At 39.9% G+C, this 276382-nt stretch overlaps 14 protein-coding genes and 1 pseudogene across 20 annotated transcripts; 6 read left to right on the forward strand and 9 right to left on the reverse strand.

Annotated features, from left to right (window-relative positions):
* The first annotated feature begins 4787 nt into the window (after positions 1 to 4787).
* On the forward strand, positions 4788 to 28655 carry LOC133991623 (semaphorin-4G-like). Its single transcript, XM_062430098.1, has 16 exons — positions 4788 to 4930; positions 9688 to 9979; positions 14498 to 14646; positions 16787 to 16849; positions 16967 to 17065; positions 17283 to 17376; positions 17458 to 17571; positions 18253 to 18407; positions 19363 to 19538; positions 20274 to 20418; positions 21256 to 21478; positions 22207 to 22322; positions 22409 to 22563; positions 22980 to 23038; positions 23537 to 26027; positions 27720 to 28655. The coding sequence occupies exons 2-15, from the start codon at positions 9844 to 9846 to the stop codon at positions 24544 to 24546; spliced, it is 2694 nt and encodes an 897-aa protein (XP_062286082.1). The 5' UTR covers positions 4788 to 4930; positions 9688 to 9843; the 3' UTR covers positions 24547 to 26027; positions 27720 to 28655.
* Positions 28656 to 74010: 45355 nt separating this feature from the next.
* Positions 74011 to 91173, forward strand: lzts2a (leucine zipper, putative tumor suppressor 2a). Its single transcript, XM_062430299.1, has 8 exons — positions 74011 to 74208; positions 84505 to 85161; positions 86114 to 86767; positions 86869 to 86991; positions 88151 to 88297; positions 88391 to 88906; positions 88989 to 89093; positions 89190 to 91173. Exons 2-8 carry the CDS (start codon positions 84538 to 84540, stop codon positions 89370 to 89372), a joined length of 2352 nt encoding a protein of 783 aa, XP_062286283.1. The 5' UTR covers positions 74011 to 74208; positions 84505 to 84537; the 3' UTR covers positions 89373 to 91173.
* A 2279-nt stretch (positions 91174 to 93452) lies between these two features.
* pdzd7a (PDZ domain containing 7a) lies at positions 93453 to 112318 on the reverse strand. The gene is made up of 15 exons (XM_062430842.1): positions 112150 to 112318; positions 111010 to 111147; positions 110698 to 110872; positions 110138 to 110314; positions 109309 to 109456; positions 107373 to 107433; positions 106136 to 106678; positions 104063 to 104215; positions 103415 to 103587; positions 102730 to 102821; positions 102543 to 102634; positions 102332 to 102400; positions 97105 to 97776; positions 96670 to 96770; positions 93453 to 93629 (listed from the first exon to the last, which is right to left on the reverse strand). The coding sequence occupies exons 1-15, from the start codon at positions 112316 to 112318 to the stop codon at positions 93453 to 93455; spliced, it is 2940 nt and encodes a 979-aa protein (XP_062286826.1).
* Positions 112319 to 115126: 2808 nt separating this feature from the next.
* Positions 115127 to 126316, forward strand: sfxn3 (sideroflexin 3). Of its 2 annotated transcripts, XM_062430844.1 has the most exons (11): positions 115127 to 115170; positions 117245 to 117421; positions 117674 to 117844; positions 120686 to 120784; positions 121294 to 121369; positions 121493 to 121578; positions 121672 to 121799; positions 122176 to 122225; positions 122463 to 122512; positions 122609 to 122656; positions 122766 to 126316. In XM_062430844.1, exons 2-11 carry the CDS (start codon positions 117258 to 117260, stop codon positions 122860 to 122862), a joined length of 969 nt encoding a protein of 322 aa, XP_062286828.1. In that variant the 5' UTR covers positions 115127 to 115170; positions 117245 to 117257; the 3' UTR covers positions 122863 to 126316. The 2 variants fall into 2 exon arrangements, with proteins under 2 accessions (XP_062286828.1, XP_062286827.1); XM_062430843.1 differs by lacking the exon at positions 115127 to 115170 and having other exon boundaries at positions 117189 to 117421.
* Positions 126317 to 127159: 843 nt separating this feature from the next.
* LOC133992146 (peroxiredoxin-like 2A) lies at positions 127160 to 133231 on the reverse strand. Of its 2 annotated transcripts, XM_062430846.1 has the most exons (7): positions 133167 to 133219; positions 130704 to 130955; positions 129603 to 129788; positions 129040 to 129131; positions 128789 to 128929; positions 128077 to 128241; positions 127160 to 127982 (listed from the first exon to the last, which is right to left on the reverse strand). In XM_062430846.1, exons 2-7 carry the CDS (start codon positions 130903 to 130905, stop codon positions 127887 to 127889), a joined length of 882 nt encoding a protein of 293 aa, XP_062286830.1. In that variant the 5' UTR covers positions 130906 to 130955; positions 133167 to 133219; the 3' UTR covers positions 127160 to 127886. The 2 variants fall into 2 exon arrangements, with proteins under 2 accessions (XP_062286830.1, XP_062286831.1); XM_062430847.1 differs by lacking the exon at positions 130704 to 130955 and having other exon boundaries at positions 133167 to 133231.
* A 544-nt stretch (positions 133232 to 133775) lies between these two features.
* LOC133992308 (peroxiredoxin-like 2A) lies at positions 133776 to 139795 on the reverse strand (annotated as a pseudogene).
* Positions 139796 to 143557: 3762 nt separating this feature from the next.
* Positions 143558 to 151481, forward strand: mat1a (methionine adenosyltransferase 1A). 2 transcript variants are annotated; one of them, XM_062430848.1, is made up of 10 exons: positions 143559 to 143818; positions 146212 to 146289; positions 146691 to 146813; positions 146904 to 147016; positions 147395 to 147538; positions 148428 to 148553; positions 148649 to 148741; positions 148862 to 149044; positions 149149 to 149282; positions 149880 to 151481. In XM_062430848.1, the coding sequence occupies exons 1-10, from the start codon at positions 143752 to 143754 to the stop codon at positions 149980 to 149982; spliced, it is 1164 nt and encodes a 387-aa protein (XP_062286832.1). In that variant the 5' UTR covers positions 143559 to 143751; the 3' UTR covers positions 149983 to 151481. The 2 variants fall into 2 exon arrangements, with proteins under 2 accessions (XP_062286833.1, XP_062286832.1); XM_062430849.1 differs by lacking the exon at positions 149880 to 151481 and having other exon boundaries at positions 143558 to 143818; positions 149149 to 149286.
* A 160-nt stretch (positions 151482 to 151641) lies between these two features.
* Positions 151642 to 180845, reverse strand: zgc:154058 (Transmembrane protein 150A-like). The gene is made up of 8 exons (XM_062430178.1): positions 180671 to 180845; positions 179983 to 180220; positions 173351 to 173398; positions 172513 to 172599; positions 171089 to 171156; positions 163289 to 163416; positions 156256 to 156433; positions 151642 to 155515 (listed from the first exon to the last, which is right to left on the reverse strand). Exons 2-8 carry the CDS (start codon positions 180045 to 180047, stop codon positions 155265 to 155267), a joined length of 825 nt encoding a protein of 274 aa, XP_062286162.1. The 5' UTR covers positions 180048 to 180220; positions 180671 to 180845; the 3' UTR covers positions 151642 to 155264.
* Positions 180846 to 183221: 2376 nt separating this feature from the next.
* Positions 183222 to 186284, reverse strand: ftr14l (finTRIM family, member 14-like). The gene is made up of 7 exons (XM_062430905.1): positions 185886 to 186284; positions 185627 to 185722; positions 185266 to 185499; positions 184933 to 185092; positions 184686 to 184799; positions 183924 to 184060; positions 183222 to 183605 (listed from the first exon to the last, which is right to left on the reverse strand). The coding sequence occupies exons 1-7, from the start codon at positions 186282 to 186284 to the stop codon at positions 183222 to 183224; spliced, it is 1524 nt and encodes a 507-aa protein (XP_062286889.1).
* Positions 186285 to 189360: 3076 nt separating this feature from the next.
* On the forward strand, positions 189361 to 194909 carry si:ch211-198a12.6 (uncharacterized protein LOC563253 homolog). Of its 2 annotated transcripts, none has more exons than XM_062430736.1 (2): positions 189361 to 189521; positions 192144 to 194909. In XM_062430736.1, the coding sequence occupies exon 2, from the start codon at positions 192265 to 192267 to the stop codon at positions 193921 to 193923; it is 1659 nt and encodes a 552-aa protein (XP_062286720.1). In that variant the 5' UTR covers positions 189361 to 189521; positions 192144 to 192264; the 3' UTR covers positions 193924 to 194909. The 2 variants fall into 2 exon arrangements, with proteins under 2 accessions (XP_062286720.1, XP_062286721.1); XM_062430737.1 differs by lacking the exon at positions 189361 to 189521 and adding an exon at positions 189636 to 190764.
* Positions 194910 to 196712: 1803 nt separating this feature from the next.
* stox1 (storkhead box 1) lies at positions 196713 to 217489 on the reverse strand. The gene is made up of 4 exons (XM_062431025.1): positions 217159 to 217489; positions 200729 to 200881; positions 197911 to 200596; positions 196713 to 197282 (listed from the first exon to the last, which is right to left on the reverse strand). Exons 1-4 carry the CDS (start codon positions 217487 to 217489, stop codon positions 197129 to 197131), a joined length of 3324 nt encoding a protein of 1107 aa, XP_062287009.1. The 3' UTR covers positions 196713 to 197128.
* Positions 217490 to 229862: 12373 nt separating this feature from the next.
* Positions 229863 to 245784, reverse strand: ccar1 (cell division cycle and apoptosis regulator 1). Of its 3 annotated transcripts, none has more exons than XM_062431071.1 (26): positions 245746 to 245784; positions 244433 to 244594; positions 244045 to 244220; positions 243781 to 243927; positions 242244 to 242276; positions 241692 to 241888; positions 241370 to 241496; positions 240759 to 240875; positions 238663 to 238852; positions 238306 to 238450; positions 238024 to 238176; positions 237696 to 237921; positions 237064 to 237177; positions 236557 to 236723; positions 235510 to 235720; positions 234237 to 234320; positions 233785 to 233973; positions 233383 to 233574; positions 232986 to 233222; positions 232766 to 232895; positions 232366 to 232454; positions 232126 to 232266; positions 231910 to 232030; positions 231602 to 231784; positions 231000 to 231205; positions 229863 to 230896 (listed from the first exon to the last, which is right to left on the reverse strand). In XM_062431071.1, exons 2-26 carry the CDS (start codon positions 244542 to 244544, stop codon positions 230822 to 230824), a joined length of 3762 nt encoding a protein of 1253 aa, XP_062287055.1. In that variant the 5' UTR covers positions 244545 to 244594; positions 245746 to 245784; the 3' UTR covers positions 229863 to 230821. The 3 variants fall into 3 exon arrangements, with proteins under 3 accessions (XP_062287055.1, XP_062287053.1, XP_062287052.1); XM_062431069.1 differs by having other exon boundaries at positions 240759 to 240869; positions 241692 to 241909; XM_062431068.1 differs by having other exon boundaries at positions 241692 to 241909.
* Positions 245785 to 247056: 1272 nt separating this feature from the next.
* zgc:110319 (uncharacterized protein LOC796111 homolog) lies at positions 247057 to 251549 on the reverse strand. Its single transcript, XM_062430272.1, has 8 exons — positions 251485 to 251549; positions 250897 to 250997; positions 250628 to 250763; positions 250161 to 250227; positions 249949 to 250060; positions 249798 to 249861; positions 249400 to 249574; positions 247057 to 247989 (listed from the first exon to the last, which is right to left on the reverse strand). Exons 1-8 carry the CDS (start codon positions 251547 to 251549, stop codon positions 247921 to 247923), a joined length of 789 nt encoding a protein of 262 aa, XP_062286256.1. The 3' UTR covers positions 247057 to 247920.
* A 2010-nt stretch (positions 251550 to 253559) lies between these two features.
* Positions 253560 to 256937, forward strand: si:dkey-228d14.5 (uncharacterized protein LOC796266 homolog). Its single transcript, XM_062430917.1, has 7 exons — positions 253560 to 253624; positions 254384 to 254431; positions 254530 to 254592; positions 254683 to 254750; positions 254831 to 254961; positions 255477 to 255654; positions 256744 to 256937. Exons 1-7 carry the CDS (start codon positions 253560 to 253562, stop codon positions 256935 to 256937), a joined length of 747 nt encoding a protein of 248 aa, XP_062286901.1.
* Positions 256938 to 258649: 1712 nt separating this feature from the next.
* eif4e1c (eukaryotic translation initiation factor 4E family member 1c) lies at positions 258650 to 271119 on the reverse strand. The gene is made up of 7 exons (XM_062430259.1): positions 271094 to 271119; positions 267539 to 267627; positions 261780 to 261875; positions 260935 to 260998; positions 260610 to 260723; positions 260361 to 260500; positions 258650 to 259848 (listed from the first exon to the last, which is right to left on the reverse strand). Exons 1-7 carry the CDS (start codon positions 271109 to 271111, stop codon positions 259734 to 259736), a joined length of 636 nt encoding a protein of 211 aa, XP_062286243.1. The 5' UTR covers positions 271112 to 271119; the 3' UTR covers positions 258650 to 259733.
* Positions 271120 to 276382: the final 5263 nt, after the last annotated feature.

A 276382-nucleotide genomic window follows, 5' to 3' on the forward strand; every position in this document is an offset into this window, starting at 1 on the left:
CATGTCGCCCCCTAGTGGAAACAGGAAGTGCCATTTTTTGCATCAACATTGTCCGATTTCCACGAAACTTCACATGTGTGATGAGGGACTGACCCTGAACACACCTGCATGCATCCCATTACTGCCCCCTGGTGGATGAACCATCAACTGCTCATAACTCCCTCATGCTTTGTCCCATTTCCACGAAACTTCACATGTGTGATGAGGGACTGACCCTGAACACACCTGCACGCATCCCATTACTGCCCCCTGGTGGATGAACCATCAAATGCTCATAACTCCCTCTTGCTTTGTCCGATTCACTCCAAACTTCACATGACTGATGAGTGGCCGCCCTGAACACACCAGACCACACCAGACCATAGGTGTAACTACCTGTGACTGCTCCCTACTGGATGAACGAAACATTGCATTTTTGGCCTCCTTCCAGGTTTTTTCTCACTTTCTGCTTCACGCCACAGCCCTGCCATGCCTCAGGCCCCGCGTTGGCATGGGTGAGCGAGGGCCCGCCATCGCCGCTTGCGGCTTTAATTATTATTATTATTCTTCCGACATTTCGTGCCCCAATTTCGCCCCTTTCCCAAATGCGAAAATGCTTATACTTTTGCACGGACGTCCGGCCTCATCCGAAATTCGATATTTTTGGGTGGTCGCACATGGTCGACGCAGAATGGCGGAATAGCGCCCCCTACAAAGTCCAAAAATGCCCATAGGGAATTTTGCTAACTTTGTCCTATGCTCACAAAATTCGGTACACATATGTATTATACCCACATATGCAAAAAAGCCTCTTGACCTCATGACCTCAACCCAACAGGAAGTCGGCCATTTTGGTTTTGATTTTTCCCGCCTAAAATTAATTCCTCCCACAGCGTTCGCCGATCAAGTTCAAATTAGGTACGCAACATCTCCAGACCTAGCTGAGCTTAAGTTGTGCTCTGCGCATCCGTAGGTCAAAGGGCGTGTCTGCCAGGGCTCAACTAACTTTGGCGTGCCCGCCATGTACATACGAGTGGCTCTCACGCCCACATACTTCATCCAATCAGCTTCAAACTTGCTGGACATGATGATGGCTCCGCCCTGAACGTCCCGATATATTAACTTCCCACGTAACTCATAGCGCCCCCCGGTGGTAACAGGAAGTTAACTAAGATTCATTAAAATTACATACTTTGCCCCATCAACTTCATTCAGAACCAGTTGGTGAAGCTACATTATGAAGACTGTGAAGCTACGAGTAATGGAGTCCGTGTGGCGACGCGGCGACCATCAATTCCTCGCCATGAAAATACGTTTGGCTTTTTGATGGCTTTATTGAACTCGTATCATCATGAAAATTGGTACACAGGTCCAGGGTGCCGACCTCAACGTCTCCATTCACTCATAGGCGATCTCACTCGTGTCGCCCCCTAGTGGAAACAGGAAGTGCCATATTTTACATCATCATTGTGCGATTTCCACAAAACTTCACATGTGTAATCACTGTCCCACCCTGAACACAACCGCTTGTGTTTTGTTACACTCTACTGCCCCCTGGTGGATGAACCATCAACCTCTCATAACTCCTTCATGCTTTGTCCAATTCACTCCAAACTTCACATGACTGATGAGTGGCTGCCCTGAACACACCAGACCACACCAGACCATATGTGTAACTACCTGTGACTGCCCCCTACTGGATGAACGAAACATTGCATTTTTGGCCTCCTTCCAGGTTTTTTCTCACTTTCTGCTTCACGCCACAGCCCCGCCATGCCTCAGGCCCCGCGGTGGCATGGGTGAGCGAGGGCCCGCCATCGCCGCTTGCGGCTTTAATTCTTGTTGTTTTGCTAAACAATTGCAGAGTGTTACCAGAATGACTTAATTTCCTCCTCATCACCTATCTCAAAATAAACAGCATGGTCACAACAGAGTCAACAGAGTGGGGAAAGAATCAACCTGAATTAGGCGTGAAAGACAACAATCTCAGAGGGAAATTGCCTTGTAATTGCTGTTCTGAGTACTGTTTAAGTCTTTATACGTCATGATGATAATTTTGGGTGCTCCGTCTTCTGTGGCATAAACAAATTACAAATAATTGCTGGTAGAGCAGCTTCATCTGTCACACCAGAGACTCCCTGAAGGTTAAGAGTTGAGCTTACGTTGTCCATATTGTGTATGAGTGGAAATAATGGTATTCATGAGGTGTTCCTTCACACATACACCTATAGAGCATTAACACAAGCAATACCAGAAGAAGCAAATATCCTAGTTTAGCCTGTAAGCTGTGCAGCGGTGTGCAGGTCTCTGCACGTCTTTGCAGCAGGACAGCAGGCAGAGTGAAACACTTTGAATCTGGATTTCTTATTGTTATTAGCAAGGACACACTTGGAGAAAAACAGAAAAACGTAATGCACCTTATGCAGCAATATGTCCACAACACATGAAGTAACCATATGAACTAACCACCCCACCCCTCCTCCAGGTAGCACTGTTACCATGGTAACGGTGGACAGTGACACTCCGTTGAAGTTTTCTTGCATCCCTTTATGAGTTCAATGGGGTTAACGCAGCTGCATGTTGAAGGCACAGACCCCTTTGCTGCACAAATGCCCTGCTGAATTGCAATATGAGGAGCTGCGATAAAAGGCTGAATTCAACATCGATGCTGCCCACTGAACAAGAGTAACTGCGTTCATAATTGATACATACATTTATAATGAATTAAAAGTTCTGTATAAATGAGAGAGGCAGTCGTGTGGAATGACAGATGCTGCTGTTTTGCTTCATAATCAGATCTCTAGCATGAACGCTTTGTGTTTCTATGAGCAATCTGAAGACCTACAGGCAGTATGTACACACATAAAGATGTGATTTATGCTGTTACTGTAATATATAATATAATGACCCCATTCCTATTCATATCCCCTGTGAGCACGTTATTTCATTGTGTTTGTGTATCTCTGGGGATAGGAACTTTGGAGAGTGATGGAGCCAAGTTTTCATCACAGGCACCTTCATTAAAAGTTGATCATATCATTCACAGATACTGGGATAGATCTGCCTCACCACTAATCTCACCCAATCTAGAAATGCAAAGCTTAATATTTTTTACCTGGGGGTCTGGAGATGAGGAAGAGGGATGAAGGGGAAACAGATGAGGAGCCACAGGTGGAATTATGTCTGCATGCCTGAATGTGAGTAATGTGAGTCTTTCACAGGAAATGAAAACATGTTTTATAGAAGAAAACACCTGAAGCAAGATCTACAGTTTAGTCGTGTTTCAAATGCTTTAAACGCATCTGTGAAAACTGTAATTGACCTTTAAGAAGGGAATCAGTTATGTAAATGCATATCATAGACGATCCAGTTTTTCTTATTTTGCATTAGAAGTTTCTGTTTGTGCTGTTTTTTCTGTGCTCTTCTTCGATTTGAAGAAGCAGCTCATTAAAACTGAGCAATGATTGAATCACAATCTGATGACAGTTGTGAGGTTGTGTGCTTATGTTGTTGACCATTGTTAATCAAATCTGATTAAACCACACCCACACAGTCCTAGATGCAGTTTCACTCATTTTTTTGAGTGTTTAGGCAGCTTTAATAAATATTTTTGTGTGAACAAAGCATCAAATGAAAATGTGTATGTGAAAGGAATCACTTTTAGTGATAAACCCACAGGCAATTAATACATGACTCTACAGTTTCCTACAGCTTTACAGAAATGTAGTGTCTTTCAGCTCTTTGTTTTGGCTTTAAGCCACAACTGCACTGTTTTTGTTCACTCTCACTGCTCTAATAGTGTCATTTTTAGTGGGAGAAGGCAGCTGTTTTCATCAGAAATGCATCTGACTGTGCAGTACCTGCCTACTATCAAACAGAAGACTATAGATTGTGAACATAGTGGAGTATTCAGTAATTAATAAGTGAGATATTTCCCTCAGGAGTTGGTTGAGACTAAAACCAGAACTAAAAAGAAAGTGAATATTTGCCAGGAAGAAACATGCTAATGATGTTGTTCCACCTCTGCTGGATGTGTAAGTAGGCAACTGTTTTTTCTGACAAATATCAGCTTTAAAACGTGACAATGCAGGTGTGTTTACAGTTCACTTTTTCTGTTGCCTTCACGTGTCTAAAAATGTTATTGCAGGTTTAAACCCAATAATTAATACCTAAACATGTTTCCCCCAAAACAAAAAAATGTGAATTGAAACCAAGGTCTGGGGGACTTTAAAGCAGCACTTATTGACTGAAACTCCCATGAAATGCTCAGATTTAACTACTTGATTTGATTATTTTTTGTCAGGAGAGTTGAAAGCAACACTCGTCAATAAGAAATTCTCAATAAATCCAGAATTAACTGAAATAAAATTTGTTTGAATTGATAAATATATTTGACTATATTCTTGTTTGATGAGTGCTTACATTTGATCAATAAATCCAATTAAAAAGCTCTAACATGTATTTTTTGGATGTATGTAATTCCCTCTATGAAGACTAGGTGTCAGTGTGGCGTCACTCTGCAGCTTTAAATGGGACAGGTTGTGTTCAAGCACCTTTTTTCACTTCTGCCTCATAACTATAACTGCCCTTCCTGAGACTGGGGTTCCTAATACACTTAAAGAAAGTGGGACAATAAACCACGAAGCAGGTTTGAAACTGAGCTGTTGGATAAAGAACGGACTACCTGATTCAGTGTTTCCAGGCTGGTGCTGTGCGGAGGAAAAGAAGTGAGAGTTGAGGGAGGGCGGGCCACCTGTGATGGCAAATGAGTGGAGAGGAGCTACGAGTCAGTCAGTCATTCCTTGTCAGAGCTACGTGTGTGTCATTCAGTGAGTGTTTCTGTGTGTAGGTGTGTGTGGAAACTGTATAGGCGTTTAAAGTCCAGTTGGATTATCTTGAGCTCAAGGAAACACACATCTCCTGCTCTTCGGGGAATTACTACATGAGTCAGGTAAGACACACTGAACATTATAGTGTACGAGCACTGCTTCGATTCAATCTATCGATTCAATACCCCCACTTGTTTATAGAACCTACTTTTGTTCTTCTGTGGTATCTTTATAGTATTTATAGTGATAGTTAAGTAATTCTGTGTCGTCGGTGTGTATTTAATGCACTAAAATATCTTTGTAATAGTTTTTAATGGTTTTACAGTGACTTAGAGTTTGATATTGGTGTAATATCGCTCACAATATCCTGTCTCAATATGACATATATGTCTATGAGGTGGGCTTTTTATCTATTTTTTAAAAAACCCTTTTCTCAACCTTAGAAGCTCAATATACCCCACAGGTGTAGAGCACAGATATCATAAATGTGTGTATAATTGGCTTTTCTTCCCATCTCGTGCTTCATTTTACTGCATTACTACTTGAAAAAAAACACTCCTGAGGCTGCATCAGTACAGTGATTTCCAACCTGTCAGATTTCAACAGGGATGTGAACGAACTGGGCAGCATGCAAATCCTGTGATTCATATGGAAAACACATGACAAGAAGCCAGTTGGCAAATCAGCTGTAGACACACACTGATGATGTTGTAGATACTTGGACAGCATGATTGATGTGTTTTAAGATGGATAATCAGCCTTCTCCTGCCCAAGCTGTGATCTAATCATTAGCTGTGTGGAGAAACCCAATGAAGCCTCTTGTATGCCTGTTTAAAAAGTCACGATTTAGTACTAAATGGTAAGTGGGAGGAAGTAAGATATGCAAAGATGTGGTCATTCAAAATAAAATGTGTTATTGTTATGTAGATAGTGTCATTGATGTTCTCTTCCTATTGTGTTTTACACCACCCATTAAACAAAGGTTAAGTGGTTGTTCCTCATTTAAATGTTTGGTTTTGGTCACTTATAATTCCCCAGTGTTCTGCTGCAGCCTCTCATTTGGCTTCAGCTCAGTCCAAGGGAGCAAGTTTGATAAATCTTTATGAAACAGGCAGCTCAGAATACAGTCAGCATGTCCTGTCGATGGAAATACCACAATGAATGAATTTGGGGGGGCCTTTATCTTCTGTCTTTATCCAGACAATTGGTGTTGTGTGATGTAAGGGCAAATTTAGGATTATGGATAAAATAAAATAAATAAAATAACTTTCTATTAGACTAGAGTTATTTTTATAAAACAGATATGTCTTAATTAGCTGAAATCATCCAATTTTCTTATGAGATTCTCAATGGTTTTGAGTGGTTTCAAACTTTGCCAAAAAATTGTGATTGATTCGTGAGAAAAGCTGCAACAGGGTGAAAAGATCCTCAGAAATAACACAAATTATTGGTGAAATTCGGTTTTACACAGTTGTAAATGATAGCAAACAGCATGTCAGCAAGGTCTCGATTGAAAACGATTCATTAAATGCATTTTCAAAACTACTGTACAGTACCGACCGCGCACAACTTTCTGCGACTCTCTTTTGTCGTATCTAGCGTGAAAGGTTAAAGAGCCCAGTGTTACATTCACAAAGTCAACTGTACAAAGTCTGCAGCTACAGTAGACTTATTGGGAACAAATACAGCTCAGTTCTGTTTGTGAAACAAGAGTGTTTCTTAAAAGCAGTCTGAGTCTCATTTGTAGCTCAGCTCAATGGCTTTGACTGTAATCTTTTCTACCATTTGTTAAACACACACACAAATAATGTTTCCAACTCAAAAACATTCAATAGTATCAAGTCCTTTGGGACAAGTGCTAGCTGTTGATGGAGCTGTCACTGCAGTGCCCCAATCTCCTCTATTCAGGCAGGTTTGTAGACACTATACATATATATAATTGCCTGATGAAATCCATTTCAGTGAATGTATGTCATGGGACCGAGAGCTGGCAGCGAGATCAGGAGGAAGACAGATTAGAAAGGTTCGGTCGTGAGCGGCAGAGTCTTTGTGATGTCCTCTGGGCTCACCTAATTTTATTTTCAACATCTCTTTTTCTACATTTTCTCAAAGTTTTGTCTCAGTGGTCAATTAAGAATTGAAAGCATCTGCATTTGTGGGGACAGGAGCAAGTCAAGAGTAATGGATTTTAGATGAAAGATAATCAGCAATGTCACAATTACTGGCTCTTCCCTCTGCCCTGCTGGACTTTCAGATGGTATTTCCCCTCTTGCTTGCTGCTTGCTCTCCCCTCTTTCATATTTAATTTCATATTCTGTGGAACATTTCCATCTGAATAAACTCCTTCTTTTCAGGGTTATAAGACCATGTCAAGACCACTGTGGCTGGCTGACTGACTGACTGACTGAATGACTGACTGACTGACTGACTGACAGACAGACTGAAAGGATTTAAACCCTGACAGCCCATTTTAGTGATTTTTGTGCACAGGAATCAGATAAATGACTTACAAAGAGCTCTTCAGTGTACCTCCTCCATAGGGCTTGGCGATATGGACAAAATCAAATATCACAATATTTTAGACCAAATACATCGATATCGATATTGCAACAGTAATATAGAGATGACTGTTGGTGCTTTAACAAAATATTTACACTATGACATTTTTGATAAATAATAATCAGTAATGTTGATATAATGAAAAAGTGGGTAAAAGGTAAATAACAGAACAGTCTGATAAGTTCAGAGAATTATATATTTTACTGTAATGCAGCCTTAAAAACCAGGAAAAGACAACACTGATGACATATTGCGATATCCAAAATCTAAGACGATATCTAGTCTCATATCACAATATCGATATAATATCAATATATTGCCGAGCCCTACTCCTCCACCATCTTTTCAAGAGAAGCTTAGACAAGTCTGGGAGGATAATAGTGTTAAACAGGCCTCAGGAGAGACAGTACATCCTGAGAAGCAATGTAAAACTGAAATAATGATTGTTACCAAAGTATATTTGCCATAGTAGGAGCAAGGCAGAGCTGTAAAGACCAATAAAAAGTTAACATAGGTGAAAAAGTAGTATTTCCCAAATGGCTACATTTACAGTTACATCAGGCACTCATAAAGTCAGCCTTGATTCCAGGCTGTGGTTTAGAGTTCATTCTGTCAGTTTTGAAGAAGTTTTAGAAAACGAAAAAGTCATACATTTTCATCCACCCCTGGAAGAGCCTAATTAATTTAATTGCATTGGTGGTTTTGCATGATTTATCCCATTACCAAGCATTTAGATTGGTTTCCAGCCAGTTGCATTCCAGTGGAGATGAAATGTCCCTTAACAGAAATCTATCACCATGAAGATTTTGTTGACTATATTTTTCAAACTTTCTTCAGTCAATGTAATGAATTTGAAAACTTTTCCTCGAAGATGAATTCTGGGAAAGTCCGACATCCAAGACTGTGTTTTTAATGCAAGCTGCTAACAGATTCCAAATATTTTCAACATCATATCTGTGGTTAATGAATTAATTTAGTTTATTCGAAATATCACAAAATAGTGAAAGATGTCCCTCAAAAGTTAACAACTTGTGTACGTTTTGAGAAATGTGTAACAATAATACAAAATACAGATACAAATACAAAACCAACACCATGGTCCCCCTGCAGAACCATTATTCTAAGGTTTCAGTTATTTACTTTGCTGCACATTGTACATGGATTTTTTTCAGTGGCCACAGTGACAAAAATGATGGTATAATATGTTCATACTCTTGTTGCTTTTCATAACATTAGTAGTTCATAACAAGTCTACATAGTACCGGTTACAGTGGGTGGTAAAAAGTTATCTATCCAATGATAATCAGTGATTACGTGCAGTGTGTGTAAAACATGAGCCATTCCTTATTTGACCGTTACTACCATCATGGTTCACAGAGTGCAGCTCTTATCCTCACCTGCATGCTGCTGTGGTTGTCCAACACATTATGCAACGCTCAAGCCCGCCGTTGTCATGGTGTCAGACCTGAGGGACTGCTGAGACTTTCTGTAGGAGTCACAAACACTAATTGTGCTAAGTGTGTGTGTGTGTCTGTGAAGAGAGAGTCAGAGAAAGAGAGATGTCACCATTCCACCAAAATATAATGGTTTGGGATGCTCCACAGAGTGTATCTGTCAGTGTATTCTCTGTGCTGGTGTGTGTGCACTGGTGCATGTGATGGTGACACAAACACACACATCCTCCCTCCCCTCCTCTCACTATCTCTCCTTTCTCTCCTCCTAAAGAGAGTCTTGTTCTGCCGGAACAACATTGGCATTCACATCACACATCTTAGAGATTATCATATTTCTCTATCTTCCCTCTTCGTGGATTTTGCTCCTCTCGGGTGCGTCTGCTGTTTGAACTTGCTTCACACCATATCGATCTGGATTGCTCCACGTTGCCGTTAAATCCTCAAGTGTTTGCTCGTGATACTGGCACGTTGCTCTGTTTGACAGTCACTGTTTGGTTAATGATATTTTCAGTCATGTGTTTGGACTAGGCAGCTGCTGATTGCGAGACAATGTTACTTTGCAACATTTAGAGCTGGCATGAATCTGCCGGTGCCTCAATGGTCTGCAAAAGCCCCTAATATTTTATTGAGGGAGTGCACTTTGTGTGTCTTTCATATCTCTGTCGTCATCCTTGTGAAATCCTTCACATCAGCTTATTTCTTGTGTTTGAACTTAACTTCACCAGCTTGCCTTCTTGTTCAACTTCTCTTAACTTTTAAAACTGTCACAATTTCAATCACAAGGCTCACATGCACAGTGTTTTGTTTTTCTCCTGGTGTTGACTTGACTGCTGACACTGTTGGTTCTGTGTGTGTGCTTTTTTCAGGTTTCTTCGGTCCTCACTACAGCACAGTGAAAGAGGCTGCCTGCTTGTCTGCCAGCGTTGTCGGAGTGCATGGGCGTGTGTGTGCAGGGTTATGCAAGTCTTTGGGTGAATATGTTTGTGTGAATGCCATTGCATGAGTGTATACCCTGACACTCGATGGGGATGCATGGAGCTCGACCGTCTGCGCTGCAGGTCCTGCTGCTCAGCTGCTGTGTGTTTGCGACAGCCGGTTACCCATTCAGAACGCCCCTGGACCTGGATGTGACTCCACGCGTCACCGTGTTGACCAGCGGTAAGCACAAGCACATGTTTTGTTCTAAAATCAGTCGGTTTTTGAAGAGTTTGTGGTGCATCACGTTCCTCCCAAATGATAAAAAAATCTTTATTATTGTGTCCTAAATTATATTATAAATATCACAAGGAAATATTTTGTTACGGAAGCTGTCAGTTTGTTCTTTAAAAGCTGAAAATCTGCACATGGGAAGAAACTCTTTATATGTTCTGTAGTATTGCAGATGCAGCCTTCTTTCTCGTCATATTGTTGTCACTTTCCCTTATTTCCTACTTCTTTTCTGCCTCTCACTCTGTCTTACTCTCTCCTCCTGACACAGCTTTTTTTTTATCTTTTCCGTCACTCTCTTTTCACTCTCTTCTCTTTCACTCATTTTGTGCACATTGACTGGTACACAAACACACACACACACACACACACACACACACACACACACACACACACACACACACACACACACACACACACACACACACACACACACACACACACAGGTTAGTATCACACCTGCCCCTTCTGTTAACCATGGTTTTTAAAAAATGGTATTACTGTGATTATTATTAATTTATCTTGTGCGAGTGATGGCGTGTAGCCTGAGGATCAGCAGATCAGAAGTGCTTACACTGGGATCCCTACAGAGCATCCAGGGAGACTGACATCACTGTAGGTAGTAGAGAGAGAAGCACTGTAACCATGACAACTGTTGTAATATGGTGCAATACGAACGTATACAGTATTTTTCAGGCGTGCATGTGTGGGCACTGTTATCTGATCCTGGACTTTATATGTTGATACACAGACGTGTGAAAGGAATTTTCTCACGTCTCCACTTCGAGACTTGTAGAACAATATTCCTCCTCTCCTCTTCTCTTTTCTAAACAGATGTCTTTCTCACCATGCATCACCTGCGTACACTCACCATCCATCTTTTCTCCTGTTCTTGCTATGAACCTCTCTTGGTATCTCAGTTTCTGTAAATCATTGGTTAGTGCTCAAGCCCACTTACATGTCCTCTTACACAACTGATCTCCTCCTCTGCCATCCACCTCTCTACCTTGGCACGTAAGCTCTGTCTCTTTTCCTCCGTCTTCTCTTTATTAGTTTGTACTTTTCTTATCGTTCGCCTGTAATTCTTTTCCCCTGCCTTTACCCTCTTATCCTTGTTTCTTTTGCTCCTGATGGGAAGACTTCGATATGCAAACTTACCACTAATCTCTTTAATCTGTGTGTCTCTTAGCAACCTAAAGGCAAAGACTCAAAACCTTGTGCATGGTGGTTAAAATCACACACGCATGAATACCCGCACAGCCTGACACAGTTTCACACACACAGTTTCACACACACACACACACACACACACACACACACACACACACACACACACACACACACACACACACACACACACACACACACACACACACACACACACACACACACACAGCTATGTTCTCTCCCCATTGCAACTTTCGTTTCTTTCCCATAAACAAAGTGAAAAACTTTGAGGGATTGAGGTTGTTAAGGGTGATTAATTTGACGAATTCCAGTGCACAGTTTAGAGGAGCTGAAGAGTTTAAAACCTGGCAAAACAGAAAGCAGGTTGATTGTTAAAAAGACTGAAAACTTGTGTTACATCAAAATACCCTTTCATGATACACATTGATTTCAACCTGTCAAGTATTTTGAGAGTTTATCATATTTTGACACTTTAAATAAAGTAGACAGATGCATGTAATTTCCACAGATTCCTTATTTAGTACCACCTGCATGTTGGTCAGTTTGCGCGTCAGAATACTCCAAACCGCTAACAGGCCTGACGCTCGTTGGTGCATCTGTATGTAAGGCTGTCAAAACACAGTCCAACACTTAGAGGTTCAGCAAGTGTGTGTGCGTACATGTGTCCCTGAACACTGTGTACTGTGCTGATCAGCTGAGGTCCCTCTAAGTGTTTGCTCAGTAAATATGATACAGCCTTCTCACGCTGCTTCTCTCAATCTTTTTCTTTCCCTATAGAATAAATCCTGCTTTTTTTCTCTCCCATGATCGTGTAAACTGAGGGTAAAATGTGCTTGGGGATATTATTCTGTCATCATATATTTTAAATACAGCCCTGATGAATCTAACTCTGTGGTATCACTCTCTCTGCGAGGTTGTTTTCAGGTGTCTAACTCCAGCTATCAGGCCTTCACACAGAAAGTATTGTGTGTCCTCATACTCTGATTACACAGAGGAAACTTAGGCATTGTCTCTGCTGTTATGTCTTGTCTTTACCCACAATGAGGCACTCATATTGTGTGCACTCACGTAGGAAAACTTATTGTTCTGAAAATCCTGTACAGTGTTCATGTAATACTCTTCTTCCTGATGCTGGGATTGAGGGAGGAAAAATAGATACCTGATCACCCAGGAGCAGTCTGGGATAAGAGCTGACTGCTGCAGGTGAAGTGAGAAGAGAGGATTGTGTTTTGCAGCAGCTGATAGGAATCTTAATGACAGCTTACTTGGTAACCATGCAGTCTACAAAGGGATTGATACTGGAGATGGAAATGGACTGGCTGAGGTGCAGGAAGTCGGACACTTTATGTTTTTTGGTGATATTGAGCTACTGTACTCATTACTTTACATTAAAATTAGCTTGATTTCTTAATTGGCATCAAATTTCCCAGCTGATAGTAAACCCTGCTCAGCATTAGTTGGATAGATATTTTCATTTGACAACTCATCACATTGGTGGAGATAATGTTATGGTTATAACATGCCTAGAGGTTCCATGTGTCTTTGATGTGTGTGTGTTTGTGTGTGTGTGTGTTAACAGTGGTGTCATGTTTACCCAAGCTAAGCGGAGCCCTGATAGATCGTAGGTTTGGAGCTTACGTAACTCTCAGACATCCCATGACTGTGGCGAGCAACTTTATGACTTGAAGAGTGAGTGTGCTGAACAATTTGTCTCTCTGCTGAGTGTTTGTGTTTGAGTGAATGTCATTAGTATCTTGTCCCGTCAAACAGATCCATCCCAATATAGTCTGGAAAACTGGACGGGGGGGGGGGGACATAAACACACAGTAAAGAAACAGCTTCCAGTCACAGAAATCCACATGAAGCAGAAGTGGATCTCTGAAATCTGATGCTGTGTTGGGCCTCTTTTCATTATCTTCTCTGTCCTTAGCGGAGCTGTGTAGGATAAGCATAATCCCTTGGCTTTTATTGTCAACAGTGGAGTGGCTTGGCCTTTATTATCAACAGTGGAGTTGTACTTTCATTTCTGGCACTGACCAGAAATGAAAGTACTATATATAACTATAGATATTACAGATGATAGCAGAAACTCCTAACATTTTTATGCTGCTGAAACCACCAAATTTGTGGACATTTTTATGTCCTGCATAGTAATGTCAGGCGGGTTGGTCCACCACTTTCTAGACTGAAATACCTCAACAACTTTTAAATGTTATGCCATTTAATTTAGTGCAGCCATTCAAGGCTCTCAGAGGATGATTCCCACTGACTTCGAAGATGACCTGACTTGTCCTATTGCACCTATTGGCAGACATCCCAACCTGCAAAAAGTCATTTCAGGGAGGTTCGTTCCGGGATCGGTGGTTGTTACACTCGGTGTCGGTCCGGGGGGGGGGGGGTTTCGGTCTAATAAGCAGCAACATAGAGCTATAGGGACGCTTTGCTCTCACATGCGCTGCATTTATAGTCACACAAACACACACGCGCGCAGACATGTCACTGCCCGATTTCCGGAGCTGCCCGATATAAAAAGAATCTTAAGTTTTAAAGCAAGTGCCTCAGAATAAAAAAGCAAGTCTTTCTCACTGCTCTGCACTGATGTTCAACAAACATTAAAAAAAAATCCATCGCAGAAGATACATTCCCATCGCTCCCATTGTTCTTCTGTCAGGTTTAACTTAAAAAGCTCTCCCTCTTGTGCTTTTAATATATACTACAACCTGATAGCAATAACTTTAAACACATTCAAGAGGCACTGAAGGAGCTTCATGAGTGCTTTTTCATTTATTTTCTTGTTCAAATTATCAGATAAAGGTCCAGATGCAATAGGATCTGTGGATGTACACATTTCAGTAACTGCTCCAGTTGAACTGCAAAAATAATGATAAACCAATAAACCAATGCCTTGAGTTTTTGAGAAAATAGCAGTGTGAGCAAGTTATTATTATTATTATTGTTATTTTCTCTCCCAGAAAGGTTTAATTTGTTAGCCCAGAGTTGTTCCCATAGAGACAAACTGTAATCAATTGCAGTAGACAGTTGTGTGTGCACCAGGCTAATGTATGTAACCATATGAGCGAGAAGAATAATCCATTTACTCATTGTTCATGATTTCATGTCGTACTGCTGATTCAGTCACTTAAAAGCACGTGTGATGTATTCTTTTAAGGTCATTAGGACTTGTTTTGCATAAATAGATGTAGCGGCAGCTGTGTCAGGGGTTACAAAAGGTTACCTTCATTAATAACCTCTTCTATCCTATCCTCTCTTCTCCTCTCTCAGGTCTCCAGGGCTGCAGGCGTTTCCAGTCCTCTGCAGTCAACTACAGCACCATGTTGCTGGAGGCTGACAGTGAGCATCTCTACGTTGGGGCCCGGGGGGCTGTATTCGCTCTCAATGCCTCTGACATCTCAGCCAGCTCTGCTCTCACTGTGAGTTTGTTTTGGTGTTGCTGCTTGTTGTGTGTCTCAACTGCCACGTCTTTAAGTCAGCCACTGCTTCATTTGCATTCCACAGTGTAGGATCTTTTTGAGGCAACACTTAATTTTGAGGCATCAGGATATCTTCCCCTGACACCCCTTGTGTGTTTCTGTGTGTGTGCAGTCACATTGTTTTTAACACAATAACTCACAGAAGCATCTTGCTGCATAAACTTACATATTAATGAGAAAAACTGAAAACTGTATATCCTTTACTGTAACTCTTAAAAATAGATGCTGAATTAACATCACTTCATGTATTGAAATCATTATAACACAGAAATTGTTTCTAATTAATATAGTGATTAGCATACTATCTACCTCAACCCAGTTGCCAGGATTTACCCTATTTTTAAGTAAAAACTGTTAAATTAAACTATATCCACATGTTCCCACAGTTTACAAGCTATATCACTCTCTTAATAAATTAAAGTTTTAAATATCTTGTTCATTTTATAAACACTTCGTTGGCTTCTTTGGTATCTCTAGACACTGGGAATCTTTTGTATTTGAAATGAGTTTTGTGAGTTGAAAGGTCTTGTTCTGCCCAACATGAGTTAGTTAAATGATGGACCCAGCAAATGGTCTGTGGGGTTAAAGAGGCTTATTAAAGGACAGGTTCGCAATTTTTCAAAATCTGTCTTAAAACAACAGTGTCCAACAGGTGCCCAAATGAACACTGAAATAGATTTCTTCTTGCCATAAACATTTCTCCTCTTCATACTGAGCTTTCAATTACAGTGATGGGGGTGGGGGGACAAAACCCACAAGCCTCCTTTTGTGCAAAAATGTATCTAAAAGTTTATCTGAAGCTAATATGAAGGTTTTAAATCAATGTTACAGTCTTTGTAGTGTCAAAGTCCATCTTTTTGATACTGCTCTTCCACCACAGCTCAACACGGAAACACTGTCCGAGAGAACACAAAGAGGGAATTTGATGCTAAAAAGACTGTAAATGTGGCTAGTATCCACCTGATATGACTAACTCAGCCTCATATAAGCTTCAGATAAACTTGTAAATGCATTTTCGTGACTTAGTAGACACTGTGGATTTTGGCCCCCATCACTTTCACTGAAAGCACATTTGAAGTGGATCTTTTAACAGCCAGAATGAAGAGGAGGAATGATTACAGAGAGGACAACCTCTTTCAGTGTTCACTTGAGCACCTGAGTGTTATTTTATAAAAGACTTGAAAACTATAAAATATTCTAATTAAAATAATATCACAGATTATTGTGCCTTGGTTGATTATTACAATGATACGTTTGACTTTATCCCTTGTCTTATTATCCACATTGATAATGTCCTCAGCTGTAGGCATCATTGTTAATCTCAATTTCTTTAAAGCCCCTCAAAACTCTGTTTTAAATAGTCAATGTTCAGAAAAAAACATCCTTGCATGTTATTTCCTCAATATCTGCTGAAATCCCACACTGTCAGATCTTGAAATGTCAAATGTTGCTTAATCCCGATGGCGCATGGATGTAGTTGATATCACATTTTTCCAACTGAGCATTACACTCATAATGGCGTTTTCATGTAAGACCGCATCGCTCATAGTAAGAGGCTAATTGTGAAGTACGTGTTCAGGGCCTATAATGTATGATCGTTAGCAGTGTTGCTGTGATTGAGTTGAGTCCTCAAAATACTGCATGTTGTATATAGACACAAATGATCAAGACATTAAAGTCGACCACCCGTTTTAAGTGCCCATAAGAGCTGACACACTGCTGTTTGTTACCTGATGACAACCTGACATTAAGCTGTTATGCTAATTATGTTAATGCAGTCGTCTTTCATGAGCTATGATTTCTTGTGCGTGCTTAACACACCTCGCAACCACTCGTTCATCCCCAGCTGTAAATACAAATGTGTTAAGTACATTTTCTGTGTTACATAAGAGTTTAATAAAACATGTTATTCATCCACAGAGAACATTCTGCTGCCAAACTTTAGGGTAGAATGATTTAAGTTAGGCAAGATCTTTCTCTTCTATAATCTACTGTCAGATCTGTGGTATTTTGCTAAAAAAAACTGTGCAAGTCAGTGATATGAAATCATTCAACTCTGTACGCTTATGCTGTCTATCAGATTGAGTGGGAGGCCTCCTCTGAGCAAAAACGTCAGTGTCTGCTCAAGGGAAAAGACAATAAGGTAGGAATTTAGTTATTTTTTCTCCCCTTTTTACATTGTTTTGTGTTTAGTTCTCTCCCATGTATTGATATTCGTTCCCCTACTGAAATGTTTTCTTTCATTCTCCTCCTCTTCCAGACTGAGTGTTTCAATCACATCCGCTTCCTTCAGAGGTTCAACTCCACTCATCTCTACATGTGTGGGACTTATGCCTTCAGACCTCTGTGTGCATACATAGTAAGGAATGCAACAACTGTACTGTTAAACAGATTTGATATTTATTTCTCCTCAGTGCAGTTGCATATGTTACATTTTTTTAAACTATAGAGCTCAGTATAGCTGTTAAAGCTTGATCTGCTATTCTTTCACATGAATCTTTTTCTTATTTTTTGTGAGTCCTCATGTTGCCTCATCGATGAAACTAAATGTCTTCTGCTTTATTCATCCTATGTAGGATGAGAAGAGTTTTGTGATATCGTCTCAGCCTGAAGAGGGGAGAGACAAATGTCCTTATGGCCCAACGACAGGCTACACTGGCCTCATTATTGGTAATGCCTTTTAACAGTAAGCAAACTTTTTCAGAGTGATACAAAACAACTGAATGACCTGATAATTTGGTTTTCCTGCAGACCAGCAGATATATACAGCTTCCCAGTATGAATTCAGGAGCTTCCCAGATATCCGCCGCAACTCTTTGTCTCCCATGCTAAAGACAGAAGATGCTCCAACACGCTGGCTGAATGGTGAGTTAATCTCCTGGAATGATAAAACCCCTTTAGCATGTTTTGGTGTCAGGGTGGTCTAAGTGGTCAAAGTTTCTGTCTGTCGACCAGCTAACACCAGGCTTTAAGCCTCCATATCAGCAAGCATCTCTGGTAAGGTGGCCTCAACAGCATGGGGACAGTTTTAGCCTCAGTGGATCAATAACGCATTATTTTGCATTCCTTAAATCAGCTACTGATTGCTTTACTAACTCTTGCAACTTAGTTTTAGATGCACAGGCATTTCAGGTTTTAATGGATTATCCCGGGAGACTACTCCTGGGTTGAAATGACTGAAAAACTTGGCTCAAACTGATGTTTTGCAGATAACTGAGGCATATAAACATATTCTCCTTTTACTTTTTGCTTTCACCATCTGTGCAGACTGTCAGTTTTAGTTTTGGAATTGCCTCATGTCTCCACATTACATGAAGCCAACTGCTCAGTAAAATCTGGCACCTTTTTGCAGTTCTGTGTTTTTGGATAGAAGCCACAGGTAGAGCCTTTTTCAGATTTGTTCTGAGCAGTTGCTGTACTCAATTTCAGGGATTCAAATGTTCATTAGCAGCTTACCTGAATATCATTTGCATGTAAACGCTGACAGTTTTTAATTTAGTCAATTGTTGATTCATGAGTCAGTTCGTCTCTTTCTCCCCCACACAGAGGCAGATTTTGTGGGCTCGGCACTGGTGCAGGAGAGTTTGGGCAGCAGCACAGGCGATGATGATAAGATCTACTTCTTTTACACTGAGAGGAGCCAGGAGCAGACAACAACCTACAGCCACAGCAGGGTGGCACGAGTGGCTCGGATTTGTAAGGTGAGAGTAGAGTAGAAAGAAATGTCTGTAACTGGTAGTGAGGCCTTGCATCAGGCTAGTCAGGCATGAGACATCAGGCATGAGTGAAGCCTTAGTTGATGATAAGTGAGGATAACATAATAGATGAGGGGCTGGATGGTGAATGCATTTGTAACAAGGGCCCTAGGGTGATTAGAGGAGCAGACTGTATAGCTGATGAATGGCTTGCAAAGTCAGTTTGGCTCGGAGTGAGAGGGATGGAGAACTGGAGGAGAGAGACAGACTGTTTAGCATCTACTGCTGCCTTAATGGTGAATTATTTACTTTCCTGCTTCCCAGGAAGGAGTTAACAGTGGCAAGAGCCATTTGAATGAACTGTACAGTGTAATAACCTTGCTTGTCGTCTTCTACTGTGGCACCTTAAAATGAAGTCAGCTCAGCTCTAGTTTTCTCATTGAAAGTTAGATTTTTTTTTCATCTTAATAGAAATGCCTTGTGGTGGCATGCGTGACATTTGCCATGTGCCACTGGCTGAATACATTTAAAAGCTACAATTAAAGGGCAAGATGATGTCTGGATTTTCAAAAAACTCCCAGCCTTGAGTCAAGCTTTTTCATCGTGAACCTTTCACAAATGGGCTTCTTTTTTGCATCAAGAATGGATGTTGAGACTGTCACATTCAGTTAAAAATTCACTCCACAGTAAGTGCTTTCAACCTTTAGGTGTGGTGAAGCCTGCTGAGGACAAACAGACATTCATACAGAAACCTGTAGATTACAGTGAGGGAATCTTACCTATGGGAAGCTGTAACTCTCTTGAGTGTATCATTATTGCTTTCCTCTGCCATCTGTTGTGCTCTTTAGGAGGTTCACTTCCCCTTGTGTGCCAACTTGAGCCAAGAGATTTTATTTTGCCCAGGCCCTTACCTCATCTGACCCTCTGTCTCTCCTTTCCCCCCCGACTTTTCATCCTTCAGGGGGACAGGGGAGGCCGTTTAACTCTCCAGAAGCGCTGGACATCCTTCCTCAAGGCCAGGCTGACATGTTCTCTGCCCGAGTATGACTTCCACTTCAACATGCTGCGCAGTGTGTTCGTCATGCCTGGCCACACGCCGCAGGACACACTCTTCTACGGCATCTTTGGTCTGGAGTGGTGAGTAGGGAGAATGTGTGTGTGTGTGTGTGTGTGTGTGGGTGTGCATGGGTGCGTCTGTCCGTCCGTCCGTCCGGTGTTGGGAACTGTGGTTAAGGGAGGCTTTGAGGATGCAAATGTAAAAACTGAGTGAGACAAAGATGAAAGGCAGCAATTGATGCATTCAGACAGTTGAACAAGGCAGGCAGGGAATAACGTGGAAGAGACAAAGCAAGTTGAGTTGAGGTGGCAGATTGAGCTGAGAATATTAATTACAAAGATGGGCAGATTTAAATGGGCTTCAAAGAAGTTAAAGGCCCTTTGTAGAAACTTCAGTTTTTCAATATGGTTAATTCTCTTTAAGGTTGAGGACAAACACACACTGATGACTGAAAACGGACAAATACTGATATTCATTTTTGCTCTCTTGGGATGCTTTTCCACCCCTCCTACCTCTTGACTGCAACTCCTACAACACACCTCTGACTCCATTTTGTATTTCTCTCCCCTCCCACTCTTCACAGAGATATATGACTTCTAATCAGCTTCTTAGTATCTCTGTAAGCACTCATCCCCTCCCCTCTCCCCTGTGCTTTCTTCTTTCCATCTTTTCAACTAGGTGAGCCACAGATCTGTATTTCAACTGCTGTCACCATAGCAACACTGGGTTTACTGCTGTTATTGTTAGCAGCCTGAGCTCTGGTCTTTCTCACTCTTTGTATGTGTGTGTGTGTGTGTGTGTGTTACTGTCTGTAGGAGGAACGTGAAGGCGTCTGCAGTGTGTCGGTTTGCTCTGTCTGAAGTCCAAGAGGCCTTCCAAGGACCCTACATGGAGAACCAGGACTCTGGCTCTAAGTGGACGGAATACACTGGAAAGATCCCCGACCCACGACCTGGAACGGTAAATACACACCCACATCTCTAATACACAACATGGAGCATTTCTCCTGACTCCAAGGATTCACACTAGAAAATCCCAACAGAGAGCAGAGGAAACTGATACAAAGTAGAGCTACATGAATGATGGAGTCAGAGGAAAAGATTGAGGGTAAGTGATAAGGAGGATGAGTGGCAGCCTCAAGTATGAGGCTCAAAAAACAACCAGCTTATGTTACTGAAACCAATTTCCATGGTGATTAACTCCAGTCCATCACTTTGGCGACAATGGCTTAGTGTGCCAGCCAAGGCTGTGGCATCGTTAGCAGAAGCAGACATTATCCACTCTAGTGTCACTTAAACACTTTGAAGGACTCAATTTGAACTTTGCTATTAAATGGAAAGGAGAAAAAACGGTCAAAGGTTTTAACTTGGGACCGTGAAAGCCTCTTAGAGCCCTTGGCTGAAGTCATTTGAAAAGGACAAAGAAAGACAGGAAGTTGTCCCTTTAGTCAGGTGCAGAGAGAGCTGAGTCTGCCTGCATGTCAGCACAAACTGGCTGCTGAAATCACACAGGCTCATTGTACATTAAGTAAGAAGGCGTCTTTTCCCCGGACCCAATCTCCCACAGGTTTGCTATTCCTTCTGAAACCCATTAATTTTCCTGCAGACCATTGCGCTAAGCCTCCTGACATCCTCTCTCCCCTCGACTATCCATCTCTATTTACAGAAAACTTACAGAAACTTTTCTTACAAATGAGCCAATACCCAAAATTGTATCTCTTTCTCCTCCAGCCCACAGTGTGTCTTGTTCCATATTCATTACTGCTTTGCTCTCTGCTTTTGCCCTCTATTCCTGCAGTGTATAACCAATGCTCTGAGGGCCAAGGGCATAAACGTGTCCACCTCCCTACCAGATGATGTGCTGGACTTCGTCAGAAGACATCCTCTGATGTCCCAGCAGGTTCAGCCATCAGACAGACGCCCCCTGTTGTTCAGGAGGACCACAGACTACACGCACATGGCAGTCCACCTGATTCAAGGCTTAGATGGACAAACATATCATGTATTATACATGGGAACAGGTGTGTATGAATTTCTATCAGGTAGTAACTGTGCAATACTTCTACCAGAGGCGACATAAAAACTTAATTTGAATGAGCCTTTAACGACCTTCCAAACTGCAGTTGCTTTGCATTCTAATTTTTTAAATTTCTTGCATTACAAAGAATGCTATTTAGCACATGTCCACATGTTGGATGTTCTCACATTCTTGAATATACCAATTGCGCCAACTTCTATGCAGCAATAACATAACTGGGTCTGCAACTTATTACTATGGAGACACTTTAAGTCCCCCTATTAAGAATTTATTAAGTAGTATATAAAATTCAAATGGTTTATAACAGACTATAATGCAGGTATAAGGACATGTATTATTAATGAAAATAATTTTCAAGTATAACTTTTATTTTAACATGGGTAAAATGTTAATTATGTTCATTATTAATTTCTTTTGATTAATCAATTAATGTCAGAAAATAGTGCAAAGTGACTTTATTCTTGAATAAATTGCCAATGTTAAGCTAGTCTGAAGTGTTTGCAAGTTAATTCTCATTGCTTACTGGAATGAATGAGAGTGGCTACGTGGAAGGTAAAGTCAGTCTAAAATACTGATGTATTTTGTAGAGTGGTCAACAGAAATGTATAATATATTTAGTTTCTAGTGAACAGGCTCCTCCATGCTGTGACAATCTATAATGTGGGTGGTGAAATGTCTCTGATGTTCACTCTTGTTGTCTGTGTCACTCAGATGAAGGCTGGTTACATAAGGCTGTAGAAGTCGAGGGTCAGCTGCACATTGTTGAGGAGCTTCAAGTATTTGAAGAACCACAGCCTGTTAACAATCTGCTGATCTCCGTTAAACAGGTAGTGTGTCTGACCAGCATACCCTCACACACGCACAAGAAATTAGTCCCTCCCACAGTATTTAAATGTACTCTCTTCTCCTCCAGATGAGTGTGTACATCAGCTCTCCATTAGGTGTGGTGCAGCTGCCCCTCTCAAACTGCCACAGGTACTCTTCCTGCTATGACTGCATCTTTGCAAGGGACCCTCACTGCGCTTGGAGCGGAGCCCAGTGTGTGGACATCATGGCACATGCAGACAGGTGGGTGCCGACGTGTGTGAGTGTGATTGGATCAGGTGATTAAAATTATGCAGGTGCCATTTTTTATGCTCGATTTGATTTAATTCAAGAATCACTGTGTCCTGTCAAAATGTCAGTTCCTAGAACTGTTGCGTAATCACAATGCTGGCAGAAACATGTTGTAAACTGTGACATGTTGTTTTGGCTGTGTACTTTAAGTGTACTGATTAATCTGAACGGATAGGCTTACTCCGTAGAAAGTTGTTATGGAGGCAATAACTGATATGAGGGATAAGTGGATCAGTATACAGAAGGCGGTAGAAATAGGAATCTTAGCACCCACAATATAGGATATTTTTTATGTTATGTTAAGCAAAAAAGACATGTTTATGCTTTGCCATTATATACTTAGTGTTATGTTTTCTCTCTCTCCACAGATCCACTTTAATTCAGGACATTCAGCATGGCAGCAGGGGCTGTGAGAACACACATGATGGTATGCAGAAATATCATTTGCTGCAAGGTGCTGCTTAAAAAGTTTGCTTTTAATGCAATGAATGATGAAAGGGCGCTTGAAAATAGAAGATGTTAGGAAGGACTAGAGAGATGCGTAGTTGTCATCAGATGGCATGAATGCCTCTTTGAAAGTTGATTATGCACACTGTGTTGGCAAAACCCACTCCTCCCTTCTTTAATCACGTTTTTGCCATCTCTGGAGAGATATCTGTTTGATATTCAAGGCAGGCGCCTTCTCTCACTTCACAATTTCAATCTGATAAAATGCAGCATCTGCCCCCACGTTGTTCTCTCTGTACAAGGTAATATGACGGTGGGAATTAAAAGATTTGTAATTGCTGTTTATGCCTCAAGGAGTCTGGACAGCATTTGATAAGTTCAGTAATTGTTAAGCAATTAGCATATAAAATGAGTCCGAGGTGAAGTTGTGTGTTGAAATTTAATTTTAAGACTGATTGTGTTAATGTGTGTATTCCAGACATTGTCCAGCGGAGCCGCTCCGTGCGAGTGGCCGATGACGTGCTGCTGCAGTGTGAGCTCAGTTCCAACCTGGCGACACCGCTCTGGACTCTGGATGGCAGCGAGCTGGAGGGTTACGGCCTGAGCTCTGGCTTGAGAACCGGCACGGATGGCTTACTGATCATTGAGGCCCGGCAGGAGCAGAGCGGGCAGTACACCTGCTATGCTCTTGAGAACAATATCAAGGTTGCCATAGTTACCTACAATGTCACCATCCGCCTAGACCTGCCCCCTCCCCCACCTATTGATCCAACTGAAAACCCTCACAGTCTCTTCACCATCCTGCCAGCGTCCACTGACCCTCCCTCCTCTGAAAGGCCTCTGCCCCCTCAGCCAGCCTCTATGCTCCCCCACTTAGAGCTGCTCTCCCCGAGAAACATGGAAGCCATGTACCTGTCCCTCATAACCATCCTCGGAGGCCTGTGTTTGGTCCTCACTGTGGTCCTCGTCTATGTGGGCTTCTGCCTGCGAGTGGGCAACAGAGGGAAGTACTCATTACGTGCAGCTGCTGCAGCCTACCCGACCAGTAAAAAACACAACAAAAACAGAAAGCAGCACAGAAACTCTTCTCACATGGAACTGAAGACTATCTCCAGTCACTGTAATGGCAACGGCATTTGCAATGGAGTTTCAAAGCAGCATAACGGCAACGTCCAGGATGGAGGCTTTCTTCAAATCGTCCCTGGTGAGGGTCACACATCATACAATAAAGAGTCCCCTCCCCCAGCCCCTCCTCTACCTCCCACTCCACAACTTCCCTCCCCAGAGAGCAACTTCCCCAATGGGCTGTCGGCCACACTGCCCAGCGTCCTGAGGAGGATGAACGGCAACAGCTATGTGCTGCTAACACAAAGCGACTCTGAGAACACGTCACCGCTCTGCTCCTCCTTTGCTGAGGAGCTCAACAGGATTTTAGAGAAGAGGAAACACACTCAGCTGCTGCCCAGGCCGGACGAGAGCTCTGTGTAGAGAGACGTAGCTCCCCCTGTGGTGGGAGGACTGTTGTTACCTGGTGCTGAAGTGCCTGTCATACACCTCATCATTGCTGAGGACTTAAGCAGTGAGAGAGTTTTGTCTACATTATTTACATTGAGACAGTCCTGCTTTTTGAACCTTTGAGCACTTTTTGAACCACAATTCCCCAAATTCACAACACATAATATGTGAGAATGAGTGAAGGACCAAGTATGAAATGGAAAAAAAAAAGTAATCTACCTCACCACAATATTGCCCAGAAGGACATGTGCAGTCAGTCTGTTGTTTTATCTGAGTATCAGGGTTGAGACCAGAGAAACCTTTGATCCGCAAGCACAAAATGGGAAACAGAGACGCCAACAAGGAGAGGAGCCCCATTGGAATATAATAAACATGTGAAGACTTCCGCTGTGTGGCAGTCATATTTGGCTTGAGTCGAACTGCAGGACAGCTAGCCAAAGTTTGTTTGGGCTGACAAGTGCACAGATGGCCTATGCATTTTAAAAACATGTCATTCACACTTTATAAATATTGAAGGCAATGGATGTGGTGAAGGAGCGAATTGGTTTGCAGTGTTCTCACATTTAACAAGACCTTTATAATTATATTAACCAACCATCATACACAGTAACAGCACGTAACACTTTACACCAGCCTTCACTAAGAAATGGTGATTGAATCACTATTTAATATTACTAATAACCATAACTTTAGGCATAAGTTTAGTAATCAACCAAATTTCTTGTTATTTTATGACTTCTATATGACATTCTTTAATGAATGACAATATTAATTTTTTTTATTAAACTGATAAAGAATGAAATTAGATATCTTTGATTGCTTTAGTTAACAATTTGATTAAAGGATTTGAAAACACAATTTAGTCTCAGCTGAGGCTCACAATCAGAAATAATTAAAAATCGCCCTAAAACCATAAATTATCATTAATTTGACCCTTAATTCTTACTTTGCAATTCATGACTGCAATTCCTACAAATGGGTAATAAATGACAATATTAAAACATCCAAAACTACATTGAAGGGATGAAAAAATAAATGTAATTTAATGTTTACATACTTACAGAGATATTAAGTAGTGATTATGGCACCAATTTTTAAACTTTTTAATAGAAAACCTGGAGGAAATATGACAGTATTACTGATTTAATGCACTTTGAATATACCAGTTTTGAGAAAGAGACAAATTATTGGACACTATTATGGAGTTTGACACTGCTGCCTGTCAAGATGCAGCAGGCCAGAGGAACTTTTTGATTGGCTGTTCACAATGAAGAGCTGCAGCGGCGAAGGCCACAGCTGTGTCTGCTGGACCTTGTTTGACACAAGTGGATTAGAAGGAAAACATTGACTGTGTCTCAGCTGAGCCTTACTCCACCACTGAGAGACACCCTGCATGAGACCATAACATGGAATGACCAGTGTGTGGGACACAGCATTACACAAGAGCATCCAAGGTAAATAGCTTTGATATCTCACCAACACACCTCCCACACAGGCACTTGGCCAAACAAGCACTTAAAGAAATGGATCATGAAGTTAGTGTTTTAAAGTCTGGAAACATGCAGAACACAGAGAGCACAAGGTTACCGTTACAGTTTACAGATTTGAATCAATTTGTATGCTAACAGCTTGTTGATCTGCCTGCTGGGATTATCTATAATTTGTGGGAAAGTTTAGGTACAAAGATGCTTTTGAAGTCAAACTGTTACCATCTCAGACAAATTTACAATCTGACAGCAGAGTTCATTTAAATCAGTGGAAGAAAACATTAAATCAGGGTGATGTAAGCTCTTTTCTATCAAGCGCTCTATTTCATTCTTTCATTTCTTTTGCAGTTTTATCTTTACAAAAAGAACACTAAAATGATAATTTATGTTTTCACTTGCAACAAAACTTTATCTTTACACCACGTAGGTCATTATCTCATTCAATCTCACACACTGCTTATTTTTCTTATCAACATGCTGTTGCTGCATCTCACTTTTGCTCCTCTGTCAGAGGGCAGCATTAATTACACCCTCGCCTTATGACAAGCCTGACCTTATTGCCTTATTGCCCACTGCAGAGAATGAGAGAGAGAGAAAGAAACAGAGCGAGTTTGACATCCCCCCAGAGATTCACGATAACACTCTCAAGCTCCCAATTATTTTCTTTTACCCTTGGACTCGCTGTGGGTGTAGAAACTTGACTTTGTGGTAGCTGGGTTATTTAAAGAGCCTCTGCATGGGCACACGCATGAAGACCAGAGATGAGAGTTGTTTATTGTCCTTTCAAAAGATTTCCACTTAAGTAGTTGACTGTCACAGATGATCATAAAGATAAAAGGCAAATAAAAACAATCAAACAAAGAAACTGAAATAACTATAACAAATATCTATAACTTACTCAAATAATCCATCTGGGGTACAGGCAACTGGAGGAAATAGCAGTTTCTACACACAGACCAGCATGCTTCAGCCAGCAAAAGGAAGAGACTGAGCAGGTTCAGGTGTGGCTTGTTAAGTTGAGGCTGTCCCGCCTACCTAACATAGATAGATAGATAAGTCTTTATTGTCATTGCACAATCATACCAAGTACAATAGTACAACTGGGCAGGAAAGGTGGTTTTCCCCAGTGTGGTTTTGTATTTTATTACATCATCGAAATGGAAAGGCAGAAACAACACAGGTATACAACATATGCTTATATACATATATGCATACACCTCCAAAGGTGCAGTAGCATAATCACACATTTGATTTTATCTAAAAAGCCTGTGATGTCAGGGCGAGCGATAGGTGCTGCTGTGGTTTGCAAAACGAGACGCTTCAAGAGCAAAGCTTTCCAGTCAGTGGCATTGATCAAAGACATGAAAGGAGAAAGACATAGCTGCATAATTCACACATTAAAAGCTTTCATCAAAGCCCTTTGACCTCATTTCAAAGCAGGAGACAAGGTGAGCACAGCAGCTAGGGTTTCATTTGTCAAGATTTCAAGCCATAGTCCTGCTAAGATATTTAAAATCATTGTTGCTGATATGTAAATTATTGTAGCTGTGTCAAAAGGCCACATATAGTCAGGTCTGCTTTCAAAACAACCTTCAAACACAATGCACACTGCTGACACTTATGCTTGGATTTTTCTTCTGCCTTTTTTCTCGTTTGCAGGTCTAATGAACCCACGTCAGTTTAAATCTGTCTTGATTTCACTCCCTGGGCTATCATCTCTCAGCCAGCGTCAAAAGGCAGGACTGGCTACAAAGATGTTCTTTTAATGAGCAGTGAAATGAAATTCAGCATTGTTAGACAGCAGAGCCAGGAAACAAGCTGGAGAAGGGCTACAGCCCGAGAGTCTCTGCACCTACACTACAGCTCTGCTTCCCCACACCTGGAATGAAAATTGTTGGCTGCAGTGTCTTACTGAACAGCATTTTTCCATCAGACGGCTCTTTGTGTGCACAGAGCATCCTTGCCTCAGCTTGATGCAAACTCGTTAGACCAAACTCAACATATAACGACCTTTTCGTCACACTTGCTGCATGAATTGTGTTTCACTTTACTCTTCAACGAAAACGATATTAACGAAAAGTGCCATGGTTGATGTTTTAAAAAAAATGCTTTGTGAGCCCATTTTATCACAAAACCGTAAAAAAAAGAAGATTTTAAAAAAGTGACTTATTTATTTTGTAATTTTGTACATGTGTTTTGGAAGTTGCTGTTTAAGTGCCACTTGTGAGACAAACTCCTGACGAACAGGGGCATCACAATTTGCCTGTGTTACACAAAATGTGATAAATAGAAGCATGGTAGCCAAAAGCATGCAGAGGCTGTACCATCACCACAGATTTTAATATTGATAACCTACTAATGGGAGGCAAAATACACTAATTCATGTATTCACTATAACCTATGAATTAGGGATCATTCAGCTCTTCTGTCACTGCAATGTCCACATATTTGTTTTGATCTCTATTTTGCATGTTACACCATGCTTGTGCACACAGCAAGTCAAATTATTTCACTAATTTAACACAAGAAATAACAGGGCTTTGGGTTCCTTCACATTTCAGTCGTAATGAGTTCGAATAAAACTTTGTACTTCAACCTCTTCCTCTCCTCATCTTTGCTTGTGCGGATTTACAGTTTGCCTCTCATTTCACAAAGGTAGGGAGATGAATCTTTCCTGTGTCATATTATTGGAGCAGAGCCTCGGTATGTTGTATCTAAGAGAAGGCTGAGAGAGGTTGTGTCAGCTGGTAAATATTGTCAGACACTCAGGAAAAGAAGCTGTCTGCATTGTTACTGGAAGAGGGCCCGAGTTTCTACAGCACACCCTGGGGCTGTAAAATAGCGTGTCACAGAGTGGTATGGAAAATGTTGCTGGGAGGTTGATGGCTGGTTCAGATCCAACTGGAGTGTCTCAGGACAATGACACCTATTCATACAAAACACTTCCTGTGTCCTGTGAAGGCATTAAAAGGATATGTCACCTCAGTCATTGCTACTGTTTGTAAAGGAAGAATTGTTCTTAATCTTAATCTGAGCCTATTCAATTGATATTTCAGAAATGCCACAGCTGAAATAACACCCACAGATCTTTCTGTCATTTACACGGCCCGTTCTTCCGTTCCTGGGTGAGAGAGCAACACCCAGCTTTCAAACAATAACTCAATTGTTGTAATATATTTCCGGCAGCAGGACAAAACACTCATAAATAGGACAGCCGTGTCATGCACACACGGACGGGAGCAAGTCTGCTGGTGGTTTGTAAACGTGCCAGGTGCCTGCGGTGCGTACAGCTTAACATGTGATTAACAGACTGTCATGGCTGGTATGTTATTCACATAATGGTGTTTGAGTTTAATCTGGGTCAGCAGGAAGAGCCTGTTCTACCTCTGTAGTAGCAGGTTGGAATATTTGATTCACTTAAATGTGTAAATATAATAAAACACTGCTGCTCTGACTGGATCGCACCATCAAATCAACCATGGTGCATTACTATTTTATTTTACATGAGTTAAATTATTGAAAATTGTATTATTGCAGGTTAAGAGTTGGGGTCAGAACCCCTGAAGGTATTGCAGGGGCCATAAGATGCTTACCAGACAAGAAAGCAGTAAAAAACAAAATTCTGCAACACAAAAAGCTTTTATCACTTTCCTCTAATCCTAAAGCAAATAAAACAAAAAGTGGCTCTTTCGTAGTAGTGACAAGGGGGCACAAGTAGACATTGCTTCATTTTAAAGGTTCAGAATCACTGATTTGGAAATGCTTTAGTGAAAAGAGGATTTTGTTTATTTTTTACCCTAAATCTGAGAGATCTCATCTTAACCTGCCCCTTACAACCGTTACCAGTCTGTAGACACACAGAGTCATTTATCTGCCTGCCTTCTCATAGGAACAACCTGTCAAATTGCTTAATCTGAGATTAAAACATCTCTTCTATTTCTGGACTTGATTTACATCTCAGAAAATAAAATATTCCAATAGATCTTTTTTTCTTTCTTTGAACCAAGATGTAGATATTTGGTAAAATGTCACCCCAGGAGAGACAGATGAAAGTGCTCTCATTGACAGATGAGAACAAAAAAAAAAGATCTTTAGCTCACAGACATCAGTCATAAATCAAGATAACCTTCAGTGAGACAGAGTAAAAAGTGTAGGGGAGGTGTAGAAATCATCTCATCTCGCTTTTTGTTCCTGCTGACTGTCATCGGTGCTCTTCTTTGTCTTGTTTGTTCATTGCTCCAAATTCTTATTTAGATGTAAGGTGCCTTGGTTTTTGTCATAGAGGGTTTGATGCACAACAAGAATGCACAGACACTCGCCTATAAATGCATTTGTCCTGGTTTATATTAATGCACAGTCACACAGACAGCAGATTTCATATGGAAGAGACCAGAAGGTGAAGCCAGTGTGACTCGTTAAAACCGGTGAAATGACAATCCCTCTCTGCTTTGTCATGAGGATACAATCTAACAAGGAAATTAGAAATACTGAGCTTGCTCCTGGTTTGATGGTTAATGTTTTACATCCAAAGCTTCCTTTCTACCCACATTCCTTTAGTCTCTGCTGCCTGAATCTTTTCCTGCCAATGTGAAGTTGCAAATGTCACTCAGACAGAAACGTGGCATTAAGAGTTTTGACAGTCAGGATGTACTAAGACGGATCTGGATCTTCAGAACGGCTATGTAGTGTACAGCTACTGCTGCTGGGGCAAATGTTACAGAGTCATCTCTAAGTCCTTCACTGGGATCTCACACACCCAAAAAATGGATAAACAACTTAAACAAAAGACCAGCCTTCCTCAGAGTTCACTGTTATTTCTGTGTGCAATCATTGTACAGCTATAATCATCCACACAAATAGTTGCTGGTACTCAGAGATGTTTTTGTGGAAGTCAACATTATAGAAAGCCTTGCTGCTGAACTGGCCAACGGGAGTGTGTCACAATGCGCTTTTCTTGCCCAAAACAAACAGATACTGTTGCTGGTTCACAGAAACAAGCAGCTCTTCTGCCTCCTCCAGGACCAGTTTGACGCCAGAAGAGACACACACACACACACACACACACACACACACACACACACACACACACACACACACACACACACACACACACACACACACACACACACACACACACACACACACACACACACACACACACACACACACACCCATATCAATCAGCTCTTTATGTTTCCTCCACTCTTCCTGGCTGGTTCACTGTCTGTCTGTCATCGTTCCTTCAGACAAGACACATGCCTGTCAAAGTCAGTCAGTCTGGCATTCACAGAAAAAATTTTAAGTTATGTTCTGGAGATCCCGCATAACAAACTAAGTTAATTACGGGAGATTAAAAACGATTCCTGATTGACTGAATAAGGAGTAAAGCCTCATTAATACATTATAATGCAAGCTGGGACTTTTTGTTGTTGTCTAAACAAAAGACTATTTTTTGTGATTTCTCCTGACGTCAGCCGACAAAATCAATACAAAAGCAGCTTTCCCCCGAACAACTGCATTAAAAGATGTCCTTTAGTTGTCTATTCATGTACATAGGAGTGGAGGAAGTAATAGAAGATGGAAATTAGAGCTGTCACCACCACGGAAGGTAAGGACACACCCAGGTGACTGCGTCCTAGTGATCAGTTTGACAGCCACAGCACAGTCACACCACATTCACTCTCTCTCTCTCTGTCACACACACACACACACACACACACACACACACACACACACACACACACACACACACACACACACACACACACACACACACACACACACACACACACACAGAAGCTCACTGTAGTTTCATCTGAAACCTGGTGACTAGTAATAGTGAAACTACATGTAATATTTTTGCTCTCCTTCTCCTTATGTCGCACAGTTCTGTATGTAGATGTAAAAGAAAACACCACAGACCAGCAGCTCTTAAGACAAATATCCTGGAAGCAGAGACAAAACATCTGATCTTTGACCTTTGGACTTTTTGAAATATTGACAGTGTGTAAACATCCTCTGGCCTGGTGCACATATCACGTTTGCCTTTGAAGTTTGGAACTGGACTGACATGAAAGCGCGCTCACTTTAAACCGGCCCCAAAAGAGCTGTTGTGTGCTAAGTGATGTGATTGTGTGTTTATCATGTAATTAGTATGTTCCTGTGTCTGTGTGCATGCTTAGGTGTGTGTATATTGCTCTGGGCTATAAACTAGTTTACTAGACTATGAGACTATAATCTCACACCCTGACACTATCTCACTATCTATGGCGCCACCTAGTGATTCTCTCTTTTTAATAATATTATATGTACTTCTGCTATTTACCACTGGAGGTCATAGAAAGTCTGCTTATAGAATATCCTCACACATCACTGTATGTTTGTTAAGTCACCATCAAATGCTGAGAGTTGCATACTACCACATGAATACTTTATTCGGGGAATCCTGTGTTTATACACTTAATCTTATTTTCCTAGAACGCGCACAGCAGTCTAAAGTCAAACAGCTGGGGAGATTATCTGAAGAAAACTAAACAATCTGAGATGTAAGTTATCTTATTGTGTTTTATATATAGTGCATTTTTTCTTTCTTCCTGAGTCTCAGTGGTCTGGTAAGCCTTCACTGCCTGCCTGGCTGGACGACATCTGGGCAGCAGCAGCAGTAGGATTACTGTATCTCTCTTTATTTCATGCAGGGTCGATTTTAGCACAGACCTGGGCCAAACAGCCGCTCTGCAAGTAATGAGAGTCCTTGTTCTACCTTCAATGCAGAGCTTAAGGTTTGTTTTTTCTACTTGAGGACAATTCAGAGTGTGGCCTGAGTTGATTTCCTTTGATTGTCTGAACTTTCTGTGACTCTCTCATTGTCCTGTCTTATATGGCAAACTGCACCACCCATCTGGCAGGGTAAAAACAAGCCTGCAGGCTAGCATGGCAAGAAGCAGACTGACCTTGACCCAGCAAACCTGGCATCAATTCTTCATGTCAGCAGAAGCAAGCATCCAACCTGATGAATGTCTCACAGAAGAAAAGTGAGGCTTAACTCCTGCCAGCTCCAGAGGCACTGTTCCATATCTGACTGGGACCTCTGACCTTCCTGTGCAAAAAGAAAATTCCCCTCAGGGAATACACAAATGAAACATTACACCAACATAAAATATCACTGTCAATGAGCAGGCACTTTTCATTTCCAAAACATTCTTTTGACCTTTAAAAAAAATTCTTTTAAAGTTGGGCTTTAAAAACGTTTCATTAACATTCTAATGACAGATTTCAGTGTATGAAGTAGTATTTAATCCAGCATCTAATGTTAAAATGAAAAATCTCCAAAAATGAAATGAGAGCCAGTACGTGTAACTTTTACTAAACAGCAGCCACTGTGGGACAAATACAGCATAGTGGTGAATACTAAAACAGTATGTAGACAAGAGTCGTTAAAGGTCAGGTTCACAATTTTCTAAAACAATCAGGGGCCCAAATGCACAGTGACAATCTTCTTTCACAGTCTTCTGTGCAAAAAATGTTGTTATATCGCTAATATAGTTATATTAATGCAATATATTTAAAAGTGACTGTCTTTTTTCGTGCCAAATTGCCTTTTTTGGTTGCTGTCCACCGCTGCTGAACAGGAAAACATGTCCTTCAAGACCCAAAGAGGGAATTTTGAATTAAAAATATTGTAACTGTGGACTTTAATTAAGTAACTCAAACAGATGAAGCCTCATATTATCTTCAAATAAACCATTATATATATTTTCTCCTCAAAAGAAGTACTTGCTTACATTCAGCACATTTGGATGGGATCTTTCTAGGCAAAACCTGCTTCAGTCTTCATTTGAGCACCTGACTGTTGTTTTAAGACAGACAGCAAAAACTGTGAACCAACAATCACACACACTTCATGCAGTGATTGTCCAGGTGCACAGAGGAAAGAAAACAAGCCAGGTTTGAACCACGATTTTATGCACAATAAGTGCAACATAATTAATGCCTTTAAGGAAAGCATGTTTGAAAGAGTGTGCTGTTATCTCATTTGATCAATAAATGCATCATGCCACTCTCTATGATAGCAGCAAAACTCCTATAGACTTACTTTGATCAGAGCCAGTGTACGTTTATTGCTTAGAATTTAAACTGTTCATATGCAAGAGGAAGAGTGTGTTATCTTGTCTTTCTAGTGGTCTTACTCTAACCATGTGTGGTGGCTACGAAGGTCCAGTCTGTAGAAGAGGGAAAGAACAGAACCGATTATGGTTGCTGTTAAGTAGAAAATACTAGGGCAGAGAAATTAATTTGCTATAAAGGTTAACGTTATTGGCAACGTTTTATACCCAAAGGAGCCAGTGCAGGCCCTCCTTGCTAACAGGAGGAGAGGTTAGATTGGTGGCTGGTTAACTGACCGGAAAGTTCTCTTGTTGAACAGTGTGTACCCTCCATGCATAAATTCAATCTTGCAAGCAGAATATCAAATCTCTTTCAAATTGGTGTGAGCGTAGCACAAATGAGTACAACTATATACACACACACACACACACTGAATCTGTCATGGGGTCTCAGCTCTTGTTTCACTGAGTGTGAAACACAATCAACAGCAGGAAGGAAAGGCAATTTAAGGCTTCACCGACAAGAACGCTTGTCTGTATTTCAGTGTCATTCTTGTTTAGGGTGGATGGAAAAGTCAGATATGGTGTGTGTGTGTGTGTGTGTGTGTGTGTGTGTGTGTGTGTGTGTGTGTGTGTGTGTGTGTGTGTATGTGTGTGTGTGTGTTCACGCATGTGTGTCTCATTTCTGCTGACTTACACCATTTCCTACCCTTTTCCGTCATTTAGTCCTGCCATTTATTGGAAGCACATGTTGCCAGTGCTGTCCATGCACCAATACACTGTCAAATTATATACCTGGAACAATCTGATGCTTATTGCTACTTTTGCATAACACTGATGGTGGGTGGAGGGAGGGCTGGCTGAACAGTCAGACATATTAAACTGGATGACCTGGGTTCATTCTTAGCATGCATCCAACCTGCTATAAACTTAATTACTATTCTCAAAGCTAAATGTACTGCATTAATGGCGCACTCCTCCAAATCACCTGTGCGAGACAGACCTTTTAACTTCATCATACATCTGATTATCTTCGCTTCAGCCGGTGCTCATTTTGACACAGCAATCAGGTTCACCTAAAACAAATCAGATGTTAAGTGACTTTTTTTTGCTTTGTCGACCTTGGAGCTAAATACATTAGAGAGTAGTTACTCTGGGTTAGGGATTTCCTCTCTGCAGGCTTTCGTTAAAAGGCTGTGGGAATCACAACTAGTGTGCCTGTGTACTGTATGTGTTTTTTTGCTCTGAAGCACCTGGTAAGTAAAGTCAGTCAGTAGCCTCAGTCCTCTATCATCTTGGTTTTTGGGTTGTTTAATCCAAAAACATTAGAATAACTTTCTTTTACAGTAAAAGGACTGAATGGCAGGGGCGTCACTAGGTCTTAAGGACAGGGGGGGCTTAGCCCCCAGGAGATGCACAGGATGTGAGCGAACGTTTAATTTCACAAACAGTTAACAAAAACTGAGAAACTGCTTTTCCACTTTTTGGACAGATTTAACAGAGATACTTTACTGTGTAAATGTTTTAGGCCACCATTACATTTTTAACACAGTACAACAACAAACACAGGAAGTACTGTATGTTTACAGCATTAACAACAACAAAAAAAGAAAAAATCCACATAGCTACAGTGCCGTATTCAACCAATGCTTCTTATTCATTAAGAGCCCACATGTATTATCGAAAACTGTATGCAAAAAAAAGAGCACTGTGTTCTCACAAAGTACACCATTTTAAAATAACATGGCTACAATTGGCAGTTACTTGGTGGGTGGAAGCATCAAAGAATGTCGTCTGTTTTTAAGGGTGGCAAAGTGTAATAAGATGTGTCATTGTGTGCTCATGTGCGTCATTGAGGAGGGTGAGTTTACTATTTGTGTGTGGTTGGCGTTGTATGTGATTATTGTATGTAAAGTGCACTAAATGACGATCGCTACGGTGCTAGCTTAGTTGCTATGATGATCGCTACGGCGCTATGTAAATTGCCATGACAACCGCTACGGTGTCAGTTTAGTTGCTAATATTGAAACCAGTTATACTTGAGACAATATATTTTCAATATATTGAAGAATATATTGTTAACACTCAAGTCATATACTTGAGTGTTGTTTGATCTTAATTCTCCTGTAATCATATATGTGTCTCCTATTTCACATGTGTAAGATAAGCTAAATGGCAGAGTTATGATCACTTCTATCTGTATTATTCTGATTCAGTTCCTGCAGCCGTTGGCCTGGCCCAAATAGTACAAAAAAGTCACAACAAAATACACCTCTAGTAAGAAGAAGAAGAGCCATTGGCTTATTATTAATGAATGTATTATTTTAACGAGTCTCAGGTCTTCAGTTCAGATAAACAATCATACTTACTTTAACGTTACATCACTTCAGACACACACACATACACACACACAGCCAAATCTACTGCCAGTTCACACAAAGTAAATAAGTTCATACACAACATACCATGGCATTTATCGCGGCCGCTGGTCTACTTTTCTCTCCTTTTTGCCGCCTCTAGATTGTTGTTGACGTCTGTACGTCATACGACGTCTTCTCTGGAGATGCGTTAAATGGCTACCGTAATAACTGTGTCAAAATCGGGGACATTTTCGGGGACAGCTTTGACCGGGGACAGGTCACCCAAAACTGGGACTGTCCCCGGAAATCGGGGACGTCTGGTCACCTTATCCTAATGCTACTCTAGTTGCTACTGTATGCTCCGCTCACACATGCTGCAGGTACCCAGGTAGAGAGTGCAACCTGGAAAACGTGGACTGGATTTCTGTGATGTGGGTGTGCTCTATAGGAACAAGTGGAATGGATTGGATAAAGACGCACTGACTCGGACTCTCTACCCTCCGCTATGAAGTGAAGGGAAACTAAGATTTATGATCTTATTTAAGTTGATAATGACTGGTTATATGATTATTTATTTGAACTCATATTCTGGCCACATTATATTGAATTTGTCTGCGCTTTTTTGTAAAAAAAAAAAAAAAAAAAAAAGAATTAATAAATGAACATAAAATTATTTAGGGGGGCTTAAGAATATTTTAGGGGGGCTGAAGCCCCCCTAAAATAGGCCTAGTGACGCCACTGCTGAATGGTATATAATGTTCTCCTTGCATCTCAACAATATTTACCATTAATCTGTATATTTTTGTTCCTCAGCATCCTCTTTCAGTCCCTGTTTTGGTTTCATTACATAAATTTGACTTCATTTTCCTCAGTGAATGACTCTGTGTGCCTTGCCTGAGTTTAAATCGAAGGATATTCATATTTCCTAGTTGGACATATTTCCTGTGGTGTATTCACATTCCCTTCAGTCACAGTCTCTGCAGTATCATATTAAATAGCATGTTTACTTGTTCATTTTTATTTCTTTATTCAACCTGCAATATGTTGTTTTTTTTCAACCAGGGTCATATAAACCTAACTATGGGGCTGAATAGTTTCTGGGAACTTCTGATTAATTTAATTATTTAGGTTATGTAGATTATCACGCCAAAACAAATATGAGATTTGAGCAGAAGAAATTATAAATTGTACAGCAAGTTCAACAGTAAGCAGCTGACCAACATGACCACAGCTGGCAAGCATCTTGCTACAGTGTTTGCTCGTGCTTGCACCACTGCATAGACACATCACAACTACTGCTTGCCCTATAGCAAGAAGAGTGAGAATTTCTACTTGCACCATTGCAAAAACAATTCACATTATTGATTCTGACATGGAGAAAACAATTTAAATTCCAAGGAAAAAGCTGCTTCTGCCATGGCAAAAAACTGCCATGTCCCTGCTTGTACCAATGTAAAATATAGTCTCTGTTGATTGCACTGTCAGAGCTCATCAGCCAGTAATTGGCCCAAAATGAAAGCCAGTAAAAGAGCAACCATTACTGGTGAGTAACTGAGGGCCCTTATTGCTACCATAATAGCAACAGCTGCTTTGGTCACAGAAGCAGCCACAGCAATGCCTGCTAACATCAATGTGTAAATTGTGTACACTGCTGGTGGCTAAATGTCCTTAGCAGCAGCAGTTCTTGATTCGTGGGGATACCCTGGAGACATCTCTGTTTCTTGTTTAGCTTGCTGACCTCTAGCTGTCAGGTTGCTCCACGGCAGCTAACAGTTAACCCTTAAAAACCCAACAGCAATGAATCTGAAAACTATTCTTCTCACAATAAGCTCTCAATAAAGGTGTGTGTTAACTTCAAATTTTCAATTAGGATCTCAACTCTCAACAATGAACGCAATCCAAATTTACTTAGTGATATGTGGCGAAATGAGTGGCTGGTTAGTTTTTCTTTTTGAATTGATCTGTTTTGTCTTGAATCACATACGCCACACAAAGATAAGAGGGCCAATTTATCCTGATGTATCTCTGAACAAATGGTGTTCAGAAAAACACACCAGAAAAAAGCCAGTTGGACACAGATGACATGGAGATGTCAGTTTTAATACCCTCCCTGGCTCTGTGTGTGTGTGTGTGTGTGTGTGTGTGTGTGTGTGTGCGTGTGCGTGCGTGAGTTTGTAAATGGTGCCTGATTATGTTTGAGTATTTGAAGAGTTAAAATAGGGTGATGATGGGTTACAGTTAACTATTAAGCTTTTTGTGTGTGTGTGTGTGTGTGTGCATGCATGTATGTGTGTGTGTGTGTATCCTGTAAGACAGAGATGTTTAATTGAGTTACAGGATCCAGCTCCAATCCTGGATTAAAGCTCATCTCTCTGTGTTTATCTCCCAATGGACCATCTGAGAGGCAACAGAGGAGTTTGACCCAGTTAGACATGCACGCACACACGCACATACGCACACATGCACACGCGCACACATGCGCACGCACACACACACACACACACACACACACACACACACACACACACACACACACACACACACACACACACACACACACACACAGAGGAGCACAGCACTGGCACTGAATGATACACAGACAAAGGTACACAAAACTGCAGCATAAAACGTAGTAGTATTACTGCTCTGGTGATTGAGTAATAGAAGCAACATTAGCAGGTGTCCAGTCAGCAGGGAACAATTAAGAGAGAGAGAGAGAGAGAGAGAGAGAGAGAGAGAGAGAGAGAGAGAGAGAGAGAGAGAGAGAGAGAGAGAGAGAAGAGAGAGAGAGCGAGAGAGAGAGAGCGAGAGAGAGTTTGTGAGTCCACTTGTTACCTTCACTTCAGGCTCAGTGATACATGTTCTTGTGAGATCTGCATTGCAGCAGTTGTGTCTGTCTCTCTCCCCTTCCCCTCTGTCATCAATACCTGGTTGGATAGCTGATAATGCAGTTAGTGAACAAGCAAATGGGAACAAGCATGATTCTTCACTCGAGATCCATCTATTTTTATGAAGAAGCAAAAAAGGAGTCTAACATTAGCACTCATATACAGTATAGCACTCCTCATATAAAACATAACAGGGAGAACTGAACCTGTAAAAAGGTTAAGATACTACATCAAAAGTCACATAATTGACTCTGCTTGTTATCACTGGTTGTATTTCATTGTGTTTTTCTTTTAAAAGTGAAGGTCAAACAGTCTCTTGGGTTAATATTAACACACTCTGGACTTTTCTTCTCTTTCCTTCCTGCATTCTCCTCTCTCCTTCCTTCCTGATCATGGCTGATGTAAGTTTTAATGGTGTTGCAGTTTGGTGTTTGTTATGAGCTCAGGGTCGACCCGAGGGCCTCTGTAACAGCATGAGTGTGTTATTTTTATGCACCCGATCCTTCACTCTCTCTCTCTCTCTCTCTCTCTCTCTCTCTCTCTCTCTCTCTCTCTCTCTCTCTCTCTCTCTCTCTCTCTCTCTCTCTCTCTCTCTCTCTCTCTCTTCTCTGTGAAATATGAAGTACCATGAAGATGAAATGATGCAGTCGTCCAGAGAGGGCCACTTGGAGCCTTGCAGTCCTGTGTAAGAGGAGAAAAAATGTTGTAGGGTTCAGTGGAGGACATGGGAAGATCATAACAGGCGTGTACAGGCAGCAAACACACTGGAGAAATAAAAGGAAACATGCATATCTTTTCAGCTCAATTGGCCGAATTCCACCAGCCATAAATGCTCAAATTAAAGCAATTTGAAATAATCCCCACATTATTGTATGACCGAGGTTGACTGACCTCAAATCATCTCCAGATTTCTTCCCTTTTGAATGGCAATGAGGAATAAACAAAGACAGAGGGCTTTAGTCAGAAAACCTCCCCTCATTCCTTTCCAATCCTTGTTTCTGCAACCAGACCTGCCCTTCTCCTTCCTTTGCAAATGCTAATCTCTTATGTAATAATGGTCCACACACACACACACACACACACACACATGCTATGAAGTATTTCTCAGGCCCCTACTGTAATAACACTTACATATTTTTATAGCCTTCTACTATTAAATAGAGCAGCCCTGACTGACCCTGGGCTGTCAAAAAATAACTGCAGCTTTGTTGTCTTTGCTCACTGTTATCCAACTCCACCGAGAGAACTCCTGGTTTTTGCTTTCTGATGGTAAAACATAGGCTGTTTAGAGCACACTGTGGACATATACACAAAACGAGAGAGAGAGAGAGACAGAGAGAGAAAGAGAGAGAGATGCGGTACTAAAAGAAAGAAGAGGGGGTCAGGACAGAGAGGGTGGATGGGTTTAGAGACTCTAGAAACAGATGCTCCCTTGACTGGACCTGTCTCCCCACATTAGTGCAGTGAACCCTTCCTTTCTTCCCCTCCTCTGGCCTTTCCTCTACCTCTCACATGTACCTTAATACCTACGTGAAAAGTTTCTCACAGTCCCTCCTCACCTCTCTGATGCCCCAAAACCATCTTAAAAATGCTTATCCATCCCTCCTGCTTTTAAATGGGGTGATATTAGTTGTTTTTTTTTTAACTTAACATTTTTTCAGTTCTGTCTTTAAACAATATAGGCACATGCCCAAACACATTGAAACTTTAGAGTTCCTCTTGTTGTTTCTAACTTCCACCACAACGCAGCAGAAAAACACAAAGAAGGACAGCTGAAGCCTTATGTCATCTTCAGATACATTTTTAAATACATTCTCCAAAACAAGGATTGCAGATTTTGTTTCACATCACTACATTGTAAGCTCATTTTGAGGGGATTTGATAATGGTCAGTATGAACAAGAGGTTCAATATTCATATGGGCACCTGACTGTTGTTTTAAGAGAGCCGTTAACTGATATGTGGCTTTTATTTAATTGTTTCATGAATACATCATGTAACTAATACATTTTTATTATGACTTCTACATTTGGTTTATACATTATACAGTATACATGTGGTAGCTTTTCTTTCTTTTCTTCAATCACAATCCAGAGATCCCTTGTGTGTGTGAGTACATCATCTGGTAACATTTTTCTGACACTTTATTGATCCTGGTAGTCAAATGATCTTTTGAATTGGGAGAGGTCAAAGGTCAGGGTCAGTTACAGAAGACAGATGTGATTTCTCAAGTCTCTCTCAGGAGAGAGGCTTGAACCTGAGCTCTCCATTAGAAAAACAGTCCCTATTCCTTTAAGCACATCAGACCATGGTCACTTTTGAGGACATTACATAGACTTACATTAATTTTCTGGAGACTTATTCTAACCCTAACCATCAGTAATGCTTGCCTAACCCTAACCCTAACCTTAACCACTGACCCAAAAACCAGCATTTGGGATATAAAACTAATGAAATTCAGTCAGGAAGACCATCTTTTTGCATGCTCACATCTATAGTTTTATTTCTCAACCCTCTGTAATTCTGATCTCTCTAACAGCTCATAATTTCCTTGCTGTCATTTCTGGGGCATCAATTAAGACATCAGCTGTTCACATCACCTGGAAAACATCTAACCAATAGCATAGTGACACACCTTCATTGTCAGCCTATCATATAGCAGCTGTCTTGAAATATGTTTTCTCCTGTCTATTTTAGTTCTCTCTTGATGCTGTTTTGCAAGACCCACCACCTTCCCATCACCGCCCAGTCTTCAGATTCATCAGTGCATTACTTCATCACCCTCATCAGCTCAATCAGTCTCAGCAGAAGTCATCAACCACTGTCTGGACTCTGAAGCTCTGGACTGAAGTCCTTCAATTCAAAATCTCCATGCAGAGTCGAAGCACCAAAGACTTTTGACAGTACCTAATCATCAATATCATCTGTATAATAAACAACTCTTTTTGCTCCATTCTCTGGTCTCTCCTGATCGAAATGGCTTTTGTCCCCAATTGGACAAAAATTCCCCAATGAGTTGCTCCATCTGAAATTTGTCCCCAGAAGTAGCCTATGATCGACCACAGGTACACACACACACACACACACCTACATACATAAACATCCTTTTACTGTGACAAACAAAGAAGCCATGCATGACTCATGCTGTGTTGCTCGGAGTTCAAGGACCCAACAACAACAACAACAACATTTATGGCTCCAGTTCAGACCTATAGTAGCATTAACTGGATAGGCACTATAGCTGAACGTCTCTGTGTGTTTTCACGCACATCTGCTGAGTGTCTGGAGACAGTCACACTGTTTGCATCACGTCAGCCAACCCAAACATTTCCACAGCTGCTGTTTTAAACTAAGACCCTACGTTCTGTTTTCCACACAGCCACGCATCTGTCGGCATGTGCGCTTGACTTTAGAAAATATTTGTAAGACACGTCGTTGGAGATTATGTTTTTTCTGTACTGTGTGTAGTGTGAATGAGACTGGAGAAACACTGAACACAAACACTAGCATCTTTGAGTCTTGATCCTCACATGTGTGTGCAAAGAGATTATTTAGGAGTTGTGCTGTCCTGCTGACATGTCCTTGACCTGATTTGATATTAGAAACATGCTGGTAGATTGGTCTCAGCATGGTGGCAGGAAGCAATAAGTCAACCACCATAAACATGTCACTGTCCAACCTTCAACATATTCAATATCATGAACATACATTGGTGGACATACTGTATCTGCATTTACTTTTTCTGCAACTGTTACAACAAAAAACATACGGGTTTGTAATTCATGATTCATGTGAAAAGAAAGAGGAGTTAAAGTTCTGAAAACAAACACTTTGGTCTTGATTCAGATATTTTAAAGGTCAGTAAACTTTGAATCCCCCAATGTCACGGAAGCACAAAATGTTATTTTTCAGGTAGCACTGATGGTTATGAGCACCAAATTTTTTTACAGAGTTTGCAGAATGTAAAACAACCGCTTGGCTGATTGTTACATAATTTACATGTTTTTCCTCCAGTGCCCTCATTCATCATTTCTCAATCATGCAGTAATCTCATCATTAACCTGCAGGGATGGACCCACAGACAGATTTACACCAACTGACAGCGTGCTGCCTGCAGCCGTTGCCTTAACTAAAGCAGCCATCTACACTGAGCTCTCTGGGACACGTGCAGAATAAGTCACTGCCATTTACTACTAACTACAAACACAGAAACACATTAACACACACATACACTAACCTGGGTCAGCACACAAGTGTGCAAAGGAGTTTCATGATACACAAAAATACAGTAAAACACAGCAACTGCATTTAAATGAATGAGTTGGTTTCATCATCTGTGTACATGTGTGTGTGTGTGCACTTGTATGTGAGTAATTGTGACACCAGTGACATTTATGAGCACTACGGAAAGGTCAAGCCATTTATTTTCTATTTGCCTTCCATGTATTGTATGTAACAAACACCACCAGAAGGCTGCACCTCCCTCAACAGCACATGATACTACACACTGTATACTGTATATGTGTATGAGGACACAATGCATGCAGAAATGAAATGTGGGAGGAGAATAAATCTTACATAAGTGTTTAAGATTAGGATGATGTTTGAGACACTGCAGCAGCTTTGTGCCTACGCAAAACACCAAAAAGTTTATTAATATAAAACAGTTTAATTTATTATTGGCATTTTTTTAGTTGCTGCAGTGTACAATAAAAATAAAATACAAAAAATGAGAAGTAATGCACGGAAAAGGTGGATAAATCTTCTTATTTTTTATCCCCCAATATATTGTAGTGCCATTTAAGTGTGTAAGTGTGTGCAAATATCTTGTCTATGTGAGTGTGCAATTGTATATGTACCGCTGCACGCAAGATTGAGTCTACTCAACCTACCTTCTTATACCACATAAAGAAATTAAACCTCAAACCTAAAAGCACTTATCCTGTGCTCACATGCTGCATGTCCAAATATGTCTGTGGCAGTTCCTCTCTAGTCACTATGACACTTACTCACTGGCTTTTCCCATATCAATAATGTAGGATTATAATTGCTCCCCTTTGAAGTACCTGTTTAAATAATCCAGGGAGGATAGCTTTTGGCATCCCATTTTCGGCTCACTGAGGAAAAAGAAAAAGATCCTGAATCTAGAGGTTGAGGCTGAGAAGCAGTGTTAGCTACTGGAGGTATTTCGCTTTAATCTGACGGCCTGGAAATCTGCTCGGCTGTGATTAGTGCCAACGGTGTCCCACATCACGAAGAGGTGCAGAGAAAGGGATGATTTCTGCTGGAGTGTTACTGAAAAGAAAAAGTTGTACTTCACTGATCTGTGATGCTCTGTGCACTCCAGTAGGAGAACAGCAGGTACTCGTTTTAGTGTACCCACTATATTTCAGTGGGAGCTGTGTCAGTGTCAACATTAGTGATGTCCTAAATTTCATAGAATTCCCTTCAGTAAAGATTGCTCTGGCCTTGTGGCGTTTATCTATCAAACAGGGGGGAAATCATATGTGAGAAAAATGTTAAAGATGCTACATTGCACCCTTGTCTATTAAAGCAACTGTGATGAAGTCAATTTGTGTATTTCTTTGTGATTTTTGAATATAATTGTAAAATTTAAATCTAGTCCTTGATCTTTGATTCTGAGAGACTGACAATAAAACCAATCTATAATGTTTTTAGATGTATTGCTATCAAGCTACCTTGTACTTTAGCTGCCCTTAAAATGTCAAACAAAAGTTCATACAATTGTCTATCCAACCAGAAAAATGCAGAACTAAACTATAAAACAGGTCTCAAAATTAAAATAAGTAAATAAATAAATAAAAAAGCCAAAGGCTGCTTTTTAAAATTGTATTTTGAGGAAAATGCAATTCTTCCCTATTTGTCCAGTGGTTTTAAATTGGATTTCATGCTACTTTCCAGGGATATATTGTACTGTAATATATGAGCTCAAGGTAAATCTGAGCAAATTCTCAATTCAGAAATAAAAAAGGAAAAATAGGTTTTTATAAGAAAACTTAACTCAGATTCCTTTTGAGCTTTTTTCTCAGTACACAAGGGTGTTTTTTTTTTTCATTTTAGAGGACACAGACTAAAGATTAAACAAAATGTATGTAACTGTAACAGATCAACTTTTTGAGCACTGCTTTTACTCATCAGACCCTGATGAGGAAAGAAAGTCAGATTCTCGTGTACAATTTAATGAGTTCATATTGTCTCTCCTGAAGCTTATTTTAGTTGCATTTATATCTTTTATGAGTATTAATGATATCTTTACTCTATGCTGAGGTTTCGTCCGAGTTCAGCCACAGTGCCAGTGCAGCAGCGTATGGATGAACATATGGGGTTGTAATTAAAATGGATGAAAGTTCATGAGGACGTTGAATAAAAGGAAGATCAAAGTGGTGGCAGGCGACTGGATAAATAATCTATGTGGTTATTTTTGTTGCACAGACATGCTCCTAATGAGCATGTGTAGATAAGCGGTATTAAATAATCATCTTCACAGCGTGGTTTGAGTCAGTTTGCCTCGGCCTTGACTGCAGCAGCAAAGAATTTCACCGATTTAGACAGAAACTGAGCTGTCATATTGGTTTACAAGAGCGACTTTGACAACGCAGAGATGAGAGGCTCAGAACAGACAGCAGTATCAAAACAGAGATGAAGCTGTTTTCTGCCCCAGTTCTCTGCTTCCCAGCCACACTGATTCTCCTTGTAGACAAAGAATTCAATATTGGATGAGCTCACAGGCTCAGACCAGAGAAGGAATCTGAGGGAATAAAGTGTTTCATGCTACACTGCACTTCCCTGATTTGACCATTATGGAAATATGTAAATAAACCCCCACAGCATGCTGGCCCGGGCAGCTCTGGGATTGGAGAGCTCTAATTGGGAGCACGGCAGAGATGTCAGAGTGCCTGATGAATTTTTAAAGGGCCAAAACAGGAATAATGGCATTCTTCAAAATCCCACATTGTTTTTTTTGTTTGGCAGATTCGCAATGGATGCACTTTGAGTTTCATTGTTTATTGAACAGCTAAAATTCATCCACTTGGCAAAGAGTATTAAACAATTCACAAGTCATTAAACACAAAGGTTGAACAAGATCAGTTTGAAGATTTTTTAAATAAAAAAAAGATACTAATGCACCTGAGGAATGTTCTGTCAGGTGAATAATTTCAGAAACTCTGCTGGGTGCTCTTTGATATTTCTGACTCATGTTGCAGCTAAGGGTCTGGCTTTGGTCAGGTGTCTGGCAGTGGATGAAGACCCTGAGGGGACAGAGCATGTGTGAGTCATATGATCCAGTCTCTGGGCCTTCACAGACTAGACCAAAGCGGATTGGAAACAAAGGCTTATAGTGTATTCTTTCTGCTGAGGCATGAGTGTGAGGAATTCTTTATTAATCTGTTTCATCTTGTTTTTATGAAGCTGTTACACCTAACAGTGTGTGAGATGTGTCAGTGGAGTTGTTTGTCAGAGTCCCCCCTGTGGCAGCCCTGTGCCCATTCCGATGTCAGAGCTGCTGGAGGCATATGTGTGCTTGACTAACACAGCATGCATGCATACTGTGGTACTCATGAACCATACTATAGCAGCTGACGTCAGGACAGGAGACGTGATGTTTGGCTCCACCACATGATATAAATGTTATCATGTAGTGGAGGTTATATCACATAACCTTGTGAATCATGTTGATACAAAACATAAAATCTGCTTTTGATCAATCTTTGAAACATTTTATACTTCTGCTTGAGAACACAAAATAGAACTGGTCTTGCATTTAATAACAAGACTAAGAGTAGAGCCACACTAGCGACTTTGAGGCTGTTACTTCGCCACAGCCATGCTTTAAATGACCCCTTAATGCTAATGCCAGCAAGCTAACATGCTGATGTTCAGCATGAATATTTATCATGTTCTCCATCTTAGTTTAGCATGTTTGCATGCTAACATATGCTAAGTAGCACAAAACACAAAGTTCATCTGAGGCTGATGGAAATGTCATTAGTTTTGCATGAATTTGATCATCATAAATCTACTGGACAAAATTAATTTTTAATGATGATGGCAAGGAGGACAAAGTCATTACTTTCCTTCCTGTGGTAAACATGTTTTTATGAAATGTAATGGCAATACATCCATTGTCGAGACATTTAATTTATAACCACACGTCAACCTCTTGGTGTCTAGAGGAAAAGTGGGAATCACCAGAGTCATTTGGGATTCATCCTCAAGAGAAACCAGACTGACATAGAGTCATGCTGCCAGCGGTGTGAAAAACATAATTCTACCAATAAATTGGGAAAAAATGGGATAAGCAGGACTTTTCTCCGCTTTGCACAAGCGGCATCCTCCTCTCAGTGATTATGAAATAAACAAAGTCTTGTACAAATCTCACAGGATGCCGAGGGCAAGGACTTTTTTTAGAATACACACTTGAGCACACAGGGAACTGCACATGCACATATACAGCTGCAGCAGCACAAACACACACTTTGCATATTGTGGAAGAAGACTACAAACTCGCAGGGCTTTTGAGATTCTGGAGAAAAAAAGTGAAGCCTCTTCCACAAACCTGGGGCCCAGAAAATGTTCAACTTTAATCTTCTGCAGCTCAGGAAGAAAAAAAAAAAAACTCCACCCACCCCGGCCTAATGAAGTAGACTCCAATGGGAACCCACTGGGGATAAGAAGAGACTGCAGCACATTTGCACGTTTCATTTCAGCTTGAAATCATATTAGCGTTGCAGTCTGCTGAAGCCTGAAGTTGAAATGAACCATGGAGACGATTTAAAGGAGAAAGGAATTGAGGAAAGGAGGGCTGGACGTTGAATATGGCAGAGAGGAAAGAGATGGAGCTCATGTGGGTGAAATAACAGGAGATGAAGGAGAGGAGTGGGATAAGGGAGAAGAAAAGGACCAGAGGTGGTTGACAATCTGAGGGGAGAGATGAGCAGGAGGAGGGGGCAGAGGAGGAGATGTGGGGGGTACTTACTTGGCATTGGTGCAGGAAATAAATTGGTATGTTGTACAGAGAGGAGGAGAGGTCAGCTAGAGTTCAGCAGTGACAGGGCTCCTGAAAATCTTTGTACTGAGGCAGGAGGGCCGGCTGAACATCAAAGACAGAAGGTGATGCTGTGGAGGCTGCAGGGTAATCAAATGGTTTAAAGTCACTGAAAATTAAACACATTTCTTGTGCACCTGTTGTCCATGTTTCGCTTATTTTCATTATAATAGGGTTGATAACGGATCAAATTACATATAAATCGTATCCTCAATGAGCTCTTTAATATCTAGTCATAAAATATTTTTTGGAAGGGACAAAATCACTGTTGTTAAACCTGAGAAAACAACATTTGATCCAGTTGTCATTTTCTATATTAGTGATTGATTTGACTTTTTACATTTTAGAATTTGAAAAAAAATTGAGCTGTCTCAACTTATCTTTCATGTCTTTTACATCATATCTATGGACCACACGTCCAAACTAAAGTGACTTGATTGAGTGACTGAGCAAATACCCAGACTTATGATAAGTTATAAATGCAATAGGCCAATATTTTAGGTCTAACTTGGGCAAGACGTGATTTGTTAAGAGGCACTGTCTGCAGTGTTAGTATAGCTTATGTATAAATGTATAATGACTGACTTCTCCAAAACATCTGCATTAAATAAGGATGTTCAGATTATTATACTGCTGGCAGCTGGCTCATTTTGACTGGCAGGGATTTTTGCACCTTTAGACCTCTTGGAAATCAATCCATACTTTCCTCTAACAAATTAGGTCATTCAGGCATTCATGCAGCTCCTCTTTCATGGATGAATTAGGCAGGTGGCAGTCTATTGTGGTGAAAAGAGAAGACCCCATATTGTGTTTCCTGGGTGTGTGAGTGAACAGGAGGTGGTGGGCGGGAATCTCCCCACCTGAAAGTTCAAAGCAGGATAGAGCCAATGAACCCACCTTTAAGCAGCTGGCTCACCTGCTGAAGCTGTTACGCGGTCAACATGAAATATTCAGCATTTATTTTTATGAGTAATACATCCTTATACTAATTTGTATGTGTGGTGACTGTACAAGGACAACAAAGGGACCCCGGGGAAACACTGGGACATCATGCAAACAGAAGAAAAGACAAGAATGCAGGTACTACTTGTGAGGACAAATTATTGCTTAAGCAGAATTTGACTCTCAGTTCCACCTCATGTGTGCAGTATGTTTCACAACAGGCTTTATACATTTACACAATATTTCATAACTTTGGCTCAACCCAGTGACTCCCAAGAGAAATCTGAGTGAGTCACTAAAAGTATGACAGCAAAATATCATATAAATGGATGATTTTTGTCTGACGTTTCTTTAAGTCAGCTTTTTATCTTGTGAAATACTGATTATTCTCCTCTACTTTCCATCTTCTTCTGTCATCCTTTAAATGAAACAGTTTGAAAATGAAAAATCACGCAAGCTGCTCACAGCTTGTGTGCACAGTAAGATGGCCAAAACTTTGTTTTAATGAGTCAAATGCAAAAAAGGCTGCACTTCTTTAGGTCTATGGGACATGAAGGTAAAAAGCCTATGAACGAATCCTAACTTTACGTTGTAGATTTATTTTAAATGATTTTGTAAAAATAACACAAATATCATTAATGTGATGTACTGAAATTACACGAGAAGGTAAAAAATCTGTGAAAAAACTGGGAGCAAATTTGAAAGCACTTTAATTAAAAACATTTAAAACTCCATTCAAAAATGTGTTTTGCTTTTTGTTACTTCACTTGTATATTTAAGCTTCACTGTGCACATTGATGTGTGTGCAGTTTGACTCTTGAAGGCAGATTTAACATGTATTTACTGTAGGAGGGAAAGTTTGTCTGTGCTCACCTTTAATCTAAGTTTAAGCTGTGTACCGAACAGCATGATTTATGACATCATGATTAGTTTGAAGCCAATCATGGTCCAGGATGCAGCTTGGCATAAAAAAACATATCAGCCATAAACTGTTATCCTAAACAAAGCATTTAAATATATAGTTATGAAAATATGTCTGAAGGGGGTCATATTTAGGACAAGAGAGCAATGGTGCAACCCCCAGAATACTACATCTACTTGGTTGGGGGCCCCTGATGAATAGGGCTCAAAGGAGCTACTTGGCATTGACATCAGCTGCTAGTTATGTTCACTATTTAACAGATGTTACAATGAAAACCATTTCTGCATCCAGTCTGCTGTTGTTCATCTTTTGTTTGCATTCTCTTGTTGAGAGCAAAAAATAAATAAACAAATAAATAAATAAAATCAATGAGGTACTTTTTAAAAACAGGCTGACTCAGCTATAAATGCCCCTTTGTTGAAAATAGCAAATCAAATGGTAGACTACTGCTGCCACTGATTTACACACAGCTTTGTCCAAGAATACTGTGATGTCATCTAATAATAATAATAATAATAATGGTAACTTTATTTGTATAGCACCTCTCATACAATCAATGCAGCAACAAAAATAATTTACATACACCAAGGGCTTCACATAAAAGTAACACAAAAGGAGCATAGAGCAATGTTTAAAAAAAGAGCACAAAAGAAAGAGGAAAGAAATAAAAACATTAATGTAATATAACAATAAAAATAACAATAAAAATAGTACATAGTAAAAGCAGCTAAAATAAAGTAAAAGCAATATATAAAATCAAGTAAAAATACAACTATTAAAAGAAGTGCCGTAGTGACTTATAGAAAAGCTCGTTAAAAGCTACATGAGGTTTAAAAAAATAATGTATTCATGCAAAGAGTTGTTGTAGCTGGAGAGGTGGTTCGTCGCTGACCCCCCTTGCGGAGCCCCTTCCCCTGGTCCTAAACCTCGGTATTGGGGATCGGCAGTAGTCGAGCCCCTGCCCGAGCAGAGAGTGAGCCCGCCCCGCCGAGCAGCAGACCGGGCACTGCCGGTGAGAGGACCGAGCAGCACTCAGCCTGAGCAGCAGCAGCAGCAGCAGATCCTCTGCCGAGCTTCTGTGGACCGGGACGGGTCTGAGGAAAAAGGAAGCAGACCGTAACTGCAGAATGACAAGAAGAGTTTTTGTTGGGTGCTATTTTCAGAAAAGTTCAACTCTCACAGAAACGGATACACGCACAAAACCTTCAGTGTTGTTGGAAATACTGCCGCACGGAGCCAAAGAACATCTTGTTTAAGGTGAGAGGATAAACGCTGTGTGCAACAGTGATTTGGTTGGATAGTTTAATGTTTTTGTGTAGGATTTTTTTTAACAGGAGGATTAATTAAAGTTATTAGCCCAGTTTATAAAGCTTTATAATCACAGTATATTCCTTTGGCAGTAACCTATTTCATAACACTAATTTGATCGAACTGAACTAAAACGTGGTGTGGTTTATGGCCATCTATTGGACATTCATGTCATAATTGAGGTTGATAGCACTTGATTTCAGGCTAATACTGCTGTGTTAGGGTGTGCATGGCTCAGTTTACATGATTAATTGATTTTTAGTTAGATAGATTAGATAGTTTGACTGGTCTGAGTTATTTGCTTGAGCATAATCTGTGGTTGAGCCAGTTGAGTGCAGTGACTTTGAGTTTTCCCACCAGTTTCTTGCACTGGACTAAGTTGTTTTTTCCACAAGTGCTGGTGTGTGTGTGTGTGTGTGTGTGTGTGTGTGTGTGTGTGTGTGTGTGTGTGTGTGTGTGTGTGTGTGTGTGTGTGTGTGTGTGTGTGTGTGGGTGTGTGTGGAAGGAAAGAGAGAGAGAGGGTATGAGGGAGAGAAACTAGAGAATAAGCATTGGTGTGTGTCTCTATCCAGCTGTTTCTGTGAAAGGGGTTTCGGCTCCCTCTTTGCAACTGGCACACACACACAAACCCATGCACAAACACACTTGTATACTTCTGTTTCTTGTCATGTCAGTTCTCTCTGACTGACTCTTGATATCTCCAGCTGTTTTTTTTTGCATGAAAGAGAGAGATAGTAGCAGAGAGGAAATGTCACAGCCAGAGAGAGAGAGAGAGAGAGGGAGACCTCAGCACCATTTGTTTTATGCTCTCAAGGCTTACTTTAATATATGGATTAGTTTTGAGTTGAAATGGAAACGCCCAAGATCTGATTGGGCCATAAATAATCCCGGCAGGAGCAGATATAAACGCTGAAGGAACAGCACGCCCGGGATCCTCTCCATCTCTTCCTCATCTGTGGTGAACACCCTCCCTGCAGTTGATTGATGGCTTGGACTTTATGTTTTCACAGCCAGAATGCAAAGATAGAGATGTGCATGCATTCATGCATGCTGCAAACGTGAATTCTTAAATGTCCTGCACCCACATGCTCCCTCCTCTACTGCACAGGCAGCATTATGTCATGAGGTTAACTTAGTGCTCAGGCATCACGCCACCTCACTGGGAGACCCTATATCAACCTGCCCTGTCACTACAGCACAGCAAGAGCAGGGGGTGGAGGAGGGAGGGAGGTGGCAGGATACAGAGAGAGACAGAAGAGTGGGGTGTGGTGGTGGTTGGGGGGGGCTGATAACCAAGCTGTTGGACTATCAGGATTGAAGCAGCTAAAGAGGCAGAGGGGGCAGGGTGTGATGCCTGAGGGTTAATTTTTATCACATGGCTCTTTCACAGGCGGAGAAGCCCTGAAGGGGCAACGCGTGATGCAGCCAAGCGAGATCATGACCAAAGTCATGGTCAATGTGCTTCTGATAGCTTGTCACATTTTAGAACAATCTTAAAACAGTTTTTTGTTTGTTTTTTACAATATAATGAAAATCAAACTTGTTTGTAGCTTTCTTCCTTTACTGCCAAATAAACAACCCAGCCACCAACAAGTTAACAAATATATTTAAGGTAAAACTAGAAAACAGCACAGGCCGCCCCCCAACCCCCACCCTTTCCCTTCCGCACAAACGCATCACCCCACGACCACCCTCAAAGAATTATCATTCACTGAAATTAACATAAAGCTTACTGTTTGCAGTGAGTCTCTGCTATGGCATCATCGAGATATCAAAATGCTTTACATTAGAGCCAGCGGTAAATTACCAAAGACCTGCACAGATCAGTTCGTCAGATCACGAAGCTGAGGTGGCCAGCTGTCTCACTTGGCCGATGGCTGCAGTAGCGACATCTATGATAACTTGGAGCAACTAGATGTTTTTGGATAAACTGACCCCATTTTGGCAATCTATATGATCACTTTCTCACCAAAAATGTTTTTTAACTTTATTAAGCAAAACTTACAGCAGCTTTTGGCCTGGCTCAAAATCTTGCCTTTGCTGGCTGGTTGCTCTGGAAAGCACTATGTTGACTTCCTCCCATGTTGGACTGAAGGCAGACTGGACGCTACAGTGACTGTGGCTAGTTGGTTAGTAGGGTAACTTCATTAGATGATTATTTATTTATTTTTTTAGTCCATTTTTTAATGTTTTCAACAAAATACTCAAAACAAACCTTTAAAAAAACCCCTACTGTTTAAAACGCAACAGCAGCTTTTTGCAGCTTAATTTGTTTATTATATAATCTCAGCTGAAAATAACACATAAATGTGCATATGGTGGGTGGGGGTTGGTCACATCTGTGCATACAGGAGCAGTCTTACATAAGAAGTGAAGGAAAATCCCACATGAAGCATGCAGTGTATCCCATAATAAACTGCTGATCCACACCTGTAATGGACAATTAGCAAAATGCCTCCTCAGCCATGAGGGATTGTAATGCTGACAGACTGCCATTTCATTTCGCTGCAGCTATGATGATTATGACTTTGAGTGGTAGATGTGATTAAAAGCATGCAAGCAGCATGTCGGCATATTTAATTCATTGTCGTCATGATGTAACATAGACTCTGAATGCTTTGTACATTAGCAACTCCACCTCATACTGCTCTTACTCAGTGCCACCGTTTGTATGTTTGAAATAAACCAGGAGCTCTCTTGTGATTTCTAACATATTACTGAGCTTTCATGTGAAGTGGTGTGCGTGTGTTTTAGTTTTTATATGTGTGTGTGTGAAAGCACTATAGGACCCTTAAATTCCTTTGAGGGAATCATGCACATTCAAAGGAGCTACAACTATGTTTTCTTGGTTTTGTCTTTCGTTCCCCTCCATAATCCGTTTCATGTCTAAAGTTTCATTTCAGACAAGCAGATCCGTTTGATGTTATGCTGCAGTTCAGTGTCTCTTGTGCACTTCTCTCATTTTTTTGTGGATGCAGTTTATGGGAGTAATGTTGGTTCTGAGATCCAGTTTTGTTTCTGATTCCCCTCAGCTGTGGTGTGTCTAACAGCGTGTGCGTCATTGAGATTTCCGTCAGAGTTTCTCGCTGTCAGCCCATTAAAACAGGACAAGAGCAAGAGCACAGCAGGGGAGAGACAAGCTGTCAGTCAGACTCCACACACACACACACACACACACACACACACACACACACACACACACACACACACACACACACACACACACACACACACACACACACACACACACACACACACACACACACACACACACACACAAAGACTACTTGTATGTGAAACTGTAATTAGTAGCTGCCTGGGTTTGTGGTGACCTTTCTTTTCCTGCTTTTAAAGGCTGGACTGAAAGTGTAGCAGCATCACCAACAGCTTTGCTTATGTTCATGTAGTTTTCCTTTTCAAAGTAACCTCCTGATTATTTATATTTAAATGTATTTTAGAGATGCATCTAATTATGATTTGCATCCTCAATCAGATTAACTTTTCGATTAGTCAACTAATTGCTTTATGGTTCATTTGCAGATGCATTTCATTGACTTGCATTGGCATGATTGGACTGATACTTCTGTAGACTTATTGAAGGAGGTGATCTTTATTCTTTTAATGTCTGTGTATATTTCCAATTATATAACATTATTTTCACATGTTAAATGCTTCATTCCTTATGTGAAAACAATGTCCACACTCTTAAAGGTGCAGTTTGTAGAATTTAGTGGCATCTAGTCTAATAGACTTGGCAAGAAGTGCATTTTAGTTAGTCTTTAAACATCTGAAAATAAGAAACATTGTATTTTTGTTAGCTTAGAATGAGCCCTTTATATCTACATAGGGAGCAGATTATTTCCACTGAGGCCACCATGTTAGACTGACATGTTTTTACAGTATCCCAGAACGAACAAACCAAACGCTGGCTGTATGGAGTTTTTCACGAGTTTCATGGCTACTGAAGGTGCTCTTGCATGCTAAAAAGGGGAAGGGGGAGGGGAGGGGTATTCAGTTGGTTGCAGTCTGCAACCTCACCGCTAGATGCCACTAAATTCTACACACTGGTCCTTTAAAGGAAAGACAAACTGTTCCGCTCAGAAACAGAAGAAACTAAGTGTCAACTCTTCCTCTAAAACAGATTTGTAGAACTTAAGCAGTGTATGTGTTTTGTGAGAGCCTGTTGGACTTTGGACTAACTTACACACTTGGATCAAGTGGAAGACCTAAAACACCAATCTTCTCTTGTACACAGTGGTATGCAGGCATCCATATGCTCATCTTACTGTTTAGTTGTAACTCAATTGGACAATTTTATTTTTATTATTTTATAGGAACTTAATTATAGATGATTTAAGATATTGAAGTTCATCTTTCTAAATACCTACCAAGGCTAGATACAGTAATATTTATCGCATTGTTTTTCTAGTGTGTAGAATTTACTGGCATCTAGGAGAACAGACTTGGCACAGACTAACTGTAATATTCATAAGTATGTTTTAATTAGTGTTTAATCACTTGAAGATAAGAATGAGCCCTATAAATCTACACAGGGACCGGGGCCTCTTCTTGAACCATGTGGCACTGCCACATTTCTACAGTAGCCAAACACTGGCTCTAGAGAGGGCCTTTCGCACGTTATTCATTTATTTGAACTCTGCAAATTCACTACTAAGTGCCACAAAATCCTACAGACTGGTCCTTTAAAAAACAGATGGAATTCCTTATTATTCCACATGATCATTTTTAGATCCAATTTTCAACATTTAATGTGGAATTACACCCTGTGATAAAATAATATGAATCAAATCAGTCAGAAATGTGATATTGGTTGTTTTTTTTTGCAATGTAAGAAATCTGTCTAATTTTATATTAGTTTCAGTGTCTGACTTTCTTTGATAGTACTAAACACAGGGTGTCTTTTTCTGTAACTGACTATAAGACTTTTAACTCTTCTGACTATAAAATTATAGATTTTTAAATGTCGGTGACTTTTAAATAGGCCCAGCTCCTCCAAATGTGTAATATCTTTTAATTTCCTGATTAAATATTAAAAGACATCTGAGGGTTTCCCAGAGTTTAATAACATTGTCTGAGCTCTGATTTATTGATAGGTCCTTTCCCAGTAAAGTCATTGAATACAAACAGTAGCAGTGCACTAAGAAATATTGAAGTCGGGGAAAAATGATGAATAACAAGTGATACTGGATCAAAAATCATGAATTAAATTCTTTCATTTGAACAAATAATGGAACATCCCAGCCTCTTTTTGTAAATCCTCTCTATTGAAATCTATTTTTGAATTGTTATTTGCCATTGTTAAAATTAACTTAGCCCTAAAACCAAATGAAATGAGACCCTTTTTTGCCGTCCTGGCTCTGTATAGCTGAAATGAAGCCAGGTGAAGTATTTTGGGTTTTCATTGGCTCTAGGTTATTCTGACCATGACAAAATAAATGAAGTGTTTCCTTTCTGCCATTTGTACTCCTAATGATTCAGACCCTAACATTGTGCAGACTGTTGAATTACTGATAGCAAAATAATTTCATTAGGTGAGTGATTGAAGCCGAGGCCATCACTTGTGTACTGATGATAATTACCAGTTCTGTGCCATGAAATCAAATTGAAAAGAAAGACTGAAATGTGTATAGAAGAAGCCCTTTTTGTGAACTGAATGAGGCCAAAATGAATTGTGATGATTGTGAAGCTCTCCTGACTGCAACACTCCAATTAACTGATATTTTTCAAGTTGTGAATATGTGTAGGTGCCTTATAAATCAAGCTACTGGAAGCCAGCTCGGAAGTTAGATCGTGGGAAAAGTGTGCAGATTGTGTATTTTCGCAATGATTTTAAGGGGCAGTTCCTGTGCTTTATAATTGCACTTCTATAAAGTGAAAGAGATGAAAGAAAGCATAGTCAAGGCAGTGACTGTGAGATATCCTGACATTTAGTCCCTAGTGAGGGTCAAGTGCTAAAAAAGCTTCCTCCAGAGCCGTAGAAGACATTGTCGCTCCTTTCATACTAGCACTGCAACCCTGTGTGTGTGAATGCAAATGTTCGAATCAGTCGGACTGCACATTAAATGGACTTTAACCTGCCAGTTCCCATTTAATGTCCGATGTAGCCCATGTGTGAATACAGCATATGCAATTGTTTTCACTGGCATAGTTGTATCGCTCTTCACGAGTAAACTGACCTTTAAATCGCTGGAGTGCGTTCGAGAACGTGGCTGTGTCAAGATTTGTCATGTTTTACCTAACTAAGCATGAATAAAATGGAGCTATAGAAGCTCACCAAGACATCTGTCCTGTCCATTCATCAGCCCTAAGGTGTTGCTGTGCAGACTGGGATAGATGATTTCTGCTGTTGGCCTGTCATCGTCAAGCTGTCCTCAGCCTCAGCCTTTCATTACTCCCTTTGACTTCTACAGACTTAAATACCCCCAAAAGCAGCCATAAAATGCCCCATGAACCCGCACGCTGCCTATTATTCTGTTTTGTACAGAACCCTTTTCAGCAATAAAAAAGACTCAAAATGTGTTGTTGTTTTGTTTTTTGCATGGTGTAAGTGGATTGCAGGTCAATTAAATAGCTGTTGGAATTTGATAGCTGAGATGGCAGGCGGAGATGGGCTTTGAAAGCGCTTACAGTCTGTAAGAAGAAACAGAATCAATAAAGAGTGGACTAACCCTGTGTATAATGGACATTAGTGGGCAGAGCTCTGGCACAGATCACATTAGAACCAGGAGTGCCGAAGTCTGCCAGCTACTCCAAACATCCATTAGTAGGCTAATCAAACTGTGTTTGCTCAACACTCTTCTATTTGTTCGCCGTGCTCCAAAGATACTGTAGAAAAACATCTATTACTTGCTAAAATTGCATGTTTGAATTCCTCTGTCTGTTATGATGTAACACAAACCACAGTTATAATGTGAAGAGATGCCAACCTTGTGTGTACAAATGCAGCAGCTGTCCTGTTTGCAAAGTACAAGTACCATCATTGCACATGGAAAAAGTTTTCATCTCTCCATCCATCTATCTGAGCACAGCACTGCTTTTCTCTCAGTTTCTCTCTGCGAGAAGGTAAAGTGGCCTCATATGTCACAAAGCATCACTTCACTGCTGTCAGGAGGTTGATGTATGAGGGCCCGAAATGGCCAGTGCTGAAACAGCAGACCACACACACACACACACACACACACACACACACACACACACACACACGGATAACCACACACACACACACGGATACACACACACACACACACACACACACACACACACAGATACACACAAACACAAGATTGATGGATGACACAAGTATTGTGTCCAGAATGGAGGCCAGTAGCAGATGAACGGTTTGAGGAGGTTGGGAGACGATTGGCTGGAGATGACCTGCAGCTGCAACAACCGATGTTTTTATTGCTCTTCTGGAAATTATTGGTAGTAATCTCATCCCTCAGTAAAAACTAATTCTGCTCTCTCTGACTTGTTCAGTCAAGAGACATTGTTCTTTTTCTAGCTTGAAATCAGAGAAGAAATCTTTCCTCCAAGTGACTCACTACGCCTGCTTCCTTACAAGTGTGAAAGCCATTGATTAAGCTGTCTGTTGATTGGCCCGTATTGGAAACCTGATTTGTGCCAGCAAGGGAAGCAAAACATGAATTATTGATCTGGGTATAAAAGTTCATCAGCTCCTGCTGGTACGGTTTGGTCCTGATTTCCTCCGGATTTTTAGAGGAGTCTAAGAACACATATGATTTTGTCTTAACAATCACAAAACCTCCCTCACCGTAGAATTGAATCAGAATTTTCAGTGCGTTACAGCAAGACACCTCTGAGCTAATAACATAAGCAAAGATCTGTTGACACCCAGATGTTTAGTCATGTGTCTGATTTATAGATTAGTTTTGGCCAGCTTATTCCTCTTTGCGTGTTAGTTAGTTTTGCTCGGCGGAGTGCAGCCAGCTTGGAGGATGCGTCTGCCAGATGACCCCTTGGCAGAATGCGTACCACACATTGCCCCTCCCCCTTCCTGCATCAGCTGACTAGCTTGGGTTAACTGTGATCAGCTTGTTTTGTGGAAGCAGGGGGGAAAGGAAGAAGGGAGGGGGCTGGGAAGTTTTAACCAGGAGAAATTGTTTACATCAGGGCCCCTTGATACTGTACCTCTCAATGGAGAAACTGTGGCATTCTACTTTTTAATTGGTGACAGATGCCCCCCACCCCCCACCATCCTTCCCTCTGTCTCCTTCTCTTGTTCTCACATGTTGGGCCCCGATGTTCCCAGAATTCTTCCGGGAACTTCTGGGATGCCGTCCCAGTCGTGGTCTCTGTAACATAACTCCCACCACCCTCTCGTCCGAGCCAGCCCTCATCCCTCTGCAGTCCCCATCACATGTGGATTGCCAGGAGTCAGCTGGACTGGACGCTGGCCTGGGCTTATGAAACATTTGGCAGATTTTAAACATAGTTGCAGTTTATGAAGTGATGCTGTCACCAGTTTCAGTTCAGTTTTGGTGGGAGCCGAGTTTTGACTCTGACTGTCGGAGCTGAATCATGGAGGTGTTGTGTGCCTTTGTGTTGTGGTGTCTTTGTCTGCTCAGCATTATCCCGCAAAGAATTGGTTATGGAGGATTGTGTCCATCTGCTGAGTGAGATTTCTTGGAAAAGAGAGACACAGTATGGATAAAAGAGGAAGGACGGGGTTTGTCTTGTGACTGATCAGCAGAAAAGTGAAATCAAGTCCTCAGCATGATATATACAGCGTGTGTGTGTGTGTTTTTCTCTGAATTTTTAATGTAGTATATAAAACAATGAGTCCAGTGTGATTCTTTCCAAAGCACGCATCCTCAAGCCTCCCTCAGCTTCCCCCTGCGATTTGTCATTAAAAAGATGTATTGTCCAAATAAGCCTTTGATATTCATATTATTAACAGGCAGGGTCAGCGTGAAGCTCACTGTGTTTGGGGTCTTTGCATTTTCCTGCCCCCCCTCCACCCCATCCTCGGTCCAGACTGAGAACAGGCAAGAAGTAGGTCAAAGTTTAGTGGAGCATCCTGTCTGAGCAGGAGGATTGGATTGGAGAGGTGGAGGGGGGTTAAAGGGCATCGTTGATACCAGGGACCTCCTCCCTATGACTAGGGCGGTGGGGGCTGTGCTGTTTTATATCAAAACACAGTTGAGTTTAGTGTAGAATATAATTTGAAACAGTATTTTTCCGTTTCAAATAAACTGTCTTAATACTTAGAAACAGTTTTTAAGTTGTTACCGATCCTTAATTAATGCTCAACTGTGAGCCCTCAAGTGAAGGATTCCTCTGCCTGTGTAACTTGCTCATATAGGCTGTTTGACCCTAGTAGAAAAATGCTCAATATATATCCTATTAAGAGACTCTGCATATATATGCCAGAAAATCTTGTTTTTGTTGACATCTAGTGGTTAAACTTCTCACCTTGCTGCAGTGATGTCAAAGTGTCCGACCCCAGTCATCCCCTGGCATCGGAATTCAAACTGCTCCCATCCGGACGCAGATTTTGTATGCCCAGATGTAGGACAGGCAGATTCAAAAAGTCCTGTGTTCCAGCGGCCATTGGCCTTTTAAATATGATTCTTAGCCATTTTAAGGTGGATTGCACACACTGTGGTCACTTTACCTTTTTCTGTTTTTACTATTTATTGTTATTCTCTATTGTACTTTTGTGGATTGCTTATTTTTAATTGTAACTGTAATTGTCATTGTCATTTCTATTGTTTTGCTGCTGGCTACACCACAAATTGCCCCTCGGTGACAATAAAGATATCTTTACCTTGAAATGTACTCCACTCTGTGTGCTTAAGTGTGGTGAGGCATCTTTGTGACTCTATGTGTGGTTACAGGTGCAACACAAAACAGTTGTAACCTCAGCATAAGTTGCTCATTAAACATCAATATTGGTCTAAAACATTCAGTATAATCAGATGATCCAAGTGATATTTTTTTGCTCAAGTGTGAGCTTAACAACTCAACATATCCTTTTATTCCTGCAACTTATTATTTAACATTAATGTGTTAATAAGTCCTTCAATGACGACTGTATAAACCCCTAATTTAATGATCTTGATTGTTGCATGATGGTTTACCCTTAAAAAAACTTCAAAAACAACAACAGATGAGTTCATCCTGAAGAAGTCGTTTTAAATTGAACACCTGTTCTTATGTCTCCCTGTGAGATGATTCAGTCAGTGGTTTTGTGCTTTAATACTTGATTGTCTGGTGCAATAAGCTTATTCTGCTGGCCCTGTTGACCCTTTTGAGCAAAACATACCACTGCAGATCAGGGTGTTTGGGAGTCTTGTGAGAGGGGGCTGCGGCGAGGAGATGTCAGACTGTCGGGTTAGAGTTAAGAGAGCAGCTGGAGGGTTGAGGGTCATCTGGCCTTTGCTGTATGAATCTGGATCAATTAATTTGTTTTGAGTCATAAAGCTTTGAAGACCTGTTGTTGAGCACTAAGAGAGATTTTTATGTCTGTTATTTTAGCCCCACATTTAGAAAATGAGCGTCTGGCATCCAGAGACGATACTAGAGAGGATCTGGAATATTTATAGTCGTTGTCAGCGGAATTTGTTGAATGGGAATATGTGCCGCTTCTTTCTCACAGGCCTTGGCTGCATTGTGTTACATAAGAGAGCTTTCAAAAAAATCAGACACTATCGTTGATATGAGGGTAAAATAAAGTGGGGAAGGAAGGGGGCACAGATTTTCTGGGAATGTCTTCAACGATTAAACCATAAATTATATAATAGCTCATCTGCTGCATCTCAAACTTCTGCTCATTGTCAGCAGCAGACCAGTATTTGCGGGTGAGCCAAGTTTAAAAATGTAGCTCCTGTCAAAGATCAAACAGATAGATTAAGGTGGGAGACAGAGCAGTTTTGGAGGGGCAGCGGCGGGTATGCAGAGACGAGCGGATGAAACGAGTGCAGTGTCATCCTGTCTCATTTACTATGCATGGTTGGGAGGGGATTAGCCTCACTTACATAACTCCATCTCCCCCATCTCCCCTCTTAACTAGCCCACCTCTACCCCCTTTTTGTAAGATCACAAGATTGGTGTTGGCCTATTTGTTATTCCAGTATTTTTTATTATCTTCTCAAGACAAAAACCTTAGAGATGGAAGGTGGAAGGAGACTGAAAATGGTAATTCAAAGCAGGGAGATGATTAGGGGACAGGGGGGATGCAGGGAAGTACGATGAAGTTGGTGAAGTAAAGAGCAAGAGAGCAAACAGTAAGGTCTACAGATGAGGCAAAAGGAGAAGAGAAAATGGGAATAAAAAGGGGGATGGGGGAGTGTTGGGGTGGATGAGATTGTCTATTTATAGTTTATCCCTGCTGTTGGGTTAGACCGCCTGGCCAACGCAGCATCCGTGTCAGTCCTCGTGTCAGTCTCCATTAGCTCTACATACACACATATGTACCCTGAGGGCTGTAAATACAGGCTGTCACAAAAACGTAGGTACGCTGACCTTTGCCACTAAGGTAGGAGTAAAAGAAAATTACAGACTGAAGGATCTGTGTCTGTGTGTGTGGTGCTGCTAGGGTTCTAGAGTTAATAGTTAAATAATGGCTGACATAAACATGCTGTGAAACATGGGGGAGATTGCGTGTCACTACTTAGTGATTGAATGTTTTTTTGTGACAAATGGGGCCCTTCGTTGAGTGCAGAGTGTACAAACTTGTTTGTATATCACCTTCTCCCTGATTTTATTTCTAAATCTTGGGAATTAATTAACCAAACAGCCTCTCCCCTGTCCTTCAAGTTATTTTTTGTTCCTCAGTCGCATTTCCATATCTGTGCTTCAAGCACACGTGCAGGTGAGCACATGTGGTTTGCAGAGAGAAACATGTTCCCCTAACTACATTTGACTGTGGGCTTCCCTTCTGGCTGACTTTGATGACATCAGTGCACTAGTTTACTGTGCCTGCTGCGGGCAAGTGTGCATACACGCAAGCACGCATCCACATGATCTAACTGAGTCACCAGCAGGAGAAATAGTCCCTGCATTAAACCAAACAGAGTTTAGTTCAGTGTTTCTGCAGAAATAACTATTTGTTTATTTATGTTTTGTTTTATTAGTTCTTTACTGTAGCAGTGCTGGCTAAGGGTAATTTTGGTTTCATTTCCACGCTTGTTTGGTCCGAGAATTGGTTCTACAACACAAAAGCAGCAATAACTCTCGTACATTACGCTAATAACACAAATTCTAAACACTGGCGCTTTATATTTGTTTCTGTTTTCTGGGGAATATAATTAAAACCAAATGGATTTTAACTTCTAAATCATTCCACTATGGGAAAATGTTGCATTGGAAGTTTATAGCTAAGAGATGAAGGCTGTGAGGACTGGCAAGCTACTGTATGAGTTCCTGGATGATTCATGGGACAGTCTCGGGGTTGCACAGGACCTCGTTTGTTTCTGCTGTTTCTGCCCCTGGCTCACCCTGCTCTAATAACACACTTACTGTGGCTGCCGCAGAGGACACACATACAGACACACATTCATGAACACACATAAATGCAAGCATTCACAACATGCACGTGTCCGTGCATGCAGAAAGCCCGACAGTATATTTTCAGTCTCACATTTTCATTCCCACCACATAGCACATAGAGAAATAACTTAAAAACTATCTCAAAGCTTTAGACAAATTGTATCATTTGTTTTTTCTTGTTCTTTTGTCTCAGACTTGCTCTTGTGCTCCTTGTCTTCAACCTGTGGTTTGGAACCTGTTTAGGATTTAGTAAATAAGAGTATTCTTTGTGCACCTGCAGAGTTTTTTGAATGTGTTTTTGCAACAACACCAACCTCCCTGTATTTGTCATGGATGGTGAAACACAATAGAGACAAATATGATTCAGTTTTCTGCAGCCTGTGTGAAGCGTGACAGCAGTGCGTCTCACATGGTTTGTCTCGTTTCTAACTCTCTCTGCGTATAAGTTCAAAGCACAGTTCAGAGAGTCCAGCCAGATGCTGACAGGTGCTCCAGTGTGTTGCTGGCAGCCCCCCTGGCAACTTCATCATGCAAACCGTGTTCCTCTGCGCTTAGAGCGAGGGAAATCTGGGCATAGAAATGCATCTGAAATAATGGGAGGAAACCTAAGGACAGGGAGGCAGAGAATAATAAAAGAGGAGACAAAGTGTGTGAATGAAAGGTGATGATTCACATTCTCCACACAGGCAAATTGTTACGACAGCAGCATCAGCAGATGTAGTTGGCTCCAGCTGTGCGCGTTAAAGTGCTGAAAACTTTGCTAAAATCTTTGTGTCTCATTTGTTAATTTTTCTCTGCTCTTTATATTTCCTCTGTGCAGTCACCTTAGAAGACCCCAATTAGTCATCACCTGTCTGTGATGAACATGCAAGATCATCCATTTTTTACTTGGTGATGGTTGATTGTGTGCGGCTGTGGCTGAGCATCAGCTGCAGCTCTTAAGATCAGATACGGAGATAGATTTGACCCCAACACCATTGCTGCTGCCTTCCCCCCCGATCTCATGTCATAATCTAATCTGGCCACCAAGGAGGATGACTTAAGTTCTGAAACCTTAGAGGAAGGAACGTTAGAGGAGGAGTATATTGATAACCAGAGTATTGTACATGATGAAGCCATTTTCTTCCTCTTTTCTTCAAGGTGTTTATTGCTGTGTAAAGGTTAAAAAGATGAATTAAGGAATAAATTAAAACCGCTCTGATGAATGAAAACCTAGAGGGCCCAATTTAGACACTTTCTTACACTCTATTGTTTGTTGCGACACCAGTGTTTCCCTAAGGTCTGAGAGCCAATTGCCAGAATTAGACAGACTGCCATCTAGTGTCCAGAGTTGGAACTACAGCAAGCTTGATCGTAGCTCCTTGATGAGAAGTGAGTTTCAAACTAACAGGACTGGAGCTTAATATATACAGCAGATATATCTTTCAGAGCAGCATGGGCAGACATAGGTCCTATTGTTTTTTATTAACCTATAAGATGAATGGCCCTCATTAATCATGGCCATTTGTCTTCAGCTGTAAGTCTAGAGGTCAGTGATTAAACCGTGTTCTCTGTAACGTTCCCAACTCAAAGCTCTCCCCACCTCCTTCTCTCTTCTCTCAGAGGATCAGACGGAGAGTTGCATTTCGCCGCTGCTCTGCTTTTCATGGCTCTGATGTTGTCTGCCACCAAATCCCTGCTGAATAAAAGTCAGAAATTGAAGCAGCAAATCATGTTTTATGTATATGTGCTTACACAATGAAAGCAGTCTGGAAGTGGGCCAAGCATCACACGGGGCATATTATGGCAACAAAGCAGCTTTCCCTTTCTTGGAAAAATGAAAGTGGCAGCCGCCGAAGTGCCAGGCACCGAGTACAATATGAGTGTTTAGTTAATGACAGCGAAAAATGGAAAGAGAGATACATAGAAATTGCATTACCTAACTGCTCCTATTCCTTGGAAGGGTTTTATTATTCCCATTTATTCTATTCTGGTGTAGATACTGTTTTGTTGACTTGTCGGCTCCATTATTTAATAGATACATCTCAGGGTGGGCAATATGACAGTATAAACTGTAACTGTAATATGATAGAAATTTGTCAGCTGTCAAAGATTTTGCCATGTGGTTTATACACTGTCAGCTATCACTTTAATATATAATATGTTTGTGGCCAATGTTGAAACTCACTGAGCAGATTTTCTTTATGGCAGAATTGTTTTCATTAGTGCGATAAAATCTTCATTCCTCTGGCTTTGTGTTTGCCAAGTACAAACATTCCTGTCTTTTTTTTTTTTTTTTTTTTTTTTTAAGAGTTGAAACAATCGGTCATTTAATCAGTTAGTTGGTCTACATCAAATATAACAGCTACTATTTTGATAGTCAATGTGAGGACTTTCTGCCTTTGTAATGACTTTGGGTTTTGGACTAATGGACACACAGATAAGACATTTTGAATAAGAGCTGCAGCGATTAGCCAATAAATTAGAGAACTGACAGACAACTATTTTGATGCTATTTTTGAAGAAAAAAATCTGAAGCACAATTCCCTGGTTCCTGTGTCTTAAATTTAAATGTATATATATATATATATATATATATATATATATTTTTTTTTTTTTTTTTGTCCTCTATGTGGTAATCTTAATATGTTTGGGTTGTGGACTGTTGGTAGGGACAAAACAAGACATTATAGATTGCATTTTGGGCTTTGTGAAACTGGGTGACATTTTTCAACTTTTTCTCACATTTTACAGACCAAACAACTAATTTATTAATTAAGAACATTATAATGATAGTTTTCTGACCGTTTATAAACAAAATTATTATTTGTCTAATCTAGAAAACAATTGATAGATTAATCGAAAATTAAAATGGCAGCAGTTGCATTAGTAGTTTTGTCTATAAATGATTTCTCATAAAATATACTATATCACATTAAATTGCAGTATATTGCAATATAAAATGACATACCATCATATTCAAAAATTTAGATCCTTACCATCCATCTATATTTCTTTCAGGACTGTTTGCACATTTCTCTTTTTGTTTCATTCTGAACTCTCAAGTCACCTTGGCACAGATTTAGCCACTCCTCTTGCATGATGGCAGCTACTTTCTCCTTCACCCTCATCAGTACAGGACAGCATCGCTCTCCGAAATGAAGGGACACAATCGAGACATGAAGTAACCCGATAACTCTGACGTTAGAAACACTGTGATTAACAAAGTGGAGCCAAGGTAAACGGCCCGCATAACCTTGATACACCAACCTCAGTTGAAGTTAATGCTGCAAGCACCCAGTGGGAGTGCGACCCTGAATCATGGTGTCGTTGTGCTCACATTAAGTGTGGTCCCTGCGGTGAGGACATATGCTGCCATTTCAATGTAATCTATCTACTAGTGATCTAAAGGATTAATAATCTCCATCTAATCTGCACCCATGGGTTCACATCAGCCCATCACAGGGTGAGATGTCATCTCCTGATTAGAGATAGTGTGTGTGTGTGTGTGTGTGTGTGTGTGTGTGTGTGTGTGTGTGTGTGTGTGTGTGTGTGTGTGTGGCGGGTGGGCGGATGGGTGGGTGGGTGGCATTAGCTCCAAGCCCTGCAGAGATCATTATAGCATCACAGGTCATGTATTTTGGTCTTGCAGTGTGTTTTATGAAAATTAAAAGATGTAAAGCTGATGACGAGGCAGATCTGTGTATTTATGAGCGCATACAGTACGTGCCACTGTTTCTATGCAGTTTTCTCTTCTATCTCATATATATATATATATGTCAAGCTTTTGCACACATTACCAATATAAATAATCAATTTTATGGGATGGGACATCTTAATTAAATTTAACCCTAACATCTCTATCTTGCTAATTTTACCCCCAACCCGACTCCTGTGTCCCTCGGGGAAGACCCTGACCATCTGTCCTCCTGGGGACTCCTTGTTAGGACAGACCCCCTTTGCACATACTGAGGCCCTCCCACACACATGAACAGCTTCAGATGACTGTGCCTCACCAGTGTTGACAGTGACAACTACAAGGCATGTGGACAGGACAAACCTCTGCCATCCAATCAGCTCTCAGATGGCTAAAACACAATAATCATCTAATGGCAGAAATCCTAGATCCTGATTGCCACTTTAATCAGTTGTACCTTGGCCTAAAGCCTAACTGACCTACAGATTTCATGGAAATCCGTTCATGAGTTTGTGATATTTTCTGTCGACAGACATGAACCAACATATGTTTCCATTTCTTGTTTGCTCTACACTAAACTACACTAAAAGCCATAAGGAAGCCCAAATGTTAATCAATATTTGTGCTTGATTGTGGTCGTTTGTCAGGATAAAATGGATTATATTGATTTAGTCTAAAAGGTTGTGCATTATGTTCTGTTTTCTAAATGAAATTAGCATTTTTGAGGCATCACTTTATCCAGTGATGAAGTTGGTTTTGGGTGATGGAGGAAAGGTTGAGCTTTTACTGCTTTTGTACAATACAATGCACTCTGATGTTTCTCTACCTTAAGAATCTGCCGTCATGTCATTAAAACTTAGACAGATATGGCCTACATTCATGTGGAAGCCATATGATGTTTTCATCCATTGCTGATCAAAGTTTGACCCAAATAGCCAACTTGCTGTGGAGCCAAAACACGACATCAAACTCCGGCTGACATGATTTTTCTTGACAATACTCTTTGTAAGAGGCACGATCTGTCAGTGTGACTGTCCATATTCCTACAGTCTGTCTGTCTATGACAATAGCCGTGAAAGAGCGCAGTCAGCATCTGTTCCTGAAAGCAGTTCTGAGGCTCAGCCCAGCAGCCGGGCGATGTGGCAGGACTGACCCCTGCACCGGGACACGAGGGCCAAAATCAATAGTCGTATGGTATCGCTTCACAGACCGTAATAAGCCGACCTATTACCTCATCGGCTGCTTGTGAAGAGAGGTTGTGAGGAGGTAGCAAAGAAAATAAGAAAGAAGGGGTGAGATCAGGAGATTTATAAAAAATAAAAAAAGGGAAAAAAAAGTATAAATTAGCATTTTTGGGAAAAGACGATAAAACCTTCTAGTGTATGAATGGAAGAAAGGAGCTTATCATTTATATTGGACACCAGGGGGTGGCAATACTGGTGAAATCAAATATCACAAGGTTTTTTTTTTTACCAGGTATTGTCACACACTACCATAGGATATCAACACACAAGAATATATTGAGAAAGAAAAATGATGACCAAATAACTCTGCATTCAGATAAACGCTGAAATTGTATATTGATTCATGCTAATGTAGTCCATATTCCATATAAAAACAAATTAAAACTAATACAGGATATTACTTTATTGCTTTCATACTAAAATCAATATATCATGCAGCTCTACTGCCTCTGTTATATCCTTTCTTTTTAGTAATTATTTCCCTCTTTTCTTTCTCTTCTACCTTTTATTTCTAACTGGACTCAAATTGTTCAAACGTTGTAACCTCAAGAGGAAGCAGGAAGCGCTTACAAACACATAATCTCACATTCATATGTTACGATGAGAAATACATTTTATGTCTAGTTAGTTTTTTTCTGGTGTTTTACTCCTGCAGGTGTGTCTTGTGTGTTGGGCGGCTGTGGCTCACGAGGTAGAGCGGTCGTTCACCAATTAAAATTGGCGGTTCGATTCCCGGCTCCTCCAGTCCACATGTCGATGTGCAAGACACTTAACCCCAAATAGCTCCCGTTGCTGTGCCAACGGTGTATGAATGTGTATGAATTATTAGTTTCCCTCTGATGAGCAGGTTGGCACCCTGCGTGGTAGCCCCTGCCATCAGTATATGTCTGAATGTGTGTGAATGGGTGAATGAGACATAGTGTAAAAAGCGCTTTGAGTGGTCATAATGACTAGAAAAGTGCTATATAAGTACAGTCCATTGAGGACTTTCAGCATGACCCTCCAGAGGATTGATCACAATGTGTCTGATAATACTTTATTATGTACATGCTGCAACCAGGGGTGTAATTTTGTTTACCCTGTGTGATTTCATCCAGGTCAGAGGAATAGCAGAGGCAAGGAGGCCCAGGAGAGGAGCAAGGTCCTGGGATGAGAGCTCTCTGTGATTCCCCTGTCTCCCCCAGACCTCCAGGAGAAAAAGGCTGGGTAATAGTCTGAGGTAAAATAAACACACACACACAAAACAAGAAAAATAAAATACCCTCTGCAGACAAAACCCTTCTCTGGCGACGTTGACCTTCAATATTTGCTGACTCAAGCTTTCCCACCCAATCATCCTACCTCTCTTGTTCCTTCTGTCTCCCTCTTTCATGCCCTCCCTTTTCGGTGTCGTCCTTTCTCTCTCCTGTCTTTCAGGGAGCAGGGGACATTGATCAATGGTCTTACTTGGATTAGACTCAGTTTAGAGTGACCCGCTGTGGTCACTTTGTCATAGAGACACAGACATGCACACACATTTATGGAAATGGGGGTCTTGGCCTCCGTCTTTGAAGTGTCAGGTTAGGGATTGGGTTTGGAGATGGATGGCAGTTGGAGTGTGTGACACATTGGGGAGCAGGGAGGAGGGGAGCAGAGGAGGAGATGAGGGGTCATGGGGTCGAGAATTCACAGCTGAGCCTGAGTAGTTCCATACGGCAGCGGGGTGACAGCAATACCTCAGAGGAGTTAGGGAAGGTGTGTTTGTCTGTTTACTTCTGCCTCAAGTTTCTCTCGCAGTAAAAACACTTTTCTCATACAAGCCTTAATATGAAGCAGCGTTCAATCTATCAAAATTGATTATATCATTTTACATCAGATAGCTACAATCACAACCACGAGCAGTCCTACAACACAGAATCCTGACAGTAGCACCTCATCTTCTCTATCAGCTCAAAGCTCTACATTGTTTGTAAGATATGTGGGGTGATAATAGTGTGTGGTCAACACAGCAGCAGCTGTCTTCCTCTCCTCTTTCTATCGTCTCCATTACAGATCTGCTGTCTCCTTTCCTCTCTTTCTTTCCTCTAGTCCAGCTCGGCCTGTCCCAGGCCAGCTGTCTCCTTCCCTCAATAGCTGTCCCACAACGATACTCACTGCCTGCTTTACAAGGTCACTTTCAAAATACAAATGACTCAGTATGCGCCTGAAGTCCCTTCTAAGTACCTTCATTTTGGTTGAAGGTGGCAGGTTTCATACTACTTAAAGCTGCACTGATCAAAATTTTTATATTAACCCTACAGATGACTGTGTAATGTGAAAGAGGTCACTCATAGTGACAGACCCTGTGAAAACAATGACCATTCTTTGCAGTTCCTCCCAGCTCTATGACACATTTTTCATCTCATTTTTTTGGTTTTGTGGTCCACAGCTTTACTGTTTTGGTTCACTCTCACCTTTCTCGTAGTGTTGTTTGTGTCAGGCAGCTGTTTTACGAAGCTTTAATAAACTGTTGTACACTAACCTTCAAGCACCAAATGGCAGAGCTACAAGATGTCATCTGTAAATGTCTTATTGTTTTGTCTGATTAACAATCCAGTCCCCAAAAATATTCACATTACAATAATATTAATTAGAATTAATTCATTAATTAGATTAATCAACGTTGCAGCTCTATAATATTTGACTATGCTGTACTTGATTCAAAACCAATGCTAATGTTGTTCCATGTCCGCTGGATGTGTAAATAAGCAAGTTTGTTGTGCTGCCCCCAAGTGGAGAAAAAAATCAATTAATGCCGGTTTGTAGTCATTTCATATAATGTCTAACAAATATGTTATTTATCTAAAAATCTAAAAACACAAATATTTGGTTTTGCTCATCATTTAACACTCAGTTAGCTGTTTTGGTATACACAAAAACGCACACACACACACACACACACACACACACACACGCACACACATATAAAAGGCTGAAAAGCTTTCTGGTGTTGTATTTTCAGCATGGAGAGGTGGGCTGTGTTAATGGCAGTAAAGTGCCAAGTCAGAAAGCTGAAAAGAACTCTCTTCTCACTTGTTGAACCACTGTGGGACTCAGAGGGAGGTACAAGGAAGTTCCAGTAAAGAGAGAAAGAGAGAAAATAGACATACACAGACAGACACACACACACACACACACACACACACACACACACACACACACACACACACACACACACACACACACACACACACACACACACACACACAACACACACACTACAATACACCCTCTTCTCCTACAGAATTACTCAGTCCTCCTACTGGTTTTCCATGGCAGCACACAACAATAGACCTAGAGTGTGTGTGTGTCACACTTAGTGCTGAAGCAATCGAGGAATTAATCAATAAATTGAACCATTTAACTAATCTGGTAATGGATTAAATTACTTAGGAGGCAAAATGCCCCAAATTTGCTGGTTTCCAGGCTTCTCAAATGCATGTTTTATTGTGAACGGAATATCTTTTGGTTTAACAAAATAAAACATTTAAAGTTGTCGCTTTGACTTGAAGATGACAAAATAACACATTTCTGTCAGTTTTGTACTATAGTGATGTTGAATGTATATGTTAAACAAAAGTCCAAAACTTGAATGTATGTAAAATTGTGTCTTCAAGTCGCAAGCTAGGGCTTGTTTGAAAAGTTTCCTCTAACTTCTTCCTCGTGATGATGTCAGATTGTCCATGCATGCTCAAAAAACATAGCCTTTGTTGCTAAGGTTGTTCTTTGGGCTGTTTGCGACATCCATGCATATGTTTCAGATTAGGGATTAATGCTCAATCATGTATGGATACATTTGAGTAGTTTATAAGAAGTGAAATGTGACTGCTGCTGTTTGTTTATGTAGCCTTCAGAACTGACTAGTCAGAAGAGAGTGGTTTTATCAGGAGACAGGAGCTAAAACGGCTTGTTTTGAACTGCAAATCATGTAAAAGTATTCCAGTAGAGCCCCAGAATAAAAACATAGACCTGGAAATGTGCAAAACCTGCAACAAGGGCTCACATGGCTTCATCTGAAGTAGTCACAAGCCAAAAGTGTATATTGAACCACTGTACTACTATAGATTGAACAAATAGTTGATAATATAATTAATCAGATTAGTTACCATGCCCACCACACAGCAAACACATTTACCTTTTCAACATTAACCTTTTTAACTTCACCCCCAAACAAACAGTTTCAACACATCATTCAACGACAAGTAAAACCTTTTCATTTGACTCTCCACTCGTTCATTCCCCGCTTTCTGTTGCCTGCCAATGAATGCTCCTGCTCACCTGCATGTGCACAATAGAGCATGAAGAGTGTGCAAGCAGAAAGATAAGCAGAAACATGTTATGTAATTGAACCATCTAGGTTAATTGACCCTCCCTTGCAATCTCTCTTTTCACTCCTTCCCTCTCTCTGTAACAGCTGCAGCTCTTGATGTAGTTTATTTCTCTTTGATAATTGCACAATTGAATGTTACTGTGCTGTTATTTAGCAGATAATGACGACTGGGGAAAAAGGAGGTGTTTCCTTGATGCATGTGGGGACACTCTGCTCTCTCTCACACACACACGCACACACACCCCAAACAGAAACAGGAGAGATAAAAAAATGTCCAATCTGATGCAGGATTGTGTAGATGCAAAATGTGTGAAAGAGAAGGCGATGGGTGAAGCTAAAAAGAGAAGGGGGAGGAGAGAGAGGCCGAGGAGAGCAGGGTGTGTGTGTATGTTAAAAGAGGGAAACTAGAGGCAGGGGAGCTGGCAGACAAAAGTGAGAGAGGGGAGGGAGGAGGGGGAGGCGGTGCTAAGGCAGACAGCAGGGAAGGAAAGCTGAGAAGAGGAACAGTAGAGTGAAGTGAGAAGAGAGACAGGAGGAGGACAGGACAGGAAAATAAGGGGGCTTCCATTTGAAAGTCGTCGTGTCGGGATATGAAGTCCTGGAGCAGTGAAGAGGCAAAGGCAGGGTGTGTTGTAGAGAAGAGATAGACGAAAGAAGGAGAGAATCTGAGCTGACGGACTACTGTCAGAGACTGGAGGGATTTTTTTTTTTCCAAGAGAGACGGAGACAAGTGGAGGCAGCGATGCAGGGCTCTCATTGGGGTGAGAAACAGAGTGTGTGCATGAATGTGTGTCTTTAATTCTCTAGCCTAGCGCTCTCTTTACCCTGATGTTTATTCCAGTATAGGCCTCATTTGCATGAATACTTAAGGAAACTTTGTGTTTACCTTGTGTCAGTGTGAAGCCACTTAGAAGGTGTCAATTGTGGAAAAGCCATCAGTGGAAGGTGTGTAACGGAAAGACTTTCAGACAAAAATGGCTCGGCAGGCCCATTTACACAGAAACGCTGATTTCAATAGGACTGTAAACGAGATTAAGAATGTCAGTGAAACCCAATAAATTGGTGCTGACCTTTTAAATCCAGTTTAAGCAGCTTTGATTAGTTAAATAATGATAGAAGAATCCATGGAAAACTTCTAGCCATTTTGCCAGCTGTTGAAGGCAGCTGGATGAATCAGAGTCAGCTGACTGGTGTTGTTGACGTTGGGGCATTGGCTTAAAGTTTCTAAAGTTGTTACAAGTGTATCTGCTCTCAGTGACCCTGGAGGCTTTTGGCTTGCACAAACAGACCTACTGGCTTTGGATTTGTTGAGGTGGAATGATGAGTTTTTGGTGGCGTGTGAGTCCAGGTTTACTAAATCAGACCCAGACTAATCTGCTCATTACAGGCTGTTGGTGTATTGATTTGAAATTTCAGCCTTTAGAAAAGCTGTTCCACCCTCTGGACAGTTGGCCTGGAGGAGGAAGAAGGAGGAGGGCGTTATTTAATCTGTCTGCGCACACACAGACACACAAACACTCACACTGAAGATAAGAAAGCTCATGAGGCAGCAGACATATATTTCTACCAGGGCAGACAATTAGGCTGCGTCTCAGAAGTGTGACCCGTACAAAACATGTTTTTATCTAAAAGACTCAAAGGGAATCTGTGTGTGTCTTTTGATGACGAAGCACTCTGGGAGACACACAGGCCGCTGTTGTTTCTCTTCTGTCTTCCCCTACGCGTGTAATTACAAGACTCCTCATGCGCCTTGGGCCACATATTGTAGTTTCTCATCAAGTTTGTTATGGCCCGGGAGTGATGTGTCAGCAGATATGTTTATAGTCAGAGCGGTTAGAGGCCATCCATTCACTCAACTCTTTGTAGTAGCTTTACTCTTTGACTGTGTCATGTTGAGGTTTCATTTGAGAGCACGCTGAGAAGAGAAGACTGTAATTATCCAGACTAGAGTTTGGAGGACCTTAGAGGGACTGACGTTTCACTCCATAATCACAGCAGCCGTAAATGGGCAGGTGTTGAGACGCAAACGATGACGTGATCCAGGGGAGTGAGAGTGGGGCAGAGATGGGGAACTGGAGGGTGAAGAGGTGAGATGGGTTACCTCATCCACTCTGAACAAAACAAATGAGGTAAACGTGTGTCACGTGTTGCAGGTCCCATGCGTAACCCTTTCCAGTCGTGTTGACTCATGCTTCCTTCATGTATGGCGTAAAGGGTAGCAAGACTTTTTTTTGGCTCTCATTCTCCTTTGGTTTTCCCTCCTTTTTGTCCTCTTCTTCTATCCTCAGCTCCATTATTTTCCAGTGATCCTGTACTAGCTAAATCTCATGCCAGGTATTTATGTAAAGCCTCTAGTTGAGAAGCATGGTGGAACACTGAAGGAGGGAGGCTGAGAGCGAGAGACAGAAACACAGGAAGAGGGAAAAGACAGTGAGAGATTAGACGTCGGCCTGGCTTCTATTCACTTTGCTGAATTAGTGTTTTCCACGTAAGTCGCCCCCCCCCCCCCCCCCCCCCCCATTCCATCTTCCTTGAGCTTACAGCCGTGTGCAGGCGGCACGGACAGTGTGTCTGAATGCACATGTGTTTATGTGCTGCTGCTTCCTTGCCATGTCAGATACTTTCCTAGATGAGTGGAAGTGAATTATACATTGAGATTGGTATAGTTAAAAATGAGGCGTTACTGCTTATGTAATAGCTGCTGTGGAACTCATTTGCCTGCCTGCATTTAGTTACGCTGGGTGTGTGTGTGGCATTGTGTGTGCTATATTTCTGCTTCAGCTATGATCAGTAATCTCACTCTAAAGCTGTGACACCTTTGCTGAAATGTTTAAAAAAAAACCTGAGGTGGCCTACTTTTCCTCACTGAAAGCTGTGTTTGATAGTAAGTAAACTGCTTGCTTACAATCAAGAGTCCTGTCTTGCCCCACTCCCCGTTCTCTCTCACATTATGGGTCATGTTGTCAGTCAAAGTGTGTTGCTTTCAGTGTGAGATAACAGGCCCTTTCTCTCTGCTCTCTGCCCTCTGTTAAGCTGAAACAATGGCCCTCCACTGTTCATACAGCCAAAGCAGCAGGGGGGAAGGAAGGGAAGTTTAGGAGGGAAAACTTTACTCTTCTCTCTACATTTAGAACAATGAAAAGTCAAAACAGCCGGAGCACCTGGATTTTCCAAAATATACTCCAGCAAACAGCATGCTAAAGATAAAACGACTTGCTCTTGCACTAATAAAGGAATCATGGCTGCCCCTCTGTGATTTTATTCAAAGATATACACACTGAGCAAAGTGCTTTAAGGCTGAACTGGTCATTGATTCTGACAAACAGTAGTCCAATGGCCACACTAATCCCTGTGTCTCTAACACCGGCATTCTCAGCATTTCCAGTGTCTGCCTGTCTGACCACTGACCACCGCTGGATAACTGTCAGTGGCTGGAAAACCTCCTGGAAAATCCAACATTTGGAGCAGACCAGGAATGTCAGCCATCTTCCCTTTTTTCACATACTGTTACCTCAATTTCCTCCTGTGCCAGCTGACTATAAACGGACCATCTCCAGCTCTGGTTCCATTTAGGGTTTAATCATTTTTAGTACCAACTATAATGTGATCATAGCAAGTACTGATACTGTCACTGAATGTCTGGTCAGATTTGTTATCTTATTAACATTTTCTAAATCAAACAGTTCCTGATTTAAATCACAATTTTAAAAGTTTTAGACTTTTAAAATGTACTGCTGCTTCTGTTAAGGCAACATTTAAAGGAATAGACAAGAAATCATCCAACACACAGCCCTCTTTAAACCCACAACTTTTACAGTTTGGTTTTTGTACAAGATATGACATGTTAGTGAGTGAGCTTTGGAGGTGTTTGTAGTTGGATTTTGTTACTTTTGGACAGAGCCAGGCTAGCTGTTTTCAGTCATTATTCTAAGCTAAGATAAGCTGTAGTTTCATATTTAGGGTACAGACATGTGGAAAGTGGTATTTTCTCATCTAACTCTTGGCAAGAAAGCAAATAAGTGTATTTCTTAAAATATTTAACTATTTCTTTAACATTTTAGAAGTGGATTTTGTAGAGAAGCTTATTTCACAATGTACATTATTGCAGCATGGTGAAGGTTGACCTGTGTATGACCATATGTTTTGTTGGGTATAAACATTTTACACAAACTGTGCATGTAACCAGAGAAACCAACTGGATAACTCATTTCAAACCGAACCCATAAGTAAGCATGTGATTGACAGTTTGTGTCCCCAAATGACCATCGTGTTTTCACAAGGCTGTGTCACTACTTTCATGTCATTGACATCTACTGCATCCCATTTCAATAGATTTCTGGCTGCTCTCTCTGTCAACCCCCGCAGGGACTTTGTGAGTTTCTGTGCAGTTATGTGTTTGAGAATCTAGGCTTCAGTCACCCCACACTCGAGCAGGCTCTCACGTCCGAATTGAGGCCAGATGCTTTGAGATGCTAAAGAGCCAACCTGCCCGCTGTCAGACTGTCAGGCTATCAGGCTATCACAAACACACACACACACACACACACAAAATGAATTCACTTATTCAACTATTCACTTGCTCCTTTTTCCTTCCTTCCTTTTCCCACTCTTCCTGTATTTCTATCTTGTTTTCGCCTTGTGCATGAAAAATGTGGGCCTCTGCTGCCATGGCGACACTTCCAAACAGAGGGAGAAGCTTAAGTCTGAAACAGCAACAAGTTGGTTGTAAAAGAAGAGGAAGAGGGGGAAAAAACTGGACTGTTGGAGGACCTGTTGCCAATTACTCCTGCACAGACTCGCTTTAGAAGACTTATTTCTCTGTTTCATCCCAGAAAACCTGGTTTAATGAAGTCAGAGCCCCTACAGCAGCCTGGACACTGAAACTCACAACTTTTGTTCAAAGTTACAATATCAAGCATGTTACTTTGCCAAACAGAACAAAATCTCTGTGGTTTGAGAGAAAAGAGACTTGGCACTGAAGCGACGGGTTAATGAGGACTGAGTGGGTTTGCATGCATTCAGCAATCTCTAACACACACACACACATGCACACACACACACACACACACATACACACACACACACACACACACACACACACACACACACACACACACACACACACACACACACACACACACACACTCTCCAAGACCTTAAAGCCAAGCCACGTGGGGGTAGGTGACAGTGAGCAACCACTCAGACAGACAGTCATTGTGTTGGAATGGAGGCATAATATAACCTCAGGTCTTCTGGCAAAACCTTAAAAGACTTCTCTCATTTTACAGCAGAGTCGGCTGACTTCATTACAATACCATTTTCTTGCCTGTTTGAAGTTTTATTGTGGCGTTTCAGTGAGTAGATGCATGACAAATAAATGGGAGGGTAGATTAGGTGTAGACTGATTGTCTCACTGAGGTATTGTGTGTGTCAGTGAGTTTCAGCCTTGCCTGTACTTGTGGATTTTCTTTTGCTAGCAAGCCCGTCGAGGATTATCGTGACTCACCTCGCCTGTTGATTTTCTCTCCGCCTCGCTCTGTCTATCATTCTCACTCTCTCCATCCGCCGGGATCACTGGTCTCAGGATTAATCTAGGCCACCCAGACTCTGTATACGAAAGTGGAATATTTCTAGTGCTCTGAACAGGCTCTCCGCTTCACCCTGCACTCTTTCAATATCTTACTTTATGTTGGAAAAAGTGTTTGGGTGCCACTGACTACTGTTTTTGTGATCAGTGACCACCCATCAAAGAAAAGGAAACATTATACAAAGGCATTTTTTATGAATGGTCATTATTATTGCACACACACTGATACTTTTGCCCTTGTCCATATAGTGCCTGCTCTGATCTGACAATTTTATACTTTCCACCTGTTGCTCCCGTCTTCACACTGGCTTTGCCTTTGGTTAGTCACGCTGTGGTGTTGCCACTAAAGGGGCAGATGAAAATCTAGCTGCATAGATCAGTGAGTAGGGAGTTGTAGGAAAGGTGGGAGGTGGGGTCGGGGTGGAAAAGGAAAGAGAGCAGTGGGGCAATAATCCAACACAGGATGCAAGGAAACAAGGAAAAAGATATGGGTGAAAATGAAGGCTAACAGGAAAGAAGGATGAAAGTGAAGGAAGGAGGTGAAAGACCCCAAACATATGGCAGTTCATCATGTCAACTTTACCACTGGTTGAAGCTGCTCTAATTAGTGTTTTTATATTAACAATCAATCAAATGACTGAAATGTGAAAGTGATGGCTCATAGTGATGAACCCACAGAGAATTGCCACCCGACTCTGCAGTTCTTCTCAGCTCTATGAAGCGTTTTAGCTTCTTTCAGTTCATTGTTTTGGTTTTACACCCCACTGATCTCTCATCAGTACTGTTTCCTGCTGCAGCTGATAGCGCAGAATTTGCTCAAGATTCAGATAATTCTTCCAGGAGTTGGTGGAAACCAAAACAGAGCTGAAACAAGAGTGAATAATGGATTTCAAGTGGGTTCTAATGTTGCTCTGTAAACATGTTTGCCTTATCAATAGTGATAGTCAATGTTTACAGCTTGTTGTGATCCCCCAAGTGGCCGAAAAATACATTAACGCAGGTTAAAATCGAGAGACCAACAGAAAAAATGACCACCAGTTTTAATCGATTAATAGTTACATTTTTAGTTATTTATTTACTAAAAATGTCAAACTTTTGCAGGTTCCTGCTTCTCCAATTTCAGGATTTTCTGTTTTCTGTGGGTTTTTTAAATTTTTTTTACATTATTACAAATTTGTCATTCTATTTGATTAAATTATTGATTGACCAGTGGAAGAAAATAAATCAGTGATGAAATTGATAAGAAATGCTGATCGCTTGTCATGACTTTTCGGGTTGACCCTATCCCGGTTAACAGAGAGTCAGTTCAAACTCAGAACTATCACACTGGAAGCTTTGCATTTCTTATTTTGTCTATGTATTGATATTAAAACCCAGCATTAGCACAGTAGCATCACACTGCTGTGGTACCTTCTCTGCTCATTGTCTTTTCTTGTATTGTTAAAATATCTGAAAGAAACCGACTAGTGGAAGAAAGATGAGAAAAGATAAAGAGGAAATCTCCTTCAAGCTGACACAGTGTTCAGTACTCAGCAGTAGTAGATTCTCCTGTTAGGATATCGTAAGGTGCTCAGACCCCAGTGTCTGTGTGTTTGCCAAATAATGACCAAACAGGATTATAAATGCTTGGCTTTCCCAAGGACTCAGACCTCTTTGGAGCCTCTCTTTGGACTACCTGGCATTGGAATTCCCCTAACCCCCAACCATCACCCCAACCCAGTCCGCCTTTGTCTCCTCACCCCTAAAACCCCCTTCTTTTTTCCTCTCCTGGGTAATGCTGGCGTTATTAACAGACTTATGATAACGGGATTATTTCCCCGTCACAGACCCTACTTCTGGATCTTGTTAGAGAGCTACCTGGGAACCTCTTTCTTCTGTCAGTCCTGCTCTTACTCATACTGGGCCAGTTTGGACCATGCAGATGGTAAACTCTCACAACCACTAGATGTATTTCCAGTCCCTGTCAGAAGCAGTGACCCTGCCTTTAAGCCATCCAGCATCATTTAATAGTTTTAGAGTCTCAGGATGTGGTGTAAAGTGCCCCTGGGTTGACACCGTAATCGCTGGCTGTAACACTATTGGAGTTTATTTTTGAACATGGATTCAAATGCCTCGCAGAGAGAGAGAAACGCCTCATGAAAGACTATCAGAGTGATTTCAGGCACTTGAGATGTTTTCTATTTTTAGGGACGTTGACTGTTTTTTCTCTGCTTGTCTTGTGCTGCTGACAGCAGAGGAGGATGCGTGTAATGAGGAAGGTGGAGGAAGCGGATGGAGGGATGGTAAAAGTATTTTCACTTTGTCAGAGAATCGCAACCCAGAAGGGGAGGAGAGGAGGACTTCAATAACTTTAAGAAATAACCAGTGAACAACATCAAAGGGGGAAATTAGCTTTTGGGATTTGTTGCCTGAGTAGCCAGAACAAAACCAGACCCTTGGAGGTCATAGGGGGGTGGGAGGAAAGAATCAGACCAGCTCCCCTCCACTCATCAGGGGGTCACAGGGTTACAGCTTGGGGGGTCATGGTTGACGGTCTCAGAGGGTTGTTAATTCTATTATTACTGGCTGAGAGGTCCTTGTCAGGGCTGGGAGTGAAGACCAAGTGGATAAAAGGTGAAAGGAGGTTGTGAGGGGTGATTATTTTGGCATGGGAAGTGATCACATACCACGCATATCTTTATCTCGTTGACTCATGTGTACTCATGAAGTCTGTCTCCTCTCTTTTACTCCCCCTCACTCACTTGAAGACATACAGTCTCACAGTTTAGTTAAACTGGAGTCAACTGGCAGGAACTGAACCACGCTGATGACTGATCATTTACAAATAATTAGACAACCTGTTTTCTCATGTTGGGCTGAATGGTATGACCTCCAAACTGCATCAAGATGAACTGTCACAACTATTTAAAGATAAATGGAACAATATATTTAGAAAGTTTGTTTTACAAATTAATCCATGCTGGGTCACTTCTGATTTATTTGTCCTGCTAATTATAGTATGAACGGTCATAGTCTTCTGTGAGGTTAACATTTTGTATACATCTTAAAATCGATTGGATGTATTGCTTTGAAATTTTCTACACACATTCACGTCCCTTCAGGATTCAGTGTAATCACTTACAGATAATGTAACTTTTCATCTAGGGCCATCTTTGTGTATTAACCAATACTTTGGTCAACATGTAAAACTTTTCACATCCCCATCAGCATAAACTGTACTTTGTGTTTAGTAAAAGGGTCAATAAATTGCAATCTGATCTGTTATAATCATGCTTCAGTAAAGATAACAAAAACTCATCTTCACTTCTCTCTCTATCACCTCTCTGTATTTATTGACACTTAGTTGTAAGACTTTCTATCACCTGACTTAATTTTATACTCCGTGTTCTAACCTGTGGAGCTGTTGATGAATGCATTTTGTGTGTGTATGTGGATGTTCATGCTCACACACAACACTGAGTGTCAGTCTGTATGATTGTGTTAGTTCTGGCAGACTGTGTGCAGTCATAGCTGGCGTGGATTATTCCACTTGGCCAGACGGATTTGGGTTTGGCACGACAGGCTGAGGATATGTGTCCCCTCTCTGTTCCCCCAGGCAACTGACACTGATAATACTGTCTGCAAATGGCTGCCACTCATTGTGTCGCTAATATGTATCCATGTTGCACTCCCTAAAAATAGACAAGTGAGCCTATTGTTCATTTCTTCAAAGGCTTTTTTGATTGGCGTAGGAGCATTTTGATAATGAAACAGCAAAGTTTTCACCCTCCCTTCAGAACTAATACACAAATGACTGCAGGTTCAGAGTATATACAGTGCTAAATATACTGTATACTGAATATACAGTATATTTATTGGAGGATGAGCCTAAACTGGGGGGGGGGGCACGCACGCTCCCCCAGGAGAAATCTTTCAAATAAACTTGGTTGGTGCTAATGAGTTTTGCGAGTGGCAACAGACCTTACATCAATAAATAGTTTGGCTCCTGTGTTGCAACGAAGATTTAATTGTGATTACTTTTAATGTGAAATAAATACACCACATTTAAATATTGCAAATGTTAAAGCATCATCAGAAACAGTTTAAGGATAATTATTATTGGTGATTACGCCTGTAATTCAGAGCTGACAGTAAAGCTGTTTACCACATAGTGAGTCCTAATTCACACATTTTTTACACATGGATGAGATGCTACAGTAAGCACGGATCACATTAGCAGCTGTCAGCACTCTGCAAGAAGCTGTAGAATTATGTGTCATGTTCAAGTTGAAGCATCATAAAGTGTTGCAATTATTTATGTTTACCAAACATTGTATATACAGTTTGTACAACTGTACTAGTGTAAAAATTTGAGCACTGATGGCTTATTTTGGGCATTTAAGGCCTATATGAAGGAATGGGGCAACAACCCATTGTTTTCTGCAGAATTCATCGGGGATAATCAAATCCGGGTATTCAATCTGCACAGGATCGCTTTCTATATCATAACATTACACGTTATCAATCAGGAAAAATCATAAAGATTTCTATAAACTAAATCATTAATCATTCACTGCATTACAAAAGTGCATTAACAGTCATGCTTAGTTTAAACTAACAACTGCAGTCTGCAGGTTTTTCACAGCAGACATAAAGTAAGTAGTGTTTATATAGGAAAAGCACAGGTGTTACTGATGTCATTAACGTTGGCTTCATTTAATTGAAGTGTAACACTAAATGGCAACCTAATGGCATACTAACATGATTAGTTTCACCTGTGTTTGACTGTCTAATGTGAGAACCATGTATTGAAGTGACAATTGTTTCTCACTGTGTAAGATAGCTGCATCCTTCCTTGGTATTATTTAGGGAAATGGAAAATACAACCAGAGATAGTAAACTTATGCGTTAAAATGTTACTGAGTTAAACCAGCTAGTGCTTAGTCATCGCTCAGCATTGAAATATATATTTTTCTTGCATCTTAATTTAGACATCTACAGGTTTTTCATCACCTGCTGTACTGAGAACCAATGACAATGCTGTGAGTTGATCGCCTACAAGAAAATGTTTTGAATGTATTTTGCTTGTAGGTGTCAGTTTTTATCATTTCATCTCTTTATGTGTCCTGTGGAGCAACAATCCACTCTTGTGTAATGGAGTTTCACTGTTTTTTGCACTACACCATGCAGTTCTGTGCAGAAAGCTCCACTGGATCCTACTGCCAGCTCTGGGTGTTTTGATTCTTGAGCCTATGTCAAATTTTTGCATTATAAATATTAGAAGTCAAATTTCAGAGGGCTAAAGGGCTGTGAAATTGATGGTGACGTCAATGGCAGTTAGAAGTTAGTATTACGTCTCATGAATGTTGAATGGAAAACCTTGCATGCATGGATACAGCTCAACAGAGCCTGTATAATAGTCACATCTGTTACATTGAGAGTATAAATTAAAAAAATCATCCTTATTCTCTCTCTCTCTCTCTTATACCAGGGTGTGTGGTGTGTCTGACGCCGTCGGAGTGCTATGGCTCTGGTTCAGGCACTACCTGTAACCGTGACTGACCACCCCAATCCAGGTGTCGACGTCCAGCAGTGCCGGCCGCTATCGTCCCACTCCCCCGCAGGCCCCCGCTCTGGCCCCTGTGGGCCCTGTAGCTCAGGGACAGCCATGGGTTCTGTCAGCAGTCTCATATCAGGCCGGACGTACCAGGAGAGACACTGCCGGGCCGCCAGCGAGTTCACCGCCAAGCCACGGCGCTCCACACCGGCTACAAGCTGCTTCCGGCTCCAGGATAATACCCTCCGCAGCGGGAGCTCCCTGGAGCAGCTGCTGGTTATCAGCAACCAAATGCAGCCCCAGGCCCAGATTCTACCTCCACCGCTGCCCACCAAGAAGCAGCCCCGGCCTGGTAACTCTGCTGCGTCAGGTGGGGGTGGAACAGTTGCTGGAGCTTCAGGTGGTGGAAATAATGGGAACTTTGGATATGTGAGTGATGAGGTGGTGGTTGGAGACTGGAATGACAACCTGGTACTGGCTGCTGCAAGCCCCTGCAGTGACTCAGAGGAGCAAAGGGACAACAGGACTCTGAATGGCAACATTGGAGGGCCTCCACCCAAACTCATCCCAGTGTCCGGACAGTTAGAGAAGGCAAGTGCAGTAGATTGCACTAGATGTATAAAGCTTTTCATGAGCTTTGAAAAAACGCTAGTAAACTACTGTTTGTTTATGTGATGTTTTCATACTGAGCATTTTGTAAATTTAGTTACTGTAGGATCATACCAGGTGGTGAAAAAGTCCTTACTTAGAGAGTAGTACTTTAAAGACACTACCTTAGTGGAGGTGTATCAATGTGAAACTAAATCCACACCAGCTCTCTAGGTCTGGCCTCTGACCTCCATTTTAAGAAAATGTCTTCTTTAATTTCAGCTCAAGCTTACACACAGTCACACTGCATAGTGTGGTGTGAGGACTTTTCATCCACTCTGCCAGTAATACATACCGTACTCATGAAACACTTACCCAGATGTGAGCATTTATGCATCATATGCTGACATGTTCTATGGCAGTTTTACCTCTCTAATTGGCTATTTATTTCCATCGATCCATCTGAAGCTTAATCACTGGCCTGACAGCTTCAGATGGATCATTTGACAGCTACTCACCTTGCAGACACATCATGATCAGTGTCAAAGCTCACTTACATTCAGTGAGCCCTGAGGAGGATCGTTACGAAAAATGCTTACAGTACATGTGAGGAGCTTCCGCCTGCTCTGCCTTTGTCTCATCTCTTCCTCCTCCCTCCTCTCTGTTTCTCTGTCCTTTAAACAGATTTTCTTTGTCCTCTCCTCTTTCACTTTCTCTCTTTCTCTGCCCGCCTGACTCTGTCTCTATCTTAGATGATAGGAAAATCATTAAGAAAATTGCTTAATGAAGCCCATGAATATCAATTAAACCAAATTAAAATAATCAGAGCCTGGAGGGGTGACCTGTCAGCATATCACTCACCCTTTTCTAATGAGTTTAATTCACCCATTGCTAATTAGCTCAGCTTAACTTTTATCAATCACTTATGCAATTTTAAATAATTTTGTACTTTCAGAACATGGAGAAAGTGCTGATCCGTCCTACAGCATTCAAACCTGTTGTTCCCAAGAATCGTCACTCCGTGCATTACCTGTCTCCACGGCCTGGAGGCAGCAGTCTGTCAGAGAGCCAGGGCAGCCTCAACCTCCTGCTGCCCCTCGGAGGATCCAACAGCGCAAACAGCAACGGAGGGAACAGCAGCTCCGGTTCTGAAGGGAAGCGTAACTCTTACAGCGGGGGACGCAATGCTCGGAGCAGCCAGTCATGCTCCATGTCGGATTCAGGGAGAAACTCTCTCTCCAGCCTTCCTACTCACAGCAGCACAGGCTACAGTTTGGCCCCCAGTGAGGGCTCCAGCTCCGGGTCTGGCTCCGGGGGCCAGTTAGAGCCTGTGTCAGGCCTGGGACGAAACACTTCTGGCGGAACTGCAAGCCATGGACACACTAACTCAGACAGTGGACGTTCCTCATCCAGTAAGAGCACAGGCTCAGGTTCGATAAGTGGGCGCGGGCAACCTCTGTCAGACAGCGGGTCCTGTGGTCACTCACCACCACCTGTGGAGGGCTATGAGGGAGTGGTGAGGGAGCTGGAGGAGAAGCTGAGGGAACGAGACCTGGAGCTTCAGCAGCTCCGAGAAAATCTGGATGAGAATGAGGCTGCCATCTGCCAGGTGAAACTTACCTCACCATACTGACTGAAAGACCAAATAAATAATTTGATAGTAGCCATGAAGCGCTAACCTGTGACCTCACATGTCTTTTACTCCGAAAGGTGTATGAGGAGAAGCAGCGTCGCTGTGAAAGGGAGATGGAGGAGCTTAGACAGAGCTGTGCTGCCAAGATGAAGCAGACCTCTCAGAAGGCCCAGAGGGCACAGCAAGTGCTACAGCTACAGGTATGCTGAGCATTTCAAAACAGATTTTTGTGGGGAAATTCAAATAAAATATTTTTCAACGGATTCATTCAAGAGTTCTGCCCCAAAATGCAACTTACAACAAAAAAACATTTTGACTTGTGTCCTGTTTATTACATGTATAATTTTGGAAAGAACCACTGCTCAGCTACAAATGTGTTATGTAAAGATCAAATTATTACTTTGCCAGTCTCATGCATTAGTGGTGAGTCTGGATATTCTCTCTGTGAGGGTGCATGTTGCAGAGATGGCAAAAGTAGAAGTACAGATACAGATGATGATTCAACTCTTTTACTCAAGTAAAAGTAGGAGAGTACTGGCTCTGAAATGTACTTAAGTTCAAAAGTAGAAAGTAAAAATAACAATTCTCTTCACACAAAATAGGATTGTTTTCCTCTTTTGTTAACAACTGCACAGACAAAATAATCACTGGACACAGTCTGGTTTTGCTGCAAGCCAAATTTCAGACAGAATTTATCAGGGGCGCTCCGACTGGACAGGCAAACCAAACAAGTGGGTGTGTGGGGTTTTTAGGGGGAGGCCTTAGTGGGTTTCTTTGCCTGGGGCCCCATAGATCGTAGGATTGCCACTGCGGAGCATAACGCGTTTAAAAAAAAATTGCCACATTAATCGCTGCTCACTGAGGAGCTCCTCACAGCTCTGCACTGTGCACAGCATGTGTTCATATGGCAGGAGTCTTACTGCTGTCATGTTCCTGCACTGTCTGCACACATTGTTTGACTTTCCTTCCATTAGCAGATTTTGATATGAACAGCCTTCAGGGCGGCATCTCACCCAGGTGCGACACGGAGCACACACACTAAAAGAGAAAAAAGATCAGTTTTCTATCGCTTATTTGCACGTCATGTCTTCTTTTTATAATGCCACCGAAGTTGAAACAAGTAACAAGCCTGTTTTGACATGTAAGGAATAGAAAGTACAGATATTTGTGTTTAAATGTAGGGAGTAAAAGTAAAAAGTTGTCCGAAAAATAAATACTCAAGTAAAGTACAGATACCTGAAAGTACAGTAACGAAGTACAAATACTTTACTTCCCACCTCTGGCATGTTGTATTGAGATCAACATAGCTGCTTTTGCATGTGAAACAGTTTGAAAATATGGATCTCTGTGTATCATCAGGTATTTCAACTACAGCAAGAGAAAAAGAAGCTGCAGGAGGACTTCTCCTCTCTGCTGCAGGACAGGGAGACGCTGGAGAGGAGGTGTGCCACCATCCAGAGGGAGCAGACCCAGCTGGGGCCACGGCTGGAAGAGACGAAATGGGAGGTGGGTGAGAGTCAGACACTGGAAAGGTGATAAGAGTACTTAGTAGGTAGTTCTTGTGTTTTCATTGTCTCTATCTCTTTCTCCTCAATTCAGGTGTGTCAGAAGTCAGGAGAGATCTCACTCCTGAAACAACAGCTGAAGGAGAACCAGTCGGAGCTCAGCCAGAAGGCTGGAGACATTGTGGTGCTGAAGGCCCAGTTGAGAGAAGCCCGGTCGGAGCTGCAATCCAGCCAGGCTCGATCCCAGGAGGCCCAGACTGCCGTGCGGACGCGATCTCTGGAGCTGGAAGTCTGCGAGAACGAACTCCAGAGGCGCAAGAGCGAAGCTGAACTGCTCAGAGAGAAACTACTACGTTTGGAAGAGGAGTCAACCCGCCTCCGTGAAGCTCTAGTCAATCATAGCGGACACTCTCTACCTGGAAATGCAACCATGAAGGGGCAGTGCATGAGCTTGTCCCTCCCACAGGGTAGAGCTGTGTCAGGGAGGGGTGGTCCCAGTCCCTCTGTGTCCCGCGATGTAGAGGAGAGTCATCTGGTGTGGGGAGGAGAGAGCGATGAAGCCAAGGCACAGCGGCAGAATGCAGAAACAGTGCTGGGGCTCAGACAGCAGGTACACAGTCATCAGCACCTCTTCCACGTGTGAGTGATAAAACAGTGCAGTGTCTAACGTTTCCTCAATTACCTTTTCTCAGATGGACAGGCTGAAGGCTGAGCTCATGTATGAACGGAGGACGAGTGAGGAGCATCTGTCACGGTTTGAGGATGAGAGGAGGGTGTGGCAGGAGGAGAAGGAGAAGGTAAAATAGAGAAGAATTTTCTCATTGATTTATTCACCAGCAGTGAATAAATAGTGCCTTCGTTTTTACTTACTAACTGTACTTCCCTAAACACAGGTAATTCGCTACCAGAAACAGCTGCAGCAGAACTACATCCAGATGTACCGTCGAAACCGGGACCTAGAGCGAGTGATGAGGGAGCTGAGTCTGGAGCTGGAGAACAGGGACATGGATGACTTTGAGGTCCACAGTGGCAGCAATGACATCCACTTTGAGGAAATCACCGCCACTGAGATCTAAATGCACACATGAACTTACAATAATATGTGCACAGATACACGGGAACACAACCGGCACTCACAAAAGATGTAAACCAAACCTTGAACTCCAGGCCAAATACTGCACTATCTTCACCATGGCTTTACCTGGACCACAGAGCGAGCACTCACCACTTGTCGGTGTCAAACAGGGGATCTCCCAAAGGTGCATTCTTACTTCCTGCTAACAGACAAATCCACATAAAGTGTCTCCTGGCGCTTTTAATGGGTGTTACTCCACTACAAAGCCAGCACAAAGACTTCTTTACTTCCGCAGGAGCAAAAGCAGTGAAAAAAAGTATTTCTTTCTCATATTCAAATCAGGGTATTGAAACGACAGTAACTTCAAGCAAAAAACAAGTTTCTACATGCACAGTAAGCTGGACGAAGACACCTTTCTAGATAGCACATGAGGTTAGACACCCGGCCACCAGCATGCAGTCCCATCAACACCACCACCACTAGGTTGGTTGTTAATGATGGCCTCATCCTTATCTACACCGGTCCTCTGACTGACTGCTAAAGGGAAAAAGTCTTAGAACAGTTTTGTTCTTGTGCTTGTTTCAGAGGTCTTTCCTCAGCAGTGTGTGTTTGAATGGGAATGTATTGTGACTGTTGTCACTCCACAGAAATGCAGTATAAATGGTTATCACCGGCATTGAAAAAAATCTGCTCACCAAGGGAAACATGGTATTGTTTTGTACAACTTTCCAGCTTTTTTTTGTCCTGGATACAATTGTTTTATTCTTGTGAAGCAACTCATCAACCTTAAACAAACCAGTTTTGACATTTGGCTTTTGGTTTGCTTACATGTGGACATCCTATTCTGTCATTTCCCAAACCGCTGAGGAGACAGAAACCAAACATTCAAAGGAAATGCTTTATTTGAGCGCTGCTCCACTTCTCTAGACCACCAACAGTCACACTGTTGCACTCTGAGCAATGTGTCAACTCATTCAGACAACACAGAAAGCTCCGAAATAAACATTTACACTTTACAATTATGTAGCACTAAGAGGCATACCGTAGCATGGGAGATATCACTGGGATGCTGCTGATTCTCCTCTTCCTCTGTCTTTTTTCTGCTTTCTCTTTCCATCTCTATTTCTGCTTCCTACTCGACTCTATTTTTGCAACAGTGAAAAGCACCTCATCGGGCGGCGTCAGGAAACCTATTCTTTCAGCTTGGTTGTGATGTCATTCACTTGTGAGATTTAGGATGGTGTGTGAACTGTAGGCATGCTTATTCAGAGTTTCCATTTGTTCCCCTCCTTCACATTAGTGCTCTTTATTTAGCTTCTGGCGGCCCAAAGCCAAATAACACTTTAAGTCTTCCTAGTCTCCCCAAGACTATAATAATCTTCACCGACTGCTATACAGGTAGTGAGACTGGCATGCCTGCATGTCTTTTGTTATTTCAGATTTCAGGAGAGGCTGGGTGTGAGATAGTGTAGAGATGAGAAATTGCAGATGCAGTAGCTCCAGTGTTGAATGTCCTCAATGCAGGTCGGCTGTTGAAGCCCCAAATATAAACTGGTGAGGAGCATGTTAACATTGGATTCAGTAGGGTCGCTCTTTTTTCTCGCAGTATATGCAGGGCTGTGTGTGACACTGAGCATGGCAGGTCTCTGTGAAAGAAAAAAGAAGTGCGCTGAGAAGTTTTATTTTACAAAGAGTCTATATCGAGGAATAATAGTTAAATGGAAATCTATATAATGGAGGAGATGTTGTATATTTTTTTATATATAGCACCTGAAGATATTTTGTTGTAGTACTGGTATCAGTGTGGGTTTAATATACAGTATAAAGACATATATAGATATATATAGATATATATATATATATATATATATATATATATCACATACCAATATTTCAAATGATGGATCAATTATGAATGGAGATGGCAGCACAGATAGAGTGCACTTAATACTGTAATGCATGAAAATCTGTTTACATTATATAATCTGTGTGACACATCTGTACACTCTCTGATGACCAAACTTTGCAGCTGATAAATAGTTGGGAGCATTTACTTCAGGCTCATTTTTTGACCTGCTGTCTCTCCACTTTGATTGATCATTCATTTGATCGTCAGTATCATAATATCACACCAATCCATGTTGTCATCGCTGAGTTTTGTGCACGTCATTAGTTTATAATTGCATGAAAGGGGTCACTTTTGAGTGACTTCTTGGTTAAGTTGAGGTGATGCTTTTCGTTTCCTATGCTTGGAAATTCAGCTGAACGCCTCGCAGAAATCGATTGAATTTGATCAGTCTATATTTTGCATGATGTGACCACATTCACTTTAAAGATTTTGCAGAGTATTAAAAATTTGAACTGTGCATAAATTAACGTAAAGCCATGGAAAGTGACCCTAAATTGAATGAGTTTGGCTTGTCTGACCATAATCACTTGTTAACCAGACCTAGACTGTTACTTACCCACCACAGATGCAGCACAGGTACCGATTAAACACAAGCACAGGTGTTGCAAACCAAACTAACTCCCTCACTGAGAAGTACTGTGTGCATCCTGGACCTCCTTTTTTCTCTCCATATCTCAGTTCGATCATTGTTGCATAACCGTTTTCTCTGTAAATATGTAAAACACTAAATAGTATAACAGAGTGACATTGTCTTTTATTTAGACAAAATATCTATTTCAAATGTAGCCACTGTGACTAGACCAAAGCAACGTAACACATCTCTTTTTTTGGGGAATTTCTCTCATCCTTTTTGTGTGCTTTCTTTTTTTTAACGTTTGCTTACGTTGTGTCTTCATTCATTCATAAAGTATGTAGTTGTCATGTATATTTTTATGTGTACATTTCTTGTACAAATTACTGTGTTTTTAATTAAAGAACAAGTTGTCACACCTTAAATGACTGTTGACTTAATTGCTTTTTTACTTGAAACACATGAAGTATACTGAATGAACATTTACTGCAGTGAAGTCAAACATGTGAAGCATTTTGTAATAACTCAAGGGACACTTTCAGTTTCATCTTTATATTTAATTGCATGTCAACATTTCACCTTCAGCTTTTCTAGCACTTACAAAAACCAAGTTTGTGTAACATTTTATTAATATTTTGCCCAGTGGCCATTTGCTGAAGTAAGGCACAATGCGCACTATATTCCAGTTACCTTGATGCCCATATCTCCTCTACCCTACTTTGATTTAAACTGTGCCATTGGCCTCCATGTCCTGCATTTCTCATTGACATGTTTTTCCAACCCCTCCACATGTCTGCATAAGCTCAGTCCACAGTGTGGTGTAATTACGCCTCTAAAGTGGCAGATTGCTCCAGAGCACAAGCACTTCTGCCAGAAAAATACAGCACAAAAATACTGAGCAGCAATTCGTAATAATCCCCCCAGACATCCACTAAACCCAAACTATCAGTTTTGACATAATACAGGGGTTTAATCTGGGTATAAATCTATAAATCTCATAACGCAGGCTGGGGTAATCTCCCTCTGGCAGGCCTGTAGGACTGGTGGACTGAGATGCTCCATCTGAAAAGTACAGACCATTGGCTCTACAATCAGACATTGTTCAGAGGTCATGGCAAGGTTGCCACGTGTTAAACTGTGGCACAATTTAAACTGAGAGGAGGTCATGAACCACATGATCTTATCGTAAAATACATACAGTATAGCTTACATTTTATCCAGTTAATTTGCCATGCATACATTTAATAAAATGTTTGCTAGAAAACGCTAAGAATGTTGTAAAAGTTGTACATTTGCAGCATTTTATACAAAGTATCTTACATTTTTATTGTAGCAAAAGTGATTTATAACAACCCTCATTCAGCTACAGAGTCAACTGTAAGTCTTAAAAACATGCTTCGTATTTCCTGGTACTTGGTACCTCATCAAAACCTCCGCCTTTCATTCAGGATTGATGCTATTGTGCATCCATTCCTCTTCACTATACCTGCCTCATAGTTTCTCTTTTGGAGTGAATTCTGCCCGTATTCACTCCCGCGGGAGTTGCAGGTTTTGGTGTCCTTCACGCCTGAGCTGCAGTCTCGCTGTGAGGCACATGGAGGTTACTCAGCAGGTCTTCTGAGGTTGGTGGGGGTGGTTAGGACCTTAGGGACCTTGACCACAAAAACCATTGGGTCTTTTGCCTTGTTGCTGAATGCACAACGAATTACATCCACAGCGTGCTGATGAGTCGCTCCCTGCAGACTCTCACCATCCACTGATAGCAGCTCATAGCCTGCCTGTAAATGCAAACACAGGTGAAAGGGGAAAATTCAACATGTAAAACTTTACAAACACAGAGTAAGACTTGGTTTTATCCATTAATTTCATGATTACATATATCTTTGTTCTCCCCCACTCTGTATCTCTTTTTCTGTTGGAGCAACATCATAGACAGTTTCTATAAATCTGCAGTCATTGTGTCCCATAGCGGAAACCTGATTTATGCCAGGGTGAATTGGGGTTCTCCCATTGCTTTAATATATTCACACTGAAGGCCGTCATTAGTGCACATATAAAGCTTCCCTTTCAGCACAAGGTTGTTGTGCTGAAAGAAAAACAGAACATACACTGAGACAACCACAACCACACACACACACACACACACACACACACACACACACACACACACACACACACACACACACATGCACACAAAGAGTTTCGGAATCATTTGCTTTCTGTTTCCTGCAGGATATGAGCAGAGTGTGGCGAATCTTTGGAGCCCTGAGGAGAGGAACTTCCTCTGATGTCATTTTACCAAGGATGCACCTGCCTTATGTGCTCAACCTCAGTGAAGGTTAGAAACACATAACACACACACGCAAGGCCAGTGGCCATTGTTGTACCTCCACCAATCATGTCTTTTTCCCTTTCCCTTTTCCTTTTCAGTCATTAGACACAAATAGATACATTTCCCCTCATTTTGAAGCAGCTGGTTCTATATCTTCTATCAAGGAATGGAGAAAACATGTTTGAGTACAGGAGGTTTACCCTGGCAGCTTCTGTCGTAGCTCATCAGACCAGTGTGGTGTTCTCCAATAGCCCTATAGCCTTTCGTGAGAACAGCATCAAAAGATTTAGATCAATTTAACCAAAGAGGAGATTAAAAAGTGCCTTTTCATTTTTGAAAAGTAATTTATTTGAATCAAATAGATCACAACCTAAGCTGCCCCATCCTCTTTACAGCCATTTATGGAGCACATTTATGAGGTTTCCTCTTTTTTCAGTCAATGGGCATCATGATCCAAAAATACTGTGGCCTCTAAAATAACTACAGCCTGCATGAAAGGATGACTGCATATTTCATAATGTGGTTTATCAGCCCATCACAAATAAATTCAACTAGATTATTTAGCTAAGGAGATGAGAAGTATTGGCTCTGGGTGTTACTATAAATTATAACCCATATCACCATGTACAATTAGATACATTCATACACACGTCTCATCTCATTTTATATGCCAAAACTAGCCAAGATGATAGCTGTTTTTTTGTTTTTTTGTTTTTTTTTTAATTTCTTGAGGTTTTGAGATATCTGTCTCTAAAATATTTTAAATACATTGGAGGTGAATGAAATACTTTCGTCTGCGATGTTCACAGAATTGAGTATGCAGCAACGCTACCGGCTCTGTGAAGTATAGTACTCAAATTGGAGTGCTGATGTTTGGCAGGTAAAATGTTTACTATTTTTACCATATTAGTTTACTGTATTACCATACTAACATTTGCTTTTTAGTGCTAAATACAAAATAAAGCTGAGGCTGATGGGAATAGTTTTGCATTTGGTCATAAAACAAAGTAACAGATCAACTATAATTTTGACCTGATGATGAAGGTAGATGAAAAGTTAAAAAGGTTCATCCTGGGTTAACTACTTTGTCAAGTAGTTAAGTAGTTGTTGAGATATTTCAGTCTAGACCAAAGTGGTAGACAGACTGACTGACACACATTATATAATGTCACTCTGTTAATGTGGCTTCAAATTCAAAATAAAAATAAAATGTTTTTGTCATTTGGGTGAACTAACCCTTTAACCACACACAAGCCTACAAAGTGAAATGGGTAACCCAGTTAAATGGAGGCACAGCAAAGCACACTCTTGTCCAAGTTTCCGCTGATAATAGCAGGTGGCAGGAAAGTATGTGTTCACAAGCCCACACACATACACACACAAATCAACATTCTTCACTGATTGTCTGTTATCATGTGTGTCTAAGGAGACAGGATGCATGTTAACACTGTGCTACTCTGGCCTCACTTCCCTCTGCAGAGTTGCAGGGGTGGAGGGGGCTGATAGGGGCGAGCTGACATGCTTGTAAGGTGTGGGGCAGAAACAACAGATAGCAGTGTGGTGCTACAGAGGCTTACCAACAACTTCTTTGTTGTTTCCTTGCCATTTCTGTTTTTTACACACCCTATATCCTGCTTTATTTTCCATCTTCACTATTCGCCTGACATTTCTGTTGCTCTCATATTGCCTGTAAATGTTGTGCCGTCTCTCATTCATCCCATCTTTCATTCGAGGTCGGGTGCATAGTGTGGGGAGGTTCTTCAAATTTGTAAGGTTGAGCAGATACTGGATTCCCCTGATTGTCAGACACTCTAATCAGGCATCGAACCTGAGTGATTGCTATCAATTGATACCCACTTTTTTGGTCACCAAGCAAATCGACCTACACAAACACACATTTAGATAAGTAACCAACTATACAATCTGTTTCACTTACAACTTTCTTTACACTGGCTTTTCTTTTAAGCATCCTAATACAGGTGTTTTTTTAAAATTCTGTACCTTTGACTATAGGAGCTTAAAAGAATTAGCTTGTGGTTACCTATGAATGAGTGTGTGGATCATCTATGCTTAAGTGAGATCACAGGCGACTGTTAAGTTACTGTGCAGACAATATATTACCAATACATTAGCAGACCAGCACCTGTGTACCTCATCAATAATTGAGGAGTTGGGCTACTTGAGATGGCTCCCCAGTCATCTCCTCTCCACTCCTCATTGTACACCTTCACCCTCTCCTTCATTGACATGCTACTTATAACAAAAACAACTCATAACCACAGCACAGAGGTCTGACAGGCACTCAACAAGGATGGATGGCTAATGTGCTCTCAAATCAGGGTTTTGTTTCTGGTGAAGGGACACAATTATGTTTAACGGTTTTATCACTTTTACTAATGTTTCCTCAAGACAGTTTTTAACATTTTTTTAGCTATTGAAACCAATTTTTAAATTAAGGTGTTTCTCCCTGTTTCTGTTTTACTCACCTTCAGAGCCTCATTTGTTGATGCAGCGCCTCCAGGGAAAATCTTCTCAATCTTTATCATGGGCTGGACTCGAGACTCCATACCTCCAGAGATACTAATACCTGTAAACACATAAGGATATCATATAAAATGAGGGATTTACTAACAGCAGTAGATTCCTGTAATCTAACTAGTCTTAAACTATAGTATATATATATATATGATTTTCAGCTATCTTTAAAGCATTAAACTGCTCTAGAGCCATTCACTGTAGTAGTAAGTAATGCCCTGACCTCTACTGGTGATGTAATGAATATGGGAGGCTGAAAACATTTGAATGGACAGTTTTACAAGGTGCAGAAATACTCACTGATACAACTATAATATTCCTGAATATATATTCAGTTTAAACTTAGATCGAAATGCAAAATACACACATTTCTGTTTTGTACTCACCAAGAGACTGCTTGGCTTTGGAGATGCTCAAAGTGGTGATTTCATACCCCTCTGCTGGTAGAGTTGCTGTTCTTTGCACATCGTGACCATTTTGTGAATGTCCATTTACCAGCTGACTGCTCCCTCTACTTGTAGAGGGGCTCTTCTCACCCACAGACTCAAATACATCAGCCAGAGGGGTTCTCGCTCGCCGTTGTGAAGGAACCCGTACACTGACCTCAGTGTAGCCCTCTCGACTGATCCATCTGCCATCAGTGCTCTCAGGACTCGTGTCCCTCCTTGATCTCCCACGTCCATTCCTCACAGGTGATCTTCCTCGTTCAGGAGCCACATCTCCTCGGTCAGAAACAGACAACAAGGAGATCTCATCATACCGCGACACCTCGTTCTCTCTCCTGTTTGGGGAGCGACTGGGTTGGCTCCCATGTTGGGTGCTTTGTGGGGATTCTGTGAGGAGGAAGCTGTGGGTGGGTGAGGGGCTCAAGGAGCGGGAGTGCACAGTGGAGGAGGCGTAGCCGTCCACAGGTACATCCAGCAGGGGGGTGAAGGCACGGGATGGAGGCAGATGGCCTGACTGTTGGCCAGACAAACGCAGTCTCTCCAACTCTTCAATCATCTGACGCTCCCTCATTGTGTCCTGGACTGGCTGGAGGAAGAATCCACCCCTGTAGTCTGGAAACACAAACAAAATGTTCTAGTGTAACTTCACAGCACAGCTGGAGTTTTACTTTCCTAAACTGTGTTTTACTTCAAGGTAAGGTAAACAATATGCACACATTGTTTAGCAATCTATCCGATAGTTGTTGAGATGTTTCAATCTAAGCCATAAATTTCAAGCTCATGATGGCTTTAAATCAGGGTCAACAAAATCAGTAAGCTTCATCTTTTGGAAACCAACATTTCATGGCAATTTGTCAAGTAGTTAAGTAGTTGTTGAGATATTTCAGTCTAGACCAAAGTGGTAGACAGACTGACTGACACACATTATATAATGTCACTCTGCTAATGTGGCTTCAAATTCAAAATAAAAATAAAATGTTTTTGTCATTTGGGTGAACTAACCCTTTAACCACACACAAGCCTACAAAGTGAAATGGGTAACCCAGTTAAATGGAGGCACAGCAAAGCACACTCTTGTCCAAGTTTCCGCTGATAATAGCAGGTGGCAGGAAAGTATGTGTTCACAGGCCCACACAAATACACACACAAATCAACATTCTTCACTGATTGTCTGTTATCATGTGTGTCTAAGGAGACAGGATGCATGTTAACACTGTGCTACTCTGGCCTCACTTCCCTCTGCAGAGTTGCAGGGGTGGAGGGGGCTGATAGGGGCGAGCTGACATGCTTGTAAGGTGTGGGGCAGAAACAACAGATAGCAGTGTGGTGCTACAGAGGCTTACCAACAACTTCTTTGTTGTTTCCTTGCCATTTCTGTTTTTTACACACCCTATATCCTGCTTTATTTTCCATCTTCACTATTCGCCTGACATTTCTGTTGCTCTCATATTGCCTGTAAATGTTGTGCCGTCTCTCATTCATCCCATCTTTCATTCGAGGTCGGGTGCATAGTGTGGGGAAGTTCTTCAAATTTGTAAGGTTGAGCAGATACTGGATTCCCCTGATTGTCAGACACTCTAATCAGGCATCGAACCTGAGTGATTGCTATCAATTGATACCCACTTTTTTGGTCACCAAGCAAATCGACCTACACAAACACACACTCAGAAAAATGAATTATCCCATAGTTTATTTTTAAGTATTTGCATCTATTTGATTTTATTTAAATAATAAAATTTTAAGAATTTATTTATTCAGATTCCTTAAAATCAACATAAATCTGTTAATTGCGAAACCAATGAAATGTAATCAGTTAAAACGTATGAATATAGTTTAAATATGATGAGCTGTGGCTCAACCAAGGTTCATTTAGTTAAAATTTATGAGACTGGTTTCCATTAGGTTTATGTAATTTTAGTACGTCCATGCTCCACCCTCCAGTCCAGTAGGTGGCGGTAATGCAACTGGTGTGTCAACGGCCTTTGAAATTCAAATTCAGAGTCACTCACTAGAGAAGAAGAAGGACTTATTTTCAGCCCTCATGCTTGTAAAATAGTGGATTTTGTTCCTGTATCAGTTGTACTCAACACTGTCTGTTGTAGTAATTTGTGGTTGGAGCGCTTGTGTAGGGATAGAGTAGTACTACTGGTTAGCAAATGTGAGGGCTGGAAAGAAGCAATATTAGTGAGTCTTGTGCATCCTTCAAAACTTTAGCTTTGGATTGCCTCTTAAAGTCGTTTTGGTGGGCCATATCTATTTTACTCATTTTGGAGAACACTCCCTGTGAAGTTTTAAAACCACATGCCTTTAAAAAATGAATGAACACAACTCATTTTCTTTGTCTATTCTCCAGGACAGCGAGTGTGCAGAGGCTGAGTTGGGGATTGCACAGACAACAATGGGCATCTACGTCATTCGGGTGGATGGTGCTGAACCTGGAGACGAGATATATGCAGATGTTGGTGTTGTACTTGAAGGTGTGGAAGTTCTGCAAAACCTACAAAGTGTCACCCTTGGATGCATGATGCTCTTCGGACTGATTTATGCACTTAACTTAAGCTACCCTAAGGACCTCAAGAGCACATTTGAAGTATTCCAAAAAATCCTGATGGAACTGGACACGACCAAGCTTTCACCAAAAGTCCAAGCACTGAAAATTAAGATGTTCCAGTGATGGGCCTGATACCTGATATGCAGATGTTTCCCCCTGGAAAATGTATAGCAAAGCGACTGCAATTTTCAGTGGTTGTTTGAGTATTTGTGCAAATTTTGCCATGTGTTTACAGTTCTTGGTTGTTATTGCTGCAGAATATCTCCATGCACCTGTAATTTAACATGTCAGTGGGGTGGTGCAAAGCCATTCAACCACTTAGCTTTATGGCAGTGTCTTGGATTGATCAGGTAATGACGAAAATTTGAAAAAATGAATGTCTGGTAATCCTTGAAATGTTGGTGTACTGTAAGCATACAGTTATTCTGCTTGATTTACCTGTCCTGAAGTTTCATACATTTTAGCAGAATGACACAGTTTGTTATTGCTGCAGAAAGGTCTGTTTCCAAATGTTAATTTAAAATGATAAAAGTAAATGTGCTTATGCTGATTCAGAGACCAGACGTCCTAAACCTAAAAGTTAATATGTGACTGTGTAATTCACCTGATGCACTGATGTTGCCTTCTGGAGAATGCAGTGCAGCAAAGTGGTGGACCTGCTGCAAATTTCAGTACTTATGAGTTAGCTTTTCCCCACGTGTTTAAATGTTTGCATTTGTTAGGCTATTGTGTGGCAAAATAAGTAAAATGTCTCTGCCTAAATGTGCACAAATAAGGTTTGGTGTTTGGTTTATTTTTGTTTGTATTTTTTGCATGCTGAAATGAGGGCATTTTCTTCTCTTTTTTTCTTTTCAACACATGTGAATGAGCACTGGTTCTGTGTCCAGCTCCTCTTTTATGGCTTTGTATCATGCTGAATGGAGGTGACGTAGTGTGATGTATTGCTGCCTTTGAGTTTTCTCACTGCCATAACTTGCCACATGCCTGAGAAGTCTAATAAATAAAATGTTAAACAAGCTGATCTGACTGTTTATAATATTGTTACTGCAAGTATTACTGTAGGTACAGGCTGAATGGAAAACAAAATTAATAATTTTAATTAATTAATAATTAAAATTTAATAATTTAAAATACATCGGGTTTATTATTTTAAGTACATAAACTTTATGAATTTCATTTAAATTGCATATAGTGCATAAACCTTTTTCTATGTATTTCAAATACATTGGAGTAATTCATATTGAATACATACACTCGTTCTTAAGTATTTGAAACAAATTGGATTTATTTATGGTGAATACATAAATCTGTCATTGTTTATTCAAAACACATTGGGTTTATTAGTATTATTACATAAATGTCATTCTTAATTGTTTAATTTACATTTGACTGACAAATATGCAGCACATGAAGTTTATTGGCCTGTTTATGTTAAATCTAAGTAATTCAAATGGATGGAAATTTTATATGCAATTGAAATACATAAATCTAATGAATTAGGCCTAAATATTTCTGTGAGTGCACGTTTAGATAAGTAACCAGCTATACAATCTGTTTCACTTACAACTTTCTTTACACTGGCTTTTCTTTTAAGCATCCTAATACAGGTGTTTTTTTAAATTCTGTACCTTTGACTGAGGAAGAATCCACCCCTGTAGTCTGGAAACACAAACAAAATGTTCTAGTGTAACTTCACAGCACAGCTGGAGTTTTACTTTCCTAAACTGTGTTTTACTTCAAGGTAAGGTAAACAATATAGAAAAGGATGACATACTAACATCAGGACAAGGTTTTTCATGCAAGGATCTCAAAGATTACCTTTGAGCAACAAACAGTGGGTGAGAATTTTACACCAAACTACCTGAATCACAAATATGGATTGTATTTACTTAAATATTTGGAATCGTAAAATGTTCAAAGGATACACAATAATAAGCCTAGACAACATTTTGAGATTTCACCATCAGTTTATATTTACAATCTCTTTGCAAGAACAAAAATATCCATCGGAGCTGTTTCAGGTCAGGTCAGGGATGTAAAATCACTATTCACAACTTGCACCTCTTGAAATCTCTTGAAAGGTCAACCACCTAAAACTTTTAAAACATTGATATCTCAATGATGCCTTGTCAGCTTCCTTCAGCTTTCATATTGTTAACCCTGTGACCTCAGAAAGTGAGAAGGCTGTAGTCAGTCTAAAGTGAGACTGTATTGTTTCAGCGGCTCTTGAATGTGCAAAACGCTCAGAGCAGCTTTGTATTGTTGAAGTGTCACCCTGGCCAACCGAGTATGTCTCAGTCCTTTCTGTAGGCTACAGAGATGTAATACAAGCCTAAGCTTCAGCACAGGCACAGGAAACCCGAGATATTTTGTACTTGTAAGGCATGTGTGTGTGCAAGTGTGTTTTTATGGAGGTTTGGACGTGGATATGTGTCTAAGGAATACCAGGATCAGGACATGATGCGCAGGTGTTTCAGTTTGACAAGACAGGAGAAAGAGACAGAAAGCACTTTGATATTGCTCTGGGGTGAGAGAGAGACCATCAACCAGACAGAAAGAGAGAGAAAAGACGACAAGAAAGGGTGAGAGGAAAAGGAAAAGAGACAGCACCTGTACCTGGGATTGGAGTTATGAGGTGGCGTCGAGGAGTTCCACTGCGAGGGGAGCGCAGAGCTGGAGAACGCACTAAAATAAATAAATTCACAAAACAACAAAAGATACACCTGTAATCTGTTATATAACCTTCTTGTTCTAATTCCCACACCACTGAATGTTAACATTTATTTAAGTAACTACATTTTTTGTGACCCTGTATTCTTCTTCTCACCTGTGCGACTTTTGAGAATATCATATGCCTCCAGCTCAAAAGGCATGACCATGCTGTCAAAACGACCCAACTCCGTCGTAGGTATCAGCATTCTACAGCAGATAGGATCATTCAGATTTGCTCAAATATATATGAACATCAACATGTAAGGTGTACATTTACATATTCTGTGTATACTCTTTCTCACCTTATTTCTCTGAGAAGTAGCAGTTTTTCTGGACGGTCCAAGATTGCCAAAAGTGGGCGCACTAAATCCTCGATCACATTGTCGGACAAAAACTGAGGTACAGATTATATTGATGAACAAAATAGAGGAGGAGAAGAAGAAGAAGAACCATGTCGTTTAGTTATCTCCATAAACAAGTTTCCATCAGACTGTTTTCAGGTCATCAGTCTTGGATTAGTTGTGCTTTCAAATACCTGACTGCTGTACATCATTGGTAGCTGTTATAAATTGTTATGTACATAACAATACATATTCACTTTCCCAGGAACACTACAATCCTCCACAGTTTTCAGTGTTTGGTGTTGAATTACTGTATTAACAGGAAAGTCACACTGCGCCTTAAGTAAGTTTGATATCTTAAGCAGTGGTGGCAAAGGGCCGACTGAGGAGGTGATCCACTGAAATTGGCGAGGGAGACAAGGGAATCAGATGGTGACTGATATTTGATCCTAATCATAAATGACAGACCAAATCTGTCTTTTGTTACAGCTGCAGCCAGACACATCTATCACTAAGGGACACTCAGTGACACAGGGAACAATACTGCACTCTTAAGCCTTCAAGTAGCTGATTTTCATTCATTGGGTGGAAAAAAGTCGAACACCAGTGAGGTGTCAGAGATGGTAATTTCAGATCAAGAGCTCACCCGCCGACAGTGTCTCATCACAGCAGCCACCTCATCCTTGCTGAGCAGCTTATTTGCAATGTCCTCCACGTACTGCAGGGTGTCGGGTCGGTGCTGTGGGCTGCTGTCTTTAACTCCTGCACGGGATTCTCTGGGGGAGGTCAAGAGCTGGAAGGGACGACCCCTCTCTTTATCTTAGGAAATAAAGCGAAAACTGGAGTAAACAGGACGTAAACCAGAAAAACCTACAGAGATACTTTAATTTATTTCCACTATAGATCAACCAGTTGAAGACGTTTCTTGAATCAATTGTCATAACACTCATTTTTAAATAAAAATCGTCAAATAATCTAATCTTACTGGCATATGTTTTACCACTTTATCTTAAATTTAATTACGTTTCAAAATTCAATAGACTTAATTAATAATAGGCAATTGTTTTGTTTTTTTTTACAGCATGAGCTTAACACAGTGCCATGTGGTTTTATAAGGTGTGCAGTTTTCTTCCACCTACTTCTGGACCACTGCATCACTGCCCACACATTCAAATTTGTTCAGCGACTCAAATACAAAGAATGAAGAAAAATTATCTAAGCTACATTTTGCTTTGTGGGATGCAGAATATGTGCGGAGAAAGAACAAAAACGGTCATTTGACCCAGCCCCTCACCTCTGTCAGCATGATGAGACGGTGACTTGGAGCGGTTCTTGTCTTTACGGTCTTTTTTAAACAGCAGGTTAACAAAGGTTTTGGAGCGCTGCAGGCCAGTTTTACCCTCTTTTGGGTTCTTCTCTTTCTGTTTCTTCTTCTTCTGTCTGTCTTCTAAAGGGGGAAACAGAGTGGTGGTATGCAATGCTCAGTACCTCTAAATGAACAGTGTAGTAGACAGTGCAGATTTTCCCAACCACATACTGTAAAATATGACTGATTGAGACATTGTATGTACAATCTGCACAAACTATCATCTGCTAAATCATGTAACGAAATACAAACAAGAAATTAAACTAAACTAATTATATGCCAGCTTTGCCTCAGGTATAGCTTGTTCTGTGAAAATCTACCATAAGAGGAGTTGAACCATAGCAAATATGGGACATTGTTCATATCTGTGTATGGTGTTGAAAAGCTAATTCATTAGGCTTGGTACTGCTCCTTGCTTAACTGTTACCCAATAACAGCAGGTGATGCACAGTCTCTGCTATGAGCACAGACTGTTCATTTCTCTTCCATTCAGCTTCTCAGTTCACTGCAGTAAATCTGCCACTGTGAAAAGTAACACGGTAATACTGATGAATTGCAGCTACACGAACCCGAACACACCCTCATCTATTGAGAGCACTACAGTGAAGTGCTCCAGTTTACATAACAAATGTCCAATCGGCCCTGGGCTTTGCCCCAAACCCCTGCCAGGTCCTGGAGGTATGAATGAGTTGGATAAATTGAAAAGGAAAGGCTAATAACTCAACAGCCCCGCCAAGGCTTATGGATGGAGATGGATACTTCTCCGTATGCTTGTTCTTGCTCATTTCTCACAGAGGTACAGCGAGTGAGACCAAAGAGCAGTGATTAATCATGAGTCTCACTCAGTGCTCTTGGATGAATTCTGTCTGAAGCTTAAATCAGCCATGTAGAGTTTGGATGTTTTTGTTTATTTCCTGGAGTGATAGGAGAATGAGGGGTCATCAAAGTGACAGATGCCCTGTGGAAAGACCTCTGGAAGGCCTGAGAGTGGATCTTAAGATGTGGTGAATGCAGGTACTGTCAACAAAATCAGCTGAAGAGTTTAACCTGATTGTGCTTCATTGTGGACACAACTCTCAGTGTGCCATGATGCTGGAAAGGTTGATCTCTCAAATGAGATGGATGATACTGCCAATACCAGCAACAACAAAACAGAGGCTATCCCAACCAGTACACAATATTTGAGGCCGATATATGAGATACAAAAAAATCTGATAATGATATACCGGCCAATTTTCATTAATTTAATTCATTTTTATGGAATATCTCAACAACTATTGGAGATTTTGTACAAGTTGTCATGATCCCTAGAGGATAAATCTGATTTTGGTGATCCTCTGACTTCCTCTAGTGCCACCAATAGGTTGAAATGTGTTGATCAAAGAGAACTGTGCAATTTGGTGAAGATCCCCTGATTCATGTGATGTCATCATCAGGTCAAAATTAATGACATTACCATCAGGCTCTAGTTAATTTTTCACACCTTTGCTCCCAAAACTAAGCATGATATATAATCTAATAAGTGACCTCAAATTGACCTCTCTGCTTACACTATCCTCACAGAAATTAACTGATCCAACACATACTGTATCTATCTTTTCAACAATCATGCTTACAAAATGGTAAACTGCTTCTCATTTTATCCTATAGCAGTTTTCTTTCTGGTTTTCTTTACAATGAGCATTACCGCCTCACAGAGCTGCTATAGGGTCAGTTGACTCTTGATTACACACACATTTTTGATAGTAATCATTATTGTTTAAAGAATTGTGACTGAGTTACTACAACTATTTCAGCTACCACAATACAGTTTCTAAATGATCTCAAACATATTTTGGCATTTCTGTACTGCAAATTACTGTTCCTTACTGGCTGATATAAACAACAATACTGATATATCTGCAATCAGCCCTGCCAATTTACCAGTGTACCTCTAAAACAGAGAACTTTTCAAGAACTTTTTTACTCTGGTTACCATCCCAGTGAGCCTGCAGGTCTCACCTGACACAGTGATGTGACTCTGGGATCGTCTGATTGGCTTCCGTGGTCTGCTCAGGGCCATCAATGCTGCCGTCTTAGGTGAGTGTTCCACTTCTTTCTGGTCCCCTGATGACAGCGTTCTCATCCGTCCCCGCCCACTGTCCCCTGCTCCACTTTCCCCAGTTCCAACCATGTCCCTCGGCCCCTCCCCTTTCCCACGTATGACTGTGTCCTTCAGCAGCACTGTGGCACCTACAGTCCGACTGGTTTCTGAGTTGACCACCCGGTCAGAGTATGAGACATTAGGTGAGGGGTGTTCCAGGTAGCTTGGAGGGTAGGGGTCAGTCTGTATGGCAGTTTCAGCAGTTCTTTCTGTGCTGCTTGGACATAGGGGACGCTCCTCTGTGGAAATGGCGACATCTACCATCTCAGAGCCAAAGACAGGAGGGAAAAGGACCTGGGAGAGACCACTGAGGGAGCTGAGAGGGGTGCTGGAGGACAACGAGGAGGCAGAGGAGTTAGACTCTGAACCCTGAGAGGATGGTGCTGGGCCCCCATTGGTCACTGTAAAAAAAAAAATAATAATTACAATGAAGGAAGGGAGCTTAGTGAGTGTAAATAATATTATTGTTTTCAGCTTAAAGCACCAAAAGTAATACCTTATGAAACAAACCAGTTTCATTTAAGCACAACACATGCAACACAAACGCTACAAAGTTACATAGTGAATAAGACTTGCACAGGACATTTCATTTCCTTATTTCACACAAATCTGTTCTCATGTCCTGTTAATCCTTTAAGATGTTGGTAGACAGAACATGAACCAGGAGTTTCTTTTTTTCTAATTTGACTCCAAAAGGACTCTTTGTAAAATAAACATCCACACTCCCAGATTTCAGGTTGTGTTGTGTTCCAGATGACTGAGCTGCCTTTGAGTCCACTGAATTAATCCCTGGATTTTATCAGAGCTACTCATATCAAACTGAAAAACAGGGAATTTGTGAAGAAAATGAATGGCAGGGTTTTAGTATAAGCAGGCTACATGTAGCCAGTGTTCTACTTTGTTTGATAAGATTTCCAAGAAGAATCTAACATGTGGCTTTGCAAACAAAATGAGAATGAAAAAACTCCAGGTTACGTCTTCATTATCCTGTTCTGCAATATTTATTGCAGTGCAAGTACTGTCTGTCCTCCTTAGTGTCTCTATCTTGTAAGATAATATTTTGTGACAAACACTCTTTCGGGATTCTCAACATACATTTGTCGAGCCAACCATATTCTGCCACCATCTCCTTGTAAGCAGGGTATCTTCCAGCTTCCTGTTGAAGTGCAAAAAAATTAAAATATTTAGCAAGAACATGAACCGTCAACATGATCACAACCAATATATCGATCAGCTGATAGTATTGGCCATCACTGGCCTTTAACAGATATATCAGTATTGGTTTATATATTGTCTGATGAGCGCCTATATATATATATATTTTTTTTTTTTAAATTTTAAATTTTATTTTATTTTATTTTTAATTTTTTAATTTTTTAATTTTTTAATTTTTTAATTTTTTAATTTTTTAATTTTTTAATTTTTTAATTTTTTAATTTTATTTTTTTATTATTATTATTATTACTTTTATTTTTTAACACACATCTTTCAAACTGATTACATCACTTTGTAATACTCTAAACTAATTTTCTCAGACTTAACATTTTAATCTTTAGACTTCACAACTGTATTTTGAGTTCTACTATGACAAGAAAACTGACCTTTATGTATAAAATTGATGTTATTTTAAATATTTCACGTTACAATAATGTTTTTTGTTTTATTAGTGGGGATGATATATCACTATGAGGTGAGTGGAGATACAGTGGTGTAAAATAGTTTGGTAAACTTTGCCAGTGTTTCTTATAAGGAATAAGTAATTTTGTTTCAAGAATAAGTGACCAATATCCTCTTAAATCTATTTTAAGGACTTGCCTCATTGCTACACAGCTTCATGTTCAAAGAGAAGACACTTGAGGATTCATCTAAGATTTGCCAGAAAAGCCTTAGATGCTCAGGTGCGAGCGAGTTTAGTAACTGAACCCTGGCTCCACTATGTGTGATTTTGATCTATAAATGGGTCTAATACAGGAGAGAAGGAACACATAAAATTAGGCTTTCTGTTGATTATAACCTGATCCCTGACTGCCTTTGAATAATGAACGTTGTCCCTGGCTGTTTTTCACACATGGAACCTGAGATCAGTGGAGTAAAATGAGCACACAGCAATGTTAACGAGCTGAGAGAGCGCACCTACACATACTCAACACACACACACATCCACATTTATACACACAAACATGCACACAATTCCTTTATCTAAAAATGACACAGGTTAAAGCAGCATGGCCTTGCACACATGCATACACACATGTAAGGAATTCAAGGGCTGTGAGCCAGCTGTCTTTTGTGCTGTGCAGGCTCATGCTGTCCCCACCTAAGAAGAGCTAGTGTTGTTTAACAAGCTGTAACATTTATTATTGTGTCACAGCGCTTAGAGCACCCAATCAGTTATGTTCAAACTTGAGCAAATGATTCACACTGCCAAACAACACTTACCCACAGCTATGTAAAAGAGGACTCATTTCTACAGTCAGACTTAAACCTGTATTAACTAAATGTTTTGGGTTCAGTGAGCTATAAACACTGATGTATTATTAAGTCAATGTGGCTACAGTGTTAAGCAGGTGCTTACACATTTACCTGTCATGGAGCAACATTAGCATTCATTTGGAGTTGTATTTTTGCACACCAGATGAATGTAAATCCAATATTCCCTCCTACCTCTCCTTTCAGCTCTGGCTCTCCTTAGAGGAAATATTTAGCTTATTTGGCTGTTAAATGCTCCACTACATTCACCAGTTACTCACTAACATTGTCTGTTTGTAGTGTGGAGCAGGAAAGGTAGCATACAGTTGGTTTCACTGAAAACAGGTTTGATGTAACTGAACCAAAACAGTAAAGTTGGCCGTAAAACCAAACAATGAGCTGAAGGATGCTAAAACGCTCTGTAGAGCTAAGGAGAACTGCCAAGTCAGGTAATAATTCTCTGTGCGCTTGTCATTATGAGCGACCTCTTTCACATTACACACAATCATTTGATGCAGTGTAAATATAAAAATATGAATTAGTGTAGCTTTAAGTCTCTCACCCTTATGGTCAACATAACATGTGTGTGGCTCTTTAGGACCTCAACTGCATTGCTGTGTGTGATATCATCAAAGCTGACCCCGTTGGCTGCAAGGATTTGATCCCCCATTTTGATACCGTGCTGCTCTGCAAGCCCACCTGGGTCCAACCTAAAGAGCAAATATGTAAAAGCACACACACAAACACACACAGGAGAGAAATAAAGATATGTATAAAATTGGAGCACATCTAAAGAAGTACATTTCCTTAAGATATTTGACTTGGAAGCTAAACTACACTAGTGTCAGTGTACGCCTGACTTTCTACAGTATATCACTAAATAATTTGTTTAACTTTCTTAGTATGAATCCTTTTTTTTATACATGTATTAGATGTATTTACATTAGTCTCAATGTGTAAATGTGTATTATGTTATCCTGTTTGTCGTACACACACATACACACACACACACACACACACACACACACACACACACACACACACACACACACACACACACACACACACACACAACACAACCTTCTACTAGGATACTGGTGGCTTTGAACTAAGGCAGAAACAGAAGAAATAAACTACAAACAATTTGTGATTTAATATCGAATTCCTGTGGGAAAATTCCGTTTTCATATTCCCTCTTTTCCTCTTGCTCAAGGAAACTTCAGCAGGGTGGGGCTGAACCTGAGCTCCACCACTTGAAGGTCTGTCTTCATACACCCTGCACCACCCTGCTGAATTTAAATGAAATTAATTCTATTTATGGGATGGTGATGGACACTTCTGGGGTAAAAAAGCATTAGTTGAATGTGCTTTGAACCTGATTTTTTTCATACTTGGAGACGTAAATTCCCAGTCCGAACTCTTTGCCTCCCCTGATGTTAAAGCCCAGACAGTAGTCATCTGATGTGGTGAAGAGATGTACGATCCTGTGGAGAGCGCCCTCTGAACTGGCATCTGACGGCGTGCAACCACTTTCCTCCACCACCATCCGCCGGTGAATCAGATCCACCCTACACACACATATATGCGCAAGGGAACGCATACTTACATGCATGAAAACATACACAAACATTCCTTTGCGCTTCTCTGCTGAGCTCAAGTCTGTCAGTATCGGTTAATATAGCAATAAAGGTCACAGCGGTAATCCATCCACTTCTGCCACATGAAACCAAGATACAGTATATCCAAAAAGAAAGATCGCCAGTGTGAGATACAGCCAAGTGACATGACAACATAAAACAAGAGCCATGCAAAGGTCAGTGCTGGCAATAACACGGTTGTAGTCTGTACTTTAAATAATAATATATGCAGCATAGTACAACAGCCACAATATACAATTACTGATTGACAAAGTTAATGAATAAACTCCATTTAAAGTGCTGTTTGGCCTTACCATGTGGTCTTCTCCTTGGAGTAGCGGATGCCAGGGATTTTGCCCACACGTCTCACCACCATCCTCAGCCTGTTGTTGCCTGTCAGGACCTTCACAGCACTGCTCATGGTGATGCTCTCCAGGCTGACCCCGTTCACCTCCACCAGCTTATCGCCCACAGTCAGCCCAGCCTGTGCTGCAGACACAGTTGATACAAAAAAGTACAATAAATGTCACAAAGAAACATAAGACCACATGCCCAGATTTAAGTACACAAAAAAATAGTTTGCCATCACTGTGAGAAGCACACACACACAAACATTTCCTCCTAACCTGCAGAGCTGTCATCCTCCACCTTGCTGACAAATACACCGAGTCCATGTTCAGAGCCCCCACGGATGCTGAAGCCCAGACGACCAGCTGGACTCTTGTCTACTGTCACTGTATGAATGTCTTCACAGTCATCCCCACCTGCAGCCACACAAAAGCAGGACACACACTGACATGTGCTGGTTATAAATGTCTTTATGGCCCCACAGCCTGCTGACAGTGAGCAGTGAGCTTGTTTCATTAAACTTTTTTAAATATATATATTTTGGGGCATTTTTGACTTTATTTGAAAATAGCTGGCATAGAAGCCAACCAGAAACAGGGAAAGAGAGAGGGGAATGACATGCAACAAAGGTCCCTTGCTGGACTCAAACCAGGAACGTTGTGATCACGTGGTGTGCACGGTAACCACTTGGCAACTAAAGTGCTCCCATTTCATTAAACTTAATTGTCCCCAATGTAGAAATGTGTATTTGGCTTCACCATAATAAATATGATTTACAAAAGAAACAACTGTAAAAAAAAAAAAAAAAAAAAAAACAGCAAACTGACAGAGCTTAGAGTATAGATATTTATAAGATGTATGATGTGTTTTACAGTTTCATGATTTGGTACTGTACAGCAGCAACATTGTGTGTCTAAGTCAAATTTCCCTCTGAGACAATAAAGTTTTATCTTATTTTAATTATTTACAGAAACTCAGTATAAACAACAAAAATTGATTTGGTAAAATAATGATCTCAAATTTGTAATAGGATAATGAAAACTGAGACGATACCAATATTCTGCGCTCATATTTAATACCTCGAATTGTGGAAGAACTCAAACTTACATGTATTTATGAATTGGTCCCCTGATAATTGTAATGTTGCCTTTTTCAGACCATGTGTCTTTTAAATATTCATGCAGACCAGTATGGTAGCTTTAGTATATTGTATAATGTATGTAATGCAGTCTATTGGAGGTCTGCTTTGATGGCTAATACAATAGTGATCCAGTCAGCAAAACTACATCATATCCACATATGCTGATACATCAGCAAGCAAAAATATTATTCTAAATTTGGACCAATGACATTCAGATTGTGAGACTCTTAATGTATCACCATGGTAACAGAAGACAGTTATAATGTGCATAACTTACCATCAACAGGTGCGTTGATGAGAATCACCCTGCCCATTGGTGATGAGGACTTGCGTCTGTGGTGTTGCTGCTTCTTCAGCATGTAGCGTTGGCCTCCATTGTTGAGGTGGGGGTGCCCCCCTCCATTTGTCATCTCCCTCCGGCCAGGGGAGTGAGAGGAGTGAGCCATGCTAAGTGTCTGGTAACTCTTCCTTTAGTCATCCAGGCAGGATGAGATCTGAGGTCTGCTGTCAGGATTGAAGAGGTGTAGCCTGGGTATTGGGGGAAACTGTGGTGGTGAGCTGGACTTTTTAGCACCTGCTGGTCCACTCTGGATGATAAATAGAGAAGCTGATCCCCACTGGAGCAGCCAACTTAAAAAGATCCACAGGAGAAATGTTGTCAAAAAGTAGTGCTCCATGATTGATGCTTCCTTGTAGGTTTAAGAAGTTGGTATAATCCTTTAGTTTCCTTAATTGTTGCTTCTGGATCCATCTCCACAGTCACGGTGCTGCATGTTCCCTCCTGTTTCAGCTGAGAGGCTGTAGGGCAGGCTGCAGAGTAATCAGCGTTGCATGGTGATTCCCCCTCGGGTCATGTTTAATTAAATGGATATCTGCTGTGACAAGTATATGCTGTGATGAATAATGTGGTCTGAGGAGTCCAGCTGGCCGTATGAAACTCTCTAATTTTTTGGGACAGTTGTGGCCTACAACCTTGGATTAAAGTTTAAATATAAAATTTATAAAATAGTAGGTAATGTTGTTGCCTTGAATTTCTCGTGTTTTTCTATCAGTCAGCACCACGGAGAGCGACTAAGAGATAGCGCACATTAACAAGTGGACAGTTAATTATCACGCGTCCATTCACCTTAAACAAGTTAAGCTTATTAGAAGACAATGACGGCAAAATGTCTCAGTAAACTTCAAAAACAGAGCCTTAAAAATGACTCCTAACTAAAGGAAATAAAATATGACAGCCTTACCTGTAGTGTCCATATTGCGCCGGATGAGCTCGGAGACGCTTTGGACACCTCCGGAGTATTATTGCCGCCTCATTTGTTCTCCAGGTGCCCATTATTGTCTTAAGAGGGGGTAAGCCTTTTACATAAGTCCCCTCTGCAGCTGTGCAGCCATTAGCACTGGACTATTGGTGATTATATACTAATGGTACTACAATTACAGTGACTAAGGTCTAGCCTATTTCACCCTGTCCTAAGTTACTCTCTAAGTTACTTTTATTAATGTGTTGATTCAATCCATATTTTTCAGTAAACTGAAGAGAGGAGAGAAGTGCAGGTCTGTCTGTCTTCTTGGCTGTTTTCACCATATCAGTGAGATAGGTAAACAACCCCACCCGGTGGCCAGCGGTGTCATGTCCCCTCTGTGCAGATCTGACTTAATCTGGGGATTTAATCATTCATATTAATAACAATCAATAAACTGCGGCTAAACAGGAACATGAAACCTTGACCTTGAACATGTGGTTTATACAGGAGCTTTCCTACATTTTCCCCCATCTGTTTGTGTGGTTGAGTTGTGTAAGCCTATATATTGTTAAAATATATATAAATATGACCTTATTTCTCAAAAATGATCATTTACTTCATGTTGAAGTAAAGTATCCTAATCATCCAGACATCATACAGTTTGCAATTTTAAATTGTTTTAGGTAACATAAACATACCCATTAGTGACATATTACTATCAAAAATCAATGAACAGTGATCAGCTTGAACAAAAGGTAGAGGAATTCATAAATTCAAAATAGATACAAACCAAACTACACATAACATAAATAATAAATAACAGCGTAGGCTATTTTAATGAATCGTGTCTATTGGAATAGGAGGACTGCAGTCAAAACAAATATTGGAATAAGAAGACCTATTTGTTACTTAGCTTTATGCTGTCAGTAATATATCTTGAAATATTCCATTAAATATTTGAGTTTCACTTATTGAGGATATGTATGTTACTTTTTCTTCACTGGCTAACTCCTGTTATGATGTCTTAAGAGGTATGAAACACCTTGGAGCTGGAGTCAGCTGTTTTTATCCAATCACGTGTTGTCTGCCGCCCACGCGCAGGGGCTTCCAGCGACTCACATCCTCCATGACAACCCTGCTGTTAGCCCCGCCCCCCGTGTCTCTGCTGCATTCAAAGGCTTATGGAAACATCAGAATTCCGGGAACCAATTTATATGCGATCAATATGACCGCATGCTGCAGCAGAGTTACCCTGAATGTTAATCATTTGTACACATAATTAAGTTTGGCATACGTTGTAAGAGCTGACACTTTCTTAAATTTTATCTGTTTTGTCTATTTTTCATAAACGACCCACCCTGTGTGTTCAGTACGTATGACAGAAAATAATGTATACACCAGTGGTGTCAAACATACGGCTCGCCAAGGAATATAATCCGGCCCACTGGATAACTTCGCAAAGTATGATGCCAGGTTTCAGGAGCAAGTTAAACTGTGAGGAGCCTACTTCATTACTTCATTTGAAATGCTGCTTCAGAGGTTTTTCCATCGTGACCAGGATACAGTGCTCTGAGAAAACAATGAATATATTGTGGTCATATTAAACCAATCATATATTGGACATTAAGCGAAATGTTGTCAATCTGCAGCTTCTGTGAAAAAATATCTGTAAAAGACTGAGTCCTAATATTGTTGAAATTGCACTACTAACTTAATTTAAGACATCCCAGAGTGTTCATCTGTTTTTTTAATAGATTAAAGTAAAGTTATATTCCATATTGTATATCATGTGTAGGTTATTATGCAATGGTTTTACTTGTCCGGCCCACTTAAGATCAAATTGGACTGAATGTGATTCTGGCTTGAACTAAAATAAGTTTGACACCCCTGGTACAGGCTACACATAATTCCTGACATATTTATCTTGCCTGTCATGTGCATGAGACTGTGTTTTACGACACTGGAAAGAGTACCAGAAGGCAGCAGAGTTCCACCCAGCGGTGCTGTGATATTGAGAGGTCATACATTTACAAAAAACACAGACAGCAGACCAGGTACGTTTCAGGGGTGACTCAGTTCACATCCTTAATTAAGTTAAATGACAATCTGACTTAGTTAATGTTCACTCCGTAATGGTTTGTGCCCTTGTGACGCTAACTGAGCAGCTAGCATATGTGTTAGCTTATAAACTCCTTGGCTAGCTAACTGGTTAACTTTTGTTTATCAAGAGAGGAGTTCAAATCTTTGTTTTGATGGCGCGAAAAATCTGTTTATTGTCCTGACTATCTTAATGTTTCATTTAGTGGATGTTTTCTGTTATTATTATTGTCGCGTTTCTGTGATATTTAGTTATGGTTAGCTGGCGCTTTGCTGACAGGAGCCATGCACAGCAGCGTGTCGTGACTTTCCCCCAATCCCATCTGTCACTCCGTGTGTGTGTGTGTCACGCTGTTTCTTTGACCTGCTACTCAAAATAACACAATGTGACACACTGAATCCGTTTAGCTGTCTCAATAGCTCTTCAGCCGTGTTTTGACACTCAACTTTAAGTGCATTTATCACAAGGAAAAACAGTAATCTGCGTGTTGTGTGCAAACTGTTTGTGTCCTTCAATGCTCCATATCAGTTGTTATCTCGCCCTTGTTCGTGCTGGAGGTGTTTTCTTCATCCATCTAAAGAGTACAGATGTTACCAGATGGAGCTATGGCCTTGCAAATTGTCAGTCTTATTACACTTTGAATGAATGCTGCATATCTAAACACGTACTTTACATTATTGTAATAGTTTGCTGTAATTTCGTCACCCATAGAGGTGTCTTATGTGCATATATTATATGTTTATAAAGGAGGCAGAGCTGAAACAATTAATTGGTTGACAGAAAATGAATCTGGAAATATCTTCATCATCGATTTAATTTTTTTTAAAGCAAAAATGACACATTTTCTCTTGATTCAGCTTCTCAAATCTGAGGATTTGAAGCTTAATATGTCTCTGTCTTGAACTGAGGCTGCAGCTTACAATTATTTAACTATTGATTACTCTGTTGATTATTGTTTTTTGATTAGTCATTTGTATGGCTAGGTATTATTTTAAAAATTATGATACCAGTACCGATACCAGTAGAGTACTTCATTAGATACCTTTATTTCTGTTTCATGTGGGATTATCAATACAGACCATATGAGGTGTATCTGCTGCAATAGAGGGCATTGTCTCTAGATCCAGGCACAAAAGGGAACAAATGCGGGTTAAGTTTGACTGAAAAATATTCAATACTACTTGGTACTAGGTTATTTTGGTCGATACTTCAAAGACCTAAAATACTGATACCCACCCCTGTCATTTGGGCTATAAAAGGCCCAAAAATATTGAAAGATGTTGATCACTGTTTCCAAAAGTTGAAAGTGACGTCCTCAAATGTCTTGTTTTGTCCCAACCAACAGTCCACAACCCAAAGATAAGATGGTTAAAAAAACAATAATTATTCACATTAATCAATAATGAAAATAATTGTCAGTTTCTGCCCTAAAATACCACATGCGCTGGCTGACTTACACTTTGTTGAAGCTGTTTTCCGTATACTTTCCTTTTATCTTGTACTCACAGCCTCAGCTGATAAAAGTGTGAGCGCAGCCTCAACCTGGTACATACTTCCAAAAGAACATACAATCCGAAAAGAAAACAGTACGTGACACGGCAAAGTAAACCTGGTCAACAAGTTTCTTTGGAGATGGTTTCAGAGATTAACGTACAGTATGTGGCTGCATTGGATTCTGTGTTGTTAAATGATTCTGCATTGCTTCAATGCAGCTCTTTGCGGCAGCAGCACTATTAACGGAGCAGAGGAAGGGGATGAACTTTGCAGCCAAGGATTTTTGAAAATGTTATCTCCACCTGTAGGGCTTTTCTATCAAACCACATAACTTTTTGGTGTTGACCGAAATGTTCCTTCTGTGTACAGAGTGTCAAAAAATGTTGGATAGTTGCATATTCGTTGTCTTGTTTCTTTATTCTTTGAAGTTCTCACATCAGTGTTTGTTCATCCATATGATAAGAGATTTATTCCAAAATGTATCACTCTGAAAATAGTAAAATGGTGTGCATACTAATTAAACATTTCTCCTATAGAAAGAAAGCAAGGATGTCAGGAGATTTGTCCCGCAGCATAAATATCAAAGAGCCACGATGGGACCAGGGCACATTCATGGGGCGTGCCAAGCACTTCTTCATGGTCACAGATCCCAGGAACGTCCTGCTGTCCTCTGAGACTCTGGAGGATGCCAGAGTGATCGTGGAGAACTACAGGTAGATGGAGGACTGAAAAGGAGTATAAGGGATCGTGTGGTGGTATTGTGTGAGGCATTGATGTGACAATTTGTCCCATTTGCAAAGAAATAACATAAAAACATTTTCCATGTTTATTCTGCTACAATAATGTAGTCAGTGGGGATTTTAATAGGTATCATATCTGTTCAAATACTTGCAAAATGCTTCAGTGTGTATGTGTGACTGCTGTATATTATGTTCAAAATATTCCATCCCTGTGACATTTTTCAGAGCTGGTGTCGTGAAGCCCGGCCTGTCTGAGGATGAGCTCTGGAGAGCCAAGTACGTCTACGACTCCGCCTTCCACCCCGACACGGGGGAGAAGATGGTTGTGATTGGCCGGATGTCTGCCCAGGTGCCAATGAACATGTCCATCACAGGCTGCATGCTCACTTTCTACAGGTACTGCGGAAGTTTAATAGAGGATTCAATGTTTAATAAAAACTCGAAGCTTAACAGGTCTTGGTCAAAACCTGGTATGAACTAGACTGTGTATGGCCAGGGTGTGAAATTGTGGCCACTTTGTTACAGGGATAGTCACTCAGTGGTTCTGTCTGTAATGTGAATTCCTAGATATTAAATGTTCATCTGCAATTTTTGGCTTGACTGGCCACAGACAAGCCCTATTACCATGGCTGTCTGTGGGTGAGTGGTGAACTTACACTATTGGTTGGCCCGCTGAGTGGTGAAGGTTCCCCATTGGCTGTCATTGCTCTTTCAAAATGAGTCCCAGATGATGGAAGTGGAGGACAGCAGAGTGATTGTTTTCTGCTCTGAAGTCGACAAACTGCTGTTTAAACAGATGTGGACCACTGTCTCTATAACCTCCTCCTCTGCCATCCAGTGTGATTGACTCTCTGGCTGACGGCGCTGTTAGTAGCTGGCAAGAGAGACACCCTGCAGTGCATTTGGATTTTATAACTAAACTAATACCAGGACACAAGCTTTTTATTTCTCTGACATTTTCATATCACAAATGATGAGCAACAAAAAAATGATAACACCAGTCTTGCAGGCAAAATATGAGACTCATGTAGCTGTTATATCAGTTTAGTGTGGGGGGGCTGCTCTGTAGGTGCGCTTGATTTTACTGGAACTGAGATAACCAGGCAGAGATAAGCCTCTTGAATTTGCAACCAGAATGCTGTCGAACTTGCATTTATAATTTTCACCACAGCCTCCCTAATTCTCTGCTGGGAGAAAGAGGTATAATAAAAGGCACAGAGAGGCACGAGGGAGAGCGCAAGTTCAAAGCATACTTTTGTACCCCTGCGCTTGCATCTGTTATTCTGCAGGTGTCTCTCGTTTGTCACTTTGCATTGACTGTAGTAGCCGGCAGAGAGGCCGACAGGAAACAGGGAGAGAGAAGGGAATGACCTGCAACATAGGTCAGTAGGAGGATTTGAACCAGGGGTGCTGCCATTATGTGGCATGCGCTTTAACCACTCGACTACCCAATCCTGTAAATGAAGGTTTTGACAGCATTTTGGTTGCAAATTCAGGTTTATCTGTGCCTTGTTATTGCACTTACAATCAAATCAAGCACAGCCGTCCCACACTAAACTGATAAACCCGCCTGCATAAGTCGCATGTTTTACCTGCAAGATGTGTGTTTTAATTTTTTTGTTGCTCATCGTTTGTGGTGTGAAAATATCAGAGAAATAAAAAGCTTGTGTCTAAGCGCAGAATGGAGCGATGAGGGAACTGAAAATACTCAGCTGCAAATGTGCTGAATAAACATGATACAGTTTCCATCTGACTGTAAATTTAACCTTAATACAGCGTACAGCACTGCACTAAAAAAGAGATTTAATCCCCACACAGAGTGAAAATCCTCTTAAAGAATAAAAATATCACTGTCACTACTGAATGGAGATGACTCATTGCTCTGTTTAGTGGTAAGTAAAGCAATTTGATAATGTTGTCCTACTTTATGTGTGAAAGGGATCAAACAACTAGGTTACTTTAAACAACTAAAAGTGAATTAATTCCAATTTTGATGATTCATGTAATGTGAATAGAGATTTTTATCAAGAGAAATTTAACTGCTTACAGATTAAAACATGTGACAAGTTGCTTTCTTCTCTGTTTAACATCATTAGATTTGATTATTTTGTTATTTTTTGATGATGGTTAAACTCATAATTAATTAATTCATCATTCTCGTCACTAGTCACTGTGCATTTTTTGACTTTTACAGACTAAAATCTCTAACATTGGGTGCACTGCTTTCTACAATGTTACTTTTATACTATTTTATACTACCATTGGGGGGCGCCAAATTCGTACACATACTGGCATTATAATGCACATTTCCTGCTGTATATTTTTATATTATTTACTACAGGAATATCTTTGTATGATTTACAGTGAAAAACAAACAACATATTATTTATAGTTTGCAGCTCCTCAGGACTTTGATCTAAAATTTACAGAAAACCACAAAAAGCAAGTTATGTCCCCTTTAAAAAAAAAAAGGATTATTTTCATTTAGTATATTGCAGTAGGTCCAACAAACACCAAGAAGGTTCGACATTGGACCACTTGCTAAACGGACTGCATTTATATAATTCCTTTCTACTCTCTGACCACATAATGCTTTTACAATACATGTCAACATTTAACACACACACCCACACATTCACACACAGGATGCCACACACTAATGGTGCAGCGACTTATTTCTGAAAGGAAAGACTTCTGGGTTCCTGTGGTTTGAGTCAAAACAAGTACTGTTTAGGCCTTAAGGGATAAAAGTACCCTGATTATTTCTGAGAGACCTACTGAATATAAAAAAACAAAAATGAAAAGTTTAAATATGGTAAATTTCTCAGCAACAAGAATCAAGGATGTACGGTTAAATAGTCTTATATGTTATACTGAGTGTAAAACCCTCTGAGACAAACATGTAATGAGCATAATATGATTCAATGATCGACATTTCTGAACAGTAGAGAACAGAGCATATCTGTGGCCACATGTGTTTTTGTGGTTTACAATGCGAACAGATGTCTTGACTGTGTAGTTATTAAAAGGCAGACTGCCTGGTTCACTGATAAGTTTAAGGAAAGGTCAGTAATTTAAGAGTTTAACACTCCTTAAACACAGCTTCATTGCAATTAACACGCATCTGTTTGCTCTACAATCACAGTGTTGTAATTGTCAAACTACTTTGCTGCGGTACAAATGGTGACAGAATTGTAGTTCAGACTGTGAAATCTCACTCTTCCCTCGTGTTTGCAGGACTACTCCGGCTGTGGTGTTCTGGCAGTGGGTTAACCAGTCCTTCAACGCTGTCGTCAACTACACCAACCGCAGTGGAGATGCCCCATTGACCGTGAAGTAGGGAGGCTTCCACTCTAGATCATTCCTGTCCTCCCTCTAAACTAGTGTGTGTAAAGGAAGCGGTGGGAGCTGCTGTCCTCTCCCCTTTCCTCAGCGGTATTACGTTCCACTGTTGAGCATGTTCAGCCCTGTGTCACCATGCACCCATGCTGACGTAGGTTCAGAGCTCCTGGTTGATGTCAGGTCAACATTCTCATTGAGTTACAAAATGCATTCTTTAGATGCTGCAGAAATGCATCCAATGCATGTTTTCACAAAGAATGAGAAGGTTGCCTTCTGAACATGCAAATGCTAATAAAATCATCATGGAGCTAGCATGTTATTGAAGAAAAATGTTTTTGTAGAGTCACACATAGCATGGCTTTTCACTCCAGTGTAGATGATAGATGCTTATTTGCAGACCTCTTCTGCTTCACCATAAGACTATTTATGATGTGTGAAAATGTTGCAAGAGGAAGTGGGTAATTACTGTGGAAAATGTGTCTAATGCATCTGCCCTCTTGCAGTCAGCTCGGTGCAGCTTACGTCAGTGCTACCACTGGAGCCGTAGTCACAGCCCTTGGACTCAAGTCTCTAGCCGCGGTAATGCCTTAAGTTCAAGCAAATAAAAAGACTCATATACAGACATACTGATCAACATTTACATTTCTTAATTTGTGCAAAGATTTGATGGTAGTTGTCTGTGATTCTGCCCCACCTCTCCAGCGTCTTCCACCAATTGTCAGCCGGTTTGTCCCGTTTGCTGCTGTTGCTGCTGCTAACTGTATTAACATCCCCTTCATGAGACAGAGGTGAGGTCTTTAAAATAATGATCAGAAACATTAGCTTTTTTCACCAAAGTGCTTTAAGGAATTGTGACAGCTGCTTTATTTTCTGCTTTCCAGGGAGTTGAAGTACGGTATCCCCGTGTTTGATGAGAATGAGAACAGGTTAGGAGAGTCTCCCAGTGCTGCCAAACAGGCAATCATGCAGGTGGTTGTGTCCAGGATCGGCATGGCAGTGCCAGCCATGGGTAATGTCAATATATCTGCTGAGATATGCTTCTCTAATTGATACTTTATTTGTTGGTCTAAAAACATTTTAAAAATTAACTCAACTTACATTTTATTTTCCCCAGTCAGAAACAGAACACAGTCCTGAACATAAAACATGATAAAACTTGAAACATTTTTACAAAATATGTTAAGACTAATGCCTCCACATGCAATGTTGTATAAAACAAAGTAGATCAGTGATGATATAAAATACCAGCCTAAAATCCAATATCATCACCTAATAATATTATATGGAAAACTGATCATCCTTAACACTGATGGCATGAGAGATAGAATTATTTCTCACCCTGAAATTTTAGATTTTATCTGATCTGTTTTCTTTTTCTGTTACAGCTATTCCACCTGTTATAATGAATGCTCTGGAAAAGAGAGCTTTCATGAAGGTAAGTTTTACAGGGTCTGATGACGTTTTTGTGAGGCTAAAAAGTGTTCCACCGCATTCCATGTTACTCATTCATTGTCTGCTATCTGTGGGCAGTCTATGCAGTCAGTGTCATTATTTTTGAAGCAAATGTCAGTTTGCAGCAGCTCTAGCCAACATGTGAAATGTCATATTTTTCTACTTGTTTCACTCTTGGCCCGCTTTTGATTTTTTTTTTTTTCTTTAAATCTCCCTGCAGCGGTTCCCCATTTTAAATGCTCCAGTCCAGGTTGGGCTTGTTGGTCTGTGGTAAGTAAATTACACCGGCAGCAGCATCTGTAATGAAAGGAATTGCCAGGATCTGTTTAAAAGTGACGCCATCTCAAACATCCATCTTGTTTTCAGCCTGGTGTTTGCGACCCCTCTGTGCTGCGCCCTGTTCCCACAGAAGAGGTAACGAACAGCTACATCACTCTCCTTGGAGGGGTGGGGTTATATCTGTATGTGAAAGGTTAAGTCTCCTGTAACAGCGTTTAAATTTTGTTCATCCATCTCTTTGCAGCTCTATGAATGTGAGTGGGCTGGAAGCAGATCTGCAGGAGAGGATACGACAGACCAGTCCCAACACAACGACCGTCTACTTCAACAAGGGCCTGTAGGACCAGCCAACACATTTACACGCACACGCAAAAGACATGCAGACACTCACACACACATACAGGTGTCTGTAGTCCCGTGGGCACAAGAGGGAGAGCAAAACAACTTTATTTATGCATTTTTTGTTGTGTACGGCATTTATTTTTGTTTTTTATTTGACTGCTTGAAGCTGCTCCAGGTGTAACAGTGGAGGCTGCTGATAAAAATGATTCACAGAAGAGAAAACAAAACACTCTGAGAAGAAGGATAACTGACAGTTCTTTCTGTACATACATGGCACTTCTTCTTCCCCGTTACTGCCTCAGTGGCAGTTCATTAAGTTACTCACTTTACATGTTGCATTCAGGTTCAGGCAAGTTTTGTTTCCTCTGATAAATGTGTAACTCCAGTTGAAAATGAAGGCTTGTACGCCTTGTATGTCATTGCTTCTGAATGTAACATAATCTTTTGCCTTGTGTCCACCCTCACTTAGATTTCCTCTGTCCAGTTCTTGCCTAGTGATCATTGCATTGCTCTGTTTTTAGAAATAGTATTTTATAACACACCAAGTACAGTATGTAAAACATCTTGCCTCTAATTAATGACCATTTTGTAGTTCCACAATGTAGTTACACTGGACAAACCAGTACTTTGATTAGCTATAAATCGTTCAACCCTTTTTCTGTTGTGCTCTGCCTCCTCGTTAACTATCCCTTAAGTGTTCTTATACTCCTTCATATTATTATACAAGGTAATGAGGTGCTAGGCAGATTTGGCAAAGAAAATATGTAGGAATTACACTGCAAAAGCACTCCTAGATCACAAGAGTATGTTCAACAACACTAGTAAGCGTGGTTTTGGTCAACATGTGTATATATATATATATATATATATGTACTGTTGCCATGGTAGTGGCAGATTGTCGTTCAAGGCCTTTTATCATTTTAGAACTCTTTATGAACTAGTTGTTATGTTAAGTGGCACATTAATTAATTCTTTGATTGTCGTAGGTGATGGTGCTTGTTTGGTGGTCGTGTCAGGTGGAGAAGAATATACTCTATTGTGTCTACATGTTGTTAAGAGAAAATGGTGCAAACGGATCAGAAATTTCTTTCTTAGTCTGGCCATTTTTGTGTTGAAATGCAATGATATGCAAATCATTGACAGTAATGTATCGCTGTTGTCATGTGAAAACTTTGTAACTCTGATTTTGGCGTTGCCAATGTGCACACATGATCTGAAAAATGTTATGAGCTGCTTGAATGAAGTCGAAAAGGCAGAGATAAGCAAAAGGCTGCCTGATTTCAGTTCCTTAAAGTGGGAGATGCAGTGTTTTCATATGCAATAGCTAACTAGCCATCTGCACAATTGTCTTGCACTTGACTCATATTTGTCCCACTGTACCAAATGAAAGTGGTTAATGTTGTGTGACAGGTCAGAGCAGCAGCTAATTGTGTGCTCAGCCTTTGTTGCTTTGTTAAGTGGACAGTTTGAGCTTCTCTGATCAAATCCAAACACATGGCTGTCCAGTGCGGTTATGTAGTGATGATGATGTTGTAACTGAGGAAGAATCAGCTGATATTTATCCCAGTGTCGTCTGTCTGCATTATGCAAAAATAAGTATATTTTACTTGGATATATTTATATATACATATATATATATGGTGCACAATAAATGGAGCACATATGCATGAGGGATTTTAGAGATATAACTTAAAGGTGTGCCATGTGGCTCCACCTATATATCAGAACACATAGTGTCAGCGGTTCGTGTTACAGGGGTGTGTAAGTTATTGCACATGAGCGAGTGCTCGTCATGCTTAAGGGTTAATGAGTTATCAGATTAGAGAACTAGTTCCTCTAGTTGGATAAAACGTGATGCAGTAAACACAGTCACAGAATACCAACTATGGCTCCTTGTGTGTGAAGTGTTGTTTTGTTTATATTGATGATTTTTTTTTTAAAGAAGAGATTTATACCCAACAGTAAGATTGTACAGGCCATGTTTTTACTTTCATTTCATCTCATTCAAACATCCGTAGCATCACGTGAGTCTGAGTGTCGGGAATTTGAAGTTGTGCAGTTGGTCATTTTCAAAGGGAACTGATTAGTAAGAGATTGTAGCAATTGCACAACTATTACAATTGTTATCAATCAACTCCTCTACACAGACCGCGTTCATTGAAGGGTTTAATTCCAAAGTGCTGATTCATGTTTGCGCTGACATGCCTGAAGTCTGTATTCGAGTGTGGAAGATGGATATCTCATTTTGGAATTAAACTCTTCTTCCAGCTGCTCTCCGTTGTCTTTCATATTTCATATAAACATTTAGTTTAAATCCCTGAGCAATGATGCAGCAAAGGGGGAATCATCCATGTAAGCAGACAGCTTTACCTACACTGAGACATGATGCACTGCAGGACAGTGTTTTAGAGTTAGTATCACCACTACATTCTAATATTTGATATATGTGTACCATCCAAACTTCTGTTTCTGTCATCACTGCTGATTGTAATCATTATTCTGTGCTGTGTTTTTCTGCTGAGGGTCAAACTGCACTATATAACCATTGCTGTGCTGCTGTAGGAGCTACTAGAATTTATGTTGCTGTGTAAAAAGAGCAGACATATTAACAGCTGCTTTTCAAAATGTATAATGAGGATTGTATTTGTTTATCCTACTAAATACTGAACTATGGTTATGTTACTGCTAATTAGAAATTCATTCTGTGTCTGGTTTAGTTTCACCACTCATAACCAGCTACTTTCTTTGTGTTTTTGCTTTTTGGAATTACGCAGAAGTGTCAAGAACAAAACTGGAGGGTTTTTTTTTCAGCATTTGAACCTAGTTGTAAACATTTCTGTCAGCATTCGACTGGACTGAACCACCATAACACCCATAGATCTATCCAAAGATGAGACGGGTATGAATTGTACAGTGCTGAGGAGAAGTGTGTAGCGTTTAAACTTTTCGTTCCAGCTTTATTTTATGGATCTTATTTTTTGCTTTTCTCGTGCAAAAATATGCTCTTAATTTTTTACAGAAGTGATCATCCACCATGTTAGTTGATCAACATCACACCAAATTAAATGATCTAAATAAAGTCCTAACATATATATTAGATTTTTGTTTTGTTAAAGTTAATATTTATTTCGGTAAAATCTTGACTCTACTGCACAAAATACCAGTGAAATTTGGCACACTGGTTGAACTTGATTTATAGATAGGTCACATGCATGCCATAATTAAAAAGTTACATATTTTCATACTGAAGGCACAAATGTAAAGACAATCTGTGTTATTGTTACACTCCATGAATGTTTTGGTCCTTTCATGTACATACAACTTGCATACATGTAGTTATGTTACTGTTGGTGCAGCGTTCTCTCCCTTCATTATGTATGATGTTGAAATATATTTCGTTGATGTGAAATGTATTTTACTCAGAGCAATAGAATAAAAAATGTAATGTTAAGGTCCAAACCTGTCATTTAGTATTTTTTTTTTTTAAACCTCTGCTCTTAGAGAATAAATGATAAAAATAAATGTTAACAAGTCAGTATTGTAGTAGAAAAGCTCAGGGCATTTTTCACACCACACACATTGTGATCTGATACGACTACTTTGTCAACCAGTCAGGTAAATGTGGCTGGTTACACACACGCATATCTAAATCTACCTAAAATGGACAGCTTGGTTGTTTTGAATGCCTGAGGGCAAAAACATTCAAAGTTTCATGATTTAAATGTAGATGCCTGACAGAAAATTCCAAATTTGCATAATAGATTTTAGATACAAGATATTAATATTGTGTTTCTGTTGCTCTAATAATGGCCAGATGTATTTACGAGAAAAAAAACAGTTCGTTTTTGCTTATTTGTTTACTGTTAACTTGATACAACTTGATCAATCATCCATTGCACCCCTAATAAACATAAGGGAGTGGATATATTACATAATATATAATTTAAATAAGTAAGTACACTAATGTACCATATCTGCCTTTCATTAATAGGTGTAATTGATACTTTTCAATCAATCAAACAAAAACTGGACTAAGATAGTCTACGGTCTACTGATATAAATGCATGAAATACGTACACGGTACAACTCGACAGGTTGTATGTTCCATGATGTCAATGTTTAAAGCAGAGGCTTAAATCTATGTACTAGCCAATCAGAATTGCGAATTCTTGGTGGTTATATCAATTATTTTGCTGCTCTTATTCAGAATCTACCACCAACTAAATTGTGCTACTATCAAAACCACCAACGTACAAATGAAATCTTAAAAATATACACACAGGAGTACAGTCAACATGTGGTGATGAGGTCTTTATTTACTTTTTTTAATTCACTGTGGCTGCTATTCACATGTGCAGGTACACAGTCTCTCTCACACACACACAAAAGCAACACCTTCTTCATACACCATGAACACTCCTCAACATGGCCACAAAACGGTGAACCTATGTGTGTTTGAGCATCAAACCTGCTCCTCTCAGCATTGAGTTTAGAGTCAAGTTGTCATTGTCACACACACAGAGCACACACACACACTCATCTGCCATGTTGGAGGTATGTTCAGGTGTCGGACCAGTAGAAGGTAACACACAGGAGAATTATTAAAAATGTACCATTACTAGGTGTTAGTAAACCTACACACAAATGACACGTGGTTATATAAAGAGCACAATATTTCAAGAGACTTTAAATTGAATAATTTAAATTGATGTACCTGAATGAAAAAACAGTAAATTGAAGGTGTCTGCAGAGTTAAAGAGGAAAAGCTCGGTGACAAATCTTTTAAAGACTGACTCTGTCCTGCATTTCACAGCTCCATTTTCTTTACCAACCGTTAATGTGCAAATTGTGCTCATGCAAACAGACTTAAATGTCATTATAATATAAGTGACGGACGACAACTCAGCATCATGTCAGGAATGGTAATTATTACTTAATTCTAGCTTTTATCTAAATCAACCGTACCTGCTGTTTGTCTATTGCCATTTGTTGTTTAAATTTTAAAGTCAGTACCAAAAACAACTTATTTCAGTGGCACAATCTTCTTGACAGCCTCTAAAACGTCTGCAATCTCCACTTTATCTCCAAACTCCTTCTCACGGTGCTCCAGCAGAATTCCCTGCAAACCAGAAAATGTGGTTAAAATACAGACAATGTTTTGTGAAGCTCTACTGAACTGAATCTCAGTGTAGTCTAAGTGTCGGCCACGCTACCTGGTCTCCTGGTCCGATGACAAACACCGCACCCAGGATGAAGCCCTCGCCGTTCATGTTTCCCTGGTAACCAGACCTCCAGGCCCGCATGAAGTTCTGCCACACACCGAGGCGAATGAAACCGAGAGCCCCCATCTTCCTCTGCAGCGGGCCGTAGAAATGTTTCTGCAAATGCACAGTTTAGTCACATTCTAGTGAGCCTGATCAAGAGAAACGCAGAAAAAATCTGGCTGAATGTCATTTTGCTTTCTCAAATTATTTATGCATCACTTAATTTGCAGTCTGTCTGTTTTGTTGTGATTCACTGACTATTCACTAAAGACATTAATGGATTTGTTTGAAAAGAATAATCAAATTAAACTGCACCTGTTGTATTCTCTCTGATCAATAAAGTCGTGCAGATTTAAAATCTAGTTTTTAAATTAAGACCAGAGCATGTTTTTGACCACTTTTAAAGGCCAGTAACAAGTAATGAGTTATTCCTGATTTTCTTAAAAAGACCATCCAAACTGATGATAATTGAAAGTTCAGGGAATCATCAGTCTTTACAATTCATCCCCTGGGCATTATAAACATCTACACCAAATGTCATGGTAGTCCATCCAATAGTTGTCAAGACATTTCACTTGAAAGTCATAATTGTCGACCTCATGGTGAGACTAATCACCAAAGTGAGTGGGATTCGATAGCATCACTGTCTACTACTTCCAACCTCTTCGTCTATGTAGATGTCCCCAGCAAAGTGCGGTCTGAAGTCCTCGATCTCTGTGCCGACATTCTCTTTCACCACAGCGACCAGAGGGACCCCGAGCTCTTCCAGTTGGGGCTTCAGAGAGGACAGCTCAGAGGCCTCCTGAAAAGATAGAGAGAGATAGAGAGAGAGAATACACCATTAAGGAAAATGTAACTCACATACACTGCTTCAGTTTCAACTCTGAGTCATTCAGAAACATTTACTATCACCTCTCTGCACAAAAATCATCCAGGTCGCCGCACAGCCATGATCACAGCCCCGTTCGTCTCCCACAGACTTTTTGCCTTGATGACATTACCATCTGCAGACGAAACAAGACGCAAATGTTTTTAAAACAAGTCTCCAACCTGACATGTTCCTGATAAAAGGAGAGTTTAAACTGATTACATCGCAAGAGGAATTTAATAAAGCAGTATATGCAGTAGCGTTGAAGATATAAAAAAAAAAGCCTTTCACGCTCACATGGAACATCCAAATCCTGAATATGCTTATTACAAATAAACAAAGTTCCTTTACAATGATCTAATCTGTAATACCAGCAGATGTTGAAAAGCAGCTTTGCCTTATATGCTACACAAGACCTCATTCACTGCGTGTACAATGCATACAAACATGCAACCGTGAAGAAAACTGCAAATGGCAGATTCTTGTTCTGATGTTAATCTCCTCTTTATGGGATTACTGTGACACAAGAGCCAGTGTTATAACAAACACACTTATCGGTGGGCTACTTCAGCCAATCAGAACATCTTGACAGATGATATTTATGTACCGTCTACAGTGGAGCGCAGGTCTGTAATGCCAAGATGTTCCATCGATGCCTTTGCAGCTTTTGGGAGACACAGATCAGTGTTGGCCAGGAGTATCCCAGCTAGAGCAGCTCCGACAGCACCTAGACCCAGCGACCACATTCCCATCCCAAACAGCTCGCCCTGCAGCAAGGACTCGGACGACAACACTGCAGCAGAAAAAAGACGAAAATAATCATGACACAAAAAAAAAAGACTTTGCTCTTCGCTGCAGACTGGTTGGTGTTAGCACAGAAAATAACTCCCTTTCACTCTTACCTCTTACACAAGAAGACCTCAAACCTCTCCAGGCCAACAAGACCCAGCTCGCCTATTTTGTGATTTATCAGTCTCTGCGTGCTGTGTTTTTAACCCCGATGGCTTCTTATCAGCTAACTCTAAACTAATCTTCATTCATGAAATAAAATAGTTCGCAAGTTTACCAAGATGACATGATGCTACTTAAAACTGATTGTGGTTGACTGTGGTTGTTATGTTTCACAATGAGTCACTTTGAGATGGCAAACCACTGTTTATGTAGTTTAATGTAGGGCTGCAACTAACTATTATACTTATTATCAATTAAATCTATTTTAATGATTAATTGTATGGTCTGTAAAACCACTGAAGAAAGTGAAAAATAAGGTTTTCCATCTCTTCAAAATACAAAGATTTTGTTTCCTACTAAGGACAGCTAAGAAAACCAAAACATGTTCACGAATGAGAGGCTGAAAGCAGTTTAACGTCGATCAACTTATCAATAAGTAGTTCTGTCTTTCCAGGTCTACTGTAATACAGAGTTTTGTTCAATTATAGAATCAATCTGGTGAGTACAAAGTAAAAAATAGAAGTGGTAACTTATCAAAAATGTTTGCCGTGCTTGAAAGATAAAATTATTTATTTTGTCTACTTTCAAACACAATCACAGTGTGATGAAGACCTGGAGTCATATCAGCACAATGTGGGTGAAAAGCAGGGAAATATGCTGCACAGGCGCCAACTACGACTCTGAATCTACAACAAGCTTAAAGTTTAGGTTATGACAGAGAACAGCTAACTGTGTAGGCACTCAGATATGTCCTTGCCTGAAGCGGGCTTGTTTGGATCGGGACTGGCTTTGGCTTTACTTTGGTGAAACTGAGCAGCCTGGATTCTTAGAAAGTGGGGCCCGGCTGCGGTGGAGGGCTGGCTGCTCATGGTAGAGCCCCCCAGAGAGAGGGCAGAGCAGCGCAGGGATAGTGTCCACCTCAAAGCTGCTGTCGAACATCTGGACAGAGCCAGCATCATGACGATGGAAAAAGTCTGACCCTCTCACTATACACACTCTCAAGATCTCACTGGAAGAAAGAAAGAAAAGTCTTTTCTGTGAAAGTTAGTTCTGTGTTAAACCACCTGCCAATATAGACCACCTCTAATGTAAGCCCTGCTTTCTGGGAGCATGCATTTGATTTCAGAGATTTAAGTGGAAAAAACTTGAAATCTTACTTTCTTTGAATTGATTTCATTACTAAAATACAATACATGCCAGTAAACCAATTAACCAGGTACAGTCAATTATTACCCACTCTGTAGTGCGCAATATCATGATAAGCTCCATAAAACAATGAAGTGAAGTACAGATTGTCTGCGGCTTGTCTCGTTCTCCTTCTGCAAACAAACTTCCTGTTCTTGCAACTTAAGCTCTCACAACACAAAATACAACGAAAGCACAAAAAGATGAGTCATAGGCTGCACAGAAATATTCAAGCATTTTCAATTAAAAATGACCAGTGTTGCAAATGTTAAACAGGTAAAAAATTACTTTAAATATGAGAAGGATAAAATATAATTAATATATATAAACAACTTAGAAGTATAAATGTCATATACTAACTTGTCTCCAGTCGTACTTCCTCACCAGGGATTTAGCTCTTCTGGTCTCAAAAAGTAAATAAGCAAATGCTTTTGAGTTCTTTCAAAGCCGAGGGCAACAGATTAAATGATAAGAGCAGCAACCAATGGGAGACAGACATCAACGTGTGTGAGTTTAGCTTCCTTGAATGCGTCTACAGTGCAGCAGTAAAACACCTGTCAACACTGGTGTAGCCAAGCATGTTACAGAGTTGCCCAACAAGTGTTTTCACTTAATGCTGCACATAAGTTCAGTTTAAGCGTACTTTTTTCCTTTCATATATCAGCTTTTGAAATATGTTGCCTTAGACTTAATACCCAGCAGTAGAGCTGGACAGTAGTTAATGTAACTTAGAAAGTAGATTTAGCTTTTCCTCTATTAAATGCAACACTAGAATGCTGCTTACATATTAATGCATCAGTAATAATAACTGAATGGTTTAATATATAATAATGTAACACTGACAAAGGCGGATAATACTTCATTTTACCTTAAAAAGCTTTGAATTGATGATTTTTACTAGTAAATTAGTGTTTTATATTATGGTATTGATAGTTTTAATGAGGTTTATCCTTTTCCACTGTTGTTAAGTTCATTTTTGAGGTGCTGCACTTACACAGTATTACCATTTGATGCCATTTAATACTGCTGCTACTACATTTTAGAGGGAAACTTTTTTAATCCACTACATTTATTTCACATATAGTTACCTTAAGATCAGCTTCTTTAAAGTTCATTTTGCTGATAAAGCCTTTCTACTTTTACTTCAAACAAACGTTGTAGGACTTTTAAGTTGTAACGTAATATTTTTACATTCACTTTACTTGAGTAAAGGATGTGATTACTCCCTCCACCAATAACTGTTAATAGTTTTGAGATCTTGGGCAACAGTGATCGACATTTTTCACCATTGTCTGACATTTTATAGACTACACTAACTAAACTAATTAATTGAGAAAATAATCAACAGATTCACTGATAATGTGTTAGTTGCAGTTCTACTTGTGAAGGGGAAGATAGGCAGTTTGACTTACTTACCTACTGGTCACAACACATTTTGATGATAATACTTCTGTACTTTTACACCCTCATTTTGTAATAAGTGTTTTGTCTGTAAACATCAGTCCTTATTCATACAATAAAAAATAAAAAAGTAACATTTTGAATGCAGGACTTTTAACTTTAAGCTATTTAAATAACACTTGTTCAGTTTCAGATACTTAATAATCTGGTTTATGGACAATAATACATCCTGTCAGATCCTTCAGCAGCAATAATGCTGATGATGACCTTGATGATATAATCAATGAAGGGTTAATCAATGACAATAACTGCTGTCTCCACAGTCCACGATTCATTTTATTTTTTACTAAATAGGACTACGTTATTTTTGATGATGATGATGATGATGATAAACTATTTACTTAATAAATACTTAATAGATACTTTCTGTGTCGCCTAGTCACTGTTGGCACGGAGACGGTGACGTCACAAACAATCGACAAGTTAGCAGTTAGCTGTGGCTAGCTCGGCTAACGCTTAAGTCTTTGATTTACTGAGTCTGGAGGAAAAAACAGGTCATGTTCATGCATGTGATATAAAGTTAAATAGTTGCAGTTCAAATTAAAGAAATTGCGACACTAAATTGCACACTCACCAGTTTCAATGCAGCGACCAGCAGCCTATCCACCTGATCTAAACAGATTACAGCGCAGGCGCACTAATCGAGTCGGAGGTCAGGGAAACTAAACGAGTAAGAATAGTTAAACTTTGATAAGGAAAGCGTTTTAAAGTGGCACAACAACACACACACGGACAGGTAAATATGCAGTTAATTTTTTAATGAGAATTACTGGTTGATTGTGATGTTTACAGTGTTGGCAAATACAAACAACTTCAACGCTTTATTCTCACTCATATCAGGCCAGTTTGCTAGAAGTGTTGGGTTGTGTGCAAGCATCAGAGCTGCTCTCTCAACAGAGTTTGGAAACAGATCTTCATTAAAACACACAACAGGCCATCACATCATAGAATCAAGACCAGATATGCAGACCCTGAGGCAATAAGCAGTTAAAGTGTATTTTTAGGCAGTGTGTGTAACATAGCAGCAAAAGGTGAATGCAGCCAGAAAAACATGAGAAAAAAAACCAAACATGCAACATGAGCATAATGCAGCACATTAGACTCTACATAGAGATGTAGATTAAACCCGTGCTCACAACCTTTATTACATAATCTCACACTAACAAGCATTTCATTCATTTACATTTTGAGGTCTATCTTTTCATGTAATCTTGCATTTTGCGGGCTGTTCTGAGCACTGCCAACATATTTACTTTTTCCCCAAACTCCCTCTCGCGATGCTCCAGCAGAATACCCTGAAATAATATTAACAAGTTAATGCTCCATTAAAATATGCAGACACACTTGTCAGAAAATATATTATCCTGTAAAGTTGCAGCCAACCTGATCTCCAGGCCCAATGACGAAGACTCCACCTAGGACAAGTCCTTCACCCTTAAGGTTTCCTCTAAAGCCCCTCCGATACGCCCGCCAGATGTTCCTCCACACTCCCACACGCAGAAACATGGAGAGACACATCCACCGTTGTCGAGGGCCGTAGAAATGTCTCTATGAGGAAAAACAAAAGCAGCTTATTGGCGTGAATGATGTAACCCCACATTTTTCACTTTATGTCAATGAAACACTGTGTAGGGGACCTGCTGATCCACGTAGACCCTCCCAGTGAAGTACTTCTTGAAACAGTCCAGCTCCTTGCCAAGGTTTTCTTTAACCACGGCAAAGAGAGGGACTTCAAGGTCCTGCAGCTGGGACTTCAGAGAGGACAGCTCAGCAGCCTCCTAAAGACAGAGACAGACAGAGAAACTCCAATATGACCCCAAATGACTGTGCTAACAAATACACATCCACATATTATTACACACCTCTCTGCACAATAATCATCCAGGTCGCCGTACAACCATGACCACAGCTCCTGTCTTCTCCCACAAAGTTTTGGCCTTGTGTCTCTCATGGACTGAAAGAGACAGAAGATCATTACTCAATCTCATCTGAATGTTACTGGCTTTTTCTCAGATGAAGAAGCCTGTTAAATCAATTGTTCAGTTCAGTTGTTCTTTGTAAAGACAGCTGGGTTTTGTGTCAGTCAATTTAAGCTGTCAGAAGTTCAGTTTATTCAGTTCAGGTATTATATTTATCAACCGTATTAAAGAGATACTCAATTTGCAAAAGACAAATAAAAAAAGGTTGAAATTGATGCAGTAGAGGCTGAAATATACTGACACTTAATCCAAAAATTATCTGATCCTACACTTCCCATAATGCAAATCAATAGCAAGAGGGGTCTAATGGGTTTAGAGGCCCTCCCATTAATCACGTCCTGACCCCTCTTTGAAACCCCACACTGCCAGTCGGTAATACAAGCATTCCATATAAAATTAGCTTTTCTGCATGCCCAAGCAAAGACAACCCTGATGACATCATTAGGGTTATATAATCTGTTTTTAGAAAGCCCCCTTTAAAGCCACAGAAGATATTATGTAACTTTTTTCACAGGCTAAGTAGTACTGTTCATGATGAGTAAACTGAACTTGAAATAATGATTTCTCCTCTACTTTTTTTTTTTTTTTTTTTTACAGCTAAATGACAGACTGAGAGACACAGAATACATAAAGTATTTCTTAATAAAAAGCAGTCAGTGGTGTTCTGGACATCACACTGTGAGGTTTAAATTAAGATAAAACCAATTAGAAGTTTTCTAATGCATGTTTCTGTTTTCTGACTCACTGCCTCCGGTGCTCTTCAGTTCTGTGTTTTCCAGCACTTCGAGGTTGGCCCATGCTGGTGTGGTCTGGAACCAGTCTGTGAAGGAGCTGATGAGCTCTGCAACAAACAGGCTCACTGCCTTCAGGACCGCGGTAACAGTCAACATGGCCCTAAGCTTGCTCCACAGGCCAACTACACAGAAAACAAAAGATTAACTTTAAAATATGCTTCTGCTTGAAAGACATTTAATAAGATTAAGAATTTTTTTTCATATCAGTCGTCTCGCTTTAGCGTGGCTCTTATCTACATTTTTATTTGGCTTTGTGCATCAGAAACAGGTACACTCATGCATAAGCTGTTGTTTTCTGCATCTTATTGCTGTGCTATATGACACATATTTATCTTGTTTGGTTTCTTAAGCAGAACCCCAAATACAGATTTTATAGAAATGTCATGTTAATACTCAGACACACATTGAGATAATCAAACATTCAGGATTAGATTGAATAAACAACATGCACGATTTCCACATTGTCAAAGAAAAATGATATAGGAATGTTTTTGATAGCTTAACATGTAATAAAGCAGTTGATAAAAGTTGAAAATGCTAACAAATTGTCATGAGAGAGGTCGTACTCACCAGTCTTTGATTGCTGCTAGTGTGGAGGAATCTGATGTTTTGAACCAGACCCTTAAGCCCTCTAAACTCAGATCAGTCCAATCACTGTGAAAGCCTTTCTTATGTGAACGTAACATGACAGGAATTCCTCAAAGACTGAAACAAGGCTCACGTTGAGCTGAATCCTCAGTACCAGGTTCAGTGTGGTGCAGAGTGGAGCTCTCATCAAAGCTTCAGAAGTGTAACAGTGTTTTTGAATATTGATTTCATTAGTTATGTAGTTATTTTCCTTTGAATATGTGCCAATTGCTAACATCTATAAATATAATAAATAGCAACTGTAATTCAGTATTTTAGAGTGATACAAATATACAGACTCACACAAGGGAATGAACACCATCTGAATTTCAAAATTTAACAGCTAAAATACAGTGTCAGAGAAATGTTTTTTTACAGTTTCCCAGCAACACAATCCTGAAGTAGCTGAAAGACGCCCAGAGATCACAGAGCAAGACTGATCCCTGCAGGCAGTGAGTGATACTGCAGAGTCAACCAACTATAAATCCCCTCTGTGGAAGACTTTAAGGCTGCAACTGACATTTATTTTCCTTAGCGATTAATCTGATGACTCATTTCTTGATTAATCTATTGTTTTGTTTATAAAATGCCAGAAAATTGTGAAAAGCGCCCCAACCCCCCCCCCCCCCCCCCCAAAAAAAAACAGTGAGGTATTCAAATGTCTTGTTCAGTACAAACCTGTCAAATATTAAGTTTACTATCATGCAAAGATCACATTTGACATTTGAGATTAATCTGATTAAACTCTATGGGACTAAGTTGGGAGTTGTATTGAAAAACTTTCCAACCCCATTTACACACATAAAAGGTGACAGAATAATAGAAAATCCTGTGTATTAGTCTTTCTAAAAGCTACCTTATTTTTCATAATCAAAGAGGGTGTGTTATCATAGTATTCAGGGTCACAGTGCTATATATAGATTGGATCCATCTTCAAAAACATCCTGTCTATTTTATGACACTTTTTTATGACTACCAGTAGTGCAGATAGCAGCTTTATAAGGGGAACCATTGAGTTCACTCAGTGTGAGGTATTATAGAGGGGTTCAAGGTGTGTGGTGTGACTCTTTGTTGCTGTTTTCTAATTACAGACAAGTGAAGAGTTAGTGGACACATTGTCTTGACGAGTGCATTGAAAGTGCATTGCAAGAATGGTATTGTGGTAATGTTTCACTTATTGGTGGCAGCTTCACAGAGGAATGTGCTGAGGGTCCAAAATGGGCTGGAATAGAGATGGGATAGGAGCCTGTATTCCCTCTGGCTGTTCTGCTTGGCCATATGCTGCGTGTGTGATAAAGAGTCAGTCTGGATGCAATTTTTTGTTGTTGCAAACTAGAATTACATGGATGATTGTTGGATTTTTTTCTCAGAGTATATAAATAAGTGAGGATTTTGCTTGGTATTTGATAATGGTATTGCTTGGTGTTTTCAAATAAACAGCCATTTGTGATGAAAAACTAAAAAACTAAATAAAAAATACAAAGACGAGTGAAAGTGCAGTAAATATTTCACCCGTCACATCACAATACAGATCTGCTCCCAACTGTGAAGTTCAAATGAGGTCTTGGGTTGGTCAAATTGTTTTGTTGCTGGTATTCTCCTCACATACAGACACACACACAAAAGCACACTCTCTTCTTGGACCAATGCTTCTCTGGTGGGGAGTGTGTGGGACAAGCAGCCAATCACAGGGGGAGATATGCACCCCACCTCTTGTGTCGTGTTGTCACCCGCAGGCATTGGTGGACATGTCAAATTCTTATTGTGTGGGTGAGCCCAATCAGAGACCAACGTGGGTAGTATTAAGAGTGAGACCGGGAGTCCAATAGCAATTACTGTCCGAACTCATTTTGAGAAGAGAGATCTGCTGTTGGATCAGTTTTGCATGAAAGTCTGTTTGATGGTAGATACTGTAGACTTCCTCGGCTTTGTTTTGAGTGGAGTTTAAAACCTTTGTGTGGAGAAAATTGGTGTTATCAATATTTCTATAAATCCAAAATTCCACCTGATAATTACATTTTGAACACTTTTCAAGAAAAATAAATAAATAAATACCAACAAGAGGCCAAAACAATGAACATTAACCACAATAAAATAAAATGTTTATCACAGAGAACCTGAAAATGTTGTTGAACTCTGTGAAATAAAGAACAAGACACACTAATAAAGAGAAATATTCACAGACTTAGCATAAACACATTTTACTGTTTGTATTATCTAGTGTTTATTGAAGTGAATTCCTTATATAACAACATTGTACACATTAATCACAGTGTTCACCTCCTCTCAGCCATGCACCAAAAGGTCATAATGTAACACCAGCAAGATCCAACTCATTCTGACTTACATCCAGATTAAACTGGTCAGCAACCAGATGGGCTCTCAGTGCGTAGAGACGAGTGGTGGAGCTAAACTGGGTGGCCTTGAACCTGGGGAAAGACAAACAGGTGTTAACAGCCCCTGAGGCTACCAGGGTTCATTTATCTCATCCTGTTCTTTCAAGTTTGAGTCTGACTGACTCTCAAACTTACCCAAAGTGACCCCAAAAACCCTGACCCCAGATTTTGAATGGAAACTCAGCAGGTTCAATATGACACACATTTGATGTAGCCAATCAGACAGAAGGAGGAGTTGCTGCAATTTTATCAAACTGATTTAGGATTAGTTCAGTCTCATTGTGTTTTTTCCCTCTTTGTATTAAAGGTCACATGCTGATAAACAGGCTTTATTTCTCATTGGCAGTTTGAATTAACCACACATTGTTACGTCATTAAAAGCATCAGCAGAGCTGACATGTAAAAAACGAGGGGATTTTCATGCCCACTGCCCTCACTATATGGGCAATGATTGAGCTCAATCTAAAGATCTAGAATCTAAGATTTAGAATAAAGTGGAATTCCTCTTCCAGCAACTCAAAGGTCATCAGGCCTTTATCATTTTACTCTGCATCTTCTGAGGGGCCCAGCTCAAGATTTGAAACTTTATCAAGTGTGTGTTTCATAAACCTACCTGTTCACAGTGAGCTGTTTGAACCCATGTTGAGAGGGTTATTTACCTGACTGCTAAATTAGTTGAAACTGGTTGAGAAATAAATATGAACATTAACATGTCAAACTAATCAACACTTTGAATGAGAACTCAGAATAAGGCCAGAGAGATATAGTCAAATACAGGGGAAATTAAGTTAAATGTATTCATGCTGGACTGTTCATAATAGTTGTAGGAAATAGGGCCTGACCAAGTGATTGCGATGTTTCTCTTAAAAGTCTGGCCTCTAAATTTCACTTTAAGGATTACAGTATGATTTTAATACTTGTTTCCCATAAAGTAGAATGCATTTAAAGCCAAGTTTTGTCCCCAGCTCATATTCACCTTTTTCGTGCTTCATACTGACACGTCAGAACTCTGATAGCACTTATCTTTCAACATAACCAGAACGATCTTGTTAGTGTTGAAAAAAATCCTTTTCTCCTGGTCAGTCATTAACAAATGTTTTGAGGCAAACCACACAAACTAAGTGAAAAGTAAAGTTTCTAGCTCTTTCAGATAGTGTTCACGTGTGCACACCTAACAAGTGCTGCGTCTTGAGTGTTTTAGTCCTGCCACACAGATACTAGTCAGGCCAAAACAAACAGAGGTGTGTCATCCTGCGGACGCTCACTGTGCCATCAGACTGGCTCTCTGCTGTCTTTGACATCTGATAGGATGTTCATGGCCTCTCTGGTTTAATCGAGTTCATGCTTGTTACAATTAACTGACCCCTGACCTCTGACGTCTGACCTGTGGGTCTGTCCCAGACCCATGCTACAAACTGAATCTAAGCAGGTGTTGAATGTGTTGTGTGATCAAAATGACAAAGTTAACTTATGACTAATGTCAGAAACTGATTTTTGGGGGAAAAACATTTGAATATCTATTTGTGAGATGTAATTTGCAATTTGATGTATGTGCATTGGCACATATGTTGTGTCATTTCCTGTTATTGTAAAATGGTGCAGTGATGTTCTTGTGTACTAACTGCAAAAAAGATAGACTTAGACAATTAGTAACATACTATAAATGCAGTTAGTATGTAGTATATATTTGGGACACAGCTTCTGTTTCAGCTTGTGACAGTGTTTCTGAGTGCAGAGAAAGGGCCTGATTTATTCATCTCCTGCTTCATTCCTAATCACAGTGGTAATATCATGTCCAAGAGGCTCACAGATCCACATCCCACCATGTAATGGGGGCTACCCACCTTTTAACTCATACAGTGTAAACACATTTCTATAAGCAATTGTTTAAAAAAAAAAAGCTAATGTTAATTTGGTTTACATATGTCATCACCAACTGTATCAGATTGATGTTATGCAAACAGGGCATATGAATAACATCATGTGCATGGAATAATTCAACTACTGTATGAAAAACATTTATATGGAGCAGGTGGTGTGGGGGTTTCCTCCACACAAGATGATGAGTTGTGGGTTTGTAAAGTCTTTGGGATAAAATGTATTTTTATTGGTATGGTGGAAGAATAATGCATGTTTGTTTTATAGCCCTGCAATAGCTTTTATATTAGTGTCACTCAGCATGCAGCTTCTGCCTCTCCAGGTTTGATCTGAGTCTGCAGGCCTGAGGTAAGATTAGGTCAGCTAGCTACTTACTTAATTTATTTTTATGTTAGCAGCTGTTTCAAATTTTCACCCACTGCTCCTCCTTTTTTGTAACATCACAAACACTACATTACTGTGTAATGTATGTTACACTATAATGTTTTGTGTGCATGTGTATTAGGACCTGCAGTTCATCCAGATTTTGGATATTTTAAGTAAATATTTTTAGAGGCCAAACAGATTGCACCATTGTTTGTATATTACTTTCTATAATGTTCAGTGGTCTCACATCATGGATGCATGCTCCCACCTGAAAAAACAAAACAAATCCACCAATAAAGTTCTGCAGTTACACAGACCTACCGTAGCTTTACGCATGCTCTGAAATACAAAAGAAGTTAGTCTACAAATTAAACAATTCCTAGACTTTCTGTAGAAATTGGAAAGAAAAAAGGATATTAAATCACTGCTTACATAAGCTCTATTGCATTATGACTAATGTGTTTTGTGTTTCTGGCCAAATCTGCTTGAAATGAGCCTTAAAGCACTCAGGAAGAGTGGTATTTTATTCACTACCCAGAGCTAGTTAAAATTCTCCTCTCATTTCATGAGGCCAACTCAACACCAACTGAAATTAGAGCCAGATGAGAGAGAGGGAGAGAGGGAGGGAGAGAGAGAGAGAGATAGTTTGCCCCTCTGTATTCTTTATGCTACAATAAAGAGAGATTTGTTTACCTCTCACAGCTAGGTTCACTGTCTGTCTATAGATGACACTCCCATTGTTTCTCCAGTTGTATCTTTGTACATGCACATGCTGTATGTCTGTGTGCATCGCTTAAAAAACGCATACATGCATCCCTGGTTTTCTACAAAAACACAGGCACAGTGAGTCAACTGAAATGCCACTCGATATCTGAGAGACACATCTTCATTATTTAATCTGCTCTGAGGAAATGGCTCAGTATTTTCTGCAGTTGTGTGCAGAAACAAGAGCCTCAGGCTGGGATGGAAAGAAACATTTAGACAAACAGGTGACTGTCTACTCTAAACTTCATTATCTGCAGTGGTGGAAAGTAACTAATAACATAGTACTGTACTGAAGCACAGATTTAAAATACTTTACCCTCTATTTTATGCTACTTTCTACTTCTACTCCACTATATTGCAGAGTGAAATATTGTAGTTTTTACTACATAGTACTTTGCAGGTAAAACTTGCACATACAAAATTAGTTTATATTTAAAAAAGCCAGACATGTTAAAGGACACAAAATAACCTGCTTGCAGTGACAAACTGTGTCTGGCATGTATTTACACAAAAACGTTCAGTTATCATGTTAAACTGTCTTTACAAAGGCATTTTCTACTTCTGCCAATAGACTGTTAAAAAATAAAAAATAAAGTAGATGTGGCCATCATGACATTACCTATTGGTTTGTGCATCCCCATTTCAAACCCTTAAGTTTTACATTTTGAGCATCGGCATCTTGGATTTTTGGAGCCAGAAGTGACCATATTTGGACGAGAGGATGAAGCAAACCCTAACGCTAGCTGCTAGCTTGGTTAGCATGGTGCATGTTCAATCTATGGTTAACTGTGATAATCCTAATGCCAGTTTTAGGTAGTGAAAAACAGGCTTTATACCATTAAAACAAAATATACTTCCTGGAAAAATTAAACCTCCAACTTCTTTGAGGGTCTTTTAGTACAACCAAATGCTGAACGAGAATTTTTTCAGGGATCTAAAATGTTACAACTAACTTTCATGAATTTAAAACACACTGAAATAGCGACCACTACAACTATACTGTGTGAATCTGTTTACTCAGGTCATAAAAAGTAAAAAGAAGGGTCACTTTCTCATAGACTTCTATACTATTGGACTGGTCAGAGAATGCCGGTTTAAGGTACCTCTTTACAGACCCGGAGCTACCCACTTGATTCTGCCTCATACAGTTTATTTAAAAAGTTACTTACTTCACTGAAAAGTTGATTGTTTAATTATCCAGCAGTACAAAATTAGCTACATGTCGACCATCTACAACACTGACCAACTGCTCACACATACATGTATCTATAATAACACTCAAAAAATATTGATTATAATACTGTATATTCTGCATTATGAGTTCTTTATGTTTACAATTGACTATCAATGATAATTCTTTTGTAGTTTTACCTTAATAAGAGTTTAAATGCATTTAATATACTGGAGTACCTATTTTTACATTGTGGTATTGCTTCTGTTACTTAAATTAAGGATCTAAATTTTTCTTCCATCACTTATTACCAGGGACAATACTTTGTCAACTTTAAGTGGGGATGTATTATTGTTCTATGCCAACTAATAATGATCAATTCCTCTTTTAATAAGTGTACAGTATAACTGGACACCTGTTTGTTATAACTGCTTGTTTCGGTCCCTTTCTAAATACTTCCCAGCACATTTACTTTGTGTTCTTTCACCACAATTAAAAAAACAAATATTTCTCAGGACATGATGTAAAAAGGAGCAGTTGCATCATTTTGGCAGTAGACAACAACTGTCTCTCCCTCCCATCTGTCCATAGGTTGCCCCAACCTGGCTGAGTCCCAGCAGAGAGAGCTGTCCCACCGATGTGACGGGGGGAGGGGAACCCCCCATTTAAGATGTTCCTCCTCCAACCCAAGAAGCGCCACACCCTAAACGAGATCTGTCAAAGCAGAGTTGATGACTACAAACAAACACTCTAGCATCATACTGTACATAAAGGGTTAACTCACAGTTGCCACAAGCTGAAATGCCCTCCCATCATCCACTCCCCCCTGGAATGGACTGTCCCATGGATTCACATGACGTGTGTGTGTGTGTGTGTGTGTGTGTGTGTGTGTGTGTGTGTGTGTGTGTGTGTGTGTGTGTGTGTGTGTGTGTGTGTGTGTGTGTGTTTGTGCGTGTGTGCTGTCTTAGCCATATATAGGGCCATGTGGACACAGACGTGGAGTTTTGTAGGACAGACTTTGCATTGGCTTCAGGGCAGTTTGCCTCCTGTTCTCCCTTTTTCTCTTGAAGAGAACCAGCAGGAATATAAAGCAGCCTTCAGCTCTCTCTGGACTGCTTGTTGGTGGTAACTGAGGAACCTTTTTTCCCTGAGAGTCTCACTGAGTACCTGGCCCTGTAGAAAAATGAGTGACATGCTGGATGACGGCTCTTTCATGTTCACATCGGAGTCTGTGGGAGAGGGACATCCAGGTGAGCTTTGGCATCAATTTTAGCTACATGTGTGGGAAACTGGGACTTGCTGTCACATTGAATATAAAGTGTGATAAAGTGTTTTCTTCATGATATTTCACAACTTCTCAAATCTGTTTGCACTTGTTGTAAAAGCCTCTAAAACATAACATTTCTCCTTCTTTTTTCTAACCTATATACAGAGAAATATATTTAACATGTATACTCAACCTCCAGTGTTATTTTGCAGAAAGATGCATATGAATAAACTGTGTAAGTTGGAGTATATGCCCAAAATAACTCCACAGCGCTGTGTATTTACTCTCCAGGCATGGTTGGTATTCCATTCACAGCAACATGTGTTTACTGCCCCTCGCTCTCACTCTTACTCATTGGCAACAGGGGGTGAATGTGTGTGTGACAGGTCGGTGTAAGGTTGCAAGTTTAAAGGAAAGTGGCCCACAAAAGAGGCAGCGGATCAAAGTGTCATGTAGATTTCATGACACAAGTTGCATGTTGACATCATTGAACACCAATATCCAGTGTGCAAAATGGAAAAACAAATGCAAAAAACAAAAGTATGCAGTAGAGTGCCAGAATTTGCTACTTATATTATTATATTAGTTTGCATGTGAGTTTGTATTCATGCATTTGTTTGGTTCAGCTGTCTTCAAGCTCAAAAATCAACAACGGGATGTTTTGTACACATATGAATGCTCAGTTCAGATAGATTAAGACCTTATCATTGCAGGTGAAATGTACTCTACCCTCTGCACTGTTGCCTTAGACACCCCCCTCTTCCCTTGTCAATGTGTTGTAATCCTTTTACAAATATGTAACCTTACAAAGTCCTCTGAGCTAAATCGATAATCAGTAAACACAACAGAGTAAACGAGCCATGCAGCTTCACAGAAAGTGACGATTTTGAGTCCAGACAGTACGTACGACCACAATGTTAGAGAATAAATTACACAGTTATGTCACTGTTTTTTGGCATTAAAGTGTTTTTTAAAATCTTCTGATCTTTACATCTCTTCAAGACCATATAAGGTGTAACTTAAAAGATATAAAAAGATAATTAAGAAGAATAAACTTGTGGAAGATGAAAACAAATAAACAGAAAAAGCACATTATAATCATGATCTAAACAGGCATTTAAGCAAGATCCTTTTCCAAACCATATTCTTAGAATGGTATGCAAAGGTGTCAATTTGTGTTATATCTAGATTGTAAGTGAATGAAAAATGAATGAAAAGCAGATGCCAGAATTTTCCAGAAAATGTAATCAACAGTAACAACAGCAGTTTCAGTCCACATGATTTCTCATAATTTCAGAAGGTAACACTTACAGTCTAAAACAGGAGAAAACCTGACCACATGTCATTCTAAAACCTCACTTCTTAGTAGATACGTTTTTTACAGAATATATCTTAGTTTTTATATTTGCCATAAAATTATATATATAAATAACAGTTCAGCTTACAGTGTGAAGCCCAGTTCTAATGATAAGACTTGTCAGGTTAAGACTTTCCATACACTGTGTGTACAGACACAGGTCTGTGTGGCCTTGGTGGCAGAGTGCAGCACAACTTTTTGATTTGATAACACACTTCGAGGTCTGGACTGTTCCCACAGACAGCGCCGTCCTTCGGGGATCACATATGTAGTCTTCCACCTGCAGACTGTAAACCAATTCAGTCAATTCAAGCAGTCATGAAATACATTACATACACGGTCGCCAATAAAGTTGGAATAAAATATTTTGTACCTCTTTCCATGAAATGATTGTGACAATGTGAAGTATTCTTTATAGATAAAGTGTATATATTCTCAAAATTGTATTGATCAATCTCATTATACCTGGTCAAAGGTGATTACTGATGTGTATAAATAGAAAATAAAAAAAGGAATGTGTCTGAAACAAAATTATTCCAACGTTATGGGCGACCATGTATTTGTTTTGTTTCTTTGAGAAATTTCAGGTTCTTAGTGTTGTGCTGAACAAATGCAACCAGAAGTTGATGTTGTTTCTGATGTAACCCTTGTATTGCATTGCTTCAGCAGAATGACACAGACAGAGAAAAAGAGACAGATGAATGGAGTGGTTAGTGAGGCATTGTCCTGCTCCCACACAGAAATCCAGTATCCATCTTCCTGGTTCAAAAACTGGCATGGCCCCTTTCAGAGAAATGAGAAAACCTGTTCTACAATGCCAAACATCCTTTGTTGTTAATTTTGTGCAAAACCTACAGTGATAATTATAGAAGATATAGAGTTTTCCCCTCATTCAGACTCTTATTACTGAATAAAAGGAGAGAAACTCAAAGATCTCAAACAGGCCAACAAATCTCAGTTCAATTTCTCTGTTCTGAAACTTAATGTTTTTTGCCTTCCTTCTTCTCGTTTCCCCACAGATAAGATTTGTGACCAGATCAGTGATGCTGTCCTGGATGCTCACCTGAGTCAGGACCCAGACGCCAAAGTGGCCTGTGGTGAGTAAACTACAATTCAGATCCAGTGAACATACAGACGTCATCTCACATGTGACTTAAAAAAGTATCTTAAATACCTTTCACCTTCTTCTAAGTAAGACAAAGGCCAACATGTGTAAATAAACTGACCTACTGGCCTGAAACTGACCTGGAATTTAAGTCATCTGCAATATAGAGATTATTTACAGAATTACATTATTGGCCTATGAAAGTCACAGGATGACCACTTGCCAGTGTGACCCTGTGAACTTGCTAATAATGACAATTAGGCCTGTGCTTGCTGTTGTGAAATCTACACCTGAGCAATCAAAGTCTAAAAGTTTAGATTTTGTGTCGCTCTATGTAAGATGTCAAGATATTTAAAAGTCTTAAATGTGGAATGTGTTGATTTTCTTTGACAGAGACGGTGTGTAAGACCGGCATGGTGTTGCTCTGTGGTGAGATCACATCTCGGGCCAACGTGGATTACCAGAAGGTGGTGAGAGATGCCATCAAGCACATCGGCTATGACAACTCTGACAAAGGTGAGAACATAACACTGAAAACTACAAAAAAATATAGGAAATATCATCAACTCTCCCTTCTGAATCTCATCTGCTCTCCCTCCTTTGCAGGTTTCGACTATAAGACATGTAACGTGCTGGTGGCTCTGGAACAACAGAGTCCGGACATTGCTCAGGGGGTCCATGTTGACAGACACGAGGAGGACATTGGAGCTGGAGACCAGGTAGGGGCTGTGGCAACAAGAAAACGTGTCCTTTGTCCTTGTGTCGTCTCCAGAGCTGTGTGATAGTGACAAAAATCAAGTATCACAGTTTGTTTGTCTCAATACCGTATTTAGACGAAATGTAAGGAAGGGATTGTGGTGTTTGTATTTACAAATAAAAACAAAAGACAGTAATGTGGCCAAGCAGCTAGAGACATTCATCATTCATTTCACTCTGTTAAAAAATCCAGGAAACTATGTCAATTCAGCGAAATTCATAATAACATGTCTACGGATTTAAAAAAGCCAGCTGTGTCAGAGTTGTCTATTTCCTTTTACCCTGCACAGTCAGCATCTCCTTGTTTCTGCTTTAACTCTCTCTCTCTTTCTCCTCTTCAGGGTCTGATGTTCGGCTACGCCACAGATGAGACCGATGAGTGCATGCCTCTCACCATCGTCTTAGCCCACAGACTCAACGCAAAGATGGCTGAGCTCAGACGCAATGGCATCATCCCCTGGCTGCGTCCTGACTCCAAGACACAGGTGAGATTGTGTATTACAATACATGCAAGTTTCTTTTTCTTTCTTCTCTCCCCACAACAGCCTCTGTGAATTTGCCTTTTGTTTCTAACCTGGATACATTCCAAGAGATTTATTTTGGGGCCAGCACACAAATTCGGATCAACAGCGGCTACTGAAGTATTTAAGATAAAGCTCTTTGTGTAGAACAAATGGACTTTTGACTGATTTAGAGGCAGATAGCTGCTGACTCTGTGTGCCTAGGTAAAAGAGAGTGGTTCAGATTTGAACACAGAGCTTTGGATTTATCCCAGATTTTACTGCACTCACATTTTTACTACAAAGAACTGTGAATGAATTAACAAAGCAACAAGTGAGTAGTGAGCAACATTATGCTTCTCTGTTGTAACATTCCTGAGTGAAAAGTTAGAAATCATGGCTCATGGAGAAGATGACAGCTGGTGAGGTGAACTTGTCGTGCTTTCTGAATATGCTGACTCAACTGACCCTCACCATATGATTATCTGGTTTCAACACCACCAAACTGGGGTCAGCTGCAGCTACATAAATCACTGGCCATTACAAATATAGCCCCTTTTTTCTAGGATAGAAGAGGGGCAGAACATGTGTTTTTCTAAGCCAACAGCATGACTTAATTCCTGGCTGCTGACTCAAATCATAGTTGAAGTTATGCAAAGTTCAAGTGAGAGTCTGGACAAGAAAAAGAAATACGAAATGTGGGTAAATTTAGGTCACCAGAGCAATAGCAGCAGCAGCAGCAGCAGCAGCAGGAAATTGGACAAATGAGAGTAAAAGTGAGAAAACTGAAGATTAAGTCTATAATTAGTACAAAATGTAATGACTATGTAGTGGTACATTGTGGACCAACTTTGACTTCTTGTTCATCCCTCAGGTGACAGTACATTATGATCAGAAAGACGGAGCTGTGATCCCCAAGAGAGTTCACACCATCGTGATCTCAGTCCAGCATGACGACTTCATCTCTCTGGAAGAACAGAAGAAGGTCCTTAAAGAGAAGGTAAAGCCTTGTAAACACTCATGAACACACTTTCCTGGGCTCTGACTAAATAAATCAACTCACATGTTTGATTTTATGTTGCTGGATATTATCAGGTGATCAACACAGTTGTTCCTGCTAAGTATTTGGACGACAAGACCATCTACCACCTGCAGCCCAGTGGTCGCTTCGTCATTGGTGGACCCCAGGTGACCATTGCACACAAACTGCATCTAGAAAACAAACTGTTAAGTTTTATAAAATAACTAAAAAGTTACTTTCCCACCACCACTTTTTCATGTATTTCCTTTTTTTCTTTTGCCCAACAGGGTGATGCTGGTGTTACAGGCAGGAAGATCATTGTCGACACATATGGAGGTTGGGGCGCTCACGGAGGAGGAGCGTTCTCTGGAAAAGACTTCTCAAAGGTCGACCGCTCTGCTGCCTACGCTGCTCGCTGGGTGGCCAAGTCTTTGGTCAAAGCCAAGCTGTGCAGGAGAGTTCTTGTTCAGGTAAGCATACATGTGGAAAAAGACTCTGAGTCTCTGATCAGTGTGTGCAGCATCATTATGTGCTGATAAAAAGCATTTCTTTCTACCCCTCCTTTATATTACAGGTGTCTTATGCCATTGGAGTGGCCTTTCCTCTGTCCATCTCTTTGTTCACCTATGGTTCCTCTGAGAAGTCAGAGACAGAGCTGCTCCATATTGTCAACAAGAACTTTGATCTGCGGCCAGGAGTCATTGTCAGGTAAACACATTAATATAACAATTGAACATGTAATTTGAAGCCACTATGTGTAGGATTTTTATGTTATTATATTATTTGTGAAACTATTCTGATGGTGAGCTTTTGTTTGTAAAAAACAAACAAACCCCCCCCCCCCCCCCCCCCAAAAAAAAAAAAAAAAAACACAAAAACAAATCCCAAGGGATGCTGGAGCAGTTCAGATGCAACTTTCTTCTGCCTTACATGACCACCAGGGTGCACCACTGTTGAACATTTTCTACATTCTCAACACCACACATGGTGGTTTAAGATGGAGGTGCATTTATTGTCTTAGTCTTGATCTTAGAAACTTGATTTTAATCATTGGAATAACACAAATCTCCAAAAGTAGCAGCACATGTATCAGCCTAAATAATAACAATAAAACTAAATTCTCGTGCATGTTCAGTTTCCGCACACCGTGTAACCACGAATGTCAGAATATTGGTTGGTTTCTACAGGTGTGAAAGCAACCAGGATAATCTTGGAAAATTAATTAAATTACAAAACTACTACTACTACTGTAATATGCATAGTTTCTTCACTTCTAATATTGCATTTGTTCTCTGTCTTCCTCAGGGAACTGAATCTGAAGAGGCCCATCTACCAGAAGACAGCTTCTTATGGCCACTTTGGCCGGCCAGAGTTTACTTGGGAGATTCCCAAAAAGCTTGTCTTCTAAATACCCTGCCTGCCTGTCCTGACCAGATCAACCCGCCTTGAGGTCGAGGCCTCTGAATGAGCTACAACTGCCAGCTCCATCAATTGATAGGACATTGTTTTTCATAGGAAGAAAAAAAGCCAAAGTTATAGGGATAAGTCAGCTTTAAAGAGGTGAGAAGATACATTACATGCAAGAGTAGTTGAGGCCGGACATAAGATGGGACATTCTTCTAATGAGAAGAGACACATCACAGAGGACCAACCTTTTCCCACCCCGTCCTTTTCTAGCCCACTTAACATCTAAATATTGGTGCTTTAGAAATAGGTTCAATCACTACTGAGATATCTACTTTGGTAACATAAAGGAAGATGAAAATGAAACTTTTTATGCTACAAGAAGAGTTTTATCTCAAAGTTGTGCAGCAACAACCTCAGCGCTTTATGTTCAAACGGTGCTATTGACAAGCAGATATTTCCATCATATGAATGTCAAAAGTGTAATTATTGCTCAACCAAAAGCTTGGCTGTAGAGTTTAATCTTTGTGTCATGACTGTGAAACGTCTTTTCTAAGTCTTATCCTGTAATGTGTGCTGCAGGAAGCTGTTTGCACTGTTACAATCACCACTGAGCAAGAAGACAGGTCATCAAAAAACATGGGGTAAAGGTCTTATCTCCTTAAACTATGTTACAACCAATCAAATGTAAAAAAAACATGCGGTCTTATGTTTTCAAACTGCTCTTCATCAATGTCTGTCCTTTTTCAAGCCCTGCTTTGTTTTAGTATAGCCGCACAGCTCACCTGGTGGCCGATTTGTATCTTTATGTCTTTTTTTTTTTTACCTGCAGTCCTGCTGTTGTGGCTGAGTCTGTAAGCGTGACTCTGAACTGTCTTAATTGTGAATCAGTCTCTTGTTTTTACATTCTCACAGCAGCAGGTTTTCAACACTGCACGCTGCTGAGACAGAGCTTTTACTGGACCACTGATGTCTTACATTTGCTGCATTTTACAATGTTTTATCCCTGTGCCAATCTGAGAGAACGTTGGCCAAAAGTTGGACATTTCATTTTTAACATTTTGCTAATTTCTTACTCAGTGCGCAGTGTTAAAATTGCCCCCAAAACATCTTGAACTGTTGTCTATATCGTAGACAGATATCCTTCACAATTGATTTTAGTTTTGTTTTTGTTCTTTTTAAAAGGGAGCGTTTCTAAAAAAATATCTTGCAAGGCATTTGGCGCAATTGATTTTACTTTTGCTATTTCTTAATCACGTAAAAAATATTAAATTCTACACTTGTAATAGTCATGAAGAAGTGTTAACGCCTTAAAACAACACAAGTTTACCTTAACGGTGAGTGTAACCTTCTGTGCTTTCATCTACAGCCAACATTGTTTTTGTTTTTTAAGAGAGATATTCCTCTTTTACACATGCTGATTTGTGTCCTCTGCTGTCAACCTTTGTTGGCAGAGAAATGGGATGATGTAAATAATTAAAGAAATAAAGAAAAGAGAAACTGTTTTCTGTCTCTTCTTACAGCAAGTTCAAGCTCAAAACATTTGCTTTTTTTAACACTTTTTATTTGTTCAACATTAAGGCATATATATACAATCATATGACTTTTCATCAAAAGAGAATTAACAACCTAAACCTCTTTGGTTTTCATTATCAAAATAATACATAAGGCACATAGGGAGCATTTTGCATTTCAACTGAGAGTACACGCAATAGATTTCTGTGAGGTTTACAGGCGCTAGTTAGTTTGTCAGAATGCTCTCACCAATGATCCACTGACTGATTGAGTAAGCTTGTTTCACTTTGCAGATATTTAACCATGTGTGTGTGAGGAACACAAGCATTCTCACAAGCTAACTACACAGGAATGTTGTTTTTTTTTTAGCTTTACAGAGTCTTGATTAACAAAAATAATCTATGTCTCTATCTAACATGGCTACCCATCAATACATCCTACAACTGTGAAAAAGCTGTTTCTATACTACACAGAACAAATATACACGACGAATCCTTGACATGAAACGAATTCCATTGAAACAAAGATGACAGAGGGCAGAAGCAAACAGTTAATTCTGCTTTGAATTAAACAATGCAGCTGTTGTTGTAACATGTTCCTGAGTGCAAAGATCACAGACAGATCAGTAAACTAGAAAAAAAGGACAAAGTAGAGAGTAGATAAATTGAGAAGGAGGCTAGGCAGGTTTGAAGGCAAATTTCTCAGAAAAAACAAATACTTAAAAACATTTTTGTAGTGTTCTGATGGCACAACATGAATTAGGACTGTTATGCATAGATTCCTAACCTGCATAAACCTGTTATATAAAATTAAACACTTTCAGCAAATGTGTAATGATGAAATGTGTCTCAGCAGCATGAGCAGCACCAAAATTTGGCTTAATGTTTAAAATGCATCTCAAAAGAATCTGAATTGTGATTGGTTAGAATAATGCATACTGTAAAAGTAGTGTACAGTCCAAGAGGATAAGTTTTACATCGAGCAAAGGCTGGAGTTCAAGTGATCTTCATTACTGGTCATTATAGTTGCTCCACCTTCTTAGTAGAGGGCATCTATCTAAATTTGAAAACAAAACAGAAACAAATTGATTCTAAACCTGTAGGTGACAACTCAGCTGCAGATACAACTTTTTTCAAGTCGAGAACATAAGCTGACCTACAATACTGAACTATAACATTAGATTCCAGCAAAAAAAAATCATATGCAGTAATCAGTTTGACCAGTAGAGAGAAGTAAGGGATCAGTGAATAGACTGGTTCAAGCTTCCAACTCATTTGTCAGAGCGGCATGCACAAGCTTTTCCAGTTCAGTCTTGTTGAGTGTAATTATACATTCAGTCTGAGAGTGAAAAGCCACACTTCAGTCCTTCTGCAACAGAGTAGAAACTTTGTTTGAAAAAATGGCCTGTTGAGCAACTAAACCACCCAAAATACTGGCACTTAAAAAAACCTCTGCTCAACATGTGGCCAGTTGTGGTATGAGGGAGTGATATTTTCTGTTGTAAACTCTCCATGTATTCCGGTTTTTAGACCAAAGAGCTCAGAGTGTGTTAATATTACACTGAAGTGTTACAGATTTCCTAAAAATATAAACAGTGATTCTGGCACAATTCTGTATTACAACACAGCACAGAATGTAAGAAGAAGTAAATGAATACAATCAACATTTGAAAAGAAGGACACTGAAAGAGAAATAAATACCCAACCATTAGGCTAAACTGGCTACACCGTATTGACAGTCAATCCTCTAATATCAAAATATCAAGTCGGTGCACACCACCAGTCAAAATGTTCAAAGCACCCCAACTTTCAAAACAATATTTGCTTTCCATTGTAGAAAGGATGACACACGTGTGTTTGGCTGTTATATTTGCTAGAGGTGGAAACTAAACAATTGTTTTTTCATAACTCCACTTGTTTATTTGTTTGAGTACACTGAGACATTCAACAATGTACATTTTAATAGAAACTAGAAAAATGGACGTGTTCTAACATTTTTAACGGATACTGTACGGATTAACAGGGAGCATATTCTTAATTTTGAATGTACATGTAAATATCTATTCTGGTATTTTTTTGCACTCACATGACAAAGACAGGACATGATAAGGCCATTTGTGTTTTAGCACCAATGCCACAGGCAAACTGATATTTGGCACATACTTTACAGTAACATGGAGACAAGACAGTGCATCTCAGGTATTATTGCTTGCATTGCACATGCTTCCTTTTCCCTTTGTCCTGCTTACACAGCTAGACATGCTGAAAAACTCTAACTATGGACAGTTCTGAGATTCAGTGAAAAAGATAGTAGGTGAAGCAATAAGCGGCTCCTTGCTGGGGTATAATGAGATGCAGAGCTCTGTCCATAGGACCTGAAAACACATGTGATGCCTCGTCACTAAACTCAATAAGCACAGCGCTCTGGCTTGAATTAGCTGGTACGCATTTGGCCTCTGAACACTGTGTCATCTCTCTTTAATATTCTTTGGCAGAGAGGAAGTTGAATAAAAAACTGTTTAAGGTTTAAGGTCAATATAGTGTACTGAGGGGATGTTTTTTTCCCATTTCATCAGCATAAGGTTTGAATTCATGAGGCACTATGTCTACTTTATGTTTTAATAAAGATATGGCATATTAACTTAGGCATCCAGGCATGAAATTGCGCAATCTGTTTGGGTCCCATGGGTGCATGAATGCATACTTTATTCAAAAATCGTGTTTACTTCTATACATGGGGGGAAATGAGAGTGAGTCAAAATATAAGGTTGTTGATGGTGCATATTTTAAAGCTGTATTAGGTGATTTTTGACCACAAAACATAGTGACATAGAAAATAAGCTGTTGAGTCTATGCTTATATACACCATTATCGTCCCAATGTTCACTTTCTTTTTAGCTGGGGTTTGCTCCTGAAAAAACATATTTCGGTCTTCAGCTGGCTAGATGGTCGACTTTCTTTACCATCGCAAACTAAATGACTAAACCAATCGGCTAAAAGCTGCTAAAATCTCTGCGGAGTAGTTATTTGCTTTGTTAATATCAAAATATTGCTTGATGCAGGTTTAAATCATTGCAAAGTGTAGCTGTTGCCCTGTCCCATCTCCAGGATAGTCTAAAACATTTGTATACTCTCCTATATAACCGAATATCTCTTTAAACCTTTAAAGGTATTGCATTCGTCCATTCTCTTGTGGGTATATAAGCCTCAGGTCTGACCTTACTCCTACTGTAACACTCATACAACATCTTTTCTCTCTCTGTTTTTCTTTGTCTCTAATACTGTCAGCTTGGCTGTCCAGCAGCCTTCAGTCCTTTACTACAAGCTCACTCATACAATGAAAGCATGATCTCAAGAAGAAATGGTCCAAGGCCACTTATTGAGACAGGATCTCAGCCGTGAAGGGGATCGGCACATTTTCTTGATCTGATTGACAAAATACTCCTCAGGTAGTCACTGTAGGCAGGACTAAGTGGGTAGAAAATTTGGTTTCACACTTGTGCAATGTGCAAAATGCAAACAAGTTCTTTAGAGACGCAAAGCTTTGATGCAAGTACAATACAAGCTGAGCTCTCCACTGTGGCAGCAGATCTGCACCCCCTGGGGTTGAAAAAGTAGCATCCACTCCGCCGTGAACAGCTGCTGCACTGGCCTGGTTCATTTCAAAGCTTCTGACGAGTGTGGCTGGAAATGAATAATTAAACTCATTCTACAACCAGAGTTTGAGAGGATTATACAAGCCAACTGTGTGGCTTCTACATGTGCCGACGGGCTACATCATGGACAGGTTTTCAGGTTGGTGTGGATGTGGACTAGGACCTCCCAGTGCGTCCATCTTGTGTTCTCTCCTAGCAGGTCCCAGGGAGCCTCCTCTGGCCAGCACCACCATGGTATCTCCTGACATGCCGGCAAACTCGAAGGCAAACGTCCCGTAGAACAGCATGATGATGACGCAAAACACCCATTCAAAGATGGCTGACGCATGTTGCAGGACAAAGCTCTCCTGACAGAAAAACACACCGCCTGCAAACTGAGGTTAAGGACAAAAACAACAACCTCATGCCTCATATCATGCTCAGTTCCAGGTCTATACATCTACAGGAATAACTTTGCAAGATTTAGCTCATGTCTCTTTGAGGCCCTCCGTCCGATGTGCCCACTCTGTTCTGATAGGTTTGCTTCTGGCTCTATAATGCATGCATAACCGAGATTTCACTTCTTTTTCTCATTCTTTACTCCAAATCGAGACTATTTAAATATATCCGTACATGTTTAAGCATAGATCTGATCTGGGTGGACAACAAGGGCAACAAAGGCTACAGTGTGTGTACATGTGTGAACAATCTGAGACAACAATCTGAAGCATTCAGAGCAGGCTGAAGCCCTGGTGTTTAACACACATTTATCTCAAGTTTTGGAACTATGTTTAACATAGACATCCAAAATTATAACAGTAGAAAAATAACAGAAAATCACATAAAACCTAATATGGCTCCTTTAAATTTGCTTTTAATGGAGCTCTGTATTGTAGAAAGTCTGACAGATATAGAAGATGTACTGCATGTCTAAAATTACTTTAGTTTTAAGATACATATTTCTTCTCATGTGGAGCTATAAGAATAAGGGCCAGAAGCATGAATGATGGGGTTTTGGATACAGGAGGAAAACAGTTGCTATGATAATCAGGCTGGCAGTTCTGCACACTACTCTAAAGCACTTGACAGCCTCGGAGGCTGCCATCTGTTAGTGGCTGAAGAGGATACTGAGCACCAAGGCTACGAAGGCCAACAGGGTCATGCAGAGCCGGAGGTGGGCCACGTTGTACTCCCCCTGGGTCTTTGCCAAGCGATAAGTCAGCGCCGACTGCAGGCACACAAACAGCATACTGGTGGGGAAGGCGATGCCCGCTCCGACATAGTGGAGAACTTTGGCATTATCCACCTGTCATATAATGAAAAGAGAAGGGAGGACAAGGTGAGAGAGAAAGAGAGGTTAAATTAAAATGTTTGGCCAAGATAAAACGCAAAATCAGCAGTTTGACAGCTGGAGGAGACTTTTATTGAATAAGACAACACCATGTGGGAACAGTCAGGAGAGGGGGGGGGCAACATCAGACAGCTTCTGCAGCAAGCTGCTGGGTCAGATTATTCATTGTTCTGTAATACTTTTTTGAAGCTTCTTCTTTTGGTACGCAGCCAGAGGAGAATAAAAGAAAAATGAGAGGGTGATATGTAGGAAATGACAGAGCAGCAACACAACAGAGTGCCTCCTTTTCCCTGCCGGTCACAAGCACAATAAGAAACAATACACAAAAGAGCTGCTGAGAGCATGTGACTACGGCTCCCACTGCAGGACACACACACACACACACACACACACACACACACACACACACACACACACACACACACACACACACACACACACACACACACACACACACACACACACACACACACACACACACACACACTTCAAATGTACTGATCACAACAGATAAGAAATTCAACGGCTCATTAACCAAAGCTACAAACCCATCCGAAGGACTACACTAATTTTGTCAGATGATGGCTGATTTTAGGATAACAACGTCCCTTTGCTCTGCATAATTCTGCAGGATCATTACAGCGACCGCCTTGAAGTTATTTAATTTTGGCTTCTAAGCCATTTGTCCATTGACCCAGCGAGAACATACTGAACATTCTTGTGCAGTAGGCTAATCCTTCAAGTGAGATTTACACACATTTCACTATGAAAGCACACACAGTCATATGAGTGTTTTTTTTTTTTTTTTTTGGGATCACCCTGTGACATCTCCCGAACTGGTGGTAAAGATGAGAGGGAAATCACAGCTCAGCCTCACACAATTTTCCAGCAGTTTTGTTCAAATAAGCACTTTTTTTCATAGTGGACATTTCTAATCTGGTACCTTCCACAGCAAAGTGGCCATTACAAAATTCAGTTTTTTTCTACTGCATCACCTCCATCTACTGTAACTGTGAAACTGACACTGTGGGGATCGGAGTGTTCTATTACTGCCAATCTGTTACTCACTACACTCATTAATGGAAAAACACATAGACACAAACATCAACCATATGCTCCATTGTCCTGACACCTTCTTGTATTTACAGATGTTATATCAACTACAGCAAATCAGTTTGTGCTGGACACGCACATCCAGAGTAAGAAAGCAGGTGCTGGACCAAATAACAAATGGTGTATAAGCGAGAAAAAAGTCTGCACACAGCAGCTCCCAATACAGGTAGATTGAATAGGATACATTAAGTGACGTTTCGAGCTCAATGTTCTTTTTCAGACTACTCCAGTCTTTAGTCTGAAGAAGAACATTGAGCTCGAAATGTCACTTAAGGTATCCTAATAAATCTACCTGCAATATTGACTACGACAGAAATGATTAGTTGATAAATAAATAAATTCATCATTTAAAGTATGTGTTTTCTTCTTAGTTACCTCTCTTGGATGTTTGACCTTTACTGTGCAGAATGATGTATGGGCAGATTATTTCTTCACATTAGTCTGGAGCCAAGCACAGTTCAATACAAGTGTAATGTGGACATTTGAAGCCTCCAGTGCTCATTCACTGGGAATGGACTTTTTAGTGAGGTAGGAGACATCTTGTCTTGTGCAGTTTAACTTTTGAAATGAAAAATAAGGATTTTAACAAGGTAAGAGATTTTTTTTTTTGTAGAATTAACATATGAAGACACAAATAATCAGTATTTTTTGTTAAAACATGTCTTTTGGGGTCTTTGAAGGTGCAGTGTGTAGAATTTATTGAAATCAAGCAGAATAGACTTAGACAGAAATGAAACACAATGTTCAGTTGGTTGCAATCTGCAACCTCAACGTCAGATACCAAAAAATTCTACACACTGGACAACAAAAATGCCACACATGACTGTTGCGTAAATAAACTAAAAATGTTTGAGCTTTGAGTTGTTGTTCGGGCAAAAGACAATGAGACAATGAATTAATCTGAAGTAGAATGGAATAAAAAATAATCAATAACAAATATAATTGTTTGTTGCAACCTTTAATCCATAACCTCCACAATTATCTGTACTGCTTGTATGTGAATGTGTAGGCTACATGTACTGTATGTGCATGCGTTTTTGCGTGGTGTCCCAGATTCTATCACTAATTGCAGTCATTACTTGATGGCTTAATGCATCATTAAGCTGAGTAAACCTTAGCTCTTCCACTTAATGTACAGTATGTGTTCACAATTCATACAGTAAGCCAGATCCATGTACACTCACAGCACAGTGGGTTAGTGACAAGCGTTAAAGGAGAAGGAAGTGTGAAAGTGAAGTGGATTAAAATGTGGTAACTATAAAGAAACAGCGGGGGGGGGGGGGGGGGGGGGGGATGAAGACTGGACAGCACTTAAGAGCAACGATTTTTGTTTCTAAATGTGCTCATTACCCCATTCATCTGACCCTCGCTTGTCCTTCTGAAAGTTCTTACATCCTCTGCAGTATTTGTGCAAATGTGAAGTGAGCCTTGATGACTAAGCAAGATCAGCCTGATAGTAAGGTTCCTAGAGGCTGACAGTGACAAGCAACTCTCCTGCATACATGAATAGTAATGGTGTTCACACAGAGAGATGTTGAAGTCAGCAGAGCTCGCACTCCCCGGTGAGAGAGAGAGAGAGTCGGTTATAAAAGGAAATGTGTGCAGTGAAATGAATGAAATGTAGTACAGCTGAAAATACATAATTTAACTGTGCTGCATTGAAAAAAGTGAGTTGCTTTTTGAATGATGATGTATTACACATATTACAAAGATACAGCATGCTATGTGTGTGCAGTGTGCACAGTAATAACACGTCAGAGGATGGACATGTGGGAACAAGACCGACATCCAGCTTTCCTTCACATTCAGGTTTAACTTTCTGGAGATAAAAACAATTGAGATGAGGTCAAATGCTCAGCCGTTTACACCACACGTGCTGCATCAACTGCCAAAATCTTAACAGGAAATGTAAAAGCACTCCAGACAGATCTTTAACCTGGCAAAGGATGCTGCATACAATGCTTTCAATACAGTTATTTACTTCCTTGCAAAGATTAAAAACGTTTTCACTCAGATGATTAAAGAATCAAAATCTACAGATCCATCATGCATGTGTTAATTTAAAATGCAATGTGGGTTGCATTTTAAATTAAAAGCTTTAACATGTATTTTCAGAATATTTTATAGTACAGTATTCAATGTTCAGCAAGGGAAAGGGAAAGAATATCTAGAACAGTACCGTAGCTTTTGGTTTAGCCAACTTTTTTCTGAAGAATATATCCATTTCACCTTTGCTTACTTTTATCTCCTTCTCTTCTAAGGCCAAACGCCTAGATATTTCATCTGTAGTCATGTCACATGTGCTGATCATAATTTACACCTTGATATCGGAAACATGTACGCACTGGAAAAACAGTTATGGACACAAGAATTTCCCTCTCCAAAATGCAGTTTGTTTGTATTTGTTCACCAATGATATTTGTTTTGGTTCAGGTGCAATTTGTATCTCTCCTCCATTAGACATACAAGCAAACACTGCTATCTAGACAAAAAAGAGCAAGAGAAAGAAATAAAGATACAGAATACCATGAAGACATTAAAGGAAAAAAGAAACAAACATCAGAATCTGCCACCTAACTATTTGATGCATATCTCATTTTAATTAAGCTCATGGCAACACTAAGTTGTCTAAAAACACCAAGTATTTGCTTTGGATGCATTATTTTGAAACTCTGAACGGCTTCGACCATCTAACATCTGGATGGTGACAAGGACCAGCTGCAGGTGTACTAGTACTATAAGTGTGCAGGTTTAGCAGTCTTGCCAGCTGTTTTGGTTCTCTTTCTTTCTCTTCTCCAACTGAAGGCATCTTTCAACCACACCATGCTCACACTCATGAACCTCTATGTGTGTCAGTGATGTGTTCTCCATCATCTATTTATGTGCTTCTCTGCCCAAATCATCAGTCACCCTGACAGGAAAGGCCCCAGTGGCCTCACCACAGCTGTGCTGCCAAAGTCTTATGTAACACAGATACAAACTGTATCAGTTGCCACCCCGGAATCTGTTGCCATGTGTTGTGTTTTTGGTATTTTCACTCTTTGATCTATCTGGTTTTTCAGATTTTGGCCCTCACTGTTTCCTCCTCTGATTCTAACTTGTGGTGTTTACTTGCCGATGCTGTGTCCATATTTTTTGAGCAGATGAATTTGGGTCTGTGCCTCATTTTGCAGCAGAATTTCTATTCTGTCATGTGGTTTATTCAGTTTGTTCCCTATCAGTGATATCTCAATTTTCATCAGACTGGAATGTCCCCAACTGTAAAAGATGGGAGTCTGTGCGCCAGCGGCTAGGATGAGGCGTGTGATTGGTTATAGATGGGGCCTCTGCTACACACACCCTGTCTGCCCAGCTCCTCTCCACACATGGCCAGATTTGATGACTCACTTCCTCCTGGCTCTTTCCCGTAAAAACCCTCCCTGTTCTGCCGAGCTGAGGCCCCGGAGGCGAAGCGGGAAAAAGGTGAGGACAATCTTTGTACATTCTTAGACAAAATACCACTGCACATCTGCTCAACACACGATACTTCCTCTTCAGCAACACACACTGGACATCGGCCATAAGTTTTACAGAGCTGTCATCCAAAGAAAACATCGAGTCAAGTCAATTAATCCGGCTGAATTATGCGCTGCTGACAACTTGGCCATCTCCGCTCCACTCACGTTATAACAACAAACAACGGGGGAACTTAAATCACACACTATCGCCACATTAACTTTTCATGTGTGTTCTCACCTCTCATAAATAATCAAATTTAATATATACATTATGTATTTAAAAGAAAGACACTGAAAGCTTTAAAACTGTTGGATTCTTATGACTGTAACAAACTGTTGACAGTTTTATAATGAAAACATGCTGAGGATGATAATCAGAAACGGCTCATTCACTGAAACATTGTCATAATTTATAATGAAACAAGGTTTCCTTAAAAAAAAACAACTTTTACCACTGCAGTTCCCAGAATTAGTTTCAAAAACTGAAGGAGTTTTTGGTTGATTAAGCAGGTCAATGTGTAGGGATGGTTAGGAGGTGGTACTAAATTGGTACCAGTTCCTGGTCAGTACCAATATATCCATAAGCTCCTAGACAAATGGTGCCGCTATCTGTATTTTGTAACATTAATTCAATATAGTTGGTATTTTCAAATCCCCAGCCCTCCTCTAATGATGATGAAGCTGTCAGCATCAGATGATAACGTTTGGCGTTGCATAACTGTGTTTTCATTCAGTGCTCTGCAGTCATGGCTGACAGGACAAAACGTTCAAAAGTGTGGGCTCGCTACATTTAATGAAAATGCAGCTAGATGCAGTATATGAAAAAAAAAGTAGTTGTGTGTAAAAGGGGAAACACCAGCAACCTCATTAAACACTTATACAAATAAAACACACTATAAATCTGAAGCAGTGAGTGTATTTGACTGCTTTAGTAAAGCAGCTGCTGCATCTACGTCCTCACTGCAGACTCCAGGCTCCGATGCTGATGGGATTTGCCAAACTAAAAATGCAACCTTCTCAACCTCATCAAGTCAAGGAAACACTTGTTATTGTTAATAAGAGATCTCAGACTCTACCCTGAGAAAGACATCATGCTCATTTTCTTTAACAAAAACTACTGATGTATTTTTTGGGTGGGCCAAATACAGGAGAAATGTCAAAATGCTCCTTTACTTTTTTCAGTTTACACATCTCTACTCTTTACAAACATTGTTTAGCTTCTTGTAGTGAAGCAGCATTAAGGGACATTCCTACCAGACATTTGTAGCGATTTTTCCTCCCTCATTATACAGTACATACAGGAAACAATTTAATGTTATTTCTGCAAAAAAGTAGTAATAAAATACCTGCTGAATCTTTTCACATATTTTCATGTTAGATCATTATTTATATATGTCTATATTTACCAAATTATTGAGTAGGATCAATAAGAGTATCGATAAATATTGGTATTGACAAGCAATATCAGTATCAATGAAATCCTAATAATGCCCATCCCTACCAATGTGTCAACTATAAAAGTCACATGTCCTCTCCATCCTTGTTTCTTGCCCAATACTTCTCATCAACAGTCTTTTAAAAGTTGAAGGACACAATCCGTGTGGTAACAATTTGCCCAGATTTATTAATTCAATCTTTTATCAGGAATCTGACTGTGTCCATTTTATCTCTGAAGTCCTCCTTCTTAACTCCTCCTTTCTACACAAATATCAAGGATGTTTCATTAAAGCTAACCCTAACTCTCTCTGTCTCTTTCTTCAAAAAAGACACACACACACACTTACAGCTAAGGCATCGAGCCAGGGCTCCAAATATTTAAACTTGAAGAAATTCTTTCTCAAAGAACAAATATCTACAGAGAAGGAATTCAGGTTTGGTTTTCTTCACGTGTTTTATTGCAGCTCTACCAGAAAGAGCCGTGCAGAACTGTGAAGGCAGGATAAACTTTAACCAACCTTAATAGAGGAAAATGCAAACAATAGCAAAAGGAAGCATGAATGAAAACATGTGTTAATATCAATGTGGTGAGATGTGGTTGTTTCACAGTTTGTTTTAGATGGTTTACTGTCACGGTGAAGGTCTCTCACTCTCATGTACGTATGCAGACAAACACACACACAGTGTTACTTGAGATCATTTGACTTTTGCCATTACCATTTTGTTTATTTTACATGGCCCTGAGAGCATTTGGCTCACGTACCTGGAAGTTGCCCACCATGATGAGTCCAGCAGCACAGATCCAGCCTGTGGAGAGACTCGCAGTGTTGAGAACACAGTTTTGGTGCTTCTCAATGACGTGGGCATAGCGGAGCAGCACGATCGCCATGACTGTGGGAGAGAGTAAGACAAACAAGACACAGAGACGGAGTAGAAGTTGTTTGGGGGTCTGATAAATCTTAATTAGAGTTACTGCACTAGTAAACCCGAGAAATGTTGTAACACACTCTGGTTATTTCAGAGTGCCTGGTTTCAATTTTATGTAAACACTCGCACACCTCATTTAGCCAAGAAACACAAGAATTCGTTGGAAGCTGATTGAGAAGTACAGGAAGCCAAATTTCTCTGCCTTACTGGCGGGAATATGAGAAGAGGGAAATGGCGGGAAAGTTATATGTGGGTGGGGGTTGGTCTCAGTTTTGCATAAGATTACAAGGTGAAGGGAGATGGAGTACAGTATATGGGACAGATGACCGCTGATGGGCTAATGGGCTGTGACTGGGGGTATTGTTGGTCCACTGAGGAGATGACCCCCGCTTGGTTTTTCTTTGTTAGCTCCTCACGGCTGGTGCTTGACAAAGGTTAACTGGGCGTGGTGAAAGTGGGGCAGACAGGGCAAGTGGAGAGTAGAGGGGACCAAGAGACCCTCATGTCTTGACCTGAAGCGCACACATTGTCTCAGAGACTAAACTGTTGTCTTAAGTCTGTCACCATTTCTGTGCATGCTGCCAAAAGAGCATAAAGATAGAAAAAAACATGGTTTCAGTGAAGAGAGAAAAACTTCAGTGCACAGCTTGACTTTCAAATTTAAAGCCTTGTCTCCACTAGACAGGGTTTGGATTAGTTCTGGCCTTGTGTCTCAATTACCAGACCCAATTCATAATCATTCATACTGAGATTATACGAGACGTCTGTCAAAGGCAGGGATGATACACCATGATTGTTTGATTTGTTAATCATGGGTGTAGCAGCACACATTTTCAGAGCTTAAGAAACAAGTTGAGAACCTGTTTATTTTTCTCCACACACTTGTTTAATCGCTGCATGAAGTGGGTGTAAATGAGGAAATGTCTGCTTTGAAAGGTTACAGATAATGTTGGACAAAAACACCCTAATCACAAAACTGGAAAAGTTCACTGTCACCTTCAGTCAACACAGTCCACACTATGTCTACCATGTGCTGAAAAAAAACCTGACAAAGATACTGTAAGAAGAAAGTTAATAAAAAAGTTCATTTGTTTTGTTTTTGTTTTCTATTCTATTTGGTATGCATAAGAGTATTTTATTGTTTTAAATAGGTATTCACACTGGTTAAATTACATTATACTCAGATATGCCAGCATACATACAGAGTTGATGTGAGTTACATAAATGTAAAATGCTGAGAAGTGATTTTTCTAGTAATTTCCTGTTAGTAAAACATGCTTAATTTCAAATAAACTAAACAATATGAAGTTCTATGACGTCATAATAGAATATGATGAGCATTTAAGTCTTTCTGTGTTATCAATGATTATTTTTACATGGATTTTGGTAACGTAAGCTTAACTGTGATCATAACAGGATGTAAGTAAATCACAGAAATAAGCATTTAATGACAATTTAAAACCTGGAAATCTCTGATTTGACACACTGTATTATTACACATGTAATAAATAATACTACATAATTATATAAAAATGTTCTTTTCAATACTATTTTATTTATATTGTGTGTGTGTGTGTGTGTGTGTGTGTGTGTGTGTGCGTGTGCTTGTTTGCGTAACACGTTTTTGTGAGCTGCCCTCTGTTGCCTCAGCCCTAAATGATCTTGGCAAAGAGATTTCAGTTACAATCATGGAAAAACAAACCGCTGTGTCTCCTCCAGGCTCGGAAACAATCTTTGTTTTTTTCCCTTCTCCTTCCTAAGACGGAGAACACACTGTATTGCATTAGATTACAGCATCTCGGTCTCTCTCTGCTGCAGACTGTCTGACTGTGAATCTTTCCCATCACAGCAACATGAGTTTTTCATCATTACAGATGAGCATGTTTGAACTTGCTGGCATTTAACGGTTACCCTGAAGGTTAAAGACGGGGATTTTTTTCCGAATTACTTTCCATTAAAATGTTTCTTCCACATTTAGCCTTTGTGCACTGTAAAATGCATATTTGTGTGGGCTGTTTTCTGGAGTATATCTTTGAACATACATGTCATTCCTGAGGAATAACAAGACCTCCCTCCCCTTGGCCTCAAAAGGCCAGGACAAGCTGCTGTCTAATAGCTCAAGAATAGGTATAAGTTTACATAAACACACCATGCCAGTGTCCTTTACACTGTCCAGCTTCAACACTTAGCTGCCCTCTCTGGATCCTTTTCTTTGAGATCAGGAAACCCAGGGAAGGAAGCAGAGTGCTGGCTCAAACACTGACTCACACGTTCTGTGCACACACTAATTTTACTCTCCCATGAAAGTCACGTTGCAGCAACGTGGATGTACTGTAATATATGTACAACCCTGCTGTCACATGCACAGACTTGCCTTTATGATCATACATAGACATGGTTGAGCACTAACTCCAGTACACACAGACACGCACATTTTCCCACAATAAGTCACATCGGCCACACCACACCTCACAGTTAAAGAAACCCCGCTGTCACCACAAAGGGATACGTTTCTACCCAACACCCGGCTGCATTATCTCCCACAGGAGGTATGCGGAGAAAGAATACATGCATTGTCTTTGAAAGGTTGTGTGTGTACACTGGCAAAAAGGTGGGAACTGGGATTTAAAAAACGAGAAGCATATTTATGTAGTAATCAGTTCATTGAGTCCATTTTATCCCAGAAAGAAGTGAATGACCGAGCCAACTGTAGCAGGCACAATCTACAAAGTAAGGCATAAATCAATAGGCTAAGAAGATAAGCAGCGATTACAATAGTCTACAATATCTAAGTCTATTTACAATAGTCTGTTGTACAGCTACATGCCTCGTCAACTTAACCTACTTTTGTGGAGCTATAATAACTTACTTCACAAAAAGTATTAGTATTATGGCGTGGTCTGGCTAATAGGATACTGAAGAAAGATTGACCTAAAGACTGAGCCAACAGGGGTAAATGCAACTTGGGCAACATCTAAATATACTGTAGTCATTTCATTCTCCTGCTGCCAATAAAATCACAGCCACTAATTATGTAATAATACACTACGCAAGTGTCATCCAATTTATGTAATAAAAATCAATTTACAATTGACATATATATATATATACATATACGTATACACACACACACACATATATATATATATATACGAATATATACACATTTTATTTATTTATTTGTTTTCTCCCCCTACTATTTATTCTAAGTGAAATATTTGGCAAATATCCTTTACTTGGTTGTGCTTTGCATTTACAACAGTTTAAGATTATTGCATTTTAGTGGCCAGGTATTAAGTAGCTTTAGCATCTGATTTTATATGAGAAACAAGCAGTTTTCAGAAGACCTTTCAGCTTCAGTTTTTCAGAGTTTGACATTTTTATGGTTCAAGCATGCACAAATGTTCCCATCTGACTCTGTGTTACACAAAGAAAGGACAATATCAAACAAATGGTCTGTAAGACAGCCTGTGGGACTTTTGCATTTCAGAATTATACTGCAGATTGAGATCAGTCCAGGTTTAACTGACACACGGCTCTGTTGTTTGTTTTTGTGACTCTATCCTTTCTCCGTAGCACTAAGCGACTGTTTTTATCTCAACAGAGGAGGTCAACAACTGTCTTTTTGCAATTCTTGATCTGTTCTTTTGGACATTCTTAACAAAGACTTTTGCTACGAGAAATACTAGCTGGGAGAGCTAAATCAGCTGAGCGAGTTTGGTCTGCTATACCCAGCGGGTCCAAGGGAGACCACAGTCTGGAGCTGTGATGGAGAAGAAACATTGAAAGCGGCGCAAGCGTGGGGGAGTTCAAGTTAAGCTAACTGCTAACCCATACAAACTTGGATTTCAACCAACATGCCAGCTAGTGTTCTGGGCAGCAAAGTGAGTTTTATAAACCCCCCCCCAATCAGTGCTAGTCACTCGTTATCATGCACCAGCTGTCAACATCAAGCTAAACAAGCACTTTCTCTCTAAGTGCACTTTAATTTGAATTTAACTTTCATTTTAGATAGATATCTTTATCCTTTCTGTTGTTGGTGCACTGATGTGGGCTGAGAGCAACAACATTTCATTTTTTGAGTATGCAAGTACCAAGAAAATGACAATAAACTAAAACATCTATCTTGAATCAGTTGTAGATTTTGCATTTTGCTTCTCACACTTTTTATCCCTTTGTCTTTCAATACGCCTCACACATTTTTCAGATTCTCATATAACATTTAATTGCACAGTTTTGCTTTTTTCTTTCTTCATGTTACTGCTTGCTACTCTCTGTGCTGTTGAGGATGCTCTGGGTTGCTGTACTACACTGACATGTTAGGAAGGTTAGGTTGAAGCTCTGCTGGGAGTTGTATCCATTTACTCAGGTGTTTAATTCAACATTTCCTCCATAGCCCTTCTCCTTTCCTGTGCTTTCCTTAGTCTTAACTTTACTGTTGCCTCACTTTTTCCTTTTCTGTTCTAAACAGCTGGCTGATGGGGGGATGGTTCACAATGTTTCCCTCTCTTCGTCCTCTGATAACTATAAAACATGCTAAAACAAACTAATAAACTGGCGTATTCTAGGCCTGACTACCATATAAAAGTAATAACTGCAAAATAAACTGTTATCCAGACTTGAAATATAGTTTATCAAGACGTGCCAGATGTGATCTCGTGAATCCAGCTACCTCACAAGATGTAATTAAAATACCATTTTTAATAGTTTTATTTCTGACCATTTGCATGGACGCTGGCACCACCTAACATTTTGGGGTTTGAGATGCCAAAACATAAAAGAAATGAATGTATCACTTTATTCAATAAAATCTGAATGCATTTTCAGTACCTTCAAACAATATCTAAAGTGATACATTGAGACAAAGAGCAATTTGAACACTGACTGATTTTGTAGTCATAGCATAACCATCACAAAACGTCCTTTAACACGCTGTGACTGTACAACCTTGGCAGTTAATAAGTTGTACAACAGTTGGTCCTTGGTGCATCTCTTATCACAGTCTATACTTGGAGGAGCTGTGTCTCCCTGTCAGTCTGCTGGGAGCATGAGGAAGGTACAATATATCTAAGTATTGAAGGTCAGACCACACAGTTTCACTTTTGATAACATTTCTGCACTTTCTCCCACAAGGTTAATTCAAGATTCATACTGCACATGCACTTCTAAATATAAACACATGGATCATAAGGTGCAAAAGTGCAACTTTCTGTCACATTAAGCGAAGAGATGCAGTTCAAAGGTAGCAAGCGACTGTGACGGTGACTGTCAATTGTTATGAATGGAGAACAAGAATGTTCAAAGACCATGTCACAAAATGTGTCGTAATCTTAATGTTTTGCAAGTGAAGAAGAGATTTGACTTCTTTCTGTAGATGTTGTTTAATGCGCAATTTTAATCTAATCCAGTCACATCATGTGGACAGAAGATGTTCCTTCCGTCTCCAGTTGAACCACGACACCCCAAAAATAACCGTAACGTTTTTGGAGCTGCAGTGTTAGAATAGAAACTGTTTATTGACTTAGGTTTTCTGAGTCTATATGACGCAGCTTTCGTGGTGGTTCAGCCCAGAGTAAGATATTAAAAAGTGTCTCATAATAGCTGTAGGTCAGATCAGAACCATACTTTCTTATTTTACAGTTATATTTCACATTGCGTAAGGAGTGATGGGCTGGGGTAGCTCCACAGGTAAACATGGTTTACTGGAAACTCAAAACACAATTACATTAAGAGGTTACTTCAGCAGAGTCAGACATGAAATGTCATCATTGTTGAGAAATGAGGCCAATATTGGAGACAGGAAATCAACAATACTTGTTTTTGTTAGATATAAATGCCACATTGTTTGGCTGCTACAATGTTTAGCTGAAACTTAACTCTAAATTGATGTGTCTGCATTTTTGTCTGGTTGACAGCACAATAAAAGCGCAGTTCTTCACCCACCTCTCTCCCTGTCTGACACCCATACGTATATGTACACAAGGTCGACAGACTGACCCACTGTGGTTCTGGGGTCATAGTTGGCCAACAGTGCTGGTCAAACACGGTGGACTTTCCCTACTTCCTGAACAGACTTCACACTGAACTGCAACAGTATGGTCCCCGCAAAGCCTTTTCATACACATTACACCTGTAGTCTCTCCAAAAAACCCACAAACGCACACAGAAAGGCTCTCCCTTTCTTGTCACAGGTTAAGACAAGCATCGTAATGTGGATCTCAAAAGTACACAGCACACATCTTGCAAAGTTGTAAGTTGTTATTGAATCCACAAGGATCATTGTCTTATCATGGATTTGTCTCTGCCTCCCTCGCAGATGTATAAAGCAGACAGATGGACAGGCCTTAAATAGCTGACTCCTTAAGAACAAACAAGGCAAAGAAACCTCTTCCCTGCTTTATATACAGTATGCACACACACACAAAGTCTTACCTCTGTCACTTTTGGGGTATTTACATAGACTTATATTGATTTCCTGGAGACTTACCCTAACTGTAACCACTGACCCAGAAATCTGCCTTTTACCAATTGGGGCAAGACTTTAGTTCCCAATTCCACAAGCTGCTAAGTCTGGTTTGTGTCCCCAAAAGTGATTTAAGTCAAACACACACACACACACACACACACACACACACACACACACACACACACACACACACACACACACACACACACACACAAACATGTCAAAGGCACAGCTGGGAAACATTAACTAGATCAGGGTAGTCAGAACCACCAGTTAAAGGAGGGAACAGCACGTGTAGACTCACAAAAAACAATCAGACTGGCACATGGGATCTCATTCCCTTTTTTTTGATATCATGTGTTTTTCTTGTTCCCACTGAACTACACACTCACTGTGTGTGTGTGTGTGTGTATCCACATTTGTGCAGAATTCTGTACGAAACCATTCATATGCAAAATGTGTTATTATTTCTACCCCATTTCATTCAAAATGACTACATGCAGGGTTTTCTTTGCTTTTTGGTCAGTGTGGGTGAAGGTTTTGCATGTGACCAGTCTTTGGGTAACAAAAGAAATGCTACTCTGATAATAAGTTAAATTGATTTAAAACTACTACTATTTGCTACCCGATACAAAGGAAGCTCATCTTTCCTGTGATGTAGTTTGAGAAACACATTTTACATTATACTTCATTTGTTATGGAGGATATTAAAAGTGATGTCCCCTACTTATTTATCAATCCTATGTTTATATATTCATCTGACATTTCATTTCTAAAAAGTATTTTGTATATCATGCAGAACTGACATTATTAATCAAAATCATTTTTCAGGGGGAAAAAAGCCAAACCCTTCTGGTTGCAGCTTTTGAAATGTGAGGGTTTGCAGCTTTGCTCTGTTTTATATTATAGTAACCTGAACATTTTGGGTACTGGACCATTTTCCTGACAAAACAATCAATTTGATGACTTCACCTCGATCTCTGGAAACCTGTGAGGAGCTTTTTCCACAATATATATCTGAGATTGTATGTACAAAATGATTAATTGTGAAACAATGGGCAGATTAAACAATAATGTCAAATTAGCTGGCAGTAAAGAATATTATTGATAGGCTGACTCTGCAGATGATGATAAGTGATTGTGACATTGTGAGTGCACATGACGTCTTACCCATGAATGAGCCAGTGCTGCAGATAAGGCTGAAGAAGCAGCTCTCAGGGGGGAGAGTCCCACATTTACTGCAAGAGAGAGTACAAAGAAATATATCAGGAATACAGTTTAATGACCTGCTAACACTGCAGTACCGCTGACTACTCTCCCACTTTGTGCATGCACAAATACTGCATGTTGTTAGAGATGCATATCTACTCATGCAATGAAGAAAGAGGGATCAAACCACGCTTCCTCTCATCCCATCATCAAGTGGTTGACTTTTCACCCACTGCCCGCTGCCTATTTTCTAGGAATGGGAAATGTTTGTAGGAGAGGAAGGCATGAGACAATGAGCCAACACAGGCTGTCTGTGCCGGAGCTGCTGCCAACAAAGCCAAAGCTTTCTCAGCTGACTGGAGTCACACACTGGAGATAAAAATGTAAAATACATTGGACTAATACTCAGACGCTTGATTTCTAATCCCTTTCTGAATGTAGCTAGTTTTGTAATTAATGGCATTAATCTCATTACATTACAGATTTTAGTCATTCAGCAGTTTGATTTTAGTAAATTACCTTCTGACTAACGATCTTATACATTTTTAAATCTCTCTTTTAATTGTTTTTTTATCTTTCTAACTCTTACAGCTGTCTTTTTAAGTTTTTTCATGTTTTGTTAAACACATTGTATAGCATATTTTTGTATTAAATATTAAATATAAACAAACCTTTATAATATGATTGTTATCATAAAATTAACTTCCAGTAGGATAACTATCAAATGAGCATCTATTTCAGCAACACTTTAACTGTAATTTGGCAACAACAGCAGTGCTGCATTAGTAAAGATCAAGTATACAACATTAAGACATTTCCACATTATTCTGTTAATCTGGAAAAAATACACAAAGAGCTACTTTGAGAGCAACTTAATATTAGTGGATACATTATTATGCTTGGTATATGTCATCTGTGTTATAAGATAAAAACAAAAGCAGTTATTTATTCAGGTTTAAAAGCATTTTTATATAAACCACAATAGTATTTACACTCTCTGACTGGCTCTTCAAAGCTCAGTGGTTAAAAAGCTAAACAAAAGAGGAGTGTCTTGATTTTGTCCCAAATGTAAGCCGACTCCTCTGTGCGTGTGTTTACATGGTTATGTGCAGAAACACGCTGCCTCTGAGCTGCCACGGTGGCAGGCAGGATATTTCAGCCCCAAGTTATTTTAAGAATGAGCGCACACACACACTCAGGAGAACTGTCTCCTTCAAGCTCACTTGCTTTTTATCAACAATGTGCCGACAGGGGTCATGAAAAACAATGGCACAGTGTTCCTGTTTTTAATCACCAGACAGAAACTAGCAACAAAGCAACAGAAAACAGACAGAGGGGAGGACACAGAGAGGCAGGGTTAGGTTCAGGGTGGGAGTCTCACTGACCTGATGAGAGGTACATTTTCTAGTGTGCAGCACAACGTTGGGCCACTCTGCAAGTACAGCTCCTCTTCACATGATTGGTTGTACAACCTGGAAAACATGCAGCACACACAGAAGACAACACAAAGCTCAATGTCAAAAGGTCCACATATAAATGAAAATAACATCATGTTTTCTAACACTTTGGGGGGAAAAGCTGGAAAAAAATCTGATTTAATACCAAAAAAAAGACAGACATACATCTGATTATTAATTTATATTCTTAAAATGTCTGGAATAAATATTCAGTTAATGAAATAACAAGTATTTTCACTCTTTACATTACAGTACTGTCAGTCTTTTTTTTCCTTTTGTTCAAGTGCCATGTTCTGGGGTCACAACCAGGCTTTCCTTTGTTTTTAGGGTTGGTGAGCAAAAGTGGCAGAGAACCCCTGTGTCATCAAATAGCATCTCTGCTGGTAGAGATTAACCTCAGCTTGTCCGAAACAAGGCCAGGGTTGAGAGGAATGGTACGTTACTCCATGACAGAGCATGAATGGAGAACAATAACAAGTCTTTATTCCCAGTTTAGATCTGTGGTGTGAATTTACTGTAGTTGATCTTTTTGGTTTATGTGAGCAAATTGAGGAATTTTTGTAAAAAATAAATTAGAAAGAAATGATCATGTAACTTAATATACCAACCAACACAGCTAACTGCACTTTAATGAACAAAAAAAAATTGGGAAAGACACTGACATTGACAAAGTGATAAACCACCAGATTACAAGACATGATTTTGCAGATTGTGTAGGAATCAACAAAAGTATAATGAAATAAAAATAGAGGAGAGATTAACATACCAGTTATCCACAGGGCAGACATGCTGGTTGTACAGGGCCATGGCATACCTATAAGAGAGAGAGCAAGTTTGATTAGCCTAAAGAAATTCAAACTATTATGCTATAGTGGGAGCTTATTTTATGAGTTGTCAAAGTGTTACAATTTACACATTCGGCTGACACCGTCAGCCAAAGTCACCAAAATTACGAACCACCATCGTTGTGGAGTGCACTGTCAGAAACATAGCCTGTAATATCCCACTATTACTGTGACCCAAGAGTTATCACAGACTATATGAGACAGACAGTGATAGTGAGGGGTAATAATATCAGGGGTAATTGTATTTCCTAAACAGAGCAAAGTAAAACAAATATATGTGTAACTAAACCTAAAAAAAGATATACATTCAACTACATTCATTCCTGTTTGTAGTACCTAACGTAACATTCCCAAAACGTTCTAATAACCAGATGAAATAACGTTTTTATAAAGTAATTTTTAGAATGTTCCCCTAAAGTTCCCATTTGGTAGAATTTTGGGTAACCTTCCCACAACGTTTTTAAGAAAGTTCTATAAATGACGGTTTTCATATAACATTCCTAAAACGTTCTAATAACATGATAGTTGTAACGTTATTTGAGGGTAATTTTCTAACTTTCCCCAGAGGTTCCTGCACCAAGAGAAGTTATTGCACATATGCCATACAAAAATAATAATAATACAAATATTGCACCATTCCCCACAATATAATCATATTTACAATTGCCTCCAACTGAACACCACAAAGACAAAGGAAATGATAGTGGATTTCCAAAAGTCCAAGCTCCTTTTTCAGCCAATTCGTGGGGTGGATATTGAGGTAATGCTAACCTACAAATATCTGGGAGTTCACCTGGACAACAAGTTGTACTGGTCCCCTAACATAGATACACTCTACAGAAAAGGACAGAGCTGCTCTTTTTCTTAAGGAGGCATCATATCCTTAGACATCTACAAAAATATGCTGCAGATGTTTTTACCAATTGTACTGTTCTATGCTGCAGAGGAGGCAACATAAAACAGAAAGATGAAAGACAGCTGGACAGGATGTGGTGGAGCAATGCACACACAAAGGAAGTTGGAAACCATCTTTTCGGAACTCTGACCATCCTCTTCATAGCGCCTTAGTGGAATGAAAGGGATGAGGCAGAGATCCACTGATCCAGCTACGTTGCTGAAAGATTCTGGAAATGATTCATACGAACTGCCATCAGAATACATCATTTGTTTTGTTGAGCTACAAAGCAATTGAATTTGCCTTCGAGAATCAATAAGTTCTATTCTATTCTATTCTATTCTATTAATTCCTCTTCCCCTCCACCTCACACACACATCATCATTGTAGCAGTTTGATTGAAAAAGTAAAAGAGAATTGTTACCTATTCAGTATACGGCAACATGTAACTTCCACCCAATGGCATCAGCTGATACTCTATGTAATGAATGTGATTTGGGTTGTACGTGATCCCTGAGGGTGGATGGGGGCAGCACAACAATGTTTTTGCCAGCCCTCTGGTCATATTTTGTTTGTTTTAGCTTTAACAGGTTGCCATGTAATGGATAATGCACAGCAAGGTGGTCACTCTTGGGGCAGCTGTGGCTCAGGAGGTAGAGCGGTTGTCCTCCAATTGGAAGATTGGCGGTTCGATTCCCGGCTCCTCCAGTCTACATGTCGATGTGTCCTTGGGCAAGACACTTAACCCCTAGTTGCTCCCGTTGCTGTGCCAACGGTGTATGAATGCGAGTGAATGGTTAGATTCCTCCTGATGTGCAGGTTGGCACCCTGCGTGGTAGCTGCCTGCCATCAGTGTATGAATGTGTGTGAATGCGGTGAATGAGTTGTAGTGTAAAGCGCTTTGAGTGGTCGAAAAGACTAGAAAGGCGCTATATAAGTACAGTCCATTTACCTCCTGACGTTCTAATAACGTTCTGGGAACATCATAATAACTTCTGGTAACGTCAGTTTTAACTTAGAACGAACGTTTGAGAGAAAACATTCTGGTAACCTTCTTAAAACGTTCTATTAACCTTCTCAAAACGTTCTGGGAACATCATTATAACCTTCTGGTAACGTCAGGAAATTTGCAGTTTTAACTTAGAACGAACGTTTGAGAGAAAACATTCTGGTAACCTTCTTAAAACGTTCTAATAACCTTCTCAAAACGTTCTGGGAACATCAAAATAACCTTCTGGTTACGTCAGAAAAACTTGCCGTTTATACCAGTATACTACGTTGTGTTGCAACGTTAAAAAAACGTTCCTACAACTAAAAAAAAACGTTCTCATAACGTTTTGAGAACCGAAATTTGTTTGCTGGGTTAACTCCATATGTACAGTGTTCCTGCCAGCCTGACCTGCTACTGAGCTGTACCTGTTTATTTAACCTGCATGACCAGGTGACCTGATATTCCACCCTCGCTTATCACAAAAAAGGTTAGAGTTTCTGCTTCGTGTCAGTCCAACTGGTCTGACTTCTAATAAATTCCAATAATGGTGTTGATTCGGTCAGGTCACTGAACCAGCCACATCTACATTGAAGTCAGTGACTGCAGGATCATTAGATAGCTACTTTGGTGCCTTTTGTCCACTCAACATAATATAAATTGTTATGTAGGTCGTTAATTTGTGTTTAATGACCACTAACTGGGTGTGAAATCTTTCACCAAAGAGACAATTTACAGAATTAAATGATCATGAAGCTGCACTAAGAGGCAAGATTTGTCTCTCTGCCATGAGTACGTTTTTTTTTTAAATTCTTCCTTCGGAGATGTTGAAATGCTTGAGTGCTTGGGGCTGAGGTTTACCATTTCCCCAGCAACACGTGCAGCTCAACTGTCAAAACTATGTCGAAACATACCGAAGACTTATAGATCAGCAGATGCAAATGAGACAAACATGTTTGGCCACACTGCTCCACATGAAGAGCAGAGGGGGGAAAAAAAATCAGTAGTCACTCTGAGGTTTTATGATGTCAAACTGGTCTTTTCAATGTGGGAAATAAAATCTAGATATGTCTACACATGATCATTTTTAGTCATATTTCCTGATGAACGTGACAGGAGGGCAAAACTTAACGGGAACGAAAAGCAACGGTCACATCATCCTCTTGTTATTCGCACACACATGCAGCCCAGTGATCGAAATACTGTTTTCATCTCAGAGAAAACGATGGACAGACAGACAGAGAGAGACAGACACAGAGACTGTCTTTCCTGGTTCATGAAAGCAGTTGTATAGTAGTTCAGTAAGAGGTCAAGTACCAATTAAGAATGTTTCCAGAGCTGATAGTATCCTAGTCACAAACCAGTCTTTGAAGGACAGATACTATGAAGCACACAGACACACGTTTAAACGTACACATACACGTTTCTGGAGGAAAAGGTATTTTATGCATAAGAAAGAAACTGGTGTCAAATTATATCCATATATTTCATGCCAAACCTTAGTGTGCAACGGTAGAATTTAAAGCTGAACACCCTTTAATATCTTCACAAAGGAAGATGTTAAATAACAGTTGTGGGTACATAATTACAGCGATGAGTCACTGCCGATATATCTACTACTAGGTCACAGCAACTGGTAATAAGGTAGGAACCATTTAATCATCTGTTACCGTAAACGCGTTTAAAGTTTCATGAAGCTGCACACTTGTGGACGCACATTCGCCACTCGTTTGGAGCAGCATCAGACAACACACTAACCCACTTCACATCAGCTGTAAATGTGGTTTTATTCCTTCGTGTCTCTATTGTTTATTAAATACACAGATGCTTGCCATCCATCAGAGTTTATATTTAGTACCCAACTTTGTGTTGTCACGTAGTTTCATCTGTTTGTATTGAATCGTACACTGGAAAAGATTTACCACCAAATCCACCACACAAAAGGTGAAATTAAGCAACAGTCTTTACTACAACATTCTTTCTAGATAGATTTTAATCCAATTCAAGGGCGCTAAATGTTGTTCAAAATTCAACATTATGGAGTATCTATTTATTCAGTGTCAAATGTGAGCAAACAGAAGGCAGAACTTGATTGCAATCTTGTTGTTTTTTGCAACTGGTTTCTTCCATTTTTTTAGTACTAAAAAATATGGGTATTGACTGACTGCTGTGGAGGGTGGAACAATCTGGTTGGGCTGGATGTTGTTTGGCATAGAGCGGTGGGAATCACCATGTGAAAGTCATATAAGCCAGATGGCAGACTTGTTGTGTGTATGGAGCCCTGGTCTTGCATAATGCAGTAAGGAAACTCACTGGTGTGGGTGAAATATGGCTGTCAGGTAGAAGAAAGCTGCCAGAGCTCCGGCTCCTAGGCCTTTAACCACTGCCTGCACAGTGACACCAATGGAGGCTGTTAACAAATGTTGACGACTACCAACGGATTTAATTGGGAAAAGAGACTCTAGGTGGCTGGAATTTTTTCCATGACTTTTGGTACACATTTGGCATCTTTAGCCAGCTCCTGAAGCTAAAATAGCAGCAGTGCATCGCTGGGACATCTATAAATAAAGTAGTCTTCCTTAACCGTATGTGGAACAAAATCAGAGGTTGAGTAATAGTAGGTTTGTTTACATAATTAGGCCTCTATTACAGCTCAGTTGAGGCTGTAAATTATAATTACATGCCTGGGAGCAACATATAGACAGAACACAGCATGTTTTTTATTTAAGATTGAGCAAAGAACATGAAAAAATCTGGTACGTAGAAGGAACATTCCCAAAAGCTGTGCAAAAATAACTTACGATAATCCTCAGGAAACAGTGTGATGCGTAAACTATGAATGAATTTTGGCAGAATAGGTTAAACTCCAATATATGCAAAATATGTGCTAAAAAACATTTCCTGAGCTCAAAAGGCAAGATGGGATATTTACAGATATAATTGCACCAAATTACACTTTCAAACACACTGCTCTCATAAAAGGTCAGCAGAAGGATCTAAACAGCCTCTTGGGTGGCCACAAGCCTAAGCCTTTCCCTGGCTTCACACAGACTTTTCATGCTCTGGGTCGGGCCACTAAATGCTGAGTGAAGGTTCTGCTCGCGCACTCTATTACCCCCTTCTAGTATTTACCTTACTCCCACCAAGTCACACACAGTGAAAGAGGGAGTTGCACAACATGTCACATCCTTTTGACATTCCACTAGTCTGGAAAAAGACCCTTGACTGCTCTTAGAAACAAGGCGCCCTTGTCAAGGTAATAGGAAGGAAATGGGTTTAAAGGGATTGACAGCAGCATTTGGCATCTTAACTCAGATCAGTGTTCCACCTCAGAAATACAAACCAAAGCAAGAGCTACAAAAACCTACACCTTCTCTGACTCTGTACAGACCTGTGGCAACATTAACCGCTGACTCCCTTCTTTCCTGTGAAACCCTGCACACCTGAATACACGCTCCTGGGTGGACTGTTACTGGTATACAAGGCTGCAGCTTTGGCATCCGAAAAGCCTGTTTACCTCCAACACAACTCATGATAAATGTAGCACATAACCTAGATAAAAACTACGATTTGGAATTAGGCCACCTGTCTGTCTCCCCTTGGGGTTTGCATTCCTCCTCTAAGAATAGTAATAACAGAGCAGACAGGAGAGCTGTCAGTTCAAACATAACCAGAAGGTGCTCACTACTTTCTCTCTGGCACATCTGCTCAGATACTGTAATTAAGATATACTGCGCACCTGCACGTCTCACTTTTAAGAGAGGGGTGATAATCCCAGATTCTTCCTGGAGAGAGCTAATCCACATGCAATTGCCATGGCTCCCAGGAATTCAGGGTAAACATGCAGCATTGCTCTCCTTGAGGCAGGACAGGCTCAATGTAAAAAGGTTCAATAGAAACAGCAGATTTGGAATTTAGTGGAACATCGGCTGGGTATCACTTCATCTAATCCAGGTGAAATGTAATAATAGATGTTTGTCATGCATGTGTTGCAGCAAAAGATCTCAAACACAGGCCTGTATAACTGTGGTAGTTTGGGGGATGAATGACATATAGGGAATATATACCAATACTTAATAAGAGAGAACACCTAGTAGAAAGCAGACTCAAAGAAGATATAAATGCAAAAATCCAGATAAGAAACTTGTTAAATCGAGACCAATGAGTGTGATTGGTCGTTGAATGTTTCGATTAAGCAGTATCTCTTTTTGTGTAGCATGCCATATTTGGCCCAGTTTGCTTTGTATCCTTGGCAATGAAAATATTTTATGTGGATATGTTGTTATCTTGACGCAGACATCAAATATTGCTCTTCCCTATTTGCACAATACACAAGATTGCATCACACCATAAATCTGCCGCACCTATGGTGTTTTATTTTAACCTGGTAGCATTTATAATAAACTGTGTGAATGACTGAGTAGGTGTATGACGGAATCATGTGGTCAAAAATGTGGAAATAACTGAATGTTAGTTCCACTTTTGTTAACAGTGGCAGGAATGCACTTGAACTATGTACTATGAATCATCCTGGACACGAAATTACACTTGCAGACATTGTTACACAACATTTCAGTATCAGGTAACATAAAAGTTTGAGTCATGTATATTAAATATGTGGATTTTCCCATTTTTTTATACTGCCAAGGTAAAGTAAAAGTAACACTTACACAACCCATATCCCAGTGATGGTCAGAGCTGGGAGGCTAACAGGTAGGATCATCCAGAGAGACATCTTCTGGCACCTTGAACACCCCCTTTCTTCTTTTTCCTCTTCGGCCAGCCGAGCAATATCTGCTCAAGTAGCACTAACATTTAACTGAGTGTGACTGACATCTGCATTGCCACTGAGTAATTCATTTTCGTGAAGATGAGGAGTGGTTGATGCGACCCAAGCAGGACATATAGCTGGTGATGAATAGGAGGAGAGAAGGGAGGTGAGTTGGGTCAGGATGCATTAATTAATTATCATAATGGTCTTTATCGAGCCATGCCAGTCTGAGTTATCAGTGCAAGGCTCCGTGTAGTCTGTGTTAGGTGATGCTCGTTTACAAAACCTGCATTCATCCTTACAGTATATCCTTACAGTGTAAACCTGACAAACATCCCTGAGGGGCTTTTCATATTCCTAATAAACTAATCTGTTCGTTATTTTTTATTTTAGCTATAATTAAACAGGTGAAATAGTAAGGAGCCTTAACTTACTATTTGTACCAGCTGATGTAATGTTTGCTTTGATAATAATTTCTATATAACAGGTAGCAGAGGTTAACTTTCATTCACTCATTTACACTGCTCACCTTCACGTTTCTAGCTTAGCAATAACGACGAACATCAAAAGAAATCTCTGCCACTCACCATCAGTTTTTTTTGCTGGGGGTAACTTTGTGTCCTCAACACCTCTTTAATCCCAAAAACTCTTCCACACAGGATTCGGAGAGGACGCCAGGGTGGTCTCTGCCTTTAAATCAAGCCGCATTTCTTTCTTTCCCGGTCACATAAAATCCCGTTATCCGTTTTCTCCTGGAGTAAGAGTCGGTATCGTTGCGTCGCCGGCCGCCACGAGACACTCCAGTGTATCCAGCTGTTTGACTCCGCCCCTCCCCCGTCCAACACCACCACCACCACCACTTCCAAAAAAAAAAACCTGGGACGACAGTGTGCGTTTCATTTCGCATTTAGTTGCGCCCCGAGTGGGCGGATTCAGCGGTGTCTACAGCAAAATAAAGAAGCTATGAAGAGTTTTTTTTATTGTACGTCGTGACGTGTAAGAAAAACACACTCAGTAAACCAAAAAAGACATTAGCATAAATATTTTAATATGGTTTGTTACTGTGAGACCCTGGTAAAAAGTAAACCCTCGCCCAAGCTGTTTCCTTGCAACTCAACCATATCTACTATATCTATATCTATATCTGAATTTTCAAGAAGCTAACACATAGTGATTTTCATAGAAAGCACAAATGAAACAATCACAATGAAAATAAAAATAAAACAAGACTTAAAAATAAAAGAACTTTGCAAATGAATAATCCACAGGATAAAACAAATGAAACTATTAAAATAAACTTCAATCAGCACAACAGAGCTATATTATGTAAACAAATAAGACTAGTTTTGAGGAAAGTCTGTAAAAATGTGTCTTAAAACAGGATTTATAAGCAACCCCTAACCAAGCTGTTTCCTAGCAACGCAATTCAACTTAAACAGTGCATACACATAATACATACGTCTACATGTCTATATCTATATGTCTGGTTTTCCCAGCCACTAACAGAACTTGCTTTTCATAGAGAGCAAAAATGAAACAATCACAGAAGAAAAACACAGGAACAACAAAAACAAAAGACCGGTTAAAAGACGTTATAGAAAGAAATTGACTAATATAGAATCCAAAAGGTAAAACAAATGAAACTATTAAAATATACTTAAAAGCAGCACAACAGAGCTGTAAACAAATAGGAATAGTTGTGATGTGACAAGGCAAGTCTATAAAAATATATGTCTTAAGACAGGTTCTAAAAGCAGAAACAATGTCAGCAGATTGAATACTGACCATAAGACTGTCGCAAAGCTGAGGTGCCAGATCTTTCTTTGACTCTGACCTGGACTTGTTCAACATCTGGCAGGCCTAACCGAGCAGATCTAAGAGTCCTTTTTGGACAGTAAGCAGTTAAGAGTTCACTGATGTACTCTGGTGTCTGGACATGTAAATGTGTAAGTCATGAGTAAGATTATGGGATGGATTTTAATTTAGATTGGTAACCAGTGCAAAGGCGCTAAAACTCTTAACTTTGCCTTATATGAAAATACTACCAGTGTGCATAAATCAAACAACCAAGCACCACTATTTTTAGGTGGCTTTTTCTCCCAGTGGATGACGATGGATGACTTTCTACTCTCAGACTTAAGACAGATGACTCAGTCAGTAAACAAGTACCTCTGTAGTGAAATTTGAAACCACCCTTTAACAGACTGGGGAGCTGAATGTGAGTATCTGATTGAGAAGAAGTAAATTCGTTCAAATAAAACGTGTTTCTGTTGCCCCCTGGAGGTCTAATTTTGAATGTCTCCTTGTGAACACTGGGAATAGCCTATGTTGGCTACTGTATATGCCCAAATGAATGTTATATTTTCACTGCAACTTAAATGCATTCATAAACGAAAACATTGTTTTAATATGATATGGCATTATAAGTTATTTCAAATCACTGATCAAAACTTTATCTTCTATTTATATTTTTAACAGGTGGATCATTTAGATTTTTCAATTCAAGCAAACAAACTCAAAACCATTAAGAAGGGGCCGGTATTTGATGTTTTTTTTGTTTTTTTGTTTTTGTGGAAATGTCCAGGTTTTTCTTTTAAATTTTAATGGAGCTGAGTAGGAAAATACAAAACAATAATATAATATAAATGACAGAATTACACATTTGTGCAAATGTGCAACTTCACTTTTTAACTATGGCGGCAGCTGTCTCAGCACTCAGAGTCCAAGACAAATTTCCCTTCGGGGACAATAAAGTATATATCTATCATCTATCTATCATCTATAAAAATTATTCCAGCTCCAGTAATGTTGACATGTGTTTATAACAGGATCAGAGACAGCTGTCTTAAGTAAATCCATACAAACTTTGATTTTATTTGACAAACAATATTTACAATAAATACCCAAAAAATGTAAATACAATTGAGAGTAACATGTTTACCATGACAGAGAAAGAAACATAATAATCAGTTATTGTATATATTTCCTACTTAACTGACTTTATTTTATCATCTTCTGACTAGATTTCCCCCAAAAAAATCAACAATCAAAAAAGAACAAATAAATAGGATATCAGCAATGTTGAGAATATTGATTACAGTAAATGAGATCCTATTTACCAGGCCCATGGCAACTCTCCTACAGTCTTATACTAGTACCAAACCCCCACATACTGAATGCAGGGTAGACAGGCTCTTTAAATGTAGTCTGGACTCTGTGCAGAAGCTGCATGCCATCAGACAGGCTATAAAATGCAAGTGTCCCTGCTGCGTGATCCAGGTAGACACCGATGCGGGATGATCTTGGAGCTGGTATGTCTTTGCTCTTGTTGTTGTGCACAAAAGAGAATTTGGACTCGGAGCAGTAGAGGCTCCAGGACTTGTCATTCCAGCCCAGGCTGCACTCGTTACTGTTTCCTTTACGGTGGATGCCCCTGTAGGTAACACCCACATCTATCTCTGTCCCCTTCCAGTCCACCTCCCAGTAGCAACGAGTCCCACTCACTCTCTCCCTGCACAACACCTAAAATAATATGGAAAGCCCCAATGTTGATTTATGCATGATTAATAACAGTTGAGAGTCTACATAACAACATCTGAAGATAAATCTCTTACATTAATCATGAGCACAGCCTTAAAGAAAAAAGTTGAACTTGAACCATTTCACTGAAGGGAGATTTAACACACAGGTTATCTGACAGTAAACACTCTTTTAAATCTTGAAACAAATGCTGTCTTCATATTCATCATTTAGGCTTTCAGTCACAGCAATGGAAAGATTTCCCTTCATGCCTCTTTTCAAACAAACTAAGATCTTGACAGTTAGTAAGGAAGTGCTCACCTGCTGCCAGTGGTCGAATCTGTCTGGGTGATCTGGGTAATGCTTAGGATCATTCTTCATCGTAGCTGTTCGATTACCCTCAGAGAGGTGGAGGTTGGGGTGGACACTGTTGACATCCAGAATCAACTGGGAAGAGTCTGAACAATGCAGGAAGATATAATTATTAATCTTCTTTGTCCTGTTATTTAAACTCTGTTTTCTAATTTCATGTTGTCATGTGTTTTAGTAGTTGTCTCTGTTGAGATTAGATGTCCCTTTTTTACTACACAAGCTTAAATTAGTCTTTTTTTCTGATTATGAGTGTCACAGTTAAACAGGTCTATTTTTGCTTCCTCGTGTTGCATATTATGTTTGGGAATGAGACAAATATCCCATTAAAACTTTCCCATACAGCAGCACAATGAACGCTTTCCACTGGTTGGAGCAAAAGAAGGAACACCTGTGTTTGTTCAAATTATCGTGAACTGTAAGTTTGCTTTGCTTGAAGAACAGGCTTGCAGAACCAAACCTGTTCTGCAAGTCACGTACCTTATGTAAAACTAGTTTCAGTTGTTTCATCACAAGGTGTAATCATCCCATTGTTTGGGATGGAGATGTTCTCATATATATATATGACACCATGACTAGCACTTTTTCAAATCTGGAGAATAAAAAAATATACTTCACTAGCTAGGATGAAAGTGGGATTTGAAATAGCTGGCAATGTTTCACACTATGTCCTAGGCACATTTCTGTTCTGAAAAGAGAAAGCCAATGACTTACATTTCATGAAATCTTCTCTTGTCTTTGGCTCTTCTGTTGTCCTTGGCTCTTCTTTCAAAATTGATTCCCTCCTTGTCTTTGTGTCATCCTCTTGTGTGATGTAGACTTCCTTCACTATGAAGAGATGGACAAAGAACACACAGCAGAGTAAGCTTTATACAACAACTAAAATACACAAGCACTAGAAAGGAAGCCCCTCTGAGGAGAAACATCAAATGCTACTTGAGATGAAGAGAAATGTGTCAACCTGCTCCTGAGATTTTGCTGAGTTCTGTTTTGCTGATTTCCTCCACTTGTAATTTCAATGTAGCAATGGCTCTCTTGGTAGCATCAAAAGAGTAATACGGAGCGACACTGACGTTGTTGAGGTCTTCATATCCTGAGGGGCCTGACAGAGACTGCCAACTCTGATAAACAAAATAAGAAAGGGGAAGCTAGAGATTAGAAGAGACACTCTATCCAATACACTACAAAAGGAATGTTTTTTTTCAGAAACTTTAAGACTGAATCTTGCACATTTTAGACTGAGCCCTGCCCAAAATTGGTCTCTCCACTTTTTTTGTCATGCTGTCAGGCTCACCTGGAGAAAGTGTATGTGATCATCAGTGTGTGAGAGCTTCTCCAGGTCAGCGTGTCTCTTCCTCAGAAGAGTGATCTCTTCCTCTAAACGGTCAAGCAGTATCTCGCCACGTGTCACTGTGGTCCTCTCATGTGAGCGTATCATCTCCTTGACTTCATTGTACTTCCTCTCTATGGAAAGCAGAAGCTCAGTGAAGATCCGCTCATTCTCCTCTAGGACTGTTTGGGCAGAGTGCTGATGAGATATATAAGAAAGAGAAGTGAGAGTTTGCTAACTATGGATGGAAACTGATAGAAAATTCACATTCTTTTGTGGACAGAATAATGGCGGTGTGGCTTGAGTTAGACAACATTATACCTACTTTAACTGATTCCACAGCTTGTCGGAGATCCTGCCACTTTTTAACTCTCTGGTCGATCCTGTACTGAGATTTGTGCAGTGTGGTACCAAGGTGTTTCTGTAGAGGGAATGACATTAAATCAACCGTCCTTAGTGAATGACAACATCTTCATGTAATCCCTGTACAATAAATAACATTTCAAAAAACATTGAGTATCTGCTGTATTTGATAGATATTGTTTTCACCAAAAACAAAGATTGACATTGTTTTCACTACTCACTTGTTTCTCAGTCCTCTCTGTCCCAGCTGGGACGATGTCATGGTGTTTGTGCTCATCCATCATGCACAGAACACACACTGATGTCTGATCAGTGCGACAAAAAGCCTCCAGCAACTTGTCATGCTGTGCACAGAGCTTCTCTCTCATCTGACCCGTGGCTTTGACCAGTTTGTGCTTCATCAGGGCTGGATAGTCATAGTGGGACTGGAGGTGAGTCTCACAGTAAGATGCCAGGCACACCAAGCAAGACTTCTCAGCCTTCTGCTTGTTTGATGTGCAGAAGTCACACAGGACATCTCCGTTCTTGGCCTGCGTCCTGGACTGGCTATGACTGGTGGAGCGACGAGTCCTCTCAGTGTTGTTGTATCTGTCTAAATCCAGAGTGCTGGGGTGGGACATTTTTTTTCTTGGATGTAAAATAGATGACCAGTAGATATGAGAAAAAATAAATAAAACTCAAAGGTGATTTAGCTCAGCAGCAAAAAGTTAACCTCTTTTAAAAAAAAGTGTGTTGAGTATCCACAGAGAGAGAGTTAACTCCTGATGTTGACAGCGTCAGTGAAACTGTGTGACTGACGCTGTGTGACAAAATGTTAGCTATGTGGTTTACTCTCATGGTAAAACCAGTATTCCTGGTTGGGTGTTGAATAGTCAGGGAACAGGTGGCTCTACAAATGTGCTGCCTGAAACAAAGAGAGCTAAAACAAAGGAGACAGAAACTTGAAGATACCGTTTTACCAAATATCAAACCACAAAACACACATTTGGTTGTTTGTTTAGGGTGTATGACATTTGCTCATATTTCCATAGATAGATAGATAGATCTATAGAAGATAGATAGGTAGAAATGTATAAATTAAAAAGTTGGTACAAATAAATTATCACTGAACCTGAACAAAACTAAATGTATGTTATTTGGACATCGTAAAATGAATGAAGATGTTCAAGTAGAAATAATAATAATAGTAATAATGTTGTAATAGAAAGAGTTTATGAAAACAATTTTTTGGGTGTTTTAATAGACCACAAGTTCTGCTGGAAGGCCCACATTAAGTATCTGTGTTCTAAGATGGCAAAGAGCATTGGAGTGCTGAGTAAATGTAGACACATCTTGAATCAAGCAACACTACACTCTCTGTACTGTGCACTCATATTACCATATCTGATCTATTGTGTTGAAATCTGGGGTAATACTTACAAGAGTACCTTACAAAGGATATGCAAATTGAAAAAAAGAGCAGTAAGGATAATAAATCATGCTGGGTATCTTGATCATACGAATCCTCTATTTTTTAAATTACAGACCTTGAAATTTATGGACTTAGTGAAAGTGAAAGCAATAATAATGTTTAAAGCAAGAAATAATGCACTGCCTGAAAACATACAAAAAATGTTTCAAGATAGAGAAGGTAAATACCATCTAAGAGGAAAACTCAATTTTAAACAACCTTGTGTACGTACTGCTCTTAAAAGCATGTGTATATCAGTCTGTGGGGTAACATTGTGGAATGGTCTTGAAGAAGAAATCAAACAAAGCACTAGCTCTATACAGTTTAAAAACAGATACAAGAAAACTATTTTTGACAAATATAAAAAATAAGGACCTCTAAACAACTCTATTTTCTGTATGTATTTCTTCTATTATATTTCTGTTCTTTATATGAAACAATATGTATAATACAAATATAGCTAACTGCAATCACGGCTGGGTTATGGATCATTGAATACTTTACTTTGGTGGTATATGGGGAGTGAGGTTAGGATATTGTAGGAGGCTAGTTTAAGTATGCCTTGATTTTTATTAATTGTTTTGTTGTATTTATTTATTATTTTGTCATTATTTTGTATTTTATTTTTTTGTTGTATTTTATTTTATGATGTTGTGAAGAAGGGACAGGACTAAATAAGCTTTCTGCTTCCTCCTGTTCCCTCGATAGATAGATAGATAGATAGATAGATGGATAGATAGATAGATAGATAGATAGATAGATAGATAGATAGATAGATAGATAGATAGATAGATAGATAGATAGATAGATAGATAGATAGATAGATAGATAGATAGATACTGGCAATGCGAGAACAGCATCATCTTGTGGGACTAATACATTACTACATGAAATACACACCCCTCTGCATTGTACACTAATATACTGTATATAAAATATGTATGTGACCCTCATCAAATTTAACTATACATTTGAAAATAATTTAATGCACAGGACTGTTGATATTTCTTCTCAAATCCATAATTGCAGCACATTCCAAGGATAAAATTGTATATTTCTATATATAAATTGTTATATTTCTAGATTCAGAAACACTTACAAACAGCATAGTCTACATTTTGCCAATCATTGCATAATAGCTTTTAAGGATTAGTATTGCTGGTTCTACTCTGCATTAAACACTTTGGTTGGTTGGTTGCTGTAAATAAATGAGAAAAGACGGTGTTGTGCAAGGGGCAATACAACTGAAGTTAAAGAAAGAACACAAGTGAAGACATATAATGAATGTCAGGAGGGTTATTTGAGAATAATGTGAATTACATGCTATGGCCTTCACAGACACAAGATCTGTATTGTTCAGTTGTTTAACCAATCTCCTCTTGATACTTTATAGAAATATAGGAGAAACATTACAGAGCCAGTCTGTACTTTAGGCACTATACTTTCGTTTTAAGTAGTCGGTTCAAACACAGCCATCTTCAAGACATCCACCTCATTGCTCTTTTGCTTTGAGAAGTTTGCTCCTGCAACATCACTTTCTCAGGACTTCTATACTTGTATACTGCCTAATAAACCAATATTTCAGCATTTTACGCAGATTTGACTCAATACTAATATTTTTTTGTCTTTATAACTTTGAGCCCAGGGTTCACAAATTCAGAAAATGCTTTTTATCAAAGGAAGTGATTCAATATGACTCTTCGTTGGTAGTTAGCAGTTTGTTGTGGATTTTATTGCATTATTTTCCTCTGCCTGCAATTTTTCCCAATTATCATCATTTTAATGCAAATTTCAAAGAATGTTTGGCTGCAATGATCACACAAAAAAATTGTGTGAGTTTCATACTGGACAAGGCTCCTAGTTGTGATGTCACAAATCCTGCTCGTCGGGCGACTCCTTATAATGGCACTTTTAACAAGCACAGATAAACTTTCCACGTTCAGCAGATGAACATGAAAAAGCCTTCTAGTGTCAAACTCTGCACATACATCATATGGCAACGCGAAACTCAAACATTAAAACTGCATGAACAATTTAAAAAAAAAAATCACATTCTGAGTGAAGGGACGACTTTAAAGACGTTCAAAAAATGTATTTTAATCACCTGCTGTTCGTGCTGTGTGAATGCCTCCGAAATTGTAGGGGGCGGTAGTGGTTTCCCCGCCGCGTTGAAGTGACAATGATTGCTTTCGCTAAAGTGCGTCGGTGGTCCAACGTTGGCGCCAGATGAGCTGTGGCGCCAGCTACACACACAGAGGCAGAAAGAGAGAGAGGAAGACACACACAGCAGTTTGACGAGGCTCACAACAGCTTGCAAAGCCCCTCACAACCCGGAGTTTGAAGCATATAAACGACTCTCTTTCTTTTTTCTTCCCTTCAGCAAACAAAAACTAAAAAGGAAAGAAAGGTGGGTGGTTGCGGTTTTGCAAGAATTTATGCATTTACTACTGGTATGATTGTTACTCCTGATGGGTTATTTTCTTCATCGTTTAAATTCAACTTACTCCAGCGTGAATAGTAGCAGCGTTGAAGCAGAGGGATGCCTCTGTTTAGTTGGATATAATCTTAGTTATGTGTAATAATGGGTCCAGTAATGGGCTATCTCCAGTTGTGATAATACCCTAACTTTGTAATGGAAAAATACAGGCCTGGACTCGCATTGGTAGCAACATGATGTTCAAGCACGGCAGCACATTATATATCACGAGGAACTGTTTCAACTTTTATCCGCATCCAGATTTGTATTGTTGAGACGTGATATGTGCAGAATTAGACTATTGTATTAACGGTGCAGATAAGTTTAATCATCTTTTGCATGCGAATTAACATGGTCGGATGGGCGGCTGAGCAAAGCTTCCGCTCCAGTGTTTAACGATGTGCTGGCTTGTCCTGAAGCGGAGACAGACACACAGAGAGGAGGCTGTAGCCGTGTTAGCAAACAGGATTAGCTGAGTGGTTAGCTTGGCATCATGGCTATGTAGCTTCGTCTCTGCTGGATAGCTGCTAACATCAGCAAGGCCGCCATCAGAGTCGTGTGTGTGTATGTGTGCGGTTTGCTGGGTGCAGCCGCATAGAGGAAGGCTTCATGTTCTTCTAGCTATCAAAAGCAGACATTTAATAACCTCACCGAGAGCTTTCTGCTGGGTTAATGTAACACATACTGAATCTACAGGAATGACTTGAGTCTTACATGGATTCTAATGCGAGTAAAGGGTACTCTTTCCCGGGCTTTTCGCGCAGCATTCATCGCCCTCACGGTTAGCCATCTTTGTTTCAGCTAGCCAACTCCTGGTGACCGTGTGCTAACCTACATTAGCTTACGACGTCGTCCTCACTGATACCGCATCTTATATGATGCATTTAACCGATCTTTGTAATACAATATTTGCAGTTGGAAACGCTTTAAAACGTTATATTTTATGCCTACCCCGAGATGGCTCTTAATTCAATGTGTTTTTGAAGGGCGGAAGCTAACGTGGCTAACGTTAGCTAGCGGCAGCCATCTTAGGCGAGCATGTAATCTTAGCTAGCTGGAAGTGCTGGTGTGGCACAACAAGATGGCCTGTTAATACTCGCACAAGGAGAGTTTCCGCGTCGGTGGTTGTGTCATAAATTGCACAAAATTACTTGACTCGATTCCTCTTTTTAATGTAAGTATTTCGCTGTTGTTTTTGCATTGATTACAATTACTCCCGTGTTGGTTTTTGCTAAGAAGCTAGTTAGCTCGCTAAACGGTGAACACATTAGCAGCTAACACAATGCTGTTTTGTCGTTAACCAGTCCCCCCCTCGACTATAGCCAGCTAACTAGCAGCTATGAAGGCTATTTGTAGCTGTTACGGACGGCTAGCAACCAGACAGTTGAGTGTTTAATAACAAAACATCACTGGTTTAAGTCTCTGTACCCTTCAAAGTTGCACTTTAAACAACGATCAACGTGCTGCGCAGATGAGCGCACTATGCAGGCCAGCCGGGCTTTGTCTTGAGGATTAAGTTAAGAGTTGGGGAGCTTGATCATGATGTGGTCCACTTTGATTGTATCAATTGTGTTAGCTAGTGTAGTGTAGCTCGTCTTAAGCGCTAACTTGGCTAGCAAAGTGGTCATTTAGCTTGCTGTGTGCATTTGCAAATCGGTTATGAGGCTTGTAATTGTGGACAATATATTATCTTAACTTAGCAGGCATTATGAGCGCGTAACCTATATACATATATCATTCATATGTGTAATCATAATGCAGCAGACATGTGTTTTAGGTCAAATGAACGCAGTCTATTGGATATGCAGTAGTACAGTATACATACGCGTATCTACTGTTAATGACGTCCTTTTTTTTTGCACACAGATGATAACCTCTTAATCAAATATAACGTTACAACCGACCCATTAGTACAGTTGTCACCAGCCAGATGTTGTTTTGGCCGAGGGGTTAGATATAGGTCCTGGGCAAGTAGGGCTCCTTCTCGTGGGGAGTCAGTGGCAAACTTAAGGGTTTCTCACCAGAATGGCCTTTAATCCAATCTAAGTTGTAATGTCTTATAATAATGATCATAATCATAATAACATTATTTTTGTCTGCCAGGTGGAATTTGTTTCCAAAGCTGTTTGTTCTACCTTTCCTCTTGTCACTTGCAGTCAACACATGTGAACTTGGCAAGTTTTGGACACCATGTGTGACAGATGTTTATGAAAACAACCTACTAACCTGTGAAGCATGCAAGGAAACTGACATTATCTCTCACTCACATTTGAATACATACAATAATGATATTGCACACAGTTGGAGAGACTATTGTACCCCACTGTGGGCCACTGAAAACTGCATCTCTACAGGCTGTTTACATTCATACAATTTGGTGTGTGTCGGCGATGTTACTGTCTGTAGGCCCCACTGTCAGATTGTCATTAATAGAATTGTAATGTGTCTGTTAACATCTGGTAAGGGACAACATATTCTAGTCTGTATGTGTTAAATTAAAAGAAAATCAGTAATGGCACTCTATTAATTGTTCTTTGTTTTCCTTTTTTGCAGGACTGCTCACTGACAAGAACACCAGCGCTGCGCTAAACAAAACCGAGCTCTATAAACCCGATTCCCTTTTGAGTCATCGTCCGGCAGGAAAACGGAGGTCGTGGGGCTGGAGTGTGTTCTCATGGCCGAGTCAGAGACTGAATGTGACACACCCGGCCTTGACACACTTGGGTCGGAGTGTGTCATAGCCCACAGCCATGTCGACCTTCACTATGGAGCAGAAACTGAGATCATGACAGAAGAAAAACGTGGATTAGAGCTTGAGATCCATGGCTCAGACTTAAAGATCCAAGGACTGGGGACAGAGCTCGGAGCTGTAGCCTGTGTGGATGCAATTGTGGCTGAGACAGACCATGATTACATTAAAGTGGAACATGGTGAGATGCATTGTTTCACAGCAGCAGAGATCAAGACGTCGGGAAATGAAGCTCTGCTGGGAGAGGTGCTGCTTAAAGCCGAAAGCGAGCATGTGGTTAAAGTGGAGTCTGACCATGGTGGAGAGTTGACAGTGGAGTCTGAGAATGGTGTCATCATACATGAAGCCCATGGCCTGCAGTGCAACGAGTGTGGGGAGATTTTTGGCAGCATAGCGGATCTTCACCAACACTTTGAGATCCATAAGGACCTCAACCCTTACATCTGTGTCCACTGTGGTGAGAGCTTTGCAGTGGAGGCTAGCCTCAAGCAGCACATGAAGATTCACATGAAAGAAAAGCCTTATGTTCCCCCAGGAGTTGAGATCATGGGCAAAGATGTTATTGATGCCTTCAGCCTCAAGTCTCATCAGATGATCCATTTACCAGACAAACCCCACAGATGCTCAGAGTGTGGTAAGAGCTTTGCAGCTGCAATCACCCTCAGAGAACACATGAAGATGCATTCAGAGGACAAGCCCTATAAGTGCACCCAGTGTAGGAAGAGCTTTGTCCGCAGAAGGCATCTGAAAAAGCACCAAGAGGTCCATGCACGTGAGAAGCCATATACATGCGGCCAGTGTGGCAAAGGCTTTGCTACAACTTCCAACCTGAAGCAGCATCAGAAGACCCACGCTACAGTTGTGCTCGGGGACAAACCCCACCGGTGCACACAGTGTGGAAAGTGTTTTGCAGCTGCAGCCACTTTGAGGGAGCACCAGAGGATTCACTCGGGGGAGAAGCCGTACAAATGTAACATGTGCAGGAAGAGCTTTGTCCGCAAGCGCCATCTGAAGAAGCACCAGCAAGTCCATGCCGGCGGGAAGCCCTACACCTGCAGACATTGCAACAAGGGCTTTAATCACTCTTCTTCTCTCTCTCGCCACCACAAGACCCACCTGCAGAACCCAGTGTTTTCTCCCCCTCAGCCTGGAAAAACCTTGTCCTACGGCACTCCCCCGAAGCAGAGGGTACACCAGCAGGGAGACAAGCCCTACATGTGCCACCACTGTGACAAGGGCTTCAATCATTCCTCTTCCCTGTCCAGACACCAAAGAGTCCACTCAGAGGGAAAGAGTTACACCTGCGCCCACTGTGGCAAAAGATTCAATCACTCCTCGTCCCTTGCAAGGCATCAGAGAGTTCACTTGGAGAACAAACAGCAACAACAGCAGCAGCCACAACCACCGCAGCCACAACCGCAGCAGTATAGCACCATGCCCTCAGGGAAGGGATTCCCCAACAACGCCTTCCCAAAACAGCGCATACTGTCAGTGGAAAAACCATACAGGTGCACTCAGTGTGGAAAAGGCTTTAACCATTCATCTTCCCTCTCTAGACATCATAGAATCCATGTAGATCAGTGAGCCCCCTCTCCCACCCTCACATGCTGTCCCATGCAAGCGCACACATCCCTGCTCCCCCGTTTCTGTTATAACAATGTTCCCATCATTGATATCACCACACCACAGGAAACACCAGGCCAACTTCTATAGACAAAAGTGGTCAGATCAGCACATTGCTATGTTGAAGTGGAGCAGTTAAGAATAAATGGACAGAAACAAGTCTTCAAAAGGAAAAGGCTTGGCCCGAAGGACTGAGTAACCTATAATTCAGAGCTGAACCCGGGACTTGTTCTCGGTTTGAAGAGGGTATAATACTAGCTTCTGAAGGAATTCTTGTTTGTGATTGTGCTCCACTTGCTCCAGGACCTCTTTTTGAACACTTTTAAAAGAAAAAAATGTGATTTGAAGATCTACATGATAAATTGTTACCTGGGGAAAATATGCTTCACCTTCTGGTTAGTCTTTTTGATACAAGAATTCAGTTATTATACCTTCAGGTGGGCACATGCGCTTTTCAGCTGCAACTTTATCCAAGGCTACCAACACAATTGGTGAACAAGAACTGTTGTCTCAATTTAAATAGTTATCTTTTTCACCCACATAATCCATGTGAAGCAAATGACAAAAATCCAATGTAAATATTTACTGATTTCATTTATATATATATATGTATAGGTGACTAGTGTGGCTGTCCCGAAAGATTACATTTTTGATAGTAAGAGCCACTTTGTCTCCACTTTTTTTCCTTTATGACTTTAATTTGTTATAAATGTTGGAGATAAACATGTTGCAGGTGTTTCATGAATTTGGGCTCCATCAGACACGAGCCATGTTGTATATTTATGAGGTTGTTTTCTTGTATGTCTACGATAAGTTAGCACTGCTGCATTAGACTGTACAGAGAGCAATACTGGCTGACACCCTGATTCTATTATGGCATGCTATTTAGCCATAAGAAAATGCATAATAGAAAATAAAAATCTACTGGGTAGCATATTACAACATGACCTGTGTCCTAATTATTTACTGTGCGGTTTCCTCTGTACCCCAGCACCAAATGTACATGAAATGCAACACCTCACTTTGTTTATTTCTTTGGAGACTAATTCAATTACCTGTGTATAGAATATAGGTAACTTGTTCACGTTGATCTGCAAACTATCACAATTTGATCTAAAAGGTTTTGCATACTAAAAATCAAAAAGACTACACGAGAAAATCTCACTTTTACAGGACTTTAAGATTTTTTTCCGAAATTCCAATGGATTGTGCTCTATTTACTGTTCTGTGTATAATATCTTTTACAAACTGATGTATTTTTTTAGATATGGCTTGGGTTATATGAAAGGGAACGAGAGATATACAGTTTTTATGGGAGTGAACATTATGGTGAGCGATACTTTCTTTTCCTTTTTATTTGGATAACAATTGTGCTTCAAACTGTAGCATAGGTTTCTTCCTTGTGTTAGATAGGTGCCTTATTGCATGCTATGTAGAAATGTATGCTGAGCTGTTATTTGAGAAAAAAAGTTAGGGTTTTCAGGAGTCTTTTGTTCTTATTCATACTAACTTACCCTACATTTTAATTTGATGTCACTGATACCTATTGCTTTTTTGCTTTCATGTATATTACCACGTGTTTACACTGTTACGACCATATTGTCTTTTTTTCTTTTCCTCCATTCATTTTTGTTAATAACCTCATTGTAGAGAGAAAAAGTGTAAATGATCCATATAGGCTTCTCTTAAAGGGCAAATCCTGTAACACCTCTTCCCAATTTCTGAGTGGCACATATATGGATAAATAAAGGTTGTTGACTCTCTTGTGGTGTTCAATCAATGGAGTATTGATATGACTTTGGAGAAAAGTTTTCAGTCAATCTTTACTGATTAAACTACCCATAATTAAGGTCATAATAGCACAAAGCTGTTGCTATGATACTCACCAAGCAAGCCAATAGGTTACTCTGGTCCTTGCACTTCTCAAAAAATCCACATGGTGTCACTCTTTACAAAGTCTTTAAAGCCCAAATGTAGTTGCATCAATCCACTGAGGTGATTCCCAGATGTGCGACAGGTATTAATGTTTGAGTCTTTTACATACATTTTTTATAGGAGTCTTATCCTTCTTACGGCTGCAACATCTGATTCTTAAAGTGTGATCTCACTAACATTGAAAGTCTACTGAAATCTATCAGGGGTAGATAAACTCTTGGGAATGACCTGAGAACTGCAAAGGAAAACATGTCAGGAAACTTCCCGCCTTACTACTCTTACACTACACTGGTTTACATTCCTTCACAGTTGGAGGTCAGACTTCAGTAGCCTGTTGAGATAGACACTCAAGGTTGGGATCTACCCTCACTGCAACCTTCAGAAGTACTCAGGGCTTATCAGCCCTGGGGGTACAGGGTGATGTCTGGTTTACATCACTGATATTTACATTAGGGATGGTACTGAAACATGTTTTTTTAACTAATGCAAGTGACATTTTCTTCCACCCACAGATAAAGCAAGCTATCAATAAAACTGATTAAGCTTTAAAGACATTTTAATGGAAGTTGACAGTTGTATTATGTGGTGTCCTTAAATAAAATTATAAATGCCAACAATTGGCCAAAAGTAATTTTAAAAATACTGTCTTCTGATGGGCAATAGTGATACAACAGCACTTACAAGTAAAGACTTGAGTAGGAACATTCTTAGGTTGGTGGTAAGTGTTCCTTCATAGGAAATTAACTCATGACAAGAAAGACACTGTGGATGACATGTACAATTTTATTTGAAGTAAATTGCTACAAGAAAAGAAGAAGGAAATGCTAGGACACGTGTTATTGCTATTATGGTCTTTTTAAGCAATAGGGCATGTAGAGAAAGAAACTACATTTATATCACAGAAAAATGCTGTCTAACACCACATGCATTTAACTGCAAATATTCATGGTAGTCCACGAATGGATAAATCTTAGCATATTACTTTAAAAAAATATTTACAAAAAAGAAATATATATTCTGTACATCTGTACATAGAACGTTGTTTCAAGTGTCAAGATCTGGAGGTAAGCAACAATGTGCTGACCCTCCTTTTTGGATATGTTTCCAACAGTAAACAACAGTTGCATAGAAATGGAAATATAAGCTCATGGTTTTGGCCTTTTCACACTGAGTTGTGTGAAGGGATCTGTCAACTCCAACTCCATAAAGCTTCACAGAGTTCTCAGGTCTGCTATACGTTCATGACAGGAGTAAGCTGAAGCAGTGAGCTCTGTGGTTGAATGGCACTGCTCTTTGAATGCAGTTTCTCCATTTTTTGTAAAAACCCTCTCCTTTTGAGACCCTCCAGGATGACAGTGTTGCTGGACGCCAGACTGACACGGGTCCTGTAGGGGAAAAAGTAGGCTTGAGGTTGATATCTTTTATAAATATGCCATTTAAACAAAGTGACGTGTTCCTGCATTCCATCAGTCAACCTATATATTAGGGTGCACAGCGAGTTCAATGTCAGAAAATAAGTCTTTTCTTTCTCTCCGATTTTAACAAGAGAATTTAAGTGCTGCACAGCAATTACACTTAATTATCAAAATGACTCCCTTCTGTCCAAATACTGGAAGCTATAATTGGTCACAAGGTGTTTGTTCAGGTTTATTGCAATGTACTTGAAAGGAAAAAACACAAATTGGAGTATAGCCAACCACTGATGAGTAACCCAGAGGTTAACTCACCTTACTACAGTGTTTATTTTGCCTGCATAAAGCTCCTCCAGAATGTAGTGGGGTAGATTGTGGGTTGGGTTCACAGCAGGAGAGATAAGACATGAGCCTGATGTGTGAAAACTAGTAAACACTAACGTGAAGGGAAAGTGCATTTGGACTAAGGGATTCAAATAATTTCTTTTTTGGTGGACCTTGTTTTTATTTCATAAAAAACCTTGGTCTCAAAGTGAGCTATGATAGGGAAACAATATTACAGTAACAGGTAATGTACACAACAAGCAAGGGAGGCACTCACCGTGGAGAATCTATGCCACTGTCTCCTGTGATGCTCTGGTTCTCTCCCAATTCCACTGTTTCCCCATTCTCTACCCCCCTTGCTCCAGTGGGCATACTCAGACCAGCTCCTTGGGTCAAAGGAGTTCCCCTATCACCAAAATCGTCCTCTTGCACTTCCTCCACCTCAGCAGTCCAGTGAGTAGATTCGCCATCGCCTTCATCGGCGGACTTACGGACTGTCTCAGTGTCTGATTCTATCTCACTTGTCTGGCAGTAGTCAAAGATGCTGCTATCTGCAACCCCAGAGGGCTTGGGACAGTCTACATCAAGGTTGGACTCATGGATCAATATTCCTTGCCTGGGGCTGGGTTCACTTTGGGCTCCTGGTGATCTAGTATTCTGATGGTGTTGGTGGAGTCTCCAGCTGGTCTCTCCAGGTCTGCTGGGGCTGAGGGAAGCTTCCCTCTGGGTAGCTGAAGGGATGAGGTCTTTGAAGGCATTTTCCCTTGAATCTTGAATTAAGGGCACTTGTTGAAAGTTGGAATTATAATAATGATTGTTGGGTCGCTGATACTGCAAGTCAGATTCATAGTTATGGTAAACTGACTGGGGTTGATGGTAGTCCACAACATCTGTTTGGTAAACCTTTGCCATATCAATAATCTCTTCCTCATTCAAACACAGGGAGCTGCAGGCATCTTCATCCTCCTGTTCAACTGCTCTCTGATAGAGCTTTTCGTCGTCCTCTATAAAGGCATCCGTGTCTGATATTGAGGGAGTGCTGTCAGCTATTGGTACTCCTTGACCCATGGTCCTTTGCTCTCTATTACTGATAGTGATGGTTCTTAGCTCCATCTGTCCTTGGGTGACTGTGGTTTCACAGAACTGATGGTGTGAAGAGAGCTCATCAGGCCTCTCCATATCATCCCTCTGTGGGTTGAGTCTGAGGGAGTGCCTCCGCTGTAAAGAGGGTTTGGGCCAGGGCAGAGCTAGATCATATGAGCAGTTTATGACAGACTCATAGGGATGGGTAGGGAGAATGGCATCAGTGTGGGTGTACTGTTGGGTGTTAGAGAAGCCATCATCTATAGCTGGGTTGTGGTCTGGTACACTCTTATATTCTGCCTCTTTAAATGGTCCATTTTTGCCTTCTCTCTCACAGGTCTCCCTGCTGTTTCCTTCCCTCTGATGCCGAACCTTGTCGTCTATCCGTAGCGTACTGCTCTGTGGATACGCTGAGCTGTAGTCCAGTGGCAGCTCTCTGTTGAGCTTCATGTCTGGTTGGAGCAGATGATCAGCAGTAAAATCCCTCTCATGGATACAGTCATATCTGTCCTCCGATGTAGGGGATTTTCCTGTATGGTCTCTGTCTGCTACGATCACTTTGGCTCGATGTGGGTCCCACGATTTGGAACGGTGACTTGTTCGTTCCTTCCTCCCTGACCCTGAAGCCTTGCCTTCCTTCACCTCTCGCCTCCGATGCTCTCTGTTGATGTTGGGAGGAATTACAATTTCAGCTGGGTCTTTGTTTGAATGAATCTGGAAAGGGTTTTCAATGCGTTTCTTATAAAGAGCTTTTGCCTCCACAGCTCCGCCATCTTCCACTTGATCTGGTTCATCAAAAGGGATTTCCACTCTGAGCCGAGTAGGGGTCAAATCCTCCCTCTCTGGATAGTCATCCGCACATATGGGAGCTTTACCCTTAACCCTCTCCTTCTCCTTTTCCCTCTGTTTCTCTTTGGAGGAGTGGGCCCTCCTCTTGCTGCGGGAGGCTTTCTGACCAGATCTTTTCCCTGCCCCTGCTTTATGGGAGAAGTGATGCCTAGATTTTGAGAATGTTAGGATCTCAGTAGAAATTCCCTTGTCTACTCCTTTATCATCTTTATCCAAAGCCTTGTCCAACACTCTGTCTATTCCCCTGTCCCTCCTCTCTTCCAGCTTCTTCATTAAGACTGTGTGGCGTGTCAAATTATCCACAGTCAGTTCAGGGTTGATGCGTTTGATGATGGCATGCTCCAGGTCACGGGGTAAGTTGTTCAAGTCGTCCTCGTCTCTTACTGGCCACTCCTCTGGAGGGAACTGACCTGAGAATGATGCATACTCCTTCTTTGGCTTCTCTTTTTTACCTCCATTCCTTCGGAACAAACTGAGACCAAACTTCCTCCCTGGTTTGGTGTCTTTTTCTTTACGGCTAGTGGCATTAGTAGTTGCTGTAGTTTTGCTAATCTCACTTGCCTGACAATCTGCTGCTGTGGAGGTGGACTGATGCTGCACTGTAGGCTTGTGATCTAATGGTCGAGGCCACTTTAAGCTCTTGCCTGTGCACTCACTTATGGAAACAGAGACAGAATGCTGGTCTGGGACAGTGGACGGAGGGACGGTAGCTGTTACAGTAGTGGAGGCGATATTCGCGGTTGTTTGGAGAGGGCTGAAGCAGCTGCAAGACTTGCAGTGTGCCACAGGGGGAGTTTGAGTGCTCTCAACACAGGCATCATTGCTCAATAGGTAAGTGATGGGAGGTGGCGATGGAGGGTCATCTGCTGAACCAGAAGTCCACCAGTTCTTCTCTCGGACCATGTTGTTGGTGATAAAATAGGTCTGAGGCGTGACGATGAAGTAGCCCTCGCCTGTGTGGTAAATTTTTCGCTCCTTGATGAGATTGCCCAGAGCATTGTAAAGGATGTCCTGAGTGGGGATGGTTATCCCTGAGATATAGGGAAAAAATAGATGGTAGAACAACAGGCAATCAAGAGGACAAATAGTGTCTTGTTTAAGAGTATAAGTATAATAATATGAATTATGTAACAAGCAACAAAAGGTTATATTTTTTGATTTACCTGGATGTGCTTTGCTCATGTAATTGATAAGTGCTTCCTGGTTGACTGTGATTTCGGAGGAGTTCATATCTGAGATAACTGAGCACAACACCTCAGCCAAGGGAATGAACTGGGACTGGGGTACAGGGGACATCTGCACTGGGGACAGGTCACCTGCAACATATGGATACACACACATACCAGCGGATTATTGAGTGAAACAGGTGGGCCTACTGCAGTACACACAAACACACCTGGGCTAGAAAGGTCTCTCTGACTTGTCCTGCCAGTGAAAACAACTCAAAGTACTGATGTTGACATTCCTCCCCTAACCACCTTCTAAATCATGACCGAGGTGGTCTATTTATGTGAGTTATATGAACCATGCCTGACTGCTTTTGAAATTCCATCAGTACTGGGACAGACCACAGAATTCCATTACTCCCACAGAAATGACCACAGGTCTGCCTGCTGGGCAGATCAGATATCCTGCCCCCCATATCATAAGGCCTTACATGTCTAGGAGGTGCCCTTGGACAAACATGTTACTAAAAGTGAGAGAGAATAAGAAAAAAGACAGACACAGTCTTGGACACGTTTTGTCTTTGTAAAAATAGTATGAAACTTGTTCCATACAGTGTACCCCACATCAAAATCTCACCACTATGACTGACTCTGAGGGCAGACAGCATTCCTCTAACATACAAACAAATTGTGGGAGCCCATTAGACAGAGACCACAGAGCCTTTAAATCATAAATAAGCTGCTTCTTAATGCACACCAGACATTTTAGAAACATTTAATTTCAGTCAACAGAGTTTCACACATAGAGACATAATTGAAGCAACATGCTGTGTCTAATTCACTTAGGCAAACAGGCTTTTTTTGTGTGAGCTTCAAGTGGGAGGCCTACAATGATGAGGGTGGGATGGGATATAGATATTAGTGCCACAAAGACCTTTCCAAACCCCATTAATAGGATAGAACATCAAAACTGCATGTGGACTTTGACACTGTTGTGTTTCAATAAATGGTTGCCTCACCGGGTAACATAAAAATATCTAATTTAGTCAATGTACTATGTTGTTCAGAGACACGCACCAACGGAAAGTACCAGCCTGTGCAGGGACATGTACGCTTTCGTATTGAACACATATTTTTCTTCAAGGTGAGGCAACTACAAAGCAATGACCAACTTCCTCAGTTCAACATTTCCAATCAAGACATCCAAAAAATAGCACCATAGTCAATACCAGCCATTACAGATGCAACATTTTGGATCCCACAAAGATTATGGGAAGAAGTGCTGTTATTGGCATGTCAAACAAAAGGATGGATTACACATAGAAGAAATGTTTATCTTCAAATGTAAGACTTTAGGTGGTTCGTTTTAGGTATACAGAAGAGCTCATAATGGCTATGTTTATGTTAAGATTAGAGGTGGCAGTGGCGATGGGGTTAGACTAAACTTTGATGTAGTTAAGGTTAGGATAAGAATGTGGATGGGATTTTTGCAACTACTGTGGGATCCATAAGAATGCATTACGCACCCCGAGCAATAATATAAAAGGAGACAAATATTTGCTTAGCTGCTGCAGCCTTTATTTAACAGCTATTTATTTTATATAGTTGCCCACCAAAATCTGTGTCTTAGATGAATTCTCCACAAAAATACACAAACATAGAAAGCACAAAGAGTGATGTTTACTAACGAGAAGTGAGCAAAACAAACCAGATCCCACTGCTGATGAATGATTAGCATCTGGGCTGGATCAAGACAAACTCCCTTCATATGAAGGGCAGACACAAGGGCACGAAATTAACCTAACCCACGGGACTGGAAAATTGGTTTTAGTTAATCAGCTACACCTCATTAATGGGTGGAAGAGAGGATAAACAATAAAATGGTGATACACAAAAAAGTGGTAACTGGTCTCTACCGGCTGTATTCAGTTTCATTTGGTTCACTTACAGCCAGCTGACAATTGTTGAGGGACAGTATGCAATACTAGTGGTAAAAACTGGAGTGCAATCTGTAAAAATACCACACACATATAATTAAATTCAACGAGATAGCCAGAAAAAGTTCCAACTTCTTTTTGTTATTGACAGAAATATTTCCCCAAGTGATTTCAAGTTTCCAGTTATACTGACAATAACACTTTGTGTTTTTTGTATTTGTGTACGTGAATTCTGACATAAGCTCCAACATGTGGCGTGTGACTGTGAATGATTCTCCCATCAACCCCAGGGCATTCAGTAAAAACACTGCCAAGCTCACTCTTGATGTAAACTAAACATTTACAACACTCACGCTTGAACCACTTATGTCCAAGGCAGAGAAAATAAACAACTAATCAAATGACAGAACACACACGCACCACACACATACTGATGGCCTGCTAATAACCATTGTTTGACAAGAAATGTGTAATCAGTCAAATTCACTTTTTCGGTGCTGAAAAAAAAAAGTACTAACACAAAAGAGAAACCTTTTCCTTGCTGTAATGTATTACACGCATAAGCCTCTCATTCTCTGCTTTAGTTTAATTTTAAAAGTTTTATCATCAGTAAGGAGCAACTGAGGCAAAGTGAGTAAAAAAACAATTACCAGCTCACCAAGCTCACTTAAGGCTCACAGATCAGGGGTCTTTCTTTGTAAAACTGATCCTATGACACACAGAGGGATTGTAAAAAATAACATCTGCCTTCCGCCGGCTCCAACAGAAGACGCTAATCTGACTTAACCTCAGAGCGGATATCTCAATAGCAGTCTCCCTGGGCAGTGAATTAGTGCAGCTGACTTGGCTTTTCATTGTTGGAAACTTCCTATAGGAATCTGTCTGGCAGGCCGTCCACATAACAACCACTTAAAACCACAAAAGAGGAGAAAGGTCAGCAAAAATATGATAGGGTCAGAGGAGGGGAAGACAAATAATTAATATCTTAATCGCTTACTAAAAAACACTAAACCCTGAAAAGGACTTCCTAACATTTATGCACAGAGGTAGTTTTAATGGATCTGTGTCTGACTGTATCCTGGTTCAAAGCAGGATATCCTGACAGACACCTGCTGACCTGATTTGTACTTCTATGGGAGTTAAAAACAGAATTAGCTTCATGCAGTATTTTGTTTTCCACATACCATTTCATTAATACAGGTCTAATGGAAGCACTGACGACAACAAAAATGGTACTGGCAATGTAGATGTGAGACAGAAGACCAAAATACACCTTCAGCAGTTTATTTGTGACTGAACCTAGGTGGGAAAATGTTGGTGGAATAGAGGGATGGGCCTGGCAGAGGATTAGTGTTTATTGAGTCTAACATTAGCAGGCGTGGCAGTCAGGGAGGTTTACTCTTGAAACCGTCTTCTCTCTAGGGGTAACGGACCTCTGTGTTCCTGTAATCTAAGACCGGGCCACCGACATTACACTCATTGTCATACACAGCATGAATACCCTCCTGGGTGCCATGGCAACCTAACCCTGTGCCACAAGGAAGAGGGAGGAAAACATTTGCCAGACAGACAAACAGGAGATGAGACTTGTGTTGAAGAAAAGTTAGGAGCAACTTTTCAGTATAACCCCTTAAAGGAGCAGTCCAACAATTTTATATGTCAAAGTCAGTTTGTTTATCATGGTCGTATAATGTCTTCTGTAGCTCTGGAGGAGGTTTGTCAAGCTTGAAAAAATTACCCTGATGATACCATAGTGATGTCATCAGGCTTATCTGACCTTGTGTTTGGGGACTATAAATTTACAACAGAAAACTGGGGGTGTGAAGTTTGAAAGATGTGGGTGTTTACCGGGCAGGGAGGGTCAAATGAAAAACACCAAGTTGCATTATGGGAAGTGTAGAATCCAGTATTTGTGAAGATAAAATGTGATCATTTTTTACATGTCTGTAAGTTTTATGGAAGCCCAACACTAAATTTCTGCACTAACCTTTTGAAGTAAAGCAACAACTACTTGTGATTCACCATCACAGATTTATATATGCAAAGAGGTGAACACTTCAGAGGTAGGAATGTAATATTTTTCTATATACATCATCTTATGACCTTCAAAATTGTATCTTGAGTATCAAAGTCAGAATTGCTGGTGCAATGCATGCTTTATATGCTGGTTTAGATTAAATAAACCATTGCAACTTAATATAAAGAGACTGAAATCTTACTTTAAATCATATCCACTAGAACATTGGGGGATTTTACAGATCAAAATGTTGCCTCAAAAAATAGAAGAAAATTATTTATTGGGAGCTTAACAGTGTGCAGACCTCACTGCTTCGTGTCCCGCAAATCACCAGAACATTAAAATCAAGTGACACAGACTGCACAATTTTCTGCTCCACACAGAGCTAGAAATGTACATTTCTTGCCATGTCATAAACTTTCCACGTGAAAATAAACTGATGCCTGGGGGATAAAAATGAAAAATGTCTGAAGCTGTCTGCTCAGATTGTGGAGATGATTGACAGAGACCTTCTCTCCTCTATCCCCGCTGAGATATTTTGAGCTGCTGACACTGATCAATGCCACATGTATTCACATGGCTGTGTTGTTAACTGGCCTCAGAGCCGCATGAGTCCCATTTCATATGTGATTACATTACTTACCTCCAGTCTCTTGGAGGAAAATACCAACACATCACACTGTATAGTACATGCTGTAAACCTGCCATGAGCTTCAGTGCTGAATATTTCCGACTAAGTCATGTTTAGTCTGAAAGTCATGCTATCTCTAACTTATCTTTACGGAGAGAAAGGAAAACAATCCCTCTGATAATGAGTGCTGTAATGTGAGGGTCAAAATGATACAAATAATAGGATATTTCAAGTTGTGCACCAATGCAAACCCCAGCAAAGTTTCTCTGCAGTCTGACCTCTTAATCAGTGGTAATATGGATGGGGAATTATGTCACCTCTAACATTTGGCATTTAAAGCCCAGAAGTAACAGTTGATCTGTAAAACTCACTTTGGTAACTGTTTACAACACACACACCTTCCAAAACCAACCAGACATATGAAGCGAAACTTAATTTTGATCACAAACATGCGGTCAAGTACACAACAAAGTCTTCATGCTTGTTCATCATTGTATATTTCAACTATTTAGCTGACGTTTTTAATATTTTACTTGACATTTGCTAATGAGTACAGCAGCTTCTGCTCTGTAATCACTACCAGCACTTGATAATAGGAAACATGTGAACTACAGTATTGTATCGTGCAAAGAAAAACTGTTTTTAATTTGCATTCCAGGAAGCTTCCTTCAAATTTTGCGACATAGCACTTTAAGGTGAAGTGTTGGTCATAATGCTGTGGGTTTTTTTAGCCACTCAATGGCTATGGCTCTTTGGATGGCAACATTTGTCAATCATATGTCTTTGCTCCAGACTGAACAAACCACCCACCACAAGACTCATCTAAAGTACGGAGGGGATCTAAATGAAAAGGAAGCTCATTCCTGAAGATTAGACAGTCTAGCATCTACAGATTTGGACAGATAGGAGATTAAGTATGCTTAGGCTGTAATGGGGGACCAGAAACCAAAGCAATAAAGATGGTTGCACAACTTGCACCTGAATCTTTGCCTTGACCTTTCACCTTTATGCTATCACAGATAAATCTCACTGAAACATCAGGCCTGTTGCCGTAATCTCTCATTCTATGGCTTCTTTGGATACACACACACACACTCGCAGTCAAACAAACACACACACACACACACACACACACACACACACACACACACACACACACACACAAACACACACACCATCTTGTCTCATCCTGCTATCGTCTAATCTTTTAGGCTCCAGTACGCAAACAGGCTAATCTTCTCTCTCCCTCATTAAGGACACACTACATGGCATTCAACATGAACTTGAGGCCAGCCCACAACTGAAAAAACCCTCCCTGTCTCCCAACGATGGAGACCTTGTGAACGACACACTTGCATGAATCTGAAGCCTGTCCATGAATGATCTGAGTTAGGTCTCTGGCGAGTCAATGTCAAACATTTATACAGTCAGATTTAGTGTAATGGGAAGGGATGTCAGCGTTTATTCATGTCGTGACTCTCTCCCAGTCCCACGACCACCTCTCTTTGTTTTGCTTCTTTTTTTCTTTTGGACTAGCAGCCCTCTGTGACACCGCCCTCCCCTTCTTGTGTGTGTGTGTGTGTGTGTGTGTGTGTGTGTGTGTGTGTGTGTGTGTGTGTGTGTGTGTGTGTGTGTGTGTGTGTGTGCATCATGCTTTTAAAAGAGCTTTTATGAGTTTGTGTCTTTCTGTTCCACACAGATGTGGGAGTTGCAGTTAAATGGCCCAATAAACTGAGTGAAAAGATCCCTTCAGAGAGCAATCACAGCCCAACTGTCCCAACAACCAAACCTCACCCAGTCTAACAACACTGCCCTTTCCTGTCCTTCCACTCTGAAAGCACTTGGAGTTAAACTGTATGACCATCAACAAGTATTTGCAATAAATAGTGGTTTGTGAATATACTTTATAAATCACTTGCTTTATGTACATGGCATACCTGATTACAGTTGGCAAGATTTTATCAACACAACTGCAACCACCTCACTTAAAATCACATCAGTGAGCAATAAAATAGACAGACTGAGCTGCTGGTCATTTTACAGCTTTATTGATTGGTTCACAACAATAAAACCAGCATTTCTACCCAAACTTGAAGGCATTATATAACTGACCCGGCTTTACTATCCCGGCCTGGTGGCTTGCGTTTAAATATTAAGTGAAGCATTTAAGTGGGAGGCAAAGAGAGAAATTTGGACTGTGCCCTTTTGTAATCAGTGTTTAAGAAAATGCGTTAGTTGGCAGGTTTACGTGGAAATGCAAACTTACCAGAATGTCACATCTAAGTGTAAATAGTACTCATTATTCAACAGAGGGAAAGATAGTACTAATAACATTTATATCCAAAATATTCTGGATGTACAGTAACCGCTGCAATGCCATGACTGGAGACGATTCATGAGCTAAAACGTTGGGCTATGAGGAGAAACACAGGCAGGCTTTGTGTTGACTCACGTCACCATAGAAACCTTTACTGTGGCAGCGACCTGCCACATGCAATACAAAGCCAAGGAGAAAGAAGAAACAGCAGCACAAGTGTAGTGTGGGTATCTCTAAACCAGTTATAGCTTTGAGACTCACTTTGCCAAACCAACCCTTTGACATTTAATGTATGATGGCAAGAAAGTATAAACAGACAGTGACTAAACTTCTCAAACTGAAATTCATAGCCTAAAACATCTATAGTCACATAGTTGGTCACCGCAGACTTGGCTTCAAACCCCTGCAGCTGTAATAGCATTAAACAATGTTTTTACCATCTGATTTACAATAGGCACTATTTGAATAGCAATCCAGTCCAGACCATAACAATTAAATGACCTGGTACTGAACTAGTGCACAGAGACCATGTTATCATGGTCTTGTGAACAGGAAACACACCTTACCAGGTGTTCAACACAGGACCTGTACAGTGTGGAGGAAGACAGACGTGTATTTATAGCACAGCCCAAAGTTCTTTGTGTAATATGGTACCAATATACAGTGGTGTAAGGAGACTGGATTTAACTTTACCTACACTTTTTCCCCCCATCATTTTCCCCTCATACGTCATCCCTCCTCAGACTTGATGAGATACACCCCAAAGTATCTGGCTCTCATCATGAAAATGAACATTACCCCAGTCTGCCAGTGCTGTTTCTGCCAGACGTCTCCTATCACCCAGACATTTACACATAGACCACAGTACCTTTCCTTTGTTCATTAGTACCCATATGCATGTCTTTAACATTTTCTGTTGGAATTATGGCAATGTCTTCAGCCTCTTCCTATGCCAATTTTGTCGCAATCGCCATCTTGACTCCATCCTAATGTCTGATGTTTTCAAGATGTTTTATGGAATTGAGAAGATTGCGAGAGGAGGTGGTTACTCATGCAAAGTCCCATTTCTCTGTTGCTGTCCAGAAAGCTTTGTCACAAAACACCTCACATTAACTTATTTAAAATCAACATCTGGACACAAAGCTTCATATTTCTTTTAGTAGTGACCAGTTAGCCCCATTAAGGGCCTGATTTACTAAGATCCCAAATAGTGGGTACTAAATTGTGTGCGTTTTGCGGGTGATCTACTAAGAATAATTGCGTAAATGAAAACAGGTGCAACGGGGTGGAGACAGCAGTATTTAAATGAGGGTTTTGCGTGTCTTTATGGAGAGTTTGGACGAGCAGAAAGCTGCAAGCGCAAATTGAAATGTGATCAGATTCTAGTGGAAGAGGCTAACAAATATATTGAGTTATAACAAAAACAAATATTACCAGAAAAACTGACATATGGGAGAGTATTTGTGACGAAGTCAATGCTGTTAGTAAAACCAAAAATATTCCATTCCAAAAATATTAACACAGGTGGAAAAACTCCGTCCTGTGCGTATTCTGTAATTGTGCCTCCGTCTCCTCCTCTCCACAGTGACAAAAGTCATCTGTACCCAGTGCGCAGCCGGTTAATACCTGCCCTTCAAAAGGTATTATTTATAGACGCAGTTAGCGTCAGAAAAAATACCTTCAGGTTTGGTAAATCACAATGCGCGTGCTAAATAACATATTTGCATTTTCTCCTCCCTGTATTTTGCACACTGGGGTTGAAACGCCCCATATTACGTATTCATTATGGCAAACATACTAAATGGACAGCGCGTACTATCTTGCACAGTTGAAAGATGCAAACCTCAGTGCACTGCATTAGTAGATCAGCTTGCACATTTTTTGCAGGTGATGTCAAGTTTGCACACGTTTTTACACATGCAAACCTTTAGTAAATCAGGCCCTAAGTGTTCTTGGTGTTCTTGATATTCTGACTAAATGTATTCATTATCACTGCCACAACAAAGTTAAGTACTTATCTCAATTCACCACAGTTGATAATAGAATAGAATAGAATAGAATGTCTTTATTGTCATTTTACAAATCACAACGAAATTGAAATCGAGCCAAGTGCACCAAAATTTGACAATCCTGAAGTACCACATTAACAAGCTAAACCAGGAAAAATAGTCCCATTGGCCCATAAATTGACAAAAGTGACCTTAAATGAACTGGCCTTTGTGGTGACTTTTAAACTGTGGTTGATAAAAAAGATAGAAAACTAAGATATCAGTTTTATTAAGGCAGGAAATAAAGTCTGTGCCTTAGCCAGACATTCTGCTGATCCCTCCGAGTGCATTTATACAGCACTTTTCTAGTCTACCGACCACTTAATGCGCTTAACAACACATGCCAACATTCATCCATTCATACACCAATTGGCAGAGGCTGCCATGCATGGTGCCAACCTACTCTTCAGGAGCATTATAGCACTTTATATTGTTTCTAGTGCTCACTCTCGCATTCATACAATTTGGGGTTCCTGCTGTAGCTCCTGAGACACAGCTGCACTTGGCTTACCTTCCAAGTAAATGCACTTTCTTAATAAGGAATGCAAAATTATAAATGCATTTATAGCTCCTGCATTAACTTGAACATTTTGTATGGTATATTTTACACGGAAGCAAAATGACATTTCAGTACCAGAAGTAAATAGACAGATAAACATCTGTAGATCGTTTTAAAGTTAATAATTTAAAAAAAAATCAGCACCAAATGGCATGGAAAGCTGCTTGTCTTCTCTCATTACATAAAGAGGGGAATACATGTGTCATCAGTAATCATCAGGTCATCTCCAAATCATCTCAAGATGTTTCTTTACAGGTATTCTCAGTTTCTTTTCTAGTCAATCTGGATTCCAGTCTGGTAACATGTCACACTATTTCAATGCTAAGGATGCTTGTTTGTGCAGGACAACATTGTGCTGCTCTATTTACTGATGCTTTATCATATGTCAGTGATTCCCTCTTTTGGTTCAGATTCAGTTCTATGAGACTTGATTCACTATACCTTGTTGGTTAACACCAGTATGAAAACATGTCTTCAGTTGTGTGTAGGAAAAGGTGTTCCACAAGGTTCAACTTTACATTCTTTCTTGATCACAATTTAGATTATAGTGTGTAAACTTCAAATAACTGTACAACACATAGTTCTTCTTTTTCATGACACATTTTCACTGTTTCACTAATGATGAAAGTGACCCATGCTCATCATTTCAATCTCTTACTAACCACTGAGCCCAGAAATAAGCAGGAGCTTCTAGTTTCCCCAGTCTTATCACCATGTGGCTTTTCCCCACTGACATCCTGTCAACAAAACATATATAGTATACACAACTTAAGAGGGTGTGCAAGCTTTCCAGCAGATCCACACCCCTTAATCAAGAGTGATGGCATGCATTGGATGCAGATGAAACCCATTTCCTCCTGTGTAACTCAGCTCATACTGCAGATTTCTGTGTTTATTATCCCTGAATTTAGAGGAGAGCTCCCGTCCAGTGTCTGCTATATGATCTACTCCCCTCTAATGCCCTACACTGGTCAGCACACAGCTCTGTCCGTAATCCATGAAAGTATCTTTCACTCTTGAAATACATTAATACAGCACTTTGCTATCACAGAGCCAATGTTAGCATACCAGTCCATTTATCAGTGCTAAATGAAGCCAAGAAAACATCCTGTCAGGAAACTGAAAAGTAATACTAATACCAAATTTAATGCAATATAGCCTCACTCCTGTGCCGTCCCATTTGTCTGACAGGAGAATGAATGAAAATAAATCCCATGAGGGAAACCTAAGCGGCCGCTGACAGGGTGTCTAAGCTGAGGGATATAGTGGAAACTCCTCAACTGTTATTGTTGGCAGCGCTCCACTCCACCGCTACGGGTGAGCCCAATATTTGGGTCGATACAGAGGCTGACATGCCTGATTCGCATCAGGGGTGAGCTTCCTGTTCAATGGGAAAGGATGTGGCTAACAAATGATGTGCTGAGAGCCATGCACGCATACATGCAGAGTCTCTAACACATGGAGGGTCAAGTCTGAGAATAGAGGTCAAGGTTTCCTCATATCTGACCGGTATAATAAACTTTTTACAAGTGCAGGAAGTAGAAAGCAAGACATTGAACTGTAGATACGTGCAGACACACATGCTTGGCCCTAACATTGTCACAGAAAGTGAAAACAAGAGTGATGCTTGTAGCCTAATTAAGTTAAACGAACAATGCAATTTTAAAACTCAACAAAGCCGCACATAAATCACATAGGCTGCTTTTCTATCCATCACATTAAGTCAAAACCTTTCATGTTGCAATTCCATTAACGTCCAGTCAACTGTTTATTTAGGATAGATGAAATTAAAAGTCCTTTGATCTAGAAAATCTGTGCTCAGACAGTCAGGCAGAGGAACCTCCACACTGCTGGGTGCAAGCGGATTTAGTATATGATTACCATCAAAAACATTCCAGCTCTGTTTTTGGAGAGAACATTCAGGAGAACAAGATTTGGATCAACCGCTGCAATAATACAGACTCTTCATCATTTTCAGCCTGAATAAGAGCAGCATATATTTTGTGCAACAGCCTAATGTCATACTATAAGCGTCAAGGGGGCTGGAGAGTCAAATCTTTAACCAATATTATTTGAGAGCAGCTCAGATAGCAGCCGTAAGTGAGCAGAGAGGAACAAATCTCACACAAATGTGCTTCTGTGAATGTTTCCCCTCATCAATCTATTTGTAACCAGAAATAAAACACAGCCAATACATTATGAATTATAAGGGCTCTTTAACACACCATCACCCAGCACCAGGAGCTGAACTGACCAGTGAGTGAAGAACACCTGGATACTGTATTTATGTTTTTAATGCTCTGCTTACTTTCTAAAAAATCCTCTGAAGCTAACTGACCGCGGGGTGGCTTGTGAGCAGGAAGGGTGTAACCTTTGACCTATGCTGCTTAGATAGGACAGGGTGGGCCATTTAAACCTGGCGAGGCCCGGCAAGGGGGTGTCATGGCTAATAAGCTAACATCTGGAAGAGTTATGACCATTAGTGGAGCGCTTTGAGACTTTGACAAAATACCCTCATGAAAGGAGACACCCCTTGTGTGAAAACACAACACTTTCAAGTGAAAAGTAAAGGCCAGAAACAAGCCTCTATGAGCAGGCGAGCTCAGGAAATGATCTCAAGAGTAAATGAAGCATTTCAGGAATGCTTCACCACCTTATGGTATGGTGAGTTAAATGAAACATACCATTTAAAAAGGAAACTTAGCTTAAAAGCTGCAGCAAAGCTGTGTCCCTAGTACTTCACAAATAAGACCCTACAGTATGTCCACACTGTCCAAACTGCTTTCCATGGCAAAAGTGAGTGGCCCGTCCAGAGGACTCATTCACGTCCATGTTCAAAGTGGATGAAAGTAGTTTGCAGAGGCTGATTGTAGGGAGGATACAGGACACCTCATTACACCACTCACTGACTCTGTATAAATGTTTCATCCTGCCACAGACACAATAGTGTGACTCTAAATAATGCAGAGGAAGCTAACAGTCATTATGAAGACTCTGGTTTCGACAGGAGAGCCTGAATGGCCCTCCTGTTGAATTTTGTGTTTTTTTTTTCTTTCTAATAAGTGAATCTGTGCATAATAATTTAGTTAAAAACAGATTAATGAAATATGGTTCAACATTTTGGGAAATACACTTGGCAGGAGTTAGACAAGATTGATGCCACTCCTGTGTTTATCCATCACATATGGAGACTAGCCTGACTCTCACCAAAAAAAAATCCCCACCACTACCTCTAAATCTAACTAATTAACATGTTGAATATCATTTATTTAATCTTAATCAGGCTAGATATTTCTCCTTGCCTCTGGTGTTTATGCTTAACTAAGGTAATCCCAGCTCTGTCTCCATAGTTAACACAGACATGAAAGTGTGCTCAATCTTCTTGTCTAACTCTCTGCAATAAAAGTATTTGACATGATGACAAACTATTTCTTTATGGCTCTCCAGTGAGTAATAGTAGTAAAACTAGTAATATGACTCAGTTGATAATAATACAACTGGAAGAGTATGAAAAAAATATGTAAACTCAAGCTGGTGAAGAAAAAAGGCTCACAGTAAATTATATGAACACTTTCATCTTATTCAGGTTACAGTGTATATGTAAACATACTCAGCGTCAACAGTCTCAACAAGAAGGATGTGAACTTCTGAGTCCAATCATTATTCGGTTGCTGAAAGGGAGAGAAGGGATGAAGAGATAATTTCAGAGTAAAAGAGGATGAATGAGAAACAACTTGTAGACATCCATGAGTTGAAGCAATGAGGTCAACCCCAGTACCACTGGGCCCCATTCCCACTAGGATAACAACGAAACTTGTTCATACTAACTCCTCACCCTGTCTGTTTACCTCGGCCTAACCTCACCGCAATCCCCTTCTTCCATCAACCCCACCCCTCCCCCCGTCTTCCTCCTTCTCCTCATCTCCTGCACACCTCCCTCTCTTCGTATGCCCCCTCAGAAGAGGCCCGGAGGTGGCTGATGGGCCCACAGAACAATCTGTCTTCACTCAGAACATTAGCACTGATAACCAGAACAGGACAAATGAGGAATTAGCACAATAAATCAAATGTTTGTGTCTGTTTGTGTAGACGTTTCATTTTACTTTTGATATCTCTCTCCAGATATCGATGGAGATGTGCTGTAAGTTAAATATCCTAACTTACAGCACACATGGTTAGTTTTAGCAAACAGCTCCTCAATTAGCCCCTCAACTTTCCTTTAAAAAGTCACGTCTCAACCTTGGTCTGACCTGAGGAAGGAAATAGGGCTGTTTGAAATTCACTGTAACCCATAACTCATAACATTTCTGGTTTCTAGCTGACATATTTATATCGAGACAATGTCAAGGCCTTTAAGTCCATGCATGATATCAATCTCGTAGTCTGACTTCCACAGTCCCTCACTGGCCATGAAATGGAGGGATATTAATCCTGGGTAACAGAAAAGCGGTTGTGGTCGGTAGCCAGTCGCACACTGATTCACTGCTGACCAATTCTGAGTGAGGAAGCAGTAAACTATCCTGCCAACCTGCCAGTGCTGATTTCCATACAAATTATTGTGGTGTAAAGCAGAGGATTTGTTAAAGATCCCCTCCAGACATGTTTTAGGATGTATATAAAATACTCAACTTTGAATAATAACTTGTGTCTGGTGTGTTTTTTTCTACAAAAAAGGAGAAATTATCATGTTAAATCCTCAAAATGACATTTACCCAGTCTCCCTCATTAAAAAATCTAGATATATGAATATGTATTTTATTTCAGAGGTTTTCCTGCTAGACACAAGATGTCGTATACTTGACATAAAATCCATTCTCAGTGTTTATGCACTGTAGGCTTCAAGTTTCCACATCACACTTGTGAAAATTGAATACTGAACCAGGATTGGCCTCCAAACTATTTGTGATGTCACAAATCATGTCAGTTGGCTTGCCCCATTAACTCTTATTTTTGATGAGCACAGCAAAACTTTCCACTTTCAGCAGATAAATGTGAAAGCAGCCTTCTAGCGTCGTACTCTGCACATAAATCATTCTACACATCCAACTGAGGGAACAAAAGGAAAAACACAACAAGTTTCTGGTGTGAAGCTCAAACATATCAACGCTTGCCTCGCATCTGACCGTGAGCTCATACATGTCTCTGTATGTGCTGAGCTGTGCATTGTTTTAAACCCAGTATCACCTTTGTCCCATATGGTGTTTGTCTGTGTGCTGAGTTGAAGCTTAGGGCCAGAAACTGTCTCACAGCGGGAGGACATGTCAGCCTCCACCTCCCCCCTCCTCCGTCAATCCACGCCCTCCCGGGTCTACCCCTGTGTGGTCTCTTCCTCCCCTTCGCATTCCTCGCTTTACTTGTCCGTGCACTGCTCAATCTGGCAGACCTGACAGACTGACACTAAGTCAGCAGGTAAACATCAGCGAGGCCTGCGTCCAGGCAAAATCACACCCAGAGAAAGATGGACACATTATTGGAAAGACAGACTATGAAAAGAGGCGAGGCAGCTGCACCAAAAGACAACTCAGAGACAATGTGTGTTGCCAGGGCATTGTTTCAATAAGCAACCACCAAGAGGGACCAGCTCAACTATCTTCCAAACATTTAAAAAACATACCTCTAAAATTCTTGAATCATGCGGTCGTTGAATTTTACCGGATAATTGTGTATTTTTTGAGAAGAAGGTATTGATTTGAGGCAGACACTTAAAATCAGTTAAACACTTCCTACATGTATATTTGCTGTAACCTACAGTTTGGCATCTTTCTTTCTAAAATAAGAAAGAAATGTGAATAGTCTGGTGTATATCTTCAGAATACTGTTATTACATCTAAAAGCCACACAGGGTTGTCATTTCCTCAAGCAGCCGGTGCTGTCAGGCATTTACAGCCCATGAGATCATGCTATAGGAGGTTGCATAAAGGTTTCCATTTATTGTTTCTGTGCAGCTATATGCAGCTTTAAAACACATCTGAGACAGAGAGCAAGAGAAGAGGAGCAATTAGAGGTAATTACATGGTATACAGAGCTTTTTTAACAAGCTTAAGTAAACAAAACACTGTGTCGACAACAAAGGAGGTGGATTAGTAATGCTTTCCTCTGAATCTCTGCAGATAATATTAGGGGGAACAAATGATCATCTTTTGAGTCTTGTGAGCAGAAGATGAATTTGACAGTGATGGAAAAATAGCAGATGGTGTTGTAACTGATTGGAAACTGGTGAAGCTGTTCACTCTGCAACAACAACATTTTATCCCATTTTTGAAAGGGGTCTTTTGAAAGGAAACTGAATGAAAATTATGTATGACAGCAATTTAGATATGCAAAGAGAAATCATCATGCCATTCTTGTTGTGCCAGGAAGTTTTAAGCCTCCACACTTTGCAACATCCACGAAATCTGAGACTGACCATTTTGACTGACAAATGAATGTCCAAATTTGCGTTTGAGTTAGCAATACACATGGAAGTGAACTGTTGGTTAATTATCTTTTCTTGGATAAAGACTTTTGACATCAAATGTAAGTAAAATGTGTAGTCAGTCCTGATAGAAAGTCAGAGGAGGAGAAGGAGGAGGGGGGTGTTTAACCCTGTTAGCTTCATGTTGTTGAAGGTTTATGGTTTTCACACACTCCTCTCTAAAGTGGTAAACAAATGTTGTGTTGGTTGTGTGACTCTACAGTGTCTCTACAAACACAGTATGCTCTTTTGACTGCGGTAGCTCTTCACTGTAATGTTTTAAGGTCCTGCCATTTTCAATATTCCTATTTGCATTTGAGCATTCTACATGCTGTTTTAGGATATCTGGTAACTTTGTGGACTTCATATTGATATTGCATAGCCTACTACCATTAATACTGCTATATATAAATGCATCATAATATCAGAGGTGACAGCTCATTGACTGGACTGAGGTTACATACCGACAGCTTTAATGATAAATCCCTTTGGTGACCTCAGAGCTCTGCGCATCCACGCTTCTCTCAACACCTCCAGGTTGTTTGCGTTTCCTTGAATGAAAAGCACAAAATTTTCCATCCATCCCTGAAAGTACACTTCAGCTATGGCCTTAACGAGTCTTTTATTCCAAAAACTACGCGAGTTTTGCGCCTTGAAGTCCACAAAAATCTCCTGGCCAGTCGTAGTATTGGCGTTGAGCTTCTCTCCGCCGGCACGCAAACTCTCCTCGTCCGGCCCGAAGACCACGGCGAGAGAAGCGGCGGAGAGTTGGACAACCCGCTGCTGGTGAGACATTTCATACGCCTTTATCGGCTCCAGAAGAGAGCTATCATGCTAGAAATGAAAATGCACTTGTCATAAGGCAGGTTTCCCCCTCTGAAAATCCAGGTAAACGCCGGGATTTGCCACGCATTCCTCTAGTGAGCACTTGAGTCCTGCAGCGACTGAACCAAAGGCGCAGAGGACGGCCGACTGGTTTCTCTCCCCGCTTCCAGGGAAACCAGTGACGGTGGCAGAGAGGAGGAGGGCTCATCAGCCTGATGCTGCTGCCGGGACAGACAGGTAGACCTCCCACCAACTGTTCACAGGTGTGTGTGTGTGTGTGTGTGTGTGTGTGTGTGTGTGTGTGTGTGTGTGTGTGTGTGTGTGTGTGTGTGTGTGTGTGTGTGTGTGTGTGTGTGTGTGTGTGTGTGGAACCTGCCTTACAGGTGTTGTTTCATTTCACTCTTTAAAAAGAAACCACAATACTATGACAGATTGTTTTTAAGGTTCAAGGAGGACGTTCTCGCTTTTCTTGCCTGCACGGAGATCAAAGCTGAGGGTCTGGTACTGAATTGGATCCCTGGGGCTGGAAGGAAGCCAGTGTTTTGCTCAAGGGTAGCCTACTTCAGAAATACCATGCTAGGACTACTTAAGATGGATATGCTTAATAGGCCTCTCTGCATCATGCAAGGAAAGCTCATCATTGTGAGTGAAGCAAAATCTACCAGACCCTTTGCATATCTTACCAGCATTTGGCTGATGTTAATCTTGTACACTGTTTTTTATATACATTTTTGGTTTTATACTTGATATACATGTATAGGCCCTATGTAATGATATTTGGATTGTCATTTGCCATAAAACTCTGAGTCACATCTTAAATAAAAGGTGATTGTGTGACAGACCCAGCAAAGTATCATGCAAGTTTTAACACAAGCATACATATTGTTCATAACAAAGGAGAAGTCTAAATTAGGACCAGCAACAAGGAGGGCATGTAAAATTATTCAGTTACTGAGAGAAAATAAATCACTTTTAGAGGAGAACAGTTGACTGCCCCAACAAAGCTTGAAAGTAGCTTTTGTTGGATTTACCACAAATTCATATAAGAACATTTTATTTGTGTCTTATCATGACATGTTTCTGCAGCAGATGTATCTTTTAACATAGAGCCAACTGGTTTGTGTGGTGAACAGTCAGGAGAAAATGTATTCCATATTTATATAACATGAAATATTGTATTTCACAACAATTACTTAACAAGAGAAAATGCTTGTTCAATAAAAGTGAGTGAGCTGCTGCCACAGGGAACATAATGCCACTAAAATGAGAACCATATCCCCCTGAGCGCTCCATAGAGGGACCCCATTAGACCCTGCTTTTACTGACACTATAACGGGCAGACTCTGAAGCACGGACAGAGAGACACCTCATATATCTCAGCCTCAGAAAGCCTGTGGCTTTAGTTTCAGGAGCACTCAGGCCCCTGAGAGGCCGGGGGCCAGTCTGCCTCAGTGTGGTATTAGAGCCTGTGTGGGAACAGGATATTGCGCTTCCCCTGTACATGAAAAGAATACATCACCTCAGCCTACACAGGGTGAATTATGTGCAGTCTGTCCCGGGGAAGCAGAGCTAAGTTGAATGGAGTCTGAAGGAAACAGACTTGCAAAGATTTCGTGTGGCACCAAAAGATTTTCAGTCTTTTCATAAGAAGTGATTTGCAGAGATTTTGTGTGGTTTATGACTTTTTTTAAAAAGCATTTGAAAACAATTTTGCCAGTTCAGACAATTCTTTACTTGTGGTCAAACTTCTTAAATCCCGCGGTCACAAGTCAGTACAAACTCATACTGTGCAGTCAAATCCACACAACTTTATTTAAAGTCCAATCAAGATCCCAAAGTTTCTTAAAATACCAAAGTCAGGCTTAATTTGGATGAAATGCGTGTAAAATTATGCTCAGTACATCTAAAATATTTCCATTTGGTGAAACAATGCAGGCATAAAAACATGAAGTCTTTTGTTGTATAGTTTCACTCAATGAAGAACTAAAAGAAGCTGAGGCAAAATATATGATACTCTCAGACCTTAAAACTTATCAAACTACCTAAACATGTATTTCTGTGAAGTAAACTTGTATTTATCACTCTCCACACATAACATTGTGCAAAACAAGTCATTTTGTCAACACGTGGGGACTTTTCTCTAAAATCTTAAAGCCCCAAAGAACATATGAGTTGTAAGATACAGAAAATTAAATGAACAAACAGCTTTTTAAGGGGATTTCAACTCTATTTACAATAAAACATGTTGGGCTTTAGATATCTTTTAGGAAAAATAAGACTACTCCCACAGGATGAAGCATTTGTGGTATTATACACTTGCATAAAAAACAATTTCACCACTATTTGCATTACATGGAAGTTTGCAGAAATGCTCTCATTGTTTGATACTATTAACTTCCTCCAGATAAAAATATTGGCACGCACTTTGTTTTATTTGAGCATGGACAATGGGACTTGACCCGCCGGCCAGACCCGCATTCAAAATCTGAGGGGCTCTTTCTTCTAAATGTTTAGTCTGCTGGTGGGACTGATTATCAAGAAGCAAAGTTCACCAAGTTACCATAATTACATGAAATCCTGCACTCCAGCCCTTGATTTTCCAATTAGCATACATATCTCTTCCTCTCTCTGTGCATTGAAGCAATTTCAGACAAGTATCAAGTGTCTCTGAAGGGCCGATGACCTTGACGTGATCACAATGTATATTTTAAATATGATAATTTTCAATGAACCACCATCATCCTGGACCTAAAGTATGACTCAAAACGGAAACATCTGGTCCTGCTATAAGATCTTGGCTCTTGGGACATTTTCTGACTAAAACGCCCCCAGAAGGCTTCCCCTTCACCTCTGTGCCAAGAATAAATATGACCCAAATCATCCCTAAACCTCAGCAGAATTCCTGCACACGAGCCATTATGTATATTACTTCAGAATCAATAAGACACATACATATGTTTCAGAGTGTGTATCACCTCTTTGTTAACTTAGGACGGCACTGAGGAATTTAAATCTGAGTTGTCACAGAGAGGGAAACAGAAAGGGTCAGCACTACCTCATATGATGGAGGTCATAGGTCATTAAAGGGTTCAGTATAGGCCATTTAATCAGTGAACTGTCAATATGGTATTACAGAAAAGATTTTAGGATTAAAAGGATTTAGGCATTTAAGAAAAAAGAGGCTACAGCGCTGCAGTTGATTGTTTATGTGTATTGATTAGTCATCAATACACATTTGTTTGACTACAGTAAATCCCCCCAGAGGGTGTTTAAAGGGATAGTTTGACATGTTAAATGAGAAAATCTCATCCTGATTTGGGCAAACAAAGCCTTATCTCAAACACAATATATCTTGTTTGTTTAATCAATACAAAATCAATAGTGTAAAAACAACAATTTGCAGTTTTATGGGGGGTTGTGTGCTAACAGGCTGTCCCTTTATTTTCAGTTAAGCCAAGGTAAGCTAACCTGGAGCTGGCTGTATATTTAGCAGGAAGACATGAAATACTCAGTTTTACTCAAGTTTCTGTTCACAGAGATAAATCCAGCTAAGATAAATGTGAGATGGATAGTTTGACATTTTTGGAAAATATGCCCTCCTTGCTGAGGCAGGTAAAAGGATCAGTACCACTCTTATGAATCATGCTTTAGGAACTAGAACTGTGAGGCAAGTAGCTTAGTTTAGCAGCAGTGGTAGCAGGGGATAAACAGGTAACCTGGCTCAGTCCAGATTGAACAATTGAGATATAATGTATAAATTAGACAGTTTTTTAAACATTGGCTTCATTCTATATGCTAAACTAAACTAAGCCTGGTTTTAGCACATTAGTTAGACACATATGAGAGCACTGAACATCTTTTTTCTCTTGTTGAACTATTGCTAGAAGAAGATTAGGTCTGACTCATCCAAAATAAAAACATCCAGATGAAACTCAGACAAGGGAGTTTCATCTGTTTAATATGACAGCAAAGATATTTTTTCTTGGATAAAAAGGCTAATTCCATCAACCCTTCTTGTTAAGATCTTTTTTTCTCAATCCATGTCAGAGTGTTTTTAATCTTTATGCCAGAGCGAACATGTACAGGCATCCTGGTACTCTGTTATTACAGTTTCATTATTTCAGCACTCTGCCATCGCAGCCAAGATCAAAGTCAGTGCGGGCTGGATTGCATTCAGTCTCTGCGGCGTGTATTGGCATTTAAGACAGTAACGTATGCACGCTCGAGTGCTTCAGAGCACAAATCAATGCACATCTTAAGTGAAACCTGCAGGAGCGACTCACTTCACAGAGTCAGTAGGCAGCCAGACAAACATAATGATAGTGTTCTTGCCATAAAACATGATTACTTAAGTCAGGACTATAATTGGGTCATGTTGTTTTAATAAGTGTAGGACAGAGACGGCATCCAGCAAAGCACTTAGTCTACAGAGGAGGGGAATAGCTTTTTACCCTCTGAGACATTTCTTACAAAGAAAAAAAGAGGAAAGACAGAGTTACTTTTAGCACTTTGTAGTATTTTAGACAGTGGTGAGTGATGGTTCACCGCCACATCCTTATATACCACACACATACACATACACACACACACACACACTCAAAAAACCCTTTGGACATGCTGAAGATCACAGCCATGTGAGAGATATCTACAGCTGCACTTTGAGGTTGTGTGAGATTGCAGGAGGGTCGGTTGGTTTAGTCTCCTCTTTCTTACACACTTTGTGCCATGTTTGTGCACTGAGGCAGCACCGTCCGGGTACACACTGCTCAGTTCACAGGTGCAAAACCTATTCTCATCAAACACTGACCTCTGTAAAGCCATAACAGGGTCTCTCTTTGTTACCAAGTAGCTCTCTGTGTTCCCAAGTGATGGATTTCTCACGGTTTAAAGTGAAGGAACAAACACAATAGTACAGAAATAAAAGGCTGCAGGCTTCTGGATGAATAATAATGTTTACCATGTGTCTTAGTTTAGTGTGTTAACATTAACATTTGCTAATAGCAAAACTAAACACAAAGTGCAGCTGTGGCTGATGGGAATGGCATGTATTTGGTCATAAACTAAAGCACACAGTTTTGACCAGATGATGGTGCTTGATGAAAAGAGAAGATCACACGTTTTACAATTCATCCTCCACTGACAATGGTTGTTGATGTGTTTCAGATTAGATCACTAGAGTGGCCAGAAATCCCAAAATATTGACTGGTTTTAGCATCTTGAATGTGATTATTTGCAGCTGTGTTTTATATAATTGTAAAGTTTCTTTAGGTTTCAGACTTTGCTGGTAAGAGCAAACACTATGCGAGAATGGGATGGCCATTTTTCACCACTTGCCCACATTTTTGGTACTAAATGTTCAATGAATCAAAAAAGTAGCTGATATAAAAAACACTCACAGTTAATGCAATATTTGTTTAAGAATTATATTATGTTTTTTAAGATCTTGTGAGTAAAATAAACTTTCAAACTTCCTGATATTGAGTTGAAGCCCTCTCAACACATTCCATATTGCAGAGAAAGATGATTAAAAGCTATTGGACAACTACTAAATGGACCTTGTGGTGAAATCTTATCAGCTACTGTTACCTAAGATCAAGTACTGCAACTGCTTTCAATCTCAATGCATGGAGTGGTCACCAAATTGCCTTCTCTTTCCTTACAACTTATATCAGTAAAACATTTATTTTGTACCTGAAAAAAAGCAAGAAACGGCAGGTTTCCCCGACTTCCCCGAGCTCATATGTGTGCCAGTTTCTTGGCTTTCAACATCTTTTCTAAATGCAGCTTAAATCAGTCGCCATCAATTGATTGGCAGACTTCACCAACATCAAGGTTTATTCCGGTCTGTGAAGTGTCACCTGTCACCAAATTAGCCACTAACGATATTAAACCAGGATCTCAGCGGCCGGAGCTTTGAACTGAAGAAGCAGAGCCTGAAAGCCTCTTTAGTAATGTAACATCAAAGAGCAGCATATGAGTTTCATTAGAATAGTGCACAGCCAGTCAAGGGGGGAAAAAACTACTTTTATTGATCCAGAGAAGGATACCTGAAGTAACACGTCCTTATTATTATAACAGACAGATATACATACTGTACATGAACAAAGAACCAGAGGACGCTGATTTTTTAGGAGGAGCATGTCTCCACTGTTCCCGGCAACCCTGGCTCCAAGGTGAAACATGCAGGAAATGCCTCATGGTGACTTCCTGGCCTGTTTTAAAGAGGAAGAAGTGCAGGAAAGAGAGCTGGAGGACGCAGGAGGCAAAACGGTTTGTCAAAAAAAAAAATGCTCCTTCTGTTTTATCCTTATTGTTGCAGTGCTGCCCATTGGTCATTCACAAACATCTTTTGTGTCCTTTTAAACCAGTCAGACTGATGAACATGAAATATACACTTTCATTTACATGCTGTACTTTGGTGTGTTTTCTACTTTATTTCTGGTTTCTGTGGATAATGCAATATCTTGTTCAACCTTTGGTGTAGTGCATTATGAATCAACAGTACAGAATCTTTAGAAGTCAGGCTAATTAAAATCATTTGATCTGTAAGTAAAGCCAGAATCTTGCAGCAAGGGATTTCCACCTTAAATGATAAGGTTGGCGTTATTTATCCAATTGTCAACAAATCTCATAATACGATCAAACCCTCAATACTCTATGTTTTGAAAGGGAATTTCTAGGGCACCAGATCCCCACCCTGTATGTGACACTCAGCTCCAAACCCACTGGTTCCTACTGAAGCCTTTAAAAATGAGTCAAAAATATACACCTTCTTTTTTTCTTCAAAAAAAAAAAAAAAAAGGTTAAATAATTTCTTAAAGCAGCTGGGCTCTGTATTTTTAACCAACTGTTACTCAAACATGAGTAAACAGTGTGTTTGCTGTGTACTATTTTCACCCTCTGATTAATTCACAGTTGGTGCATTTGTAGTATTTACAGAAGCAGGACCATGTGGCATTGACTCAAAATAAACTACAGTGGTCATGTTCATGGTAATGAAGGAAAATGTTCAGCACTGTGACTCATTGATGGGTTTTTTTTAACAATGTAGATCTATGAGAAGAATAAGCCACATCATGTTTGAGATACACAGGCACCACTTGTATTAATCAATTCATCGTGGGGTTTACTGACAATATGAAATACTGAGGCTACATCTTTTGCTATGCCTATACCTAGCATCCACACTACTCTGGCATTTTCAAACTCCTAAAATGGACACTTGAAAATGTTGCTGACCCTGTTTTAGTTTAAAACTGAGATTGCGTTTATATACTTCAAAAATTACAAAAGTAGGAAAAAGTTTTCATTTGAGTATTCTGTCATCCAGCATAATGTATATGTGGGTGTAAGTATGTTCACCAGACAAACTGATCTAATGGAAGACTAATAGTAAGATTACAAAATAAGGTAAACGCCATAAGGTCTGAAAGAAGAAACTTATTGGAACATGTTGACATGAATTTAACATTTATCTTCAAAAAGAAAAAAAGAAATACAAATCCACTTTGGATTCAGATGTTTCACATTTGTTAAAGATATTTAAATTGGTTTGGGTTCTTGCCCTGCTGACCCTGCACACCTGCAGCTCTACGACTGACTGGTAGTTATTGTACCAGCTGGCTTGAATGGAAATGTTTCCTGTGTTTACCCCCCACTCCACCAAACACACATTGTTGTTCTGTGGATGTTTTGGCCCATGTTTTCATGCACATTGTCAAAGCAAGCTATGCAATTTTACTATGGAAATGTTTGTTTTTCAAAATTGCACGCTGGTACTGGCAATCCTGGGTTCCCACTGTATGATTATCTTATTGAGTGACATACTTTCCTTCAGGGCAACATGCAGTGGCAATTAGGGAATATCTACTTTTCCCCTAAGGTGTGGATGCTAATCCCAAATGAATGCTGCACTTTGTGTAAGTATTGTTAACTGGTGAAATATGAAACTTGCTTCAAATTGATGTGAAACGGTGTACAGTTGCATTAAAGGGCCACCTGATTTAAAAGTTGTCCTATCATTCATACACTGCACTTGTAGAAGATACTGCAGCAGTGGCTGAAAGTAGTCGTCCACATGGCGCACAGAGTGAGGCGTTCCTGCGTTCCCACCGTGAGATGCCCCAGAGACACGCTGTCAAAAACAACGGTGGAACTTTCTCACACTGTAACCCAGTATTCCCAGGGAAAGGCCTTTGAGAGGGGGATCGTTTCCTCAACAACTACACCACTTTGCTGTGCCGCTCTTGAGGAAGCAGGGTTCCTGCAACGGGCTCCTTCAGCTGAACAGGGGGCCCTGTCTCTCCTCTAGCAGGGGCCTGTGTAGGCTGTTGGGGAGACAAGCAGAGCCGCTCAATGGAGCCCCTCATGTATCAATTACCTGTAATATCAAACAGCACGTAAGAGGGTGGTTGACTTGTTTGTTTGACTTTGGCGGTCAGACGATTTCTGGCAAAACTCAAAGTGAGAAAAAGCTTATTTACCCCAGAGGATGTGTGAGGGAAGCTGGGTCATTTGTCATCTGAATGACTTATCTCTATCAGAATTCATCGCCCAGGAAATTCGGTGCTGCACAATACAGCCAGACAATAACAAGCACAGAATAAATCTCATATAGTTTTTGAGGTGAAAAAGAGTTCAACACAGATTGAGCTCTGGTGCTGCTGTGAAAACAACAGACACAGTTGGGGTTTAATTACTTTAGATTCAATCAGATAATGAAGTTAAAATTAGACCTTTTTTAACATTGGATCATTATGCATCAGTCAGACTGGCTTTTTGGGCAGAGACATGCATTTGTCTTTCATCATGTCACAATCACAGGCAGGATGTCCAGAAACAAAGCAGAAAGCCAACAAACACTGACTATTGACAGGTTTTGAAAAGCCAACCCATTGGGGCTCGGGAGGCAGTGTGTGGGGCAGGGAGAGCAGCTTTTGTCATGATAACTACGACACTGAACTTTTGACATGCACATAGCATGGTGGGTGTTAATGGAAAAGAGTGCTGAGTGATGACGAGAGAGAGAGAGAGAGAGAGAGAGAGAGAGAGAGAGAGAGAGAGAGAGAGAGAGAGAGAGAGAGAGAGAGAGAGATGAGAAAAACAACACCTCTGAATAGAAGAATTTAAGCACAAAAGTAAGAATTAGTGAAACTAACAATGAGAGTAGTGTAACGTCATACTACAGGGTCTGCACATGCTCCGTAACCGCACCCAAAGACTTCAGAGAACTCATTTACATGAAAAGCAAGGATCAGTGGAGGGGGGTGAAAAAAGCAAAGTGATCAGTTACTAAACCAAAACCCCTTTTTACTAACCCTGTCGGCCCCCACCCCTGGAAAGTGCAACCCTGCATTGAAACAGCCTGATTGTCAGCAGACCAGGCTGTGAGTGCAGCAGCTCTTTGATACCAGGAGGGGGGTTAAAGAGGAGGGGCGGGGAAGGGTTAGTGCCACAAAAGCCTTCTGTTGCAGCCTGGGAGTGGGGTTACCTGCCCTGCTCTCTGCGGCAGGGTCTAATTTCACACATGCATACGCATAAGTATGTGCGTCCAAATGCAAAACCTCACACACACATACACATGTGCACAGCTGCTGTAGGAGTGTGCATGTGGTTCCTCGGGGGACAAATGAGGTTTGTTTGTCAAGCATTCAGAGCACGACACCAAAACAAAAGCAGTCACATTACCAAAGTACTGGGTGACAGATAGTCATTGTTCTCTAGGAAATGACATAGACGCGCTGTTGGAGCAGACAGAGATGTTTCCTGCAAAGTTAAGGTTTTTTTTTTTTTTAATGTTTAATGTGAAGTAGTTCTCCTTCTTGGTGGGAACACATCTGCAGCACCTCTCTGAAGCACTGTGGGAAATTAGAACAGTGGGATTAAATGAGGGTTTATTATTTTCTCAATTAATTGTTGAGTCTAGGCTTTATGAAGATTTAATCTTAGAGGCCATGGTAATGTCTTCAATCTGCTTGTTTTTTCTGACCAACAGTCCAATACCTTAAAGATTCCCTCCACTCATATATTAACACGCATAAAAATGGCCTGCTTGGAACAATGATGAGTGTCTGAGTTTGACTGAAATGATTAATGCATGAAATGATTATTCGATTATAATTGCTGACTAGTTTTCTGTCGAGTGATTAATCATTGCAGCTCCAGAATAAATGTAAATGTGGCTCTAAAATAAATGTGTCTTTCCTCTGTTAAATAAAACAAGACATAAATGTTGTATGAGTGAGGATGTGGACATCGGCACATAGCATATGGGTTTTTTTTGAGTTGTAAGAGAGACAAAGTGATTGTTGAATGATCATTTACTGGTAATATTACATTCAGTTTAAACCTGTCTCTCATTCATATAACAGCATGATGGCTGCTGGAAGGAAACAAAGTAAAAGAGATCGTGTTTGCGTGTGAAAGGAGTGGTGGGAGAGGAAACCCGGTGTTTCATCGACAGGAGGTAAGAAAGGTCCAGCAGCTCCAAGACATAAAAGTCCTCAAAAGTTTCAAAGAGACAACTCAGGAAACAAAAGCTTCAAAGGTAAATGATCCACAAGAGGCTGAGAAGCTGGATCCTCCCTGTTCCTCAGACAAACCCATTGACAATATGCTACATAATTAATGTTCCTCGTCCAAACTGTGTCTGGTCACACCTGTAAACTCTCTCTCCAAACAGAGATACTATTCCTGATAAATGATGTGAAGAAACTATTGTTCTCAGATCTTGGATGCAAGTTTTTCCTTCCTGCTGGTGCATAAATCCGTCTGCAGCACACTTCAAGGCAGGGCTGGGCAGTGTATCAATAATATATTGATATCATATTGTCTTAGATTTTTGATATCCTAATACTGTGATATCGCATACGTGTTTGAAAGGCTGCAAAGTAAAGACTGTTTTTGTTGTTCTATTATTTGTCTTTACCCACTTCATCATTATATCCACATTGCTAATGATTATTATCAAAAATCTCATTGTGTAAATATTTTATGAAAGCACCAATAGTTATTACAATATTTGATATCAAGATATTTTGTCAAAAAATATAATATTTGATTTTGTCCATATTTCCAATTTCAATTACCTTATTTTTTTTTAACTTTATCTTCTGGTGCTTGTCAGAAAATGAAAGGTTTAGTGCTCACATGACTCCTACACATGAACCTGGGTGAATCATGTGTAGGAGTCGTCCAGAGTCCTACACATGATGTTCAGTGACAGGCAGGGAACTGGCAAGAAAGTTTTGACGTAACAATTTGAGGTCTTATGGTTTAAATGGGTCCCTCCTGCTTCTGTTTAGGCGGGTAAAAGTGGCTTCCTACAAGAACAGAGCAGTTGCAAAACTGAGGTCATGAATCCAAGGCTTGCTATACACACGCATACATACAATTAACCTGAATGTCTAAACTCCATTCAGTGTTTAATTATACTGTCTGTGAGTTTGATTTCCTGGCAAGATCTAAATCAGTTACAAAGGCTTCTTCATACTTCAATAAAAAAAGAAGATAAAATCAGAAGGAGAAACTTTACATATTTTTTAATTGTTTTAGTGTCTAAGTGGTCAAATTTGAATAAAAAAAATACTATAAACAATAATGTCAGTATGTCATGTATAAGTAATCGTTTCAAAATATAGAGTGCACAAAAAGAAAGTCAAGTATTTAATCTTTCAACTGAAAATTCCACCAATAAGGGTTTTTTTTCACTTCATTAATAAGCCTTTTTCTCAGTAGACATCATGCCTTCGCAGGTGTAATCAATAACATTAATGATGACTGCATTGCATTGAGGAGTTTCCAATACTGGCTCAGAGCATGGGGCGAATGAGAAAGAGGCATAATTAATGTTATTAGTTACACCTATGCTTTTACTGCTGCAAGAAGTCAAAATGTTTAAAACGGGAAGAAGAAAATAAAAGTTTGTGAATCTATGAAGACAAAACCGAGAACGGTTTAATAAGAGTTTCTGCCCATTATGCCTTATAGCTTTGGGCTCTGCTGCCCCCTGCTGGTGAGAAAGGCAGCTTTCCAAACAAAAAGTATCTCAGGACGTGTTTGAAGTTTTTAACTAACAAGAAGCCTTTTTCTGAGAAGACACTTTGAGGTGCAACTGTAGGAAAAGCTTGGGTGTAAATAATACAATTAGTAAAAGCTCAATTCCATTTAACTGCCTCAGTTTCATGGACAGGACAAATAATTCCAACAGAGCCATAAATGTTATCAGTAACACCTGTTGCTGTTCCTACAATAATGAGTTAAAATGTCTGCTGTAAAAAGATCTTCAGGAAACCTTTCACACAGTCATACGAGCAGGTGAAAAAATGCAGACACACGGTGGTGTTAAAATGAACCACTTTACTCTTGCACAAGACATCCAGAGTACATTTCATTTTCAATAGAAAAATAAAATTGCCTGCTTTTAAGCACATTTGAGTGCAACGGGCTCTTTTCTCGAAGAACCCAGACCAACACGCACAGTCCAGAGATGGATTTCAAAGTGTTAATGTCTTTGCAGCAGAGACTCCTTCAGCAGAACACACATTCACTGAGCTTATCTTTTGGTTCGTATGTGGTTTCCTTTTTCAGATGCTCGTCACAGTAAAACATGAAACAGTAATTGGCAGCGCAGCAGGTTGTGGATACAGCCAGAAGGTGCCGACAGCAAAAAGGTCCGAGGGAAGCAGGAACCATGCATAGCCATGTGTTGAAAAAACCAGCGGAAACAATTTAAATCAGCCAAATGGGAGGAACAACAAACTTGAAGTGTTTATTAAACACAGTTGTGGGTTAAACAGCAGAGGGAGGGGGGGCGATCTCCAAAGAAATTGTGTCTGAACCGCAGGGAGCCCCCTTTCCACTCGTATCCATCCAAAATTAGTTTCTTGTTAAATATAGTTTTTATGTATTCTCTCGCACATAAATAGCATCATTATTGCTCATTAGAAAAACAAAAATCTCTGAAAAGTACAACTCACACATACTGGCAATTTCGATCTACAATGTGGCAGAACAAAGCTAAAGCAACAGTAAAACAATGTTAGCAAATCAACTGAATTTTCTTAATACTATGAAAATGTCATAGTTACAATTAGTCTAGGTAAGAAAAGTAACTGTCTGTACACAGAAACTGAGGTTGAAATTAACACAAGGGAACTAATCATGAATAAATTTATACCTACAGACCTACAGACAGTAGGTCCAAACAAAACCGTCAAATTATGCTTGTTTAGTGAATATTTACACTTTTCTTAAAGATAATCAGTGTTACAGATTAGCTTAATTTATTTTAAAAGGTGTCACTCATGCATCAGCACCGTTCGCTTGAGACGTCCGACCGTTATCGCTGATGGCTTCATCACCAGACTCATCTTGATTCTAAAAAAGAGTGAAAACCATTCAATGAATCTGCAATCATTTAAAGCTTTAAAAGAAACAAAGTGGATGAACAGCAATGTGGTGAATTTTTAAAATGTTGTACCTTTTTCAGCACAGCCAGCAGCCCTTTGACGGAGTCCGTCAGGGTCTTAGATGTCTTGTTAATCTGGTCATGGTAGATCGTCTTCTGCTCCTCCACGGACTTCAGAGTCTTCTCGGTTTGGCTCAGATGGGTTTTCACATCCTCCAGCTCCCTGGACAAGGATTTGTTGGTTTGTTCCAACTGTGCTTTAACTTTTGCGTCTTCATCTGGACAAGGACAAAACATAAAGTTGAGATGGAGTACCACAGTGAAGGTGGATCAACTTTTTAATAATGTCGGCATCAACGGGCAAATCCAAGTTTAAGTTATAAGCATTTAAAACTGGTTTACAAATCATCAGATTCAACTTCAAGAGTCATCTTCTTGAATTCAGAAAAAATACATCTAAGGAAGATCTTCGAGCTGCATCATACTGGAATGTGCCAGTCCACTTATTCACAACAATCACAGATAAGACAGTGCAGAGTGAAATGAAGCTTGACTTTTCTGTAGCAAAACTCAAATTGAGCCAGATCATTGTCCTGATGGACTACTGACACAGAGTGTAGCTTGCAACTTTAAGCAATATTCAGTTTAACGTGATTCAAAAGTTCAAATCATACCCATTTTAGCATCCTGCACCATGAGCTTCTTTTCAATTTCCTCCCTTGCTTTCTCACTCTTCTCCAGTTTCTGCATCATGCTGCCAATGTCCACCATGGCTCCGTTATACACGATCAGATTACCAGACTCGCTGCCTTCTGGCTTAACACGAGTTTTTGGAGAGGAAAGTAGCCCTCGGTTACCTGAGAGGAAAAGTTTGAGAGAGAATCTTTAATAAAAGAAAAGTCTGCTGCACCAGGCCTCCACCACTGTGCTTTATTGACTGATAGAAACATTTTAAACCAAAAACCAAAACTTGCCAACTCACCTATGAGGTTTTCTATTTGTGACTCATTAAAGGAAGGAACAGGCTCGTCCTTTCCTCTGTCTGTCAGTTTCCGATAGTGACAAGACTCTCTGACCACTGGCTTGTTCAGCAGCTTCTTTATCTGGAAACAGACAAAAATCAACATGAGTGACACTAACAATTAGGGATGAACACAACCGAGCATGAACATGATTAGGTTTGTGTGTGTGTGTTTACCTGAGCACGAGAGAGGTGCAGTCCCAGTGTGTACAAGATCTCCTCCAGGTCTCTCTCCAGTAAATAGCCACAGTGGCTCTGGTCAAAGTAGACGAACGCCATCAGCAGGTCCTTGTTGTATGTGACCATCTGCTTCTTCTCCTGGTGTAACAACATCCACATTTATACCAACAACTATGTATTCATGACAGCAATGTTTTAACACACTGACGACAATAACCAGCACAGTAAACAACTGACCTTGTCTTTAGATGATCTTTCTTTGGATGATTTGCGGTCATCCTTGCGATCTTTCCGGTCTCTATCATTGGAGTCGTCATCATCCTTGTCTACGAGTCAGCAATGAAGAGTTTGAAAAAAATAGAGCATAGTTAAACAATCCTACTATCACTGTAATGAAACTGATTCAGAACTAAACAATCAGTGATGATTGCCAATACATTTTTTAGTTTTATTACTTTGGGGGGGGGGGGGGGGTAATCAATGTTTTTCCTAACTTATGGCCTCAGAAACTGTGGAAGAGTTATCCATCACAAATTCAGCGTGGTGCATGATTTCTCGTCATTGACCAAATTGTACTGTTGGAAATTTAAAAATAACTATTAATAATAAAAAGAAAAGAGCGAGGGAGAAGCAGTACCATCATCATCATCATCCTCGGCATCTTCAGCCTCCATGGGGTCATACTCTTCAGCGTTAGCAGTACTGCCTTCATCTTCGTTCTCCTCCTCATCTCGAGACTCCTCCTTTTTTATACCTTTGTCATCGCCCTGGTTAAAACACAAATCATACAACTGTATGAAAACACATCAGCTGATGAACAAATGACTGAAGAGAACAGCTAAGTCTGAGAGGCTTACCTTCCTCTTCTCCTCCTCGTCCTCTTTGGATTTCTTCACTGCTGGCTCATCATTCTCCTCTTCTTTCTCCTTCTTTATTTCACGCTTGTCTGCCTCCTTCTTTTCTGCCTCTTTTTTGGCCTTCTTCTCCTTTTCCTTCTTTTCATCCTTGGCAGGAATAGCAGCGAGGGCTTTAAATATGCGGTAGCCAAAATCTCTTTGTAGCATCTCATTAAACAGCTCAGCAAACAGGGAAACCTGGACAGAAATGGAGGACAGTGTAAAATCAATCTGGAGTAACATTTGTGATATTCAAAAACTGATGCTGCTGCCCTCACAAGGAACATTTTTACTACACAATCATACATCTTTCTTGCAAAACTGCATAAAATAAAATAAAAGTGTCATTAATTCTCACCTCAAAAGAGTGCTCCTTGTTGTCTTCCAGTCTGTAGTCCAGCAGCACGCTCAGGGACATGACACTGCAGTCAAATTTGCCATTCTTGGCAGCCCAGTTGGGATGTACGATGATGGTGGGCTCATCAGGGAGGATGTAGCGCCTTTCTCTACGCTGGCGTTCAACCTCCTCCTGTCTCTTTCTTTCCTCCTCCTAGCAGAGAGGAACAGTTTGAAGAACACTTGTCACAAAATGTAAGCCAAACACTGTCAAATTACAGTACACAGGTTTTGCCAAGAGACTTTTGGTACATGATGTGAGAAGATATCCACAGAATTTATCTAATGTCACCACTACTACTAAATTCTCCGAAATAATTAAATCTTATTTGCTTGATTATTTCTTTCACAGCCTTTTGTGTACCTCTCTGTCTTCTTCAATGCGAGCTGGCTCCTCTTCCTCTTGAACTTTGCTCTCTGGTTTATCAGGCTCCTTGGACTCCTCCACCTGTTCCTCCACCTTCAGCTGCTTGGTGAGACGGGCAATCAGCTGCGACTTTAACCCTTTAGAGCTTAGAGAGCGACAATCGAGCTCTTTTCGCAGGTCATTTACCTACAAAAAAAAAAGGAAAATATGGGGACATGTGGTGTTAACCTGAGTGAGGGACGAGCAGCTGTTCTTCTCTGTAGCTGTTCTCACTAATCAGGACAAGACTTTTAACTGATGTGAACATTTCTCCACACAAAACATGAAATATCAAGTAAGACAGGTCCAACAAATGATCCTATATATATATATGTTTCTCATCTGCTCTCCACACACAGTTCAACTGCACATCTAGCTGTGAGTGCTGAGGTCTGCTCTTCAAACTGTACCTTCATTGATTTCGGGTCAAGTTTAGCCCAGTGAGTGGGGGTACTAAGGTCTTTCGATTCGTCGCCATCCTTCTCCTCTTCCTCCTTGACAGGAAATCATTAATATAGAGACAGGCAGAGAGAGAGAAAGAGGAGGGATAGCAAACAGTCAGTACACCATTTGTGGCCAAAGTGAACTTTAAAGTTGATCCGTGCAAGAAGCAAGGTCACATCTGTCTTTCATGTCTCGTCCTAGTGAGCTCTCGACTGTGTTTAAGTCCACTGCTACTGAAGCGTACACAGGGAAGCTCTCTAGCTCTTATAAAAACCAACAGAAATCCCCCCCAGCTGCCAATCAATCAATCTGTGGAACACAAAAAAGGTAAAAATGAATGAGAGGTGTGTCCAAAAGGTGTGTAGGTACATCAGGTGAACTGAAGCTGGTCTCCAAACGGAGTGAGGATAGGGTGGCCCTACCATGGTCTATGACTGGGGTATTGGGTTTGCCATTTATGGGTTTTATACACCTACATCAGACAGGAGTCATCTGTCCTTCTGTCCAACCAACTGCCCTGGAAAAACCAAATTCTACATATAGTCCAAATGAAAATGTAGAATCCAACAACAAGAACAGACAAGAAACAGGACTTGGGGGAAGTTCGCTTTTCGAAGTCAGACGATATCAAATTGATGTGAAAAATCATATTAAAAAAATACACATTTCTACAAGAAACACATTATTTATATGCAACTAACTCCACAGATTCCAGCGTATTTAAAAATTAAACATGCCAGTGTTAAAACAATCACCACTGGTTCAAATTTAAGAAACAATTTAAGATCATTGCTAATTCAATTTGCAAGCACCCAAAGCAGTTCAAGCAAATGACAAAAAAGCCAGGATTAACATTAATAATTAAACCCAGATTAACACCAAATTATGAGCTGTTTGAGGAGCTGGAAGCTGTTTTACCAGTTGCAATCGGGGCCTACACAACACAACCTAGTCTCACTGCTTCCACTGTATGTGTCTGCTGGATGTGAGGGAAGGTGGGAGTGCTGATGGAGGAATGGAGGAATTGGAGCAGAGGAGAAGGGGGGCAAGTGGAGGAGTAAACAGAAGAAGCCTAGGTGAGGTTTGGTGGAACAATAATCTGCCTGTGTTCATGTCTGTGTGCGTGGATGGTGAGGTGCTCTTTGTGTATGATGTTTATCTGGGGTTTGTTTTTTTTGTAAGTCCTGTGCCTTCCTGTGAGAAGCGGAAATGAGAAGAGAGGGATTAGCGGTTCAGTGCCTGTTCTCCATCCGCCTCCTTTCGCTCGGCCGACAGCTTCTCAGCCAGCTGCTCCCGGAGTCGCCGTGACAGCACCTCCCACTCTGAGCGGGTAGGAAGACAATGCCAAACATCCGGAAGAAACAAAACCACTGTCTCCACATGAGCAGGGACTGTCCGCCCCTTGTGTGTCTCCTCCGGCCGATGATAGCGAATCTCTGCAAAACGATACCTGTCGCAAAGGAAGAAGGTGCATTGGAAAGAAACATTCTGGTCAGGGCACATTATAAAAAGCAAGCCTTGCTAGGGCAAGCCTTCTACAGCTATTCCCTCCCATGAAGTCACTGAATGATCGTATCATTACAGTGACCCATCTCCCCCGCAACACACGGCATAGACAAATGGACCCAGTCTGCAGCTCTCCAACTGTTGTCACAGGTTACGGCAGCCATTTTTGAGAAGGTTGACAGACAATCACATAAAATAAGTCACACCCCCCAAATTCATCCCCATTATAGCTTCGGCCAATTATAGATGAGTGCTCTGCATTTAACATAGGATACACTTAACGCACTACATTAGGGTTGTGCGAAGAAACACAGAATCAACAGGACAGTGAAAGCCAGTTAAATATGTAAGATATTTAACAGATAGAAAAATTAAAACAACAAGGTAATGGCAGTGTCTTCTGGTCCAGGCTACTGCTTCCAGCCACAGTCCATGCGTTTGGTTTTTCATCACAAGGAAATATGCGTATATATATTTTTATAAATGTATAGAGAGTGTGACAGAAAGAGAGAGCCAAGGCGACAACACACAAAAGGCCAAAAAAGAACATTGCACAACACAATAAATAATAGAAAATAATAAGTAGCAAATTAACAACATGGTAAACATTAATAGAAAAAAATCAAAAACAAAAATATCACCCAACACGTCCAGGATGAGATTTAGTATAGAGGCAGTAAAATGTTCAAGCATATTATAGATAGATACTCAATTTGTATTTTTAGTAACCAGCACAGTTAACAGAAATACAATCAAAGAGATGAGAGTAACAGCTCTTACCACTGAGTGCAGAGACTAAGGTCTATGCCTGTGAGTGCCTTGCAACAGCGTATGGCTGTCTTTATAAGGACTGACGGATCCTTCTCTGGGTCAGCTCCATCCAGAGAGGGAGACCAGTGACCACCAATGGCCATGGCCTCATCTTTACCTCTCATTCCCACCAAAAACTGAATGAGAGAGACAGACAGGTACAAAGGAGAGCCACAGAGTATAGGTTAGATAGAAATGGGAGTGATAATGTAGATAAAAGGGGTGTGGTGGGTAGAAAGAGCCAAAAAAAAAAAAGACAAAAAAAGGATAGAGACACAGAAAAATAAATGATAAGCAGCCTAATAAAAACCTCTGATGATTCATAACCAAAGGAACAAAAACAGCAGGGTGAATAATACAGGTGCTTCAACATTAGTTAGGATTCTTGCACACTGCGAGTACTCAGCAATGGAGCAGAATAATTACGTCAAAGTAATTTTATGTGTGTGGCACCAGCATGGAAAGTGTGTAATGTACCTTAATGAGTCTAGCAGGGTGTTGGAAGGAGTCTCTGACTTCCTGGGGGTCCTCTGCCAGAGCACAGGACTTGTGATAAAGCTCCTCTATGCTGGGGTTAGCCAGCAGCATCACCTGAAGCATAAAGAGAACACAACAACCTCAACTTTAACTTCCATCTGGAAAGTGAATGTAAACATGTTTGTATCGGGATGAAGAGAAGAGCTTTTTCTGTGAATGTAGCTACCAGCAGAAGATCCATTTTGCGCATGTTTACAGTCCAGTGCAAAGTTTATGATTTACTTTTAATTTATCTATCAAATCATTAAAAGAGGGGCATTTAATGTCAGTTTTTCTTCTTTGACTATCTCTGCATAGGAGCCTACTATATATGCTACTAAATTGTAGTTGTAAGGAAAATCAAATTTTAGTGTGGAATACACGTTTCCTGAAGATTTATTTTTCCAACATGAGGTTTAGAGTATAATAGTTTGGGGGTTTTGATGGTCAACACAAGCTGTAGTTTGATTATGGCTCCAAGGACCTTTTGACCTAATTTGTGACTTTTCTCTCACGCTGCATTTTAAAAATTTTACATTTTATGGACTATGAAAGACTAATTGAAGCAATGTACGTATCATTGTCAATCGTACCTTAGCACTGTAGGTGTGGTTGGCATCAGGTGGGTCCAGCACAGCTGTGTTCTTGACAAGCGGATCCACTTCTTTGTGCAAGATGTGAAAGTTACAGGTGTTACTCAACAGGAAGGGCCTTGTCAGAGGGAAGGCTTCAACCCAGGTGAAGACAGCATCAAAGAAGTCGCTGGGAATGTAGAGACTCTGATACCGCCTCCTCAGCTCCATCATGTCACAGCTTGAACTGGAGAACACACAGAGGACTGTTACTACCTCCAGCTGAGTGTTACACTAGCCCGACATATCATACCTCTATAATCTGTTTCACTGAGGAAGTTTTACTCACCCATCTAAACTGAACTTGGAAAACTGGACGGTATAGCGAGGAACCACCCTACGAGGCCGCCGAGGTGACCGGTCACGTCTTGGAGAGCGGTCCCTGGAACGTTTGCGTGTGGGCGAGCGTTCTCTCGACCGCCTGCGCTCACGTTCTCTGTCTCTGCATTAGAAACAAAAGCAAATAGTAGACTGTCATTTATGAAGAAAATGACAAGTATATTTCAGTAACAGCTTGGTTCATACTGAATAAATATCAGATGATCTCAGACGCTATCTATCACCATCTAACCTGCGTTCCTCTTTACTCCGAAGGATGAGCTCTGGGCCCCGATCATTGCGACTGGGGAAACGAGGTGGAGGCTCTATCCGCCTGACCGGTTGCGGCTGTTGCATCATTCTCACTGGGGGCTGAAGCAGACCCCCGGGAAACACATCTGGAGACAAAAGAAAACCTATAACACCTGCTCGTTTAACCACTTGACATATCTCACTTAAGTTAGACCTCAGTTACAGCCGTGATTTTGAAAGGTGTACTACCAGGGGGAAAAAACAGAACAGCTGTGATAATAATGAGGAGTGCGACCACTTGTCTGACTGCATTTACTCCATCTCTAAATCAGAACAATCTCAATGAAAACTGGTTTACCTTTGGGCGGAGGCTGTGGCAGCAGAGGCTGAGGAGGGTTCTGGAGGAGAGGGGCCAGAGAGGCAGCAGACAGCTGGGCCTGCAATAAGGAAGGAGGGGGAGCCTGGGCTTGAACACTGAACGTGGTTGGGGGAGGTAGTGACTGGAGCATGTTGGGGGCCTTCATTAAGTTAGGACCTTGAGGCTGGCTCTGAAGAAAGGGGGAAAAAGAAAAACAAAAAGGGTGAGGTGAGCATATGTTCAAGGCAGACTTGAAATAATCTTTAGTTAAAAGGGAAACTTCAGCATTTTTCAACCTGGACTTGATTTTCAAATATATTTGTGTCTAAGTGACTAATGGGAACAATTTTTGGAACTGGTCCAATATGGAGCGAGAGTGCTAAAGCCAGCAGCCGCAGAACCGGCTGAAATGTAATCCGATAGGGGCAATAGCGCCCCGTCAATGTACATCCATTAAAACTGCTTGTTTTGCCACTGATAGGCTCAGATTGTTATTACAAGTGTTTGACAACAGGACCATGCAGAGAAATAAAATGGTTCTCTTTATCCTTCATCTGGTCCAGTAGTTGTTATTGAGTTTATTTAAGTCTCAAGCTCAAGCTAAGCTATGTTTTCTGTACTCCAGCACAACAAACTTGACCCGGCACTCCTCTCTCCAACTCGGTCATAGCTGAATATTTAGCGGATTTCTACAACAATTCAACTCTGGCTATATTTCAGATTGAGTTTTCTCGTTGAGACTTGGTTTAACACAATAGAAACCAAACCAGATCAAGCGAAAGGTAAAGAAATACCTACACAGAGAAATAACTCTGTGTAGTCCTTTCCATAATGTTGTCAGACACTTTCAGTGGATATACATTGATGGGGCACTGTACAACTGGAACACGTTTCACAGCTGAATGGGGGTCCAGGTTGAAATATACCAACGTTTCCCATCAACATGCCAATGACTGCATGACAAAAAAGATGATGAACTGTAGTAAATCAGCCAGGGTTGCTGGGCAAAGGCCTGAAAGTCTGCTTGAATGAAAGAATTTAAGAAATCTTATCAGAAGTGCTCAATATGGTGTCTTAATCAGAGAATACCTGGTGACAAAAATATCAACCTAGAAGGCATCTGGTTCAACTCTGGTTTTGACCTGTTCAAAGTGAACAAAAACCCAAACTGTTATATTTTTGTTTAACGTTTTCAGGTAAAGCATGGACTGTTCTGCTTTACCAATTTCAACCTACAAGTAACATTATTATTATTATTACAGAGCAGCATGACAGTAATAGATCATTCTGAGGATATTTGAAGTATTTAGTGGGCAGAAAAGTTCAGGATCTTGCTCGACAGGAAAAGATGGTGCTGGGATCAAATGTGACTGTTTGGCTGAAGTAGAGTTACTCTAACTGGAAGGAAATATTCAGAAATATTAATTCAATTATAAATGCCATAATCAAAATTGCATATATGACACTACTTGGTAAGGCACTGATCCAATTGTGAGGTAGCAACATCAGTGATACTTTAAACTGAATCTTCAAAAAGCATCTCAAAAGTGAAATATGAGCAGATCTGCAGGTACAGTATCGTGTCAAATGCTTGTTTAACGCTGCACCCTATTACTTGTCATTACTGGAAATATGCTTAAAATGTATTATTTAAAAAGGAGCTTTTCCTGAAGTCCCTGTCATCTGCAATGTCCCCTGTAAAGACATTTACTGAATTCAACATCACCAAGTGCAAAACACCTCTCAAACAAAAGTAACAGCTCAAGGTGTTTTCCAAATAAGAAAATAGACAATATGGATTAAAAAAGGTTGCAATCTACTACAAAAGGCAAATTAAGAAATTTGCAATATTTCTCTCCCAGTAAGACAAATTAATCTTCCTTAAAATAAAGAAATGTGTTGTTAAACCAGTAAAAATGTAGTTCTATCCATTTGGAAAAAGCAAACTAAAAGAACAGTTGAGAATAAATGTTTAACTATGACTATAGTTCACCATGAGTAGGTTAAGCATGATAGCTAGGAAACAAAGAGATAACATTTCACAAAGAAAGGGATAAGGACCAGAAAAATAGTATGATTCAGGACTAGGGGGTTACATTTTGTCTGTTGTCCGTTGAGTGCATGTCTGAGTAGCGCAGCTGCATCCCTGGCTCATTGTAAAGGCTGCCGAGCTGTGGGGAAGCTTGAGGTAAAGGCTGAGGCTGCTGCTGATGCTAGGAGGGATTGAGAACACAAGAGTCAATAAAAGACAGAGAGATAAAGGGATCAGATCAAATCTGAAAAATAAAACAAAACTTTAAAATGTGTTAGTAAATTGTCCAGGGTTTAAAATGAACCTGTCTGAATAGTCAAAAAAAATCTTATGTGCATGTTGTCATTTTCACCATAGCTTCTGTCACAGAGGAAAGTCAGCAAGAGTTTCAATGTTTACACAGATCGATAAGGCCAAAGGCTGAATTTAACTGAAGCAAACAGACAAACACAAAGTGTACAGTAACCAGACCGGACCAGAGTTTCAAAGGATAAGATGTTTCTTGTTTTTGGAAGGACTAGACTAGAAAAAAGACACAAAAAAAGCTATTGGTGTAAAAAAAAGTATGTGACCTAAAAGTCAATAGTCATTATATCAGAAATGCCTAAGTTGTATATGATCAATAATATTATCCTCTCTCCTGGAAGACTTTGTGCAGCCTCTGAATGTTCTCACCGACTGGTTTGCCAGCTGAGGTAAGGTCTGGATGCGCTGGGCGTTCCACTTGAAGGGCATGTTGGGGTTGTAAACAGCCTCCACTAGGACCCTGTCACCCACCTGAGGAGTCTTCCCCTTCACAGCACTAAAAAGATACAAAAAAGCATTCAGAAAAATACAAGTAAATCTCTGACGATCTCTGTATGTCAGATCAATTCAGGTTTAAATTGAAATAGGCACAAGTATCCTTTAGAACTATCTGTTGGCCTGAGAAATGAACAGCGTACTTTATTTGGACAAGACATATAGTCTCAGAGCCAAGGATCATACTCTCTTTCACCTTAGCTGAAAGAAGACATCTTCATCTACAAAGCCAAATGTGTCATGTAGCTTGTTGACGACACCAGTGAAGACTCGCTGCTTCTGTGGCTGCGTCTGCTGTTGGTGGCTTGAGCGTGGGGTTGGGTAGGACACCGTAATCTGGGCTGTCTGCTGGGGGTTGGACAGGCTCATGCTAGTGGGCATAGCGACTGGCGGCTGAGGATCAGGAAAAGAAAACTGGAAATAATCACCAGTTATCATTAAGGCAAAATGCTTTGATCTGGTCCTCTACGGAAAGATATGAACTGGATTCAGTTTCCGATTCTGTGATGTTAACAGATAGGAATGATCCAAGCATGTACATTTTGAAATTACATTCTTCTTCTTTGAGATTATTATTATTACTATTAATATTTGCAATGGGAAACACAAATGAGGTGATGGAAGATCTACATATTAAGCAAACAAAATAACATTGCATCTCCTCAGACAGAAAAGATTGAGCCACAACTCATACACATTGATAAACAATATATATGCCAAATGAATATGTAATTTTTTTGTACATTACCTGAGAAAGCAAAGCTTGCTGAGGCTGTGGAAGCTGTGAAAAGAGACAGAAAACAGAAAATATCAAGAGTTAACATTTTGTTGACTTAATACATTAGATCTGACCTCATAGCAAGGTCACACCTGTTCTTTACAGCACATGGCAGCGTGTTTGCTGTTAGCAGAAACAAGATCTATTTAGCGGCATGTCAAAACTCACTGTTATTTGAGTAGTCGTATCAAATTACTTATACAGCACATTCACATGATCTGACTCGAGAAAATATTGCAAAGCTGTTATAAGAAATACAGAACACTAAACATGAGGAAAAACAGATAAGGAGGATGCCAGGAATAAAATGAACCTCAATCTTAACGTATAAGCTTCAGTATAGCACAGATAAATCAAAGCTTAGGACCCTTAAAAATGAGTGCTGTATGAGCTGACTCATTTTACCAAATACACTCATTTATCTTGCCGACACATCCAATTTAGTTTGGAGCCATGACAGATCTAAATATAAAATGTATGCTAATATTACTTATTTTTTATCACCATAAAAAAAATGTTTGTGAAGAGTTTCCCCATTGGCTGTTGTACTTTCAAAATGAACTAGTGGGAGATGATGGAAGCAGAGGACAGCAGCACAATGCAGAGCGACTGTTTTTTCTTGCTCTGATGCACTGACGTCAAATGCAATGAAATCAGCTAACCTCCTGTTTAAACAGACAAGCACCAGCATCTCTACCATCTCCTCCTCTACTGTCCAGTGTGATCAACTCATCAACTGACAGCGCTGTCAGCAGCCATTCAGGAGAGATGCTCTGTGCTGCGCTCGGTTTTTATAACATAAGTAACCCCAGGACCCAAATTATTTATCTCTTTGGCATTTTCACGTCACAAATGATGACCAACAGATTTAAAACATAGAGTCTTGTTGGTAAAACACGCGACTCATATATGCTAAAAAATGAGACACGTCCGCAGAATAAAACTGAAAAAAATAACAGGGGAAAGTTAGAATTAGAATAGTTATAATTAGAATTAAAATAAGTTTCTCTTTCAAATCAAACATTCCAAAGATATGAGTGGAACGTACTCTTCTTGCTCCTGCATTTATAACCTTTTTATGACTTAAAAATAGCTGAACTGTGTAATGCCAGAAAATATCACTGGGACCACTACAGAAAATAGCAGATGAACATCTAATATAGTATTTTGAGATGGTTTTATTGTTTATCTAATTTTATTTTATTGTATTTTTACTTGGAAATACTGTCAATTTTGAATTTCTCCCTAGTGGAATCAATAAAGTTACCCTATACCCTATATATAACCTGTACCTATACTAATTTTTGACCTAGTCTTGTTATTTACCACTTTGTTTTAATTACATCTGCCACCTTTTACAGCAATATGAACTACAGGTGTTACGCAGATCTGCCATGGTACTAAAAATAATATATCTGTAGTGAAACATTTCTACCACATTATAATCGCTTCATTTTATATTGATTATCACCAGTGTGATACAAAGCAAAAGGGGCCCATGTTTTACCTGATGAGGTACATTGTACAGTTGCTGTTGGGGGGGTTGCTGGGGAGGTTGTTGCTGTTGCTGCTGCTGCTGTTGCTGTTGCTGTTGCTGTTGCTGCTGCTGCTGCTGTTGCTGCTGGTACTGCTGGAGGGCTGAATTGATCTGAGACTATAGACATTAAAAAGAACATGGGAGAGATAGTAGCTGATTAAACAGTGTTACATGTGACCATGGCGAAATGCAAAGACTGCTGACAGCGCTTGGAGGTGGCTCACTGTGACTGACCTGCTGTAATGCAGCAGCTGCAGCTGCTGCAGCTTGCTGCTGCAAGGCTGCAGTTTGCTGAGACAGCTGGTAGTTAGCAGCAGACTGGTTGCTGAGCGATGCTGCAGCCAAGGCTGACTGCTGCGAGTAAACAGAGGGAGATGCTCCCAGAAGAGATGGCTGCTGCACACCAAGCGCTGCAGGTAGAGAAAATAAGGCACCAGATTCAGAAAAGTGGAACATTAGTAGAGAAAAGGGTGGAGGTGTTAATGGCAGGCTAAGAGTGAGAGAGAAAAATGTTGATATATAGACAGAGGAGTGCAATATTCAACAGTTTAACAAATGTAATCAATCCCCCACTAAGAAGAAAACATTAAGCAGCCTGGACCCTTTGATTTTTTATACTCACAGTGCAGGCTGTTTAGGTCAAGAGACTGTCCTGAGTGGCCTTGCTGGGACACTGCTGTAGTAGCAAACTGAGTCGCCCACGGTGGATTCTTCTGTCCCCCGAATTGGGCCATGACTCGCTCAGGTTAAGGGCTGTCTCTACTCACCAGACTGATGGTTATCACTATAAACACCACAAATCATAAAATGAGGTAAATTATTAGGAACACTAGTAGATACCAGGGGGAAAGGATCATTTGTGCACACAAATTCACATAACACAATCTATCATTATGTAAAATGGTTTAACTACCAAATCACCTATCTCAGTCAGATATGAATCGAAAGCAGTCCATTTGGATTTTCCATAACAAACCGTGCAATAACAATATCAAACATTCTACAACAATATTACTTTTGTACATAATGTTACTATTTTGTATTTTTTTTTTTTTTACTACTATTGTTTGTGTTATTACTTATTTATTGTTCTTTATTCTCTGTATGGATGCTCTTCTGTTTTAACAATCCACTTTGCTGCTGCAATAATGTTCATTTCCCCACTGTGGGGCTAATACATCTGATCTTACATCCAGTGCAGTATCAAAACTGTATGAGACATTAAGTTATATTCTGAATGTGATAACCCCTAAAACTGAATTGAAAGATTAAATTCGCCAATTTCAAGACGAGGACAAAAAGCACAGTAAACATGTTATTTGCAGCACTGCACAAAACAACCTTCAACATTAACCTAACGCCATTAAGGGGATCACACAACGCCAAGCCATTTGAGGGCACGATTTAGTAATTTCGAGGATAAAATGATCTATTCGTACGCACTAACCATTAAAACACTTAACCTTCGTTTGTACCAGGTGTCGTAGATTATCTTAACTTTATCTGCTGACACAGCACCTCGACAAGCTAACGTTAGCTACCTTAGCATTATACAGCTAAATTAACGGTTATCCTGTCTAACTAACGCTGGGTGTTGTTGTGGCTAACACCGGCTAACTGGACCCTTTTATATCACGTCTTCGTCAACAGTACTGCCTTTTTAAACTATCACAGTTAAAGCCAGTAAACGTCATCTTAACAGACAGCCTATTTACATCGCTTTGTTGCCAGATTAGCCTCGTGCTGGGTTTGTTATCGACAGCGAGGCCCAAGCTAACATCCAGCTCTGGATATCTGCTTTTAAACGCCTACAAACACGTATTCCAAGATGACAGCAACTCCTCTGTAAATCAGTATCAGTGTTGCACATTTAATGCGTACAACAAAACTAGCGTAGTAAAAGGATTTGATTAAAACAGAGTCACCATTGCTTACCACTATCCCTTGCACCGGCCAATGTAGACACAAACTGCGCATGCGCGGATTGGACAGCTTGATGCATGCTCCAGGCTGAGATTGAAGTGATAAAGTGGTTCATTATGTTTTCATCTCTCATGTTGAATATGTCCCCAGAGCATGATTAATAAATAGTAATATAGGAACGATTCTAATCATTATTTGCAGTAAAGATTTAATATCATTCCTTGTTTTTCCCCCATATAGATTTATACAAAAGTCATAACTGGAGGAAAATAGAACTACTTTCTGCAATCTCTGTTTGAGCAGTTTCTACTCAGACAACGCACCAGAAAACAAACTGTTGTCCCACACAGATCTAAATGTAAATTATTCGTGTCCCTGTATGTCTCCAGGGCATGAGTAATAAATAGTTATATAGGAACGATTCTAATTATTATTTTTATACTTTATTTTATTCTTCTATTTTATTATCATTCTTAAAGTGTTATATTCTTATCGATTTTATTCATCCGTTTCTTTTGTCTTTTAATCTCTTTTTTTTTTTTTGCTAACCTAGTTTTAGTCTAGCTTTTATTAAACATCTTTTTTTCATTTAACTTTTCTTTTGTCTTTTTAATCTGGTTTAACATTAATCTTAGTCTTTTAACCCGTACATATTGCTCAGGGTCTTTTTTATTTTTTACATTGGAGAGCTGTAAAAACACTCAATACACGTTTATTTCAATTCAGGTGCCATATAAATAAAGTTTGATTGTTTATTTGCAGTAGATTCACTGTTACCTTGAGTTTTCTCTACCCATATAGAATTATACAAAAACCATAACCGAAGGAAAATAATAAGTGCTTTCTACAAAAGAGGGAATCCTCTACAGAAACAAGCTCTGTAATGACCTTGAGCAGTTTCTACTCAGACAACTCACCAGAAAACAAACTATGGTCCCACACAGATCTAAATCAAACTCTTCTTAGCAAGAAAAGACATACTGTTTAACTGGATCTAGGACAAGCCCCCGAATGTAAAAAAGAGGTACAAGAACATTTCCACTGGAGAGACTCAGTGCTAGGATAAACGGCAAAGAGGAAGGCTTCATGAATATATAGCAACCTATGATAAAATACCTAGCCATAGACCTGAGTGAGCTAATCATGAGAGGTTCTGGCACGCTGAACTGGACAATATAATGTATGATATTGATGTACTGATGCACACAAATTATTTCATTCTGTTGGTACCATACCATCTAATTGTTCAGGCCATGTCTGTTCAAGTTTAAAAGGAAAACTTTCAATAAAAATGTCATTACAAAAGTGGTGTGTGTGTGCATTTGCTTTCAAACTGAACTTTATTTGTGTTGCAGTGGATGTGAATAACAAAGGACATAGCACATACAGTAGATATAGCATACAGATCTAAGATGTTTCAAGTATAAGCCTACTTCCACTTTATCAATAGATAGCAGTCATGTATAGATGATGCATTAACAAGCAGTAACTCTTCAGTTACATTTCATACAGTATATGGCAGCAAAACTAGAATATCAGATTTGACTACATCTGTCTTAATTTTGCATGACAATAATTCATTGTCAAAACCTTCACAATATCTCCAGCCTATCAAAATATTCATTCAAAATATACAATATTTATAAGAAATAAATACAACAAGCACTTACAGCTATCACAGCAGATCATCTTGTCTGGTTAAGAGAAGTGACAGTATTTTCTATATATAGGTCAGACAGTATATCTCTCACTCTAGGTAACAGGGGGCACACAGTAAGTTCATATAGACCTTTTGACTTGTCATAGCAGGAAAAGCACACATAGAACTGATAACATTAACGATGGCTCGGTTTCATTCAAGTGTCCAGGGACGCCATTCCAGTGAACGATCAGGCACGTTATGAAGCTCATGAATTTGGAAAAAGATTCAGCCATCATTAATGTTATTCATTTTCACTTTTCCTGCTTTGACATATCAACATGTCAGCTGTGAAGAAAGTCTATAACTGCTTGAGTTCTTTACAATATATGGTTTGCACACATAATAGCAGAAATAATTTTGTGTCTTCATTCTTATATTTGTAGAATAGTAAATAGTGCATTACTTTAATGCATGCCTGTGTTTTTACACAGTCAAACACATTTTTCTTAAAACATAATTCATGTGTGTTTTGGTCAATTAAGTTTTTAGTCTTGCAATTTGCGTTCCAGCTCTGAGAAAACCTTTGCATTAACTTCATCCACTTCATCTTCCACCTGTGTGAAAAAAGACAATTATGACATATGAGTGTTATAGTATTTTTTTCATGTTTCCAGTCACAACAAAACCTTCACTTTGTAGTAGCATTTGGGTATGGCATAATAACATGATATGTCTATACTCTGGAAGACTCTTCCTACAGACCGAAAAATCACAGTTTTATTTGATTGCTCAGCCTTAAAGGGGACATATTAGGCTTTTTCTGAGTTTATGTTATTTTTACACCGTTATGATGCCTGATATCGATGCTAAACATAATCAAAGTTCTAAAACTTGAGGTTAATGAAATGCTCATTGCAAGTCAAAAGCCCAGGCTTCATTCTCCTCTTGGGCTGTCACTTTTTATTTGAAATTTGGAAATTTGTTCGGATATGGGGTGAAAAGTTCATGTTCAAGCTGTTATGACGTGTTCAAAATGTAGGCTGCAGTCTCCACACCTGCGTCAGACCATTTGAAGATGTTTGCCTTGTGATCCAGCAGAGGGTGCTCTAAAACTTCACTGTTAGCTTTACTCATTGCCTCTCCTATTGCCCTATTAGTAAACTAAGCTAATGTTAATGTAGCATTGTTTTGTTTAAATGGAAGACAACAGCAACCAGAGCTGTCCTGAGTGGAAACAAAAACAACAGAGAAGCCGCGTGTGGAAGTATTTTGGGTTCTACAACATGAATGGAAAAGTCACCAAAATAAGGCTGTTTGTCGACTTCGTAAAAGGCAGCCATCTTCTTCTTCAACTAAAAATCTGCAGGCTCACCTGCTAGCTTAGCGACCCATTGAACCAGTGGAAACTGAGGTACCACAGATGAGCGGAGCAGCGCCAAATGCACAGCTTTGTTTGACAAATTTATTCGAATAAATTGCAGGTCATTTCAACTTTGTTCAAAATTGATTTTTTGAAAAAGTGACACCCCTATTCTGCTGAGCTCACGTTGGCTTGTTTGTTCCATAGCCTTTGATGCTAAGGCTTCTCCATGTATTCAAGTTGTCCACTCTCATATTTAGTAGTGAAATCTTACAACTAGAGTTTGTTTCATGGTTTGTTGACTGGGTCAGCCTTTAAGAGACGAGAGCAAAAATGGCCTGTTTCACATAGAGACTGAACTAGGGGCTGCATAAAGGGTCAAAATGAGCTAAATAAGGATTTTTTAAAAAGCTGTTAATCATGCAAAGACCAGATTAGTAGATTCAAGATTAAAAATATAGACCTGAAAGTGCACATAATATGTCCCCTTTAAGGAGCCAAAAGTAAAAATAAAATGAGATTCATCACAATTTTCTACACAATTAAATGACTATCCAAATAAAGGCGGTGAGACCAGAAGTAAGCCAGGTGTCAAAACAACAATCCCTACAAATCTCTGCTCGTCTAGAAAAAAAAAAAAGGTAGTGCAGATCTTGATAATCACCTGTTCCACTGTGTCTACTTCTGGGACATAAAACTGCAGCATGTTCTGGATGCCGTTCTTCAGGGTCACTGTAGAACTGGGACAACCTGTGCAGGAGCCAACCAGCTTCAGCTTAACCGTGCCGTCCTCAAAACCCTTAAAGATGACGTCACCTCCATCCTCCTGCACTGTGGGTCTTGTGAGAGAAAGAGGCGATACCATGTTGTAGAGAACAAAACAGCACAAGGATAGAAAGATCAGTACCGCTGCCAGCATCTTTATTTATGAGTAAAGAAATATGATAAAAGGAACCGTTTGATTGGCACTGAATTAATGTTTAAAACACAAAATACAAACAGTGAGATATGCAATTGCCATAGCATATTGCCAAATTGCTCTCAGGGTTGTTAGTTTTGTACCTGATTCTGTTGTCAAGAAGCTCCTTTATCATCGACACAATATCATCATCATCTTCAGACAGACCTACAGTAAAATAAATATATAGTGTGAAGAGATTTACACAATGTTCAGTAAGGTCAGATGGCTGAGATGGACATGTTGCATACTCACTGCTTTCATGGTGCACTGCTCCTATTGTTATGGGGTCACCGCTCTCAAAGAACTTGGCAATGGCACCCACAGCATGACGCTTAATATCGGTCCACTCCACATCCTCATCTGTCTGACAGGTACACCAGTGATCTCATGTGTTATCTCACCAAAGACGTTTCACAGGATTAGAGTCACAGAGACAAAATGTTAAGAGCACATTTAATACTTACTTTAGTGACTGTGATGAAGTCAGGGCCAAAGAACACACTTTTTACTCCCTCAATTTCAAACAGGTCTCTGAAAGAAACATGTTATCATGTTATTGTTCAACACATATTAAGAAGCTACCAATGACAGCGTGAAGTCTGTGTTCATTTTAGTTCATTCATTGAAAACAACATCCACTTGTACTGGCTTTTATCAAGAGTGTCACTGGTGATTGCACTACTTTTTGAGATGTCTTTTTTTTTTTTTTTTTTATAAAATCAATGTATCAGTAAAAACAACACATCATATCTACACATTACATTCATAGTCAGTGAATGAAATCCTGTAGTGTCACAAAGTGTAATTCATCAAAGTTACTGTACTTTTCAACCAAGTAACCTCATCACTGTCAAATCTGAAGACAATCACGCATTCCTCAGTGAAGATCAAATTCACTTTCAAAGCATTATTTCTGAGAATGACACACAACCTGGCTAAAGATGAACATTCAGCTGAGCTCGGAGAGGGAAAGTCAAGTGTCCCGCTTCCTAGAACAGGTTTGCCGGGAAGAAACTTCAAGCTTCTGGGGTTTGGAGTGTCTTGAGTCTGGATGGAGAGGTGCCTTACTGAAATATGTTGAAAACAAAAACCCAGAGAACATCTTAGTGAATATTTTTGTGTCTACATTCATTCATATTTTTGTGCCTATCATTTACACATGTTTTGGTTGCAGGTGACTGTCCAAACAGGTGGTCTCACTTGGGAAGTGTGTGGTTCCTGTGCTGGGCAGAGGCTGAACTCTCCTGAAACTCTGGGTCGAGCACTGAGTGTGGTATGAGCTCCTCGTCTTATCTGGAAACCTTTCAACAACAAAAAAAAGCGCATTATTATAATTATTATCACGTCTACCAGACCACACAGGGCTTCAACTCATTCATTTATGAGGCAGGAATAAATGGTGAGGTGGTGTTGATGGATGAAAGCAACGTCTGTAAATGTTTGACTTTATTATTAGCTCAACATTTGATTATGTAAGTTACAAGCCTAAAAATTGAGTAATTTAACAATTGTAAGCATTAGCGGCCATGTTGATAAAAGGCTTGAGGAGAAGCTGTAACATGAAATTAAAGACGACAAAACAGGAAGTCACATTTAATTAACTAGCTGCCAATTATTATCTCCATTTAAAAGGAATAATGGGATTACTTTGTGTCGCAGTTTGCTCATTAGCTAGCTAAGTTTACACGTATTATCTCAGCGTCACGGTTTATCCACAAGTGTTAAATCTCATCACATCAGCAACGCGATGTGTGTACAAAATCACTTTACAGCCGTAGAAAGTCAAACCTAAAGTGAATCGTGTTTCTGGTCCGTAGCAACCGCTGTAGACCCCATCTCACATGCGACGCCATTTTGTTTATTTTGAAAGTGATGGTAACCCCAAATGTGCGGACATCTCGCGAGATTTGCAAGCACAAATATGTGTTTATGTTTTAAGAAGCGACAACGATGTGTTAAAGGTTGGTTTAGGGACAGAAATATTTGGTTAGGCTTTGGAAAAAGATCATGATTTAAGTTAAAATGTCACGAAATATTCAGCAAATGTAGGGTTACCTTAAAGACAAGATTCATCGAAATCGCTATCAGCAGGGTTGGGAAGGTTACTTTGGAAATGTAATGTGTTACAGATTACTAGTTACCCTATTTAACATATAATTAGTAATGTAACTATTTCAATTACTTAATCTAAGTAATGTAAGTCAATACATTCGATTACTTTTTGATTACTTTTCTAATTTATTATTTAGTATTCATTAGTTCATGTAGATTTGGGAAATTAAAATAAATATATTTTATAAAAAAAGTCAAAAGTCTGTCATTGGCTTAATTGGTACTGCGACACCATTTAAGCCCACGTCATGATTTATTTACATAATATAAAAAATATTAGTATATAATAATAGTTTTCAAATAATTAAAAACAGCAACATATGTATTCAGTAACATGTTGAATAGTAAAAAATGAGGAAAAAACCCTCCTGAGCAAATTTTGAAAGGTCTGACTTCAGATGTAACCCCCTTTGTAATAATCATAAGTAACTGTAATCTAATCACACATTTTTTCTCAGTAACTGTAACGGATTACAGTTACATTTATTTTGTAATTAAATTATGTAAGGCGGTTACATGTAACTAGTTACTCCCCAATACTGCTGATCATAGGATTGATCAGGTATCAGGATTTCTCTTTAGTGTGTTGTCATAATGACACAATGAAGTTAATTTATCGGTAGAAAGAGACTAAATCAACACAAAAAACAAAAACAAAAAAGATACACTAATAATACTAATACATTGTTGACATGAACAGCTGCTTCTATCATGGTGCTAAAATTTCAATTAAAATGATCAATTATTTTATATATTTATGAAAACATAAAACATTACAATATGAAGGCATGTTATTAGGTTGTGGTTTTCTTCTGGGTGGGGGATGTCATCCAGGGGCATCTTCCTCCATCTTACCCTACTCAAGTGTTGGTACCACAGTGAAAAAATACTTAATTTTAGAAAAAAGTAAAAAATTAACTGATCATTGTTAATTGAAATTTTTATATATATATATTTCTAGAATAATACATTTAATCTCAAAAGTAAATATAACTGGAAAACAAATGTATTGTAGTAAAAAATACAATATTTAACTAATTTAGTAGAAGTTTAAGGAAGCATGAAAATGGAAATACTTAAGTTCAGTACAAGTACTTGAATAAATATGTTTACGTACTTTACACCACTGTATGACAAACAAAGAATGTCACAACAAGTATTTAAAGAATTTCTTACATAATAATTGGTTTTAGTTCTCTAACCTGATTTACCTGTCATCTTTTCAAAATCAGTGCTGGGAGTGTGCATATTTCAAAACCAAAGTCACTAATTTCCAGTAGCTGTAGCATTAACTGGCTTAAGTTGGAGTATAAAGGTGAGTCTATTTGGAATAGAAAAAACAACGTGGGAGCGTCTAGAAGGCCCACCCCATATTTCCTAACATTTTTTCTGACAGAGCAAGGTGGTGCACTAAAGGAGTGGCAGAGAGAGAGAGAGAGAGAGAGAGAGAGAGAGAGACTCCCATAAAAGCAGGGCTGTACTCTGGATGGTGGAAAACCAAAAGTAACAACAGCAGTGCAATATTGTTTGCTTGAAGAGCCTAAACTACAGTTACATCCTACAGAGTTTGGACTTTTTATTTCTTTTTGGGGGGGGCGTCTAGTTCTCATCCTGCCATGTAATTATGAGACTGACTCGATGAAGAATTGACAAACCCCTGAAGAGGTCTTCCTTTGAGTGTTTTCAAGACACCTGGACCACCAAGGAATCCCTGTTTGAATTGTTCTGCTATTCTTCTTTCCCACTAAGACATGTGGCTCTGGATTATCTTCCCCTTCTCCCTCTCCATGGTGTCCTTCATCGGCACATGGACCATGTAAGTTTACCACAAACTCACACATTTGTCTTTACACAAGTTTTCTATGTTTTTACAAGTACAACTTTTGTTCTCCCTCTGTGTGCTTCTGAAACCTTTTGAATATTCCTAATGAGCCAGTAATTATAATTTTATTTTAATTATAATTATTTTTTAAATATAATTTGTAAGGTCTCGTGATAATCTGACTCCTGACAGGCAATGTTTGAATCATGACTGACAAGATTTGTATTTAATACGTTACATTTCGGCTAAAGGCATTTTTGTTTCAGTAATAATACTGAAATCAGGAAGTGATCGGATGGCAGATAAGATAATATTTCTGTTTTATGTATTTTGACCCAAGACTGTACGCTACATGAAGAGATATCTGTGAAAAAAACAAAAAAAACAAGGTGTGTACACTCATTTCATGCATTTGAAGTACATGTATGATGAAACAGAAACCTTGAAATATGTGACCAGGCTAGTTTTGTCTCTGCAAGGTGTGCAGACAGGACTATCAAGATATGTCAAAAGACAATGAGCAAAACAAGCATGCCTGTAAACCAGTGTGCATGTTGAAAATTATTAAGCTTTGTCAGTCACTAGTCGCCATCCACATAATGATGTTTTTCCTAAATCTTAGTTAGTCCTATTTGTGAATTCCTGCTTTGCTACCACCATCCATTTAGTGTTTGACTGAATATCTTATTTCTTTATGAATGCTGATGAGTAATTCAATCCCTGTTAAAACTTTATTTTGTTTTACATTTACAGATATGGCATGGCCTCCTACAGCAATCATGTGTGCTCCCTCAGTGACTGGTGAGTTGAGTCTCATTAATGTAGATAGATCAAAATTTGAACACATGACAAACATTTCAATAATCGATTCTCTAAAACCTCACTGTTTTTTTTGTCAGGGGGTATGACAGAGTCTGCAGTGGGAATCAGTCCATTGGCTGCTGCTCCATTCCCACCATAAGGTAAGAATTAAGTTCACTTGATTTCACCTTTAACATGTCTTTCCCGCTTAGACATTGCCAATAATTAACTGAACATATTTGTCATTCCAGCTCAAGTGGAACCATGGCACCAGAAAATTCACTTTTTACAACCATAATCAACGCTGGATCCTTTCTGTGTGAGTTTATCTTCCTGAGAGACATGATACAGTATGTAATAAAAGTGATCTGTGTTAACCTACTGTGATCTCTTCTTTAGTTCTGCTGTTCTGCATATTCCACCATGCTCACATCATGGAGAAACATGCATGTTATTCCATGATGAGCAGGATTGCGTTGGCCTTTGGTGTGGTAGCAGCACTCGGGGCATTCGCAGCCGGAAACTGCAACGTAAGTAACTTCAGCTGTAACTGTTTGAATATTTTTTTAATTAAGTAGCTATATTATCATTGTCCAATATGAATAATACATCCCACAAAACAGTAAAACCTGACAAGACGTCATCATGTAATGTTAACAATAAAGTTGAACAACTTCTATTTGCACCTGTGCAGGAAAGAGCAAACAAAGGTGGAAGACTGTTTGTTTTGTGTCATCTGTTATGATTTATTTACCGAACAAGCAAAGTTGGGAAAGCAATGGTTTAGTTTTACATAAATTGTACTATTTTTATCTGAGGAAGAACATCGTAATGAACGAGTCCATTAACACAATATCCACAATGAGAGAGGACAATTTAATTTGTTTTCACTAAACACCAGTTAAACAGCTGTTATGTGCTCTGATTAATAATATTTTTATAATATTATATATTATATTATATTATATATACCCAGCTTGCAAGCTATACATCAGTCTCTGGCCTGATTTCCACTATCTGTCTGTCTACTGCCTGTCCTCCACAGCCAGGTTACCTGTCACTGCTGCACTTCTTCGGAGCTGCCATCAGTTTCTTGTGTATCTGCTTCTACATTACACTGCTCACTGATCTGACCAGGAAGTGCTCGCTGACAGGATACGAGAAGGTTCTTTACCCTATACGCATTGTCTCCACTGCAGTTCAAGTCATCGTCACCATCTGCTGTATCCTTTTATTAATTAGATTAACTGTCATTTTGTGCGGTAAGCATTCCACATATAAATTATGATCACAGGCATGCAGTGAGTTGTGGTTGTTGTAGCAAGCAGAACTGTTGTGAACTATGGTTGCTTTGGTGTGGCTTGAATCAGGACATTTCCGCAACGGACTTTAGCGGTGACGCTTGAGTAACAACCTCCAGCTGCTCTGCCTCTGTGCCATAATCGGATCCGGTCTGCTGCTCTGTTTACAAAGTGGGAATGGCCACAACAGTCAATGACAGAAGCACACACACTATATTCACAGAGTTAATGGCATATTTTGCTTTATCAATCTTTAAAGTCCTCCTTCACTAAAAAATATGTTTTCCTCTTGTTTCTTCAGTTGAATATTTGAGCTTCAGTGTGCAGAATGATGTATGTACAGTTTGACACTAGAAGGATGTTTTCACATTCATCTAATCTTCCATCTAGAAGTTGCACTGGAGCAGTTCAGGGTTTAACATTGAGTTCAAAGGCACCTTGACACTTGTTGACGATGCACACCTTCAAGTTTGATGATTTAACCTCTAAACCTCCAGTTTGAAGATGCCCTGGTCATATGTGTGTATATAGAGCCTGTGTGTGCAAGAACATGAGGTATTGTGCTCCAGGATGATGAGAGTTGGGTCTCTGTTACACATGCTTCCTCCTAAGCGTATTAAGAATAAATGCAAGAATCACCTTTCGTCATAGAAATGGGACTTATATTGATGAAGATTATACAAGTTGCTGAAGTTGACTAATCATTTAGAAGAAATAACTATTTTCAAATAGAAGCCTGTGTAAAAAGTGTATCTATAAAGATTGACAGAGTCATGGTATTTCTAGAAGAACTACATCGAAGGCTGCACTGTCTGAGATTCTTGAAGATGTTGTGTCTGTCATCCAAAAGGCTTCTTTATACTAGAGAAACCTAAAGCAAGTCCAGTTGTCTTTGACTAAGCACTAAAAGTATGTTTTGTACATTGTAAGTGACATGTAACTGCTGTACTGTAGGTGATCTGCAGACCACCCACAAACTGTCCCATTCATCCTTAACTCATAACCCTTCAGACACTATCTTGTTTGTTCAGACAGAGTACTATTATAAACATTTGGCTGCTATATTCGAGTGGATGCTCAGCGTCAACCTGGAGCTGTTTGAGCTCAGCTTTGTCGTGGAGTTCAGCGTCTTCTCGTCCTTCATGATTTCAAATCTGCTGAGCAAGCGAGAGGAAGAAAAGCCTCTGATGATACAGATGTCCTGATATGAGGCTGCCACGTTTCGGCTGGAGGATGATGAAGAGGGACTGAGTAAGACATCTGTAAGGACAGTGGCTGGACCGTGGCTCGAAGAACAATGACTTTTTTTCATCACTCTTCTGCTGGGATGGATCGTTAACATCCACTAAAGGATTATGACCACTTATATTTCACCCTCTAGATACTGTTGCCTAAAATTGTGTCATTTTCTTTCGGGAACTTTTGTTCTTTAGATAAAATATTCCTTATTTAATGAAAAAAACTACAGCAAATGAACAAAACATATCAGCGATGCTGCCAACAGAACAAGAACAATTTATCTGCCATGTCATATGTTTTTTTTTTACACTTCGTGTTAGTTCGATTCTTTGGTGTGATGTCCCCCCCACCCCCACACACACACACAAAATCGGTGTATTAGTATTCCAGTTTCAACATGTTTACAAGTCACATATTGAATCATTTTACATAGTAATTCTGCCCAATTCTTAATTGAAAATATCCTTATTACCTCTTAAGGTGAGTTGTATCTTCTCCAACTATGAATTAACTTTTTATAAGATGTCAGAATAATCAACAATAACCTTAAAATGCCTCATCCAGGACACTCATGGACCAAAAAAGTCATGAAGTCCCACTGATAGTTTATTATTATGGTTCTTTATTGGATCTAAGCACTTGCATGTTGCTGTGGCACTTTAATAAAATCATGACCACTTTACATGTCGAGACGTCCTGTTATTCAGCTGGAACACTGATTTCACTCCGTAGCTCCATCAGGAGGGTGGAGCATGATACACTCCCATTTACATCCCACAGTTTCAGTCTCTGTGACATCTCAAGTACCTGTTTGACTGGATGATTAGCGCTGACATTTAGCAAAAAAATGTTCCAATAGGTCACTCAGAACTTGTGAAAACAATGACGCTGACAGGCCGAGTTTAAAGGAAGAGAAGAATCTCATGCAGCATTGGTGACGCACATGAGTGGCTGTTGTTTATTAGGTGTGGTCTGTTTTATATATTTCGGTGTATGTGTGTCAAATCAAACTAGTGAGAATTTATTACGGTAATTCAACTTTTGTTAAGCAACTTGGATGGGTTCACAAGTTTTAATTGTCAGGTGCCCAAATGAACACTGAAACAGGTTTTGCTGGTAGTCATTCCCGTGGTCCATACTGACATTGACAAGATGACATTCAAATGAGCTTACAAAGCGATAAAGGACAACACCCAGTCCTCCTTTTGAGCAGTGTATTAAAAACTTAATCTGAAGGTGGTATCAAATAAAAGTACTTTATTCCAGTCTTTTTAGTTAAAAAAAAAAAGAGTGTGTCTTTGTGTCTCGATGGACAATGTTTCCCTGTTCAGCATCAGTGGAAGAATCTTAAGTGAGAATTTAGCATTAAAAACTAAAAGGTAGAAGATATCCACTTGATTTGAACTATTTGTTTGGCTGAACTCTAAAGTAGCTTCAAATAAACTCTTAAATACATGTTTACACAGAGGAGGGCTGTGGATTTTGGCTCCCATTGCTTACATTGTAAGTGCATTATGAAGGGATCTTCCAGTATTTGATGGATGATTACAGCAAGAAAAACATGTCAGTGTTCATTTGGGGACCTGGCTGTTGTTTCAGGACAGACTTATTCTTATGTCTTACGTTTCCCATGGTTCAGTGCTACACTTTCGACACAATTTCTCACAAAAGACATGATTCTAGTTTTAATGCAAAGCACTTAACCTTTACTTGAAAGAAGGTAATATACATCCTCGAATAACAGATAATAAAGATACATTATGAGCAAAATCATTTCACAATGAATATCATCTTTCCTTCGCATCAACTGAGAGAGGAGTGCGTCATTATCTACAGTTTTTTTGTTGTTAGGAAGAAAAACAGTGAAAAGCACACCTAATTCTGTCAGCATCTTTACTGTATGGTACACTGTAAAAAATGTCATCTATATGCAGTAGTCCACATTATTACCTTAATAACAAAAAGGAGGGAAAAAAAGAAAAACAATTTGATAAAAAAAAACAAAAAAAAACACATGTTCATGGTTGTCTTTCAACTAAGTAGCTCAACTGCAATGCATACATTATAAATAAATGTAAGGGGAAGAAAGAAAAGTTCAAAAAGTACTACAAGCAATAATCCATAATTCCAGCATGGCTGAAACAATAAGTGGCCTTAAATCCAAATAATACACTTTGGAGTGTGACCACAGCTTTTACAAAACCTTTAAGATACTGTAGATATTTCAAGCTGGCGTGTCTGAAAGTTCAACTCATGCTTAACACTTTTGGATAAATCAAGTTAAAATTGCCCTTAAAATTTGTTCTGTGAAATCTGTAAGTTGCCTACCATCTTTTCCTGTGAGGTGAGAAACACTTTTTTGAAGTAAGGACTGAGAATTCAGAATGAGAAAAACACAAGGCTGTATAGTTAAGAACACCTTTTTTTTTCTTCCAACTCCAAGCCATTAATTACTGAAAGAATTGTTCTCAGCTAAGGTAAGGGAGGTCACTGGTATTAATCACAGACCTCTTCAACTCTAAAAAGGAAGTTATTCATGTTCTCTTGCTCATATCTGACATCCTTTCCAGCCTCCTCCCTATTTATAACAGATCACGGATTTCATGTTGGGGGAAGCTCCAACTGTACACACTATGAACAAGTCTTTTTTCAATAAAAAGGGAAGGACACTACAGTAGTTGACAACTCAAAAAATTATTAATGTGATGATGCGGGTTTGTCATAATTGTTTAAATCTACAGCAAGTTGAAATGAGAAGTTTTTCAAACGGAGTACATGTTCTTGGTGGTGGATCCGCTCTTGCTGGATGTGTCGTCATGTGACTGGTAGCCAATAATGGCTTTGCTGGGGATGTTCAGACGCTCTTTATAATTTTGCCTGTGGAAAGGAAATGTTTTAGTTAAATACTGAGTGAAAATCGATGCTTGACTTAGTGTCACCATCTAGTGGTTAGTTGCTTTCCACCACTTATTTTCTTGTTAAAGGTGCAGTTTGTAGAATTTAGTGGCATCTAGTCTGGCAGACTCTGCAGCAGTGGAACATAATATTCATAAGTATATTTAAATTAGTACATAATCATCAGAAAATAAGATTCATTGTGTTTTCGTTACCTTAGAATGAGCCCTTTATATCTACATAGGGAGCGGGTTCTCTACCACCAAGCCTGCCATGTTGCACCACCATGTTTCTACAGTAGCCCAGAACAGACAAACTAAACACTGGCTCAGCAGACAGACTTTTGCATTTTTCGCAAGTTTCACGGCCACGTAGGTTCTCCTACACACTTGTGAGGGGAGGGCTATTAAGTTGCTTGCAATCTACCATCTCACTGCTAGATGCCACTAAATTCTACACATTGGTCCTTTAGCAAAGTGACTTTACAAACATACCCTATCGTCATGATGGCGTCCCTGTTTTGGCAGTTGCTCGTCCAGATGGCTATTTTGTCACCTTTAGGTCTGACGTTGACCACAGCTCCACAAACGTCTTCGCTTGCCTCATCAAATGACTCACCGACTAAACACAAGAGCTGCAAAATACAAAAAACGTGACATAATCATGAATCACAACCATCACAAGAGATATGAAATGAATCTGTAAGAGTCTCCACAGCTGCTCCATGAAAACAGTTTACTTACTGTCTCCATCCAGTAGCGGTCAAGGTCATTGTGTCTCTGTTGTTTGGTGAGGGTCATCAGCCATCGACCCCCCAGTTTGTTCCTGTCATCTTCCCACATTGGCTTGATCCCATCCTGACACACAATGTGAAAAACAGTCAAATACTCCAGTAAAAAAGAGGAAAACTAACTGACAAAATTGATTCTTGAAATTGCAGCATTTCTACGAATATGTAGTGAGATGTTCAACTAGCTTTACTAGCTACAAACATCCCAACAGAAACTGCTGGATCAGCATAATGCTGACATATTCATATATTTTAAGTTTATATTTTTAAAGCCTTACCTTAAATAAGCAATAATCACAGCCGAAGCCAAGTTTGCTTGGTTGCTGTATGTGGTTGTATAATCTGAAAGAAACACAGAACAGTGGCGTCAGAACATTTTATTTCAGTGACAGCTTGAGATTCAGAGGTGCACTGCAGCTATATTATCTCAACACTGATGACGTGATGCACATTAAACACATTTTACACAAGCACAACTGTTCTGCCATTTTACATGTTGTAAAAGTTGTTCTGCTTACTTGGGGCATGCTAATATTTCAGTTACAACAGCAGCTCGAAAATTGTATATACACTAACATTTTAACTAAAATATTGTTTATCTTCAGTATTTTCAAACTGAGTTGAATAGGCAGTGTAATTCTTTGTCATATCTAGCTGAGAATAACATATTACATAATGACACATGATGTACAGTCAATCAAGAAAAATGCTGATGCTCTCGTGTAATTGTTATGTAGCCTCGCTGAATTGTTTCAAAGCTCTGTATTTTCATCACTGTTAGAAGCATTTAAATGACGGGTTGATTTAACTAAATCTGTATAATAAGGATGTTGCAATCTGTAGGATATCGCTACTTCTCTCCACACTAATCACTGAGTAACAGAAAAAACAAGTCAAAATCCAGTACATATTACCGGACTGTGTATGAACCACTAAAGGGCTTTTATGACGCATATAGGAAGTGGCAACACTCGGTTGTGGCAACTCATCACTCAGTCAGTCAGAGACTTCGGGGTTTATTTCGGGCTTGCTCTGCTGTTGTGGTCTAGCCAAAAATAACTGCATGTAAACCTCAATATTGCACAATTATGATTACATTACCGGATTAGCAGAGAAAACTTACGCCCAAAAGTCTTCAACTGTGTCAAACTTGGAGATGAGACGCAAGTTCTCTGTCCAGCTTTTGCTCTTGTCGTTTTTGAAATACCACAGAGCCCATCTGAGAGGGGAAAACACAAGAATCAAAACATTCGGTATTAATAGGACTGTGGGAAAAATAAGTTAAGTACAATCATTTATTTCTTCACCAAAACATAGAATTACAAGTGTGGTTTTAGAGAAATATAGTGCTGTTTTTCCTGGACAGAAAAACTAAATCAGGAATATGTCTCATTAATCTAAAGTAGAATAAGCAAATATCCGTGAAGGGATTTATATGAAAACAACAAAAATAACATCAACCAGAGTCCTAATAACACAAATGAACATTGTATTTCACAACAGAACACAACAGCTAGTTACAAAAGCCTGCATATCAATGCAGAACAGAGAAAGCCGGCCATCATCAGCACTACAAATGCAGCCTTTGTTTATGACGGGTGATGTTATTCTTTCATCTATTCCCAGGAGAGGTGGGTCTAGCAGGGGAGGGATGAGGGCAATGAGAGGACATCAGCTGAACCCAGTGCCCCCCCGCACCCCTCCTCCGACCACCACAACTGTAACCAACCACCAACCCCACCCATGTGCCATAAACACTGGTGTTAATACACTAAACAAAGCTGAGTCAGAGGGTAAATGTGTACCAGTGCCGTACAGCTACTCCACTGACACACATTATTACACAACGCTGGTTGTGAGACGAGGCAGCACACACACTCGTATTGGTGTGACTCCTCTGGTGAAGCTACCCGAGCATAGCTGTTTGTTTACGCACCTTGTCATGGCATGTAAACAAACAGTATGTCAAATCACTGATGGATTCATGTCAATAACTTCTGTCAGACTGATGCGACACTGGCTAACTCAAATTTGACGACTGTGTAGTGTCTGGACCAAATGATGTCTGTTCAGCTTTTAATAAACATTTTGTTGCTACTGTCCACTTATTTGAGGAAAGACCTATAGGGACCCCTTCCATAATTCATGTGTGGATATGCCTGCCCAGTGTCCCAGCTCTCCATTCAACCTTTCCCCGTTGATCTTGTTCACCAGTCATCTGGTGTATAATTTGGGTCCTTTTTCCTAAAGATTATCTGCACCTCTTATTAGGAAACCCATCATATATTCAAGTTTCTATCTAATCAGGCACAGTTCCCAGTATTTCGGCCCATGAAGTCCCTATGCAAAGGTGGCAATGGTAACAATCTCAATAATTATCACTCAATTTCTAAATTGTCCCGTCTCTCAAAAATCCTGGAGTCATTAGTAAATAACCAGCTGAACTAATTTCTCTCACAACACTTGATTCGAAGTCCACTTCAGTCTGGTTTTGGAGCTAATCACAGCACCACCTCAGCTGTCATACTAGTATTAAACGATTTGATTACTGGTTTAGAGAGCGGGAAAGATCGTGCCACTCTATTCAAGGATTTATCGAAAGCATTTGATACAGTCAACCATTCTCAAGTTACCGAAAGGTTGCTCATTACTGGTTTTGATGGGGATGCTTGCAGCTGGTTTCAGAATTATTTATGTGACAGACCTAAGTGTGAGAGGATTGGGGGGCGCCCAGTCTGGATTCCTGCCAGTTACAATGGGTGTGCCACAGGGATCCATTCTGGGCCTCATCCTGTTCACCATTTATATCAATGAAAATATCTCTTTCCTGCATGGTTGCCAAATTCATCTTTATCCTGACGATACTATTTTATCTATCTATCTCTTTTTTATCTATACTGTTCTGCTGTTTCTGTTTAATTAGCGATAATCTGCAACACTCTCTTACTAACCTTGAACTGATAAACGCAAAAAAAAGAAGAGGAAAAAAGAAATTCATAGTTTTCTCAAGATCCAAAAACAGACTAATCTGCATAAATCTACAGTCAATGGTTCAAATACTGAAAGGGTTACAGAATGCAAGTATCTTGAAGTCTGGTTCGATAAAAAAAGTATTTAAATACCTCATGAGGAACCTTATTGGCAAATCAAAATCAAAATCAGCTTTTCTTTGATTTGTAGGAAGAGGAAGAGGTTTTTAGTTTCTTTCAGTTCTGGATTATGGGGATGTAATTTACAGACATGCTGCAGCCTCCTCATTTAAGCCCTTAGATTCTGTTTACCGCTCATACCTAAGGTTATTTAATGACAGTTACAACACTCACCACTGAATCCTCTACGATAAAGTAGGTTGGTCTTCTCTGACTAAGATGCAATAATCATTGGTGTCTGTGTATCTATAAATCCCTGGTTGGAAAATTAGCATCATACATAATTTGCTCCAGTGCTCTTCAGGTACCTCGTACCAGGACTGATAATGGAAAAACTTATGTGAAATCTTGCAATGTGACCTAAAACTGAAAACTCTCATACCTCTCAGACACTTTCAGAATGTATTTAATAGCCGTCCATTACCTGCCTGTAACCGTTTAAATTGATTACGTTTGTTTATTTTGTTTTTTTTGCCATGGTGTAATTTAAGCATCATTATAAATGATGGTCACCTGCAAATTTTCTCAGAGAATCGTAAGAAAGGGTGAAGAAACTGTCTTCCAAAGCCTAATGCAGGTAACGAGTCTCCTCAGGCATGGGTGGAGGATTGGATTGTCAAACACAGGTTTAGTTATTCGGGTAATTATAGGCTCCTGTTTGGAAATAAAGGCAACATAAGTGGAGAGACTAAACCAGGATTAACAGTGGCTGTGTTGCTAGTAGTTCCATTTTTAGTGCAGGTTGAGGAGAATGTCTTCATCTATAAACATATAACTAGGGCTGCAAGTTGACATCTTCAAATATTTTGTTTCAGTCCACAACCCAAATATATATTCTATCTGCTGTTATAGAACTTAAAGCAATAGAACTACAGTCCAAAACTCTGTATTCAGTTTATATGACAAAGAAAAGCAGTACATCAACAGTTTGGACTCACTCTGCATCGATTTACAAGTTTATAGAGGCATGTTTAGAAGATGTGTTGTTTAAAAAAAAAGGTTGATAAACCTACATTTGCCTTGACCTCTGTTTGCCTACATGATGATTAATTTTCTGTGATCAACTAATCAATAAATATGCATATTTGCAGTGAATTTTTTAAACTACATTTTTTAACTGTATTTAGGTATTAATACTAGGGCTGCAACAACAAAGCGATAAAAATCGATTATTGAAAGTGTTGGCAACTAATTTCATTGTCGATTCATTGTGTTGTGTGATTAATGTGCGGAGCAGTTTACTTCACCTGCATGCGGAGCTGTGCACAAAAAAACATTTTTCAATGCTTTTCAATCGCTTTTGCGCGTCAGGTAAATGATATGTAACCGTGTGGATCAATTAACCTTGTTAAAGTGGGCTCCTTCATTCTAGATTCCTCCGCTGCTCTCCTCATCTCCTGCTGCTGACTGTGAGAACTCAGTCAGCAGAGGAATCTAGCGCACATTATTTTGTATGGTTGCATAATGATGCCAAAAAGTAAAACTGGTAACTTCCAAATAAACCACATTTCGTACTGTTTATAAGTAGTTTCAGACACATTGCTGTATTTTTCTGGGTTGTGTGTGAATCATTAAGAATCATAGGAAATCAGTCTGTACACCACCAAGATGAACTGGTTTAGTCTTTATTCTTGGTTGACACAGCTGGGATGTGTAATATTGATTTTTAATTGTGTTCTATTTGTGTGAAACATGATTGTTTTTTTTATTGCCAATATGTTATAATTTGTGATAAATAATATAACTATTTTATTCATATACTAGACCAACCACAGACTGTTCTTTATTATTTATCTGTTATTTATTGTTCTGACAGTTCGGGTCCCTTTAAATGACAGAAAATACCTCTTTTTGTATAGTATACATTTTTATGTTTTTAAGTTAAGTTATCTGACATCAATATTGAAAATCAAGTTGCAAGACTTGAAACTTGCTTGAGAGTGTGATCACCTCATCTACTAATGTTACTCAGAGGTAATAGAGCTGAGCAGCCTGTTCACATCCATCTGTGGATTCACCTTCGTAGAACAGACTGATAAAGAAACTCTTGACAAAAATAACAGCAGTTAGAAGTTTCTGTGAGTTCATTTTCACATAATTATTAAAATGTCTAGTATAGCCTGCCACTTGTCCTTAGCTTGTGTGTGTTTGAGCTCTTACAACGAGTTAGGCTAAATCTTATTCTTGCTTTGCGGTAATAAGGTTTATATTCAAGTAACTCAGTCATTAATTAAGGAACAGGCCTGTTACTCTCAACTAATACAGAGAGGGTTTGAGGCAGTGACACAAGATAATTCACAATATATGCAAATTTCCAATTAATCTAACAAGCCAAAACTTCCTCAGGGAGTCAATGAAGTAGAACAAACCATTAAAGGTGTTACGTGAAGCATCATCACACTACCCAACTGCAGTGTCAGATCTGAGCGCCTAAAACCAGAGTGCCAGGATTACACGGGCCCTGCCAGAGCTGCGGACAGGAACAACCTTGACCCCCGAGGCTGAGCTGAACAAGCAGAAAGGCCTAGAAGTGAATTACTAAGTGAACTATTCAGCATTTCCCAAACCGCCTGTACAATGCTCCTGAATAGGTCGTCACCACCACAGAACTATGATAACATTTCTGAAAGGACAATACTGAACAACAATTGGAACACCAGCATGCAGTGTAGGAAGCTGAATTATTCCCTCTGTGCAGTAGATATAAACATAAAAACAGCCTTTTTACCTGTAAATTATTTACACATTCATAAACTCAACTGTAAGATCAAATACATTGAAATGATATTAATTATGTACTGGTTTTGAATCTCAAATGTTTTAGAGGTAGGAATCTGAGTAAAAAGTTCAAAATTGTAAATAAATCATTGTGCTACATCTTTTATATAAAGTATAATATTCTGCTGTAATGTTTCCATTTATCACACCGACTATTTTTTGTGCTTAGTTCATATATCATTAAATCGGCTACTTTTACTTCTGAAATGACACTAGCATTAGTGGGTAACTTAATTGTCGGAATTTCCAATTTCCTCTGCATTAACAGTGTGAAACTTATAATATCCTTATTTGTGTCTCATTAAATCGTACACACGGTACTGTCTGACTTCTATCTGTGGACATGTTGCTACGCTGTTTGTCGTGCAAAATACATCAAAATGTGTTTATATCAACTGGTATTGCTATCAGTGGCTAACCTGGCTAGAACTGGTTTTCTGACTTCTAAACTGGAATGATTCAAACTCGGATATGCAGCATTGCTAGCACTGACTTCCAATTTCAAAGGTAAATGGAATGTAGCATTAGAGCAGCCATTTTTTGGCTAAAGTGACTTTAGACATGACTGCCACTTCAAAAAGTTGACCCTAACCCTAACCCTGCTAAAGATTGCGCTGGAGTAACCTTGTCAGCTGGAAATAGGTCAAAAACTACAGACTGAGTGACTGTTGTCGCATTTATTTCTATTGTGTGATGGGCTGTTGGATCTATTGACATTGTGTCCACAGCATGTATGCTATGACTGTACAGCTGTCAGTGGTGACGCAAAATGATGATGAGGATTATCAGGTGACCAAAATCTCAATTTACTGCTGACTATTGGGTAAATTATTCAGTGTCTCTTATATAAAAAGTAGTGAATGAGTGAATAAGGAAGTGATTTCAGACACAGCCTTGTAAACAATAATCTTTCTTTTGCGATACCTGTCAAACACAGCAGCTGTCTTATTCTCACCTGTTTTGCAAGGGGTGTTTGATATACTGTTCAGGATTCGCAACAACTTGTGGGCTCTCAGTTGGTTGGTCTTCAGTTTCAGGTGCTTTCTGAGGAGGGAGACAAAAAACACATCATATATATATATATATATATATATATATATATATATATATATATATATATATATTTTAATTTTAAACATTTATTAAAATATGTAAGTCAGTCTCATTCCTGTAAGTCCACTGGCAGCCATTGAAACTGTAGCTTTAATAATATTACATGCTCTGTATTAAGGCTGCAACTAACTTATTCTGTTAATTATTCTCTAGACTAACCAATTAGGTCTATAAAATGTCAGAAAGGGTAAAAAAAAAGTCAATCAGTGTTTCCCAAAGCCCAAGACAACGTTCTTAAATGTCATGATTTGTCCCGATCAACTGTCCACGACTCAAAGATATTCAGTTTACTGTCACAGAAACCAAAAAATATTCACATTTGAGAATCTGGAACCAGAGAATTTGACTTTTTTTCCCTTAAAGAATGACTTGATTATATAAATAGGTGACAACTGATTTAACTGTTGGCAGTTAATCGTTGTAGCCATGAGCTGGTAGATAAATGCCAATCTTGTGATATTAAGCAAGATGTGGTAGCATCACAGTCGTATCACGATATACTAGCGTTGTCACACTCCAAGCAGACTATTCACTACATTACATACTTTCAAAGCAGAAGTATTGCGAAAAATGTTTCGATGCCTCTTTTCACCACGACAAAACTCACATGACACCCCAAATGAGGCCTCATTACGTCACACTCACACCAGAGACGTGTAGTGCTGGGTTTTGGATACAGGATGAGCGTCTCAATCTGCCACAGTGCTTAAAAAGAGAGCTGTAGACTCTTTTTAAAAGTGTTACACTTTAATAATATAGACTCTATTGAACACAATAATAAGGAAAGCAGTAAAAAAACACTTATTATAGAACTAATTATAGACCATTTCATGTCTCACATATAATTCAGACCTGCAATAAAAGCAGCTGCCCAGCAGATGTCGCCATTTTGACTGTATGTGTGAATGCTTAGAAACAATGAACCAAAAACAATGAACCATTTTCAATGCAATTCATTCTTATTGACTCAGTGCTTTGTGTCCTCCATCACTATGATACACCTTAAATTAGGCCTTTTTAGGGGTAAAATAACCTATTCATTCATGCAAATGGAACAAATCCCAGAAAGGCTCACTAATTTGGTTAAGAAAATGAATTAAAGAATAATTTTTCTTCTTTACTAATATTAGTTAATTCACACCAGCCAATACAAAAAATTCTGTCAAGCTATGTCACAGTTGCATCAGATGTTTGTCATACCGAACTGTCAAAAAATTCTTCTTTGGAAACTGTTTGGAAAGGGGCAAAAAAAATTCTTGGCAGGTGATTGGATGAACCATTTGTCTATCACCAGCTATCACTATCTTACCTTACGAGGCAGCTGGATTCGCAAGATCACGTGAGAATCTTTATAGTACACTGGATTGGTTTGAACAACCAGTATTTTGGACAGCAGCGCAAAAATTGAACCCTGACAAGATGGATTCTTGCGTGATATCGGGAATCCAGCTGCCTCGCAAGATAAGATGTTTTGACCCAGACTGAATGTTTTTACATATAAATTCAACTCTGCCACCACAGGAGTCATCTATGAGAGCTGTTGACAGGGTCTCAATTTTATAAATGATTTAGCATGTTTAATTGTGTACTAAAATCTAATTGAAAACTGTTAAATTGACTGCTCAAATGCAAAGATTCTTTACTTTAAAGTCCACCTCCAGTCAAAAATGTGTTTTTCTTCTTGTTCTTATAGTTGGATATTCACTGTGCAGAATGATGTATGTGCAGAGTTTGACACTGGACGGCTGTTTTCACATTCATCTGTTGAAAGTGGAAATTTTCTCTGTACTCAATGAAAATTCCATTTTTAGAGTCAGACCTGTTGACTTACAAAAGTGTTATGTGAAAATTTGAAGCCAGCAGTGCACTTACACGGAGAATTGACTTCACGGTAAAGCAGGAGACATTTTGTGTCTGGTAGTTAAACCTTTGAGATAAAAAATATTTGTATATTCATACAATCTGGGATTTTTCATGAGGGAGAAGGAGGAGATATCATTTTAAGGTTTTGCTCCTGCAAAAACAATGTCAGACACACATTATTGTTCCAAGCGGGGTATTTTAGTATGTCTTAATACATGCATGGAGGTCATACTTATACTTATTATTTTATGTTTATTTATTCATTCATCTTTTTTTGCTATTTGACAATGTAGCCTGGTTATTTTTAATCTGGTTTACCGTTTTACTGCAATATTCATTTTAAACAAGTCCAAATAGACTGTCACTACTTTTTGAAGCTTTGCGCACACGCTCTTGTTTATTTATGGAATTGTTTGTGTTTTAATGTAATTTTCTGTGAGCTTTTCATTGGTACGTGTTTTTATGTTGTTTATGAGCCCCTAACGTAAGACACATTTCTGTAATTATGTGATAGACAATAATGATTTTTGAATCTTGGGCACTGCTCAGTTACTTGCAAAATAGTAAACTAACATGAAAAAAACCGTGATAAGATCGTACATTGTGATACTGCCTGAAAAAAACCGTTAAGATATTTGCCATATCGCCCCACCCCTAGAAATTGTACAAATATTGTATTGTTTATAAAGGGTTTTTTTTATTTTTAAAAACAGTCACAAAACAAAAAATAGGTCTTCTCTGGATCGAAAGACTTCATTAGAATAGGGGACCATTTATTAAAACTTAAATTACTGATCCAGATTAGTAGGTACAATAATCCATTAGCATATAACAGATACATTAAAATTATAGTTATTTTTTTCTCAAGGGGATCATAACTACCACATACACAAGATTAAATATCGTATAAAAGAAAAAATAATGTAGATAAACTGTCACATTATTTTATTCATTTTAAAGTGGGCTGCTGACTAACATCTGACAGCTGTGTGGCTCTACGTTGGCACTATTTTAATCAATGCCTGCACGCAACACCACGCAGCAAACAGCGAGTTTTCCGTCGGTAAAGATAAATAAAACATTTGGTTAATTTAATGGTCGCCTGCTTTAGTTTTAGCTGACGTGTTAGCCTAGCTGCGAGCGACACACACACGTGTCCAGATTGTGACTAATTTAATAAATAATATCGCAGTGTGGCCGCCTTAAACATGTGCTGGCGGTCGATGAGAAAAAGCGTATGTAGTAGTGACTTTAACATCGAAGTAGATGAAGATAACTCATTGATTGTAGTTTGAATGAAACAGCCAGTCAGTCCCTCCCTGCCGACAAAGTCAGTCCATCACATTGCTGCTGCTGAGCATGCTAACGCTAACACGCGATCTGTGAGCCGAAACACAACGACTCCCCCCGAAATAAACCGCCCCGTTTCGATTAAGTAATATCATGTAACACCGTTGTCAAATATAGTGGTGGTGTAACTCGTCGTTCCGTCAACAATAGTCGTTTTTTTCCAGCTAGCTCTTGTTTCTCTTACCGGCTCCGATGTCGCCATCTTGACAGAAGAAGAGTTCTGCCCGTTCAGCTCCTGCGTCACTGCAGCCGCTCACACATGTACGGAGGCCCACGCGGTACATTCAGAGAGAGGCCACCTGGCATAGTGCAGTAAGATAGGATCGGAATATTTTAAATACTACTACTACTACTACTACTACTACTAGCCTACCACCACCACTACTACTACTACTGCTACTACTACTACTATTAATACTAGCCTACTACTACAACTATTACTACTACTACTCTACTACTACTACTACTACTAGCCTACTACTACCACTATTACCACTAGACTACTACTACTAATCATAATAATAACAACAGTAATAATAATAATAATAATAATAATAATAATAATAATAATAATAATAATAATAATGATGATGATAACAACAACAACAATAATAATAATAACAACAACAATAATAATAATGATCAGGGTTGGGAAATTTGAAATGCAATGATAATTAAAAATAATAATAATTATAAATAATAAACCTTATTTCTATAGCACCTTTCAAAACAGAAGTTACAAGGTGCTTTACATAATATTAACAGAATTAAATACAAAAAACACAATAAAAACAATAATTTGGCAGAAATAGATGAAATATTAAACCATAAATAAAACAACAAAAAGCAGCAATACAATACAACAATATTACAGAAATTGTTCTGTACAAATAGGTCTTTAAAGGCTTTTTAAGATGAGGTACAGACGATTACAACAGTAAAAGCATGGTCTCCTTTAGTTTTAAGCCTGAACCTTGGAACGTGTAACAACATTTGAGTTTCAGATCTGATGGATCTTGATGCAGGATAAGGTGTGAGGAGTTTAGAGATGTAATGTGGTGCCAGACCATGTGTGGATTTGAAAGTTATTAGTAACATTTTAAATAATAGGTTAATAATAGGTTACCTCCTGTTTAAAATGTAATAAGTAGCTAATGTAACTATTTCCATTACTTAATCAAAGTAATGTAACTTATTTCATTTGATTACTATGTGATTACTTTTCAAATTTTCTAACCTTTTTTAACCGTTGGGGTAAATTTACCCATTAAGCCCACCATAATCTAAGTTCAAATGTATTCATTTGTTCATGTGGATTTTGAAATATAAAATAAAAATATTTTATGAAAAAGTCAATTATTGTACTGTGACACGAATTGGTACTGTGACACGATTTAAGTCCACGTCATGATTTATTTACTAAATATAAAAAATATTGTTTTCAGAGAATTAAAAACAGCAATATATGTGTTCAGTAACATGTCAAATATTTAAAAATGAGGAAAAAAGACTGACTTAAGATGTAACCCCCTTTTAATCATCAACATTTTCGTAAGTAAACCATAAAAACAAGCAAACATTTTTTTAAAAGGCACACAAAAAAAGACCATAAAAATATAAAAGCAAAAACAGAGGACACAATAGAAACAAGCACTTAAAACAATTTAAGGTGAGACAAAGGCCAATTTAAACAGGAGAGTCTTCAGTTGCTTTTTAAAACCTCTACAGAAGTTGCAGATCGTACACCTAAAGGTGGAGAGTTTATAGTGCTGGAACCATAGACTGTATGGCTGGAACCCCTAATTCAAAGGCCTGATCACCTTTTCTTTTCAGGCGGGAGTGAGGGACAACCAGTAGGCTGTGGTCACCAGACCTCAATGAGCTACTGGGTATATAAATGGGTGGAGAAGCTCATATAAGTACTCTGGTGCCTGATAATGCAGGGCTTTGTGAGTAATCACAAAAACCTTAGAATAAATTCTGAACCTGATGGGGCGCCAGTGTAAAGAATAAAATGGGTGTAACATGTGACTTCCAGTTAACATCTGTCTTAAAACAATAGTCAGATATCCAACAATGAACATTGAAATAGGTTTTTTTCTTGCTGTAATCATTCACTCTGTTCATACTGTGTAGACACACTGAGGATTTTGGCCTCCATCACTTTCCCTGAAAGCACATTTGAAGGGGATCTTTTAGTGAGTCAGTATGAACAGGAAAACTGATTAGAGCGAGGAAAACCTCTTTCAGTGTACCTGACTGCTGTTTTAAGACAGACTTGGAAAATATATGAACCTATCCTTTAACACTTTTGATGTTCAAAATGCTACAGAGTGTTGTGCCTTCTGGTTGTGGTTCTTCAGAAGTAAGATGCGTGCAGATAGATGTAACACTAGTCTGTAATGATTGTGTTTTTGCAAGTAGAACAATAAAGGATCAAATGCTCACAATCATCGGGGCCTCAGCACTGGAAATTACAACTCAACCACAACATAAAGTGATGACTGTGATTTGAGTCAAAACAAAGTTCTGATACACAAATCTGTTTCAGTTTTTGGACTTTTCCCCTAATCCTATTGTTTTTGAGGAAATCTTGCATCATTTGAACATTTCTTGAAATTAAACCATGTGAGAAGCTAAGAGGGCAAAAAAACATTTTAAAAAAAAATCACTATTTGGTGGAGCTTATAACAACTCATAGACATCTGAGACGTGACCCTGACTACGCTGCTTTTTGTAAGACTTTGTAAGACAAGTGTTGTATTTTAAAAACTTGTTATATTATCCATTGTGTCATATCTTCATCTGAAAAGTAACTAAAGCTGTCAGATAAATGTAGAAGAAAGTAAGTTGAAGTATGAAGTAGCATAGAATGGAAATACTCCAGTACCTAAAAATGTATACTTAAGCGCAGTATAATGTACAATATTATTGTATTTAGTTACTTTCCACCACTGGAACTGAATAATCAACACTGCGCATGTGAAAACCATCAGCCTAATTATTTAATTATTAAATGGTCCGACAGTATTCATATGACATATGACACTCAAGATTTTCCTTTATAAGTCCCACAGTGGGGAAATTTACATTATTGCAGTAGCAAGTGGACAGCAAAAATAGAAGAGCATCAACAGAGAGAATAAAGAACAATAAATAATAAGTAAGTAAACAAACAATAAAAACAAACAAACAATAGTAGTAAAAAATAGTAAAATTGTGTACAAAAATAATCAGTCACTAGTTTAATCATACAAATACACACCAAAGATAAGATATAATTATATGCGAATATTACAAATGTATAAACACTAGGATGGTTTAGTGAGATAATTCATGTCTATAACATACAATTTATGCAAAGATGCCAAAAATAAAACCCCAAACCATAGTGATTCAGGTGTATTAACATAAAAAACAAATATCTCCATATTCCCCAACACTAATTTGAGCTCTGTTATCTTTGGCCTCTACAGTGCCATCACATATTGAATGAACAGAGCAGAGATGTTTGCAGGGAAAGTGGCTGCTCAGGATTAACAGATTCATTTGGCCGTGCAAACTATAAAATAAATATTATGATGCTGCCACACAGTAAAAAGGCAAAAACTCTTTGTCACCTCCTATTGTTCCCCGTTTCCAGGAATGTAACATCCCTGATGTTGGCAGTGATTCAGACAAATACACAAATGATCTTGAACCTGATGCAGTCTACATCTCGTCTGTGCAGGATGAATTTATGAATAGCAGACACAGTAAACACATTCAAATCTAATCTGATGTGTTGCGTTGTCATGTTATGTGTCCTACTTCATTTCTGTTGGCTGTTCAGTCCCACTAAATGGAGATAAATCCTTCCAGTGCTGCTGCCAGGTGCCATTTTGACAGCTGTGCCCTCAGGATGTTTGGCTCTGATGTCTTATACTCTAGAGCACCATTGGTGCAAGTACTCCACTGTCACATACATAGCATCCTTTTTCATTCTGATGAGTTGAACTAATAGAGATATTAGAGTGGGGTGAGGTGTCATTTCCAAAACATTTTAGTATCAGGTGTTTGAGCATAACAATACATTTCTAAGAAAATCAGTGTTTGTCCAGGAATATATGGAATTGATTGAAAGGTATACATTAACCAGCTCTTAGGAAATCAGAGAGATTGATTTTGGACAGCTTGCTAGACAGCAGCCTTGACATGGTTGTCGTTATTTCCAAATTCTTGAAAAGCTTCATTTGATTTATATATTATAGATATATAGAGATTTATATATTTGTATATTGTTATGTGGACGAGTGAGGGGGTAGTTTTATACGGGGGTTGTTTTATTGTTTTTTATGTGTTTCTTCTTTTTTATCATTTATTAGCTCTTTTGCACTGCCAAGGACTGCACTTAATTTTGTTGTACCTGTTACAATGACAATAAAGATATTTTGATTCTGATTCTGATTGATTTATAATCTCCCGATCAACGGGTCAGTCCTTGGAGAGAACACTGACAAAGTGTTTGAATAAGAAGTACACTGCATCTCATTTGTGTATGACAGGCATGTTGAATGAAGGCCAAATCTGTTGGTGTTGACTGATTTGTCCATCCCGGTGTAACCTGAAAACAAAGCTGATTAAATAGTACAGCTCTTTTGTGTCAGAGCCACAAGAGCACAGTTAATGGCTTCTTAAACCTCAATCATACCATGCAGCTGGTCTCCCGCATAATCAAATCTGACAGTTTTAAGGTGTTGGAAAGGATGAAAAAAGCCACAAGCACCTCTGATGTCCTAAACTTAATCATGTTGACTGAGACAATGTGTGATGTTTTATTTCTTGAAACCTCACTATGACTTTTTTGTTTCTCTACTGTTCAAACTTTCGAGGAATTTACCACAGAGTACGGTAAGGTATTATTTGTGTCCACGGTGTAATCATATCAATGTCACTACTCCAAGTGTAATTTAAATCTGAAAGTCAAATTTCATCCAAAATTTCCAATGAGTAAGTGACTTTATCAGTAAATACTGTCCAATTACAGAGCTGGTTTTCTGTTTTCCACATAACAGCCACAGCACTCTTTAAAAAAAAGGGCCAAGAATAATATCAGAAATTGTTTTGCAGCATGTTTTTTCATCCTGTGTGACAGAATAAAGCCCTTTTCCCAAATATTATATATTTAACTTTGAAAATGTTTCTTTTCATTTTAAAATGCCAGACTTGTGCAAGACAAATGTCACCGCACTCCAAAACATAGATTATTGATTGTACATGACCAATCAAGTTTTGGTGGTTATGTGGATTTTATTTACACTTGACCACACTCCAAAAGCACTGTTGACTTTGTTGAAGTTAGAAGTTATTGAGTTCATCATGTCACTGAGTAAGTTTGTTTTTCATGTAATTTGAGAAAAAAACAACATATTCTTAGCTCTAGAGACAAACAGTACCAAAACATGCAGTGAGTCATCACCAGACATTAAGAGGA

This window comes from Scomber scombrus, chromosome 12, assembly GCF_963691925.1.
Source record: "Scomber scombrus chromosome 12, fScoSco1.1, whole genome shotgun sequence".
Lineage (NCBI taxonomy): Eukaryota > Metazoa > Chordata > Actinopteri > Scombriformes > Scombridae > Scomber > Scomber scombrus.

Coding starts and splice junctions, on each gene's coding strand:
- LOC133991623 (XM_062430098.1), top strand. CDS start 9,844: ATGGGGATGCATGGAGCTCGACCGTCTGCGCTGCAGGTCCTGCTGCTC. Junction 19,539..20,273: donor GGCATCTTTGGTCTGGAGTG/GTGAGTAGGGAG, acceptor TACTGTCTGTAG/GAGGAACGTGAAGGCGTCTG. Junction 21,479..22,206: donor TGTATTATACATGGGAACAG/GTGTGTATGAAT, acceptor TGTGTCACTCAG/ATGAAGGCTGGTTACATAAG.
- lzts2a (XM_062430299.1), top strand. CDS start 84,538: ATGGCTCTGGTTCAGGCACTACCTGTAACCGTGACTGACCACCCCAAT. Junction 85,162..86,113: donor TGTCCGGACAGTTAGAGAAG/GCAAGTGCAGTA, acceptor TTGTACTTTCAG/AACATGGAGAAAGTGCTGAT. Junction 86,768..86,868: donor ATGAGGCTGCCATCTGCCAG/GTGAAACTTACC, acceptor TTACTCCGAAAG/GTGTATGAGGAGAAGCAGCG.
- pdzd7a (XM_062430842.1), bottom strand. CDS start 112,318: ATGGCTCACTCCTCTCACTCCCCTGGCCGGAGGGAGATGACAAATGGA. Junction 107,434..109,308: donor ATGTTATGTTGACCATAAGG/GTGAGAGACTTA, acceptor GCACTTCAACAG/GAAGCTGGAAGATACCCTGC. Junction 106,679..107,372: donor ATATGGTTGGCTCGACAAAT/GTATGTTGAGAA, acceptor TTTTTTTTACAG/TGACCAATGGGGGCCCAGCA.
- sfxn3 (XM_062430843.1), top strand. CDS start 117,210: ATGGTGTGCATACTAATTAAACATTTCTCCTATAGAAAGAAAGCAAGG. Junction 121,370..121,492: donor GACTCAAGTCTCTAGCCGCG/GTAATGCCTTAA, acceptor CCACCTCTCCAG/CGTCTTCCACCAATTGTCAG. Junction 122,657..122,765: donor GCCCTGTTCCCACAGAAGAG/GTAACGAACAGC, acceptor ATCTCTTTGCAG/CTCTATGAATGTGAGTGGGC.
- mat1a (XM_062430848.1), top strand. CDS start 143,752: ATGAGTGACATGCTGGATGACGGCTCTTTCATGTTCACATCGGAGTCT. Junction 148,742..148,861: donor TCGTCATTGGTGGACCCCAG/GTGACCATTGCA, acceptor TTTGCCCAACAG/GGTGATGCTGGTGTTACAGG. Junction 149,045..149,148: donor GCAGGAGAGTTCTTGTTCAG/GTAAGCATACAT, acceptor TTTATATTACAG/GTGTCTTATGCCATTGGAGT.
- zgc:154058 (XM_062430178.1), bottom strand. CDS start 180,047: ATGTCTCTCTGGATGATCCTACCTGTTAGCCTCCCAGCTCTGACCATC. Junction 172,600..173,350: donor GTCTGCCCTGTGGATAACTG/GTATGTTAATCT, acceptor CATGTTTTCCAG/GTTGTACAACCAATCATGTG. Junction 156,434..163,288: donor TCATGGTGGGCAACTTCCAG/GTACGTGAGCCA, acceptor ATTATATGACAG/GTGGATAATGCCAAAGTTCT.
- ftr14l (XM_062430905.1), bottom strand. CDS start 186,284: ATGTCCCACCCCAGCACTCTGGATTTAGACAGATACAACAACACTGAG. Junction 185,723..185,885: donor CAGAGAGGACTGAGAAACAA/GTGAGTAGTGAA, acceptor TTCCCTCTACAG/AAACACCTTGGTACCACACT. Junction 184,800..184,932: donor CAGCAAAATCTCAGGAGCAG/GTTGACACATTT, acceptor ATCTCTTCATAG/TGAAGGAAGTCTACATCACA.
- si:ch211-198a12.6 (XM_062430736.1), top strand. CDS start 192,265: ATGGCCGAGTCAGAGACTGAATGTGACACACCCGGCCTTGACACACTT.
- stox1 (XM_062431025.1), bottom strand. CDS start 217,489: ATGTCTCACCAGCAGCGGGTTGTCCAACTCTCCGCCGCTTCTCTCGCC. Junction 200,882..217,158: donor ATTTATCATTAAAGCTGTCG/GTATGTAACCTC, acceptor CATATGTTGCAG/GTGACCTGTCCCCAGTGCAG. Junction 200,597..200,728: donor CATGAGCAAAGCACATCCAG/GTAAATCAAAAA, acceptor CCTATATCTCAG/GGATAACCATCCCCACTCAG.
- ccar1 (XM_062431068.1), bottom strand. CDS start 244,544: ATGGCCCAATTCGGGGGACAGAAGAATCCACCGTGGGCGACTCAGTTT. Junction 241,910..242,243: donor AGCAAGCTTTGCTTTCTCAG/GTAATGTACAAA, acceptor GATTATTTCCAG/TTTTCTTTTCCTGATCCTCA. Junction 231,206..231,601: donor GGTGCAGGATGCTAAAATGG/GTATGATTTGAA, acceptor GTCCTTGTCCAG/ATGAAGACGCAAAAGTTAAA.
- zgc:110319 (XM_062430272.1), bottom strand. CDS start 251,549: ATGGCGTCGCATGTGAGATGGGGTCTACAGCGGTTGCTACGGACCAGA. Junction 249,862..249,948: donor AGCAGTGCACCATGAAAGCA/GTGAGTATGCAA, acceptor ATTTTACTGTAG/GTCTGTCTGAAGATGATGAT. Junction 247,990..249,399: donor AAGTAGACACAGTGGAACAG/GTGATTATCAAG, acceptor TTTTTCACACAG/GTGGAAGATGAAGTGGATGA.
- si:dkey-228d14.5 (XM_062430917.1), top strand. CDS start 253,560: ATGTGGCTCTGGATTATCTTCCCCTTCTCCCTCTCCATGGTGTCCTTC. Junction 253,625..254,383: donor TTCATCGGCACATGGACCAT/GTAAGTTTACCA, acceptor TTACATTTACAG/ATATGGCATGGCCTCCTACA. Junction 254,751..254,830: donor CAACGCTGGATCCTTTCTGT/GTGAGTTTATCT, acceptor TCTCTTCTTTAG/TTCTGCTGTTCTGCATATTC.
- eif4e1c (XM_062430259.1), bottom strand. Junction 261,876..267,538: donor AAACACCCCTTGCAAAACAG/GTGAGAATAAGA, acceptor TTCCCCTCTCAG/ATGGGCTCTGTGGTATTTCA. Junction 260,724..260,934: donor GTGATTATTGCTTATTTAAG/GTAAGGCTTTAA, acceptor ATTGTGTGTCAG/GATGGGATCAAGCCAATGTG.